The 237,659-nt window shown below is 40.3% G+C and overlaps 6 protein-coding genes and 1 long non-coding RNA gene across 14 annotated transcripts; 1 reads left to right on the top strand and 6 right to left on the bottom strand.

Annotated features, from left to right (window-relative positions):
* Positions 1-13,416: 13,416 nt before the first annotated feature.
* Positions 13,417-29,940, bottom strand: hsf5 (heat shock transcription factor family member 5; the record flags this gene model as incomplete). Its single annotated transcript, NM_001113840.1, is given in 10 exon segments — positions 13,417-15,306; positions 17,351-17,462; positions 18,199-18,288; positions 22,539-22,625; positions 24,585-24,646; positions 27,673-27,760; positions 27,878-28,056; positions 28,436-28,526; positions 28,621-28,760; positions 29,321-29,940. Coding segments are annotated over 10 exon segments (1,395 nt in total), but the record flags the coding sequence as incomplete, so codon positions are not given.
* Positions 29,941-35,471: 5,531 nt separating this feature from the next.
* LOC594976 (4-hydroxyphenylpyruvate dioxygenase) lies at positions 35,472-72,850 on the bottom strand. The gene is made up of 14 exons (NM_001030417.1): positions 72,793-72,850; positions 70,022-70,048; positions 68,834-68,896; positions 67,648-67,752; positions 63,708-63,750; positions 62,756-62,838; positions 50,203-50,292; positions 49,783-49,889; positions 46,432-46,509; positions 44,602-44,764; positions 40,067-40,138; positions 38,856-38,978; positions 38,654-38,770; positions 35,472-35,760 (listed from the first exon to the last, which is right to left on the bottom strand). Exons 1-14 carry the CDS (start codon positions 72,793-72,795, stop codon positions 35,650-35,652), a joined length of 1,185 nt encoding a protein of 394 aa, NP_001025588.1. The 5' UTR covers positions 72,796-72,850; the 3' UTR covers positions 35,472-35,649.
* Positions 72,851-80,262: 7,412 nt separating this feature from the next.
* On the bottom strand, positions 80,263-86,406 carry card18. Of its 3 annotated transcripts, XR_001924010.2 has the most exons (5): positions 85,239-86,406; positions 85,055-85,110; positions 82,071-82,164; positions 81,125-81,164; positions 80,263-81,043 (listed from the first exon to the last, which is right to left on the bottom strand). It is a non-coding gene; the product is annotated as a caspase recruitment domain family member 18 (long non-coding RNA). The 3 variants fall into 3 exon arrangements; XR_001924009.2 differs by lacking the exons at positions 85,055-85,110; positions 85,239-86,406 and adding an exon at positions 83,579-83,684; XR_001924011.2 differs by lacking the exons at positions 85,055-85,110; positions 85,239-86,406 and adding an exon at positions 82,886-83,197.
* A 4,595-nt stretch (positions 86,407-91,001) lies between these two features.
* On the bottom strand, positions 91,002-144,986 carry mtmr4 (myotubularin related protein 4). Of its 2 annotated transcripts, XM_002935193.4 has the most exons (19): positions 144,838-144,986; positions 140,638-140,669; positions 121,469-121,555; positions 111,446-111,562; positions 110,359-110,441; positions 108,760-108,926; positions 105,264-105,360; positions 103,904-104,017; positions 101,371-101,570; positions 100,897-101,022; positions 100,429-100,540; positions 99,664-99,859; positions 99,395-99,580; positions 98,829-98,999; positions 97,157-97,311; positions 95,842-96,886; positions 95,212-95,322; positions 94,879-94,967; positions 91,002-93,356 (listed from the first exon to the last, which is right to left on the bottom strand). In XM_002935193.4, exons 2-19 carry the CDS (start codon positions 140,638-140,640, stop codon positions 93,179-93,181), a joined length of 3,237 nt encoding a protein of 1,078 aa, XP_002935239.2. In that variant the 5' UTR covers positions 140,641-140,669; positions 144,838-144,986; the 3' UTR covers positions 91,002-93,178. The 2 variants fall into 2 exon arrangements, with proteins under 2 accessions (XP_002935239.2, XP_004911826.1); XM_004911769.4 differs by lacking the exons at positions 140,638-140,669; positions 144,838-144,986 and adding an exon at positions 124,944-125,139.
* Positions 144,987-156,177: 11,191 nt separating this feature from the next.
* On the top strand, positions 156,178-170,605 carry casp1 (caspase 1). Of its 3 annotated transcripts, XM_012957651.3 has the most exons (10): positions 156,179-156,295; positions 159,167-159,427; positions 160,458-160,523; positions 161,230-161,295; positions 162,686-162,753; positions 164,486-164,659; positions 166,588-166,846; positions 168,342-168,467; positions 169,800-169,909; positions 170,283-170,605. In XM_012957651.3, the coding sequence occupies exons 1-10, from the start codon at positions 156,289-156,291 to the stop codon at positions 170,370-170,372; spliced, it is 1,227 nt and encodes a 408-aa protein (XP_012813105.2). In that variant the 5' UTR covers positions 156,179-156,288; the 3' UTR covers positions 170,373-170,605. The 3 variants fall into 3 exon arrangements, with proteins under 3 accessions (XP_031752583.1, XP_031752584.1, XP_012813105.2); XM_031896723.1 differs by lacking the exon at positions 160,458-160,523 and having other exon boundaries at positions 156,178-156,295; XM_031896724.1 differs by lacking the exon at positions 161,230-161,295 and having other exon boundaries at positions 156,178-156,295.
* Positions 170,606-174,839: 4,234 nt separating this feature from the next.
* Positions 174,840-183,276, bottom strand: abhd11 (abhydrolase domain containing 11). Of its 3 annotated transcripts, XM_018091329.2 has the most exons (8): positions 183,220-183,275; positions 181,664-181,789; positions 180,920-181,014; positions 179,847-179,982; positions 178,873-179,046; positions 178,087-178,257; positions 177,140-177,321; positions 174,840-176,870 (listed from the first exon to the last, which is right to left on the bottom strand). In XM_018091329.2, the coding sequence occupies exons 5-8, from the start codon at positions 178,993-178,995 to the stop codon at positions 176,732-176,734; spliced, it is 615 nt and encodes a 204-aa protein (XP_017946818.2). In that variant the 5' UTR covers positions 178,996-179,046; positions 179,847-179,982; positions 180,920-181,014; positions 181,664-181,789; positions 183,220-183,275; the 3' UTR covers positions 174,840-176,731.
* Positions 183,277-204,297: 21,021 nt separating this feature from the next.
* Positions 204,298-207,087, bottom strand: cldn3 (claudin 3). The gene is given in 1 exon segment (NM_001005709.1): positions 204,298-207,087. A coding segment is annotated over 1 exon segment (642 nt). The 5' UTR covers positions 206,737-207,087; the 3' UTR covers positions 204,298-206,094.
* Positions 207,088-237,659: the final 30,572 nt, after the last annotated feature.

Below are 237,659 nucleotides of genomic sequence, written 5' to 3'. Positions count from 1 at the left end.
CTAGCCATGGGCATGCAGATTGCCACCTATATAAACTCACACTGTGCTAGCCATGGGCATGCAGATTGCCACCTATATAAACTCACACTGTGCTAGCCATGAGCATGCAGATTGCCCTATATAAACTCACACTGTGCTAGCCATGGGCATGCAGATTGCCACCTATATAAACTCACACTGTGCTAGCCATGAGCATGCAGATAGCCACCTATATAAACTCACACTGTGCTAGCCATGGGCATGCAGATTGCCACCTATATAAACTCACACTGTGCTAGCCATGAGCATGCAGATAGCCACCTATATAAACTCACACTGTGCTAGCCATGGGCATGCAGATTGCCACCTATATAAACTCACACTGTGCTAGCCATGGGCATGCAGATTGCCACCTATATAAACTCACACTGTGCTAGCCATGAGCATGCAGATTGCCCTATATAAACTCACACTGTGCTAGCCATGGGCATGCAGATTGCCACCTATATAAACTCACACTGTGCTAGCCATGAGCATGCAGATAGCCACCTATATAAACTCACACTGTGCTAGCCATGAGTATGCAGATTGCCACCTATATAAACTCACACTGTGCTAGCCATGGGCATGCAGATTGCCAGTCTTCAGTCTTCTTCCGACAAATGTTTGGATATCAATTGTATGTTTAAATACAAGGATCTAAAACTAATATTCAGATTAAAACTTTAGAATAAACTATTAAGTTAGTACTGAGATAGTTCCCTAACCTTAATCCACTTGAGCATAAAGTCAAGACTTTCAGGCCAGGTAGAATTCTAATGTTTTTTGCCCTAGAAACTACTCACACAGGACACTGCATGAATGAACCAGCAGTGTGAAAAGGGACAGAAAATAATGTTTTAGATAAATTTACATATAACTTTAAAACCATTGAACATTGTGCTAATAATGATATTTCATTCAAATATTTAGGGGGTTGAAAAGAAGAAAATACAGCAAATGAATATAAAAGAATGAATGTACTAAAACTGTCCTGATCCTGAGAGCGACATTGTGTACGTAGTTAGGGTATTCTTTCCAGTACCCAAAATTTCTAGCAGAAAACCTTGATATACTGTATATATATATACATGTAAATGTATGTGAATATTAAAAAGTAAAGTAGCGATATAACCACAAAACTATCTGAGGGGCCAACCATTGTGATTCATACCTTGGGCAGAGATCCAGGGCCTCATTTACAAAGTGTCTGGGTGCAAAGTGCAAACAAGTAAAGTGTGCAAACAGTCATGTTCTTTTTCGTGTTTGCACCTGCCCCATATTTGCAACACAAGCATATGTCTTTGTGTTCCAAAATGTGCTGCATTCATGAGGGGTCAGCTGGAGAGGCACACAGATCTTCCCTATCTCACCTCCTACCAGCCCTCTAAATTGCTAGTTTTTAGACACCCCAGTTATGAAGCACTAGCACTGCAAATTTGTACCCCTAAACCTGGCAATACATCGAAAGAGTTGCTTATTTGGTGGTCAATATTGGATTTATCCAATTGTTTGGCCTTGAGGCCAAACGTTGACTGGATACAGGCTGTTGGCCTGAGGGCCACATTAATGAGCCAATGCATTTATTATCCTGGCAGGATTTTAAAACCTGCCCAATCAACATCTCGCCAATTCTCAGCCATATATCAGTCAGGTAGGCCAGTCTGTGGGCCCCATACATGGACCAATAAGCTGTCAGCAGATTTTGTTGTCCTGTGTATGGCCACCTTCTGAGCATCTGGGGCCTTTGTAAATAAGGCCCCCATTAGTTGAGCATTTTGTGACTAGATTTGCACATAAGTACTCTATAGTAGCATAGGAAGTGTACAAACAAATTGATACAACCTGTATTAGTAATTCCTCCACACGCGTACATCACCTCTCTGTAGCCCAATGATTTTCCTGGAGTCTTGGAGGTTTCCTGCCACAGAGCAATGGGCCACCTAGCCGGCTCATTTAAGGCCTGTAATAGTGTAGTCATGCCACTTGTGCCCCTGTTTTATTACTAATTTTAGATTTAGATTCCATACCTGTTCCTGCATGCTCCCCATAGAGCTGCCAGTTAATAGTCAATTAATACGTTTTGTTATAGTCACTGGTCTTTTCATTATTTTGTCAGGCTTTTGTATTTCACTGATTAGCAAACCTCTGCACTTATATTTTCAGATAAGTGTGAATGACTTCCAGGGCAAAAACAGTGGCAAATGCCAGAGGCACTAAGGGGTGAAAAATAATGACCAGTAGTCCTCATTCAGTAAACACTTAGGTCTTGGCTCTGGTGGGCACAAGGCAGCCCTGTCCTTACTGCCTGTCCATTCTGGAGCTCAAGGACCTGTGTCCACAGTTGCTAAAGCAGGTTGTACTTGTTCTTTGCATTTTTCACTTGGCCAAGACTGGAAATCTGTGGATTCGGGTAAATGCTACAGGGGCTGCAGTAATATGCCATAGACAGTCACCATTTATTGGACCAGTGGGGGCTGTTTGGGCCTCTATGTACTTGAAATGCCAGGTCCTAATTTGGATCTCATTGTAAAGGTGAGCCCGAACAATGGGCCTGGTACAGAAGAACAGGAACAGCACCTCTTGTCTTTGTAGATTAAAATGCCTTTATTGCAACATTTTTTTTGGGGCAAACAACAATAGCAGCAACGTTTCAGGTCACAACGATGGGCCTGCCTCACCAACATCTAGCCTGAAATCAGGCAGCTCTTGACTGGGCAGGTTTGATTTTTCCTCTGGATTGGAGACCGCATCAGCTAATTGATGTGGTCCCCAAACCGACGGCGCCTATACTAGCCATTCTAATTCGATCATTTGGCCTCAGGGCCAAACGACCAAATTAGCCGATATAGCCCACCCGTAGGTGGGAATATCGGGAGAAGATCTGCCGATCTTACAGTTTATGGCCACCTTTAGTTACAGTCCCACTGTTGCTCTGCCTTTACTTCAGTGATGTCCTCCTTGCTGGCCTCTGGCTGTTGTCTGTTGTTTAATTTTAACACCTAAAATCCTTTGAGAGATAAAAGCTGTCCGTGGGGCTTGCAAGGAGTTGTAGGCCCACAGGTTGAACAACTGTGATTTACAATATATCTCATTTCCTGTGTTCCTAGCAGGGCTTAATTCCTTGTACTGTGTGGCAAGCAGAGGCAAGCTAGCAGCTTTTTAAATGGGAAATATGTGAATTCTTCAAGCTCTCCCTGTGTGTGTATCTGCTTACTAATACAGTGCTCAGAAAATAAACATTTTTTGGGGTCACAGAGGTGAAAAATATCAGATGGAGGACATCAGGAGATGAAGTAACACATTCAGGGTCATGAGCAGTTGGAATTCAGTCCTGGCTCTCAAGTATAAGAACCAGCATCAATAAGAGATCACCTACGTGAAGAATTCACATACATCACTGAACATACTTCTTGCCTATTGTTTTAATCACAAATCAAAACAATTGAAGTCACTCCATGGTTGATGCTTTTGAGTTATATAGATACCAGTTATGACCTCCTTGCTTTCTATGCCTGTTTTGTTCACAGGAGTCCAATATGCTGAAGTATTATCTATGTACTGGTAATATATTTATTTACCTTGCAGGGACCAAACACACAGTAGCTTCATTTTGCCTTGTTTAGGTAACGAACTTACAAAAAACACCTATCTTTTATGAATAAAACAATAGGCAAAATGTATGTTCAGAAGAATATATTGCACTTATTTTGAACAAGGGGGTATATTTCCACTTCAAACTCTAGGCTAACTCCTCCTCCTCTGCAATAATACAATACGCTAGAAAAATAAGAATCCTGTACAAACACCCTATATTATATATGTATTTTGCTAGGCGTTCTTATCTTGCAGTCCTTACTGACAGCACTCAAGGGGCACTTCTGAATGATGACATGGTAGATTTCTTGAAGAAAAGGCTTGCTAAGTGGTTACAGGTCACACGCTAGTTATTAGCAAGTTGTTATAATTCATTATAATACTCGTGTTAAACAAATATAAAGAAAGAAATTGCTGACTTTAAATATAGCACTGTGTGGCTGAAACAAATAAGTTCGGCTACGCTCTTCGATTTGGCCAAATCTGAATTCTGCTAAAAATGGCTTGGATTCAGTCGAATCCCAAACCGAATCTGGGATTCTATGTATCCCTAATTGCCATTAAATACGGAAGTTCAAAACCTGTGCCTAGAAGTATAGTGTCATGTAGAAATTCGCATTTTGCTCATAAGAATAAAGGGATAATGTATTTATTTCTAAAATTAATGCAATTATTGCATGTATTGATGAGATTTATTAAAGGTACAGGCATGGGACCTTTAATCTAGAATGCTTGGAACCTAGGTTTTTCTGAATTTGGGGTCTTTCTGTCATTTGGATGACCATACTGTGTCAAATAAAAAATATTAAAACATTAAATAAACCTGTTTTGCCACCAATAAGGACTGATTATTTCTTAGCTGTGATCAAGAACAAAGTACTGTATTATTATTACAGAGAAAAAGGAAATCATTTCTAAAAATGTATATTATATGATTAAAATGGAGTCTATGGGAGATGGTCTTCCCATAATTTGGAGCTTTCTGGATAACAGGTTTTCTTACCTATACTTGCATCCAAACACAATCCTTCCACTTCCACTGTGTTAAGCAATTTATTCAGCTCAGTAACTACTCTGGGCCAGGCCCCCCTGCAAAAGAATCTTTGGAGGGGCTCAGTGCAGAGTAGCAAGCCATAACAGCCCCTGGCCCACTTCCCTCCACCCACTCTTGTCCCCTGGGCTGCTCACATATAGCTTCCTGCCCGCTCTCCCATGTAAGAGTGGCCCGGGAGTTGGAATTTATATGCGAGCAGGCCGAGGGATGCAAGAGAGTGGGTGAAAGGAAGGCAGCAATAGAGAAGGCAGGCCCCATGGTCTGGATGCCCTGTCTCCATGCCCCCCACGACCACAGGATCTGCTTCCTGCCTCTCCTGCTGAATCGCCCACATGTGCACAAGTCATTATATCTTGAAGTGTTAGCTCCCTTTGCAGTCTGAATCATTTGACCTAGTAGCAGTATTTTGAACCCCGCACATGTTCTCTAATGCCAGTTTAATTCAAGTGGCTTATATTAATGCTGTTCATGCATAGTAACTATAATGCAGACAAGTTGCAACCTTACTATAGGTTAATTTTAGATACACATTAACTACGCATCTCACTGCATTTCTCTGCCGCTTATCACAGGTCAAGTTTACTACAGTAGTATAGGGGATGTACAGGGTAGGTTGGTTCCAGGATTTTTAAAGTTGCAGGAAGGATTAAATAGACATGAGCTACTATCAACCCCTATAGCTTTAATATTTGTTTGTGAAAGTGCCTCTCCCAAGATAAGAAATAAGGCAAGTCACCAGAGGGTACTTCCCTTTCCCATGCTTTATTGAATCTTGGAATAAATGATATAACTCTTCTTTTGCTTTCTTCTTATCCATAATCAGAGATCAGGCTGATGTCAGAGGTCAGGAATTCAGCTATTCTCTCTCGCTGACATTATGGGGCTAATGTTTGCCTATGGCCTCTGACCTCACAGTAAGCCATCAGAGATCAATGTTTGTCCTCAGTAGCACAAGGAACAACTTCTAACACTTAGACACTATCCCTTTTTACCTGAACAAATAAAATAACCAATACCCCCACAGCAATATGTTAAGTAGAAAAACCCAGGAATGGCACACTGACCCAATATGACCCAATATGGAATTTAAAGCAGCAGTTGCAGTACCATTATTAGTGGAGTATTTCTCTTCTAACATAAATTAATAAACTAGACAAGTAGGTGCATTAATGCTGTTTCGAAGGGTACTTGCATCGATGCATGCTCCTTTGCAACCTGCAGTGAGTGGCAATGCTCCCCTTCAGTAGTGAATCACGTATGCATTAGGGCACATGTGCGTCCACCAGTGCAGTGAGCAAAGTGCAATTTTGAGCATGATCGCTGTTGTTTTTTTCCTACAATGCAGCATTTTTCCCAAGAATTCTGGCAGCATTATGGTTGCAAAGATGTGATGCTTTTGACGCAATTGTGTCAAAATCAATGCAATTGCGCATGCATTTAATCGCAAATTGGGTGCAGTTGCGTAAAATATTTTCTTAGTTTGCCTGGTGTAATTTTTAGGTGCTCTGCGTGCAAGTGATGTGAACACTATTCTTTTGGCACAACTGAACTAAAGGCATTGAGGGAACCCTGAAGCTTTTGCCAGGTGGCGATAGCTACCTACCTATTTCAATAGGTGCAGCAACAATTCATTAAAAATGGAAGGCAGAAAGGACTGAGCAACACAAAGTGCTGCTATAGCACTGCACAGAGCTAATATTGATGGCAGTACCTTTAATGAATGTGGTTTTACGCCCAGCTCACCACAGGGAAATTACTGTGACCGCAACTGTGACTGCACTTGCGGACGTACATGAGCCCTATTGACTCAAGCTAACCTGCAGTTACCAGCAGTCTGGACCTGCCTAGAGCAGGCAACTTGCTGGCGCTATATAAATAAATGATGATGATTCCAACACAAATGCAGAAGGAAAAGTGTGCATCATGCTCTTTATCAAGAAGTAGTTTGTGTACATTTTGGGGCATTGCTGGCACATTGCAGTGGTGCAAGTTAGCATTTACTCATTTGGAACCCTAATGAAAAAAACAGTTTAAAAAAGCATGGCAATTTGTGTCCAAAAATCACACATTTGGCTACCTTCATTAGGCTTAGCTTATATTTTTATGCTGCAGTGCTGAAAATCAATGCCATGCCAAGAGGTATTTGTGTTCAAGGCAAGTACCTCTTGTGCCGATATACCTTTTTAAAATTTTACCCTGGCCATTAATAAGCATCTATTTCTTGCCTTTTTTAATTATGTCTTATAGGCATCTTGTAATGTTATAATCTCTTAAATAGAAGCTAGTGAAAAATATAATCAAAGGAATATAGCACTGACATACTGTTTGGAATTCCCTATAGTCCCTCTTTTCCATTTTGTCATGTCATTATTGCATATCTGTGTAATTCTGGCAAGAATGCAGAGATCAGTACAAACTTAATAATCTTAAATTTATCTGTAACTGCAGCATATTTGTGGCAGTCACCTGACACTGCTGCAGGCAGTCACATATTTGTGGCAGTTATGGTTAATCATAAGAAATAATGAGAATAAACAGAATAAAATCCTGACAGTTTACAGAATTCAATAATAGTCTCACAATATCCCATTCTTCCTTCTGGGAGTGTAACCCAAGGATCTATCCTAATCTCCCAAACTCACACCTCTTTCCTCTGTAATGCTAGAATCCGAGTGCTCTCTCCTAAGATGGAATCTGCTCATTCCCTGTAAAATGTATATATTCTCTCATTATCTCTATAAAAATAGGCCATTAGAAGATGGCTTTTTGAAATCTAATTTAGGATATCTCAGCACCACCTGAAACAAAGCCACTTTAAATGATCCTATCAGCTTCTTCTGAAAATGTAATGCTCCAGAATTCTCAGTGTAAAAAAGGTGACTGTTACGCCCTCCTATCATACCCAGTGCCTTTGTGGGATCGTTGATTCTGCTTTTTCATAGACTTTCTAAATTATGTGCATCCATCATACACATTAATTATCAAATTGTTATTCAGTCTAGAATACAGAAAGGTAAAAAGTTCCACAACTGTAGGGCTGGTCAACCTAGGGCAGCCCCAATAAGTGGAAGGCTGGCTCAGGCTGAAGACAAACTATTGTGACATTTTGGAGAATACTTTGTGCAGCCCTAGATAATCTTGTAATTACAATACAAACACTGATGTTTTCCTGTATTTGTAATCTTTAATCTGTAATCATTTTTCTGAAATGAGAAAAGACAGGTCCACTGGCATGTTAAATATCTATACCGTCTACTCTTTGAAAGTGCCTTATCCAATATTACTGGACCAGACTGCCTCCTACTACTTATACAGAGAACTCATTCCCAGCCCAACCCCTTTATCAAAGGTAATTCATTTTAAAACTAGCACTGGCTTTTTCAGCCTGAGTGAATACAGCCCCTTTTATTGTCACACCTGCCCTGTCTCATTGTGGAAGAGTTATACCATCCCTCTATATTTTCAGTAACCATGCCACATCGTTTTACATACAAGTTTTAAAAGGTAATGTAATAAAAGATGCTATTGTTCATAATAGCCAATGAGTAGTTAGTATTTATTGTCTACTGTTTTAAAAAAAAAATGAGATTTGTTGTCATAAGTTACAAGATCTGGTCAAACTTTCCATAGTTTATAGGATCCAAGTTCACATAGCTTGGAAGGAAAGGGGTCCTATGTTAGTATGAAGTGCTTAAAAAATGTTTTTTTATGGTTCATGGTTTTAAAATTTACTAAAATATCAGGAGAGCGCATGCGCGAACTTTCAAACTCCCATATGGAGCAGTGGGGAGAGATCCTCATTGCTCCGTATGGGAGCACATTTTCAAAATTTTGCTGCAGCGGGGGTGGCATGGTGGCCTCACCACAAATCCGGGCCTGACCAGGGCTGCTTTAACGTTTCATTGGAGGGCCCCCACAATGAAGATGTTTGCAATAGAACTACTCTGAAACAACTAAGCTTTAATAAAATAAGGAAGGCAATACAGTAATGTGATGTCGTGGACCAACAGTGGTTAAACCATAACCACACTAAAATAAAAAATGTAAACGTAAAATTAACATGGTTCTGTTATAGAGTTCTACCAGATAAATTAAATAAGGCATCTGCCATTTCTGATGTATACATCAGTCACAAGTTACACCATGCAAAGGTCCAATGGGGTGCCAATGGGGTGCCCTCTGTCCTGCCCAGCCACACCACAATGATCAATCCAAATAACACCAAGTCCCTTTATTGACACCAAGCTTAAAAGAAATATTAGGCAGTGTAATTAAATTGAGTCCAGTGAGCCTCTCCCAAAGAAGCACTTGTTATTTAAAAAAGTAAGTGAGTATATTTAGATTAATTCTCCTGTAAACAACTAAGACACTACAGCCATTAACAAAAACAGAAACTTGGCCACACACCAAACCCTCCCATTCAGAAACAGGCTGCTATATAAAGTGTTAATAACATTGGCCTACAGATCACACAGAAACACACACATCTCCCCAAACATTGTCTGGGAAAAGGTCACAGAATCAGCATATAAAAATCGCTAATCTCTACTAGGGACAGATTGATTAACTTTAAAATCCTGCATCAATACTATTTTACCACCATTCAACTTAAGCTGGCCATAAGTTCATCGGTCGCACAAAACATCGTCAGATGTGCCACACACCATTCAGGGCTGAATAGGCAGGTAAGGAGGTAGAAACAATAGGATTTCTACCTCCTTCTGCCGATTCAGCGCTGAAGGGAGATTTTGATCAGGCACCTTCTATGGCGTCCGATCAAAATTTTCAAACTGGTCCGATCGGCGAGTCGGCCGATATCAGCAGCTTCCTGCGATATTTCGTACGATATTATCGGTGCGTGTATAAGTAGAATATATTTGAACAGATACTCTGCCTGCTCTTGTGGCTTTATAATTATTATCTTAATATTATTTGTTTTTTGGTTCTGCAGATCTCCAGTTTGGAATTTTAGAAGTTATCTGGTTGCTAGGGTTAACTTTACCCTAGCAAGCAGATAGAGGTTTAAAGGAGAGACTGAAATGTAAATAGGAGACACCCAGTTTCTATTCTCCCTTTTAAGCTATATGCATCTGACTTCAAAAGAGAGAGGGGTGGGTATGAGGGGTTACCAAAACAACAAGAAAGTGTCCAAAACCTCTTCATAAGGAGCTTTATTACAAAGAAGCTTTTATTGTGGGTGTACGTAGATGGGTTTGGGTAAAAATGTTTTCTATCTAATAGAAGGAACACTTAGAAGTGAATTTGGTCTTTGATATGACTGGATAATAAAAGGAGGGTCAGTGCCTTCTAACTATACTCACCAACCATAGTTTTTCTGTTTTTTATTTCATCACTTAATTTCTTTTAGTGTGGTTTATCCATTTAAATGAGTGGAATCTGGAGTATCTTTGCACCAGGCTGATTTATACCCCAGGACATATCCATCCACATCTACTATATTAAAAACTTCATAAATATGAACCTAAAGCAAATCTGTTTGAAAGCCTGTTGAACACATGATTTATTTAGTCTACAGACTATACGCAGTCTGACTAATAACATGAGAGACTCTGGATGACAAATGATAGGTGTTATAGTGGGCCCTCCCACCTCCCATTGAACCAATTACTGGGAGAAAATGTTAGGGGCCTCATAATCTATTCCAAGAGAAGAAATACTAGTGATACATGAGACAACCAAAGTAGACCTACACCCAACCATAACCTGCTTGCTTACAATCCAAACTGTCCTTTCTTATTATATACCTGTGCACCCCCTCTCAGAAGTCTCTGAAAGGAGCATGGAGCAGTAGGCACAAGAATGTAAATAACCAACGGGCAGGAGGAGGAGGAATCAGAAGTCAGAGTTGAGGTTACAGGCAAAGTGGGGCTAAGGACAAAGTTTGGCTCATCACCTGCCTGGGACACACATGAAGAGCACTGTGCCAGCTCAAAGCCACCTAACCCATGGGTAAACCCACTGGTTCAGACTGACACACCAGATAGAATCTGATAGCTCCAAGACTGCATCCTGCTACTATAGCTTTTTCTACATACCACCCCACATGAGAAAAACTTATCTCCTAATTCAGTTCCAGATTTCTCTGGAGAGTTTTCATGAAAAAAAAACACAGGATAAGTTTTTCTCTTGGAAACTAAATCTGGCCATAAATGTTCATCTGAGGACACCTACCTTCATATCCTATAACAGTAAAAATGAATGTCATAATTGTGCATCAAAATATTATATAGGGTATGCAAAGTGCAAAAATTTATACTTAACCAACAGATGACTGATGTGGCTGATGTGACCTAGCATGTATGTGTGCCTTGGTTTGTGTGCACTGTGAATCCTATGATCCCAGGAGGCAGCCCTTAATTCTTAAAAATTGCAGTTTTCTATTTAGTATTACCCAATAGCACATACTACTAAAAAAGTATGTTTTTATGAAAATGGTTTATTTAGATGAAGCAGGGTTTTACATATGAACTTTTTTTATGCAATATATTTTTATAGAGACCTACATTACATAGGGTTGAAGAAAGACCAGAGTCCATCGAGGTCTTGGATACTATGCTTGTTCAAGTCAGGCCCCTCTTAAAGGCATTAACAGAATCTGCCATTACCACATCTCTAGGAAGTGCATTCCACAACCTCACTGCCCTCACCGTGAAAAACCCCCTACGCTGCTTCAAATGGAAGCTCCGTTCCTCTAATCCAAAGGGGTGGCCTCTGGTGCGTTGATCATTATTATGGGAAAAAAGAACATCCCCTATCTGCCTATAATCCCCTCTAATGTATTTGTAATCATGTCCCCTCGCAAGCACCTCTTTTCCAGAGAAAACAACCCCAACCTTGACAGTCTAACCTCATAGTTTAAAACTTCCATCCCCTTTACCAGTTTAGTTGCAGTCTCTGCACTCTCTCCAGCTCATTAATATCCTTCTTAAGGACTGAAACCCAATACTGCACGCATACTCAAGGTGAGGCCTTACCAGAGACCTATAAAGAGGCAAAATTATGTTTTTTATCCCTTGAGTCAATGCCCTTTTTTTATACAAGACAGCACTTTATTTGCTTTAATAGCCACCGAATGACACTGCCAGGAATTAGACAATTTATTGAGTACAAAAATCCCCAGATACTTCTCCATTAAGGATACCACCAACAAGCTATCAGCACCATGCCAGACCTCAATGAATCCTGAAAAATTAAGTGAAGAAGCTTGGCAATCACAGCACAAAGTTCGTTTAATACCCTGGAATGAACACCATCCAGTCCTGGACCTTTGTTAACCTTTACATGCTCAAGTCTCTATTAGTAGCTATATTACTAGAACTGGACATATTAAAGGGAGGCCTTCATTAGCTGGCTCCTCAGATGTATAGACAGATGAAAAATAAGAGTTAAAAATGTCTGCTGTTTCCCTGTTCCCATTAACATTGTTTGGGGATATAGTTTTTCCTTAAGTTGCACCCTATGCCGCAAAATGTTTTTGTGACTCAGGTGTGGCTAATGAGTTGCAACAGTGACTGCGTTAACTCTCTCTCTCTTATATATATATACATATATATATATACCTATAGAAAATACCAGCACACCAAGTCACATCAATATCTTCTTTTTATTCACTGTGCGATCCAATGTTTCGGTCCCTCCTGGGTCCTTGATAAAGGTCCCAGGAGGGACTGAAACGTTGGATTGCACAGTGAATAAAAAGAAGATATTGTTGTGACTTGGTGTGCTGGTCCTTTCTATAGGTATTTATATGTTTTCACCTAGCACCTACTTATTGCACCTGTTTATAGTGTGACTGCGTTAACTCTCTTCTATATATAGAACACAGGGGCATTTTTGGCCCCTGATAGAGTGCAAGAAGTGAGTTAGTATACAAGTAAATCCTTGTGGACCCCCTGGCCCAGACCCCATCCCGGGTGGTGGTGATTTCCCCAAAGGTAACTATATTGTACATGCACTCGGGGGAGCACATATAACGGGGGTTCTTTTGGGGGTATGGGTGGCAGCCTTTGTGGGCCCTGCACCCCCCAGACCTACCCTGTATGCTACCTTTGTAAATGAAGCTTCATGTCAGGCTTTACTTTTGCATATTAAACCTAGCCAACAGCTCTGCATAAATACTACTTCTAAAAAGATGTATTTTTAAAACAGTTTCATTGTTGTCTGTACAGTGCTGTATATTTTCATAATATTAAATGTACAATAAACTTCAGCACTTGTTGTGCTATGTAGATTTTTGTTCAAATAGTTAGTGCTGTGAGAATCCAATATGTCACTGAGTGTTTTAGGTATCTTCTTCCACTTAATTCTTAATTAAAGTGTTCTTCCTGCTACAGTGGAAAAAAACAAACCCTCAATATTTTTCCAACACATTATCCTTGAACTTGTTATGACTTTTACTATCTCATACTCTGTCATAAAACATCTCATGTCATAATGCAAAGGGACTGTTTATTTTAATGAATTTGCTGAAAACAGTTTAAAAACAATAATATTTATTTGGCCCCTGTTGAACATAGGTTTATACTGCCCACAGCCTTGACTAAACACAGTTCTTTCAGTTATAGTGCACTTTTGCAGGCCAAGCTGATGTCTTTTGCTTAAGCAATAATATCAGGGTTTGGGGGTCCTATAAATTTGGCTTTTATAGGAAAATAAATGGCCTAGTGTAGGTTAACCTTCTTAGTATTTATACCTATGGATTTAAAACATTGTAAATGAATATAATATTATCAGTGCATTTTTTTTTAATGAAAAACATTTAACACAGAGTACAAAAAAACAGCAATACATTCAGTAAAGTGGTACAAGGCATTGAGCTTACAGCGCATAGTCAGGCAATTGGAAAACCCAAATGGTTGTCATCTAAGCTCTTGTAGTTTCCTGTTATGTGCACAAAACAAACTGTTTTAGTAGATATTACTCATTTCATATACTGCTTTCTATAACGTGGAATGTCCAGTTCTTATTTAAAATAATAAATTAATTGGTTTGACATTACAAATAAAAATGCTTTTTATAAAACGAATGTCCAATTCTTATTTAAAATAATAAATTAGTTGGTTTTACATTACAAATCAAAAATGCTTTAAAAATTTCTTAAAATTACTTGGTGAATAGCAACATCACAGTTCCGTTTCTGACCAGAGAAATGGGGCAGATTATGTACATCTAAACAACACAAGTTATACTGTCGGTGTTACAAAAAAGTGACTATAAAGAAGTACTTTGCAAGATCAAATAGATTTTTAAATGCTATTTGCAGCCAGATTTCCACTGCTTTCTTAAAAAACTGTTTGTTTTACTGACATTGCACATGGTATAATACTGTTTCAGATTTGCTGATATACTGTATATATTGCTTCACATTAAATACTGAAAATAGAAAAATCTTTAGAAACAGCTAGTTTAAAATGATAAACAACAGAGAAATGGGGACTTAATATCATACATCGCCCTACTCCTCTCTCTGACATTTTTCTCAAAATATACGTTCGAAAACATAGAGTTACAGAATGTAAAATCTCATTGTAAAGGCTTATGCTAACACACTTTCACTGCGGGTGTGGATCACATTTTACAATTTTTATATATAGGATGGTATAACATCTTGCGTCAGATAAGTTATAACATCTTGCTTCAGATAAGTTATATTTTACATTAAATACTTATAATAAAAGAAGCTCCTTAAGAAGTAATAGTTTGAGAGTTCTGCTATATGGCATTACTGCCACCAGTAGAAATTATTTCAGCCGGCACAACAAGTAAAGTGCAAGCGGGGTATAACCCCTGCGTGTTTATTCAAGGCAACGTTTCAGGGGCGTACCCCTTCGTCAGGCTACAAGAAGCAGCTTTTAGCTTTTCTGCACCAAACTGACATTACTAATGAACAGTATAATCCCTGTGCCAGCCCTTCTCTGTGGAGCATGTTACTATGACAAAGTGATAGCTTCACGGTTCATATCACTATAGTGTAAAACAGTTTCTTTGTGTTTCTTTGATATGAACTATAACAACACTGTACAGGCTAAGGGAAGAAGTAACTATTGCTTGTATAACATGAGCATAAAAAAATAACAATAAGGGCTTATTCTTTTTTTCTGAATTACTATCAGTTTGTACGAGCAAATTGTTATTCTTCTGCTACCTTGCATTGTGTGAATTGTAACACAATCCTTGTTAATTTCCTGAGTTGGGGTGTTAGAGCTCAGTGCTGATCTCTAACATTCCATATCACAGGATGGAGTCAGACTGGTAAAAGTAGCTGAACTAATTATGATGTACTGACATATTAATAAAAGTGCAAGAAAATAGTAAATAGTAAATAGCAGAAAAGTGTACATAACTAGGGAAAAATACTGAACTACTGGCTTTCCCCTTGAACCCTCAGTTTAATATGTAAATAAAATAATATATAAATGCTATTTATAAAATAAATATAAATCTGCCTCCTTATCTTAAATAGACTAGATAACCAATAAATTACACTGTCTGGAATATGGCTAAACAAGAACAACACCGTGGTGCAAAATAATACAATTGCTCATCTCCTTCTTCTGATAACGTCTATTCTGGCAATCGTTCCATCATGCAGGCTACTTCCGCTAAGAGGTAGAGGTCTGTGGACAAACAATGTGCTCAAATTATATATTTCATAAGCATTAAACTGGTTACAGTGGGCTCTTAAGAACAATAATTACATTATGTTCAAAGAGCAGGAAAACAGAGACTATTGACTGCATTCAGTTACAAACTAGAAATAGTTAAAGATTACACATTTAATGCTGTCATATACTAGTTGACTTTTAAGGTGTCTGACCAATATGCCCATAGTCCAGACACATACTATATGATCAGTCATAGATCTACAGCTTCTCCTTACTTCCCCATCTGCATTTGCACAAGCCGACAAGGTACATTGGAAGATTAAATATTATCTGATCAGCTATAAGGCCCATGATAATGTGTCAGCACTGACTTGAAAGTGATAAACATGGGCAGACAAACTGTCTAGGCATGTATGGCCAAATTTCGCCAAATTACTGATCCCCCTAACCTCCACCCGTGGAATTCTTTTGCACTTGCGGTTGCCCAACACATTTTATAAAAGGATGCATGAAATCCATCTGAACCCTCAGTGACAGATTTCAAATCCGGGCGCCCTGAGGCCGCCCCCCGCGCGCATGCGCAAACACACAAACAATCGCGCATGCGCGAACATCTCTTCTCACCCCCCCTCCGTGCCGCCGCAAGAGCACATGCGCAGGCATTTGTACTCCAATTTGGAGCAGTCCCCATTGCTCCGTATGGGAGTGAAATGTCAAAATTTGTTTGTGGCGGGGCAGCATGCCATCCCTAAATTTGTGCCACCCTAGGCCCGGGCCTTTGTGGCCTCGCCACAAATCCGGGCCTGTGAACCCTTTGTAAAGGATTGGGGCCCTCTATTACCTAGACTAGGCCTACACCCTGGGGCAAGATAACTGATGGACTAATAACAGTGGCCCCTGGGCCCCTAAGTTGCATGGTTCCCCAAGTTTTGTAAATGCAGAAAGAAGAATATCTGGGATGTAAAGAAAAGTATAAGATGCACAGAAACGATGATGAAAGAATAAAAAAAATAGAAAGGAAAAGTGGAGGAAAGCAGGAGAGAATTAAAAATAGAAGGGAAAACTTTGTCTGCCAGTGCCCACTACCTTTTATTCCATATCATGTGCTTAGTGTTTCCTATTAAAATAAATGTGAGCTGTGGGAGATAATTATGGGAGTATTTTTACAGCAGTGCATAATTTACTACAGCTGACATGTATGGCCAACTTTAGGCTCCCCAAACATAAAAATCACCTCCGCCTATGAGTACCATCTTCTGTAAGGAGGCAGGTTGTCTAACCACTTTTTCACCAGTGCATAAAAGAGTTATGGTTAGTTTTATATTCTAAAGCAGGGGTGCCAAAGAGGTAGATCACGGCCTACCAGTAGATCAGTTTTAGATAAAGTAGATAAAGTTTTTGGTAGACCATAAGGCGCAATGCCATCCCACCACTTCTTTTTCCCCAACATAACAGAGCTTTTGACTGCAGCCATACTGCTGTGTTGACACTTGTATAATGTTATGCGGGCATTAAATGTGAATTTGACACTGCATTTATATAGTATATATTGCTATGTGTATTTCAACTATTTTTTATTAAAGTAGAACTCATGATGGAGGCCAGGTGGCAAGAGTAGATCACAGGGTGACAAACTCTGGGTATCCCTGTTCTAAAGTATCTGCGTAATGCTTTGTGGGTCTAGAGGATGTTACCAGTACAAGTCACAACATAACTCAAGATTCTTAACCATTGCCCAAGCGTCTTGATCTTTTCTTATCCAGAAGGCATCTGATGAAAAAATCAAAATAGGAGCATCTGGATTTTTTCCAGATTTATATGGAGTACTATCCTCTGCCAGGATGCAGGTAATGTGCCTTTCATTAACCACTTTTACTACATTAATTAATGGCACTTCAAACAGGAGACATGGTTGATAAACTCCCATTCACCTTGTTCAAAGGACACACTCTAAAATAATTCACCTCTACTTGGAAATAAAAAGTAAATTTAAGCTTGGGTACAAGTAAATTGGAACTTGGACTTAATAAATATCTAGTTTCCATAACTCACTTACCAGGTGCCACTTCCTGGTTTGAGAGTGTTCTTCTCTCTTTGTTTTGATTATCAGGGACAATTTCATAACTCTGGGTTTGAACTAATGAAAGCAATGCATCCATATTATCTGCCTGTTAATTGCAAAATTAAAAATTGAAGCAACAATCCCTATGGCTAGTACAATACATGGCAAAAATGCATACTTTTGCATTTTTGTTTCAAAAATCTGTACTAAAGACAGGCCAGAAGGCAGTGAGATGGCATGTGACAACTGGGCTGCCACCTGGCTAGTAAAAAAATTATTGATTCCAATGTTATTAATAGGGATGAAATATACAAATTTAGGAAGGTTGGTAATTTTTTCAAGAAAAGGTAGCAACCCTATGTGTCACACTAGCCTAAAGCAACTGTCATTTTTATAAATCATACAATTCAATCAGAGAAGAAAACAAACATCATCTTTAGCCTTTCTGGTCAGGGATTTTATTTCTGCTAAATAAAGGCTAACAATAAATGCTGATTAAAATGTCACTGCTATTAGGGAAAAAACTAACTATTGGATGTGTGGCAAAACGCTGGAAAATACTCACACAGTAATGGTACTCTCTCTCAGCAGGAGAAATCAGAAGGTAGATAATTATTGTTTGAAAATACGTCACTGAGCATTTTCAAGCAATAATCACTTGACCCACGATTGCCCCAGGAAGCAAAACACGAAGTTCCCCATTAACTTTATACATTGTACCTGCAAGGCACTACCTACTCTTTCTCATATTCACTCACAAGTACACACAAATACACACATGCACACACTTACTCACACACACTGACACAAGAACTAATTTTGAATTAGGATACAGAACTCACCTTTACTTTCTTGCAGTCACCAGGATTCGGCTTAGGCTTTTTTGGAGACAGCAAATTCACAGGCACAGGAGACTGCATTAGAAGGTTCTGTAAATGTATGATAACAAGCTTGTATAACTGAAAATCTATTAACAGTATAAATATTATATATATATATATATATATACAGGTATAGGACCCATTATCCAGAATGCTCGGGACCAAGGGTATTCCGGATAAGGGATCTTTTCATAATTTGGATCTCCATACGTTAAGTCTACTAAAAAATCAATAAAACATTAACTAAACCCAATAGGATTGTTTTGCATCCAATAAAAATTATTTATATTTTAGTTGGGATCAATTACAAGGTACTGTTTAATTTCTACAGAGAAAAAGGAAATCAATTTCAAAATTCTGAATTATTTGATTAAAATGGAGTCTATGGGAGACAGGCTTTCCGTAATTCGGAGCTTTCTGGATAATGGGTTTCCGGATAAGGGATCCTATATTGCAAAGGTTCTCAGCACTCATAGGATTTTCATAATAGAGCACAGAGGCAAAGCAAATTTCAAAGTTCAAGCGGTGAAGTTTATTGGTTCCAACGTTTTAGTCCTATACTGAGACTTTCATCAGGGAATGTGAGACAGGGTACAGCACAGCATTTTTAAAGGCATGATTTGGCGCCAAAAGAACGTGTTGCTTAGTGACAGAGTGTAAACAATACAGTATACGTGAATAAACAAAACGAAAAATAAAATAAAAAAAAGGTAACAATGTCAAGCGTATGTATGGTGTCATTATTATGCCCACTCAGCGCAACCCTTCCAAGACTACTACCCACACATAAGATCGCACAGAGGCAAAAGCAAATTTCAAAGTTCAAGCGGTGAAGTTTATTGGTTCCAACGTTTTAGTCCTATACTGGGACTTTCATCAGGGAATGTGAGACAGGGTACAGCACAGCATTTTTAAAGGCATGATTTGGCTCCAAAAGAACGTGTTGCTTAGTGACAGAGTGTAAACAATACAGTATACGTGAATAAACAAAACGAAAAACAAAATAAAGGTAACAATGTCAAGCGTATGTATGGTGTCATTATTATGCCCACTCAGCGCAACCCTTCCAAGACTACTACCCACACATAAGATCGCACTATTTATAAGGCTATCGTGGGCATTCCCCTGAAAAGCGGGGGCTCAGCACAGCAGGGACGGCAAATCGTACCTTGCTCGTTGCCTAGTGGTAGTGAGCCATAGAAACACCGCACGCTGGACAGACAATATACCCCTTTTAGTTGGCGAACTTACCCAAGGCAGGGTATTCAAGCGGCTCCCCGATCCGGACCACAGTAGGTGCACACACAACCAAGTGGATGTGTTTGTCCGTCAGTCCGTCTGTGGGGGCGACCATATACTGGGGACCATGTACTGGGGGACCATGTACTGGGGAGGTGCTGCCTAAGTGGTGTACTGCCATAGAATTAATGCACGCCCCGTGCAGGCGAGTACCCCCCCCGCGGGGATAGTCATATTGCTGAGAATTGCCAAGGCAGCTGCCCTTAGAAGCCTACACCATACTTGCGAGCACACAGGAGTACACCTGTTACCCCGTAATCCAAATGTCCTGAAGCAGTATAGGCGTTTGTAGGCAAATGATCACCACATAATTATACACTTGAAAAAAATATATACACATGGTAACATCATCAGAACAGCCTTAAATATATAGCAACAAGTACAACTTGGCAAAAACATAACAATTAAAGAGACAAAATTTAGATAAAGAAACCCAGAGGAAGTGTTTCATTGAGTCCCCTGGGAGTCACGCAGTCTAGTTTGTGGATCCATCTGGACTCTCTTTGGAGGAGTGCCTGATCCCTGTTGCCTCCTCTAGAAAGGGGGGGCTGGAAGTCGATTGCCATACACTTAAACGTAGGTAAAGGGTGCTTCTTTTTTAGAAAATGTCTTGCCACTGGTTGATCAGCTTTACCCTCCTTCAGGGCTCTGCTAACAGCCTACCGGTGGTTTCCAATGCATTCACGGAGGGTGGTAATGGTCTTGCCCACATAATAAAGTCCACATGGACAGGTTATAATATATATCACGTATGTCGAAGTGCATGTAAGCCTATGGTTAATCTTAAACCTTTTGCCCGTGTAGGGGTGAGGTAAATCGGGGCACCTACATGTAGTACAATCAGGGCATTTGTAACAACCCAGTTTCTTGTGTGCAGATAGCAAGTCTGTCTGGGTTTTGGGGAGTCCTTTGAAGTCAGTTCTGACAAGTAAGTCCCTGAGGCTATTGCCTCTCTTATAGCCAATCACTGGTTTATTGGAGAGATGCAGGGACAAAGTTTCATCCTGGCTAATCATGGGCCAGTTTTTCTGAAAACTTTTGGACAAAAAAGGTGATGTGGAACTGTATGTAGTGGTGAAAATCAAAAGGGTAGTCAGGTTCTCATCAGTCCTTTTCTTCAGGATCAGTTTGTCCTGTGTGTGTTGGAGTGCCCATTGCAACTGCTGATCCAACTGGGTGTCTATATATCCCCATTCAAGGAACCTCTTATACAGCTCCCCCAGCTGTATGTTTGCAGTGTCAGGTGAACTATTGTTCCTGATAACTCGGGAAGCATGTAGTATTGAATTACGGTCCGTGGGTTTCCTAAACAGTCTAGTGCCCAGTCCTGAGCCCGACATAAATTTTAAGGTCCAAAAAGTCAACATGGTCTGCGTGGTAGTTGAGGGTAAATTTAATAGGATTGTCCAGGGCATTCAGGTCCTGGTGGAATTTTAGCATACTGTCTACCCCACTGGTCCAGATCATAAAAAGATCATCGATATAACGAAAATAGGTGAGGATAGAGTTCCCCAGTAGGGGGAGGATGTGTTCAGTCTCAAAGTGGAGCATAAACAGGTTGGCATACGATGGTGCCAGTGCACTACCCATTGCGGTACCCGATATTTGCAGATAATAGGAGTTTTCAAACCGAAAATGTTTCTGGTTAAGGTAAGTTCTAGCAATTGTAAAAGGAATTCAATTGATGTGTTTCTGGGTAGGTTAGTTGTCAGTGCCTTACGAGTTGCCCAAATCCCCTGGTCATGGGGTATGATAATGTACATGCTTTTGACATCCATGGTGACCAAGAGGCTATTAGCAGGAATATCCCCTAAATCCCTGAGTCTCTGTATGACATTTGTAGAATCCCGTAAGATTCTACAAATGTAAGATTGCATGGATTTAACAAGGGGCTGCAAAAAAGAGTTGATATAAGTGGAAACTGATTGGTACAAAGAGCCAACAGCAGAAATAATGGGTCTACCTGGGGAAGCCGACAAAGATTTATGAATTTTTGGTAAAGTGTAGATAACGGGTATGCGCGGGTGTCCCGTACTCATGTATTGTGCCGTATATATATATATAAAAATGAAGAACACACACACAGGGACTTAAATAAAGATTTTTTGTTCTTTTTTTATCGCTAATGCCAGACGAGGCGTAGGGCGGATATTTTCGTCAAGTGCAAAAGTGCTTGCAGAAAATTTCACCCTACGCCTCCTACATGTGCCTGCACCCTAATGAATGAGACCCCCTTGGGTGCAGGCACATGTAGCCGATATACGCATGAAAACGTGAGATAATGCAAAGTCTTGCGCTTTTATGCGTATATCGGCTACATGTGCCTGCACCCCAGCGTATCTCATTCATTCGGGTGCAGGCACAGGTAGGAGGCGTATGGTGGAATTTTCAGCAATCGTTTTTCCGCTTGCCGGAAATATCCGCTCTACGCCTCATCTGGCATTAGCCTAAGTCCCTGTGTGTGCAGCACTCTGTTCTTCGTTTACATAAACGCCAATTCGCGGTGCCATGTATGCCATCCCACCAAAAATTTACATTCTCACCGATGAGATGGCATTTCTGGGAAATTAGTCGCCCGCGACAAGGGAGATTTGACTAATCTCCCCGTCTGTCACATCTCTAAATGTCTGGGTTCCGGAGAGATAAAGCATTAAATTACCAGTGCACCGATAAACCTCCTGCATAAAATGGACTTCTGCTTATCAGTAAGCCAAAAGATCAAGTGGATGAAGGGAGGGAGTTGTTTATACAGAGCACATTATCTGTGTTTAAAATGAGAAAATACAGTTTTTTGTGTTTATATTAAAAAAGGTGTATTGGTGTATATTTGGTTTAACTAATTTCCTTACCACAGGCACACAAGCATACAGCTTGTGCAGGAATTGCATGTGATACAAATTTTCTTCCTTTCTGAATAAATGGTTATTAAGGTTTGGTTCACTATTCAGTTTGGGATCGAAGTACATTTAATTTACAGCATTAATAATTGTTTCTAGATTCACCTCATCTTCAGTGGGGTCACTTGAATCCTGGTTAGGCCTTTTTGGGGACAGGAAGTGCATGGGGATTGGTGACTGTCTAGGCGGGGTCTGTAAAACATACAAAGCTAATTACAAAGACATTTATGAAATGTAATTAAAATGACAGGTATGGGACCTGTTATCTGGAAAGCTGTTATTCAGAAAACTCCAAATTACGGGAAGGTCATCTTACATAGACTCCATTATAATTAAATAGTTATTTTTTTTAAAAAAATGATTTCTTTTTTCTTTGTAATAATAAAACAGTACTTTGCACTTGATCCCAACAAAGATATAATTAACTAAAGGCAAACCAATTCAATTGAGTTTAATTCATGTTTAAATTATTTTTTAATAGATGTAAGGTATAGAGATCCAAGTTACAGAAAGATTCCGTACCCGGAAAACCCCATGTCCCGAGCTTTCTGGATAACAGGTCCTATACCTGTGCTTATATTGGCTATATGGTTAGTTCTACTGGTGTCAATATTTGCAGATTTTATATAAAGCAAAACAAGAATAAATACCAAATATTGCAACCGAGATACAAAATAATGAATTAATAGAGCTATTATTGGACACATTATTTATCTAGTCATTTCCCCCATTCCTCCCTACGTGAATAACCACTTCTCCTGTAATACTGAGTGACAGAACTGAGCAGGGAGTGTCAGTGAATGCCTCCTCTATCTGTAATGTTATGTATTGGTGTTCAAAATATTTATGATTAGTTAGGTATCTAAGGGCCGTGGCAGACAGGGAGATTAGACGCCCGCAACAAATCTCCCTTGTCGCGGGCGACTAACCTCCGCTATATGCCATCCCACAGGCTTGAATGAAAAACACCGGTGGGATGGCATATGCGGCGCTGTGATTTCCCAAAATCGCAGAAGTTTCCTTGAGAGGAAATCACGGCGCCGCATATGTCATCCCACCGGCGATTTACATTCAAGCCGGTGGGATGGCATATCGGGGAGATTAGTCGCCAGCTACATGGGAGATTTGTCGGGGGCGACTAATCTCCCCGTCTGCCACGGCCCTAAAGGATAACATCATGAAGCAGACATTTAATGATAAGATGCACAATTAGCTGTTATAATAGCATATTTGCATCTAATTACCTTAATTAATTAATTTTTAAAGCAACTGCACTTGCACATGTATTTGCAAATGAGCTCTATAAAATGTATCATGCAGGACAAATGCACGAATCCTGACCTGCCAGATAAAATCATGGGGATCAAAGGATCTCCACCCAGTTGTACCATTCTGCTACAAACGAACACCAAAAAATGAAAGTGTTTTAAAGTAATTAAAATATAATGTACTGTTACCCTGCACTGGTAAAACTGGTGTGCTTGCTACAGAAATGCTACTATAGATTATATAAATAAGCTGCTGTGTCACCATGGAGGCAGCCATTCAAGCTGGAAAAAAGGAAAAAAGGTTATATAGCAGATGACAGATAACTGCTGTAGAATATAATGGTATTTAATCTGTTATCTGCTAAGTAACCTGTGCCTTTTCTCCTCTGAATGGCTGCTACCATGGCTACACAGCAGCTTTGTTTATATAAACTATAGTAGTATTTCTTGGGAAGCACACCAGTTGTACCAGTGCAGGACAGCAGTACATTATATAGTAATTCATTTTATACACTTTCATTTTTTGATGTTACTTTTCCTTTAAAGAAATACTGACACCAGAAATTAAACCCTTTTTTTACATCTATCACAACATCGTCTTTGCATGCTATTTATAATTTTGGCTTAGAAGTATTTGCCGGATGCTCTTTACATTACCTATCTAATCCCCCATGTTCCCCTATGAGGGTGCTGCCATATTTGTGCACCAGAAGTCTGTTAGCATTAGAAGCTATAACTGACAGGTTTAGAAAGGACAGTCAGGTTGGCACAACAGTCAGATTTAGGAACAACAATTACTTACAAACGCAGCCCTATCAGCCAAAAATGATTAACATGACCTATAGGTAACTTTTAATCTACATTCATATTTTGAAACACAAACCTGATAATAGCTATAAAGTAAGCTTGAGGCTGCAGTGGGACTTGTACAGCACTGGAGATATACTGGAAATAGAGAACAAGCCATTATGTAGTAACACAAACAGGACACATAGTCTGCATCACAAAGAAAAATGTTCAGAAACCAACAGTTGTAGGTTAAACTAGAAAGGGAAGTTTGAGAACAAACTTCATGTTGGGTTGAAAAACATGAAGTCACTGAATGGGCTCTGCCCACTTTCTCTAACCTTGGACCACAGTTATACAGTAAAAACCACTGTGCAAAGTTTGGGGACCCTGGTTTTAATAGTGTCTGCATGGCAGCAACTTAAATTTCCCCACTGAAAGTCAATGACATCTGATTGGCGGTTGGTGGCTCCACCCCCTTTTTCTAACCTGGAACTGCAGTTACCCAGTGTTTAGGGACCCTAGGATTAATAGTTAAAGAACGGCAGCAATTAAAATTTAAACCAATAAAAGTCAATAGGTGAATTGTGATTGGTGGTTCCGCCCACTTTTTCTAACCTTGAGTCGAAGTCACCCAGTGACAAACAGGGGGCACCCTGGCATAAATAGTTTGAGAATGACAGCATTTTAAATTTAAACCAATAAAATTCAATGGATGAAATCTGATTGGCTGTTAGTCCTATTTTGAACGGCAGTCCCCCAGTGACCAACTTTGCAAATTTTGGGGACTCAGGCATTCATTGTGAGGCTGACAGGATTTTACACTTCACCATTGAAAATAAATAGGTGAAATGTTATTGGCTGTTGGTGGCTCCCCCCACTTTTTTTAAACTTTGAATGGCAAATACCCAGTGACTAACTCTGGAAACTTTAACAACCCTGGAATTAATATTTAAATAATGGCATCAGTTTAAATATAAACCAATGAAATCTAATGGGTGGAAATGGATTGGCTGTTGGTGGCTCCTCCCACTTGTTTGGGAACCCTGACATAAATAGTGTGAGCAAAGCAACATTTTAAATATAAACCAAAAAAAATCAATAGGTGAAGTCTGATTGGCTGTTGGTGGCTCCACCCACTTTTTAAAACCTAAAAATGCAGTTCCCTAGTGACCCTGGTGTTAATACTGTGAGAATGGCAGCAGGTTGCATTTCCCATTGAAAATCAATAGGTAAAAACTGATTGGCAGTTGTTGGCTCCACCCACTTTTTCTAACTCTGAACTGCAGTTACCAGGTGACTAGTTCTACTAGTTCTGCAAAGTTTGGAGACCTTAGTATTAATATTTAAAGAATGGCCACAGTTTAAATTTAAACATATGAAGTCTATAGGTGATATTTAATTGGTTGTTGTTGGCCCCACCCACTTTTCTAAACTTGGAACATAGTCACCTAGTGACAAACTGTGCAAAGTTTGGGGACCCTGACATTAAACATGTGAGAATGGCAGCAGTTAATATTTTCCCACTGAAAACAATGAAAGAAATGTGATTGGCTTTTGGCGGCTCCGCCCACTTTTTCTAACCTTGAGTACAAAGTCACGCAGTGACTGACTGTGCAAAGTTTGCGAACTCTGGCATCAAACTAATAAAATTCAATAGGTGAAATCTGATTGGCTGTTGGTGGCCCCGCCCACTTTTTCAAAACTAAAACTGTAGTCCTCTAGTGACCAACTGTGAAAAGTTTGGGGACCCTGGGGTTAATTTTGTGAGAATGGCAGCAGGTTGAATTTCCCCATTTAGAGTCAATAGGTAAAATCTGATTGGCTGTTGGTGGCTCCACCCACTTACAAAAATACAAAAAACCTTAAATGCGTAGTCACCCAGTGTCTGACTATGCAAAGTTTGGGAACCCTGGCAACAACCAATAAAAATCAATAGGTGAAATCTGATTGGTTGTTGGTGGCTCCGCCCACTTTTCAAAACTAACATCACATCTCCGCCCACTTTTGGGCATCCAACAATCATCATATTTTCATTCAGGCTGAGCCCATGACGGTGTGATTCAAGTTTGGGGAGTGTAGCCTCAAAGCTGTAAGATTGGCAGCAGTTTCAATTTCCCCATAAAAGTCAATGGGTACAATATGATTGGCTGCTGTTGGCCCCTCCCACTTTGTGGTTTTTAAAAAAAACAAAAAAAACCTGAATGCGTAGTCACCCAGTGACTGACTGTGCAAAGTTTGGAAAATCTGGCATGAAACCAATAAAAATCAATAGATGAAATTTGATTGGCTGTTGGTGGCTCCGCCCACTTTTCAAAACTTAAACTGCAGTTCCCTAGTGACCAAGTGTAAAAAGTTTGGGGACCCTGACGTTATTACTGTGAGAATGGCAGCAGGTTGAATTTCCCCCAAATCAATAGGTAAAATCTGATTGGCGGTTCACAGCTCCGCCCACTTTTGGGCATTCAATAATCATCCTATTTTCATTCAGGCTGAGCCCATGACTATGTGATTTAAGTTTGGGGAGTGTAGCCTCAAAGCTGTAAGATTGGCAGCAGTTTCAATTTCCCCATTAAAGTCAATGATTAAAATTTGATTGGCTGTTGTTGGCCCCTCCCACTTTGGGGTCATCCAACAAATGTTGCTGCTTCATTCGGGGTGACCCCATGATTATGTTATTCAAGTTTGGGGGGTGTAGCTTCAAAGCTGTAAGAGTGGCAGCAGTTTGAAAATCTTCCCTGTCAAAGTCAATGGGAAAATTGGGGGGTTCGGAGCGGCGCCACAAAAAGATGGGGGGCCGGATCGCTTAGAAAAGTACAAGCAACCTGCTCCGCTATAGGGCGAAGATGTGTGGGGAGTTTGGGTGTTGTACCCCTAAAACTGTAGGAAAAGTAGCGTTTAGAAAATGGGGGGCGCTAAGAATAAGAAGAAGAAGAAGCGGAAGAATAAGCTAAAGTCGAAGAACAGTATGTTGGGGTTTTCAACCCAACATAATAAAAACTTATATATGTCTAAAAAATACAACTCACTAACATTGTTTATGCCACAAAAATATGGAATATTGTGATTATACACAACCCTGATTGAATTATGAGTTTTTTGCTGAGGATTATTTAACATCTAAATGTGGTATAGTTATACACAAATAATTCAATGTTCTACAATAAGGAAGTAGTGATGCTTACCTGTTGGACACAGCGATGGTGGGTATTGGGCTTTGGGTGAAACTAATCTACCATACTCCAGTTCTGCTTCCGCTATTGTAGACTGACCCTGTTGGGCAAGGACGGTGAATGTAATGATTGTGGAGTACACATGGTTTCAGGTAAAATGAACTGTACTAAAGAGAAAGAAAATTCTTATTCTAGAGGAAGATAATACATACTCTACCTGAATTGGAAGCAGACCCAAAGAATGCCCTCCTGTTGTTGAAGGGCTTGGTGTCTGATCCACTCCATTAAATGGAAAGTTTATATTGCTGCTGAAGGGTGGAGAGAAGGAAGGATCTGTAATAACATTTTCAAGTTGCAAAATGTGTGATTTAGGTTCATCCATCTCAGGACCTGCATCTGAATGAAGACATATATAGAGGAGCTTATCTATTATATCTATAGTAAAAATGTATACTGTTCTTTCACACTATGCTGTTCCACCCTTTTCCAATACCTGACAAATGTTTGGTGGGTGCATGGGGCAGGGTGAATCATTTTCATTAATGGGAGGCTGCCTATAGTGAATGTAAAATCTCAAGCGAACAGGACAGAGTTAATTAATCCTACTGGACCCTAATTATTATTTTTGTAAAATTAAAATCCATCAGAATCCTCTGCATTGTCTTGCAACTAATCAAACCTGTTATTTCATGTGAGTGACTTTAATGTGAGGGAGAACAAATCATTTTAGAGGTTTACTGTCCCCTTAATACATCAAGGAAGTAGCAATGCTCACCTGTTTCACCTGTTGCACAGAGCACTTGTTGGTATGGGGCTCTGGGTGAAATAAATGCACTATACTCCTGTTCTTCCATTGTAGACAGACTCTGATGGGACAAGACAGAGGTAGCAATGACTGTAGATTACACATGACTTTCTATTTATGATGGAACAGATAGTTAATAATAATGCAAATTCTACCTGTACTGGCAGAAGACCCAAATAAAGACTCCCTGTTTGAGAGACTGATGTCTGGTCCATTTGGTTAAATGAGAACGAGGCATTTGAAGGAGGACTTTCATGTTGCAAGGTGCAATGTTTGGGTTCAACTGTCTCTTGACCTGCACCAGAAATAAGGCATATAGAAACAATCTAATCTAAAAATATATGCAATTTTTATTTGTCTATATTCAGGGGCTTTAGGGTATTTCGTATGCTGTGCCACACTTTTCCAATGCCTGAGAAATGCATTGTGGGTGCATGTGGCTGCTGGGGAGAGCAGCTTAGTCTGCTTTTGCCAGTGTTGAGTGTGTTATCTGAAAAGGAAAAAAATAATAATTAACTAGACTCTATGGGGCATGGACTGCCCTTAATTCCAGGCTTTTGGATTTCTGGATAAGGGATCCCATGCTCGTATTGCAGATGGCATAATGACATGCTCTTACAGGGTAACCTTATGCTCCTGTATATTGCTGGTTACATTTCTAAAGGTTCTAAAGTAGCATATACAAATAGCCATGGTATGTTATTAAACCCAAAACCCTATGGGGAAATCTTAGCCATTACATTTGCAGTGGTATACTCTAGCAGTAGGAACCATACTGTTAAATTCTCTGTTTATCAGAATAGAAAAAACAGCTACAGTTTTTTTCAAATGTAAAATCCTAAACCACACAATTACCCTGGTTATCCAGATTTTTCTTCTCCCCAGCTGCACACGTACTTAGCAAGCTCAAGCGAATTTTTGGCCGAGACTTCACTTCAAGGCCTGCAGCTATTTTGGCCTTGTTACTACTGGTCAGCCTCTTGATATTGACCAAAAAGTCTGGGTGTTCCTTTTGGAAGCTGGGATTGTGAAAAACGTGCACCCCACCTTCTTCTTCTGGGTAATAGGGCCTGCAGTCAGATCTCTGCACCTTCCTGAAGCCATACAGATTCAGCTGGCGGATAAAACTCTCAAAGTTTTTTGTCTTGAAAAGGTTTGTATCTTCCCTGTGTGGCACCTCAGGGCAAAGCACCTCAGACACAAACATCTGCTTGACTACAACAACATTTATCGCAGCAGTATCCCAGAATATTGACTGATAACGTGGGCTGTTTACTATACGCCACAACTTAACAACAAAACTATTGAAGTTAAGCTCCACAGTAGGCACAGGCTGCTCTCCTTCCATTACCTAACCAGGCTGCTAAATTATGACAAACCTGATACCTATAAAATGGTTTTAGCCACACTGTGCATAAATATACCAGGAACTATTAGAATCACTAGTCTGTAGCCATCTAGAGGTAACAAGTCTGTCCTGCCTAATATGTAGTATCACAATTCCCTACAGAGCGTTGGTAATGCCTTTTGGGCAATGCTTCCTTGGAAAAGGGGGTCCCCAAGCAAGTCTAACACCAGCCTGACTTTGCTATGTCCTGGCACTATGGCACTTTTATGTCAGCCATTCTACCTGTATATAAAGCCACAAAAGCCCATGGCAGCCATTCTGCGCCACCTTCCCTCTCTCCCTCCTATAACGGGTAAGGGTCCCAGCGCACGGGCCGGCACATTTAAATTTCACCCAATCAGCTCTCGAGTTTCCCTGGAATGTTGCGCAGCAGCCGCACCCCCTTAGCGGAAGCTCACTTAAGCGTCACAAAGCACCGGGGGTTTTACTACAGCTTTAGCTGGAAAGCCCGACCCAATATAGGGGCTCACAATGCTGCCGGTCCGTACGTTTCCCATGTTTGACACAGACAAGGCGCAGCACAATGGACTATGCCGCCTTTTTGCAGGAGCCATACCACGTGGTTACTCCGGGGCTGACTGACCAATGAGGGACCGCGGGGCAGCTCCTGTGGCAGGTAAAGTACAGGGAAACGTAAAAGCTCAGGGTTATTGTACGAAGTATTTGTGAGCCCCAGTGAAGGAGGAGAGCCAGGCCAAGGAGTAGTGTTGTCCAAGGGTCCACCTGCTCAGTCCTACATTCACTGCCCCACCTCCCAGCTCCATGCTCCAGTGAGGACAGGTATTACCCCAGTGCCCATTTGGAGTCCAGTAGAGAAAGTTCCACAATTAAAGAAAATATGTTACTAGGTTGCATGCCCCTGACCTCCTGGCCTTTCTCCTTTATGCCCATGATCCACTGAAACCTGGTTCACTTCACCTTCAAATCCACCCTCAGAAATCTTGGGTCCCCCCGCCATGGGGTTCCTTGCTGGACTAATGAAGAGACTTCATTAGTGTGAAAACAGAACAATGGCTGCACCCATACTGGTGTCCCAGCAGCACAAAGGCAGAACCCATACGGGTGCCACAGCTGCACAATACACTTGTCATATATTGTATGTCTTTGTACAATTTGTGCTTGCAGTGTCGGACTAGGGTGCCAAGGCCCCACCAGAAAACCTTAGACCTTAGGCCCACTCTCCCACTCACTTTCTTTAGTCTCTTAATTACTTCTTTATACATACTATTATCTATCCTTTCCTCCTTTTCTTCTGTTTATTCTCATATAGAATTGAGTAATGGCCATGGTATAGGCATACAAGGCAAATGGTTGGGTGAGCAGGAAGGCCCACTGACACCTGGGCCCGCTGGGAGTTTTCATGGTATCCTGGTGGCCCAGTCCGACACTGTGTGCTTGTCAATGCTGCTTAACCTGTGGTACTACATATTCTACATATATATATTTTTTTCAACCTTATGTACTATGACTAGTACACTAGTGTGTATGTAGCTAATTTAAACTGATTAATGTACCCTAAAGGTGGCCATACACGAGGCGATTTCGCTCGTTGTGCGATGAACGATTATATCGACAAACGATCGTATGGCGATCGAGTTCCCATACGATATGCCATCCACGGGCAACGATAATTCGGGAAAGATTTTGTCGCATCATTATCGTAAAATACGTACGATCGTACATCTACGTACGATCGAATGTCGTTGACTTCCGCTGCTGGCAATTGTGACATGCGCAGAGAACAATCGTTGAAAGACAAATGTCTGACACTCACACCAACTGGCAGATTTTATCGTTAAACGACCAAAATTTTTAAACCTGGCCGATCGATTTTGGGGACGATAATGTCGGCTCGTTTAGTGGGCCGACGATCGTTCGTACACCACCAACTATACGATAACTTAACGATAGCATCGGATCGTTCGGGAATCGGTCGTTTGTAAGTAAAAAATCGGTCCGTGTATGGCCACCTTTACTGTGCCTTGATGAAGAGCAATATAAAAAACTGGGGACGCAGTGCAGGGAGAGCAGCTACCTAAGGCTACAAATGTGGCATCATCCTTAAAATTGTGGGACTTTAAAGAATAAAGAAAATTTATTTTATTAATTTATTTTAAAATACCTTTTATCTAATCTGAATATGCAAAATTAGTGGTTTCATTCAGACTGGTAATCTGCCAAATACAAAAAATGAGGGCTTCAGTTTATCCCCAAAAAAACCTCTTCAACTCTGAAGTTGCTATTATGTGTACTTTCAGGAACTGCAGTAGCTAAGACTGGCTTTTGCTGTGACTAGGACAGATTGGTGGAGTTCTTCTGACTGCTCTTGTGATCTCCAGCGCTGCAAAAATGTGTTGGTCAACCCCTTGTTGTATAAAATATGATAAAAGGTAATCATAAGATGCAAAAGTCTAGTAGCTTTAAAGGAAAAGTAACACAAAAAAATAAAAGTGTTTTAAAGTAATTAAAATATAATGCACTGTTGCCCTGCACTGGTAATACTGGTGTACAGGTTATAAAACAGATAAGTCCTGTGGAATATAATGGTTTTTTATCTGTTATCTGCTCTGTAACCTGTGCCTTTCCTCATTTTTTCATCTTAAATGGTTGCCCTCATGGCTACATAGCAGTGTATTTATAGAGACTCTATTAGAAGTTGTAAGGCAAACACACAACTTTTACCAGTGCAGGGCAGTAGTACATTTTAATTATGTTCATACATTGTCATATCTTGGTGTTACTGTTCCTTTAAATGCCAGATATGAGACCATAATGAGATTGTGTATTAATGAGTATTCTTACTGATGAAATCATGAGCAAAGCAAGAATTATTTTACCAAGCCACCACAAAAAAACAGAATACCACTGGTTTGGCACTGTGCAAGTTTTTCCCTGGAGCAATGAAATATATTTATTAGTCAAGTGCTTTCCATTTATTCCTCAGATAGGGTTAGGCAGCCTGTAAACTACACTGTAATTTATGTAAGGTCATTTGCCACTGATAGAACAATGTACAAAAAAACATCACTTTGCATGCTACCCTGAAGCGCAACTCTCCTAGACTAAAGAGCATAGAATTGCGCCTTACTCCGAATGCAACCCATGTTCAGCAGCACGTGCATTGTGATTGGGAAGTAGGTGAGCAGCACCTGAGCTTCAGATGCACAAGCTAAGGGGGGCCATATAGGCATATGAGAGCCTACTGCCTGCTTTCTCCCAAGGGCTGGTGTTACGTATGGGGTACACCTGGCTTACTTGCATCTGACAGCGCTTTGTGCTATGAATCTTGCCAGGTGAGTTTTAGCCTCTGTGCCACCCTGAGGCAGCTGAAGAGATATCGTCCTGCCCTCACCCCTCTGCCCTTCATGTTTCAGTGTTGTAGCGGGACAAAAGGGTGTGCAAATGCGCTGTCTGCTCTAGCAGAGCCAAAATTACCACCCCTGGTAACCACTGTCCCACTATTGTCTGAGGCAGGTTTCTTAACTTGCCTCATGGCTGGAGCTCTCTGCACCTTGCAATGACCGTTGTGCCCCTGGCAATGTTAAATAAGCCCCATTGCCTGTCCTAGCTGAGATTTAACCTGTGGCAAATATTTCCTATCCCAGGTGCTTGGGTAGAGTTTAAGCACTTTGTGGTCCACGCTGAGAAATTTACTAGCTGAAAGTAGATATTGAATAGGGCTGCTGGATGTGAAAACCACTATGTCCTAAGAGAAATGAATACGGCATTTTTATGTGGGGTTTTAATTGGCCTATATAATGGCCAACCATGTATGTATTTAGCTAGCTGCAACCACCCACTTACCCAGTGTCTGTGTTGCTCAAATAAGTGTTGATAATACATTGACTTTTAAATGTAGAAAAGCAAACTGCAGGTAAAAGTAAATCCCTTGCAAAAATTAGCATTCTAAGGTAAGGGTTGCTATTCCAGAAATGTAAGTGTAATTTATACAGCACTGCTATCCAAAGTCCAAGGTCACAATGTGCAGACAATGGATTATTATACATTTTTTATATAGCGCTAATACATTGAGCCAATTCTTTACAGATTGTTCAGCGTTCACTTCTCCAGTAGAGCTTGCAGTCAAACATCTCTGCCAGTATGCCAACACACTATGGTGAGTTTAACTAGAGTCAGTTAAAAATGGGACCTGTTATCCAGAATGCTCAGGACCTGGGGTTTTCCGGATAAGGGATCTTTCTGTAATTTGTGTCTCCATACTTTGTCTACTACAAAATCATTTTAACATTAAATAAACCCAATAGGATTGTTTTGCCTCCAATAAGCATTAATTATATGTTAGTTGGGATCAAGTACAAGGTACTGTTTTATTATTACAGAGAAAAAGGAAATATGTTTTAAAATCTTGAATTTTTTTATTAAAATAGAGTCTATGGTAGATGACATAATTTGGAACTTTCTGGATAACAGTTTTCCAGATAATGGATCCCATACCTATATTAGTGATTATTATGTATGTGCTTGAAACTGGTCCTTCTGTTTTTGTTGTACAACTAAATATATGATAGGATATACTGCGCTCCTCACTAGAAATGGTTTCTCCTGTGCAATACAGATATTAACAAAAAATGTTCAGCTTCTGTTATTGCATGTCTTGCGGCTTTCCAGTGTTTATTTTATTGTGGAACATGTGATAGGAATGAGTGGCATGTATGAAATAACAGCAGCTAACATTTCAGAAATATTTAAAAAACTTAAAGACTTTGCATATAGCGGAATAATTAACTGAATCAGCTGTAACCTCAGCTGAAAGCTCACTGGATACTTCGGACTGGGAATGAGAAAAGCCAAGAGCTAATGCAGTTGGTTATCCCCTGAATGGGGAAGTTGAGGTGCCAACTCTTCTAGAATCCTTTGTGCTATGTTATTGCTATATAGCTTAGTAAGTCAAGTGACAAATAAGAAATCATCCAAATAAAGATACTATTAAAGAGAGATAGGTGATAGTTTACATACAACTATAGAGTGAATTAGAAAGGGGAGAAGAGAGACCTTGTTAAAGGGGTTCACCTTTAGGTTAACTTTTAGTATGTTATAAAATGGCCTATTCTTAGCAAATTTTTAATTGGTCTTCATTTTTTATTTTTTATAGTTTTTTTTCACTGACCCAGTGCCAAAAAACTATTGCTCTTTGAGGCTACAATGTTATCGTTATCGTTACTTGTTATTTCTTATGTTTCTATTAAGGGCCTCATCCGTTCATTTTCCTGTCTCTCTTTTAAACCACTGCCTGGTTGCTAGGTTAACTTGGACCCTAGCAACCAGATTGCTGCTGAAGTACCAAATAATAAAAAATGAAGACCAATTGCAGATTGTCTTAGAATAGCACTCTCTATATGATAGTAACAGTTCATTTAAAGGTAAGCAACCCCTTTAACATAAAAATGAATTGCAGTCTAGGCTATGTTTGGATTCAGGTTGCCATTTAGTTCGTATACTCAGGGATTTTAGAGATTTTATTGATTGCTTGTGGGAGACACAAACTTTCTAGCACAATTAGGGTTCCATCATGGTCCAAGATTTTAACACAGAAGGTTGTTTCCATGTGATCAATGTGTAGAGAAGCAAAATGATACCTCTTTTTTCATATTTCTATTTATTTACTATTTTGCATCAAAATGAGCTTAGCTTTCTTGCCATGTTGTGCCTTATCCTAACTAGAACTTTATTAATTCTTCTGCCTTTTCCCGTGATTCACCTCAAGTGACCTGCTTCTTAATACATTCCCCCTACTTCCATGCCTAAATTATTATTATTATAAAACTTGATGTTCTCCATTGGCTGCATAGATAGTCAGATTTCCTCTGGCATCTTGATCGGTCTCAATGGCCTCAAACAATGACTTGAAGTTACCAGCTCCAAAACCCTGAAAGATAATCACCAGCATTTTATTTGTTTTAGCATACATCCCAACATTTAAAAAATGCAAAGAGGGACAAAAAGAAATGGTGCATGTAGCACAGTGATTTTTTGACCACACCCATTTTTGTGACCACACTCCCTAAATACCACTCCCATTTTACAAAATTTGGCATGTTATTTAAAGTTTGAACACATTTCTGGGGGGTTTGGGGTCTTGTTTTATGAGTTATTGCTGTTTTGCTAAAAAAGATGAAATTACACTTTAAGTTGCAAGTCTCAGTTCCCCCAAGGGACCTGTTTAGCGTATTAGGTACAATTGTATCTAAGTGCAGGTGTAGCTTGTGTTTCTGGGCTCTCTGCCAAAAGCTACTTTTTTTATTAAGTTTGAGAAACATTGTATCTTTTTTAGCGTTCAGTGCAGGTGATCAAAGAGAAATGAGGGACTTTTCAGAAAGAATCCAGGAAAGAAAATCCGGACTGTCCCGCAAAAATCAGGACAGTTGAGAGGTATGGTTAGATATACTTTTTTCATAAAAAGTGCTTTATGGTGATGGAATACAGAACACTTTTGTGCCAGCTCAAAACTGCCTCAAATTGTTGAGAAATTTAAAGCTGAGAGGTACCAGTACTTGCCCATCTGCTCCTGCACCCCCCTCACCCAAACCGAGTCAGGGGGGGTAGTTGTCCCAGGCCTGGTGGGTTTTTAGAGTCTTATGGGGGCCCAGCAGTGCTGTACTTACTTGGATTGGCCGGCTTCCCTGCTGTCAGTAAGCTACAGACTTTGGAAGGAAGGGACGAGAGCTCAGGTGCCTGCATCTTCTTTCCTCTAACAGCTTTCCCTACTGCTTGTTTGTCAATGAAGGGTAAGTCCCAGTAAAGCTGCATGGGGATTGGAGGGGAAGTTCAAACTTCACCCATCCAGTGTCTGCCCGGCAGTTATGTTGTACAGAGCCCCGTGATTTCTGATGGCAGCCCTTCTTAACTTGGATGGGGGCAAAGATTGATAGTACAATTGTAAAATTGCACCCTCTACACTAAAACAGCCTCGTTTTTGTTCAAAAACAGATATTTTCGGCTCTGAATTTATCATGGGGACAATAATGTAGAGCAGTTGAACATAGTTTTGACTAATGGAGTGATAGTGCTCCGCTCTGCTTAGCAACAGCACTGAGACTATACCTGTACAAATCCTTGATCCCTGATATGTAATACTGTATGTGGGAAAGAAAGAATTTGGACAATTGTTGTATTTCATGGAACAATGTGGTGGATAGCAGATAGCAGTAACAAATAGCATTTGAAATAGATAGTGGTGCAAAAAAAAGCACTTGACTTCTGACTGTGCTGTTGCTGCAAATGACTGTCTGATTCCTTTGATCATCTGTAGGCAGAGACCATACTCCTGCTGAGTCAAGCATATTATCATATTAGCTCTGACAGTTGCCAGACACACTTAGGTGCTGATTTGTCAAATGTCGGAAATCCCGGAGGATTTTCTGTAGTTTGATATTTTCCCCGTTTATCAGAACTTTCCTGACATTGGTAACATTTTCCCGACAGTACGGAAACTTTTTAACATGTTGCCACATTTATCTCAGTGGATACCTGTGTCAGTTGAATTTGTTCTATTACTTTGAGCAACTGAACACCATTCTGATCCATCTGCGAATGAAAACAGTCTGTTGATCAGGGTTCTAATTTGGTTTGGCTGAACAAAGGAAGGCAACTTATCAGATTTCAAGGTTGATGTGACTGTGGCGAAAAAATTTTACTTTTTTTCCTCAATTGTGTTTTTTTTTCCCTTGAGGTCTACATTATTTAAGAAAGAATCACAACAGAATATTTGTGATTGCTTTATATAAAATAAAAAAGAAAGAAGTGAGGATTTCCATAAGACTAAAAATCTCGAAAGTTTTACTAACTTAGAGAAAAATCCCATTGACTTCTATAGAAACTAGCCATTTTTTTCTGGTGACGTTTTGCATTTTTTCTTTCTTAAATAAATTTGGACTATTGAGGTTTTAGAAAATACTTGCGTTGACATTTGTGTTCTTGATTTTATCCTGTGTTTTGTGGCAAATTGAGAAACACCAGCTTGATTTTTAATAAATCTGCCCTTTAGGATTCAGCTAAATCCAAGTCCTGCAAAAAAGTTCTACAATCCTGGATTTAGGGCATCCCTAATTTCATCTCATTTATAATTCAAAGACCACTCTCACTCTCTCTCTCTTATCTAACTATATATCATGGCCCCACACTTTCTAGTTTTTAAAACAGTGTTCGCCAACCACTGGCTTGGGAGCAACATGTTGTTTAACAAACCTGCAGCCTCAAAGCAGGTGTCTATTTTTGCCTATTTTTTAATTCCTGACTTGGAGGCAAGTTTTGGATACATTTAAACCAGGGGTACAGCCTCCTGTAATCTGCCATTCCACATTGGGCTACTAAATAACTAATCACATCCCTTATCTGGTACCTCCAGGTAAATTTTCCATGCTTGTGTTGCTCCCCAACTCATTTAACATTTGAATGTGGCTCACAGGTAAAAGAGGTTGTGGACCCAGAGGCATTCCTGGGGTCTATACTACCCTGAGGTGCGGCCCCCCCCTCACTCTTGCGGGCTGATGCTGCCTGAGTCGAGCTTCTCAACTCGCCTCATGGCAGCAGTGCCTCAGTTGGAACCACTGCTTTAAACACTGAAAAATTGGATTTGTCCAGGTTGCCATATACAAATATCCCTACAATTTGGCCATCTAAGTGGTGGTCTACATCAAACTGATCTGCCTATGTATATAAGCACCTTCAGTCTCACTCCATAATCACACTTATCTTTCTTACAACATCCCTTTGTTTGAAAACAAGTGTCAAACATTTTCTACCTTAATTGGAGCACTTACAAAATGATTGTATCGCTGAATAACCTCCAGGAAGAGGGTGGGCCTGTCCTGCATTGGTTTGGTGAAGATCTGGAGAAGGTAACCCTTATCATCGTAATCAACCAGGATTTTTAGTTCCTACAAGTGACACATAAATATAATATATAATTAGAATGTTCATAACATCTCGAAGACACAATTTTCAAATTTTAAATTACTATACCTGTAATACATTGAGATCTTCCTTCACAGTAATCTTGGCAGTTTTCAGTTTTTTCCTCAGTTCTTCATAATAAGTATCAGGGGCAGAGAGAAACTCAATCCCACGAGATTTCAGATTTTTCACCTGTTAGATACAAACACTACCAAGCTTGGAATTTGTTCTCTGGTAACCAGTATATAAGTCCATTTATGGGCTCAACATGGAAGATGACGCTAAGGACGCTGAGGGCTTTTAAATTGTAATTGTTGGGCTAGGCTGTTAAAATACTTTGTCCCTATAGCAATCACCTTTAACAAGTGTCTGAGCACGGTGAGGGTGGGGTTATACCTTTAAATATACTAAGGTGCATTTTGGGTAACACTTAAAAAAAAAGGCATTTGTGCCAAATATGCTTCATAACTTAAGTTTTATAGTTAATTTCTCTAAGTACTGAACTTATATGCCAAAGTCTGAATTATTTGCATTTTTACATTAAATTGGGAGCTGACATATTACCTGAATCTGTTTTTTTTTTTTGAGGATTTTATATTATGACTATCAAATGCTGTTTAGCTGAAGGCAACAAAGCTTTCCAATTCTTGCTGCATGGCAGAACTTCCCTTTGGATTCAGTAAGGCACACATTCACAGTTTGTTGTCTATAGGAATTGCAACAGATGCTCAAAACAACAATTGTGCTATTCTGCTCTGTTTTAGTGAGAGGTCTCTTTTAAATGTGGAATTAAAAAAGATGAGTGATCCTTTTTCTGAAAGACTTAAAGAAAGCTAGGATCCCATCTGATCAATGCAAGGACAACAATAGACTTATGAATTCAGGAATTAAGCTCTCCCGTGGCTGCAGCTTTCTGAATGGAACATCAATCACTTTTCAAGACCTAATTAACTAAACATATATTATTTTAGGCACAACAAAGACATTACCTTAAATGAAAAACCAAATTCTAAATAAGCTATATTTGCATTTATTGTAAATATTAAATAGGAGAGATGAGAAGGAAATGTGTGCAAATACATATGGGTTTATTTTACTTTTCCATAGATACAAATAAGAATTAAAAAAAAATATAATGCTATGAAAGGTTTGAGAATAAATATCTCTATAAGCCTACTTGCACAGACTCGCCCAGCAGGGAGATCAAAACCTCAGCGACCGTGGAACCTGCCCTCCCACTAACTGCGCTGCCTTTGTACCTAGCTGTCTGCATTACTCACTGCTTTAATGATGTTGGAAGTGTTCAGAGCAATGTGCTGTACCCCAGCGCTGCCGTAATAGTCAACATATTCCTGAAAATGGTAGAGAGGGACAGAATCAGACATTACTCATTATTTAGAGCGCTGCATGTTCACATTTGCCTAGTGGGGTGTGAGGCTTTACATTCAAGAACTAAAAAGTACTAACATTTTGAGCCTTACTAATTTATCATAATTGTATCCCTGTTGTGCTATATAAATAAAACAATGCATGTATTTTCAAAATATGGCAGACTGTTAAAAACAGTCATTTAAAAGTGATTTAAAGTCCAAAATAAGATTTTCCATACTGAAAGTGTTATTTTAAGCAACTTTCCAGTATACATTTATTAGAATTATTCAGTGGTTTTAAAGTTATTTCTGTAAATTGTAACTAAAAGAAGTATTTGTCTGCTACATTGCACTGCTGGTTCTGTCCCTAAAACCAATGTAGCAAAGGTAGCTTTGTGTGCTTCATAACTGGTCTGTTAGGGCAATGACAGATTAATTGCCCATGGGCAACTAATCTCCTGCGAATGCTTTTCCACTGGCAATAATATAAATCGGCACTGGGAAAAAATACGTTGCTTCGTGTGGAACTTCATGTGGCTTGGTGTTACGTAAAAAATTACATTTACAGGGGCAAAGCATATGCAGGAGATTAGTTGCCCATGGTAGAGGAGATTTATTGCGGTAGACTAATCCCCTTATCTGTCATTGCCCTTAAACTGCCTTCCGCTATATTGTTTCAAAAGTCAGCCACCAGGGAATAGGATAGAAAGATAACAATTATATATTCAAAAAATTACATCACAACCACTAAAATGGTGTAATTAATATATTTTGTAAAGTTGCTTAGAATAACATTGGTTAAAATATTAGTTTTGGGTTTATATCCCTGTAAACCAAGCTACGTGCACCATTAAAATGTATCTATCCTTCCCTGTCAGTTCCAAAGCCTGACTTCAAAGGCTCCACTGTAATTAGTCATCGGCTGCACAAACAGGTTCATGTAGGCCCGCTAGTAGCTTGTGCCAGGAAGTGAGTGTTCCTACATGATATCATTTAGTTGAGCTGTATCTTAACATCTAAGAGAATATTTATCAAATGACTAACACCGGAAAAACAGTGTAAAAAGAGGTGTAAAATACATGGTATATTTATTAAGCTGTGCAGGAGAAAAATAGTTTTATTACTGTTTATGAAATACCTTACTTGCTTCTACTTTAGTCTTGACAACAGGACACTTCCTGCATGAATATAACATTGTCTGCATTTAAAGAGCTGTACTCATTAAGGACAGGCAGGGGTGGCACATGATTGTCCCATCTCCTGCCCCCTAATTTGTGTGTCATTCAAAGGCCAAGTTAGTGAGCACCAACAGGTGCAAGGTGTAGCAGAGCACTGTATTTACCACCTCCCTTTGGCAGGCATTAGGTACAGGGCTCCGTTGTGCCCAGTAGAAACTGAGCAGCTATCCACTTTTGAGTGATGCTAGATTTTTGCTTTACAGCTTCAAACCTTTCAGTTGATATTGTCAATTTGCACATGTGAGCTGGAAAAAAGCAGTTAAAGTGCAGTTAAATGCATGCCTAATTACCGTCCTCTGTGTGTGGACCATAATGATAAAAACAATGGGGGTCCATTAGGCCCACGTGTTATAAATGAGTCACGCACCTGGCATCCCTTCACCTAGCCTGTATGCAGTGCCATATGGGGAATGTTACAGAATTTTAAAAAACAGAGATGATCCTTTTAAAGTTGGAAAGCAGATGGCATGCTGTAATGTAACTTGTGACCATTTGGCCAAGTATACGTATTGCAAGTTAGTGATGCTGTGTGGCAATAGGATATTGAGCCTGAAGATAAATTTGTATGGATAATTATTTTTTCAAAAGCATTAGTAAATTTTGAACACTTTTCAAAAGAAGAGTATATCACATGTGGATCTTGCTTGTGCCTTAATAATCTGGTTGATCTTAATCACAGCGCCGCCCTGGCCAGGTAGTTTCCATTCTATCTGTCCCTATTTTTAAAATGCCATGTTTCATAAGAGAGCAATACATCTAACAGGGTGGCTATTAATGGTTTGAGCCCACCTGGTGGAAGACACTTACTGTTTTTCTGTGTTTATTCTGCTATGCTATGGATGTTACCCGTCCTATTCATCACTTTAGAAGTGTGCCAAGTGGTAAACCACAAAGATATGTCTGTGCACGACACCATTACGGTGTATTATGAACAATCAAGAGACTAATAAATATAAAAAATGAGATTTAGAATGTTTTCACATGTCTTTTGGAATACAACCTGGTTCAAAAGTGATAAAATAAGACCACACAAAGTCTCCAAGTTCATATATAATTCACATGTAAAGCATGTTCCAAATGCCATAAAAAAAAGCTCAAGCCGTTTCCTACTGTATTAGCCAGGACTGAAGAGGGAAGTCACTGACTAATGTTCATATTAGATAAATTAAACAAAGGTATTTATAGAAGGAAAACATCATTATAATTGCACATTCACAGTGACACAGAAAATAAATGAAAAGCATACACTTATTCTTTCAGGCAGTGGCATTTGAAATAATGAATACTGATAATACTATCTGGTCTTTGAAACATTAATAGTGTCTATATAAAGATCAACTAAAAGAGTTAATTTCCTGTATATCCCTTCCTCTATAATAAGTCTCAGTAACACAAAGAGCTTATACAACAAGTTACTATTGCAGCAATGTTACAACCATGGGCCATTATCATAGACAATAAAATAAGGAAACTGTCGCCATATGATCATGAGGTGATAGATCACAGTTTATGCGAGCCCAATGTCTAATGCATGTACTATTGCACTTTGTCTATAACAATTTGTTGCACTGCTGTACAAAAAGTAAGGGGAGGAAAAATAACAGGAATAGTATAGAGAACACTAGTGGGAGTGAAAAAAAAAATAGACATGAAGAAAATTCTAAGCTGGGGTATTGGGTAAGATTTTGGTTTTAGAAGTCAGTGGAGGGATTGGAGAAAACAGGGGAATCAATATTATTAAAGGAACAGTAACACCAAAAAATGAAAGTGTATAAAAGTAATTACAATATAATGTACTGTTGCCCTGCATTGCTACAACTGGTGTGTTTGCCTCAGAAAGACTACTATAGTTTATATAAGTTAGCTGCTGTGTAGCCATGGGGGCAGCCATTCAAAGGAGAAAAGGCACAGGTTACTTTGCAGATAACAGATAAACCCCCATTATATGGGGCTTATCTACTAGTTATCTGCTATGTAACCTGTGCCTTTTCTCCTTTTTTCCAGCTTGAATGGCTGCCCCCATGGCAACACAGCAGCTTATTTATATAGTAGCTTATTTATATAGTAGCAACAGCACATTATATTTTAATTATTTTAAAACACTTTAATTTTTTGATGTTACTGTTCCTTTAACAGAATCCCCAATCATGGGGATGCACAGGGCGTGCAGGACATCTTAAGGGGGATACAGATTCCTTAGGTTGGGGTGGTAAGCCAAGGGGGATGCAGGAGGAGTGACCTCTGGGTGAGCATCCAGCCAAGGCCACCAGATGTTTTTGTGAACATGCCCTCACTATATATATATATACATATATATATATACAAAAACAAAATGAGCACACCCTTCAGACAATCAAATGCCCTAGGTGCTGGTCAAAAATGTGCAATAAACAAACAAGATCCAAGATCTTTTTCAATAAATTCTTTTTTGTTTTTTCTAAAGTCCCTATGTGTTCGGCACTCTGTTTGTTTTTTGTATATATATATATATATATATATCAGTTTTATCACGGTAGATGCTGTTTGACGAGTTGTAAATAGTGTTGGGAAATTGGGACTAATTCTCTTCAACACTTTAAGCTCCAATTGGAGCAAGGTGACAGAAGCATTGTTACTGTGCTCTCTGCACCTTAAAAATGTCAATACTTTTGGATAAAGTAAATAGAATATAAGCAATGTGAGTCTGTAACTGAAGCTAAATGAGCCATTGCTGTCTGGCATTAGGCTTGCAAACAAGGCATTCTGGCATTGCCTAACTACAGGTTATATATCTCTGCCATGCAATTTTATATTAATTGGGAGTAATCTATTGTACAGCGCTGCAGAGTATGTTTGCCCTATATAAATATATGTTAATAACATGTGATGTCTCAGAATGCTAGGAGCTAAAGTCTAGGAACACCTGGCAGTGATATCACTTGTGTACACGAGTGATCTCACAACTGTAAATTCCGCTGTCACAGGATACGGTAATGCAGCCCAACAACAGCACTGGGTTGGATATTCTTGCTTTTTTTTTTTACAGTATTTGTAAGAACACATAAGAGATATCACAACTGGATATTAATATTGGTGGAACTGTATCTTCTGATGTAAGTGAGAGGCAGATATTTAATGGTAACTGTACTGTAGAGAAAATAGAAAGTACAGGAACCTGTGCAATATATATTAAAGTAAAGGATTCACTGATAACAAACTCATTTTTACCTGTATCTGAGATTTTTTCTTTCCGGCAGCTGGTTCATTTATGGGCATTTTAATAGTTTCCTCATAGTTTGTCACCACTATGGATCTCAGGGAGCTGTACTCAGTGTGTATCTGTTTGTCATCAACCGACCAGAATCTGTGGAACAGCAGGCACTTCTGATACCTAGACATTCATCACAATTCAGGGAATGGATATTAGTTATCTATGGCAAAGATCAGCCCCCTCTACAATTTATTTTGAGCTTTAAAGGGGACATATATCCTCTGACACAACATAATGCAAAATTGATCATCTTGCTTCTTATGAGCACTTCTGTGAGTTATTTTTTTTTTTTTTTTTTACTTTTTATGGTATTAGCAATCAAACACTACCAGTATCATAAATGTATTATACGAATGCTTCCTACTATACTGACTGTTGCAGGCTACACAGAATTTCAGAAGCTCAAGTAACTGGTGCAGGAAGGGTCTCTTGATGATTCTTTGCTCAGGTCTGTCACTCAATTTGACATGGTTAAAGTTGCCACCTTCTTCTCTGACTAAAATGGGCCTTTGAGTTGGGTCCTTTGGGGGCGAGGCTATGATGTTAGGAGTGGGGAAATGAGTGGGAAAAAGGTGGATGGGGGCAGTAAATGGGTGGAGAAATGGACTTATAGGGTTATAGGTGAAGCAGGGGTGAGCCCATAGTTATAAAGCAGCAGAGAGAGGCAAGGAAGGGGGGGATTTATAGTCCATTACAATTTACCGACAAGTACATTGCTGATAAATTTGTAATACCGGTGCCGGCCCTAGCTGGTGATTTACCTGCTAGACTGGTCAAATGCCAGCCAGGTGGCAACCCTAGACATGGTATTTGTATAAAAATTAAAATCTATTATCCCAGGAACTTAGACACTAACTTAGGCACTGTGGTCTATGCGTGGCGGCAACACACAGAGCTTTATTCAAGGGTTTCACAGCAATTTGTAAATATTTTTAAAAACGATGTAGTTTTTTTCCACTTTTAAATTATGGACTATTTTGTGTGAATCAGGTGAAAAAGGATGCCAAAGTTTGTAACTAACCATTATACTAAGATGCTATCCAATTGTTTTTTTCATTTATCCTGTGCTCCCCAGTTTTTAATAGAAACCTTCGCTCTAGCCTTCTGTATCTATTCATTTTTATAGCTTTTTCTGCCAACCTTATTTATACATTTTGAAATTCTTTTTAAAATTCTACTTCTCTTGTTCAGTTTTATCTTGCTGATGTAGAGACCATTATTTTCATGTAATAAACCATTCCTACCCTGCCTGTAGAGTCTACTCAGTAACCTCGAGAGATTTTCCAGTTGTTGCTTGATTATCCTGATAAATTCTATTTTTCATAGTACTTTATGAAGAGGGTACTTGTGCCACAGTGTGCTTTCTGTGCTTCCCTACACTGGCACAAACCTTGACATTTTTTAGCATTTAATAGCATTTATTAATTTTTTTTTATAATATGTGCAAAATATTTTGGTTTCTGTAGTAAGCCATTTAGTAGTAGCAGAATGTCAGCTTGAGGGCCAGAGACTGGACATGTCTGGTATAAATTGTAGCATGTTTGCTGTTTCCTAAACTTTGCTACTTGCTAAGCAAATAAATCAGACGAAAACACAGATGTCTTACCCAACATGCACCTGCAGTTTGTAGAACTAGAGGCTTACAGGTCCAGACATAGACGTAGGTGCACAGCTGCAGCTAGGAGAGCTTTGCTACTGGAGCCTTAGAACAGACTTAGCTTAATGTTGAAGTGTCACTTAAAAATGTTATGAAAGAAGCAGTATTTGCTTTCAGATCTGCTACATACCACTCTACGATAGGCACCATCTCATTATCTGGCTGGTTCCCAACAATGTGGTCAATGAAACTGAGACAGCCTGATGGCCTGTGGAAACAAACAGAATTTTCATACAGTAAAACTAAAAACAGCAGTGAACAGAACCTTCATGTGTTCCACTCAAATACAGGTATACGATCCATTATCCAGAAACCCATTATTCAGAAAGCTCTGACTTACAGGTAGTCCTCCTGTAGACTCCATTTTAAGTAAATAATTAAATTTTTTTAAAATCAATTTCCCTTTTCTGTGTAATAATAAGACAGTACCTTGTACTTGATGCCAAGTAAGATATAAATAATCCTTATTGGAGGCACAACACTCCTTTGTTATGGTATAGTATGGTGATACAAATTACACAAAGATTCCTGATCCGGAAAACCCCAGGCCCCAAGCATTCGGGATAACAGGTCCCGGGATAACAGGAATTCTCCCATATTCACCCCTAGCTGGCTTTCATTTAGGGCTACTGCTCCAAGCCCCCCAGTATGATCAGCTCCACTGTTCAAGTTGATACATTTCCTATAACATTGCCTAAAGCAAAGTCTGCTATGCTCTTACAATTTCCACTGTGCACACCAACTACACACCTAACTACCTGTACTGTGGGGGATGGCTGTTTGTACAGTTGCTGCAGTGGCATGGAATGGTGAATTCTCTGTGAGCAGAAAGCTCATCTCCTAATCATATTCCAGATTCTTATTCAAGCCACAGCCTGGTTGCTAGGCTAATGTGAACCCCAGCAACCAGATAGCTGCTGAAATTCCAAGCTGGAGAGCTGCTGAATAAAAAAAAAAAAAATACAAAAACCGAAGAAAGCAAAAAGTGATGACCAACATCATACCAAAAGTTAATTTTAATGTGAACAGCCCCTTTAAATGCATCTTTTGGCTTTGTGGATTTGATTTTGTTGTTGGCATCTGCTGTGAGCAAGTAGGTACAGACATGGCCAGAATTTATTTTTACTGACAGTAAATCATGAGTGGTCCTTCTCTACATTGCTTGTGTAACATTCCTTATAACAGCATAGGCACCTACTGGAAGATTAAACATAGATGGTCCCGTGCCTACAGCTGTTGTGCTGCAGGCTGTACGTTATCCTTTTGCAAGTCACTCTACATAGAAAAAACTGTAATAGCAGCCATTCTGATATATGGTTAGTAAGTGTTCACCCCAGATTTAATCCGTAATACCTTGAAACTGGGTCCCATTAGGTTACAACTAGATTACACCTACATAGAAACCTTAGCGCAATGATCACACTGCAAGAAACATGCTCACCCCTAATCTTCTCCCCACTGAGGCCAAGCCATCCCTTCCAAGGGAAAAGCATATAAACTGAGTCTCCGACCGCCTAAGCAGTTATGTACCTATTTCCACACAACACACATAACACATTCGGGTTTCTTTAGCTTGGAAGACATAAACAAACATGTTTGTTTGGCTTGTTGAAACAATGGAATTACCAACAGGCCCAATCTTAATCAACATGATTCTTAGAATAATGTCTTGTTTCAACCAGTCCATATGGTCTAGTAACCCACAGCAACAAATCAGTAAGTAGTTTTTGCTGGAACCAGTGGAGTAACAATAGTGACAGCAGACCCCACGGTCACGTGCGGGGGGGGGGGGGGGGATGGAGGGCCTCCGTGATTCCTGGAAGTGCCTGAACAGATCCAATGCACAGAAACAGCCTTGATTAGAACAACTGATGGTGTAGTTTCTAGGTGCCAACAGTAACCCCCTTATTTATTTTCCCTTTAGGCTTAATGGCATTAATAGGATTAAGTCAGTTGAACTGTTGAGTCTGAGACAATTCATAGAGCCTGCCAAGCTTTGGAACTGTTTAGGTGCCTCCAGGGACTTACAGTGCTGTGAATCCCTGATCAGAAAGCCCACCCATAATGTGAATAACTGTCAGGGCATCCATTTGTAATAAACATACATTAAATAAAATTGAAACAATTGATAATTTGTTTCTGTTAAATGAATATCATTAGCTATATACCTTATTACAGTAAAAATATATTTATACACAATTGGTACATGACAGATCCCATTTCAGGTCTTATTAGACTTGCCTTGAGCCTTGCAGAGTGGGTGCGTTGTGTCTACTGCATGGCTCAAGGCATGTCTATGGATGCCAGTACTTATGGCCCTGCAAACATCCCTGTATCCAATTTTGTGAGTCAGTACTTAGATTGATGCAGATGTGCATCCGACCTGAGAAACTTTCATGTGGGGCTTAAAGTGGAAGTTAACTTTAAATAAACTTTAAGTATGCTATAGCAGAGTTGTCAACCTGGCTAAAGGAGAAGGAAAGGTAAAAACTAAGTATGCTTTATCAGAAATGTCTATGTAAATACAGCCATAAGCACTCACAGAAACGCTGCAATGAGTCCTCTATCAAAAGAAACACAGGATTTATTTTCTTCTTTTGTGTGCACATGTTCTTCAGTATCAGACTTCCTTCTTTCAGAAAAATCCTTGAGGGTATGACACGGGTCTACTCAGTTTGCTCCTCTCTCCCTCTCCCTTCTTCTGCATCCCCTCCCATCATCTCTCTCCCCGCTCCCAACTGTACTGTAATCTGAGCTACAAGTAGCTAGAGCTACAGCATGGAAGCTACTGCGACCAAGTTAAAATGGCAGCTGCTATCTTAAACATGCAGTTTACTCAGGTATAGTAAAGCTTTCTGCAGAATAAATATAGCATTCTAGCTTGCACTATTGTGGCTAATCTATTTGCAATAAAATGTCAAAATGCTTTTCCTTCTCCTTTAAGAAGAAAGTCAGGAGAGCCAAAAAACAGGTGTGACCTATCGTGATGTAGGAAGTGTGGCCTAGTGTGACAAAACATTCACTGAGCATGTGCACACTTTTAACTGCCCATTTTACACGTTTTACATGCGCACAATATTTTCGCAAATCTGTGATACAATTTTGTAGAGCATTTTGCTTCCAGGTACACAAAACTGTGTTGTTTCATGCTAGAATAACCAAAAAACACCAATGGCAGTATTAGAGTTTTGCCATGCATTTTGTTTGCTAAATTTAGCTTAAAGCCGTGTACACCATCTGTATGATCCCCTCATGGGCCATTCAGTTGGAAAGCACACAGGGTTGTTCCAGCTCTGTTTTTCTGGGGACTTCTTACTATACTGATATCAGTTCTTCATTATTCTTCATTCTTCAAATTTCAATAAATGTGAACGTATTGTATAGTGCTTGGTGCTATGACATGAAATATTTTGCTGTTTGTAATGTTGGGACAGTTTGATCTAGACCCATCATTGTTTCTTTAATGGGATCTGGAACTTACAGTGTAGGTAACAGAGGATCTCTGAACAGCGGCTCTTTATAACCTGGTAGAAAGACACCCCGATATGGCCCCAGGTATTCTAGCAGAGTATGTGTAGTATCGCCGTACTAGAAAGACAAAGTGAAATAGTAGCATATTTAACAACAGCTTCTTGTTCTGTCATTACCACTAGAAAGAATTCGCTGCAGGCTAAAACCTCAGGAAGTGAAATGAAATTCCCCCTCCCAGTCATTGTCAGAAGGGAAAACCAGCTCATCAGAGAGAAGAGCGAGATCAAAGAAAGAGAGTTTAATCACTGGACAAAACAGTGCCTCTGGGAATAAGGAGAACAAACAGCAGCTTTCAGTAATCTCCAGTGTCAGAACAGAAAGTAATAACTCAATTAACCCTATCCCCTTTAACAGTAGACCTGGGACTTACAGTTTGCAGGACTGCATATTTCACCTTGCCACCTTCATCTTCCTCAATCCAAGGCTCTCTCACAACAACAGCACCATGATCTTTGGCTTTCTAAAAACAGAACATGGAGGGCACCTTTACAGTCTGGGAAGAGCTGGGTATTGAGCTAGAGAGTATTATTATTGCAGCAGCAGCACAGAGAAAGTGTTATCATACACAGCACTTTACATTCATTTATAACAAATAGTAAACTTACAATTTTTTAACAAACTAGGGTTACATAATAAAAATTGGTTCATAGGGCCCAGTTTGCAATTTGCATTTGGTCACCTCTAATATGCTCATATCTTAAAGGGGTCACAAACATATTGGTTTGAATGCAAGCTCCACAAATAATGTTTTTCATTTGCTTTATATTTACAGTGGTGTGAAAAACTATTTGCCCCCTTCCTGATTTCTTATTCTTTTGCATGTTTGTCACACAAAATGTTTCTGCTCATCAAAAACTGTTAACTATTAGTCAAAGATAACATAATTGAACACAAAATGCAGTTTTTAAATGAAGGTTTACATTATTAAGGGGAAAAAAAACTCCAAATCTACATGGCCCTGTGTGAAAAAGTGATTGCCCCCCTTGTTAAAAAATAACTTAAATGTGGTTTATCACATCGGAGTTCAATTTCTGTAGTCACCCCCAGGCCTGATTACTGCCACACCTGTTTCAATCAAGAAATCACTTAAATAGGAGCTACCTGACACAGAGAAGTAGACCAAAAGCACCTCAAAAGCTAGACATCATGCCAAGATCCAAAGAAATTCAGGAACAAATGAGAACAAAAGTAATTGAGATCTATCAGTCTGGTAAAGGTTATAAAGCCATTTCTAAAGCTTTGGGACTCCAGCGAACCACAGTGAGAGCCATTATCCACAAATGGCAAAAACATGGAACAGTGGTGAACCTTCCCAGGCCAAAATTACCCCAAGAGCGCAGAGACAACTCATCCGAGAGGCCACAAAAGACCCCAGGACAACATCTAAAGAACTGCAGGCCTCACTTGCCTCAATTAAGGTCAGTGTTCACGACTCCACCATAAGAAAGAGACTGGGCAAAAACGGCCTGCATGGCAGATTTCCAAGGCGCAAACCACTTTTAAGCAAAAAGAACATTAAGGCTCGTCTCAATTTTGCTAAAAAACATCTCAATGATTGCCAAGACTTTTGTGAAAATACCTTGTGGACCGACGAGACAAAAGTTGAACTTTTTGGAAGGTGCGTGTCCCGTTACATCTGGCGTAAAAGTAACACAGCATTTCAGAAAAAGAACATCATACCAACAGTAAAATATGGTGGTGGTAGTGTGATGGTCTGGGGTTGTTTTGCTGCTTCAGGACCTGGAAGGCTTGCTGTGATAGATGGAACCATGAATTCTACTGTCTACCAAAAAATCCTGAAGGAGAATGTCCGGCCATCTGTTCGTCAACTCAAGCTGAAGCGATCTTGGGTGCTGCAGCAGGACAATGACCCAAAACCCACCAGCAAATCCACCTCTGAATGGCTGAAGAAAAACAAAATGAAGACTTTGGAGTGGCCTAGTCAAAGTCCTGACCTGAATCCTATTGAGATGTTGTGGCATGACCTTAAAAAGGCGGTTCATGCTAGAAAACCCTCAAATAAAGCTGAATTACAACAATTCTGCAAAGATGAGTGGGCCAAAATTCCTCCAGAGCGCTGTAAAAGACTCGTTGCAAGTTATCGCTAACGCTTGATTGCAGTTATTGCTGCTAAGGGTGGCCCAACCAGTTATTAGGTTCAGGGGGCAATTACTTTTTCACACAGGGCCATGTTGGTTTGGATTTTTTTTCTCCCTAAATAATAAAAACCCTCATTTAAAAACTGCATTTTGTGTTTACTTGTGTTATCTTTGACTAATAGTTAAATGTGTTTGATGATCAGAAACATTTTGTGTGACAAACATGCAAAAGAATAAGAAATCAGGAAGGGGGCAAATAGTTTTTCACACCACTGTATTTAACTCGGTTTTTGCCGAATGTATGTTTCTTATGTTTTCTAGTACTAGTTCAGTAAGCCTGACCCCATTGGCTGTGGGGTGGGCACAGGTTCTTAAATTCCTTCTCAGCATCCAGCCTTTTGGTTAGGAATGCTCACTAGCAGAGCCAAAATTCTGGTTTAAAAAAATAAAAGAATTTCATCACATAAAGTCACCAGGAAGGGCTTCTTGTCACCCTTGGTAAGCTGCTGTATGCTTTCAACTTGCCTCATGAAGGGAGTTCACCGTATTCTGTGCCTGAGTTGCTGTATTAATTCTATGGTGTCACTGCATTAAAGTGTATATCAACAATTATAGACAACAGACTCAGTAGCTGCTGGGGTCTAAAGGGTCTTGGCTGTGATATATCAGTTTATGTGTAAGAAACAGATCTGTTTAAACCATAGTCTGGGGGACAAAGTAAATTTAATTACACCACTGACAATTATAAAATGGTTAAAGCACATCCACTGTATTCCTGTCTAGTGGGTAAATGGTCTCTCTGTCTATATGAAATCCCAAATTCATATCCGAAGAATTGAACCAACCAATGTACCCATCCTAGAAGAATAAGAAAAAGATGCCATCTGCTGGTTCAATAAGGAACCTGCAATCCTTTTTGGATAGCTGGCACTGCACTGCAGAACCTATCTTTGAGACTTCAGACTTGTCTAGATCAGATTTTGTAATACTTGTTGAAGCTTTTTACAGAACACAACAGGCTGTAGATAACTGTACTCTTAATCTGATTTGACCAAGCTGCATGCAGATCTGTAGTGTGACTGAGGCCTGACTGTTTATTCCTTAATATGGGCAAAAGAAAGTTTATGCACAGTCACTAGGACACTCATTCTGGTTTTCTCCTGCTTCTTACTTTGCTGGCCATACACACATTATGTTGTGTCACAGTTGCTATGTTGGCATTACTATGAGCTGCCACTTTCTTAGACCTCTAATTTTTAAAACCAACTACCAAATGACACTTTTAATACACACACGCACATATACACACACTCTTATTCTGAATGGAAAAAAACCTGTAATTTTTTTTGCTTGATTAATGTATTAATAAAAGACATATCTAGCCAACAGTTCAGCTGTCTGGTCTAAGACTAATGTCTCACAAAAAGATGAATAATGAATAGCAGCCTAGAAATAGGTTTCACCCCCTGGGGATCAATATACAAGTAGCCGCTTATAGTCTTTCTGTGTGACTCAATCTTACAGAAGTCAAAGAAAGCAATATGCTTCTAAATACTTCTGTCTTTACTTTTAATTTTTAAAAATGCACAATTTTATCATAACGTAGTATTAAATTATTATTTTGCTTTTAGACTCTATCTCACCAGTAATTAGTTATGAGTTATGAATTAATTTAACTATAGATGCTGAGCTTGTATAAACCATCCCTCACTTCACTCTTCATTGTGACAATTTTGTTTTACAGATAAGCAGGAGGAATCCAGTATGCCGAGGGGGGGGCTATCTGTGTCTAGTAATCTAATTATCTACCTGTCCAAACATGTTTGTACTCCTTAGCCCAAGAAATAATAAAGATTACAGATATATTTAATCTAGTAGCCACAAAGTATGTTCTAGAGCAGTGCTGTCCAACTGGCGGCCCGCCTCTGTGTGGCCCCCCACCTGTCTGGCTGCTTTGATGGCTTACCTTTGAGTAAGCTTTAAATGGTATCAGTACTGAGATTAACTGGCCCCCTGCATGGTTCTCACCTCAGATTCAAGCTGTAATCCCCCTGTATTGTTTAAAAATGTAATCCCCTGTGTTTTTCACACCTTTTAATACCTGCATTGTTCACCCCCTGCAGTGTTCACACCTCAGGCTCAGACTGTAATCACCCCCATTGTTCACTTCTTCACACCTCAGACTGTACTGTAGGCAGAGTATGGCACATACAGCCAGCATAGGGCAGGTACAGTATGGCACACACAGGCAGCATAGGTCAGGGAGGGTATGGCACACACAGGAAGGGTAGGGCAGGCAGAGTAAGGGCACACACAGTCAGGGTAGGGCAGGCAGAGTATGGCACACGCAGGCAGGGTAGGGCAGGCAGAGTATGGCACACGCAGGCAGGGTAGGGCAGGCAGAGTATGGCACACGCAGGCAGGGTAGGGCAGGCAGAGTATGGCACACACAGGAAGGGTAGGGCAGGCAGAGTATGGCACACACAGTCAGGGTAGGGCAGGCAGAGTATGGCACACGCAGGCAGGGTAGGGCAGGCAGAGTATGGCACACACAGGAAGCATAGGGAAGGCAGAGTATGGCACACACAGGCAGGGTAGGGCAGGCAGAGTATGGCACACACAGACAGCATAGGACAGGCAGAGTGCTGCCTGTGTGTGCCATACTCTGCTTGCCCTATGCTGCTTGTGGGAGGTGAACCTGGCAGGGGTTTGTTGTGGGAGTTTGTTAGCAGTTGGAAATAGCCATTAAATGGTCCCTAAGGTGTGTAATTATGTACTGGGGGTTGCTCTGCTATCCAAAGGGGAGGAGGAGGCATATGGAATTTAAGGGTATATCTTAATATGACATAATATAATTCTTTCACATATGAATGATGGTTGATATCCCCACAGTAAGGACCAAGCATTTGGGATTTTGCTGTGCTACCACCATTGTGATAAAATAGGTGTGGTTTGAAGTGGGTGTGGTTTCAAAAAGGGGAGTGGTCAAAACTGGCTTCCATTAGCGGCCCTCCACCATGTATGCTAGAGAAATTCCGGCCCTCGGCACCAGTTGGACAGCACTGTTCTAGAGCAGTGCTGTTCAACTTCTGTGGTACCGAGGGCCGGAATTTTTCTGGCTTACATGGCGGAGGGCTGATAATGGAAGCCAGTTTTGACCACTCCCCTTTTTAAAAGCACACCCACTTGAAACCACACCCGTGTTATCACATGACCATACCCATATTAATGGTAGTATAGCAAACACCTGCCATACTCTACCTGCCCTACCCTGCCTGTGTGTGCCATACTCTGCCTGCCCTAACCTGCCTGTGTGTGCCATACTCTGCCTGCCCTATGCTTCCTGTGTGTGCTATACTCTGCCTGCCCTATGTTGCCTGTGTGTGCCATACTCTGCCTGCCCTATGCTTCCTGTGTGTGCCATACTCTGCCTGCCCTATGCTTCCTGTGTGTGCCATACTCTGCCTGCCCTATGCTGCCTGTGTGTGCCATACTCTGCCTGCCCTATGCTTCCTGTGTGTGCCATACTCTGCCTGTCCTATGCTGCCTGTGTGTGCCATACTCTGACTGCCCTACCCTGCCTGTGTGTACCATACTCTGCCTGCCCTACCCTGCCTGTGTGTGCCATACTCTGCCTGCCCTATGCTGCCTGTGTGTACTATACTCTGCCTGCCCTACCAGTGTGTGCCATACTTTGCCTACCCTACCCTGCCTGTGTGTGCCATACCCTGCCTGTGTGTGCCATACACTACCTGTCCTATGCTGCCTGTGTGTATGGCACACAGGCAGCATAGGGTAGGCAGAGTATGGCACACACAGGCAGCATACAGTGACACAATGCTGGCACTGCTCCTACAGTCTGCACAATAACTATATATTAAAAAACTTTTTAATTGCAGTACCACCTCAGTATATGTTCTTTTTATAGTATGCAGGGTTTATTTGTGGGTTTCTACTGCTCCTACAATCTGTTTGAGGTGTGAACACTGCAGGGGGCAAACAATGCAGGGATTAAAAAGTGAACAGTACAGGGGATTACATGTTTAAACAATACAGGGAGATTACAGCCTGAATCTGAGGTGAGAACCATGCAGGGGGCCAGTTAATCACAGTACTGATACCATTTAAAGTTTACACAAAGGTAAGCCATCAAAGCAGCCAGACAATTGGGGCGCCACATAGAGGGGGGTCGCGGGCCGCCAGTTGGACAGCACTGTTCTAGAGTATAGTGCATGGGGGCCATATGCAGCAGATATGATTTTCAAGTAGGCCCGATTCCTCAAAAGACCAACATCTGTAGAACATGGATTTTTGTTACAATTATGCTCTTTCCTGCGACCATAAGTAGCAGGAAAGATCGTTTGTACCCTCCACTATTGTTCAGCGCTGAATCCTCAGATATGCAGATAGAAATAAAATAATTTTTCCCCACCTGATTATTCAGCACTAAATGCTTGCCGGTGTTTGGGCACCTTTAGAGGTGCCCCATCAAAATTTTCTGTCCAGGCTGATCGACAAGATGACAATATCTAAGGCTTTTTACCATATCTGTTGCCTGATCTCCCGCCACGTATGATAATATCGGTGCATGTATAGCCACCTTTAGACAGAAACACCCCTGGATGAGATTGGCTGAGGTTTCAGCCAAGTCTGAACTGTACTGGCATTTTAAAGGCAATGGCACACAGGCCACTTTGCTGTGCCTACTGTAAAGACTAAATAGAGCAAGTAGGTCTCTTTTTGTTTTGCATTTAGAGGATACCTAAATGAAAAATAAGAGCTGTGCCTGCTAATAAAGAAAGTGCAAGTGCTTTTTTAACTCGTTTAAATCATTTAATTGAACAGAAAAAGAGGAAAGTAACCAGTGTACACATTGTTTCAATATAAGTCTGTTTAGGGGTTATAATTTAGATGGGGGAGAGTTTAAGAGCTTTAAGCAGTTTCAAGCTTGGTGTCCTGATGGTACTGAGCCAATTATTGTGCCAGTCATTGCACCTCAGTGAGTTAATATTTCCTGCCAAGGCCTGTGCCAGAGGTGGGCGTCTCCCTGTAGTTCTGCTTTGTACCTTGAAGCCTTGGCATTTCTCCTCCTCCCTTTTCCCTCGCTGCCTCCTCCTTCTCCCGTCCCATTAGCTTATTTGCCTTGGCTTTTGATGTCACTGAGCTCAGCACTTTGCTGGCTCTTTAGCAAACACTCGCTTTCTCCCCTAATTAAACAAAGCCATCTTTCAAAGCGCCGTCATATTTGTTCTTACATTAAACTCTAACCACAGTGCGTGTGTCTCACATTACAGCTACATTTTCTACTCCCCAGGTTATCCATTTAGATTAAACATATAAAGAGCTGGAGGGAGAGGTCCCCATATTAACTTTGTTGACTGGATACAAAGGGCGCAAGGGCCTGGGCACATGGAGAGTTTGGGCCGCTTCTCTCAGCCTGTGTTTTGTTTCAGGCTGAGAGAAGTAGATCCATTCCAGGATCAGACTGGAAAATCAGGGGCTCTCCAGGGCTGCGACTGCAAGGGACCCCCTTGTGAACTCAAGCGCCCTCGTCCAGGCATCCCGTGTGCCACATCACATACCTTTTGGATCATGGACTGAAGCGGAGGTTGGCCCGAAAATGCCTACGTTTACATTTTTTGGGCAAACCCCTGCTCTGTGTACCTGTACTCAGGCAGAAGCTGTACTTTTCAGTGGAGGTACACAGAGTGGCATATGGAAGCGGATCTGTTTCTTCTAGTCTGAATTAAAAATGCAGTCTGAGAGAAGGGAACCAAACCCGTGTGCCCAAGCCCTTAGGCTAATATCAGACTCTGATTCTCAGCCTGCGTATAAACGCTGGTCAGGAATCAGCCCCTACTCTGGCATCAGCCAAGAATCAGCCCTGTGTTGCATTAGCCTAGTGGATCCCCATTTTAAAACAAAAGGGTGTTAGAAATCAGTGCAAAATGTTGCTGAAGTACAGCTCTTAGAATTTTTATTACATATTGTATTGGCATACAATCATGCTGAAATACTTCAGCAACAATAAAGGGATTCTGTTATGATTTTATGGTGTACTTTTTACTTCTAAATAATACTATTTACATAGCAAATAATTCACTCTACCATTTTTTTAATTTTATTCTTGAACCAACAAATGTATTTTTTTTAGCTGTAATATTGGTGTGTAGGAGCCATCTCAGTGCATTGTGCCTGAGTCTGAGCTTTCAGAAGGAGCCAGCGCTACACATTAGGAACTGCTTTCAGCTTATTGTTTCTCCTACTCCCCCAAGCTGGACTTTTTTATTATCAAGTGCTATTCTCATATTTACAACTTTTAGCAATACAGGTGTCGGCGAGTTGCTATCTTTCTCCCTTCCCATTGTTCTGCTGATTGGCTGCTGGAGGGGGGGTGATATCACTCCAACTTGCAGCGCAGCAGTAAAGTGTGACTGAAGTTTATCAGAGCACAGGTTATATGGCTGTGGCACCCTGGGAAATGAAGAATATTCATGAATATTCAATGAAATATAAAAAAATCTATTTGCGCTTTTGAAATACATTTTAGCACAGTAATCCAGGGTTGGACTGGCTCCCCAGGATACCGGGCCCAAACCACTTTAGTTCGACACTGCAGTAACCTCCTTATGGTAAATAACAGCAACATACCCCGCTCTAGCAGCTTTAGGCAGAATACTTGGGGGTACATACTCCCCTTCTTGCTTCTGTATTTTACAAGATTAAGACTCTAGTCACATGGAGTGTTGGCTCTGCTGCTCTCCACCTGTGGTTTTCAGTCGTAGAAGCAGATTTAATATGCATTTCCCTGTAGTTGCACTGACAGGCACAGTTTCCGCCTACGTACAGCTACACAGAGCGGAGATCAGCCCAAAAACGCATTATCAGGCATTTTCTGGCTGATCTCCACTCATGTAGCTGCATGCAGGCGGGAGCTGTGCCTGCAACTACAGGTAAATACGTATTCAGTGTATGCGTATACTTACTGCGATCCACCAAATGAGTGGATCTTCTCCTGATATGCCCACCTAAAATGGCAGACATAGGCTCCGTCAGACTGAGGACTAGCCAATGTGGACCCTGATCTGACAGGAGATCTAACCTGCCCGATCAAGATCTGGACAATTTTAGGCCAGATGTCGGTTAGGTAGGCTTATAGGGGGCAACCTTACACAGCTGCCGAAACGGTCTTAAAGACCTGAATCAGCAGCTGACATCTGCCAAGTATGGCCACCTTTAAATTAGTTTCAATCATTTTTATTGGGATTTTTTAAACATTATAGCCAAAAAAAGGCATTAAAATATTTTCAAACATTAATATTTACATTATGCAGAAAAATAATCTGCAGTACAAATAATAACAGCCGTTGAAAACTTATACATTCAGTATTGGTCAACATATGATAAAATATGATATAATATAATTTAATATTGTTGGTTAAGAAATTTGTTATGTACACGTATATTTATACCCGTATACTAATCACGCGTTGAAAACGTGCAAAACGCGTATAAACTGACACTACTGAGATCCTAGGGGTCGCATCCATCTAAGGATTGATTGAACATAGTCAAGCTGTATCATTAAGAAATTTTGCTTCACCAAAAATATAGAGCAATATTTTACTATAATAAATTGATATATCCCAATAAGGAAGTATACATACAGTAAAAACTATAACTACAACTACACCTAATACTACAACTAATGAAGTTGTATTCAATTGCTAAGAGTTAAGAACAGTACGCTCTCCTCATAAATTATTGTGTTATGCAGAGTACACAACTGGAAAAGTCTCCATCTCTGTGAGAGGGTTTATAGGATGTATTGGATTTATTAGATTTATGGGATTTATAACCTCTAATTAAGATCATTCAATTTAGTATCTGGGTATATCGAATGCCATAAACTTGATCTCACCAGAAAGGACTGTAAATTTCCTGATCTGATTGCCCAGGTTTTTTCTGCATTGAGATTAAACTCTACAGTTTTAAGAATATCTTCAATTTTGGGAATTATTTTAGATTTCTAATTTTCTGCTATCTTACACCTGGTAACCACAAAAATGTGATTAAAAATCAGTCTCTCCTTGGGAGGCAAGTCCATGGTCTTTATGTGGAGAAGGGCCATACTGGGAGGAATACACATCAAATTCACAGGTAATTTCCTAAGAAAAACCTCTATTTCCTTCCACAATCCTTGGATTTTAGGACATTCCCAAAAGATATGTTCCAAAGAACCTGCTTGTTTACAGTCTCTCCAACAAAGTGGAGTAACTTTGGTATCGAATTTGGCGATTTTTACTGGAGTGAGGTACCATCTCCATATCATTTTTAAGAGATTCTCATGATGAGACACACAGTGTGTGGACTTTCTCAGCGATTTGACTGCTAGCTCCCATTCTTCTTGGTCTAAATCTAGCTGTAAATATTCCTGCCATCTTGTCAACTGACACCTAGGAGGTTCTACTCTATCCGATAATAATGTCTTATAGAACACGGATAGTCCTTTTTGAAATATCTTTTCTGGTAGTAAAAGTTTATTAACTTGGGAGGGTAGGAGTAGTGGGGTTGCAGTATGGGTTTGTAAAAATTTCCGGATTTTGAAATATTTGTATTCTTCAGATTTAGGGATATTATATTGTTGGCTTAATTGTTCAAAAGATTTTAGTTCTGTATTTTGAAACAATTTATCTACTGTATCTAAGCCTAGGTCTATCCAATTACCTAAAGAGAGTTCTTTAATTACACTAGCTAACGTAGATAAGGGGACAGGTTGAGTGATAGCTAATGGATTGTTAGAGCTTGATTTAATTAGATCTTTCCATAATTTTAGGGTATTTGTTATCATCATATTGGGTATTGATCTGTAAGTTTTCCATATTAATTTGGTTTCTAATAGGTTTTTATATGAGGAGAAAATTGTTTGATTCTGTTCCAACTCTATCCAGTGTTTAGTTCCATCCTCCGTCCAGATTACCAGACTGATCTAAAACTGTAGCTCTATAATAAAGCTCAATGTCAGGTACGCCAAAACCTAGGTTTGATGCATGTAGTGTATTGGAAAATCTTGGTGATTTATTCATTAAGACAAACTTATTGAGAAGTTTTTGTAGGGAAGTAAAGAATTTTTTGGGAACTTTTACTGGGAGATTTCTGAAGAGATACAATAGCTGGGGCAATACCATCATTTTGAAGGCAGCAGTCCTACCTAACCAAGAAAACTCGAGCTTGGAGAGAGCCGCTAGCTTGGTAAAAGTATTTGATTGACTTTTCAGACCAAGAGTAAGGGGAAGACTTTTTGAGCGACTGGATTGTATCTAAGTCCAAATTACAGGGTAGAATCACTGTTTTATTTTTATTGAGTTTATAATAGGAGATTTTTGAAAAGTTATTTAATTCTGTTTCTAAATTTGGTAGTGATATTAAGGGATCTTGCAAATATAGTAAAATATCATCGGCATACATGCCTAGTTTTGTTTCTGCATCGCCAACTTGGATACCATGGATCAATTGATTGTTTCTAATCTTTTCTGCAAGAGGTTTAAGGGTAAGTATAAAAATTAAAGAGGAGAGTGGGCATCCCTGACGTGTTCCATTAGTAATATTGAAAGGAGAAGACAAAAAACCAGAGGACAATACCATTGCTGATGGCTGGGATTAGAGCGACATTATAGCCTTATACAGGTAACCAGTACCAAACTTTCCCAGTACCCTTGACAAGTAGGTCCAGTTGACCCTGTCGAACGCCTTCTCCGCGTCCAAAGAGACAAGCAGAGAAGGCGTCCGACTGAGCTCAATCCTGTGTAAAAGAGCCAGCACCTTCCTTGTGGCATCATTAGTACCTCTTCCTTTCACAAACCCGACCTGATCAGAATGGACCAGTTGTGGAATTAAGGGGGCTAGTCTGTTAGCTATAACTTTAGCATAAATTTTTAAATCTGTATTTAAAAGAGATATGGGCCTGTAACTACTAGGGTCAGTTGGGTCTTTGTTTTCTTTGGGGATAGTAGTAATGATTGCAGATAGTGATTCTCTAGGAAAAGTACCAAGGGTTGCTACTTCATTAAACATATCTGTCAATGGTTTAGAAAGAATATTCATAAATTTAATGTAGTAGTCATTTATAAAACCATCAACACCAGGGGCCTTGTCTCTCTTAAGTGTTTTTATTGCAATTTCTATTTCATGACGACTAAAGGGGATATTAATTTGTTTCTGTTCAAAGTGATCTAATGAGGGGAGATTTACACTTTCCAAGTACTGGTCAATTTCCTCACAAGTGGGTTCGTGAGTATCAGAGTGCTGCCTTATATTATATTAGGCATTAACAATTTCAGTAGGATGTTGTGTAGTTACACCTGTGTGTGGATCTTTCATCTTAAAAATTCTCTGGACTATCCTGCGGCCCTTTACCTTTAAATTAGAACCCCTTCAATCCACCGGAAAATCGCAGGTAGAAAGCAGCAAAGTGTAAATTGACAACCCCTCTGATATTTACTAAAAGTAGACTTTTGCAAGAGAAATGTGCTGAATTTTTTCGTGGTGTAAATGCTCTGTGGAAATTTAGCAGTGTATTTTAGTCATACAATTGTAGTGGTGAAAACTATTTCGAGAAATGATGTATGCGGGATATTACAATGGAGGAGGTGACGCTGATAATGAGATGCAGAAGTGGCCGCTCTATCCTTAGAATGGTAGTTTAGCATTGGATAGGATAATGTCTTCTGTCAGGCAGCTTTCAGCTTGCAGTGCCACTACAGAGAGCTTGAAAACATGCTGTAGGGGTTTAAAAACCAGCTAGTTACTTCATTTAACAAATACCTGAAATAAAAAGTCACAGTCTTCCACCTGGAAAGCAACATCCTTCACGCCATCACCGTGTTTGATCATATGCTGCCCCATCTCTGGACAAGAAATCATACAGTTTAGTTGCTTGACAACAAGATCTCTTTCATTCCCTTAAGGTAATATTTCTTCCTGTGCCTCATGCTGTCCCTTAAATTCATATTAGTGATGCACAGGGTGGGCCAGTACCTTTGGGTCAGGCGGTTTGGGGCTGCAGGCTGGGCATCTGGTCACAAGTACACAGAGGCCCAAACAGCACCCCCACCAGCCCAATAAATAGTGACTTACAATTTACAGCAAGGAATGCAGGAAGTATAAAGAGTATTTGGGGATATTTTGTGAGCTATTTAACATTGTCTCTGGGTTACACAGAATTTTAAACCTCTACTCTATCCTACCCCCTGCACCTATTTCTCCTATAAAGCACATGTTAGTGCTAACACTGGCACATACACATTGAGGTAAAGCTGGCTGTACACATACCAATAAAGTCATATGAAACCTAGTTTTGTACGATTTTCTGACTTTGTGTGGGCTCCCAATTATTGTTATTAGGTCATTTAGTCGATCGCCCAGGTTAGAACATTTCGGTCGGAAAACAATAAAATCTGCGCATTGTGCGATATCTTTGGGGGACCTACAATGGAAGTCACTTTTATACAGTTGGTGTCTGCCTACTATTTCATGTTCAAAACACCCTCTTATTTGTATCCTTCAATTTAAGTCTGTATGTTAGTTTCAGATTGTTGTATTTAAATGTATAGCTGATATCCCAACGTTCATCGGAAGATGACTAAAATCTGAACTTGTATGGCCACCTTTAAGCACTTTCTGAGATAGATGATCTGTGATACTCTGTGCTCTGTAGACAGTAAACAAAGATTCCTTTAGTTGATAAAAATAAAAGATTACAGATAGAAAGTATTACCTTGATTTCCAGGATTTAGAGGAGACTGGAAGACAAAAATAATCTAAAAGAGGAGCAAAAACATATTTTATTCTTCTTAAAGAAGACATGGTTCTAAATTGTATAGATTGTGGCACATAAACCTTCCCATGTCTGCCAATGTCCTAACTGTAGCTTTCATCTTTTGTACATGCTCCAACTACATCCTATGTTGGTCCCTGCAATGTAAGCACCCAGCGCTTCTACGGATCGTTTCAACCAATCAATACCCTATGTTTTAAAAGCAAGAATCAGTCACTTTGTCAGTTTGGCTACCCTTGGAGTGTGCTAGGTTCAGTCTGGCTACCCATGGGGTGTGCTAGGTTCAGTTTGGCTACCCTTGGGGTATGCTAGGTTCAGTTTGGCTACCCTTGGGGTGTGCTAGGTTCAGTCTGGCTACCCATGGGGTGTGCTAGGTTCAGTTTGGCTACCCTTGGGGTGTGCTAGGTTCAGTCTGGCTACCCATGGGGTGTGCTAGGTTCAGTTTGGCTACCCTTGGGGTGTGCTAGGTTCAGTCTGGCTACCCATGGGGTGTGCTATGTTCAGTTTGGCTACCCTTGGAGTATACTAGCTTCAGTTTGGCTACCCATGGGGTGTGCTATGTTCAGTTTGGCTACCCTTGGGGTGTGCTAGGTTCAGTTTGGCTACCCCTGGGGTATGCTAGGTTCAGTTTGGCTACCCTTGGGGTGTGCTAGGTTCAGTCTGGCTACCCATGGGGTGTGCTAGGTTCAGTTTGGCTACCCTTGGAGTATACTAGCTTCAGTTTGGCTACCCATGGGGTGTGCTATGTTCAGTTTGGCTACCCTTGGGGTGTGCTAGGTTCAGTTTGGCTACCCCTGGGGTATGCTAGATTGGACATTATTGCACAATCTGGGCAGTTTGTCAGTCTTATTGAGTAAATTGACATTGAATCTGATAATGCCCACAAAAGCAGATGCAGTTTGCCAACAGCAGGCTCAGCTGGGTTTTGTACAAAGTGGCCAACTCGCTTTGTATGACAATTTGAGGAGCAGGTCACCATGGGTGCTGTGAAATGTTCCACTTTGAATGTTTTCTAACAACTGCAGATTCCCTTTGACACGAATTTCTAATCATGTCATTGGTCATCTTGGACAGGCAATAATCTCAGATTTACTGGCGACCCAAGCATCTCCTATTACCCTTGGCAGCTAATGGGCATTTGGATAGCTTTGATGCCACATGCCACTGCACCATGATCATAAACTTTACAGTCTGATTTGCAATGATTTTGCTGGATATCAGAAAAATGTTGGTTTGTGTTGAATGTAAAGCTTTGTGCATGCTTCCCTTTTGTGCATAGTCTGGTTTATAGACATGAATTAAGCATGCAGGGAGACTTAGTGGTAACTTTATTGGCCAATTTACTTGACTGGGAATGAACTGGCAGAAGTTGGTTCCTTGGCTGAACCTGATCTGTTTAAATAAATTCACTTGCATTAAATAATGGTGCAGTGCTGCATGTTCTCTCCAAGTAACTTGTATACTATGGTACTTTTTTTGGCAGGGAAATGCCATCCAGTATTAGTAAGTTACTCCTAAAAGCTGAATTTTAGAGTAATGTACCTCATGGTTGCTGAATATCTCATTGTGACCCAGCTATAAAGATTGTTTGTGTTTGAGTCTGTTCATGGCTATTTTATTATTCACCTTCAAAAAGACAACAATGTCTTTCTGACTTCAGAACTTGTGTCTAGTGAGCGCTCTTCTATTGTGACAGGCAATATAGTTACATATAGTTACATAGGGTTGAAAAAAGACCAGTGTCCATCAAGTTCAACCCATCCAAGTAAACCCAGCACACCTAACCCACACCTACCAATCTATACACTCACATACATAAACTATAAATACAACCACTAATACTAACTGTAGATATTAGTATCACAATAGCCTTGGATATTCTGATTGATCAAGAACTCATCCAATGATTTAGTAATGACACATAGGGCTTTTCCTGATGTTTTGTCTCAGCAAAAATACTCTGAACAAAGCCCTACCGTTAAGCTCAATAAATAAGCCCAATAAAGGCTTAAGCTGGCCATACACAATAAGATCAGCTCATTGGTAAAGTCAGCAAACAAGTAGATCTTTGCCTAGTTTGGCCTCATACATTCTGGGCTAAATTAGGTTGACCCGATTATTTGGCCCCTGGGCACTTATATGGTCCTGTCAGGATAGGACTACATTAGGTGCCAACATGGTCCCTGCCCGATTGGATTTTTAAACCTTACTGAGAGATATCAGGGAAATTTTTGGCTAGATATTTATCGAACGGGCAATCAAGGTGGGCCCATATATGGGCAGATAAGCTGCCAACTCTTTCTGTATGGCCAGCATTAGACTGTCAGGGAAAATTTAAAGATGGTAAGGAGGATTATGGGGAAAGGACAAAACTTTTTAAGAGTAATTGCATAGGGGGAGATTAGTCGCCAGTAAAAAATCTGCTCTACCTCAGGCAAGTAATCTTCCGAAAATGCATTCCTGCTGGCAATAATGTAAATAATCGGTAGGAAACATACATTTGTTCCAAAAGGAATACCTTTTGGAAAAAACTAAGCAATGTGTATTTTTTCTTACCACGATTTACATTATTGCTGATGGAAATGCATTTTTAGGAGATTGGTCACCCACGGTAGCACAGATTTATTGCAGGTGACCATTTCTCCCATGTGCCATGACCCAAGAGGAATGGCATAAGGGGAGATTAGGGGGCCATACCACTACAAATTACCCCCCATTTTACAAGCACTAGTCAGTCGCGTATTGGCTGAAAATGGTAAGATGATCCCCAGATCAAAATGCATTTTGGTCCAGTATGTTTGGGGTGGTAAAACATGCAGCCAGCAAATGGCCAAAATCTCCCTGTGAGCCTTTTTGCAACCATAAAGGACATTGACAATTTAGATTCTACTAGGTGGCAAAAGCATACATGAAAAGTAACACATGCCCATTGACACCCTGAATGGAGAGAACCACATACCTGACTTCCCATTTCTTTGGGGGCACCCCTGTGTTTATAAGAATCCTTAAAGGACATGTAAACCCCACACACAAAAATTGAATCAGTGAACAGCCTCTTTGAAATCTTTCAATACCTGCCACACTGGTTGTCCAGAGGTTAATAGTAAGGCTGCAGTGTCCCCTTTATCACTTAGATTTCCTACTCTTCCTCTAACCTACTCGGCCCCCTCCCTCGGGAATTTGCCTTGGCTGTTGGGCATGCTCAGTTGTTCTAAACTCAGATTACTAAACACGCCCCCCAGTGAAGAGCCAGTGAAGAGATGGCATTGCTGGTTCCCATAGAAACTCTGCTCTAGCTGTCTGCTTCAATTTTTTTCTCCCAACCAACTCTCCTGAGCTCAGCTCAAACAAAGCAGAACTTTTATCAAAGACAGTTGTGCCTGTGTGAGGCTGTATTCTTGATGAAATGTATGCTGAATAAGGGTCTGTGTGTGTATGCTGTTTGCAGATTTAAATGTGCCTGATTATGTATCAGAGGAAAAATGGCCACTGGGTGAAAGCTGCTATTTGCTTTAGGAAAATGTGATGGTGCCGGCAAGTGGAGGGGATACTGTATATTCAGTACAAATGATGCCATTTGGGTGGGGGAGACGTGCCCAACTGATATACATTGTAGGCAAATGTAGGCTTTACACGTCCTTTAACATGCTCCCTCTATGTTCTCCTCATTTCTTTTAGGCCATGTGTGCTAAAACTATTTTTGGCACACTTCCTGACGTACTTATTAAATAAACCCTTTCCTGGAAAGGATCACAAAAGCATTCTGAATAATAAATCTCATATAAAGGAAAATTAATTAAAAAAATTAGTATAACCTTTAATGAAACTGAAGCCTTATATTACATAGTTCTATAGGGTTTTAGTCATGTGAGCTCCTTACCTTATCTTGTTTAATGGCATGAGAAACCACGTCTCTGCTTCCAGTTTCCAAACCTTTATAAGCACAAGGCTCGAACCCAAACTTGTCACAATAGAATGACGCCGCCTGCAGTCAGATAACAGCAAATATAGGTATTATTATTATTATTATTGTGCTACTGGAGCAGAGCAGCACTGTATGGGCATGTCCAGATTGCTGGAGGTAAATTGGAAATCAGTGTGCAACATCTGTTCATTTCTTATTCATTAATTCCATTACTATCGCTTGGGATTAGTATAATACCTTCATTTCTCCTGCTATTTTCTATAATTAAGAACCTAGTCAGTTTCTATGAAGTTTACTGAGTCATCTGATAATGATGCAACTTACTCTGGCAGCGAAGGGCTTTTTTCCCCTTAGAAGATGTTTAACCTTCCCCAATGACAGAATAATTATGGTTTTCAGACATGCTTTAATTCAGTTACAGTTCCCAGAACCTGGTCCCATAATAACACTAATTACCCTTTCCCAAAAAGAAAAGTGTTTATTCTTATTAGTGCTTTAATAATAACTAACATTTTGGCGAGCATGAAATAAGGACATTTTATGAAATAAAGCACCACATTAAAGGATAATCCACCTTTTTTTGGTAGTTGGGGGTGGGGGTATTAAAAAAAAAAAGCTTTGCTGTAGGACCACCATGTTTACAACTGAAACCATAATACATTCAATATATATTTAAAAATAAAAGTATTTGGTCTACAAAATTAGATATTTGTTTTAGAATCACATGACTTAAATGTTTAGGAGAAGCGCCTCCTTATTTTAAGGGAGAGAATAGTTTTTAATTAGGGGTACCTTAGATAGAAATATATACTTGATTGTTAAGATTATTGTCTGTATACCTGTGCATACATTTATAAATGGGAGCTGCCATGTTGCTTACATATAGAAATGAATGGAGAATACCTTACCTAGGGATATCATTATGACTGTGCCTATTTATATGTAAGAAAGAAAATGGTTCTGCCCATTTCTGTTTCACAAGCCAACAATATTCAAGTTATTTAGAAATAGGATACATGCCCACTGACTGATTAAGTTCATAAGAACTATTATATCTTACCATTCTGAATAAAGTAGTGGCTGGGATTAGTATTACTCTAAGTTATACAAAGGTGCTGAACCTCAGACTACGTATCATTACCTGTTTGGCATTTCCCACCCAGAAGGTTAGGTGGTGGAAGCTCAGGAAGCGGCCCCTTGCGTGCTGATGTAAGTAAAACAACAGGAGAGGAGGTTATTACAATTCATGCAGAATACAATTTCTTCTCTCGACCGTTACTTTTCCTAAGGGTGGGCTTTAGGGCATAGAGCTTTTCTGCCCTAGTTATATGAAGGTTATAACCATAAAGACCCTTCAGCTATTGAACTAATATTACTGTTGTACTTCAGCTTTTAGGTTTCTAACTTTGTCCTGCAATTACTCCCTGGAGGCAACTAATGTAAACTAAAGATATCTTGCCTTGTTGGCATGTCATATGTGTTGGGGTCTTCATGCCCATTACAGAGCAGGTCTTCATCACATGCACATAGCTAATAAGAAGTGACCCTGGAAATTATATTCAGTCATGAGGGAGATTATGATCCATGCTGGGTCTATATGAGACTTTATTTTACGTTACCATTTAGCATGAAGAAGAATGTGGGTGTATTAAAAGGCAGGCATGGAACACTATCTCCCTCATGAAAAGGGATTTGGTTTACTGGTAGACGAATGCAAATACTTATGTTCTGTGTGTGAGGTCCAAGCATTGAAGACATTGCTAGGAGTGTCCCTGAAATAATAATGCATGGACCCACAGGTAGAATCCAATCAAGAATGGCCAAATTACATTTATCAGAATGATGGGCTGGGTAACTATACAGAACTGAGGGTTTCTGCACTCCCAGGTTGGCCAATTAAGGCTCACTGGTTGGTGAGTTTTAGGTTCTGGGACTTTGCATGAGGCATTCATTGGAAGGGGAGCGGGGGACAGAGAAATTAATTTTATTTATTTAATTGAATAAGTCAAAGGGCCCAATGCATGGTCGGCTTAGGAGATGGGTTTCATAGGTGCAGTCCATAAAGCCACGACTATAGTTAGAGATATGGGGGCTCATGAGAATTACTGGGATGTCAGGGCCTCAGTCTGATGCACCACAATCATTAACCCCTCCATAATAGTCATCAGATGTCAGTGTGATGATGGAAATCTTAACTACAGCTGGAGAGCCACAGGTATGACATCCCTGATCTGTGTATAGCAAATAGATAACAACTATTCAATAATATCTACTGGTTTATCATTTTTATTTATGTTGTACAATGAAGAATATAAAGAGAATATTTTACCTTCTCCCCTTTATCTGTATAGGATGTCTGAATGAAAGAGAATAAAAGACATAGGGGCCATCAGACATTTGCAAAAGAACAGTCTAATGGTAAGTACAGGAAAACTACACAAATATATAAATAAAAAACAAAACAAATGAAATTATTAAGCACTAATAGAATGTGCATGGATTTATTGCCTCTCATAATCAGGAATGTTTCCCAATTCCCCTCTCTGCCTTGGTGGCCACATCCAATTTCTACACCCCTCAGTGAGTCTTCTCCGTTATTGTCACCTGTTTAAGTTTCTCATTAAACTCCAAACACGGGATTACCAAGCACTTAGGCTCCTGCCTGCCAGTACTTGCACAGTGGGTATTGCCAGCTGCTAAAAGCAGGCAAAAACCAGCAGGGGCCAATCCACTCTACACCCCTATCTGTGTGCCACCTTTTACCATATCGATCAATGGGATACATGCTGCCTAAAGTAGATAAAACACTCACTTTAGCATGTGCTTTCCGTCATTAACATGCTGATGGTTCTGGCATAAATAGCATTTTGGGTTGGTGCAGTGTGTGTCAAGAAAAATACTGCATACAACCTGTTTCAATTTTGGCATCTAATTCTATAACATTTCTAAAAGATGCTTTCCATTTTGTATCTTTTGGTTAAAGCTTGGTGTGTTCTCCTAAAGGCAATTGTGCAGATTATGCACTTGTAGGGAACTGGTAAAATTGCACCTTTTCTCACTCTGTGGTCCCCTAGTTATTTGGACAGCTATAAAAGGTCCTTAATGTAATGGGAAGTAAGCCCCTTTTCCTGGGTCATAGCATGACTTTTGCAGTTCCACAGTTTGGCCATAAGGTGGCACTGTGGTATAGTATAAAAGGCTGAGCAGCCATGAGTCTGGAGGCCATTTTGTGAAAGCTCTCTGCCTGAACAAGCAGGTGGGGAGATATTGTGGAACCAGAGTATAAGTAGGCCCAGACAGAATAGGCAGCTCCTGTAATAGGTCACACTAGGTGTGATAGACAGGCAGGGCTAGCTAGTGAGCGGCTTCTGGCTCCGACAAGAAATTGTAGAGGGATTATTATTCCGGGTATAATACTGCCCAGAGTAGGGTTACCGGTGTACAGACCTAGGGTTAGATAGTTGATCACCCAGGTTCCACTGGAAGCAGAAAACCTGAAAGCTGGGGTTAACCATTGTTCCCTGCGGAGTGTCATTGTGACCATTTGTCGTGAGTGCTGCCTGTTCTGTGAGATGCTACTACCTACCTATACTGTGCTGTAATGACTCCTAACTGGCTGTGTAAATAAACAGTTCATTGTTCAATGTTAAGAACCTGGCACCCATTTCTTGAGAGATACATAACTACCTGGCCTCCATATCAAGCAAGGGTTCACACCAGAGGGAATTAGTCTCATCCCGGGTGAAATAGGGTGTGGTTTGTGGTAAACAGAAAAGCTAATTTACCATAAGCTTACACACTAAATACAAAATGTGCGTCCATGCTTTTATAGTAAGATTGACTTGTATTAGCACAGCCTTTGTGTAGTACAGGTTGGCACTCTATTTGTGTAGCCCAGATACAGTTACTAATACAGCCCTTAAAGTTTTAATGTTTAACAATTAAGGATTAATTATATCTCAGTTAAGATCAAGTACAAGTAACTGTTTTATTATTACAAAGTAAAAGGAAAAGTGGATTATTTGATTAAAATAGACTCTATAGGAATTGGCATTCCTGTAGTTTGGCGCTTTCTGGATAACAGGTTTTTGGATAACAGGTCTTATACCTATATAAAGAACGGCTTTGAATTGCATGAAAGGGTAGCAGTTCCCTTCTCCACATAAGCACCTCACTTGCTCTCTGGTTCAGGGAAGTGATGTCATGACAACTATGAAAAATTAATTTTGTGTGTTCCAGCTGTACTCTGCCTGCACTGCACTCAGGTCCTTCACAGTCCCATGCCTATTATGTAAAGCAATATCAAATTAAGCTATGAAACTAGCATCATTTTGCTTAAAAAAAAAGTATTATTGGGAAACCAACATTTTTCAAGCCTTCACTTCTGAAGGTGCCTAACCATTAGTGCCGTGTGGTGTATTTGTGCAACTGACTGGGCACATGTGTGATCGGGGGTCAGTTTAGGGTTCATTAACCCATACTGGTAATGCCAGGCATAACCCCGGCTTGGCCCTATATCAGGTATCTTACAGTAAAGGGTGAGTGTCACTCTGTGCAGGTATTCTGAGTGTTTTCATGGCTTGGGAATGCCAGTGGCACTGTTGTACTCATCTTAGTCAGCAATGGAGACTGAATGCTAAGAATTTGCACAATGGCAGTAATGTTACTGCCGTTAGCTCACACTCAGAGGAGTGGCTAGACATATAGATAGACTTGCTAAGCCTAAGGCAGTCAAGAAGAAAAGCACTAATAGTTTTATTTGGGGATTCCCTCCCATATATAACTGCTGATTGGACCTTGGCCATGCTGTATGTCAGGACATCATATAACTTTAAATGTGCCAAATATTCTGTATTTTTACTCTAAGGTCTCCTTCTGTTTATAACATCATAAACTCCAAACTCCAAGCAGAGTAACATTAGAGTGGCTGCAAAGAGCATGATTTAAAGTATTTAAAATAATCTAAACAATATGGATACCTGACTGCCCAATATGTATACCTATATGCTAGTATGTATTTCATTTATACAGTTATAATAATATTGTGATTCGGCTATTATAGGCTAAGCAAATTAATAAGTGTTGGAAGAAACCACTTACCATGATGTCAAACAGCCAGAGCTCCAAAACCTGTACAGTATCCTGTGTTTGTTAGAAACCACAACCAAAAAGGACTTTAATGGGGAAGGTTTAGGTATAAACTATTAAACATTCTCTGTGATTGGCTCTTAAATAAAACACCCTCTACCCTCCTCTGGTCCTCCACCCCCATGAAAAAATATTTGTACTTTTTAAATACAGTTCTGGGTCATTCACCCTTCTCTCCTATTCCTGAACAGCAGACTTTGAGCCATTGGGAAATCACAAGCAGTGCTACCTACTGATACGTATGTATTCTCCAGGGATTCTGGGATGTCTAATTAAAATGGGTTCATAGGCTGGTAAATAATGCCTCATCCCTTTATAAATGGAATGAATTTACCTCTGTGTGTGAATATCCAAGCTTTAAAGAAAAGGGTGGCAATTCGTTAGGCGCCTCCCTCCCTATAATTGCTTCCCTGAGGTGACACTCCTTTTGTGGCCCAGGATACTATTGTAGTAAGGGTTGCAGCGATATCTTATTGCTTGTCCCAGGGACCCCTTGTGTTTGGTCTGGGCAGTGGTCAATCAGACATAATTGGGTAAAAAGTTTTTTTATTTATACTATGACATGGCATGTCTGTTGGTAGATGGAGAGCACAATGCCACATTGCAGCATAGCACTAGTTTTGGACTCTACTTTGGTTTTGGCCAGGGGTGCCCTAGTCTACATGCAGGGTATGTGGAATTACTGGGTCAAGCAGTGATTTAAATACTGCACCGTCACCTGATGAATAAAGAGGCAAAAGCTCCTCGAAACAATGTGCATGCCAAACTCTGTTTGCACCTGTGGCCCCCTGGTTCTGCTGCCTATGCTGAATACTACAAAGAGGGTAGCACTTTTACCTTGCAGCAATAGGATGTTTGGGGTTTATTCTGCCCAAAGCAATTAGCATTAGACTGATGGCAGCTAATCAAGTTGATCTAATTCACACCAGTACAAATATATTATTGATAAAGTGCCTAACAACCTATTTTATAACTCAGTTCAGCACCAGAGGTATAATTAGCAGTTACTAGATAATAAACAACTCTTAAAGCTCACTGTGTTTCAGGGGTTGCCAAGAAGAGGACACAATCTTCCACATATGGTGGCAATGACCCAGAGTTAAAAGCATTTGACCAGAGTACATGAGCTAATGTTTTCGGTCACCGGCCGCAAAATTCACAAGATGCCAGAACAAGCACTGCTGGGATATACAGTTCTAAATGCAAATAGCAGCCAAACTTACTACCACAAAGTCCTGGATATCCTGGTACCCATACCTCAATTTAAGCAGAAAATAAATTGAATTTTGATGAATGATAAAGCTTTTAAGTATATACTAACTTACAGAGAAACCCAATTTCGAAAAATATGGGGCCGTTGATTTTTGAAACGGGAAAATATCATGCGCCAAAGAAAAAATTCTTTTGATGAGAGACAATTCTTTTTGGTGCGAGAGAGAATTCTTTTTGGCACGAGAGACAATTCTTTTTGATGCGAGAGACAATTCTTTTGATAAGAGACAGTTCTTTTTGGCACGAGAGACAATTCTTTTTGATGCGAGAGACAATTCTTTTTGATGCGAGAGAATTCTTTTGATAAGAGACAGTTCTTTTTGACGCGAGAGACAATTCTTTTTGAAGCGAGAGACAATTCTTTTTTGATGCGAGAGACAATTCTTTTTGATGCGAGAGAATTCTTTTGATAAGAGACAGTTCTTTTTGACGCGAGAGACAATTCTTTTTGAAGCGAGAGACAATTCTTTTTTGATGAGAGAGACAATTCTTTTGACGCGAGACAATACATTTGATGTGTGATAATATGTTTGACGAGTGAGACGATTCTTTTTTGATAATTTAGGACATGCAGCAAATTTTGTTGCCCGTTTGGCAAAAAATCTACCAATGGCAGAATGCAGAAATTCGCCACAAATTCATGCCTCGCTAGGGAAAGAAGGGAGGCCATGTTGGGATGGTTGACAGCCCTTGAACTAATAAACCAGGGGTGGAAGTGATTCTATAGATATTTTATCTGAAAAGAATCAGACTCTCATGGATGTTACCCTGTGTACTGTATTGGGGGTGGATACAAGGGCCAGGGGGGCATTATAGGAGTTTTTTGAGTTCTGGGATGGTGAAAATAGCTGAATCCCAGGCAGGGACCTGCTAACTTAGTAGTATGAAGCCCTATGAATACCAATGGTGGCCCTGGATAAACTCATGCTCAGTACTACAATGAGGGTATGCATGTTGAAATGGAAGACGCCACAGGCTACTTGATAGCTTGATACAGCAATATCTCAGCAATGCCAACAACACATTATTACCTCATACCTCCCAACATTTTGAAAATGGAAAGAGGACCAAAAAGAAAGTTTTTGACTATGTCCATTTTTGAAATCAGACCCCCTAAATACCACTCCCATTTGACTAAATTTGGCGAGTTATTTAAAGTTTGAACACATTTCTGGGGGTTTTGGGTTCTTGTTTTATGTGATATTGCAGTTTTGTTAAAAACAGTGCAGTGCAGATGTGGCTTTTTAACTTTCTGGGCTCTCTGCCAAAAACAACTTTTTTAATTAAACGTGAGAAATATTGTATCTAAGTGCAGGTAAAGCTCGTTAAGATTTCTGGGCTCTTTGCCAAAAGCTACTTTTTAATTAAATGTGAGAAACAATGTATCTAAGTGGAGCTGAAGCTTGTTTAACTTTCTAGGCTCTCAGTCAAAAGATACTTTTTACAAACCGGATTCCAAAAAAGTTGGGACACTAAACAAATTGTGAATAAAAACTGAACGCAATGATGTGGAGGTGCCAACTTATAATATTTTATTCAGAATAGAACATAAATCACGGAACAAAAGTTTAAACTGAGAAAATGTACCATTTTAAGGGAAAAATATGTTGATTCAGAATTTCATGGTGTCAACAAATCCCAAAAAAGTTGGGACAAGTAGCAATAAGAGGCTGGAAAAAGTAAATTTGAGCATAACGAAGAGCTGGAAGACCAAATAACACTAATTAGGTCAATTGGCAACATGATTGGGTATAAAAAGAGCTTCTCAGAGTGGCAGTGTCTCTCAGAAGCCAAGATGGGTAGAGGATCACCAATTCCCACAATGTTGCGCAGAAAGATAGTGGAGCAATATCAGAAAGGTGTTACCCAGCGAAAAATTGCAAAGATTTTGCATCTATCATCATCAACTGTGCATAACATCATCCGAAGATTCAGAGAATCTGGAACAATCTCTGTGCGTAAGGGTCAAGGCTGTAAAACCATACTGGATGCCCGTGATCTCCGGGCCCTTAAACAACACTGCACCACAAACAGGAATGCTACTGTAAAGGAAATCACAGAATGGGCTCAGGAATACTTCCAGAAACCATTGTCAGTGAACACAATCCACCGTGCCATCCACCGTTGCCAGCTGAAACTCTACAGTGCAAAGAAGAAGCCATTTCTAAGCAAGATCCACAAGCTCAGGCGTTTTCACTGGGCCAGGGATCATTTAAAATGGAGTGTGGCAAAATGGAAGACTGTTCTGTGGTCAGACGAGTCACGATTCGAAGTTCTTTTTGGAAATCTGGGACGCCATGTCATCCGGACCAAAGAGGACAAGGACAACCCAAGTTGTTATCAACGCACAGTTCAGAAGCCTGCATCTCTTATGGTATGGGGTTGCATGAGTGCGTGTGGCATGGGCAGCTTGCATGTCTGGAAAGGCAGCATCAATGCAGAAAAATATATTCAGGTTCTAGAACAACATATGCTCCCATCCAGACGCCATCTCTTTCAGGGAAGACCCTGCATTTTTCAACAAGATAACGCCAGACCACATTCTGCATCAATCACAACATCATGGCTGCGTAGGAGAAGGATCCGGGTACTGAAATGGCCAGTCTGCAGTCCAGATCTTTCACCTATAGAGAACATTTGGTGCATCATAAAGAGGAAGGTGCGACAAAGAAGGCCCAAGACGATTGAACAGTTAGAGGCCTGTATTAGACAAGAATGGGAGAGCATTCCTATTCCTAAACTTGAGAAACTGGTCTCCTCGGTCCTCCACGTCTGTTGAATGTTGTAAGAAGAAGGGGAGATGCCACACAGTGGTGAAAATGGCCTTGTCCCAACTTTTTTGGGATTTGTTGACACCATGAAATTCTGAATCAACATATTTTTCCCTTAAAATGGTACATTTTCTCAGTTTAAACTTTTGTTCCGTGATTTATGTTCTATTCTGAATAAAATATTAGAAGTTGGCACCTCCACATCATTGCGTTCAGTTTTTATTCACAATTTGTTTAGTGTCCCAACTTTTTTGGAATCCGGGTTGTAATTAAATTTGTATCTTTTTTAGCATTCAGCGCAGGAGATTAAAGGGAAATGAGGGACTTATCATTAAGAATCCGGGACTGCGGGCTGAGCTGTAAAAAGAGGGACTGTCTCGTCAAAATCTGGACAGTTCGTAGCCATGTTACCTTAGTAATAGCAGTGAGGGCACAACATTAGCAGGGGACAACTGATACCAATCACAGCAGCTCCTGAGTTAAACAGAAAGTGCCTGTGTTCCTCAGGTTATGAATGGGTTAATTTTAAAGGGAAAAGCTAAGCTGTGGGGCTCTAGCTGGTTATTTATGAAAGTATTTACAATCCAAATAGACCAAGACATTTATCAATGTGATAACTGGAAAAGACAAATTCCAAAGTTATTTGCTAATAATTTGTGAACCATAGCGTTCATTTTTTAAAAGATTACGTAACAAAAAGACATTTTTAGTGATTTATGTGTTGTTTCACAATAACATGGCAAAGTAAACAGTTGTGCTATTCACAATCATGTTTATTAAGGTTTTCCTTGATTAGCCCTAGAATTTGCAAAAATAAAAACAAATGGCAAGGCAATATCTAAGGGCTCATTTATCACTGAGGGGCAAGGAGTGAGTGGCAGAAAAAAATTGCGCAATAACTGCCCAGAGAATATGCACAACACAGTCCCTGCCTAAAGGAACAGGAGAATTCCCAATGATTCACATGAAAGTGAGTTTAGGACTGACCAGACCCAGGATGCCCTTGACAAAGTTGGCCAGATTGAATATATTGTAATATATGGACCTCTTTTTTAAAGGGGAGGTCATTTTTTGGTAGCTATACACATATGGATGAGTGCACTGCAGAGTATCTCATTAGTCTGTATAATTCAGGGTCGGACTGGGGGGTGAAGGGCCCACCGGGGCTCTCGCCCCAGGGGCCCTGCAGGTGCCCACACCGCACTGACCCCCCCGTAGGGGCCCCCCTAACCCTCCTCGCAGGGCCCCCACCCGATGTCCTCCCCTGAGCACGTAAATTTAATGCATCAGGGGAGGAGCGGTCGGACAGGGGCAGTGCAGGTAAGGTACAGGTCTGGGCCGCCGGGGCCCGCTAGAGCCGGGGCCCACCGGGATTTTTCCCGGTGTCCCGGTGGCCCAGTCCGACCCTGGTATCATTTATATGGTTACTCCCTCATTGCATCCCGCATGTGAGCCCTGGAGCAGACCCCATGACTTCTGAAAGGGGGGCCTGAAGATATTGGGGTCCCACTAACTGCTAAGTAGCCCAGCCCCACTATATGTTTATGAAATATGTTGTTCCCAAAGTGTATGGGCGGCAATTTCCCTGCCTGCAGTCGCAGCTCTCTATAGTACCATTGGTTACAGCCACCAAAGGAGGTAAGAACATTACAATAATAGGGACCTTGGGTAGATCTGACCCAACATGTCTTTAGTACGCGCTACAGATAAAGTATACCACGAGTCAACAATAAATTTATTATACTTTTAATTAAATTACTCATGTAATGTCTCAGAAAGGCAGGGGTTAAAAAGATAGATGAATTCACCAGCATGTTCTTTAAGGGCTCTGGCACACGGGGAGATTAGTCGCCCGCGACAAAACTCCCTGTTCGCGGGCGACTAATCTCCCCGAGTTGCCATGACCCGCCATCCCACCAGCGAACATGTAAGTCGCCGGCGGGATGGCACCCGAAATCGCCGAAAAAGACTCGCGAGTCTTGTCGCGGGCGACTAATCTCCCTGTGTGCCAGAGCCCTAAAGGAACAGTAACATCAAAAAATAAAAGTGTATAAAAGTAATTACAATACAATGTACAATGGGTTTGTTTGCCTCAGAAACCCTACTATAGTTTATATAAACAAAGCTGCTGTGTAGCCATGGGGGCAGCCATTCACAGGAGAAAAGGCACAGACACATAGTAGATAACAGATAAGCTCTGTAGACTATAATGGGGTTTTATTTGTTATCAGCTATGTAACCTGTGCCTTTTTTCCATCTTGAATTACCAGTGCAGGGCAACCATTATATTTTAATTTCATTTTTTGGTGTTACTGTTCCTTTAAAGCAAAAAGTGGCTCAAACAATGTTTTTTTTTTTATTATATGCAAAGTTTAGACCCTTTAAGGCTCTCCAAGTTAATGGCATGGCAATATCTTGGCCCCTATTGGCATAACAAAGGGAGCGTGCAAGCTGGCTAGCTAGACAAGTAGCAGGGAGTATTAGTCATAAAAGTCTGCTCTGTAGACACAGAGGGCAGGTGGGCTGCAAGTACCTTTGGGCAAATTTGGTTTAGTGCAGTATCGATGGCAACAATCATATGCTTGCTTTCTTTTCTCTATCTGCAACTGGATAAACAAGGGTAAATACAGATTGGTTGCTATGAGTTACTGTCCAGCTGCATATTTGGGGGCAGGACACAGTGGGAGTCAATTATAAAGTTTGCGCATAGAAAATGTTTCTGCAAATGGTTGTTTTGCACATGTTTTCCACTAAATTGTGCACAAAAATTTGCAAATGAGATTGTGGTTTGCGTGAGTAGGCCCTATCATGTGTTTATTGTGTGCGAATATAATAACTTGACCAGTGACTTGTGCCAGTAACTGCAGTGGAAGTTAGCTACTCAAGTCAATTAGCAACACTTAATGGATGCTAGGATACTTTAGCCATGCTCAGATGAGAAAGTGGCTGCCACCCTGGGGCTGAGAGAGGGTGACCCCAATGGCAGAGATTGCTCAATGCATTTACTATAGTCTTCTTGTGCTTGTAGGCTGAGATGGGAATTGAGCTTGTGACCCAACCTGTACAGATGGTATGAAGGCCAGGCCTGTGCAGCTCCAGACTGATCACCCCATATACATACAGAATTGGGCCATCACTCGCTTGCTTCTTTTGATTTGGCAGCTCAGCTTTGGTGCCATTGCAGCAGAGGAGATTGACAGGAAATATATGAGACTGTGGGCGCATTTGGCCACTCCAGTGATTTGAAGAGACAGCATTGGATACTATTGTCAGGCCATATTAACTACTTAATCCAGTAACTTCACCTGGAATATAGATCCAAGTTTAGAACGGTAAAAGAAAATAAATACAGAGTAAATAAGCATACAGTACAAGTCCAGGCAATGTAAAAACAGAGGCTTTATTTTGATTGTTTACATTCAGGGATTATCCCACATTATACAATGTTGGTTCCTTTTAAAACAATGCAGGGACTAATGCCCCCATCTGGAAGGCAGGGTGAGTACAGAAATGAATTATACCCAACCTGCAACCATTTTGCTGTTATTGAAATATTATCCCCACCTTTTCAGCTTTGCCTACGGAAGTTGCAGTGTATCAACAGCTGTATAAGGGCTGCCGATTGGGTATCTCTGATGCATTATATGCCATTTGATTTCTTTTATGCAAGTTTTTACCTCCAAGGGGCCCCATTTAATGCCGGGGGCCCAGAGCAAATGCCCTTCCTGCTTCGCCCTGGCAAGAGTGCAGATAGCTGCATAAGTCATTTGGGTTGAAAAAAGGCAACTCTCCCTTAACTCTACAATGGATCCCCCAGTATCACTGACTTACACTGATACATTAGCTTAAAGCCCTCCCCAGCAATAAAATGAACTCAAAGTGTGCCCATAAGGTTTATGGGTTTAGGCCCAAATTAGCACATAGTGTAGGATCTTCTTCTTGAAGCGCCTGTATAAATTTGTTTGATGCCACATTCCCTTTTTTTATAACCATGTCAATCAGACATCGGGCTTGATCCCGCACAACATTTGTATTCTCGGTAACCAATTCTTTCTCCCCATCTCCAATGATATCATCATGATAAAGACTGTCCAGCAGTCCTCTAATCACAGCCACGCTCACACCTTCTATAAACATTCTCCTTACATTCCTGAGGCGATCTGCAAAATGCAACAGATTATGAATATTTCAATTTCAATATTTCATCATCATTGCTCCATACTGGTCTCTGGTGCCCTTACCAGCCATTTCCTCTGTTTGTTTTTCTTTGTCCCAAATGCCCTGTGGGGAAAATATATGCCAATGTTACAAGAGTCAAACAGAACCACCAAAAGTGACACATTCATATTGAAGCAGTTAAAAACCTGTAACATGTAGTGCTACAATTTAGCCACAAGGTGGCAGTATAATGTTTGATAACAAATTTCTGCATGGTCAGTTCAGAAGGGCCTCAAATGTACATTAGTTTGAATCCTAAATTGAAGGCACCCATAAATGATCCTTTTCAAATTGCAGCAACTGGCAGTGCACCCCTCCAGAATGATGAATAACACACAAGTGCACAAGTGATGCAAGGGAAACCTAGAATTATTAGTGGGCCGGACCTGCCAGTGATTAAAGGGTTCCCTAAGGTGGGTTGTGCAATAGCACAGTAGGGCAAAAGTGACACCATTTAAGGGGTAAAAAAGGCATCTGTATTGGAGCATCACATGCTAGTGCTGGTGGATGTTGCAGACCTTGTGCTCGCAATTATGCTGAGATTCTGGGGTTAGAATTATGAACTATGGGTAAAATTGATTACTAAAATTGCACTTGGAACATCATGCCACTTTTGTAAATGAGACTTGCTATGCCAATTCATTTCTCAGGGCAGTGATATTTCTCAAGCTGGATTCCTAAAGCTTGATTTCATTAAGATACAGGAAGATCACAAATTCTTATCCCAAAATCGCTTGTCATGTACTGAGCTGTATCCCTAAAATAAACCCCTAGTTGCAGCAGAGCAATGCACTGGGAGTTGTACAGCACTGTGTATCATGAAAGATTATTAGAAGAAAGATTAGCTTTTGGCTTTCGCTGCCTGGGAAAGATGAAATATGTATATTTAATCAATGGGGATTTCTCTGATGCCTGAATCTGTTTACATTCCATTTGCGTATACATCTCATACAGCATTAATGTTCCTACCGTAGTGGAAACGGAGTCGGTTGCTATGTTGTGATTAAAGCTTCTTCACTATGTAGTGTTTGTATTTTCTGATTTTCCTGGTTATTTCCCAAACCTGTGGGGAAAGAGACAGATATATTTTGTTTCCTTATCCCCCATTTTGTTCACATCACTGTTTGTATCCAGAGGACACAGTTGTGGGCGTAAGGTTCAGTGGGAGGCAGATCTGGATCTAAGGGACTAATGTGCTTGGACCTTTAAATGGCAATGGGCCTATTGTCTGTACAGTCATGTGCACTTATGTTAACCCACAGCATACCTGCATACATGTACAAGGAAAAACACATACCCTGTATACAAGCATCCCCATCATAGAATAGCACTGTGACTCCCAGCAACCCTCAAAAGAAAATGGCACCCTGACCACTACCATAGCACTGTGACACCCAGAAATCTCAAGTGGCAAGAATATAACAGAACTGTGACTTGCAGAATGTCATGCCTAGGCATTAAATGACACTCTAACCCCCAGCCCCCTGTCCCTACCTTCCAGTCATTGGTGGGATAGTGCAGTGCAGAAGCCACCCCCTTTGGCATCACCATAGAAAACAGGGTGGGCACAGGTAGTTACATCTGCTGGGTTGATATTTTTCACTTGTTTTTTTCCATTATCTTACTCATCTCCTCACATTTCTGTTCCCTTTGCCATTCTGTCACCCCTTTTCCTTCTACCCTCGCCTTCTCTTCTTTACCATTTTCCTTTTTCCAAGCATTCCCCTAGTCCCCTAATTGGATGCATTCTATGTATTTCTCTCTTGCCGTCCCCATTTCCTTACCATTCCTTTCTTTCTATACACATCCCCCTTCATCTGTGCATTTCTGAATTACTTGCCCTTGCCTTGCCTCCCAGCAAACTAACACAACCGGTTCATTGGAATGTGCTTTGATTGACCAATATGGAGTGCAGCCTCGTATCCACTGCAGCGCACCAGCTGCACAGAACTGAAGGCCTTCCCATTCTCAGTGATAGCACGCACTCGTTCTGGGGGCACTGTGTGGGAAAGGGGGTGCTGAATTTGCAGGGCTCTGCCCAAATCAGTGTAGGGACAGTGTCCTGGGCTTAGGTGACTTTCCCAAATGACAGTAATACTTTAGGAATCTTGAAAGGGAAGCATATTTTTTCATTGAACTTCATTACAATGTTACTCTAAACAATAATAATAAACAAAAATAAATTGTGCTTGGGTAGAGATCCCCTTTACGAGTTTGAAGGATTTAGCATATATATTTTTATGTTTCCAAACGTGCAGACATTCCCCCAGTTTGTGTGAGTTGCAGTTGCACATACAGCACATATAAGTAAGATACCTCTTCCCCTGCCCCTCTCTCTTTCTCTCACATTTGTGCTATAAAAAAATGATATGTGTTGAAAGTGAGACTCCACTCCCCCCCCCACTCCCCAGTGCTGCCTATGGTAAATACACCCATTTCCAAGCTATTTAGCCAGTGCATAGAGAGCAGCCCCTTACCTTTAGCCTTAGGTATAGGCGAAAGTGAAAGCTTTATCTGTTCCCGCCTTTAGGCTTCTGGCATAAATAAGAGAAAAGGAAGTGGCTTGTTCGGCTGCACATGAATGTTTATGTGACACTGACAGTGGGTGGAGAATCAGTAACATCACACAGTGACATGGCACGGCCAGGATGATATATACCCCTAGCAGCGTTACAGGCACATAGACACTCTCCTTTGTTTTTCAAGAACACTTCAGTGGTTGTGACAGCAAATAATATATTAAATAAAATTCCCCCTTTTATAAAATATATGGCTATTATAAGTCACCAAGGAGTCACATGAGCATATAACAGTACAAGGCCAAAGGCAGAGTGCTTACCTACAGGTCATGGAACTCTGAGGTGACTTTTAATATCCTCATATATTTACAACAAGTAGTATATTATTATAACACACCGTTCATAAGGATGTAATTTAAAGTGTATTCATGGCTCTTGTGTATTATGTATAATATATAATAAACAGGCAGTAGTTAATTATAATCAGCTGCTGCACGTTGTAGAATGCCCTCCTCTGACATAGAAGTACCAAGAGGCCAGCGCTGCTATATAGTTGCCAGGGCCCGTCTCACAGGGGGGGCTTTGGCTACTTTTCTGTTCAGGGCCTCGGGGGGGGGGCTCCATGATTTGTAATAGTAATTACAATGTCCCTATTCCAACACATAGGTCTCCTTTGGGGGCACACTTTCTGGGGCAACACACCATAAACACATCATTCCATAAAATTAAAGCATCATTGCGCCCTTGGTATGTAAAACCCTATAAATGTGTCTAATTTCACTGGTGCAAGAAATCCCATGCAGGAAGGGAAGTGTGTGAAGGGCACCTGTAATTTCTGTCTGCTCAAGAGCACTTGTATATAACAGGGTATACTTGCGCCTGCCATCTAATTTAGCAGTTTTCTAGGCACTGTCTTGGCACAAATGTTTTCTGATATGCTCAAATTTCCATTTATTCTCTACCTAGACATGCCATGTATGTATTGCATTCTTTTTTATTTCGCTTTCTTTCTATACACATAAACATACAGTCTTCTCCATAGAGGCTGCAATATAATGCCATTTTTATGCATTTTATACCACAGCCAAGCAGTAGTTCCAAGGCCTGTCTTGGTAAGCACTCAAGATACTTGTTTGCTTATTGTGTTTACAGGTGAAATATAGTGCCAACCTAATGTTGAAGGGCACCCCAGGAACAAACAGCAGTAACTATAATATGTAGTGCCAGCTTCATACTTTCCCATTGACACGTAGCTGAATAAATACAGTGCCACGTCTTCAGTCTACAGTGATTACAGTACTTTACTTGAGTCTTCTATTCCCCCCCCCCCCCACATCCACAAAATGCACAGACTGAGTGGGTATATGTTTTCTCTCTGATCCAAAGTATAAACTTCATTTATAAGATCCCTCACCCTCTCACACAGCCACTTACTTGAATGAGGGGTACCGGGATCTTGACGTAAGATCAAGTGGATTTTATTTCTTTCCCTAAAGAAAGAGAGAGGAGATGAGTGGGAATATATATATATATATATATAAGTTGGATTTTGGCCAGAAGTAAATAAATTCCTTGTGAGTGAAGCCTCCCCAAGCCCTATAAACAGCAAATACTTTACCTTGTGCCTGGAGGATTGCCGCTCCTTCTCATTCCATTTCAAAGTGTGTGAAACATCAAGTAAGATATGTAGTACTTGCACATGTAGTACTGGCCCAGAATGCTGGGATAGGGGAGCTTATGTCTGTAAGCGAGTTATGTGGTCCGGATGAAGTGACAAACTAAGAAATATTTATATAAGGCGCGCAGTAGCTCCAGATTTGGCTGTTGGAGGGAACGCCTTATCATACGGGGGAGAGGAAGATTTGGTATTGGTGCACTCTGCAAACACAACCCACTGGAAATCAGCTGACCTCTGTAGAAACTCCATAGAACTTCCAAAGAACCGCTTTTACCATTGTAATGCTTTGTTGCCCAGTGTTTAACCCAAAGTATGCCAGCAGGGGAGGTGCAACTCCCAGAGGAGGCGGCACATGACTCAAACTCGGGCCTTTGTTAGAATGGTGGAGGAGTGTTGTAGTTGACTATAACTCACAGGTAGCTTAAACATAATTTGGCAGATTATTCAGTAAATATGCAACATAGAACAGCTGTGCCAAGTTATCCTTTAAAGGAGAACTATAGTATCAAATGTTAAGCACCCCCAGTGATTGTAATAGCTTACCTAATACACTGGGCTGGAGCTCCTTTTAGCAGAAATCTACTCTGCCCCGGGGTATTTCTGCAGAAGTTCTTTGGCATAATCTTTGTTCCTTTTTTCTTTTCTTTTCTCCAGGGGCGCACTGAAGAATCCAAAAATAAAGTTGACAAGGATCTCCTGCAGAAATACCCTGGGCAGGTGGATTTTTTTTAGCAAACAGGAGCAGCAGCCCAGGGTATCCGGTAAGTGATTCTAATCACTGGGTGGGGGGGGGGTGGTACCTAACATTTTGGCTCCCCCACTTAAAACTTTAGTTCTCCTTTAAAGTCCTTATGCAACTGATACTATAATACTGTATTCTGTACAACAAGGCAAAAGTAACATACTCACTCTAAAATGTTCAGATAAAGTAGAACTCATCAAAGGGTGGAATCTCACCCACAGGCTGAACCCTGCCATCAGGGTAAGGATATTCTGACTCTCTTTACACTGTGGTTCCTACACTAGGCCAGTATTGCCTAAGGCAATGCTGTCCAACTGATGGCTGCCCTATGCTGCATGTGTGTGCCATACTCTGCCTGCCCTACCCTGCCTGTGTGTGCCATACTCTGTCTGCCCTATGCCGCATGTGTGTGCCATATTCTGCCTGCCATACTCTACCTGCCCTACCTTGCCTGTGTGTGCCCTACCTTGCCTGTGTGCGCCCTACTCTGCCTGCCCTATGCTGCTTGTGTGTGCCCTACTCTGCCTGACCAATGCTGCCTGTGTGTGCCATACTCTGCCTGCCCTACCCTGCCTGTGTGTGCCATACTCTGCCTTCCCTATGCTGCCTGTGTGTGCCATACTCTGCCTGCCCTACCCTGCCTGTGTGTGCCATACTCTGCCTGCCCTATGCTGTCTGTTTGTGCCATACTCTGCCTGCCCTACCCTGCCTGTGTGTGCCATACTCTGTCTGCCCTATGCCTCATGTGTGTGCCATATTCTGCCTGCCATTCTCTACCTGTCCTACCTTGCCTGTGTGTGCCCTAATCTGCCTGCCCTATGCTGCCTGTGTGTGCCCTACTCTGCCTGCCCTATGCTGCCTGTGTGTGCCCTACACTGCCTGCCCTATGCTGCCTGTGTGTGCCCTACTCTGCCTGCCCTATGCTGCCTGTGTGTGCCCTACTCTGCCTGCCCTATGCTGCCTGTGTGTGCCCTACTCTGCCTGCCCTATGCTGCCTGTGTGTGCCCTACACTGCCTGCCCTATGCTGCCTGTGTGTGCCATACTCTGCCTGCCCTATGCTGCCTGTGTGTGCCATACTCTGCCTTCCCTATGCTGCCTGTGTGTGTGCCATACTAAGCCTGCCCTACCCTGCCTGTGTGTGCCATACTCTGCCTTCCCTATGCTGCCTGTGTGTGCCATACTCTGCCTTCCCTATGCTGCCTGTGTGTGTGCCATACTAAGCCTGCCCTACCCTGCCTGTGTGTGCCATACTCTGCCTTCCCTATGCTGCCTGTGTGTGCCCTACTCTGCCCGTGTGTGCCCTACTCTGCCTGCCCTACCCTGCCTGTGTGTGCCATACTCTGCCTGCCCTATGCTGCATGTGTGTATCATACTCTGCCTTTCCTATGCTGCTTGTGTGTGCCATACTCTGCCTTCCCTATGCTGCCTGTGTGTGCCATACTCTGCCTTCCCTATGCTGCCTGTGTGTGCCATACTCTGCCTGCCCTATGTAGCCTGTGTGTGTGCCATACTCTGCCTTCCCTATGCTGCCTGTGTGTGCCATACTCTGCCTGCCCTATGTAGCCTGTGTGTGTGCCATACTCTGCCTTCCCTATGCTGCCTGTGTGTGCCATACTCTGCCTGCCCTATGTTGCCTGTGTGTGCCATACTCTGCCTGCCCTATGTAGCCTGTGTGTGTGTGCCATACTCTGCCTTCCCTATGCTGCCTGTGTGTGCCATACTCTGCCTGCCCTATTCTGCCTTTAGGAGGTGAACCTGGCAGGGGTTGTTCTGGGAGTTTGTTAACATTCGTAAATAGTCATTATATGGTCCCTAAGGTGTGTGATTATATTCTGGGGGTTGCTGTGCTATCCACAGGGGAGGAGGAGGCATATGGATTTAAGGGTGTGTCTTAATATGACATAATGTAATTCTTTCACATATGAATGAAGGGTGATATTCCTACAGCGAGAACCAATCATTTGGGTTTTTGCTGCGCTACCACCTTTAATGTGAGTATGGTCTTAAATGCTCTTGGGATAACATGGGTGTGGTTTGAAGTGGGTGCGTTTTTTTAAAAGGGGAGTTGTGAAAACTGGCTCCCATTATCGGCCCTTCACCATGTAGGCCAGAAAAATTCCAGCTCTCGGTACCACAGAAGTTGGACAGCGCTGGCCTAGGGAGTACCAACCAACTATTTTTCCTAGATGGGTTACTGACCTGCCTTACCCCCCTAGTGTGTACTAGGGCAGTGTCTAACTATCACTAAGCCTCATTTATGGGCTCCAGCGTTCCCAACTTAATCTAGAAGTGAGGCCAACTTTGGCCTTTGGACCCTCAGCGCTCCCACCTTCTGCTCAGATGAAGAACAAAGAGCTTTGCCCATAGTAATTCCTACCCTTTTATCAACTAGGGAATAGGGTATTGAATTATAACCTTAAACCAATGTAAGTATTCCTCCCCCCTACAGAGCAGTGGTCACCCTCACTTCCTGCCAGAGGGACACAAACTTTTTAATATTCCTACACAATCAAGGGCACATTAAAGAGCAGACCATGGTATTGTTGCCTTCATTGTAAATAAATGTTGTTTTAGGGAAGAGACAATGGTGCCGTTCAGTTTCTATTGATGTCAGCTGGAAACTGGCAAATAAGAAACATGCACCTTAAAAACCCTGAAGTGCACCTCATGAAAATTGTTTCCACCAGAGCCCACACTCTGCCCATATATTTTTCAAAAGAAGCATCAATTTCTGTCTTCCAGTTATCCATCATATGCATGTACATAATGAGTGAGGCAGGTCACACACTTGCCATAGAAGGAAAGGTAAAAACTAAGTAAGCGTCAAAAAGATGTAAATACAGCTATAAGCATTTACAGAAAAGCTGCAGATGAGTCCTCTGTCAAAAGAAACACAGGACTTCTTTTCTCCTTTGTGTTCTTCAGTATCAGACATCCTGCTCTCAGAAAAAACCTTCATTCCCGGGGCCAGAGTCTGCACAGCTCTCTGCTCTCTCCCACTTCCTTCTCCTCCCAACTGTACTGTAATCTGAGTTACCAGCAGCCACAGCTACAGCAGCAAGCTACTGACCAAGTTAAAATGGCAGCTGCTATCATAAACAAACAGAGCTTCTATATTTGTTTACTCAGATATGGTAAAGCTTCCTGCAGAATAAATATAGTGTTCTAGCTTGCACTATTGTGGCTATCTGTAATGCCTTTCCTTCTCCTTTAAGTGCATGCAAACACCCCAGCATGGCCGCCCTAGGGCAGAGATATTGTTAAAGTGCTTTTTCTAAAAAGGGTGGGATATGTTAGATTGAACCTCTAGTGGCACAAACTACTTTTATGCAATTTTACTTCAAAAACCCCCATGTGTGGCCCCCCTGCTAGGTATGTAGCTAAAGGTCGCTATCTGCTCTGCAAAAAAATACCAGCCTTCCTATATTTTTATGTTTAAACCCTAATAAGAAACTTCATTGTCAAACAGCATCTTTAGAGACCAGTAAAATACTGGGCAGGTGGCGACTCTGTATGTAGAACGTGTGGAGGGGACTACAAACGAGGATACTTTGCATGGGAACAGAGCTCCAGAAACAGGGAGGGATGGGTTTGCCTAAAACCCAAGGGTTGGGCAGGTTCAGGCCAACATGGTATCGCCAATAGCAGTTCATGGGAGGCTTTGGGCTAAAGTTTCTGCAGCCGCCTTGCCCACTACGGAGTATGTGTTACTGATGTGTCCCTATCATGGGATGCCCCATCTAATGATGCAAGTATGGGCCAGGTTTGGGTCTGGAATTTCCTCACCAGTACATCACTAGTGTGATCAGAATTTCATTGAAGTGGAATTAGGTTTGCAACAGTTACAGTAATCATTGCTGTACTTCCTTACTTCAGCATTCTGAACCATTGGTTCTTATTGGTCGGCTCCCACATCCACAAAAGTTGTAATAGAACTACATTAAGCAGTTTTAATATTAAATGTGCCCTGCCCATGTGCAAGAACGATGCTGGCTCCACTTTTGAGACGATGTGTCACATGGTACAATCGGACACATGAATAGACAAATCACGGAGACTGGTTTGATCACAAAGTGGGTTCCACTTGATACACAATAGATGTGTTTAGTGTGACCCAAAAAGGTTTATTATATGTCATATTTCCCCAAGCGCACCAGGGACCAGAGTCAATTAACATTTAGGTCAATGGTGGGACATTTCAAGTTGTTTTGCCACCGACTGAGCTGGAAATCCCACAGGGGCAAAACACAGACATCACCCAATGTGCGATCACCCTTTAGCTTCATTGAGCCAGTCTGCGCTGAGAGCTGTAGTTTGGAAAGAACCAGAAGGCAAAGATTATACTTGACTGATGGAGCAAAAGCAGTTTTCCATTTGAATTTATAATTGAGACACTATTACACCAACTGGATCATTAAGCTCTGTCCATATGTCGGCTTGTTTACCCAGATGAATACACCTGTGTATTTTTTCTATTCGAAGGGGAGCGTAGGTGAAATTAAACATATGTATTCTATCCCTATTCTAAAATACCACATCTGTAAGTATAAGGAATTAAAAATTCCAGATTTGCTAAGTGCTCCCCAGTTTTCTTGGTGTAGGAAAATAATGCTTAAATTTTTTTAGGGAGGGCAGCACTTTAAAACACAGGCATGGGATTACCCTGCAGGGAAAACATATAACCGAGGGTGCAGTGCAGTTTGGAATAAACCACTAACTTGAGAGCTGCCTGCTTTATACCTGATAAGACATCAGAGCGGCAGCCTTTTTATAGAGCAGAATTATTTCTATGGAGCAGCACTGAGCTCCTGCAAACTATGGGCTCTGTTCTTCCTGAAGAATCAATACAGGGGTAAGTGGTGGTATTAGACCATACACCGATCATACACAGGGAAGGCTTTAGCTGTAATGTATGTACAAACCAAACTACTAGCAACAAAAAAGTGAAGTGACTTGGAAGGACATCTGAATGTGTATTTATTTGAAGTGATTCACCTTTACAGCACTTAAGTTGTACACAATATTTTACAGAAATGTATTCTCATTTGCCATTGCTTCCGTCCCGTTCATTTAGCTGTAGCTACCAGAACAAATCCAAATGAAATCATTCCCTTCCCATATCCTTCACTGTGGGTTACCAGATGATATACACATAATAATGTATTAGGCCACAATGCAGACAGTTACGGAACATGTTTCCATAACACCACCTGGGAAGGGAACTTGCCGTGTGTGTACCCAATCAGACACTTTATTTCCAACACCGGATTTACTGCTCTCCAACAACGGAGGCGCGGCAGCAGTGCCTGGTGTTCAGAGTACAGCACTCTCAGATTTATGAGGTGTAACACTAGTGGTTAAGCTGAGAGCACGGCCCAATGGGAAACAAACACAGGAAAAGGAATATTATTCTCTAAAATGCCCAAAACGCTCCAAAAATCTCTCTAGTTCTTTCTGCATTATGCCCTGTGAAGGCAGGCATTGAGGAAACAAGTGTTGTGCATATGTAGGAGTTCTGCAAGTGGGAATGACAGCAATGATGTTTAGGCACCTTTCCACTATAAAAGAGAGCTTAAATGGCAAATGATGCTGCACCTAGGATTGGTGGACACCCTCTAAAGCTACTCAATACCTAGAATGAATTGACACTGAAAGCTGCTTATTTTGAAAAGTAATAAAGTGTGACGGTACACTGAATTTTTGAGATTTTACATGACAGCTTCCCCTTTACAGTTATGAATGCCCTTCCTTTGCAGCCCTTGATAAGTAAGAGGTGTCACTGCTCACCTACAGCAAGCGGCTGAGAGGCCAGCCAATAACGCCAGCACTCCGCCCTGTCCTCTTTTAGAAGCCATCATGCAATTCATGTAAGGAGATACTATGTTCTACATATTACTGTAACCACAACTGTTAAGCAGATCACTTGGGGTTAGGTTCTGCATAGAAAGACTGGACAGAGTTGTGTGTGTACAGCTCAGCAATATACAGCAGAAAGTATTCCAACTAATAACATAATTCTGTTAAACAGACTTGTTTGCCTGCAACCTTTATAGTGGCAAATAGCACTGAGCCAAGTAAGCCACTGAAATGTGACCACAAGGACTGAAACAAATACAGAGCCAGCAAAAGAAAAAAAGTGCATTAACATATAAACAAAAGGAAGAAGATGACAGGAGCATGACTGTACATGGGACAAAGCGGCACTGTACTATAATATAGTTTACCTGGCAGACTAAACCGTTTGGTATCAATGTTCTGTCCCTTTTCTGGGTTACATTAAGTGCACAACATTAGAAATAGCAGCATTTAATACAAAGCCCCTCTGAAAAAAAAAATCACAAAGAAGACTTTGTGTTTACTTTTTCCTTTTCGCTTGGGAATCAGTATCTAAGGAGGAAATTCTGATATGGTTAATGGCAAAGGGAACCTACATCAACAAAACAAAACATGGATATTTACAGGCTTCTGGGTATGGGCTGTTCAAGCCCATCAGAACAAATATACAGTAACACTAGCAAATGCAGTAACCTCCTTACTAAACCCTATTACTGCAATAATTAGACCTTCGGCAAAAAAACTCTTCACAGTTTCAAAGTACTCATCTGCACTTTAATTTACACATAAACCCTTTGCTGCCAGTTCTAATGGACCAGCGTCTTTCACTTTGCCACAGTTTAGCTCAAGTCACAACATTTCTGCTGTTCTTTTTCAAGAATTGAACAGTATCAGTCAGCTGGGGGAATCCAACCATCTCACCATGGCTTCTACCCCACATGAATAGCGCCATGCTACTGAAAAAGCATGGAAACCCCTCTGGACCTATATCACTGCTCTTCTCTAGTCACCCTGGAAAACCTTTCCGTTTCGCTACACTAAGCTTTTACCGTTACTGATGTATGAACATTTGTAGAGTTATTAGAAATGCTAAATAATTGTTGCAACTGCATTTTTGGGGGAGAGAGAACCTGCCTCGGTGTAGCAATATAATGCTAGAGTGGGCCAGCCTGCTGCTTGTCACTGAAGATATTCACAGGCATGCAGCCGAGTACCAACATACATGCCTTCCTCTTAAAACATCATCTTCGTGGCAGAAAACAAAAAGAGGAGCAAAAAGGAAACAGGTTTTTAGGTTAGCATTCAGCTTGAGGCTGCAGCGAGGGGTTTCTTCAGCTGCTGAGACATGAGTTCCCTTGCGCGCATCACTTGGATGTGGTCATAGCACGTGTTGCACACAAGCACAGGGTCGTACAGCTGCTGGTCAGGTATAGGAAGCTTCAAGTGGCAACAGGCGGCACAGAACACATTACCGCAATTTCTGAGGAGGAAAAGGATGGAGGGATTAGATCACATACTGTTTACTGATACACCTTTGTCATACTCCAGTTGCAAGTAGCATCATGTTAATGTTAAGGTTTTAAGTCAACAATATAAGAAACCTTTTCTGTTTATTTTTCCTGGAACACTAAAGGGTTTGTTCACCTTTAAATTAACTTTTAGTATCATGTGAGAGTGATATTCTGAGACAATTTGCAATTCATCCATTTTTTATTTAAGGGTGGTTCACCTTAACATAAATAAAATAATTTATTTAATTTTATTAAACAATTACTAACAACATTAGTTGTTCAATAGACTGAGTTATCGATATACAGAAAATGCCAATACAGGTTGTAAAACAGAATTAAAAAATAAACAATAAAGACATGACATAAGCATCAGATAATTGTAGTTGCCAGTTGTGTTCAAGGTAAGGGGTAAATATCTACCCAAGGTCCCCAGATCCTATCAAACTTATCCGCGATTCCTTCAGGTTAAATTTTAGTATGTTATAGAATGGCCTATTCTTAGCAACTTTTAAACCGGTCTCCAATTTATATTTTTTATAGTTTTTTAATTATTTGCCTTTCTCTTCTGACTCTTTCCAGCTTTCAAATGGGGGTCAGTGACCTCAGGAGCCAAACTATTGCTCTGTGAGGCTGCAACTTTATTGTTATTGTTGCGTTTTATTACTTATATTATTAGTTATTCCCTCCTCTATTCATATTCCTGCCTTTTTTTTTTTTTCAAATCACTGCCTAGTTGCTAGGGTAAATTGGACCCTAGCAACCAGCTGCTGAAATTCCAAACTGGAGATTTGCTGAACAAAAATGCTAAATCATTACAAAACCACAAATAGAAAATTAAGATCAATTGCAAATTGTCAGAATAGCACTCTTTACATCATACTAAAAGTTATTGTAAAAGGTGATCAACCCCATTAATTGCAATTTTTTAATGATTTTGCTTTTGTTCAGCAGCCTTTCAGTTTTGAATTTTACCAGTTATCTGGTTGCTAGTGTCCAAACTACCCTAGCAACCTGGCAGTGGTTTAAATGGAAGACTGGACGATAAGTGCAAAGTTATGTTTTATTACTACAGAAAAAGAGGAAATCCGTTTTTAAAAAATATTAATTATTTGATTAAAATAGATTCTATAGGAGATGGCCTTCCCATAATTTGGAGTGTAACTCTGGATAATGGGTTTCTGGATAACAGATCACATAACTGTAATAAAAAGTAACACTAACTGACCCCTACTAAAGGAGAAGGCAATTAATAAAAAAATATCTAAAAATTCAAAAAGGAAAGCCAAATGAAAAGAACTGGCCATTCTATAACATACTAAAAATTAACTTAAAAGTGAACTACTTCTTTAAAGTAGGAGGGCTTGTTTCTGCGTATATCACATGCGTAAGAACACAGCATACTGTATTAAACCCTATTGCATAGCAACAACGGATATATTTTTGCAAACCCACTGAGAGAATTTTACATGAAGATGCACAAATATTATTTACCTGCAGTGATGTCTACGTTTCGCCAGCCAGAATTCACAGTCACAGTTAAAGCAATGTGAAGCCATGTGGTCAGGGACCCATCTTGTTACCTATATATATATATATATATATATAAAAGAAAGTATAAGCTGGTAAGAAGCAGACACTGAGGCATAAGTATAGAGATAAGAAAGCATAAAATAAAACGGTTCCTAAGTGGGCCCTAGAAACAGAAGCTGTGCCAATCTACCATTTATTTGTGACCGGTGAATCCTACGCCTTTTTTATTCTTGTGTACTTTCCCTTTTAACCCAAACTGGGCCGGAGTTCTTTGGTTGTAACTGCCATACATACCTCAGTTTCCTTTTTATCCACTGGCTCCCAACTTGCTTCAGAGAGTCTGTCTTCACTCTTATCTGAATAGAGGTCATCCATATCACTACCATCAGACTCTTTTACACATGTCTAACAGAGTATACAAAAGGGCACAGTGTAAGTTAAAGCTTTAAAATATATAATCGGCCTATAGTAAGTACATATGTACACAGAAAAGATGTAGACCAAGCTGCCTCTTTATTGGCCAGTGTAGGGGGCCTTGCAACAAACTGCCCAACCAATATCTGTCCAAAATCAGTTAGATATCTATTGGGCAGGGTTGAAAGTCCTTAACTGGGCAAAAATCTTCTAAGAAGTCTCGGTAGGCCCCCACTATGATCTCATTCATTGACCCAGGGACACAACAATGGAATCACCCCAAATTGGCTTGGCATATTGATAATGTCAGGTTAAGGTATGCCCTTCTCTACAGGACATAAATAGCTCAATGTAACCTATAGTCCTTCACAATATAGAGTAAGAGTAATAAAGGGTGGGAATAAAAACATTTTAAGAATAAGGAAAGTAAAATGGTATATTTGTATCAGTTACACCATCAAGGCCTGCAACAGGAAAAAAGATAGATTGTTAAAGCTTAGGAAAACTCACAAAATCATCTTCATAGTCTGCTTCTGGTTCAGAAGGTGGTGCGCAATACTGCCGGATCTCTAACTGGAGCTGCAATTCCCATACCTGCCTTCGAAGAAGATCTACTTCTTGTTTGTAACTTGCTTCCATTTGCCTGAGTCTCTGCTGTACCACATCACTGGGAATCGGCAAACCATCATCATCCTGATAAATGAGTGGAGCTGGGGATGGACATGCCAATGGTAAGAATCTGCCACTCTGTATCTGCTTTGTATGACAAGCCATCACACATCTGCAGCTTTTAGTAAAGAGCCCAGGGCAGTGAAAAGAGGCAGGTAAATTTCCAGTTAGTTTGGTAGTATGTCTTCCATTCCTGTTGTGCTGACTCCTTGTAGAACAGTCATAGGAGAGAGGGCGTCGTAGACCAACCTCACACAGAGGAACAGATCTCATCATCCCTGGTAAACTGTCCCAGTTGGATGCAAATAAAGAGAATTCGTCCCGCTGTGTTTGAAACCCAGGCTTTTTGTCAGTCCTAGACAACTCAGTAGATAGTTTCATAGCTTTGCTAACATCTACACAGGGCTTGTTTTGAACAGATCCATTAGTAACCAAGACTGGAACTGGAAGATGCCCTGAGATCCCATTACTGTGGCTATTATCATCTTTGATTGTCCCTATGTTGCTTGGCACTGGAATAACAGAATTATTTTCCAGTACAGATTTAAAGTGATCACGTCTGTCATCTACAGAATCTAGTTTGGCGACTGATAAACTATTTTTAAGAGCATTTTGTTCATTATTAGTCTGATTTCTAAATTCGCCTGTATCCTTATTTTCACACTCAGTGCTTTTACTGTCAAGATCCCTTCCTTCTTCCTTGGGCTCTGTTGATAAAGCCTGCTGCTGAATATCATGAATTTCAGTCTCATTGCCCTCCTTGCTGGAGCTGCATGGTTCTAGGATGCCCTGATGGTTAAGATTGGGGTCACTAGAAGTACGTGTCAGTAGTCCCCCGCCGTCACATGCAGTCAGAAGATTGTCCATTGATCGGGTTTTTGGTAACCTAAGGAAGACAATTTGCTTTGATTTAAGGGACATATGTTCAGTTAGCAGCTTTCAGTCCTAAAGGGATACTGGCTTCCAGGCGACACAGGGATAGCTCAGGAGGTGGACCCCTGGGACCCTTCTCAAATTACTCAATTTACAAGCTAGCTCTGATGCTGCTATCACACTGTAAAACTGACTGCAACTATTTAGGGGCAACACCCTGTCCAAAGTGGAAATTTGATTTTGTTCATGTAACCCCTTAATCTATCTTTAATGCTATTAATACCTGTCAAGGGATCTGGCATTAAACTCTGGTCCCTGGGAAGCAGGGGTAAGATACATTTCCATCCTATCATCCATAGGAGTACAAGGTGATGTTGCTGGCAGATATACAGCTGTCCAAAGCTGAAGTGCTCGAACGTGACAAACAGGATGCAGTACCTAATAAAACACAAAGGAAATACAGTTAATCTTGCAATGCAATGCAATGTATAATGTTTGCAATAAAGGGATATAAAATTATGTGATGTTTCAGGCATCAGCTGGCCTCAAATCAGTCCAGCACACAGAGAGCCAAAGTGGGAGTTAGAGCTTGGTGCAATCTTTATGGATAAGCCCCAAGGATGATAAAGCAGGCATTTTTTTCATGTTCATGGTATTTAATTCCTGACAGAGCAATAGTACTATGATGCAAAAACAATTTCATCTCTATGGCAACTGTAGATAATGGATTATAAACCTTTCTAAACGGCGGGTGTCATTTTATTACTAATATATAAAAAATGTTTTGTTATATTATATGCATGGAGAAGACATTACTAAAATGCTTCAATTCTATTTGTAACTAGAGCCACCATTGCTGTGGAAGTATACTGCCCTGAAGGTACATTCCTACGCACAGACAACCCAATTCTGCATTTTGTTGCACTGAATCTGGCTTTGCATTGGATTGAAGCAGGCATTTTTTAAAGTTCTACCTTTGGTTTTGGGGATAACTAAACAGTTATGCATCCCGTTTCTTACACAAACCTTGTTTTAATCTTATAATATTTATTAAAAGGCCATTGGCCTTAAAAAAATTGCTGTATATGCCAATTTTCCACCTCTATTTATATTGCCCTCTTATTAAGCACCCTGGCAGGGAGCACACAAACTGGTGCTACTTTCTAAGCCCTACATCCATGGCCTACATACCCCTGCCTGCACGCTGTGTGTCATATATGATGTGAAAGTAGAAGTGACTGCAGGCACAGGGCACATCATAAGACCTGTTCTTAATGCCTCATGAATATTTTAGGCACTTAACCCACGGTATTCTATACGGCCCATTATCTGTTGTGCACAGTGGGCCCTGCAACACTGCTCTCACTTATACAGGTATGAGACCCGTTATCCGGAAACCAGTTATCCAGAAATCTCCAAATTATGGGAAAGCCATCTCCTATAGACTCCATTATAAACAAAAAAAAAAATCAAATATTTAAAAATGATTTCCCTTTTCTTTGTAAACTAAGATAAAATTAATCTTTATTGGAGGCAAAACAATTCTATTGGTTTTATTTAATGTTTAAATTATTTTTTAGGAGACTGATGTACTGACTCTATGTTGGCTGGCAGCCTACAGAAGGCTCTGTTTGGCAATTACACTGGGTTTTAAGCAATCAACGCTTGCCTCCTAACCAGTAATTCAAAAATAAGCACCTGCTTTGAGGCCACTGGGAGCAACATGTTGCTCCTGAGCCACAGGTTGGGAATCACTGACTTAAGGTATGGAGATCCAAATTACAGAAAGACACCTTATCCGGAAAGCCCCAGATCCCAAGCATTCTGGATAATAGGTCCCATACCTGTATAAAGCAGCTTATTTATATAAATGGTGCTAGCCTATGTTTTTAAAGAGCATGCCCATAGAACTCTTTAAAGAAGTCCTTTAGTTTAATATAGTATCCTGCACTTACCAGATCACTTCCAGGCATGTACAATAGGTTGTGAAAATTTTTGTTGCCAGTCCTAAGCAAGGACCAAACTGAGCAAGTTCTTTTGTAAATGTTTCGCATCTCTCGCTCACACAAGTTGTTGGCAAGGAAGGTTCCATACAGGCATGAATATGTGTGTTGCACTAACTTCACCTGTACAATAGAAACAGGGCACGGTTATTGTAAGCTAGCACTAAAATTAAGGTCAAAGTAAGATGGATCCTTGATTCAATTGCATTTGTAAGGTGCATAAATACTAAATGGCAATAGGTTTAACTCAGGGGTGCACAAACTTTCCCTATGTGGGGTCTAATTTTAGTGACCTTATTGCCTCAAGGTTTACCACCTGAAGTGTTAACATGGCCATAGAAACTGTAACATCTTTGCATCAAAACGTATGCAGGATGGCCACAATCTACCTTTTGAGCACCTCTGATTTAAATTCGTATTTGCCAAAATAAAAAATCAAAACTATACTGATACCTGTAACAAAGAGATACCTAACTGCAGCAGAATAATAAATATTGCATACAATTGTGTAACTTTACCAGAAAAGCATGGTTAAACTCAAAGTGACATGGGAACTGGAGTAGCAGCTGATGGATACAATCAAGCCACTGCAGGAAGACTGGACATTGTTCATTTTGATCTTCTGTATTTTCTTGATGGCCACATCGGTCGGCAAATTTATGTCCGTAATCTAACCAATCCGTTTCAACCAATACCTGGAAACCCTAAAGGAAAAGTGAGAAGAAAGCATTTTACAACAAACTGTAAAGTGAGGAGGCATTCCAAAAAGATGTGGTGCAATACTTACTTCTAAAGTTCGATAATATGGATCCAGCAGTAGCTTTGCCAGAGAAACAATCTGTGGCGTTCTGTCCCAGCCATCTGAGCAATGAACCAGCACAGGCCTCTCTTCCCTGTCTACTGCATTAGCCACAACCGTTGCTGCTTTCAACATGGCAGACAGGTGCTGTAGCCACTTTGTACTTTCCAATGCTGAGAGCCAGCTACAAAACATATAAAGTTTCACCACCTGTCAGGTAAGTGGCATCTTGAGAGAGAAAGATTATGACCATGGGATTAGTTGATGGAAGTTACAAAAAATATATATATGCTCAGGCCAAGGAAAGGCTGTTCAATGGAAAGCAATATTTTTATTTACCAGGGATGCAATTTAGAGCATTATACCCCCTTGGCTCCCATGAATCACTTGTTTTGCCCCTTCTGTAAAGTAACTAAAGTTTGCAGTGGTGACAATCCAAGAAAACGATGGCGCACAGTGCCTTGATCCTGAGCACTGATAATTGAATATACAACTTAGGACTCACTGTCATGAACAGGAAGGGTAGAGTCAATGACCATGACTTTTCAACCAATAGAACTTGAAGCAATGAGGGCAGAGATGTGCATTTTTGATCAATACTCAATATGTATGTGTCTATTTATATAGTAAAGGAAGTTGGTTGTTTCTTTAGGAGTATCTCATAGCTGAATCAGAAAATAATGCCAAGTGTATCTTTAAGCAAAATATATGACTAATTGTGATTTATGATATGTTAATTGTGTTCAGACTTACTTTCCTGGATCGGGCACCTGGTTACACACAGCTCTAAGATACTGAAAGCTGTTCCGAATTGAATGGATATTAGCCATTCCCATGAACGCCACTTCACAGTTTGGATAATATTCTGTAAAGAAGTAAAAAAAGAAAGAAAATACAGTTACAATAGTTTTTGACAAGTGAATTGGCTCTACAGCCATCTACGCTGTGTCTTTTCATATAGGAATCAACTATGAAATATATCCTTTACAATCCTTTTGATATTTGGCTACTGGTCACTGGCCATAGAAACCAGATATTAGTTAAAAGCCAGAAGAAGAGAAAATCAATTACCTACTGTACATATGCAATTTACTGTAAGCTTTCAACATACTAGACGTTAGTATGGAGCATATCTTATCTTTCTGGCTATTAGAGATCTTAGTGCCGTTAGCAGTATGAAAGTAAGGAAATGAACATGCTGCTATGGCATTATCCTCTTACCTTCACATTCACATCCTCCTCCTTTTGCTCGGTTTGCCACAGCAGCTGTGTAAGATCTGGCATCTACTATGAGTAGCTTCTGAGGTACACCTCCACCCTCCACAGGGCAAGCTGTCAAGGAAGAATCTAGAGAGGAGGGGCAAAATGTTACACTAATCTTCTGGACAGTTAGGCCCTATGTTTGGCCAACAGATATAAAAATATACAGTATCCATGCAAGAGTTTAGGAACACCCTGATGCCAAATTTAGTGCAATATTTGCACAGTGATATCTTAAAAGGTTACAGTTACTTTCTATGACTAATCTAAATTGCGGAGTACCCAAGTTCATGTCCAGCATGTACCATATCATATCTGACATTACTTAATCTTCTTATAGCCACTAAAGTTTCTGCTTGTTAGCATCAAATATTGGGGAAAAGTGCTGCAGAAATGTGTTGGCGCTATATAATTAAATATAAAAATACAAATTACCAAAGTCGGTGTCTGAATTGTCGCTTCCATCTTTGTTTTCTTTGCTAGAGGCGTTTCCATTAGGCATACGTACAGCTGGGTTTAGTGCACAGGCTTTCGCAATGGAAGTTACAAGATATTCATCGTCTGCATTGCGCCAGCCCCACCAGCTAATCTCAGGCTGGCTGCACCGGGCAATCACTGCTCCTGTGCGTGTATGCCTAACGTGGGAATAAATAGGATTACATTACACAAACTGTGAAGACAAGAACAGAGTTTGGCATTTTCTCCACTGGAGCAGAAAACTCCAATCTGCCCCGTTGGTGCATATGGGTGGATTTCACCCTAAAAACAAGGACCGGAAACAAGAGTGAAATCCACACTGTGTAAGACATACAGAGCTACTAGTAGCAGCTACTAAAACAGACAATGCTGAGCATTTATTGATAACGATCTCTACATTTTAGCAGAGGCAATTCTCAGTATTGTCTATGGCAGAGTATTTTCTAGAGTTTAGTAGCCATGAAAAAATAGCTGCTACTAGTAGTTTAGTGTGTCTACACCCTAAGCGCTGACAGATAGATTTCACTTAGTTTTCACTTCTCACAGAACTCAGGGAAGATTGGGGCAGTTTGTGTGACATCAGCCTTACACACAAGGGGTTTACAGGGAAGCAAATTGGCTGCATATGGCTGAACTTTGGTTGAATATTTTCTGGATTAGATACATTTGCATTCACTGCTTGCAATGTAAAGCCTGGCAATAATACAGATATTATTTGGCTATGGTTGGGGGCCCCAAAAACTGTTCTCTGTGATTTTAATAAAAAGATATGGAAACCTACTTAAAATATGAGAACATAAAGCATAAGCATCCACCACCTATTCATGCTTAAAGTGATAAAATCAGCCTGTTTTGCCATAGTGATATGAAAAGTTTAGGGAGAGGTGAAAACTTCCCTTTGCTGTCCCCCCCAAAAAACTGTTATATCCACTGTGGCAAAACTGGCTGATTAAATCACTTTAAATAGTAATAGGTGGGTACATATGCGTCATGTTTACTGGCCTTTTGAAATCTAGAGTCAGCACCATTGAAAAGTGCATGTACTTTAAGATGAGGGGAGTGCTTCTGTTCTACCGATTCTAACTTTTATTAACTGATACAATAGCACAATAGAAATAAGGTGATTTGTTTATTATAAACAGATTCCTGGGCTGCACTGCTGACTTCCAGTCCAATCCCAAGAAAAAAAGAGGTTAAAAAAAACCAGCTATAAATGTCTTCCATCCAGAGGCAATAAACAAAACAATTACAGGGTTCTTTTCTATGAATTATATATTAGAAACCTCTGAGGAGTGTTACAAACTTACCTAGAACATACAGAGATACCCATATTGATGTTCGAGGTTTAGTATGAAAAGCACAGGGTTAGGGGAGGAGATAACACTCTGGTGTAACACTCAGAACCAATAAAATACATGAAACCAATTACACCCCTCCAGGATAAGATTTAAAATGGAGTACTCTGAGTGAAGCCCCTGCCGCAATCTATGAGAGACCAATTGTCCCGATCCCAAAGTCAGAAAAGCACGAGGATGCTTATACAGGCCCATTTCCCTTATAAATGCCTACACAAAGATAGTTGAAAAAGTACTATCTAGTAGGCTAAGTGATAGTCTTCTAGAGACCAAGGAGGCAGGTTTCTTGTAAAAATGTGCACCCTAAATGTGGCCATAAACGGTAAGATCTGCTCACAGGTGGGTAATATCAGGATAATTTGGCTAATTTTAGCCCTGGGGCCAAACGACTGAATTAGAATGGCGGGTATAGGCAACATCGGCATCAAAGAGCCGATGCGGTCCCCGAACTGACGGCGTCTAAACCTGTCGTCGTAATTCCATTGCTTTGTTCAGACAGATAAATCAAACCTGCCCGAAGGAGATCTGCCCGAATTCAGGCCAGATGTCGGTCGGGGAGGCCAGTCATTGGTGCCCATGAACAGGCAGATAAGCTGCCGAATCGGTCTAAAGGACCGATATAGGCAGCTAGAATTGGTCTGTGTATGGCCACCTTTACACAGCACAAATTCAAGCTCAACATTATGGACTGGAGGCTGCAATGGGGGATTGTATCTGAAGGTGTATGTGTTGCATTATGATAATGAAAGTGCTAAAAGGCAGCAAATTAGATATTTATTAAGGCTACATGTAATGGAACACTAGGCTAATGCCAGAGGAGGTTGATTTCGGCACTCCTATGCTGGCATCAGTCTTTCCCTTTGCTTGCACCCAAAGACACTGCATGAGCCCAGGTGCAGGAACATGAAGCAGATTTTGGCACCAAAATGGATATGCACTAATTTGGGTAGGGAAATCTACTCCGTGTGCCTTCCCCCACCTGCCAGAGGCAATGGCTCCAGGTGCAGGCACAGGGAATGGCTGATGCCAGTGTAGGACCGATTCTTGGCCTGAGCTAATCTGCAGGATGAGGATCCTGCCCGTATGCCATTAGCCATACATACAACCGTGGCCTAAGAAATCAACTGCTTTCTCACCTGTACACAACAACAGGGATGCGCTTCCAGGATCTGAAGGAAGCAACATTCTCCAATTCCTTATCAGTGATCCAGACAGGTACAAGAAGCTTCTGGGGATAACTTGGGCAAAGTCTGAAAATAAATAATATGTTAAATTTAAAAGCCCCAGTTACACAATGTAGCAAAACTGATTCTCTCCCTCAAAGAGGCAGACTGCATTTCCAACCTAATGCTATCCCACTAACCGTTACATGCCCTGCATGCAGTCTGTATAATTAGCAGCAATAATCATACCAAGTTTTGAATCTGGAGCAGCTATTCGCTATAAGTGTTACTTGTGTTGTGACAAATCCACCAAAATCAAAGGTGCCAAAAACAACACTGTGCCAGTTGGAGCTGTAAGAACAAACAGCAGTGCTTCAGTAACAATGATCGGGTTCCCTAAGGCATACACCATGCAATCTCCCTTTTCCTGTGCTGCAATCAGAAAGCGAGCAAGGCATTCTTGTCTAAATGAAATCTCACTGCAGTGCTCATTTCTAAAAAGGCAGGAGACACCGCAAACTCTCTACCTGTCCGGAGACTCACCAAAATCCTTTCAGGGGACTAGATCTATACTATTCAGAACAGTTAGGAGGAAGATTGCAGGGAAGCTGCATGGGGGAATCTTTATAAACAAAATCCAGGGTTAAGGGCTCTGGCACACTGTTCGCGGGCGACTAATCTCCCCGAAATGCCATCCCACCGGCGAAAATGTAAATCGCGGAAATTGCCTTGAGAGGAAACTTCCGCGATTTCACTGAAATCGCGCCGCCGCGTATGCCATCCCACCGGCGATTTACATTTTCGCCGGTGGGATGGCATTTCGGGAAGATTAGTCGCCCGCGAACAGGGAGATTTGTCACGGGGCGACTAATCTCCCCGTGTGCCAGAGCCCTAAGCATTATTGTGTCAATGTTTTGCAAGTAGAATAACTATCTTACAGTAGCTACACTACAGCGCACTACACTGCAGTTATTGAGTTTATTAAATTCTGTGCTGAAAAAACTCATTAGAATGGAGAGTTTTTTTTTTTTATAATATTCTGATAATGAATATTCCTCAGCAGAACATTATGGAACAGAATACATGAAAGCCTGAGTCAAAGTGTTGAATGAACTGGAGTGATGCATACACTCTACAAATGCTATAATACACTGGCCAATGAGCAAGGGACAGAACTGTGCGTATTCGAGTAGGATGCAGACTTTATCTAAGATATGTGAGAATCTCACACAAGGCTGTAAAATTAAGAAAAAGGTTACAATACAACACCTTGCATGTAAGAACATAAAGTATATATTTATTAAAAAAGGTAATTTACATTTCTGTTCCTTACTTGTAATTGTTGTTAATCTCAGACACTCTCCAAGCATTTTGCAAATCAAAACCCATGCGTACCAGTTCCATCTGAAATCGGGACTTTACATGGTCACCTAAAACAGAGCATGGACCAAAAGTGCAATTAGCAAGTACTCAATGACACACTTGTTTAGTTAAATAAAGTAAAAGGAACACATGCACCAATAAGCAATAAGAACAAAAGCTTGTTCTCTAAGCACAGGTGGTGACACTTCTGGATGTGCACAGAATGCAAATAAAGGTGCAGTACTCTGTAGGAATCTTAGCATGTTTACACTGAAGGCAATACAACACTGTGACCCACAATGATTAGCAAAGGGTTGATGTTACAATCTATACTACAGAGAGGCAAATTGTGCTGCCTGGCTCAGCTTACCTCCACTTCATAGGTCCAGCCACAAACTATGCTAGGTCACAGGCACATGATCTGACCCTGTTTAAAAATTGTTGCATTTGCAACATTATGGGTACCATGCAGGAATAGTCATTCATATAATGCCCTGTATCTGCCAAGTGGGAGGAAAAAAAAAAACTCAGCTCCCTGGAGCTCAGTCACAGTAATAAAGGAAAGTCAGACCAATTGGGAAGTGAGTAGAAGTTACTTTGGGCTTGTCTGCCCCGTCAAAATGATAGTTGTTACCCGGCTGTACCTACAAAATGCCAGAAATGTTTACCAAGTTCCACGGCAGGAAGCCTATTGCTGATTTGTAGCTAGCAAGTCACCTGTGTGAATCAGCCACTGTGATTATTGCCTAACATCTGTAGCTTTAACAAACTAAAAATCTTATGTAAAGCACAGCAAATATGACTTTGGCGCTGAGCCTGCTTTAGACACAAGGGAGAGAGACAGGTTTTAGTAACCTTTTATAGAAAGCTCAGCTCTATCTCTTGCTGCTAGTAAAATCTTACAAAGTGCTCTCCTTTAATTACAAGCCTGTGGGCTCTTTGGGTAATAGCCGAGTTTGGTGCACAATATACTTTGTTTAATGGATAACGAAAAGCTATTAAAAAATTTACAGGGCATTGGCACACTTTGGGTACTTTTAATCTCACTTTAAACCATTTTAAACCGCTCAAAAATGCAAAGCCAGATTCCCTAAAGCAGTCCCCCAATACTCATGGCAGCAATTGTCAGGCAAAACTAGGGGCTTGTCTGGTGATTAAGGCTGATGTCCCATGGAGCATGGAACCGCTCCAAAATGCCTTTCCACTGGTAACAATAGGAGTCGCTATTGGAAAGGCCTTCCCATTACTTCGGTTTTCTGAAGCTGTAATGTTGCACAACTTCGGAAAACCGCAGCAATGCAAAGGGCCTGGTGACTTCTATTGTTGCCGGTGGAAAGGCATTTCGGAGTGGTTAGAAAAATGATGTTGTATATACCGTGTTAGCAGACATCTATCGCAGGTGACTATCAAGCTCTGTGGGACATCAGCCTAAAGGGCACATAAATACCATAATGTTTCCACTTAGCTTAATATGATTAACATATGTTACAAATTAAGGGTAGTGCAGTTTTTAGCATACCTCTTGCATCTAGTTTCTCCAAAAACCCAAAAATGCATCTACAGCACCACCCTTCCTGGATGTTTAGCAGTCAGAAGAGCCACAGCCTTTTTCTAATTAGCCTAAGCTGGTGATGTCAGGGAGTGACGAGCAGAACTCTGCAATAAAACTCTGCACCCAGCCTAAATACGTCCCACCCTGTGTCTCACCTTTCCCTGCCTGATGAAACTGTAATGATTTCCTATTAGGTTTTCTTACTCCAGCCATGATAATGCCTTTGCTTTCTTTGATTAAACTGTGTTGAAGCTTAACTTCTAGCGTGTCCCATTATCAGGTATTAGATCCCACTCCCATCAGTTTTATTTGCACATATTTAAACTGCATTTAACAACCTCCATTAAAGCAGCAGATCTTGTATACTATGGTGTGGCCCTTCTGCTGCCAGCAACACCCTTCAGCCAGAGATTGAGCAAAATGTGATTTAAACACAGCTGAAGGTCCACCTCCTGATGTACTATTGTAACTAGGTGGCCATTCAGCTGTCAAAAAACACCAAGTAACTTCAGCCAAGGAGCTGAGGATGCATGCATTTCTTATTCTTCAACAGGAAGGGGGGGCACACATGGGGGAACATGCTATTTTGTCAGTATCCAATAGCACAAGGTGGCCCTCCAGCTGTTCCTGGTGACCTACCTTCAGGGGCACCACTCATATGGAGAAACATGTAATTTTCCAATAGCACACATCAAAAGATGGCCCCCCAACTACCTGAATAACTACCTCCAGATAAGATTGCATAGTACTTGTTATGTAACAGCTGGTGGATCTTATATATGTTTTTGGATAGTAACAAGAAAGAATGCCCTTCAGTGTCAGCAGGCAAGCCCACCATCTGTCACAGTTAGAAGTTCTTTGAAAGCTGTTCAGTTGTTCTGTAACAGCAGGAGATCCATTTAGTTACAATAGTACATCAGTTATGACCATGAAAGAATGAAAGGACATGCATAGGCTGAACATTGAGCGCAAAGGATCTCTCTGCTGTTTTAATGTAATAATATTTTTAAAAGATAAAGCACAATTTAAAGGAAGGTAAAGTATAATATTAGGAGGTGAGGCAAACACAATAGGTATACTTAAGGCAAAGGGCACATGAGGCACAGGCTCACTTTCATTTTGCCTGCATTTCCCACATAGGTAGAGCAAAGCCAATGCTCTCCCATTCGCTTAGCAGCACTGACAGGCACAGCATAGCCTGTCTGCAGAAGGACTGAGCAGATATTGGTGCAAAAATGCATAGTTTTGTACTTCCACGCAGATATCCGCTTAGTGTGTGCACACAGGCCGACGCTGTGTCTGTCAGTGCAAAGAAACAGCTGAGCAAAGGGTAGCGCATCGGCTTCTTTCTGCCCATGTGGAAAATGTAGGTGAAAAGAAGCCGAGTCTGCACCTTGTGTGCCCTCAGCCTTAAAGGAACAGTAACATAAAAGATGCAAGTGTTTTAATGTAATGTAAATAGGTACTGTTGCCCTGCATTGGTAAAACAGTGTGCTTGCTTCAAAAACACTGCTATAGTTTATACAAAAAGCTGCTGTGTAGCCAAGGGGGCAGCCATTCAGCCTGAAAAATGGGAAAAGGCACAGGTTACACAGCAGATAACATATAAGCTCTTACACAGTATAGCAGCAGGACATTATATTTTAATAACTTTAAAACACTTTCAAGTTTGATTTTACGGTTCCTCCCAAATTGTGTGTAGACATTAGGGGCTGCTTTGATGCCAAATTTTCAGGTTACTAAAAACTCCTGAAACAGCCCCATGTACCACTGCCCAAAAAGCACAGAAATAAAAATAAATAAAAACCAGAAAGAAATCTGTCATATTAAACAGCTGCGTTATTAACAGAAGGGCCGGTAGATTTGTTCCTACATATGCAAATTATATTAGCAATAAACTATAAATTAATATTACCAGGGCGACAAAGGTGTATAAGGGGCTCCTCCTCATCTGTGCAAATCCCCTGGCACCAGGCATGATAGGCAAATGCAAAAAGATCTTCTTGTTTTGCTGGGCGTAATGTGGCTCTGCTCAGTCTCTTCAGCCATTCCTGGCATTGCTTAAATGTGGAAAAGTGGCACCTAGCAGGACAATGTGCACAGTAGAAATGTTGAGTTTATTATGAGAATGATAGGCCTTTAACACCCTTTTATATACACGTGCACACAGAGAAACATATTGTAGCAAATGAGGATGCATACATGTGACTAAAGCTGCCCATACAAGCTTTCTTATGATATTTGGTGCGTGTATGGTGGGTCGGTGTCATATCGCAAAAGCCTTGGATACCGGTCGTCTCGTCGATTGGGCGGGACAAAAGATTTTGATCAGGCACCATTGAAGGCACCCGAGCAAAAGCTGTGTTTGGGGCTGAATTGTCAGATAGGGGTAGAATTCCACCCTGAAATTGCGCCCTGAACGTTAGTGGAGGGTACGAATGATCTTTCCTGCAACCAATGGTCGCAGGAAAGATAGCAATTGTAATGGCAACTTTAAAGAAACAGTTTGGTCTAAGAATGAAACTGGGTAAAATAGATAGACTGTGCAAAATAAAAAAAAAAAATCTGTAATATAGTTAGGTAAAAATGTCATCTATAAAGGCAGGAGTGGGCAGATGTCTAACATAATAGCCAGAACACTACTTCCTGCTTTCAGCTCTCTAACCTTTTAGTTTGTGAGCACTGCATACTCAAGGTGAGGCCTTACCAGGGACCAATAAAGATGCAAAATTATGTTTTCATCCCTTGAGTCAATGCCCTTTTTTATACAAGACAGCACTTTATTTGCTTTAGTAGCCACAGAATGACACTGCGTGGAATTAGACAACTTATTAACTACAAAATCCCCCAGATCCTTCTCCAGTAAGGAAACCCCCAACACACTACCATTCAGTAGATAGTTTGCGTTTATATTATTTCTACCAAAGTGCATAACTTTGCACTTATCAACATTGAACCTCATTTTCCAGTTTGGTGCCCAGTTTCCCAATTTAATCAAATCGCTCTGCAAAGTGGCAACATCCTGCATGGAACTTATAGTTTTGCACAATTTAGTGTCATCAGCAAAAATAGAAACAGTACTGTCTATGCCCACCTCCAGGTCATTAATAAACAAGTTAAAAAGCAAAGGACCAAGGACTGACCCCTGCGGTACTCCACTACCAACATTGGTCCAATTAGAAAATGTTCCATTTACCCCCACTCTTCGTAATCTATCCTTCAGCCAGCTTAGAGAGCTGTAAAGGAGGAAGTAGTGTTCTGGCCATGATGTTAGGCATTCGTTCACTCCAGACTTTACAGATTACATTTTTGCCTAACTATATTAAAAACATTGTTTATTTTGCGCGGTCTATCTATTTTACATAGTTTCATTTTTACACTGAACTATTCCTTTAAGACGAGTGCCCGCCTCACATTGACATCACACACAGTGAAGCCGATACTGCAGCTGTTGCTCTGGTAGGAGAAATAGAGTTTTGGTTTTCACTGGGCACACATAATTTTGTAGTAGTACCTGACTACTTTAGAATCCTTGCATATGATCTGCAGCTGGAACATGTCCCGACTCTCCACTGCCTCAATCATCCTTAAAGGCACCTGCAAAGACATTTCCTCAGTTAGACATAATAATGTATAAATCTGAAAGCATAATAATTTTGGTTAAGCCTATTACTACCCGTTAGGAAATCCTAGAGGACATGATATGTGGATTAATAAAATTTTTTGGACTTTGACAAGAAAATCTCTTGTGTCAGTCATAACCACAATCTCTCTCTCTCTTTTCCCTGGGGGATAAAAGCTGCAGAGGAAACAAACGGGCAGAATGCAGTTAGGCCAAGGAGGGTTCTGGGAACAAAACAAAAACAACTCTTGTACAAAGCAGACACAGTACATTAATGATAATGGCACACAGGACAATTCCAAGCATCTGTCACCTGAGCACTTTTCAGCTCACCGAGTGGCTGACAAAATGCTTGTAATTTTTTCCCCATCCATTCCTACGCAAATTTCCACCACTGCTGATGCAGGCAATCTGTTCTGGAATGAATGGTTGGAGGTGATTCAAAGTTTTCATTCCCTTTAAATATACCTCTCACAATGCATATAGTACACAATACAACACAATACAGAGCTAATGGAACATCTATTATAAAGGTGTCCATACACTGCTCATTTAGTAATTGCTGGGCATATTAGGGAAAGATGCAAAGTTGGTGATATCGGATTGATGCAATCTTTTGGCTCGAGGGCTAAATGATGGAATCATAGTGATGATATATAAGTGGGGTAGGCCCGTCTAAAGGCCCCATACACAGGCTGATAAGATGCAAACCAGCTCCCCCTGCCCGAACGCTCCTGCCCCGACACGTTATATTTACGCGCTCGGGGAAGGTCGTCGGGTGGGGGGCCCTGCGAGGGGAGTTGGGGGGGGTACGCTATGGGCGCGGGCCCCGGTGGGCCCTCCACACCCCAGTCTGACCCTGTATATATATATATTCTGAAATGGAACCTGTCGCCTTTTACTTATAGTAGTGTAAAAAGCTGCTAACAGCAGTTTTAAGCCTAAGGTGAACATATGCCATTTGGTTGTCATGACTTACATTGATGACAGAATCTTTGAACTTGATGTGCAAACGGTAATTAGAGATAGCTATGACTGCATCATTTGCGCTTCCTAAATATTCCACTCCTTCACCTGGCAGTACTGGGAATGGTACCTGCAGAAAAATACATTTCTCATGAAATATGTGGTGATTAATTATATAATTATCTTCCAATCTGATTCTGCACAAAATTATTAGTATAATCTTTAATTTATAGAACACTGACAAGCTAAATGATTTATAGAGGATGTTTATTAGTCACATCAGTCCCTGCCCCAGTGGTGCTTACAATCTAAGCTCCCTATCACACACAATGGTAGCCAGTTACCTGCCTGGATGTTTTTGGAGCGTAGGAACATAGCAGACTATCTAAAGGAAACCCAAACAGACACATAAACTGCAAACTCCCTGCAGACAAATGACCAAGTTGGAATTTATGACTGAAAAAAAACCTGTTTGTAAAAGTCAATCCCTTGGGCTTTGAAAACTGAATATAAAATTCAATATATATTATACAGGTATGGGACCTGTTATCTGGAAAACCCCAGGTCGTGAGCATTCTGAATAAGGGGTCTTTCTGTATTCTACCGGCCTGTGAGGCCCTGCTAACAGTTTTTTAATTAGGGTGCATTGTGCTGCCACCTTCTGTTCAACTGCTGGGCATGTAGCTCCAGGTGGCACAAGCTGTACTTAAAGAGGAACTAACCTAGAAGTAGGCTAGAAATGCTGCACATTAGGTTTGGGGTGTCTGTACCAGCCCAAGGCAACCACATCTCTTAAAGGAGAAGGAAAGTTACATAACCTCGAGCGATCCTCTTCCTTCTTCACGCCACTTGCGCACGCGCAGTAGATTTAAAAGCAGAATGTTAACAAAGAAGACGGCTTTTTCACTCTACTGTGCATTCGCACCCCAAGATCCCAAAAATAGAAGAGAGAAGGAAGAGGATCACTGGCTCGCAGCTACCCCGGGCTGGTGCAATTTTCAGGAGCATTAGCCCAGGTTATAAGGTAAGCGATTACAATCAATGGGGGGTGCCTAACATTTGGCACCCCTGAGTGAGTTTTACCTTTTTTTCTCTCCTTTAAGCAGGGAAGATCTGTGACTTTAAAGAGGTCCCCAGTAGCACCCCATCCCCCTTTCTACTGATTCAGAGCACATGCTCGGTCCTGCTATCACTTACCTGAGCTTAGGGAGTGATGCGCAATACACTGTATATATAGAATATTGAATAAACACATTATAGGGGGCCAGTTTATATATGTTCAGATAGCACCAAGATGGAATGCTAGCCTGTGAGTGGATTCTTAAAAAAAGGGCACATTATTTAGAACAGTAGATTAACTTTTTTTTTTTCTTTACAAGCACTGAAGATCATATTGACCTGTAAGTATTTCACTTTTAGGGAATTATTTTAACTCCAGCTAAGTGGAACTGCCATAGGATTCAATGTTACCCTGTCATATACTAATGCCTTTATGGCTAGGCTTGAAGAACTATAGATATTTAGACACATTGACAAATAATTCTGGTTCCTGATGAAGCATAGTGGTTCTCCACGTGAAACGCCTTGAACAATTTACTCAATAAAGAAGTATACATCTGCCAACTTGCCATTTGGTGGCATCTTAATTAAAAAAAAACTCTGTTACACTATTTTGGAATTCTATTCGTTCCATGTGTTACAGCCCGTTTGGAGTTCTACAGCATCTTGGATGGTGAGAGGCTGAGCATAACCAGTAGGATACACACAAATTGTTTGCTACACACCTTGAATACATCGGGTGAGTTGTTTGACTAACTGGGTGCATTGGTGAAGGCCATTTTTTAGTCACTTTGGCACTATTTTGTGAAAATGTTTGTTAAAGCCAAGAGGTTATATTATTGCCATACACACTTAAATATACTACACTATGTATATTTCATTTTGCTTCCTTGTAGTTCCACTACATCGTTTCACAGTTTGATTTCCTACACAAAGGAGAAATTATAGGAAGCTGCAACTGAAGAGTTGATTCACATGGAAGACCACATTTAAGCGCCGAAACATTTATTCATCCATTGGTATTTTTATACATATATCGTGGACTTCACCAGCCATTGCTTGACATGGTGGAGATGCATTGATTATGTTTTTGTATTATGGTGGGGCAATGTTGACTTCTTTCAGCAGTTCCACTGTAGACTGAATGAGGTACATCCCTCTATCACTTTTTTTCTTATGTTTAATCCCCAAAGCATACATTTCCTTGATGTTTTGATTTATAAAGCCCAAGATGGACTAAATCTACTGATCGCAATCTGCATTACACTAATCAACAATCACCTCATACTAAAAAGTCCATTTCAGTGAGCAAATGTTCTAGTGTACAGAGATTGGTAAGTGATACCCAAGAAAATAATTTTGTGAGAAATGATCATGCAGAAAAAGTTATTCAGCAAGCCAAACAGAGGGTTAAACAGTTAGAGAGAAATAAATAAACAGTTACACAGTTTCATGCTAATAATGAATTTGTATGAACAGTGTTACGGAAACATTGTTATATGTTACAAAATGCACATCCTACAGTAAAGGGATTGGATTGCCAGGTCTTATCTCATACTGTGGAGACGAAACTTTTGAAACTTCCACATGCAAGTTGAAACCAGAGATAAACACTTTCTTGGGAGACAAGTCCAAGGGAATGTCTCCATGTTTAGGATATATGCACTGTCCTTGTGTGTTAAAGCAGAGATCCCCAACATTTTGGCATGCAAATGTACATAACAGTTAGGGGGCCACACAAGCATGCAAAAAGTTCCTGGGGGATGCCAAAAAGGACTGTGACTAGCTTAGCTATCTGGTAGGCCATATGTAAACTGGCAGACTCTTTGTGGCACTACACCTTGTTTTCATGAAACCAAAACTTGTCTCCAAGCCAGAAATTCAAATATAGGCACTTGCTTTGAGGCCACTGGGAGCAACATGTTATAACAAGTGGTTGGTGAGCAGCATGTTACACATGAACCACTGGTTGGGGATCACTGTGTTAAAGGGTAAGGAGTTTATCCATCCACACACTGGACAGAAGATATAGCTACAAGGTTATTACACGTGTATTTCTAAATTTGCAATTTATGTTCTGATCTGTCTCATCTACATGATGTAGGTTTCTAGGTGGGACCACACAGGAGTTCACATGTCACAAAGTTCTGCTATAAATCTGGCCAATACTTCATTACTTGTGTCAAAGCAAAGTTAATACCTCAGAGCAACTTAAAAATGCTACTAGAAACTGTACCACCCTGAAAAGGGGAGGAAACAAGGAACGGAAAATTAGATTATTAAAATCATATCCTTTAGGTTTGAATTAAGATTATGATTTGTTTCTATTCATCTAATTCTTATTTTGTTTTGTCTGACTATTGTTACCTCGGTCTATCAATGAGGTCACTTCCTGCATATCCCTTTAAATCAAACATGGGTAATGCAGTTTTGTATTTGGCTTGAAAAAGGTCTTGTAGCCTGCCCGAAATGTCGCTAATTGTGATGTGACAATATTTAAAGTATGCATTATCCTAGTGCTGCTTCAGTTTTTTGCTAATTTATATCATTTGGATGCGGGTTGGCATTTCCTACAGAAGTGTAGCACCAGACTATATTGCTGCGGTGAGTCGCACATGACAATATATTACTCCTGGGTGAGAGGTTAATGTTAAGCCATAATTGTATTGGAAAGGACCAGCACTCCACTTCTATCCTGCAACATGATTTATCAAATAACATGCTGTATCCAATACAGGATACGGCATGTTATATAATAAATTATGTTAAATGATTAAAGTAGTGTAGTATAAAGCCTTTCCAATTTATAAACACACACATAGCCAATCACATAATTCAGTTCAGCAAACACCAGCCAGTGCAATACTTGCACTTTAAAGGAAACTATACCCCCAAATAATGTCCGTCTCTATAAAAATATATTGCATAAACAAGCTCATATGTAAAACCCTGCTTCATTTAAATAAACCAATTTCATATATACTTTTTTTTAGTAGTATGTGCTATTGGGTACTCCTAAATAGAAAATTGCCATTTTAAGAATTAAGGGCCGCCTCCTGGGATCATAGGATTCACAGTGCACACAAACAAGCCAAGGCACACATACATGCTAGGCCCCATCAGCCAATGAATGGACAGAGTTCTGCCTTTTGCTTTTACACTACTTCCTGTTACAGTTAGAGCTGCATTATTTCTGGTCATGTGATCTCTGAGGGAGCACACAGCCCATCACCAAATGGTGGATCAAGAGAAAGGATGTAAAAGGGCAATATTTACTGATATATATATATATATATATTTCAGTTTGGTGAGATTCTTTAATGGGTCATTTGTACAAAAAAGAAAAAAAAACAATTCTGTGTTTCTTTTGATAGAGGACTTTTCTGTAAGTGCTTATGGCTGTATTTACATAGACCTTTCTGATAAAGATTACTTAGTTTTTACCTTTCTTTATCCTTTAAAGGAAAAGGCAATGCAAAATATATTTTTTGCATAATAAAAGAAACCAAAATTCTAAGCAACTTTGTAATATATATATATGTATTACAAATTTGTAATGATTTTTGAGTTACTGGTAAATAATTACTATTAAAAGCAGTGTCCTGTCCTTTTTTATTCTCAGCCCTGGCGGCTCTGACTCTTGAAACAATATAACACAAACAGCAGCCTGACAGACCTGACTTGCTGGAGGAGACTGACCTTTGCAACATTGTTTAAAAAGTAACAACCAGGAGTTCAGCAAATGCTGCTTTCAATAGCAATTACATTTACAAATAGCTTTTAAAGCACTAATCATTTTTGATTAATTCATATTGGAAAGTTGACTTATGGTTTCTTCTTCTTATTATTTTTTGGGTGGACATGTCCTTTAAATAATCAATTATATAGTTTAAAAATGTTATACCATCTAGGTTTTTAGTATCCACCTCTCGGCAAACTTTTTTGTGACAGCTTTGCGTCAGAGTCATTTATTTTTAAAGACAGTTAACAAAGGAAGCACACACTAATGCATGAGACCTACACCAACTCCAGTCTGACACACAGATTGCCGCAAAGGGATACTACAGTACAACTCTTTTGAATTATACAATATTTAGAAATCTTCGTATTTCTGTGAGATGAAGTTCATATTAAATCATTAATTCATTTCTGCAATAGTTTCCCTTTAAGCCACAGAAATATAGTGCCTCGGCCTTGCCTGTTCACTTGTACTTCTCAACCAGTGAAGCCTTACCACTAAACTTGCCACCTTTTCAAACTTACAATACCCCCTGGGTGGGCATGGGTCAGTGAGGGGGTGTGCCCATGACATGAGGGGCAGGGTAATGACAAATAAAGGTACAGAAATGGCATCGGCGGCTGAATTAGAAGGTAGCTTTGTGAGATGAGCAGTCAATCTGTGGGCTACAGGGGGAGCACAGATTGGGGATTTGGGCTAACTGTTGGCAGGATGGAGGTGAAGGACTGGAAGCAAGTACACTGTTTTCAAATTTGTAAATGGTGTGAAGTTGCCTGCAGGAGGAAACTTTATGCGACTTCAGAAAACCAAGTGATGCGCAGGCATTTCCACCACCGATTCCTTTTGTTGCTGGTGGACAGGCATTTAGGAGAGATAAGAAGCCTGTGGTGGCAGAGATCTATCACGGGTGGCTAACCTCTGTGTGGGACATCAGCCTTGGTGTAGTGCATGGCCAGGTCATACACTGTGCAACTGTTCTGCTCATGGCCTGTTTGTTTTGCGTGGGACATCAGCCTAACGCTCAGTAACAAACGTAACGATTGCCATACTAATGACCTACTTTAGTACAGTCAAAAACAGGTTCTATTTGTGAGTCTTTATCAAACCAGCAATAAAAGGAATGCCCTTTGGAATGCATTACCAAAGCGTGCAGAACAGATAATGCAGTGGAATGAACTTACATTGGTAAACAACAGTGTCTGAGTTGAAATTTCCACTAAGGTTATTAAAGTTAATAATTTGAAACTTAACGTTGCAGACTTTTTGCCTATTTATTAAACATGACATTGCAACAGTGCATACACAACCATAAATGTACGTAGTCAAAATGTTCTCTGCAGACATGCCTGCCATTTTTCTGGAAATATCACTGTAGCAGTGCTGCTGTGGCAGAACCCAATACATATTACATACATACACGCTGCCTTATTGCAGTGCATCATTTCAATGATTGTACATTGGTTGTAAGTCTGTTCCTACTAGAGTTATTTAAAAGGTTTTGAATTTAACCAAGCAAAAGTATATTTAGATATGTATGTATGTATGTATGTATGTATGTATGTATGTATGTATGCACATTTTTACATGGTGCAACCTCAATACACAACACTGGGCATTTGTACAACAGAGTGTTAAGTACAAGCATGCACAACAAATAATACAATAACCCCCCCATATATAATAAAAAGGCACTAAGTTTGCCTAGGTGTAGTAACCCATAGCAACGAATAGGATGCTTGCTTTTAAACAGGTGACCAGTAAATTCTACCTGCTGATTGCCTGCTATGGGTTACTGCACCATGACAAACTTAGTGCCTTTTATTACATAACCCCCTAAAGACTGAGCGCTACGTAATAAGAGACACAGATGGAAAGAAGTCTGTGCCCCATGAAGATTACAGTTTAAGTGGGTAGGTACGTTAAAAAGTTGCTGCTTTCCAAAATGGGGCACTAGCTTATAGGTGTTAAAACAACCGTGAGTACTCCAAGAAGTATGATCTAAATTTAGTTTTACACCACAAATAGCTTGGGTACTTATATTGGGATCCTGATCTAGGCCTTTCTAAAGCAGTGAGGCACACTTCTAAAGTCTCAAATTTAGTGAGTAGTATGGGCACCCCTTGCTCCACATACGTGGCAGTAGTTATATCTCCATAAAAAAACGCCTTTCCCTTAACTAATATGGGGAGTGGTGCATATAAAACACTTTACATGTGATGATCTGGCATAATTGCAGAAATATGCAGACGAAAGCATTTTCCCGTGATAACCCCAGATCCCAATATTAGTTAAGGGAAAGGTATTTTCAGGAGATTAGCTGCCCACACGTATTGCAGATACTCTGTGGCTGACAAATCTCTTTGTGTGCCATTGCCAAAAAGCGTCTACACATAACATTCAAACTGTTTCTATAAAAGAGATAGTGTAAACAGTAAAACCTATACCCCAAGTAATTTAAATTTTAGTCATTATTTTCTTTAGTTACAGTCAGAGTGTTTAATACAATAGGCAAGGGATGTCTCCTCACTTCCTGCTGTTCCAATTGTTCAGATGGTCGGACCAAAGGGACAATGTAGACTGAGCACTCTTTGTGGGACTGAGCATTAGACCGTAGAAGCTCAGCTATCCCAAAAGGCATTGCTTGTCATTGGCCAGGGCTGCATACTCTACAAAATGCAATAGTCTAAATACAGAACAGTTTATGTGTAGCCAATCATTGTGAGTACCTCCTGGATAATTTGTAGAACTAATGTTACACTGAAGGAGCAGTATACCCTCTTGTTCAACATGAGCTCAACACAGTCCTTATTCATTGAACATACAGTACTTGTTGCCTATTGTTTCAATCATAAAAAATCTTTAGCTTTTGGTATTTCTCAAGCTAAACAGGAATAATTAAGTCTTTGACTTAATCTCCGTCTTTGAATCTTTTATATAACTTATAACCCCCTCCCTTCGCATTCTTTTGTGTCTGTTGGAGTTCATTTGCAGGAAGATTATCAAATTATCCACCTTGCAATGACCAAATGTGGAGTAGCTTTGTGTTCAAAAGGTGGTATAAGGCCTCTTTAAAAGGGATGTCCCTTTGCCTTGGACTTGCTGTTAGAAAACCACAGATCTATAGATTGCTCCTAACAATAGACATTTATGTTACACAGGAGCTAACTGGGCACCTTAATCTAACTATACCTTAAGGGTGAAGACAAATGGGGGGAGTCACTGCAACTATAAAGTCAGTTGCAGCAACTACCTCCATACACAATATTCAATTTGCTGCGACTGCGTGGTACAAGTCCCTGTGACTTTTAAGATGTGGGATTAGTCACCGTCACTGGATTTTAAAACAATTGTGGCAACTAATCACCCCATCTGTCTTCACCCTCAGTACTATTAATGCATAAATTAGAATAATTTATAATGTTATGAATGAAGACTATGGTATCATATCAGATTACAACTAGTATATCCAGCAGAAACCCATGTCTGCAAATTCCTCCCATCACTGCACATTTACAAAAAAGGGCTATACCTCTTACTTTCCCATGGGAACCATTCATTTGACTTGCTAGTTACTGCAATCTGGCCTGTTTGTCACATCTTTAGGGCACAGGCAGAACAAGACAGCAATGACCAGGGGTTGATAATAAAACCTATTTAGGGGTTTGTATTAAGCTTGCTTTACTTAAACATTAATGTAAAGAAAATGCACAATAATACAAACAATTTAAAGAGGTTTAGGCATAACAGTAAAAAAGTAATCATTTATAGTTGCATCAGTGAAAACCAAGTTGTCAAATATATATATGGTTAGGAATCCAGGCAGGTCAGTCTTTTAGCAAAAAATTATGCTACAAAATCAAACGCGTACACTTTTTAAAGCATCAGACACTGAAGCTTTGAGTTTTCCTGGAATATCAGATAATAATTCTATGTGCTTTCAGAATCCCAGTAATCAATCAGAGGACGCTGGGAGAGAACCAAGGAACACCATGTACAATTACATTGCTAACCAAAGCACCTTCTCTTCATCTTTCATCGGCAGAGATCTGCTTTGAGCAGAGATCAAATGAATCAGAGCAACATACCTCAATTCCTCAATTCCTTAATGGGAGACATTGTGCTCATACATTCCATGTGTATTAAAACCTATAGCTTTCAAAAATGACAAAAGACCAAAGCCATAATAAAAAAAAATGTTAACAGACATTTTAAAAATGCTATTGTCAGGTATTTTATGGCTGTTTGACAGTTTAGCCAGCAGCAAAGAGAGCTTACACCCAACCAACAAGTCTGCATTCTGCTCAAGGTCCTGCCTAGAGATGGCCCTACAGGCAAGGAATATAGTATAGCAAATAGAAGAAAAGACAACGGCATACTGTGATTCAGATTTTTAAAAATCTGCTCTTAGTGCATCAAATGGCTGACATAAAAATGGCCATACAATTGGAATACAAAAAAAATGACCATACACAGACCAACTGCACAAAGGAACGTACACGAATATCCATACGTCTACATTGTTATGTCCGTTTGGTCTGATCATCTGAACAACTCGAACACCAGAGAGTGAGGAGAAACTGCTTTTCCTATTTAGCTTCTCTTGGCTAAAATTTTTTCAGGGCAGAGTTTTAATCCATCAGAACTGAAGTAACTGAAGAACTGTCTAATACCCCCTTGTCATATATGCTCAAATTGCCAGACAGTATGGTCAAAACTGATTTATGTATAGCCAGCTTTGGAGAAGCTATCACCCAAGATACAGAAGTTAGTGAACAGGCTCCTGTGTGCCCACCCTGAACTAAAAAACAGTCACAGATTCAAAGTTTAAAGCTGGTTTTCAGGCTTATGGTACCTGTTGCTCACCAGAATTTTGCAAGATGCCCTTTCGGCCACAACAAAGTACTTAAGAGAAAGAGTAAAATTTTCTTGTTGCTTAGATGCTCATTCATATAATGAGAATGGTTTTCATCCCACTGTAGAAGGGCTCCAGGATACTACCAGTATATAGTAAAAATGTGCCAAATACATGGACATATAGGTTTAAATAAAATGAACAGGTATACAGGAAGGGTAAGTGGTTTCTAATAAAACTGAACCCCATGATTCCCTTTGCATGGGGTGGTGGTATAAGCTAAAAAAAAAAAAAAAAGTGCAGATAAATGAATTAAATAAATGACTGCACTAGTGACCTTTTTAAATATATGTCCAACAGTTTTATTTTCCAGTTGCTATCCTTACCTGCAGTTTTTCCTCCTCCTTTACAAGTTCCCTTGGTGGAAAAAGATCCTTGGCCTGAATGTATTCTAGGCTAGGGGGCTCATCACCCTGAAGGAAAACAAAGCAGAAATCAATACAATCCAAAGGCTCCATATGCAATTACTCATATTGATATTTTGAAATGTATGTGACATTAAAGAGCTGGTAGAACTTCAACAAATATTCTCATAACCAGTATTTTATACATCCTTCTAGGGGAAGGGGTGAATGAAAAATTTGTTTAGGACCAGCAAAGAGGAGCTGCACAATTTTATATCATGGTGACACTTCATTTTAAAAAACCAACATTAATTAGAAAAATGTTAATGACATGGGCTGTTCAGTTTCAGACATTTGTTCAAAGGTGAACTTCCCTTTAAGTAAGAGTTTGTATCATTTGGAAAATGACTGGATGCTCAGGGCTTTCCAGTCTGAGGCCCATGGGCTAGATGCAGGCATTCAATGTAGTTTTTTGGTGCACACCCTGCCCAATGTCTTTGCAAACATTTGTGTACGGCATTTGCATTTTAAAATCCATCACCCACACATACAATTTATAATAAATGAAAATCCTGTACAGCACTGCATTTGCTGAAAGTATTAATGCTCAGAATAAGATAAATAAGAGTTGAAATAAGTGAGCTAGTTTGAGAAGAGGATGGAGTTATTGGTGGAGGAGTAGTATGCTCAGTGCATGCCACTTGATTCACTAGGGTTAGAGTTGTTCAGTAGAAGGAGCTCAATAGTATGGGCTTGGTGCAACTGTCCTATTGTCTTGCCAACTCTAAGTAATAAACGATTACAGGTATGGGATCCATTATCGGAAGACCCGTTATGTGGAAAGTTACGAATTCTGGGAAGGTCATCTGCCATAGACTTTAGAATTTGATAGTCACATGTTCAAAAGCAAACATCTTATTGGTTGCTATGGGTTACTGCTACTGGGCAAACTTAGTGCCTTTTATTACATATGGGGGTTGATGGTTACATGATTTTTTTTAAGAAAACAAATTATGGAAATCCAAATCGCATAAAGACCCGTTATCCAGAAAACCCCAGATCTCCAGCATTCTGGATAACAGATCTATACCTGTACCGACAATAAATAGTGCCAGTTGAACTTTCCCCAATAATAAGTTTGCATGAAAGGATAAATATTGCCAGCAGAATTCCTGATGCTTGTGTATCTACCCCCATAAGGTACCTTACAGAATATCTGCAGCTTCTTTTCTGACAAATAACAACGTCTTGAAAAGTACCTATGTGGCCTTAGTGCCATCAACAAACATTCTTTAGGCTGCAAAACCACTATCCCCATGCCACCCACCATAATGATTAAAAAAAAAAAAAGACAGACTGTATAAAGACAGAAATAGCAAATAATTATGGCAGGCAGATCCAACCCTAAATGTAAATACCTAGATGTACAAACGGTTTGCAATGCATACACAATGTAATATTATGATGACTTTCAAAAAAAGCACTACCTAGGCTAAGAAGAACGGGGTTTGTATATTCTATATTAGGGATCCCCAAACCTTTTTTACCCATGCGCAACATTTCAATGAAAAAAAGCTGGGGAGCAACACAAGCACAAAAACTTTCCCAGGTGCCAATAAGGACTCAGATTGGTCAATTAGTAACCAATGTGGACTGGCAGACTACTAAAGGTTTAGCAATATACATGGTCAGTATGCCTCTAAGTCAGAAATTAAAAAATGGGCAACAAAAGAAAACTTGGACTGTACTTTCAGCAAAGTCACAGCCTGCCTGCAGCTCTGGGTTGTAAACAGTGCTGCACTAACTCATATATACATACAGGCTTGAGATTTGTTATCCCAAACCAGTTATCCAGAAAGTTCTGAATTAAGGGAAGGCCATTTCCCAAGGACTTCATTTTAATGAAATAATACACATTTCTTTTTTCTCTGTAATAATAAAACAGTACCTTGCATTTGATCTCAACTTAGATATAAATGATGCCTTTAAATATCTAAGCTAAAGAAATATATGAATAAAAGTAGTATGTAATTTCATATTACAAGGCAAGGGAAAGGCACCAAATTGTCTGGAAACTCAGCAAGGGAACATACAAGAATAGTGGCAGTGCCTCCCGACACAACAAAAGAATGGGTACAGAGCAGTAGGATAAGCCATTGCATTGAGAGAAGAGCTTAAGTGTGTAGGAAAAATTAAGAGCAAGGATTATATTATACTTATTTTGTTCCGTGCTGTGTTTGGCAATATGACAGCCCAGCAGGTATACCAGAAATAAAAGAGAGTAAGGCCCTGCAGTGAGTACACAAGCAGACACAATATCAAATCCAGGCAGGGTTTCCCCAGCAAGGGAGTGGCTTATAGGGATTTACCATCGCAGGATGCCCCCCCTTCATTAAGTGTATAGCACACACACATACCCATACATTCCCATCCACTACTAAATGTTTACTCCCAGCATCTTCCCTTTAACCTGTAGTTCTCCATGGTTACTAGGAGATGTAGTTCGTGGATGCCCAAAACACAGGTTGCAATCTACCAGTATATCTTGAGCTAGTAACGACTACATCACAGAAGCCCTGAATTGTCCAAAAAATGGGTCTTGTTCAGTTAAAAACACCACTTTAATATCTTTCCTTGTGATGCTCTGAAATGAACTTGCACTTGAGGTGGCTGACCCTCATGCAGGATTTAGAAGACAACCCCACTCAGGGAAATATCTGAGCCCCGTTGTAATTCACAAACAGCTTGGGGGGGGTAGAGGCTGTACAGGTATGGGATCCGTAATCCAGAAACCCATTTTCTCTGTAGTAATAAAAGAGTAATTTGTAATTGATCCCAACTAATAGATAATTAATTCTAATTGGATGCAAAACAATCCTGGGTTTAATTAATCTTTTATTGATTTTATAGTAGATTTAAGGTATGGAGATCCAATTTACGGAAATATCCCTTAGCTGGAATAGCCTTGGTCCCTAACATTCTGGATAATGGGTCCTATACCTGTACCTGTGGCATAGACCCTAGTGAAACAGGAGCACAGAGATATCCCTCACAAATGAAAGGCAGGCCTTTAAGGAATAACAGCATCTGTGTTGCCCTCCCTGCAGAGCTCTAGCACTAAAAGAGTAAACACCACTGAGGACAATATAACAACCAAAGGCACTATCAATAGATGGATAGACATCACTCCAACCATCTGGAATGGGGAAGGAGCAACTTCCCAGCGGTTACACTACAATTCCAATCATTCCCTGCTAGCTTATGTTTAAGCCCACATTATTTATTGTAAGGGACTCCTGAGCAAACCTTGGTGCCTAGCAGCTGTATTTGGATAACTGCCGTCCCATCAGGCAGCCTATAATGAAGTGTGAAGTATTGGGGACTTGTAGTCGTACAAGAGCTGGGGACAAAAAGCAGCCCCTCCCCCGCCCTGTGCCCGAGCCCACCCAACACTCACGAAGCAGCTGAGCACCGAGCAGTGTGGGCGCGGCGGGGGCTCACTCATGCTGACAGCTCGCACCCAAGGGCTGGGCCGGTGTAACCATCGCGTCGCCTTCTTCGTCTTGTGCAGCCAGAGCCAGCTCACTGCGGCCGCTCCATCGCCCAGGCAGAAGGGAGGAGGCAGGGAGGGAGGGGCAGCTGTTCCAGCTGTCTGTGAGCCCTCCTCCCCTGGCACACACCCCCTCCCATCTGCCGGCTAAGCAGCTCGCATTGGCATGGCAGCCACACACACGAACAGCCGCCTGCTCACACGGGAACAGAGGCACGGCCGGGCACCGGGCAAAACAGCAAGGTCACCTGGCCTAGTCCTAGCACAGACCCAGCGCACCATCTGCTGGAGGAAGAATGTCCTAATATGGACACCGTACCTCCTCTTTCTGCTAACTATACAGAAATAGCGGAGCCAAAAGCTCTTTACCTGAATGTACCGGCTTTATTCTATACATCAGAGACAAGCAGATAGTATCACATGCCCAAGTGCTATAGGGAATTATAGGTTCTGCCTACGATTATAATCTGGAGGGGAGGCATTTGTAAACTGTATATATTATAAATTCAAAAAATATAATATTGAACGCTCCAGGGATAACAGGTATCCTAACTGGCCTTGTCCAATCCAAATACAAAATTCATACTTGTGTAGCTGCAGTGGGATATCCCCAATATTGAATGGGGTGCTAAAGACACACAAAGCAGGATTAGGCAGCAATTGCCCCATTGTGTTTGTGTCTCCTGAGCACAGCACTGAAAACTGGGAATATCCCACTGCAGGCACACAGGTATTTAAGTCTTTATTTTGTATTATAATACACAAGAGCTATGAATATCCTGTAAATTATATAGGGGGTAATGTAGCTGCTATTGTAAATTATAAGGATATTAGAAGTTTCATTACAGGCCACAGAACTCCAAGGTAATATTGAATATCCTCATACAACAGGAGGTATATTATTATATTATACAAGTTTCAGAAAGTGTTGCCAAAACATACATCACTAATCACCATTTATAAGATAACAGGATATTCATGGCTCTTGTGTACTGTATATGGAAAAAATGTACCCTATATTTTAATATATAAGCATATTGGAAGTTACCAAGAAGTTCCATGACCAACCTATAAAAGCACCAGTATGAAAAATCCCATTTTCTACAACCAGTACAGCAATGGCATCTGCCTGTCACCACACACAGGAGGAAGATTACACAAGAATAAGCAAGTTTAAAAAAGAAAAACTATATTTTGATTTTTTCAAGACAACCTAAGCTTTCTAGATCTATTTTTTTTTTTTTTTTTTTTGCAACTCCAGGTTTTTAAAGAGATTTAGGGTTCTAAATACTGAAAAAAAATCTACAATTACAGAGAACTATATCATAAAGTTATTTTATTAACTAAAACTGAGTTGGAAAGTCCCATGTCTTCTAAAGCCACCAACGCCAAATATGTATAGTTTAGGGAGATTCCTGACTTATATAGGCACCTCTCCAGAAATAAGCATACTTTGGACAGCAGGCCAAAAACATCAATTGCAGTAAGCTGACCCAGGGAAACCATATCTTTTTGGAAAGTACTTATTCTGACAAATAGGGCTGTATTTATATAGGTACCTGAGGGGCTGTGTCTAGGACGGCAGCTGTAGGGGACGGCCCACACACAGGTGCCTAAATAATTGAAAATTAAAAAAGAAATACCCCAATGATACCTATGCAAATCCAGCGGTGGGGTTAGGGGGGGCGAGGGTTAGGGTGCAGAGGAAGTGATGTCACACACAGCCGTGCATGTGATCTCACTCCTGCAACCTGGGGGTGCAGTAAGGTCCAGTGCCTAGGGTGGTAATTGACCTAAAAAATGCTAATAAATCTGAAGTGGGTAAATATGTCCTCCTATGCTAAAAAAACAAAAGGCAAAGCTTTCCTAAATGCCTAAAATGTGCACTTTACAATATCTTATCAGCTACATTATTAGGTACCAAAAAAGACATTTTAAAGGAGAAGGTCTATGTAAATACAGCCATAAGCACTTAAAGTAATGTTGCACCGAGTCCTCTATCAAAAGAAACACAGGATTTCTTGTCTCTCTTTTGTAAACATGATCTTCCACTGTCTGACTTCCTCTCTCAGAAACATCCAGGGCCAGAGTATGCACAGTTCTTTCCTCTCTCCTGCTCCCCCCTCCCACTAGAATGCTAAGAACACCCCCCCCCCCCCTTAGGAATGTGTGATCTCAGCTATAACAGCTAGCTGGAGCAGGAAAGGAAGCTACTTAAAATGGCAGCTGCTATCTTAAACAATTGAGAAAGCTTCTAAACTGTTTACTCAGGTATGCCAATGGTTTCTGCAGAATAAATATACTGTTCTAGGTGGCACCTATGTGGCAAATCTATTGGCAGTAAAATGCCAAAATGACTTTCCTTCTCCTTAAGTATGAATGTCAAGGGTGTTCTGATCAGTCTGATGCCCCATGTGCGGTTACCAAGCATGGCATGCAGAGAATGCAAAATAAAAATAGTGCATAGGAATTTTCATGGATGACAATTGGCATTTATTTACATTTTATATTGGCACATTTATCCAAGTGTGAAATCAGGGCTTTACCACAGTAAAATGGGATGTTTAGGGGTGTATCAGTGGGTGAAAGTTAGTGTTTGCCACTGGATATATAAGCCTCTAAAAATCCCATAGAAATAAATAGAGAGCATTGGAATTTTTCTGTGGTGACCTCCGATATCTTTTCCATGTGTGCTGTTGTCCTGGGCCCCTAGGATGATTGTCCAGGACAACAGTAATCAGAACAACACTTGTGGCAGGCAAACAGTTAAAGAATGCAGTGAAAACTCTCCCTTTTAGTTATGTACAAAGAAGTGGTTGGCTAATGTATCCTAACTCACAGTGTAAAAAAAACACTGGACATCAGGATCAATATAGTTATTAGCAAGCCCTTTGCATTTCTTTATGCTAAAACCAGTTTGACTTCCTGCCAATGAAAGGAAGCATCAGCAGCACAACCATTCTCAATGCATTCTCAGTAACCCTGCAGATTTGCAATGGAAGTAAATGCAGTGAAGATGTTAAATCACTGTAAAGAAAAGCAAAGTCATAACTGACAGTGATGTATACATCTGCTAACCCAATGACAGGCCATTCTTCACTGAAAAATATTTCATCAGCCTGCCCAATAACGTCAAGGCTGTGAACTACATATAACTACCACATGCCAGCAACTGATTGGCCGTTGATTCCAGGAGCTGCAAGAGTGACACAAGTCTGACATACAGTAATTTATAACCTAATATCAATGAGGCTTAAAGGAGAAATATTGGGGGTGAGTAGTAGTAGATTGATCTTAGGCACCAGTAAGTTTAAATAAAAATGCTAAAGCTTATTCGAAAATTTCCAGGTTAAGCTGGCCACACATGATAAAAGCTGCTGACTTGCCTGCCCCACCCCTCTCACCCCCGAACGAGTCAGGATAAGTTGCTATCTCTTTTGGAAATGTATACAGGTATGGGATCCGTTATCCGGAAACCTGATATCCAGAAAGCTCCGAATTACAGAAAGTCTCCCATAGACTCCATTTTAATCAAATAATTCATTTTAAAATTGATTTCCCTTTTCTCTGTAAAAATAAAACATTGCTTTGTATTTGATCCCAACTAAGATATAATTAATCCTTACTGAATGCAAAATAATCCTATAGGGCTTAATTAATGTTTTAGTTGACTTAAGGTATGAAGATCCAAATTACGGAAAGACCCCTTATCCAGAATACCCTTGGTCCCGAGCATTCTGGATAACGGTTACCATACCTGTATTGGGTTTCCTATATTTTATGTTTCATGTATAAAGTATATTTTTAATCTTATTAATAACACGGACAAGCATCACTTTTACCAGCCAAGTGGATAACCTAAGTTGATAAGTAAACTTATTGGTCATGTTATGGGGCCCTCTGGAGGGCATGTCTGGCTAAAACTCATCAAGATATATATTGGGTTGGTTTAAAAAGCCTGCCACACAAATCGATGAATGATCATTTAATAGCTGCTTGGTCCAACAATCGGCTCAGCCTTATTTGCCCCAGTGGGTGAGTGCCCAAATTGAGGTCCTTGGTAACCTTGCTAAACTAGCATATCTTATAGTGTATAACAAGTTTTAGGACACACTAGGGGGGACATTTACTAATCCACGAACGCTCTGAGCAGATTTTTGGTGACTTTTTCTTATTTTATGACAAATTTTTTGCGACAAAATTGTATTGTCGCGCCAAGTACGAAAGTTTCGGATTCATTCAAGCTTCGGTATCGTGACTTTCCTTGGGCCAGGTTGGAGCTGCACAGTGCCACTGACTCCTATGGGAGGCTTCCAAAATCACGCACAGAAGGATCAAAGTCGGAAAGGTTTTCCTGCATTTTACGATTGTTCGGTACGAAAATTTTGTGACTTTCGGATCGCCAATACGATTTTATTGTGACTAATATGATTTTTTCGTAAGCATATTCGTGATATTTGCGATCTTAAGAAATTATTGTATCCAATCCGAATTTATCCCATTTCGGGATTCGAACTTGTGTTTTAATGAATGTGCCCCTAGGTGTATGTGCCGCTTCTCTTTGCTTGTGTTTTGGATGTATTTCAATATGCATCCATGTTTTAGCTGCACTAAAAGGCACAGCGTCGGCCTAAATGAATTTATATGTAGCGGAGCAGAGATTGGACTGAACAATGCATGCATCCACAGTTTTGGAGCACATTTCCACTCTGTGTAGCTGCACTCAATCTGACTCTGTGCCAGTCAGTGCAGCTAAATACTTGAGATGCACTGAATCCACTATTTTTGGATCTGGCCTACCCCCTGAATCATTTGTGAAACATATGTCGGAATACTGAACCAGATCCTAATTTGCATATGCATAATGAAGGGTTAAAAGAGAACAACACACAAAGTGTGCGGTGAAAAATTTTCAACTTCTATGTTTGTGTGTCAAGTGGTTTTAAGGATTCAAATCTGAATCCTGCTAAAATCTTGGCCTAATCTCGACCCGAATCCAGTATTCAGTGCATCTCTACTAAACACGGACGCGTACTGAAGCACATCCAATCCAAAAGCAGGGCATAGTGTGTCCTTGCCCTTAGAGTGACCTGAATCACTACATTTAAGTTCCAGCACCCTTCAATATATCAGAACTATTGAATTTTTAATGCAGGAGGGAGTGGAGGGACCAGGAAGTACCCCAAGTATGCTTTTTTTTTTTTTACCAAGCTCCTGCCATTACTATAGTTCTGCCAGTGAAACACCGCCTTTGTTTTCCTTATCACAGAATGAAGGTGCAGCCGTACACCCAAGCATAGGACAGCAGCACGATGTACGGAAGCCGAAGGGAGTCTAGATAAATTTATGACAATTGCCTTGCATTTTAGCCAGTTACAAACTTTTGATTCATTGGGGGGGCCATATTTAACATATCAGTAAATGATGTGCCATGCCTAGGGTGGCAGCTTTGGTGGGGGTGGCCCTCTGGTCCCTATATAGAAAGAAAAAAAAACAAAAACACCAACAGCCGGCTACAGGATACTTGCAGCTAAATCTGGTGGAGGACCTGAGGGGGAGTATAGGGTACTTTATTTTTTGTCTGTGATCGGCACATGTGCCATACAACAGGACCATCTGGGCATGAGGAGAGATAAGGTCCAGTGTCTTGTGGCAGCACCAGACCAAAAAAAAACCTTGGGTACAGTCAATGTATTTTGTCAATGAAAGAACCATCAAAGCAGTCAAGGTCCTTCTGACACATAACATATAAATTCTATCATACAAGTAATTCAAAGGACACCCAAAGGCTTGGAGGGAAGGGAGGTCTGGCAATGTTAGGAACCTACCTAATGTATTCAATCTTCTACTTTTTGCTCTGTGTCTGTTCTCCCGTTTGGAAAAAATTACACTGCCTGTTGATCTTTCGATTTGCCAAGGCCCCATTGAACCTAACTAGACTTGTGCATGCACTCTGTACTAACATTTTGTGATTTTGCTATACTGCATATGCACAAGTCTGAAAAAAGCGCAAATGAAGCATTGGGCAAGCTCTCTGCATCTTGACAAAAACAAATCTAAGATGGTTGTGCATTCCACTGTGGAACACTTGGCCATGTTGGATTTTTTTTTTTTTTTTTTTTTTTTACAGGAGTTTAAACCAGGCAGAGGGCGAGAATGAGACAAGTGGCATAGGAGCCTTAGTAAAGAAGAACTTTGGTGTTGGTATTCTGCTTTTGCAAGTGCAGCTCAGGTAATACTTTAAATTAGTCCATTTCTTTACTGATCTTACTGGCATGTCTGGACTGAATGGGGTACCCAGTGGCCATTTTTGCAGTGATCTTACTGCCATGTCTGGGGTAAATATGCTCGTTATTCATATTTTGTAGTAATTATAGTGGCACGTCTGGGGTTAATATTGCTCTTGCAATTTTGATTTTGTCATTATACTGGCATTACTGAGGTGCGTAAAATCGCTGTGGTATGTACGAGTGTGGCGACATTACCCCCCAGCAGTTTATTAGCCTTCTTTTTAAAACACTTTGTCATGAAAATTGAAGCTGCTGGGAATTCTTATGAATTTAATATCTGCTAAATCTGCTGTAAGATGACCAGAGAAGGTTCCAACATTCACTCAAGAATTAAAATATACAGTTTAGATGGAAGGAGAACAAACTATTTAACAAAAAATTCCATAGAAAAAGGTATCCTATTAAATGTGAACAGGACACCAAGGGGCGATTCACATCCCTGATGCAACCTCCTCTTGCCCCCAGCGCTTGCCTTTCCTGCACCAGAGGGGGCGCCTCTCTAGTGCAGAGAGCTAAATTGCATTAAAATTTGCTGTCCCTGGTAACTTTGGGGGCGCTGCCTCCTGAGGTGAGTTTCTCAAATCGCCTTATGGCAGCAATGCCCCTGGGGACACCTTTAAACAGCTTTCTGGAAAAGGAAAGGCAGAGAAATACTATTTTACCAGTCATTCGATCTAAACATAATCAAAAGAGGATGAGGAAATACGGAACTGAAAGTTATTTGAATCACATCTGAAGAAGTAGTAAAACAATTTCCTCTTATGGAAGAAAAGGGAAATTCCATTCTGCTGAAGTAAATGCGAGCAGTATTAGCATGTGCAAGGAAATAAGAGTAGTGCTGATCATCCATTAATTCTCTCTAAACACAGCACACGGCATGAAGGTATAAACCTATTATAAACATACAACTGTCCTATTTTTCTCATCTCTATGTTGGAGCAAGGAGAAGAAATGTTGCCCTCCTAATGATTGGTATTCAAGAGACTAAGCTTCCCCCAAAAGACCTCACACATGAATTCTTGTACCTATTGCACCTTTCTCTTATTTATTTGTCAAGTAGTCTTGATGCCTCTATGAGGCTACTAAAAACTTGCTTTTATTGGTATGCCCTGGGTTCGGTGCATCCCTAATAAATACACTTCTAAAAATCCCTTTGGAATGAATTGAACATGGGTGAGTTTTAATGTATTAAGCTCTTAACTCAAATTTTGATAAATCTGCCCCTAAGTCTGTATGGTTAACATCAATAATTTAAAGGAGAAGGCAAGGTAAAATCACTGCGGGAGGGGGGTGCCAAAATGTTGTAATTGCTTACTGCACCAGCCTAGGGTAGCTGCAAACAGGCGATCCCCTTCCTTAAGAAATCCCAGGTCTGGCACATGAGCAGTAGAGTGAAAAGGCTGGCTTTTTGTTAAAGTTCGGTTTTTCACTCTACTGCGCAAGTGGCACGAAAACAAAAGGAAGAGGATAACTCTCTCGCAGCTACCCTGGGCTGGTGTTTTCTCTTAACATTTTGGCACCCCCCAGTGATTGAACCTTTCCTTTTAATTTAAAAGGTAACTCAAAACATCTCAAAAAAGGTAAGTCGAAACATCCAACATTTACAGCTGTTCACATCATTTTCCATAAAGAGAAAAAGAATAGACTCCTTATATGGGAGTGGACATAGAAAAATAAATTTATTTAAGATCTACCCTCTAATTATAACTTAATAAACAGATTATTAAGCTAACAAAGATAAGGAATTACGTTCTTAGTGCAAGTGTGATGGGCTAGTCCCTGACAAGAAAAAGGTCTTAATACATCTGGCCCTACATGCCCAGAACTGATTAGTTTTGCCTATTTCAACCAAACCACCCGACATTCTGGGTATGTATGTGTCTGGCGGGGGGCCGTTTAGAACAATAATGCTTATTATCTTGGCAGATCAAAGAAAATTTCATTTCTTGTTCAAAAGAATGTGAAGAGAAGACACAGAATTGTAACTCCACTTACTTTAACCACCAATAGATGGTTGGCCCAAACCAGGGGTCCCCAACCTTTTTTTTACCTGTGAGCCACATTCAAAAGTAAAACGAGTTGGAGAGCAACACAAGCATGAAAATGCTCCTGGGGGTGCCAAATAAGGGCTATGATTGGCTATTAGGTAGCTTCTATGTGGATTGGCAGCCTACAGGAGGCTCTGTTTGGCAGTACATCTGGTTTTTATGCAACCAAAACTTGCCCAAAAGTCAGGAATTCAAAATTGAGCACCTGGTTTGAGACCACTGGGAGCAACATCCAAGGGTTTGGGGAGCAACATGTTGCTCACGAGCCACTGGTTGGGGATCACTGGCCCAAACAAACAGGACAATAGAAAGGTGGCCTTACATGTGTATGTCCCGTCATATGGTATTTGTCTATTTAACTTAAAGGCTGATCAGCCGCAGAACCATACTGATTAGCCCCTGTATCGTCATCTTTAGGACAAAGCCACAGTTAATATTTGTTGTTTGCAGTTAAATCTATCTCCACCTGTGTAGAAACAGCCGATGGGAGAAGATCTACTCCCATCCCTTCCCTGTGTTAAGTGCAGGAATTGTGTCAGCTTGTGTGCACAGAGTGGATTTTAGTATAAAAATACAATGGTATGCAATCCCTGCCAAAATCCACTACATGTGTGTTCGCAAAGGCTGACACAGTCCCAGTCAGTGAAACTAATACATGGAGCAGATGGCTGCGGATCTACCCCTATCACATTTCTCCACCTGAATTTCTACACAAACAGATAAACAGCCTAGTATGATGTTAGCCTAAAGGATGACAACAGTTTAATACAGGTTACACAACTAAATGGGGAAAAAAAACCCCAAAACATTGTCAACCACCTAAAAATCTTCTAAAAGAGTCTAACGAGTATATTTTCCCATAAATGGTGACAAGAATGAAAGTTTAGGTGTTTTTTTACCCACAGTAGTACAGATTTACCATGAGCAATAAACTGTCCCATGTGCCAGTACCCTAGCCAGCTGAAAGGCACCTAAAACTGCCCCCCAGGCACCTCCCATTAAAGGGAAATGCCCACCACTGCCTGTTCTAGTACTGTCAAACATTTCCCATTCATGTCAACAGGGGCAGGCAAAAGTGATCATATCCACACACACACAAAAAAAACACCTGCCTGTCATTATTATATACTCACGCCTCATTAGATTTTCTATCATATAATTGTGTCATATTGTAGTATTTACTGTAAATTACAAGAAAATCTATACATTGCATTCTGTCTACCATAGTGGACTTTACACAGCTTTTCGCTATTTTGAAATCTATGGGATTGGATTATTGATTAAACTAGTAAATGCATTTTAATTTGTTAATACTGCCAGAATAAACACAGCAATATAAATAAATGACTATAATGTTCTTCTATTCACGTGCAACAGGCTGAGAGATGAAAGGGAAACAGAGGCTGCAGGTCAATGATTGGCAAACCAAGGTTGTAGAAAAAGGATTAATATTTTACTGTACCTGTATGCCTTGGAAACTGGCCCTGTAGAATGAAAAACTTATCTGACTGGTTTCTGTGCTATGGTTACAAAACCTTGAAATGTTCCTATGATGATTACCGTCATGTCTAGATACATGCTACAATACAGTTTCTAATAAAAATATGCAATTGAAAATTATCTTAAGTGACAAAAAAATGGTTATTTACCTTCTTTTTTTTTTTAAATGTTAAAAAAAAGAAATCAAAAGGGGATGTTTACTTATAATGAAGATACTCAAATACTGTAATACTACTTCTAGCCTTCTAGGAAGCTTCTGAACCCAGTGAAAGATTTAATAATTACCTCATATGCAACACTGTAGCATTTTTTGAGGTGAGGTACATATTTTACCAAGGTATGCTTCACAAATGACACCTCATTCAATAAGTGGTGGTTTCAGGAGCACTGGGGTATAATGGTATGTAAAATAGTAAGGAACGAGCCAGTCGAAACCTATGGGACCTGCGGGTTCCAGCAAAGAAAGTATGCTAAGCACAAGCCATATTCACGGAACTCAAGTTGAACATACTGCCTCTTTAAGGGTTACATGGAGTTAGACAGTGCAAATCATTGAGCTTTATAATGTCACAATAAAAATTTTTATGTAACTCTTCAACCGGCTTCAATGTCAACGATACACTTCTCTGACACCTTGACAGGTTTTTTTTTCCACATTTCGTATAAACTGCACAAAAACTGAGCAAAAGATTACCATGAAATGTGATTTTCTGCAACTTTGCACAATGTTGCAGCTTAGTTATTAGTTCAACCATATCCAAAACCAAACCCAAAAATCTTGCCCCTTTATAAAACCCTATGTTATGTTAAGTACAGTATTTGGCTGAATCGTTTGTAAAGGATTGGGTGTTCAAGGTTTGGGTATTCAGCTGAATCCAAAAACATTGGTTGACATATCCTAAGTATTGTACTGAAAAATAACAAACAGCACAACAATCTTGATGTGTATATACTGTAGACACCTTTACAGTTCCACACAGCAGGACAGGCAGGAAGCTGGTACAATACTCCACTTCAGCCTTCTGGAGGATCTTATAGCCCCCAGGCAGGAGCGACCAACAAATTCATGGCTCCTCAGGAGTATTTAAAAATTTAATCAGGTGGAATGAGGTAAAAGTTAGGAGGCTAATATTAAAAAGTAAAAAAAATAAAATGCTGCACCTACAATTAATGCATTTCTTGGCAACAAATGTCCTGATTTATAGCAGAAATTTTCATTACTAAGTTCTGAATGGCATTTGACCCTGGTCTACCTTTCAATTTAAAAGTTTAAAAAAACTCAATTCACAGGGTGGTGTAAATGTGATAGGTGAATCCAATAACTACATTTATTCCCCAGGTGAATGCTCCTCTGCAGAAAAAAAAAAAAGACACTGTCCTGTGGCATTTCTAAAAGAGCAGTGAATCTTACCTTACTTCTTACTTTGCTAGACTTAGAGGCAGATTTACTAAAATTTTCATTTTTCTCATTTTTTTAAAAAAAATGAATAAACTAATTTACATGACATGTCATTTATTGAAAAAACTGAACTGAAAAAGCATGTGTGAAAAAGTTGCAGAAAAAGCATGAAAACGGCAAATTTTTCAACTTGTCGCACAAAAGCTAGCATCAAAAAAACAAAGATTTATAGCAAAGAAAGATCTTCTGGGGAAAAGAAGGGACACCTGCCATTGACTTTTACAAGGTTTAGATGGAGTATTTTCAGATATGGAATTGTCACAGTTTTGTTGCTAGTAAATCAAGACTTTTTTTTCCAGTGACTTTTAGCGCTAAAAAATCGGAATAGGAAAAAAAAATCTGACCCTTAGTAAATGGGCCCCCTTAGAGGTGCTAATGGAGACTATACTAAAATACTCCCTATTTCAGTTTACCATGCAAGTGTGGTGTTTATACAAATGGCCTGTAGGTGTCACTGTGAACAAACACAGTGCACATTAATACTGTGCATGCATAATACTTTCTAGGCTACTGAAAGTGTTAGAGTTGAAGTTCCTGTGTTGTGTAATGGCTGCATGAACCTGCTAATAAAGCACTGTTATACCCTACTCTTCCTTGGCTATCAAACATAACAGCAAGTACAAGTCTATGGAGGGAATTCACAAAAGTGGAGAGAGCCCTTTTTTGGAGTAAAAGTGGTGAAAAAAGTGGTGGAAAACACTTTCTCCAGATTCACAAACAGAAATGTGCCAAAATTCCGACTCAACTGCCACTGTTCCGTTTTTGGTTAAAGAAAGACAGTTTACAGATACTTTTGTGAATTTGTTGTTTAAACAACATGTTTTCCCAACATTTTCAAAATGGAGTAAAGCTCAGTGTAACTCTCTATCAGACCAATTCTAAGCTCTGCTGTTTTGTTTTGTGTCACCCAGTCATCCAGTCTCTTCACACCTCTGGTAGGAGCCCCATTAGGGGATCATTAACATAGAAATGGGGATTAGCAGACTCATTGTTAGGGGACAAGTTTCTGTCTAACCCTAGAACAATAGGTGCAAAAAGCCTCATTAACATTTTATAAACAAGTAAAAAACTGATTTAAAAAAGTTTAATCTATATCCTATATGTTAAACATTTTTACCTCACATTTGCATTGTTATGCCAGTTTTAGCTTAATGAATGAGGCAATAACATTTTGAGTGAATATATTGTATACATTTTATTTAAAGGAAAAGTAAAGCCTCCCTGCAAATTTTTAGTTTTAGCAGCAGTGCCCCCCTCTTTAATCCTCAACTTATCTGTGCCCCCATAGCATGTCCAGAACTACAGAGCTGCCTGACAGCATTGCCCCCCACCTTTATCTGTGTCCCTTCTGTTTCCAGTAGCCATATTGGTGATCAGCAAACAGCACATACACACTGGTACCCAAACTGGGATACTGGGGTTCAAGGTTGGACTGGCCCAACAGGGCATTGGATAAAGACCTGGTGGACCCTAGTCCTGTTGGGCCCCTTTTCGCTGGGCATGTTGACATGTGGCCCGGATTGCTGTTGACCAGTAATCAGTAGGGGCTAGAGAAGTAGTGCGGGGGCAGAGTAGTGCAGAGGGTGGGCCCTTGATTCACTTTTCCCCACGAAGAAGGTATTTAGACCCTTACATCTCGTTGCAGAAATTTATAAAACATTAGAAAGCCCGGCTTGTCCTAAAAAGTGATGTATAGTTTCCCAAGGCAAACTAAAATGACCCTTTAGGAAATGCCCCTAAAGTGAAATGACAAAATGAAATGCAAAATCCTGCTAGTAAAATCCTTATTTGGCTGGACAGTGTTTTGGCAAATGGAACTTGACCACTTTATTATTCCTTTTGTATAAAAAGACGCAAAGGCATTAGTAATCAGTTTAGAAGATAAATGAGTCGAGGCTGCTTGGGAGTCTGTGTAGTCTGCAACATACTCAATACTGGGGGGGGACAAAACAGCTAAATGGTTAGCGTACCCCCTGCTGAACTATATACTGACTGAAGAGTTCCTGATAATGCATAGAAGTAGGGTGAATCTCCTGTACCATATACCAGCAGGGGATAACAGATAGCGCTCACAGGATATCGCCTATATTACATACCAGCTGGGCACTATTATACGGCTCAGAGAATATCTCCATTACTCTCCTATCAGCTCCCCAGTGTAGATTCTGTTCTATGACAATTTACATATATCCTAATCAAATTCCCCAAAATAATCCTAAAATGCACTCGCTGATTTTGGCGGCCTTTGTAAGCTCAGCTCACCTATCTATTGGCTTCTTATTGCCAGTGATAAGAAACATATTTTTTTCCCATGACAGTTGCTTTCAGCTGCCATAGACAGCATGATTCCACTCACCATGGCAGGGGCAAGCAGGCATGCTTATGGTGGGCAATTTGATAGCTGGTACAGGTATGGGATCCATTATTCGGAAACCCATTATCCAGAAAGTTCCAAATTACGGGAAGGCTATCTCCCATAGACTCCATTATAAGCAAATAATTCTATTTTTTTTTTTAAATAATTTCCTTTTTCTCTGTATCAAAAGCAGTGAGTTTGTACTTGATCCCAACTAAGATATCATTAATCCATATTGGAGGCAAAATAAACCTATTGGGTTTCATTAATGTTTAAATTATTTTTAGTTGACTTAAGGTATGGAGATCCAAATTACAGAAAGACCCCTTATCCGGAAAACTCCACGTCCCGAGCATTCTGGATAACAGGTCCCATACCTGTATCATAAATTGTGAGCTGCCCTTGAAAGTGCAAAAAAGAGGATTTGTAGGGAAATGTAAATGTAGCCATTGAAAAAGTCATAACGACAACCGCATCAGCCCATTTCTGGGCCAAGCGGTTGCCGGGACATAGGGAGGTTAAGTGACTTCTGTCCAGGGGTCACAAGGGCGTAACCTGCGGTGAGACATATTTCTAGCTATGGGGGGATTAGTACTACTGGCTGGCTGGCTTAAGGCGGGTGTCTTGACCACTAGGCTACGCTTGCTCCTCCCGCTTGTAGGACGTTTCTTTCGTCCTCTTGTCACCTGCATATTGGCGGTTGGCCTATCCTAACCGACTGAATGAAACATTCAGGGTTAAAGCCTGCCCCTTGCACCAAGACCTATATAACTAGGGGGATGAATCCTCCATTTATCAACATTCTCTGAGAAAGTTGATAAGTGAGCCTCAATGTCTTTAAGGTTACAAAAGATGCTTAATAATGTAGTTAGCATAAGGGTCATATTGAGATCTCTGGGTGGAAATGCTGGTCAGTTTTCCACGTGCCATCATGAAAAAAAGAATAAAGCATTATTTTTTAGCATAGTATGAGCTGGTGTAGTATAGTATAACTGGTGGAGGGAAGATATGGCCATGCTAAGTAATCCAAGGTGGCACTCTACAAATATATTAGAAGACCTCCTTTTTAAAGGACGTGTCAACCCTACAAGAAAACATAATTCCAAGCAACTTTCCAATGTGAATTTATTAAAAAATGATTAGTGCTTTAAAAGTTATTTGGAAATATAATTGCTATAGTAAGCAGCATTGGGAATCAGTGTAGTCTGCAACATACTCAATACTGGGGCAGTTGTCTAGACAAAACAGCTAAATGGTTAGCGTACCCCCTGCTGAACTATATACTGGCTGAAGAGTTACTGATAATGCATACAAGTAGGGTGAATGTCCTGTACCATATACCAGCAGGGGATAACAGATAGCGCTCACAAGATATCTCCTGTATTATACACCAGCTGGGCACTATTATACGGCTCAGAGAATATCTCCATTACTCTCCTATCAGCTCCCCAGTGTAGATCCTTTCCATATATCCTAATCAAATTTCTAAAAATGGGACTGGATTTGATGGCACCGACAGATTTACTAAGAGCTAAAGGCAAAGTCAAAAAAAATTATGGCAAAATGACAAAATCTGAAAACTGTCTCTTTAAAAGACAAATTCACAAAAGTGGAGATAGAGATTTATGAATTAGGTGGTATATCCGACAAATCTAGCTCCACTTTTATTTTGTCTCAATATCATCACTTTTGTGATTTCCCCCTAATAACTGTGCTAGAAAAGAATTTCCAAGGCTGGTCCATTTCTTTGTGCAAATGGGAGCTGGGGAATAAACCTAGTGATTAAACTGAAATTTGAAACTGGTACTGACATGGGGAAATTTACTCTTCTGTATACTAAGGAAAATTTAAAATGTATCAGGTTTGATCTGATGGCAATTGTGATACAAAATAAACAAAGAGGACAATGTGACAGAACTTTTCCAGTAACAGAATAAGATGAACTTACCATAATGTACCTCTTCTTAATTACAGCCGTCCCTAGTTAAGACAAAAGGTAGATATTAAGAAGTCAGAAACATCCATTTATATATCTATATATAGCAGTACCTGAATATGCAGTGCTGTACAATTTGCTATACCTTAACTTATTTGTGCAATTTACAGGATGTTAAATTACAACCAAATATTGCAACAAATAAAATATAAATATATACAATTAAAAATTTGTCAACAGGCAGATACTACACTGGCTGATATAGACCTGAAACCACCCGGCCAGAAAATGCAATTTGAATATTTTGGGTGCAACTTCCCCTGCACAAGTGAAAGGCAGTTTCCATACAGCTGTCTGTGCGCTCTATGTCTGCTCTGGTGTGACATTAGCAAAGAGCGATGTGCTAAGATACACAGTAGGAGGGATGTCCCTGGCAGACAACATATAAAGTTGCTGATTATCTTTACAAAATGAAAGGATGTCAGATGAGTTGACAGAAAGAGCTCAGGACAAATGGTACATGGGGTGCTTTGACTGTCACAGTTGTCTCAGGAAGTCTTAGCATTAACAAGATGTAATTTTTTTACTGGCAGCAGACTCCTATTCAGCAAAATGTGAAAAGTATGTTTTAAAGAACAAGGAAATTAGTGCCCAGCCAAGATAGGCATTCCAATTTCACTTTAGTGTAAACAGCACACTTCCTATACTACTGGAAATAGAAATAGTTCCCAGCAGGCAACTGTGGTTCTTTGCTAGGTAATCAAAGCATCCCTGTGTCACTACCTTTATAAAGATTATTTTTTACCAATTTTGGTTTTGGTGCATATTGAATACATGAAAAACAAACACAATTTTTAAATAATCCAGTGCTGAAGTATTTTATATCTATACTTATGAAATACTGATAGTAAAGAATTTTGCTCCGTTGCAGCCCTTTCTGGAAAAGAATGGCACATCAATATACAGACGAGAGCAACAGAAATAGGCTAAAGCTAAAAAAAATACAGTACAGACATGCAAATCTGTGGAGGGGGTTCTTTGCAACTATTTACCTTTGTAAATAGTTAGTATCTAAATCTATTTCTTTTAACATGTACAAAGTGTTTTTATATAGTAAAAACGCTGTTGTACATAAAGATATAGAGACACATCAGGCAATGACACACAGGGCACAATGTTGCTCACAGGAAATCTTCACTCCCATGGGCAACAAACTGCCTTAAAATACCTTCCCATCTGTCAGCATTGGAACTGCCACATTTAAAACAGTTTCCATATAGTATTACCGTGTAATAGCACAAAATTGTTTCTGCATCTTTGGTACATACCAAGTCCCCTGCCTATGACGTAGGAAGGTGGCAGCCTGCTGATTTTTGGTTTAAGGAAAATCACATTTATTTGCCATGGGCTTTTCACAAAGTGCCCTTAAGCCAGAGAGAAGCAGATAGTAAAAAATGTAACAGTGATCTCCATGCAAATTCAGTTTTTGTATAATGATAAAATGTAATTTACTAAGCAACTTGGCAATATACATTCATTACAAATTTGTAATTGTTTTTGAGTTATTTGTATAACATTGTATCACATTGTATGATTTTTAATGAAATTATTTGTATTGCACTGCTGCACATAAGTATTTGAACACCTGGCAATCAGCAAGAATTCTGGCTCTCAAAGACCTGTTACTCTGCCTTTAAATAGTCCACCTCTACTCCACTTATTAATCTAAATTAGTAGCACCTGTCTGAGCTCTTTAAAGACACCTGTCCACCCCACAGTCAGTCAGAATCCAACTACTAGCATGGGCAAGACCAAAGAGCTGTCAAAAGACACCAGAGACAAAATTGTGGACCTCCACAAGGCTGGAAAGGGCTACAGGGCAATTGCCAAGCAGCTCAGTGAAAATAGATCAACTGTTCTAACTATTGTTAGAAAATGGAAGAGGCTAAAAGACAACTGTCAGTCTCCCTAGGACTGGGGCTCCATGCAAGATCTCACCTCGTGGGGTATCACTGATGATAAGAAAGGTGAGGAATCAGCCCAGAACTACAAGGGAGGAGCTGGTCAATGACATGAAGAGAGCTGGGACCACAGTTTCAAAGGTCACTGTCGGTAGAACACTACGCCGTCATGGTTTCAAATCATGCATTGCACAGAAGGTTCCCCTGCTCAAGTCATCCAATGTCCAGGCCCTTCTGAAGTTTGCCAATGACCATCTGGATGATCCAGAGGAGGCATGGGAGAAAGTCATGTTGTCAGATGAGACAAGTAGAAGTTTTTGGTCTAAACTTCGCTCGCCGTGTTTGGAGGAAAAATAAGGGTGAGTTGCATCCCAAGAACACCATCCCTACTGTGAAGCATGGGGGTGGTAACATCATGCTTTGGGGGTGCTATTCTGCAAAGGGGACAGGACGACTGCACTGTATTAAGGAGAGGATGAATGGGGCCATGTATTGTGAGATATAGACGGAACAGCCTCCTTCCCTCAGACAGAGCATTGAAGATGGGTCGTGGCTGTGTCTTCCAAATGATAATGACCCGAAGCACACAGCCAGGATAACCAAGGAGTGGCTCCGTAAGAGGCATATCAAGGTTCTGGAGTGGCCTAGCCAGTCTCCAGACCTAAATCCAATAGAAAATCTTTGGAGGGAGCTGAAACTCTCAGCGACAGCCCCAAAACCTGACAGATCTAGAGGAGATCTGTGTGGAGGAGTGGGCCAAAACCTGGTCAAGAACTACAGGAAACTTTTGACCTCTGTAATTGCAAACAAAGGCTTCTGTATCAAATATTAACACTGATTTTCTCAGGTGTTCAAATACTTATGTGCAGCAGTGCAATACAAATACATTCTTTAAAAATCATACAATGTCATTTCCTGAAATTTTTTTTTTTTTAAATGCTGTCTCTCACAGTGGGAATGCACCTACAATGTGAATTTCAGACCCCTCCATGATTTCTAAGTGGGAGAACTTGCAAAATCCCTGGGTGTTTAAATACTTATGTTCCTCGCTGTAACTGCTATTAAAAGCAGTGATTGTCTGTCCTTTTCTGCCCTGGTGGCTCTGACTCTTGAAACTATGTAATATAAGGCAGCACACTGACAGACCTGCCTTGCTGGAGGGGACTGACCTTTCCAACATTGTTTAAAAAGAAACAAATAGGAGTTCAGCAAATGCTGCTTTCAATTGCAATTACATTTACAAATAATTTTTAAAGCACTGAAAATTTGAAACAAATTCACATTGGAAAGTTGCTTAGAATGTCATTTTCTTTTATTAGGCAAAAAATTTTTGGGGGTTGACATGTCCTTTAAGGCCGATAGCAAATGTTACATTTCTCGACTGGTGTATTTAGCATGCAGATTTGGCTCACAACCAGTCCGTATGTGTGAGCGTTGACAGGACTATAATCTGCTTGTCACTGTGCACTTGAGGCAGGTATTTGCCTGTCGGTACAGGTGATTGAATGAGAGTGCTTCAAAACTGCCTTTGTGCCTTCACCTTAAGCTGCAGCCTTTGTTAGGCTTTAAATAAGGAGCAGCTCAGCTCAATATACAAAGAGGCTTAACTGTGGACTGGTCATTTGTTTTTATAGCTTCACTTGGTAGAAGTAGGCAGGCAAAAAGTGTGAGCTAAAGTGGAAGTGGTTTCATTTTCTTCCAAATCTACAACAGGCAGAAAGTCTGTCCAGTGCAATCCCTATTTATTGATCTTGGCCTAAAACAAGGATGAAAGGGTTTAAATAATGTCTTGTATACATGTCTTGTACATGGGTCTTGTGCCTCTGGTGCCTAACACCTACTAAACCCTGCTCTATGGCAACACAACGCCCTATGGGTTATTTTATCTCACAATCATTTCTTACAATATTTTATCAGAAAGATTGAACAGTCCCAGTGTTCCCTGCGGTGCTATAAGGCCCAGTTGGCTGCTGCCATTCTTATTGGGAAAGCCTCTGTAACCCGAACACGTTGTAGCTCAGGGTTGTGCCTTACTGAATACTCCCCCTGGGCACATTGTGGCTGCCGGGCGGTGCTGGGTGAGCTGGCTAATACACAGCATGGCAGTGGCAGGTTGGGCACCCCTTACACATGACTGCAGACAGCGAACCAACACCCATTACTACAATGCAGTTAGTGCCTATCCCCCCCCTGCTCTGTATTTTAATCATTTCTGAATGAAATAGGGTTTATAATATGAGCCGGCACTTACCTTAAACCGGAGGAAGCCTGTGAGAAGCGGCAGGACGCGTTTCTATGTTTTACCTCTGTCACTTTGCCTACAATAGCCCTCGGCATACTTCCCTCTCTCCCATTTCTTCCTGGTACAGGGTCGCGCTGTAGTGAGGTCAGCCTAGTCATGTGACGCCCACTCCTCCGCCACTCGGGCAGCGCCACACGTAATGGGACACACCCAGTGGGAGAAAGACTCCGCCCATAATGGCTGCACTTGCCAGGGGAATACCTTGGTTTGTGCTATTTAGGTGCTGCTACCCCGTTACTGTCTTTAGCAACAACTAATAGCGAGCAGGGGATAGCAGGAGGTGATGGAGTTTTGCGACAGATGGGGGGCTGCAGCGTGAGCCTTCCTGCTGTACTATCAGTGGGGATGGTTACTATACCCAAGCAGGAGGGGGGACATGGGTGTTGAACTGATATAGCAGATTGTGTTCACGTATTAGAAAGAATATGTTTTTTATTTTGTGTCGACGTGTGGACAGTGTATTTGAGCTAAGGAGATGTACAAATGTTGGAGTATTATGCAGATGTATGATTAATATTAAACTATGTAGGATTTAGTTCTGGTCACTACTCACAGGGATTTAGAGTACAAGGGCAACGCATACAGGTATCAGGCTGATGCCACATGAGGCGTTTTTCCGCTGCGTTTTTCTCAGCCTAAAAGCTCCACACAGCCCCTGACTATGGCGTTTTTCAGCCTAGTACTGGTGACATAAGCAAATCCCATTTCCATGGTGCTAATAGTGCGAAATAGCAAAAAACGCCACATATTTCCGCTAGGTCTGGCAGCTGCCTTTGTGTATACATAGGAATAGCTTGCTGTGCAAATACTGGCGTATTTCGGCAAACGCTTGAAAAATCCGTGCTAAGGCGTTTTCTAGCGTATTTCCGCATTGTGTGGTTTGCTTCGAGTCTTTTCAAGTTATTTCTATGGATGATGATATCGGGCGTTTTTCAGCCGCCGAGAGAATTAGAAAATACGCAGTGGAAAAACGCCACGTGTGGCATCATCCTCAGGGCTCATTTGCGTCCACAAGTGCATTGAGCAAACTGCAATTTCAAGCACGATCGCCATGTTTTCTCCTCAATATGCAACTTTTTCTCAACAATTCAAGTATCATTGTGCTTGCGCCTGGGGTTCCCATCTGGCTGGTATTTCACCCGCCTGGCCTGTAAAGCTGATGCTTTCCCCCAAGGTTATTAATAGGGAGAAGAAGATACAAATATAGGAAGGCTGGCATTTTTTCCAACAACGGTGCCAATCCTAGTTGCGCCTGAGAGTATTAATGTAATTTCACTCACTGTAAATTGGATGCAACTGCTCTAAAAGTTTTCCAAATCCAGTTGACAAAGCTGTTGACCCCCCTATTTTTTTTAGTTACCTGCTTTGCCATTTTTCCCCCTGGTCTCCCGTTGCCCAATAGCATTCTCCTAATTTTTCTGCAATCCCATGAACTTCGTGTCAAGTTCCGTGCTCGTAGGCAAGCGGTGACGTCATCAGAAGCATTTGCACATGAGCGAGTAGTGGTTTCTTTAGCTCCAACTGGGTGTTTGCGCGTGATGTCACTTCTGGAAGCGCACGCTGGTTTGTGACGTCACTTACGGGCAGAGGTGCAAACATTCAGCGGCACACTGGTGTGCATCGAGGATTCCCCAGAGAAAGTTGACAGCTCTGGGTTGATGTAATTTCCAGTGTTTGGCATGAGAGTGTATGTATGTATAACTTTATTTATAAAGTGCCACAAGGGTATGCAGCACTGTACAATCTTAAAATATACATAATTACACACAGGGAGGACAAGTGTTATAATAAATACAATAAATAAGTATAAATAAACAGGGAATAAGTGCCATGTGGAAAGAGACACAGTAGGAATGAGGTCCCTGCCCCGTTGATCTTACAGACTAAGTGATATGTGCCTGATGATATTGAATCATTGCGTGTGAGTCCTACCCAAAGGCATGGGCTCCGATGCTCATGTGCCCAAGGCTTCCGCCAATGAACAGTATGTGTGGGTAGGACCACCTTCGCAGAAGCTAGGGTGAGACCCACCAGGTCTTGGCCTGGGGTCAAGCCCAGAGGACTATGACACCCATCCAGGGTGCACATATCAAACCCGAAGGGTGCTGTATGTGGGTGTAGTGCCATTGATTGCCTTGGTTAGGCTCCAGCTGGAGGCCAGAAAGAATAATACTTCCCGCCCACCTAATGGCTGGGGCAAAGGAGGTGAAGCATGATTAGGCAGAAGGTGCATGTGCAAAGCCCCCGACTAGAAATAAGTCAGGCATTCTCTGTTATGGGAACACAGCTCCTCTGCTTTCATCATGCTTCCGCTTGGCAAACTAATGGCCAGAGGACCAAGTCATTCTCTTTCGATACTACACTTGATCTTAGCCAAAAGGCAGAGAAGTTGCGTGTGCCTGATTGTTTAGACACAAGTGCGCTACGCCTATTGATGTACATCACCTAGGGAAACTTGGAGCTACCAACTGGTCCATGGGTGGTGGTACAGGGTTCCTCTATTAATATGTGAAACTGAGCTAGATTTGGAATGGTAGGCAAGAAAGGACTGAGCGGCACTGAGCACAATTATATGGAAGTAAAGAGCCCAATGTGCCTTTAATGAATGGGATTCAACCTGCAGCTGATTGCAGGGAAACTTGCAGGAATTCAACTGTCTTAGCAGATTGTGCCATTGAAGACAGACAGATGCTTTGGAGCTGTTAAGGGTTTTTGTGTCAGTGCTGACAGAAAGGATGTGCTACCATCAGGCACAGCATAGTTATCCCATATGGATATGATACTGTCTCTCATTTAAGCTGGGAGTACATGGTTTAGTTGATCAGCCTCGTTCACCAAGTGTGGGTTGTCAAATTTGGCCAATATTAGCTGCACACTGGGACTTTCCAGATGAGATGTGTTTGAGGGAAGTGGTTTCTTCTCTGTTGATGTCATAGGCACAGAAAGCTGTTACTATGCAGAGGGCTACAGGTCCAGGCAGTATAGTAAAACAAGCCTCTTTAGGTGCTGTGTGGATGATATGATGCATTTTTGGGTGACAAGTGGGCATTCTGAATGAATTACCTTTCAGTATGCTGTAGACAGTAATATTCTGAGACAATATGCAATTAATCTTCATTTTTAATTTTTTTAACTTTTTGTTCAGCAGCTCTTTTGTTTGGAATTTCAGCAACTATCTGGTTGCTAGGGTCCAACTTAACCTGGCACCTAGGCAGTGGTTTCAAAGAAAGACAGGAATTTAAATAGAGGGTGACTTAATTAGAAACATAGTGATGAAAAGTAACAACAATAAAATTGTAGCCACACAGAACAATAAGCTGCAAAGAATTACAAGACAATTATTTCAAAAACTATAAAAAATTAAGACCAATTGAAAGTTGCTAAGAATGGGCCATTCTAAAATATACTAAAAGTTAAGGTGAACCAACCCTTAAAGGGTAAGCCTCTCTTTACATCTGGTATCAGTTATTGGTAGTTTTTGTGTATAATCTTGTATGTTTAATGTACTGTATACCCCAATTTATTGTACAGTGCTGTGGAATGCGTCGGCGCTTTATAAATACATGTTAATAATAATTTTGCCTGAGGTCTGGCCCTCAGACTGTGTGCCCGAGTACAGACTGTTCTGTTTTCCATTATTTACTGATAACTTTGACCTTTAAAAACAAAAAAAACCAACAGCGGTAGGGATTCTATGCATACCTATGTGTCACTGTTGTGCTCAGTAAAGCAGAGAGCAGGACAAATAGGGCACCTCTTGACCTTTGCTTTCAGCATATTAGGTAAGGCCACAAGTACAAATTCAGTGCAGACAGAATTCTTTGTGTATATTCTTTCTCTCCAGAAATATTCATGCAAATCATGTGAATTGATTCCCTTAAAAAAGTCATATTTAATTGCAGTCATTAGTTTATAGATTGGGCACAATTTCCAATAGTACACTACAATTCATGGAATTGTTATTGTTAATAATATCACTACATCTAAACACGTGTTTATAAAGTGCAAGCCTAATCTGTAGCACTGTACAACAGGTGGATGTATACATGGAATATACTGATTTCATACAAACATTGAGATACAGGTGTTAAAGAGGGCCCTGCTCAACAGAGAGTACAATATTTTTTCATATTTTACCAGTTTTCTAAAATGCAGGTTTAAAGAGAAAATATGTTTTGTTTGTCTCCTGTCTGGTGTTTCTCAATAGCAGTTTGGCAAGTCGGGTCACTGTCTCTTTAGCAGTAATCAGTCCTTTCTGCCTTCTGTTCCAAATCGAGTGCTGCTAGGCCTATTGATACACAGCACTGTGTGACCCCTGGAGCTACCGTCACCCCCTGACCAGGCAGTAGCTCCAGGGTTTCCTCAGCTTCCTGCATAAATAGAAGCAGCAAACTTGCTTCTAAAGTATCTGGCGCATACACCATACGCTGCACCCTGGAAAGGGTGATGCAACAGGGGAAGCTACTGTGGCCTAAAGTCTTAAAGGGTTTGTTCACCTTAAAATTAACTTTTAGTATGATGTAGAGAGTGACATACTGAAACAATTTGCAATTTGTCCAATTTAAGCAGCTATCTGGTTACTAGGGTCCAAATTACCTTAGCAACCAAGCAGTGATGCAAGTAAGACAATGGAAAATAAATAGGAAAGAAAAGTAATAATAGATAACAATAGTAATGCGATTGTAACCTTGCAGAGCAATAGTTTTTTGGCTGCTGGGGTCAGTGACCCCGCATTTGAAAGCTGGAAAGAGTTGGAAGAAAAAAGCAAATAATTCAGAAACTAAAACAAATAAAAAATGAAGAACTCTTGAAAAGTTGCTAAGAACTGGCCATTCTATAACATACTAAAAGTTTATTTGAAGGTGAACTACCCCTTTAAGTAAACAATTTTTTTGTCTTATTGTACTTAATTTTAATAGATTATCTAATTATCATTATATATTATATAAACCTGTCCATCAATTTTACATTCTCTTGCTCATGCATCATCATGTATTGACTTTAATCATTGCTTGCCATAACCTGTAGTTTTTGGAGTCCTCTAGTGACCCCTAGTGGATAAAAGCTTGTCTGCAGGAGCAGATTCTATTTGTTTTACCTGCAGCTCTATGAAAAGAGTTATTAAAGAACCTGTTTCCTTTAGGTGTGCATTCTTTTGAAATACATTGTTGATGCTTCCTTTGTTGATTGCTATACCTTTTTTTCTTGTTTACTGTAGTTCATGGACATTACTTTAGGGCAGGGTAACTGTCAGCCCATGTCTGCATGCTAGTGTATTTATAGTTTATAGGCACTGGGAATCTGCAGAGCACTGTATGCAGTAGCAAAAAGGCCACATAGACTGCTGTTCAGGCAACAAAAGCAAGAGAAGCTACTAAAACCAGGAGTGAAAGGACACTATATAAGCACACTAAACAAGGACACTATAAGCCAAGCGAATCATGCGTGGCACAGACAGCAATAGTGAATAAGCAGGGTCTGTACAGGATAGTACAGAGTTGTGGAATTGGAGTCCCACAGCAGGGCAAGTGCAACTGGACAGCCTCAGTAGACCCATAATGCAGGGTAGGTTGCAGTAGTGTAACAGGTAGTGGTGGTCCAGGTTGGGTACAGATACAAAGGGAAAGTCCACACAAAAATAACTTAAGCTTTTTGAAAAGTAAACATAATTTCAAGCAACTTTGCAATATAAATCAGCTAAAAATATACAGCCTGATTTTAAATGTAATAATATGGGTTAGAACAGTTAACTAAGTATGGCCCTTGTTTTCCTGCTGATCAGGATGACTACTTTGAGACTCAAATAAAATGTAACAGTAGTCGAATGTGCTCAGCCTGGCTTTAGCCTGCATCTTCCAAATCCCTCAATTCCCTGCACACGTCAATAAGGAAAAGAAAGTCACAGTGCAATGCATTGAGTGTTATGCAGTTCCCGTATGCTGTCTGTAAGCTTTTGAGAAGGTGTTACAATTTGTAAAATCATTGTTTTAGTCCCTCCTTCGCTGATGTCAAATGATACAGAAAGTGGAATAGCAACGGTAGGCTGGGGGTGGTTTTGTTGCAGAGAAACTTGTCGGGGTAAATTTTACATGGGGACAGGGAATAGGAAATGGGGACTGATGGTAATCTTAAATTCAAGGTATCCTTTTGTTCCTGCTGAAGTATACAGTGCCTATGTGTAAGGGACAACATGGAGAACTAGACTTCAAATTTTCTGAAGAATTCTGCTGCCGGTAGCACTGTATTGTTGGGTGAAATACGGTAAAATATTAGAGAGCCCTCTCCACACTGCACATTTACCCTGTGGTACAAAGCCAGTTTTAGAGACACTTGCTGAAAAATGTCCAGGAAATAACATATTGCTCCTTTGTTTCTCCATATGGGTGGAACATGACCCATGAATGTGTGGGCACTAGCCCAGATATGTACATTACTAAGACCATGGAACCCAGAATAGAATACAGGTATAGGATCTGTTATCCAAAAACCCGTTATCCAGAAATCTCTGAATTATGGGAAGGCCATCTCCTATTTTAATCAAATAATATGTTAATTTAATGTTAAAGTAGAATTACAGTACAGTGATCCAAATTATGGAAAGACCACTTTTGCAGCAAACCCCAGGTCCCAAACATACAGTGGTGTGAAAAACTATTTGCCCCCTTCCTGATTTCTTATTCTTTTGCATGTTTGTCACACTTAAATGTTTCTGATCATCAAACACATTTAACTATTAGTCAAAGATAACACAAGTAAACACAAAATGCAGTTTTTAAATGAGGGTTTTGATTATTTAGGGAGAAAAAAAATCCAAACCTACATGGCCCTGTGTGAAAAAGTAATTGCCCCCTGAACCTAATAACTGGTTGGGCCACCCTTAGCAGCAATAACTGCAATCAAGCGTTTGCGATAACTTGCAACAAGTCTTTTACAGCGCTCTGGAGGAATTTTGGCCCACTCATCTTTGCAGAATTGTTGTAATTCAGCTTTATTTGAGGGTTTTCTAGCATGAACTGCCTTTTTAAGGTCATGCCACAACATCTCAATAGGATTCAGGTCAGAACTTTGACTAGGCCACTCCAAAGTCTTCATTTTGTTTTTCTTCAGCCATTCAGAGGTGGATTTGCTGGTGTGTTTTGGGTCATTGTCCTGCTGCAGCACCCAAGATCGCTTCAGCTTGAGTTGACGAACAGATGGCCGGACATTCTCCTTCAGGATTTTTTGGTAGACAGTAGAATTCATGGTTCCATCTATCACAGCAAGCCTTCCAGGTTCTGAAGCAGCAAAACAACCCCAGACCATCACACTACCACCACCATATTTTACTGTTGGTATGATGTTCTTTTTCTGAAATGCTGTGTTACTTTTACGCCAGATGTAACGGGACATGCACCTTCCAAAAAGTTCAACTTTTGTCTCGTCGGTCCACAAGGTATTTTCCCCAAAGTCTTGGCATTCATTGAGATGTTTTTTAGCAAAATTGAGACGAGCCTTAATGTTCTTTTTGCTTAAAAGTGGTTTGCGCCTTGGAAATCTGCCATGCAGGCCGTTTTTGCCCAGTCTCTTTCTTATGGTGGAGTCGTGAACACTGACCTTAATTGAGGCAAGTGAGGCCTGCAGTTCTTTAGATGTTGTCCTGGGGTCTTTTGTGGCCTCTCGGATGAGTTGTCTCTGCGCTCTTGGGGTAATTTTGGTCGGCCGGCCACTCCTGGGAAGGTTTACCACTGTTCCATGTTTTTGCCATTTGTGGATAATGGCTCTCACTGTGGTTCGCTGGAGTCCCAAAGCTTTAGAAATGGCTTTATAACCTTTACCAGACTGACTCAATTACTTTTGTTCTCATTTGTTCCTGAATTTCTTTGGATCTTGGCATGATGTCTAGCTTTTGAGGTGCTTTTGGTCTACTTCTCTGTGTCAGGTAGCTCCTATTTAAGTGATTTCTTGATTGAAACAGGTGTGGCAGTAATCAGGCCTGGGGGTGACTGCAGAAATTGAACTCAGGTGTGATAAACCACAGTTATTTTTTAACAAAGGGGGGCAATCACTTTTTCACACAGGGCCATGTAGATTTGGAGTTTTTTTTCTCCCTCAATAAGGTAAACCTTCATTTAAAAACTGCATTTTGTGTTCAATTATGTTATCTTTGACTAATAGTTAACGGTTTTTGATGAGCAGAAACATTTAAGTGTGACAAACATGCAAAAGAATAAGAAATCAGGAAGGGGGCAAATAGTTTTTCACACCACTGTACCTGTACTTGGTTGCCAATTTAATACTACAAGGTATTCATCCTGTCTGCCAATATCATATATAGCACTGACTAGGGGAGGTAGTATAGATAAAAATGCATCACTTTGCTGACTAAATGACTGCCTACTGGTAGCAAAGCAAACATTAGAAAAACAAAAGTAAATGGTATAGCTAAGTAAATCAGAACCTGGCCTAGTGCCCAGATTACAAATGTACTGGAAGAGAAAAACCATGTACATGACTTATAAATAGTATAAGATCCACACACACTCTCGGATTCAGCGGACAAGAAGAAGGGAGTCCATAGTCATTTGCACCGCAATGTACTTACAACCTACCCCCCTTTGGGAACAAAGCTAGCTATGTGCAATCAAACTACTAAAGCCACCTCATATCACTGAAATTGCCAGCAGTTACTGTATACCCTGTATCCATGTAGATTGTGCCATTGTTGCAAAATACTAAGAAAGTGTTCCTGTAAGGCAGGAGTTTAACTCTCTCTTTTTTAACATTGAGTCTATTTAATTCCTTGGGGGAAAATGGTGCTGTGAACTTTCAGACTTGGTTTCCAGCAACTGCTCAGTTTTGGCATTAGAAAAATATGTCAACTGGATGTGCCATTTCTATTTCATTTGATCAGTCTTAGGGGCACATTTACTAATCCACGAACGTCCGAAAAGCGTTCAAATGCGTTTTTTTCGTTATGATCGGTATTTTTGCGATTTTTTTGTCGCCGTCACGACTTTTTTGCGAATTGTCACGACTTTTCCGGTGCCGTCGCGAAATAATCGTGCTGTCACGCCGAGTACGAAAGTTTCGGATTCATTCAAGCTTCAGTATCGTGACTTTCCTTGGGCCAGGTTGGAGCTGCAGAGTGCCATTGAGTCTTATGGGAGGCTTTCAAAATCATTCAAAGTTTACGAATACAAAAAAGTCGCGAAAATTAGCGAAAAAGTTGTAGCGGCGACGAAAAAGTTTCGACAATTCGCAGAAAAGTCGCGACGGCGACAAAAAAAATCGCAAAATGTTCGTTTCCAATCCGTTTATTTCCCATTCGGGATTCGTGGATTAGTAAATGTGCCCCTTAGTAAAGAGCATTGGATCTGTCTATGTGTGGGAAAGCTACAGCAGCCCCCTACCAGGATATGTCATGCCCTGTGCAGGTATGATATCTGTTATCCAGAAAACTCTAAACTATGGGAGGACCATGCCCCATAGACTCCATTTTAATAAAATAATTCAATTTTTCATTTTTTTTCTGTAATTTTGAAATAGTGCCTTGTTATTGATCCCAACTAAGATATATTTAGTCCTTTTTTGGAGGAAAAACAATCCTAGTGGGTTATTTAATGTTTAAATGATTTTTTAGTAGACTTATCCAGAAGATCCTAGGTACCAAGCATTTTGGATAACAGGCCACATACCTGTATTTGGAAACAGAGGATGTATGTCCAGAGCCTTGGATAGAGTAAAGGGACAAAAAAAGTTGTCGACTGAAGTGTCTAGAGAGTGCAGTTGTGGCCACACAAGTCTTGTGCAAATTGGCACCATTATTAAAGTCATTCATAGGGCTTCCATATCTATATAATGCATAGGCCACAATTGCATCATATGCATTGCCACCTTGTGACCACAATTACTCTGTAGTTGTGGGGGAAACACTGCATTGTGGGTAATAGATACATCAACTTGTGCCAGAAACTGCACTTTGCACACTACTCGTTAATGAGCCCTATAATCACCCACCACCATTTGAATGTAATCAGCTCCAAAGTGGGTCTGGGCCATCCAAAAGGGACATTGTGTTGCGTCACTTCCTTCCAATTGTGTAACACAAGTGTCCTAGGGGCTGCTGGAAGAAGCAATGCCTCAAGTTGTGCAAAGAAGAAAAAAAACATAAACAACTATTTTGATACCATTCAAACCTTTGAGCATAATGGTGTCTAGTGGAAAAATTCAGTATGAGATATATTCTATTACCTGTTCAATACAATTGTCTCATTCCCAGCCTTGATTTTATATTTATGTTCTCCATAAGGAATATTTAGTTACCTGGTATGGCAACATAAACCAGGCCACACAGATGCTGCAATATATAGATATAGATAAATATATGACATCCTTAGTATGACATGCGATATGTATACAAACTGGTATTTGGTTTTCATCATGGGGATAAGAAGTGTTATCCATAGAACCATACCACTTCGGTACGTACATTTATGCCACCGGTAATTAGCTATAGTTATGTGTATTTGTACAATTCCACATTTTTGGGTGAAATACAATATCTCTGCTACATATCCCAGCAGCCCTAGTGGACACTCTTGTTACACAGCTGGCACTTGGCGTTCACATGGTGGCCGTGGGTTCACATTTTTTATATCATTTGCTATATAAATTATTGCTACTTGGAAGATAAGAGTGTGTGCCTTATTGCTAATAATTCAAACCAGTGGCTTCTATAATTGTGTTTAAAACTGGGAGACCCCCTTTTCGATTAGGAGCCCAGTGTAAGCGTTGTTGTACTTGAACAACACAACCAACATACAAGAGGTTAAAGAGGAACTTTACCCAAATAATACAAACTAAAAAAAGAATATGTACACCCATTTTTTGTACAAGGTTGTGAAACATACTGGGGTTTTATAAATATTTGTTATTAATAATAATAATAATAATAATAATACAGGTATGGGATAGGGAAACCCATTATCCAGAAAGCTCAGAATTACTGGAAGGCCATCTTTCATAGACTTTATTTTAATCAAATAATTCTGCATAACAGGTCCCATACCTGTAATAATAATATACTGCCATGTTGTTTGCTACAGAACATGTTTTCAGGACAAGCAGTGCAGAGAACAGTTCCTACTTCAGTAGAAATTACTGAAATTACTGAAATTTTTTTTTATGTATATTAGAACTTTGTTTAGAATTATATTTTCTTTTATTAAACAAAATGTATAATTGGAGTGGATTTCCCCTTTAATAGGCAGGGCTACATTTCCCTCTTTTTTTTCTAGACCAGTTAGCACAAGACAGGCAGAAAGATTTTTTCATGCTTTACTTCCGTCCCACTGTGTGTAAGTAGTGCTCGAGCAGGTGGTTTATCCTGTGTGATTAGCAGCTGTAGTTCTGCCCCCAGATATGGCAGGTAAGTGCCCGGTCAGTGATTTATTTAAAGCAAGCGACAAGTTTCTTTTGGACTCAAGGAAAAAAATAGCTCTTTTCTTCTTCTCCAGTCAGTTCTTCCTGCTTCTCTGTCACTGCCGGTTATTACTGGGTTTCTATTTTCAGTTTCTTTTCTGCTGCTGAGCTTGTTTGTGCTCTATACTTTCCCAGAGCTGGTTCCTTTAACTTTTCATTTCTTTGTCCTCGCCCTCTGGATCGACAGGTCTTTCCCATTCATGCTAGCTTTATCATTACAACACAATTAGCCTGCTATTGAATTTCTATAAAAAGTAATAGACTATGTTTACATTTCAAGAGTCATTTACCATGCAGTGTGCAAAATGCAAAAATACGTCTGCAATGCTAACACAAGCTGGTATTTTTTTTTGCAATTTGCACCCTATACCATGTTTAGTATCCATGAATGGAGGCAGGGGTGAAAGTTTCAAGGACCCCCACAAAAATGTTTCAGGGTCAACCCTCCAGTACAGGTATGGGACCTGTTATCTAGAATGCTTGGGACCTGGGGATTTCTGGATAGGAGATATTTTCATAATTTGGATCACCATACTTTAAGTCTACTTAAAAATAATTTCAACATTAAATAAACCCCATAGGATTGTTTTGCCTCCAATAAAGATTCATTATATTTCAGCTGAGATCAAGTACAAGGCACTGGTTTATTATTACAGAGGAAAAGGAAATCCTTTTTAAAAAGTATAATTATTTGGGTAAAATGTAGTCTGTGGGAGAAGGGCTTCCCATAATTTGGATACTACTGGACAATAGGTTCTGGATAATGTATCCCATATGACATTGCCCCTCACTGCTTCTTGCATGGTTGTGCTCCCCCATGCCCCTCTATAGTTAAGCCACTGGGTGCAGGTCTATGCACTTCTTCATGGAGGACAGCGGTGTACCTAGCCGCTGCCCCCTCCCCATTTGCAATAACTTACATGCACAACCACTGCTGAACATTTGCAGGGGGGGTACATAATTTAGAGATTAGAGCAGCTATAGAGGAAGCAGACCCCATGGTCCAGCCCCCCCCCCCCATGACTGCGGGGCCAGCTTCCTCTATAGTTATGCCACTTATGAAGGAAACGATACCTCCAGAATGAATAATTAACCAACAGGTTTATATCCTAAAAAGTGACCTATTAAAGCATCTCTTTCCCTTGAGCCTCCAGTTAGTGATGGGCTGTGTTATTTACTATGTGACAGGTTCTGTCAATTCATTATCTAATGTAGTCTAACATTTATGGGTGCCCTTCAATTGTTTGCATGCGCTGTGAAGCATATGATTCCAGGGGTTGGCCCTTAGCACTTAAAATTTCTATTTACGATTACCAAACTGAATACTTGGGCTGCCACCTTTGGGGTTATGACACCTGGGCCGGTTTATTTCATCATTTAAACACAATTGGTTGGATTTCTGTCCAGTTTTCTTAAGTTTTAAACTAGACAGAAAGTTTTGAAAGAACATCTCTTTGAAAAACTGGGCTCAAAATTGGATGGGGGGCAACCCTAACTCTATCTGTATATACACAGGTATGTGCCTGATAAGTAATCCAATCCTTTAATTATAGGGATTGGATCTAGTACACAAAACCAGATATCCAGAAAGCTCTGAAATACAGCAATGCTAATTTTAGAAAAACAATTCCTCATGTTTGACTGATTTGTTTTTTCTTTCTGCAATACTTAAAAATTACTGTACTTGATGATAAGTAAGCCATTTTGATTAATAAAATAATGGCGAGTATCTTAATATTTAAATGTTTGGGTTTAAATTGTTTGGGTTTGACAAGGCTGAAAATAGAACAGACAGTGAAGCCTAAACAGCACAGTTTGGGTCAAAAGTGAACAGGTAGCAACCCTAGTACATACTCCTAGAAAAATTCAAAACAAAGTTTTCACTTTTTTATGCGATTTACAGAGACCTCCATGGTTCAGGGGTATAGTTTTCCTTTAAAGGAGAAGGAAAGTCATTTTGGCATTTTATTGCCAATAGAAAGCTTTACCATACCTGAGTAAACAAACCAAGAAGCTCTCTCTGTTTAAGGTAGCAGCTTCCATTTTAGCTTGGTCTTACTAACTTGTGTGCTGCAGAACATGTATTGATTCATCTAGGAGGCGATAGCTGGAAGATAAATAAAGACTTAAAGATGAGAATATCACCTACATACAACTCATATTACAATTCAGCGGAATTGGTCTCCCAAGACAAAATGTTGGGGGCTATGTTAGACCCGCTAATGATCTATGTAGGCTATATATGACAATATAGGTCAGAGAATTCTATTTTAATTGAAAAGTCATGTTATGTACCAACACACTTATGACAACCTGTGTAACCTGTTTATATTTTGTTGAAAAATATCAAAAACAAACCTTTAAATAAAAAAAAAAGAATTCATAATGCAGCTTGATTATACCAAGGGAATATAGAATTTGCAGCATAAGGGAATGGTCTGCAATGTCAGTTTCGGCCCAAAGCATTCCAGATAATATATTCCATCCCTGTATGTACATTCTTTTTAATGGAATTTACTGGGGTTAAATTATCCTAGAAACCAGATGCCAATTTGGAAGTCATAAAGGATTGTTAAAATAGGGCTAGAAAAGATGTTGGTTGTAAGGTCAGTGACTCCAGCAAGCAATTCATTTGCAATGTTGCTTCGCACATATTCATTTATTCCATACTAAGTATTAATATAAAGGTGAACATTGTTTTAAACAGACCTTGCTCATAACAGCAGCCTTTAACATGCCCATATTATTGCTGTACTAACACATAACACCAGTGGGATTTTTCCCTGATACATTAGAAATGTTTACTTGTGTCTTGCAGCTCAGCTGAAAAAAGTGCGCAAACTCTTTATAGATGGATGTAATGCCGCAATTATCAACAATTTACTAGATGATTTGCTGGATAAAAGTGTACTAACAGATTCTGAAGTGGAGTACATCAATGAGTGCAATGCCATAACCAAGGACAGATGCCGGCGTATGATTGACAATATAAAGAATAAAGGAGATTATTCTAGCAACATTCTTCTTCAGTGCTTGGTGGAGAATCACAAGACGCTGGCCAAAAACATGGGACTTGATGGTACAGACTCATCCTGCTTATTTCCTTAAGCTTTTGTTAAAATTGTAAAGTAGAGGTTGAAGTGAGTTTGATTGGAGGTGGTGGAGTAGTTTTATACATTGCAAAGTATCAGTTTTGGTTCAGTTCATATATTCTTCAGCATACTGGATACCCTAGTCATCAAAAACGCTATAAAAATGACTTCCACCCTGTTCACACATTTTTCATTCCAAATCTCACAGAAAGAGTTGCCACGTGCCTGATTCACGTGAAATACAGCCAATCACTGGCTGCCATGTCATAGTCTTGCTCCTGATGTCTTTGCCCGCCCCCCCCCCACATCATCAGCTTCACCCTAATGTCACCATTATCTCTATCCAGACCTTCCATGGAAGAAGGGGGCCAACCATACCCACAGGCTCTACCTTTCCAACAACTCTTGATGTTGAAGAGAAACACTTTATTGCTTACCCAGAAAAAGTAACAAGCCATGATATTAAGGCCTATGGAACACATTGCATGGTCTTACGACACATGGTCCTACCTGCACCCATGTGAGGCAGGAATGAATGTGATCTGCCCTGCTGTGTACAAGGGGTAGATTTCAGTCGGAGAACACTTATGTTTGCATCTTCTGCCTCAAATTTGCCCTGTGTGCACAGTGACACTCTTTCTTTTCACTACACATGGGACTTTTACAGGCACGATCAGCATTTTCTCTAAAAGAGCTCATTTACTATGTACAGGGTGTGAAGTGCAAAAACGCATGCCTTCCTCATGCCTTCTATCCATGCTCAAACTTGTGTGTCATAGTACCACTACAGCTTGGGGATAAATCTACCTAGTTTTACAATTTGTACATCCATACCCAAGGATTTGGGTTCTGGTACCTATTGCCAAAGTGCATACTGTCTTAGGGTTTAGTTCTCCTTTAAGTGGGTTTGTGCTAATGCAAAAATGTGTATTTGGGGCATCACTATGCTATTTTAATTTCAGATACTCCGTTTTATAAGTAGAGGTGCAATAATACAATTCTAAACACTGTTTTCAGTTTCAGAATCAGCTATTGCACCCCAACCCATACTAGAGCAGAATAAGAAGACAAATGAGAACACAGGTAATATACAGATATATTGCTATTTGGGAAATGGGGTACTTATACTCAGGCCTGGACTGCCAATCTGTGGATTCTGGCAAATGCCAGAGGGGCTGCTGTAAGATGCCATAGACAGTCATTATTTAGTGGGCTGGTGGGGGGCTGGTTGGGCCTCTGTGTATTTGGAATGCCAGGGCCTATTTTAACTTATACTAATCAAGCTACTTGCCTCTATCCCAGCACACTATTGCTATTCTGTGCAACACCCAGTAGACCCTCACTCTCAGGTAGGCCCTCAATGTAATACTGAAGGCAGGTATTCCAGACTAGAAGTTACGCACAGTTCACCAATCTTCAATAACATGAGTGCCAGTGGATCTTTAAAAAAAACAAACACATAATTACTTTATTGCTGAAACTTCCTCATGCCTGCTATCCATGCTCAAACTTGTGTGTCATAGTACCACTACAGCTTGGGGATAAATCTACCTAGTTTTACAATTTGTACATCCATACCCAAGGAGTTGGGTTCTGGTACCTATTGCCAAAGTGCATACTGTCTTAGGGTTTAGTTCTCCTTTAAGTGGGTTTGTGCTAATGCAAAAATGTGTATTTGGGGCATCACTATGCTATTTTAATTTCAGATACTCACTCAAAAAACATCTTTATAATTGGATCCGTTTTATAAGTAGAGGTGCAATAATACAATTCTAAACACTGTTTTCAGTTTCAGAACCTGCTATTGCACCCCAACCCATACAAGAGCAGAATAAGAAGACAAATGAGAACACAGGTAATATACAGATATATTGCTATTTGGGAAATGGGGTACTTATACTCAGGCCTGGACTGCCAATCTGTGGATTCTGGCAAATGCCAGAGGGGCTGCTGTAAGATGCCATTCAAGCTTCAGTATGGTGACTTTTCTTGGGCCAGGTTGGAGCTGCAGAGTGCCATTGAGCCCTATGGGAGACTTTCCTTGGGCCAGGTTGGAGCTGCAGAGTGCCATTGAGCCCTATGGGTGACTTTTCTTGGGCCAGGTTGGAGCTGCAGAGTGCCATTGAGCCCTATGGGAGACTTTCCTTGGGCCGGGTTGGAGCTGCAGAGTGCCATTGAGCCCTATGGGAGACTTTCCTTGGGCCAGGTTGGAGCTGCAGAGTGCCATTGAGTCCTATGGGAGGCTTCTAAAATCATGCTATGTCTGAAAGTTTCGCCCGCCGCTTACGAGCGCTCAATACGAAAAAGTCACAACAAGATACGAGCAAATCGTAACGGCCACTAAAAAGTCGCGACTTTTCGCGCAAGTCGTAACGGCTACGAAAAAGTTGCGACAATTTACGAAAAGTCATAACGACGACGAAAAAATCGAAAAAAAACGAAAAAAATACGAAAAAGTCGCAAAATGTTCATTTTCCAATCGGAATTTTTCCAATTCGGATTCGTGGGTTAGTAAATGTGCCCCCTAGGGTACTAACAGTTTCCTGGTGGAGCCCCTGGCTGCTTGAACTCACCTGGTCTTATTACTCACTACTGCAAAGAGCAATTACAGGAGCTAGCATTCAAACTACCTTGTCCTACCTGTCCTGTCTGTTGCAACACATCTAGTGCTTTTTTTACATCAGACACTTTTATACATTTTTACTGTGGGGAAAGTGTTTTTCACATTGAGACAGGCCTGGACAGCAATATGTGGATTCTTGCAAATGCCAGAGGGGCTGCTGTAAGATGCCATAGATAATCACTCTTTATTGTGCTGGTGGGGGCTGTTTGGGCCTCTGTACTTGAAATAACAGGGCCTATATGGAAACCCAGTCCAGACCTACACTGAGAACAGTGGGACATTTTTGCAGAAGAGCTTGTACTAGTAGATATAGCTGTGATTGAATGCATTGTTATCTAAATCAGAATACAAAGATGTCTATCATAAATGCATCAGTCAAAATGCTAATGCACAAATTGGTTTCAGGAAGGATTTTTTTCTGTTCTCTGGCAAATGTAAGACAGATATATATGTTCCTAGATAGGTATCAACCAAACTTAAACTCAAATTATGTTGTTGAACACTTACATTTTTAAACTGACAATTTGCATTCTGCATTCCATTGCAATATGAATAGAGGGTAAGGAAATGGGGCCCTGACTACATTGTATTTAATACAAATTATTCACTTTCCTCTTTCTAGAAATCAGCAGCGTGATTCATTGTTCGGATAAAGATTTCAAGGAAATTCATGACACTCAAGGAGATAAGGTTTGCGAATCTAATTTATACCTGTATGCCACTAATCATTATTGGAACACATTCAAACTAAACACAGACATTCTCTTTCACATAACACAAAGTTCTCTTCAGAGACTCGCTTGGCCTCATAGTGTTCATAGCTGTATATTTTGGGACCCTTTGGATTTCTTTTAGAGTGTAGATATTGCCTTTCAGGACTGCAAAAGTTAATTCCAACCCTAAACCTCCACTCCCTGATGTCTGCATTAGGCAGATCTTTCTGTCATGGGCACTTTCATATGTCTGCCTATAGCTTTCATATGTCTGCCTATAGCTTTTATATGTCTGCCTATAGCTTTCATATGTCTGCCTATAGCTTTCATATGTCTGCCTATAGCTTTCATATGTCTGCCTATAGCTGCCACAAATAGGTTCCTTTATTTATGTCTTTCATGGTAGCAACTCACATTTAACCCAGAAAGGTTATATATTATTATGTAAAAATACTCTTTCATTGTATAATGTGGATAACTATAAGATTAATATATATCTCTGAGCATCCAAATGCAAATTCCCAATTTAAAGGTGCAGTTCACCTTTGAATTAACCTTTAGTATAATGTAGAGAGTGATATTCCAAAACAGTTTACAATTAGTCTTCATTTTTTTATTTTTTATGGTTTTTCAATTATTTAGCCTTTTGTTCAGAGGCACTCCAATTTGATATTTAGCAGCTATCAGGTTGCTAAGGACTTAGTTTCAATAGCAACCAGGCAGTGGCTTAAAGGGGACCTGTCACACTAAGGAATAATTTCAAATTCTTTTCTACCATGTTAGTCGGGCAAAATAGACTTCATTTACACTATATAGATAGTATAAATCTTGTTTCCTTCAGTCTTGGAATTACTCAATCATAGCAAGCAGGCAGCTACCATTTTGTGGACACTATTATTAAGGCAAGCTTTGTATCATGCCAAAATCTTGTTGGAGGGCCAGGTGCCCATGCCCATGCACTGGCTTCATAATTAGGTGATGGGGAGGGAGGGGAAAGTGAGATGTGCAGTTGCATCTAGGTAGAGCTGAAAGGAAAGCTAAAGGTATTGTCTGCCCCGCCTCTATGCCTAAGGCATAGAGGCGGGGCAGGCAATATATGATTGACAGCTGGGATTTTTAAATGCCTTTGTAATGGGTATGGATGTGTTATTAAAAAAAGAATTTGGGTTTCATGTTTAACTTGAAAAGGACTTTTATTATTCAGCTTTTTATGTCTGGGCGACAGGTCCACTTTAAATAAGAAATTGGAATAAGTATAGTAGTGAGACTTGATATTATGTAAGATATAATTAATCATTATTGGATGCAGAACTTCTTGGGTTTATTTAATGCTTTAGTGAATTTTTAGTAGACGTAAAGTATGGTGATCCAAATTACGGAAAGATCCCTTATCTGTAAGAACCCCAGGTCCTGAGCATTCTGGATACCAAGTCCCATACCCATATCTGCCAAATTCCCTTTAGTCCTACAGTAGATCATCAGCTGACATGGAATTAGCCAGCCTTTAAATCTGCTCATTTGGCCCACAAGCCTCACTAAGATTATATTAGCGGTATTTGCCAATCCATGCTGGGGTCAAACAGAGCAGAACCAAAAGGATTGCAAAGTAGTATGTGTCTTGCTTTAGGGTGGCCTTAGAGATAAAGTAAAGGATCATTGGCTCATAAAGATATTTCTAATTAATGCTGGTATATTTTATTTGTCTCTAGATTTATGAAATGCGGAAGCGTGAAGGACGGAAGCGCTTGGCTCTAATCATCTGTAATGAAAAGTTTGAGACTCTGACTGAGCGCCAAGGGGCCAAGGTTGATCTGGATGGGATGACCAAATTACTAAATGAATTAGGATACCAAGTCCTTCAAGAAACAAACTTGGCAAAAGAGGTAGGGCATCAGTTTGAAGAGAAATGGCACGCACTCCTTGGTCCACTAAAACTTGTCTTTATTGTAGAGACCTTAAAACAAAAAGGTCCTAAAAAGAGGTAGGGCAACATGATGCAGTATTGCCTTTTATACATGGGGTTATGTAACATAATGTTTATTCAGGAAGGTCCTAGAGGTTCCATCATTGGGAGGATGTGTGCCATATATCTTACAGTAAGTTCAGTGCAGATATCCACATTATTACAGATGAAGTTAGGGGTGAAGATTGCAAGAAACCCACTAGACAGTACCCCCAAATCAGTCATTAGCATTTGGCTGCTAACCTATAATTGTACAAAAAACTTTAACAATAAATGAGTAGCTTTACTTTCTCTTTATTATATCACAATGTATCAAACAATCTGTATTTACTACTGATTTATAATGAAACCTTGCTGTTTAATTCATTTTTTGGCTTTTCACCCTTGAACAGTGAATGAGGATTCTTCAGGGATTTCTCAGCCATAGAGTAGAGGTTCACAAACTGTTGTCCAGGTGGCCCAAAGCAGGGGATGGTGGGGCCAAGCATTAAAAACAGTTAGGGTGAGGTATGGGCTAAATGTTCCTGGTTAACCTAATGTTCATATATCTATAACATTATGATGTTGGACCACAATGCTGGCCTTGGACACAAAAACAAAACTTTGAAAACCAGTGACAGGGGCATGTAACCAGCCTGGTGATGGTAGGATTAATTTTATAAGATGCCAGCACAGTAAATTGTAGTGAATGGAGGGAGGGCAGGATTATACCTGCATGTACCCAATAACATGAAGTAAAAATTGATACAGGTATCGGACCCCTTATCCGGAAACCCGTTATCCAGAAAGCTCCGAATTACGGAAAGCCCGTCTCCCATAGACTCCATTATAAGCAAATAATTCAGAATTTTAAAACTGATTCCCTTTTTTTATGTAGAAATAAAACAGTACCTTGTAATTGATCCCAACTAAGATATAAATAATCCTTATTGGATGCAAAACAATCCTATTGGGTTTAATTAATGTTTTATTAATTTTTTAGTAAACTTAAGGTATGGAGATCCAAATTATGGAAAGACCCCTTATCCAGAATACCCTTGGTCCCGAGCATTCTGGATAATGGGTCCTATACCTGTACTTAGAAGTCTTCTTCTGCCCACATTTTCATTGTTAACTGACACCTCAGGTGACCCAAACCCAATTCTCAGGTGACCCTAGGTCTTAAAGGGATACTGATACCAAAATGAAACATACTGTTTGTAAATGTGCTGAAAGGGGTTGTTCACTTTTAGATTTTTTTTTAATTATTTGACCCCTCCTTCTGCTTCTTTTCAGCTGTCAAATTGGGGTCACAGCAGCAAAAAAATGATTTCACTGTGAGGCTACAATTTTATAGTTACTGTTACTTTTTATTGCGTACATTTCTATTCATGCCATCTCCTATTTATATTTCAGTCTCTCATTCAAACCAATGCCTGGTTCTAGGGTAATTGGACCCTAGCATGAGATAACTGCTGAGAGCTGCTACATAAAAATCTAAATAATAAAAAATAAACAGAAATAATGAAAAATGGAGACCAATTGCAAATTGTTTCAAAATATCTCTGCATCATACTAAAAATTAATATACAGGTGAATAACCCCTTTAAACACTATGACACACACCATGTTGTGTGAAGTAGAAGAGTTGTAGGGCAGTGGCACACAGGAGGCAAATACCTTTGCAAGGAGTGAATATGAATCGCTGCATGCATGTAAATCCAGTGGCTTTCATCCAGTCTGCAATACAAAGGTGTTTTCAAGCAATTTTGCGTAGTGAAAAATACTCTATTGCACTTAGGCATTTGCATTCATGTTGGATAGGAGAAAGCATTCTACAGCTCTCCATAATTTTTGTTCCCTGATTAGGAAATGCTGAAGGTGTTGAAGGAGTTTGCAGCCCGGGAGGAGCATGTGGATTCAGACAGCACCTTCATAGTACTGATGTCTCATGGAGATAAGCCAGGAGTCTGTGGGACAGACAGCAAGAAGATAGAACATGAAAAAGGACAGTGTCAGGTGACTAACCTGCTACAGACGGATGAAATTTTTTCTATATTCAACAATATCCATTGCCCGAAACTGCGGGACAAACCAAAAGTCATTATTATTCAGGCCTGCCGTGGGGGTAAGTGCAAATAAACTTCGTATTAAAGGGAAAGATATAACCTTGTTTCGTACGATATAACAAGACGACCAGTATCATAAAGGCTGCGGATAGCGGTCATCTCGTCGATTGGGTGGTTTAAAAGATTTTGATTGGGCGCTGTAAGGCAGGTGGAGGTAGAATCCCTGTTGTTTCTACCTCCATATCTGATGATTCAGCCCTGAACGTCAGTGGGCAAAACAAACAATCTTTCCTGTGACCAATGGTTGCAGGAAAGATCATAATTGCTACGTGTATGGTCACCATTAGTGTCTCGCTCACCATTGCCACTGATTGGAAACTAGAGCACAATCACATACAGAATAGCCCCAGCACATAAATCATTTGCGGCTCAACAACAATTTGCTTTTCATCATTCAAAGAGTAAAAGTAAACTCTGAGGGGTTGATTCAATAGTGCGTTAAAACGAGCGCTATTTATAGCATGCATTAAAAATGTTATCGCTTCTTTTTTGCGACAACACACGATTCACTAAAAGGACACGCGTCAAAATTTAGACGCGATGCTGTTTGCGTTATTTAACTCGCGATGAACGTTTTTCTTGCGCTATTTTCAGCCGCGTGTGTTATTTCCCGCTGCGCGCGATATATTTCGCCACGTGCAATATTAGCACACAATTTAACGTACGTAACCATTTTACTTTCTGAAAAATACCATTTCCCTGAAAACTGGAGGATGCATGACTCTAGGGCCAACACATACTTGAAAAAAATCCCACTGCAAAGTCCATATAGTGTTGCCAAAAGCTCAGGAACCACAATTTTCTTTAAGTACCGCCTTCCCCAAGTAGGTGTTAATTTTCGCACAGACTAATGCGATATTTAGCGCATGTAACGCTTCATATGTGTTTGTGAATCATGTGTTAGTATTATATCTACGTGAGAATTAATGCAATGCGAGGTAAATAACGCATGCAATATACGTTTTAACGCATGCAAAATGACTTTGATGAATCGGTACTTATCGTTTGCTTTTTAACGCATAAAAGCATGCGATAAGCGTTATCGCACTTTAGTGAATCGGCCCCTGAGTCTCTTGTTAAATTGTTTCGAGCGAGGCTAACTAGAGGCCAGTTGTGGTACTACAAGGTATTTTAGGTACCGCGGGCAACCAATCTCCCTGATATGCCATCCCACCGGCAGGAATGTAAATTGTCAGTGGGATGGCATATGCATTGCTTCTGCAATGGCAACTTCGGGAAACCAAAGCAACAAGTATGCCATCCCACCGGCGATTTACATTCCTGCCTGTGGGATGGCATATCAGGGAGATTAGTCGCCCACAGTTCTGAAGATTTATCGTGGGCGACTAATCTCCCCTTGTGCCACTGTCCTTACGGGGTGATGAGTTCCCAATCTGGTGTCTCAAGAGGCAATTGAAATAGTACACTAGCACATATAAGGAGGGGTTGACATATCATTTTGACATACTTTTTTTATGCTACTTGTCCATGCAGAAGAAAGAGGCCAAAAATTAGTCTGTGATGCTGTGGCTTTGCCCCCAGAGGAACAATTGGAAGATGATGCACTCCATAGAGTTCAAAGAGAGACTGACTTCATTTGCTTCTGTTCTTCAACCCCAGGTACACAAAGCGATGGGACTCAGATCTCTGGATTCTCTGGATATTCAGACCTACAATACAATGGGTTATAGAAATAATGCATTTCTTATTTTCCTGTGTCCCTCTGAAGGTCTGATTACAGTATAAAGTATAATTTGGGTCTGTTATCACTGTTTTGGGTTGGAGTTTTTTGGTTGTTTCCTCAGCCTGGTTCCAGCATCCAAAAATAATTCCTCCAGGATATTCAACTATAAGAGGTTTATGCTGGACCCATAAAAGATGCATATAGTAACAGCATGGCTGTAAGCTTATGGTCTCATTAACTAGAGGCATAGATTGCCTAAATTTTATTAAAAATCGTGTATATTTGGTCAGCTTTAGGAGCTGTGACTTTTAATTTGAAGACTTTTATAGACTTTACACCCCCCTCCTGAACAGCAGCACAAGGGGCTCACCAAACACAAGACATCACCTCTTCCAACCAAGTGTTGCACAGATCCTCTTCACTGTGATCTTAGCATCAACAGAAGCATGAGCAGTTGAAGCAGAACCAGACCTGGGTTTAAATGCTCACATAGAGATAGCAGTGCAGAGAACCTGAGCAACACAAGATGGAACCTGTCAATCCTGCTGTGCTGCTGTGCAATTTGCAGTCAGCAAAAGTCAGGAAAAGCAATATCTTGGTGAGTTCTGGCCCAAACTGGATTGTGGATCTGTGGATTCTGGCAAATGCCAGAGGGGCTGCTGTAAGATGCCATAGACAGTTACTATGTAGTGGGCTGGTGGGAACAGTTTGGGACTTGGAATACCAGGGACAATTTCAAGTCTGGGCCTGGGTTATGTTGTGGTTTGGGAGGGGGAGTGAGGCCTGTTGAGGGGCCTGGGTTGGAAGAAGGGTTTCTTTCTCCTTTATAACCTACAGATTAGAGGTAATGATAATAATTGAGCATGAAAAAAGTTCCTGGAGGTGCCAATAAGAGCTATAATTGGTTATGCAATAGCATGTTGACTGGAAGCCTACAGAAGGTTTGGCAATTACACTGGGTTTTTATGCAACCAAAACCTGCCTCCTAACCAGAAATTCAAAATTCAGCACCTGCTTTGAGGCCACAGGGAGCAACATCCAAGGTGTTGGGGAGCAATGTTGCTCACGAGCCACTGGTTAGGGATAACTGTGCTAGACCTTCGCTATGTGCTGATAGGTGGGTAGCGTTACACACATTCCTATATACAACCTCAACACTTCCATAGGTAACATGTAATTATTCTTAAATTGATTAGTAAGGCTGGTTTGGGATTTTCTTCTTGCCATATAATGGGAGCTCATGAAAACTTTATGTCCACATTCAACAGATACTGTTTCTTGGAGACATCCTACCATGGGTTCCTTGTTCATCACAGGTCTGATTAAAAAAATGAATGAATTAGCCCATTGCCAGCCATTGATGGACATCTTCCTTGAAGTAAGTATCTTATAATACTATACAATGTAAGTGTGTGTGGCTTGCATCTGTGCTGGTGTGCATGGCACCAGAAATGGCATTAGTGTGTGATTTGTTAAGAGACAGGTAGCTGCAGTTTTGGCAATGATAGTCCATCTTGGTGGAGCTAGGGTAGAAAAAAACTTGGGAGTCCTATGAGGAAATGAAATTATTCCTAGACATTGGCTGTATATAAAGTAACATAAGGGGGAATTGAATATTGGACACTTTCCTTTTAACCAATTCAGTGTTTTGGTGGAATTAAAGAGGCTGCAGTTCAATATTAGGTTTCTCCTATATTCTGAATATAATGAAAATGTTATAGTTAAAATTCTGTTCTTCTACCACCGTATAGGTACAATCCTCGTTTAAGGGTCAAAGGCAGATGCCCACACAAGAGAGGAGTACGCTGACAAAGAAATTTTACCTTTTCCCAGGCCACTGATGTAAGGTATCAGTCAATGGATCCAAGAATATCAAGACCTTTGAATTTAGAATGTCTTTTTCTCTGCAGCAAGATAAGGTTGGGTGTTTACGGGTAACTCTTAAATCGTTTCAACATGATGATAGCGTCTAAATGGTTCTTTTTAACTGTGCCTTAAAGCAATGAGCAATATTAACAAATGTTAATTGCAAAAAGGTTTTATTGTGTAAAATAAATGTAACTAGAAGATGAAATGTATCATGTTATTTTATAGTATGAGTGTAATATGGGTTATTCAGCACAGCGGTCACCACTTCATAAAGGGCAAGTTGAAGATATATTCACAAAATGATTTCCTAAGGAACACAAATATGTAGTTAGTGTTGGATTGGCGCACTGGGATACAAGGAAAACTCCCAGTAGGCCCAGGTGTTAGTGGCCTTCTAAACAATTGACCTATTTTATGGCAATTCCCTATTTTTCTATAGGAACAAAGAGGCTTAAAAAAGAACTAAAGCTTAAAGGGGTAGTTCACCTTAAAATTAACTTTGTACATAATGTAGACATTGCTATTCTGAGACAAATTTTTTATTTTTTGTAGGTTTTCAGTTATTTAGCTTTTTGTTTAGCAGCTCTCCTTTGGAATTTCAGCAGCTATCTGGTTGATAGGGTTTTGTTTAACTTAGCAACCAGGCAGTGGTGTGAATTAGAAACTGGAATATGAATAGAAGAGGGACTAAATAGAAAGATAAGGAATAAAATGTAACAAAAATAAAGCGTCAAAAAGCTGGAAAGAAGTAGACAACAACAGCAAATAATTCAGTAACTATAAAAAATAAAAAGACCAATTGCAAAGTTGTTAGGAATAGGCCGTTCTATAACATACTAAAAGTTATCACCCCTAGGCAGCAGGGAAGATCTGTGCCCCCAAAGATGCCCCAGTAATGATAATTTGCAACCACCCCTAAGCTTAGTTTCTCAACAGCTGCTCAGAGCCCACCAAGCATAAGGCCTGGATCATTACTACTATAGAGATGCTGAAACTGTAGGCTGGTGCATTAAGTTCAATATATAAAATATGGCATTTCTAGCTATATTCATTTAGGGTTTAATTCTCCTTGATAATAAAATAGTGGAGACCCTCACTGTTGACAGATTGGTGGAGACACCGCCCCAGTGTTAGACCAAAGCCCCCAATTTGTGTTCCCCAATAAAGTCAACCTTAGGCCAGGTGAGGTTGAAGGGGTTAATTACAAATTAAAGTAAAAGGCTAAGAAAAGCCTGAATAGGAGAAATGTCAAAGAGTTATGCTATGTAGGAGGATGAGGCAAGACAGACAGCATCTGGCAGCTCTCTCCCCCTTCACATTGAATAATTATAAACCACAAAGCTCATCTTGCATCACACAGGAAGTTTCAAACTCAGGCAATAGCTAGAATTACAGTTAAGAATATTATATATACACTCACCTAAAGGTTTATTAGGAACACCTGTTCAATTTCTCCTTAATGCAATTATCTAATCAACCAATCACATGGCAGTTGCTTCAATGCATTTAGGGGTGTGGTCCTGGTCAAGACAATCTCTTGAACTCCAAACTGAATGTCAGAATGGGAAAGAAAGGTGATTTAAGCAATTTTGAGCGTGGCATGGTTGTTGGTGCCAGACGGGCCGGTCTGAGTATTTCACTATCTGCTCAGTTACTGGGATTTTCACGCACAACTATTTCTAGGGTTTACAAAGAATGGTGTGAAAAGGGAAAAACATCCAGTATGCGGCAGTCCTGTGGGCGAAAATGCCTTGTTGATGCTAGAGGTCAGAGAAGGGTATTAGTATGGTGTTCCTAATAATCCTTTAGGTGAGTGTATATATATTCTAATAGATGTTTTTTTCCTTTCTTTTATGGAAATAACTGTAAAGTTTTCATACTCTTAGGTATGTTGTCTATAAAAAGCACGGACCATCCTTGTGTTATCCGAAGCTTCTTGTATCACATATTGTAGCTTTCTTGCTTGTGTGTGTGTTACTGAGACAGCTTCCCAAGACTCCCTATTTGTATGTCTAATAAATGCTCAGTTATTCTGAAGAAGCTTGTCTCTGAGTCTTCTATTCTATAACAAGGTACTTTGGGTTACAAAATTCAACATCCTTTAATAGATGAAGGAATATAGTATGTAGAGAAAAGAAGCTACGAGACTAAAGCATTTAAAGAAGGAAAGGCTAGTAAAGAGTTAATCTCAAGCTGCAGGCATACCTTCAGTTGTCTCAATAGTGCCCTTAAGTCTCCCCATATTTCACCTGTTCAGAAGATCAGAAGCCAAACAGGAAGAAAACACGCTGAGCTGGGTAAAGAAATTTCCCATAATGCCTCACTCCTGCACAGACACCCAGACCAAGTGTACATGCTCAGTTAGTAAGACCACATTCCATAGAGGGGGGGGAGTGAGTTCTTAGCATTCTTGAGGGAGGGGGGAGCAGGAAAGAGCAGAGAACAGAAAGCTGTGTCTGTGACACAGGAATTACAGACACAAGAAATCTTTTTTCAGAGAAGTCAGTGCAGCGTTTCTGTGAGTGCTTATGGCTGTATTTACATAGACCTTACTGATAAAGCTTACTGAGTTTTTACCTTTATTTCACCTTTAACCGAGGAGAGGAGAAAAAAATAGTTTTGGAGAGTGAGCCTGTGGTTTAAAGTTTCCTGATGGGCCACTGACTCCCAGTCCGGCACTGCATGTAATCGTGACAGCCAACAGAGGCAAGAAATTATCAATACCTACAGCACTGAGAAGGCTCAGTCAGTCTATTGCTTTGCAATAATGTGTTAAAACCATCCCTGAGGGGGCCTGCAACACCGCTTGTCATCAACATACAATGCCGCTTTGACATCCTTACCCCATGGTTTCACAACAGTTCACACTTCCATTCATGAAGGATTAACATCTGCATCAATGAGCATCATGGTACCATTGTGACTGAATCATACCTTCTTACTACTGTCAGTTTCAGCTAACACCTACTGAATAAATTGAATGGAACCATTGTGACTGGATGTCTGTGACTGTACTACCCTCAAGGGTTTAAATACCGGCGAATTCCCTATCAGTCATTTGAACTGAAGAAGCCACTCGGATGAGTGGTGAAACCTTTTCAAGGAAAAAAATCTGAAAAATCCAGTTGTTTTAGACTTAATTCTACTAGATACTGTTTAACACAGCAGCTTTATCAGGCCTCAGACTGGGATTTGTTAATAAAGTTGCCTAAAGTGGGCAAAATCATGCTAATCCGGTTGGTTTGGCCCTAGGGCCAAACAATAGCATTACGGTGATAGGATTATAAGCTGTTGGATCGAGGACTGTATTAATGAGCCAATGTGGTCCTTGATCCAACAGGAAAATCAAACCTACCCAATTGACATTGGCCAGATATAAGTAGGGCCTCATACAAAGCAGATAAACTGCCAAATTGGTCTGAAGGACCCCAATCAACAGCTTAAATCCGCTCATGTATGGCCACCTTTAACCATTACTGACAAATGAATAATGTACACAGGAAAAATTAAAGGGCTCTTTTAAAAATGGATGCAAACACATCCAGGAGCACTACAGAAAACTGGGGTCTCACTAATCATTTGCCACTAGTGCTTTCAGTACTGCATCTATGCTCTGCCATAAACAAGCAGTAAGTAAGGAGCTCCTGATTGCCTTGTACCCTCCATTGGCCTGACCTGCATGTTGTAACTGAAGCACAAGCTAGTGGGGTGTGCCAAAGGATGCATAAGGCAAGCCCACTTTGCTATGAACAGCAGTGCCAATTAGAGAGAAAGGCAAAACTTTGTGCTCCCACACATCTTCTTTAATTCAGACACATTGGTAGGTACTTGGGCATGAACTTCTTGTTTTAGGCTCTGTCTAGCTTCTTGTTGGTTTAAAGTCAGATCTTTGACCAATTCAATCCAAAAGTTTAATATTGTTTTTCCTCAGGTATTCAGATGTAAACTTGCATTTGTGCTTTGGGTTAGTGTTGATGTATAACCCAGATGCATTATATTTGTGAAGATTCTCATTCATCCAGGTCATGGTATATATATAGTAATAGGTCAAATCAACAAGTCAATAAGTCAAATCAGCAAGATCAGTTGATCAGACCTATTACTACAGATAACCCAGCTACACTTGAGCTTCAGCTCATAGACAGGTGGCAGAATATTTCCCTGAAGAATTTTCAGGTACAATGCAGAATTTATTATGCCAGATTGTCCAGGTCCTGAGGCAACAAAATGTCCCAGCGCCATCAAACTACAACCACCGTGTATGACTACTGGCATAAAGTTATCCCTGTGCAATGCTTAATTTCCTTTATGGCAGAAATAATGGGACATGTGTTGTCGGAGTTCTACTTTTGACTCATCTGTTCATACAACATAATCACAGAATGGCTGGGGTTCATCATGGTTTTCTTTCCTTCAGGCAAATTATAAACACTGAACAGTGGCTGTTAATACATAATTTATTATTTACAGTATATCTGTCTAATTTACAATCAATTATGCAGAACAAATTCATTATTATATTCTATTTTTGAAACAAAAAACATTACTGTATTACATGGGAGACCCATTTTTGTGCCCTGGCCCATTGCTCAAGAATCTCTGCTTTATATAAGGTCAGGTAGGATCAAACACAGGTTATAAATATACAGAATTTTAAGCACAGACACAGTTAGACAAATGCAAAGAATGGTAACTGGGGTGTTTTGACCACTGATGCCCTCTTATGTAAGAAGTCAAAATACCCTTTCCTGCCTTCAGCTGCTTCCAATTCGGTCTGGGATCACTTGGGAAACTGTTCCTGATGCCTGGTAGTGCCAGCATCTGCCATAAACATTTCCTACTGAAATTCATGTGAAGTGACTGCAGGTTGAGAAGGAGGTTAGGAGTGATGTGATGTGAGATGTGACTACACAAGTCAAAACACCATGTGTGCCCAGACCTCAAACTGTATTTAATAAGCAGCAATGCTTTGTTATATATTTGTGGATCATTGTGTACATGTAAAGACAAATGCAAGCAGCACTATAACTGGGTGGGCTAATGTCCTCCAATCATAAAACAGCTTACAGTGCTTTACCCTAAATCTTTCCCTGTCTATTCCTTGCTTTCTTTTTGCTCTATGTATAAAATAATGCTGCATCTATGCTTAAAAACTCAACTTGTGAACTGAACTGGAGGCAGATATATCAGCATTGGGATTTTCATGGTTTAAGAGGTTTTTGAAACCACGAATAAAGCAATTTCCACTAAAACCACAAAAGTTTAATCATTTATTAAAAGATCAGGGGTGAAAAAGCACAAACTAATTAAAATGCGGAGTAAAAGTTTAAAGAATACCAAAACCTCTAAATTGTTAGAATTTTCATGGAAAAATAAAAAACCCAAAAGCTCTAATCCCACAAATTAAATAGTTTCACAATAAGCCTAGTATAAGCTCCCATCGACTTCTACGTGACCTCGACAGTGTTTTTTGTGGTTTTGACACATAAGTGGCAAAAAATGTGCATTTTTTACTTGAAGGAATGAGTTTTAGCACAAAAAACACAAATCACAGGGGGAAAAAACAGACTATAGTAAACGGCCCCCCTAAGATTTCCCAATACTCTTCTGTTTGTTAAAACAAAAAGTGAGTTAAATACTATAGTATTTCAAACCACATTTATAAAAAGGCTGTCAGGCACAAAAGTCAGGCTACAAGTTCTTGTCTGAATGCTATTTAACAAAAAAAACTAACAAATATGTGCAAATGTGTGATTTTTTTGCTCCTTGCCCCTATTCTCATTTGACCTCTTTATATCCTGAACCCCTTCTACAAGGTAGCAGCCAGGGGACTAAGGAGTAGAACAACATGCTATTCTTTTACATATAACTTAACAAAAGGCATATAAACTAGTTTCTGCCATCATATTCTATGTATCTGTTCAGCTTGGCTTATTCCTTGTGGTTCTGCCCCTAGTGGTAGCTAGCTGAAAATTGTAGGAATAAATCCTGCAGCCTTGGTGATTCCACCCAGCACTTTCTTTCAGCCACTCTCGGGAGCATTCTTTGTAGTTCACCCTTTCATCCATTGTGAAGGTTTGTTTAAAGAGGAAGTTCACCTTTACACTAGCTTTTATGTTTGAGGTAGCTAAATTGCTCTTTTCATCATGGCAAAGTTTGTTTTTTTATTCTCATACAGTTTGTCAGTCCTTCTTCCAGTTCACTCATTGGTTAAAGCATCAGGCAACATTCCCACTGTGTGATACTCACTTTCCTAATGAAACATGGCAGCTCTTTCCTGTATCACTTCTCCTAGTTGTGACAGCACTTTTATTCAGGTATTTTAGCTGGATTAGGCTGATTCCACAAAGTTACAGATAGAATTAAGAAAGTCATGGGTTTTGTCAGCATGTACCCAATGCCCTGCTCCAAAAATATACTCAACATTGGCACAGGGGAAGAGTCTTTCTATTTCAGGGTAATTCTCTGAGCTGTCAAAAACAAAAATATAATAATGCAAATTAATGGGTCAGTGTAAAATTGGATGCAGTTGACTTCTGTTTTATAAATAATAAATACTAGAAGCATATATATTTATGTAAGTTGCAGAACCACCTGCAATTCTGTAAGTGATATACAAGGTTCCGTCTCACATAACCTGTACAATTAGTCCTATCCCGAAACATAACAAAATAACCCAGCAGAACTATTGTGGGGCCTGGGTGAATAGCAAGCCCTGCTGGGGCACTTGGAAGCTCACCTGATATAAGGAGAATTTGCTCCTCCCAGAAACAGGGCAGGTCCAGGATAAGGCTCCTGAAATTCTGGGAAATCTAAGAGATCCTGCAAGTGTTGAGATATGACTTCCAGATTCACCCTCCATTTGAAGGTTCCATTCTCCTGCACTAGATTGGTAAGTAGAAACTGGCGAATTGAAGCTTCCTGTAGGTAACAAACGTGTATTTTGGAATATGTTCAGCCCAAGATATTCCTTACCTATGCTTATAAGTATTAATCTGCCCACATTAGGAACATTTTGTGCAAAGAAAGCCAAAACATATTTTTAACACTGTAGAATGACTGACAATAACGGGACCTAATGTTCATCTCTCTGAAGTCCTGTGAACTTCATTACTTCACTTCTAGCCATGGACAGGCACCCACACATTTATCTTGTTTACACCGTCCATTTTTGCTGGCTGATTTGCAGTTCTAACTTCCATTTATACCTATTCAAAAAATCAATTATGTAGTTCCTAAAGCTTCAGGGCAATGACAGATTGGGTGCTTTGTCGTCCGCAGGAAATCTCCTAATTTCAGTCAACAAAGTGCCTAAAAAAAATCTTAACCCCTTCCAATCCTAATTAGCATATGTTAATTAGGATTCAGATTCGGTTTGGGATTCGGGAGAATCCGTCAGGGTGGGTTCGGCCGAACACAAAAAACTGGGTTAGGTGCATCCCTAGTTTCAGACAATGAACAGTGATGCGCAATAGAAGCAATAGTGGCATGTCATAGTCATGAAGTGAGAATAGTTTATATGGTTCATAAATGACCGACGCTTGTGGGTTTAATAAATGTCAATAGGAGTAAATTACAGCAAAACTTAGGCAGCTTTCCATGTCCAAATGAATGGAGATAATAAACTGTGATCACATAGAGTTTTTCACTGAAGGTTAGACAGGAAGGTAAATGCTGTTAATATACCTTTACTGTAGAACTCAGTTGCTCCTCTGCCAGTCTTCTGGCTGTGGAACGAGGAATCTTCCCTTCAAGATGTACTTTCTGCATGGCTGCTATGTAATGTGGGAAACCAGTCTGGGGAACAGTTGGTGCAGGGCTGATGTCCACTGATACTAAGCGCTCCACAAGCTTAGGCTGCAAAACAGCAGATAAAAATGCTAATATTTACATTACAAAATCTCAAGTATCTTAACATCATGCTTCAAAGTATTATGCAGCATAAGTATATGACAACAAATAGAATTGATTCTTGTTCCAGGGCATGCCACGGGAAGACAGAAAGGCTGCAATGCTTTACAGAATTACAGAACCCCATCTTTCCTCCTAATTCTCCCCACTGAGGCTAATTTACTAACATAGGTACTAAACTAAAACAGTGCAGTTAACCATAGCAATGGATAAGCTTTTTTTTTTTTTTTTATCCTGAAATAGACGGATTAAACTATTTGCAGACTGACTGCTAATCGTAAGCAACTATATTAGTGATATTATAAGCGTTATTCCCCGCCCCCCCGATGATATATTACGTTGTGAGTGCAGTTTTACAGGATTAGAAAATAAACCATGTATGGTTCATTATTTCAAGATTTTAATGAAGGTACTTATATAATGGGCTGTTACAAAACTAGTGACATGAAGCTAACAGATCTTGGTTGAACATTTCTAGGCACCTTGATTTTTCAGTTAGCAACATAGGATTAAATACACAAAGCTACACTTGTACATATTTACACCTGTTTTGCCACTTACTTCCTGCAGTGCCACTGTCATTGCAGTCTTGCCTCCCATACTATGCCCAATAAGAACACAGCTAGTGATCTGAAGCTTGTGCAGGATCTGGCAGACATCAGCACTCATTGCAGGGTAGGTCATAATGTCATCATGAGGACTACAGCCATGGTTGCGAGCATCCAGGGTTAACACCTATCAAATAAAGAAGAAAGTGGCACAAAATAGATAACATTACCATTGCAATCCATGATTGCTCGAGTACGAATGTGGCTCTTCCTTAAAAAAAATGGAACTTTGTAATTTAAATGTTTTTTTTTTTTTATCAGGCTTCTATCCCCATCTGAGCTCTCTTTCTTCCACTCCTCCTCTCACCTTTCCCCAGCCACTTTTCTGTTCTCCCTATTTCTCAGTAATAGTTCTTTAACCTCTCCTCTCAACATTTCTTCTGCACTCTTTTGCTTCTACCAACCAACCTGCTGCCACCTCTTTTGGGCACAGCTACTTCCAGCAACCCATCTTCTGTCACTTATTGTCACGGTCCCTGCTATTTTCCCCATATGACAAAACCCATAATGCTCTTCCATTCCTTTTTTGTGATCTTTTACACAATCACAGCACAATCACACAACCATGCCTTCAAACACCAATTGGACCTTCATTTACCAGGTGTGACAAGCATCCTGAACACAATACTTGGGCAGTAACTGTGCTGGTATCTGGAATGCTGCTGTCCTTTTATGCTGTACCACTGGATTCGATATGCCATAGTTATCCTGGGAAGTACAATTTTGCTCACCCTACATTTCTATAACCATAAGCCATTATTTCATCTTCAATATATGTGTGGAGGGTGTGCATGCGTGTGTATGATGGGCAAGTAGTAGGTGTATTATATACACAATTCCAGGAGTGATGGTGGATATCCAGCCACTGTACATTCTACTTTCATTACCCTGTTTGTCTTAGTGTTTCTAATATATATTTAGCCATACCTTTCTGCCTGTCTTCCGTACCAAAGCTCGAGCAATCGATTGAAAGTTAGATTTGCTGCCAAACAGCCCATGAAGTAACACCAGAGGGGGACCAGGAGCACTTCCATCATACAGATCATAAGACAGATCCACCACACTAAGGATGAAAAGAAGATTTTAGTCTCTGCATCATAGACTACAGTGTAGATCCAAGATTACTAAAAAAAAAATTCAAAATAAACTATCCCAGACAATTTATTGCAGATTTGTAGTTCACACCAAGAAGGGTTTACATAACACAGCAATTTTCAGAAAGAAACTTTACTGAATTTAATGCATCACTTTTAATCATTAGCAATAAACATATAAGTAAACATGTCTATGGGAAGCCATGGCAGGAGGTTAGGGATGTTTTGCCAAGTGCTGTTTTCCATCTCAGTGCAGTGGAGGTCAAAATGTCCTCTGTGCCATAGACTTGATATGGCCCACACAAAAATTTTGACAAAAGCAGAGAGAGATAACAACAAACTTATATAAACAGCGAGCAATCAAAAAGAGGTTTGGACTATTAAGTTGAACATAGGTAAAAAACATTTTCATTACAAGCCTTATTTATCTGGCTTCCCTTAAACTTATGATTATGTATAATATCACATCAAACAAACCAAAACAAATTCCACATGTTGCTAAACTTTTACACCAAACAAATGCTGGGATTTTCAGATCTTGTTGCCAATCATTTCGATAAATTCCTTTCCTTTCCACTTCCTTTGCCTTCAAGCTGCCATTTCCGCTGCAATAAAAACCTTTTCCATTGCTTTATTAACATTAACCCTGTATCTATAAAGACATTATTTCATATCTTGGACCCATGTGAGACCATTCTACTGTCACCTCCAGCATATAAACTCCATTCAAAGAGACACACCGTATATCCTTATGTGATGCAATAACCCTAATGATTGTACCACAAACACACTGTTACCCCCACATAATAGCAAAAACTTCAGAAATCCTCTGAACACTTTCAACTTCATTATGCAACATAAAACCATCCTTGCATCCTCCTACTTTTTATACTTCTTCAGTCTCACCTTGCACCCCTAACTGTTGACCAAACGGGCGCACTGTTGCTCGCCTTTCAGCCAAAATATGTAAGATTCTCTGGTCATTCAAAAAGGTAATAGACCTGGAAAAGAAATAATAGCAGGCATGACTTCCTTAAATTTTCAAGCCCTTACATACAATCAGGGCTCCACCTATCATGTACTGCTGAGATTATATGTAACAATGTTTCCGAAAGGCCCCAAAGCTCAGAGATAACCTTTCAATACAACCTACTGTCACCAAACTGATAACATATAACTGACCCTCCAGATGTCAAGACCAGCAACACCTTTCTAAATGGTAATCTTCTACCTTAGCTACTAATGTCCAGCAGTGCCTGTAAACTGCCATTCTCCACAGGTGCTTTAACCTTCTCTCACTACTTAATCTTACAGCACTTAATAAACATCTCCAATCATTTCTCCCAAAAAAAGTCAATATAACATACTGATAATAGGGGTAATATTGTAAGCTGCAACTAACCTCTCCCCTCCGTTAGGGGTTTCTTACATCTCTCTTTTATTATTCTTTTCCATGCTTATAGCAGCTGTTAAGTAAAGTAGTGACTGATTATAACTTTGCAGTTGCAGGTAATGCAGCATAGTATGCCATCTTAGTTGCCACTAAAGCATTTAGGATTTCCCTGACTTTGTTGCTATACAGGTTGTGGGCAACATATCTGCCTCCCCAAATCTTTAACATTTAGCCCCTCCTTTACTCATTGCACTTACCGTGTTGCATGGGTGTTTTTATCCGTTGTTCCTGTTTGACAGCACAATTTTCCATTTCCAGAAGCGCTGCTGGAATAAAAGGCCCTCCAGTGTTGCCACAGGTGCCATCCCTTAGACCCCTGAAAACTAAAATCAGAAAACTATGAGCCACAGAATTGGACAGCGTAAGATGTCTAACTAAAATGCTATAATGTGAATCTGATTTAATCCCTTATCAGCCTTAAAAAACTTTGCATTGCATATATGTGTTGTGTATATTCTGAGTAGGTACCTAAGCACAGATAACTGACAGGAGCCCAGAGAATGTTCTCTGAATTAGCAAAAAAAGAAGATGGGGAGCATATGGGCATCTTCAGAGGCACAGATCTTCCCTGCAAAAGGGCTGTAATGACCTTATTCTGGTACAGTAGAATCCGACATAAGAGGGGCCCTATACAATGCCCCATGCAATCTGCTAATCAAGCACTGATTGCATTAGGCAGCACTCTATTGAAGAGGGGAAGGCAGGGGGTGGCACCTACATCAGGGCCCTGACTTTACTAAAGGACACTGCTCTCTGCACAGAGGGACGGCTTTTTGATCCAATGCGCCACGCAGCGAGAAGCATTCACTTGGTTGTGCTTGTGTGCCCGTAATATGTAGCATTTCTAGCATAATTCATTAACCACTGCAGAGGAGTTTTCAGGCACCATCTATTGTATCTTTGGATTTTCTTCTACGGGTTCATGGACATGGAGGTTTCAGTTGCATCCCCAGTGTGCCATTCATCAGCGAAGTGTTTGTATGGGAGGATCGGGTTTAGTTCTCCTTTAAAGTTCTTCTTTAGTTTTAAAACAGAAGACAAGCCAGTCACAATTCTCTCACCATGATAATCACTTGCAAACAATCAACAGGAATTATGTTCACTGGCTGAACTACCAACATTTAAAGTCTATGTACCTTTCCCATTCATCCCTGTGGGTCTGTAACAAAAGACTTTAACAAAAAAGCTTTGATATATTTTTTTGTCTTCTGAACTCAGAAAGCTTAATTACTTAATGGGACAATGAAATAAAAAGGACAATGTTTTCCCACGTCAGTAACTGAAGCTACCTGCTGATTGGTTGCTATGGATGAGTAGACCTGTAGAAACCTTTGCACCCTCATCCCTCCTAGTAACCACTGATCAGTATTTGACTCCTAGGGCTGCTGGGACAAATGATTCACAGCTTTTTTTAGAGAATTCTATGAATTAGTAGGATTCCTTGACATGCAGTATCATTTATGGTACACAGCGTTGTAAAACATGGGATCACTATTCAGGTTTCTGGAGAGGATCAATTGGCAAAATGTCCTCTTCTTATGAGAGCGACACAATTTACATTTGCAAATTTGCCCAATTTACCACATCCTACCCCTGCTGATGTCAGAGAGCGGCAGACTTCAGGAATGCTTTCGTTCCCTAGGGTGCCTGCATGTTCTTTCCCCTACAGCCTTCATACTACCCAAGAGTCCCGCTTTATCTAACACAGTCCAACAGTGCCGATCTCCCAAACACATCCCGCAACGTTACTTACATCTGCCGCAAAACTGCCAACTTCAGGGTCATATCCTCCTGTCTTACAGAAAACCCCAATGCCCCAAGTCTCATCACGCGAGACTTGCGTCACGACTACACGTAAGCGCAGTGACGCATCACGTAGCCAGCTTGTGGGAGGGGCGAGTTGCGTAGCTCAGTCAGAAGCTGAAAGTTTGAAAGTTGCGCTAGCTCTGTTTGTACACTGGTCGCGCCCCCTACTTCTGTTAGGCAACAAAGATAAAAAGAAACAGAAGAGACTTGACTTTCATGTAGAACTCATTTGCCATGGAAATATGTGACAGGGAACTTATTAAAAAAATAAAATACTTTTTCCTGGTTGCCCGCAGTACCAGTCCCCATCAGAGTCACATCTCCCGAACTGATTAAAAAGGATAGAGGTTATGTGCAAACTAGGGCCAAGTGAAATTGCCATCATTTTAATCTTTGTTAATTCCAGGTTTGTTAAACATTATGTAAGTTACAATAAGAATCTCGCACACATCTGCGTTATGAAGACCTAAACATTGTAAAAACCTTTTATGCTTATATAATATCTTTAATATCTTAATCACAGGTAATGGCCAGTGACACAGATCAATGCTTAGGTTAACCAGAAAAGAAAGAAAAGCAGATATAAAGTCCCATTAAATAAAACTATAACTGAAGTGGTTCACAAGCTACCCATAACACAATATTTATAAAGATTGCAAATACACCTAGGGGCACATTTACTAACCCACGAATGGGCCAAATGCGTCCGATTGCGTTTTTTTCGTAATGATCGGTAATTTTGCGATTTTTTTTCGGCGTCTTTACGATTTTTGCGTAAAAACGCGAGTTTTTCGGCGTCTTTACGATTTTTGCGTAAAAACACGAGTCTTTCGGCGTCTTTACGAAAGTTGCGCAAAGTCGCGATTTTTTCGTAGCGTTAAAACTTGCGCGAATCGTCGCGCCTTTTAAGTTTTAACGCTACGAAAAAGGCGCAACTTTGCGCGCAAGTGTTAACGCTACGAAAAAATCGCGACTTTGCGCAACTTTCGTAAAGACACCGAAAAACTCGTGTTTTTACGCAAAAATCGTAAAGACGTCGAAAAACTCGCGTTTTTACGCAAAAATCGTAAAGACGCCGAAAAAATCGCAAAAAATACGAAAAAGTCGCAAAATGTTCGTTTCCAATCGGAATTTTTCCAATTCGAATTCGAAATCGTGTCTTAGTAAATCAGCCCCCTAATCTGTGCTAGTATTTTCCTTAGCTGAACAATTGGTCATAAATATATTCACAAATCATACAGATTAGAGATCTGTTATTTTTCTGAGGCCTCTTGTTGAATAACAAGGATGGGTAAAGGAGCCGTCAGACAAAGGACAGCATCATTGAGCGATGTGGCTCCTGCTCCGACAGGAAAATCAAACCTGCCTAATCGACACCTGACCGATTTTTGGCCAGATATCAATCGGGTAGGCCCACTGGGGGCTCATACACAAGCAGATAAGCTACCCAATTGGTCTAAAGGAATCAGCAGCTTAAATCTGCCCGCGTATCGTAATGATGTCGGCCGGCCGGATACCCGTGGGTCAGGCGGGTTTGGGCCGACCTCGGTACATCACCTGTGGGTTGCAGGTGGGTTCCGGCTGAGCTCTTCCTCTTTCTCTGCCCTCCTTGCCCGCAACCTTACACTGCCGGCAGCTCGCTTCTGGGTTCTCTATTTATAGGTGCGCGCCCGGAAACTCTGCCCCTTTTGTGACGTCATTGTGGGGCAGGTCTATAAATAGAGGAAGGAAGCTGGGTCGGGGCAGGTTAGGGTCGGGTAGAGAAAATCTCGACCTGCACATCACTAGTGTATAGCCACCTTTGGTGTGTAGACCCCTAGACATTTATGTAGACTTGGGGGGGAAGGGGGGTAGTGTGTGGTGACCCTGTATAGGTTTATGGCCATGGAGAGGAAAGTAGTTAGGGCAGTGTGTAGGGCTCCATAGAGGGTGTATCATATTGGGATGGGTTGGGGTAGCATGTAGGGCCCTGGGTATGTTTATGGCTTTTGGCAGGGTGGAAGTGCATAGGGTCCCTAAGTATTTGCCAGATTGGCAAGGTGAAGTGGTGTGTAGGGCTCCTAGGTATATGCCTGCCTGTGGAATGGTGAGGCATTGTGTGGGGCCATGGGGGGGGGGGGTTAAGGTAATTTCTGGGGCCCCTGTACAGATTTATGGCTAACGTGGGATTTGGAGTAATATGTAGGGTCCCTATGAATGAAGTGGGGCAGTGTGTTTTTTTCACTGTGGGGGAGAGTGAGTGGCGCTCCTAGGTATGTGTTTGCTTGGTATATGCCTGGCAGAGTGTGCAGACTCTATATAGGTTTATAATATCACAGAATGGTTGGCGTTGAGATTGCCAAGAAAAACACAGGCATTAAGTTAGTTGGGTAAGCTAAGACATTTATTAGGTACTAGGAGGCCAATAAATCACGCAAAAATGCTATCAGACTAGCTTAATAGAGATGGAAAAGGGTATTGCTGCAAGGACTTAAATGTAATATTAAAAAATGAATAAGAAGGGGGACCCTTCTTATTATCTAAACTCACCAAACAAGCTGATCTTTTATTGTATGACCAGGCTGACATGACTAGGTACTCGGTCCAGTGTAAAAGCCGGGACATTTCCTGTAAATTGGGTCCAGTTTAGGGAGACGTACTGAGTTGCGGACCACAATTGGCTTCTGATGAAATTCACCATAGTGTGAGTGTAAATGTGAGAGAGATGTTAGACTGTAAGTTCCACTGGAGCAGGACCGGATGTGAATAATGATCCGAATCTGTAGAGCACTGGGAATATAATTTATGGCACACACAGTTATAAAAGGTGCTATTGCAGTAGGAAGTGACTTGTGATGAGCCATGGTGATTTTATTGCTTACACTGAACAGTGGTGATCAAAATTGTGCCATAGCAGAACAGCCCAATGTAACTCTTGCATTTGAAAAGGAAGAAGCATATGAGCAGTGTTTGGGAAATGTATGTGCCTGCCTCTTTATCTCTTATCTTACCTCTTATTTCTACACAGAATTAATAATGTAGTGGAAGCAATGCACAGTTTATGCATATGTACATGTTTTGTAACACTATAATGGGAACCAGTGAGGGTTATCGACTGAAATATGATTGACTGATACCTGTATTTATGTATCACACTTTTGATGACTGTCTCTTAAATTATGCTTGTACTCTGTCCTTCAATAAAAATGTGTTTTGATAAAAAAAATGAAAATTCAGATGCGTGTAAGCAGATCCCTGCCCACATGAGACTGATAATAATGCAGATACAACTTGCAAATGTACACTAGCATGGCTTGTGCTTTGTGGCATAAGCAAAATTGTGTGGCAACTTACTGAAGGTGCAGACTTTCTGGCAAAAAAAAGGCTTTATACTGGGGAAAATATCTTTCTCTTTGCACTTAGCCCCTCTTAGTTAATAAGGCCCACTATTTTTTAAATTCTGTTTTACTAAACACAGCACAATTTAAGGGTAAAAATATAAATCTTTTTATATGAATGGACAACCACAAGAAGGCGCTCTAATGTCATATTTTGAAATCTCCCAAGAAAAATATATTTGGTGAAGGTGTCTGTTGTTAGTGCATGAAAATATACTGTACATATAAAAACATTTGCATTCAGTTTGCACGAGAAGGGAGTATAATGAGGGTAAATATAGTTCACGTTCTGTTGGGATAAGTAGTTCCTTTACATAAACTGAGTTCAACTCCTGCAGCACAGCCCAGGATGGAAGGGATCAGACTTGTTTACACATAACATTAATAAGGTTGAAAGTCAGTGTTTGATCTATGTAACCCATGCTCTCAAATGTAAGCCTTTAGTGGCTAGAGTACTTTTTATTTCCCTAATTGACAATGTTGTAGCCTTGACAATCTGTACTGGCTGTTGTGAAATAACCTGTGAGCCTGCTGGGTTCCTCTGAATATAAATCTGGAGAGTAAGGGCAGTGTGGTCATCAGGTAAATCATCTGATCATAATTATAGGAAACATTACTTAGACACTGTACTGCTTTACTAGGGTACCAAAGGAAACAATATATACATATATATATATATATATATATATATATAATGTAATTTCTGTCACATGGCTCACTGAAACTTGCATTGTATATAGTAAATTATCCATATATAACAGAACGCACCAATTATAATGACCTATTCTGCATAGCAAAATGTTTAACAAACCCCTAGAGAAACTAAGGGGAAAATGGGAAACAGATCTGGGCACGCTAGATGATGATGGTTGGGATGAAGTGCTGGAATCTCCCGTCACAGCATCACTTAACTATAGAGATAGGATGATACAACTATATTTTGTACATAGAGCATATTACACTCCAGCTATGCTGCATCAAATTTTCCCAAATACAACATCAGAATGCCCTAGATGCCATGTGGAAAACGTCACACTAATGCATATGGTGTGGGAATGTTCGGTCCTGGGTAAATATTGGACCAAGGTTTTGATCAAGCTGGACCTGATCATAGAGGTGAAACTCCCAAGAACCCTCCAGGTGTGCCTGCTAGGCATAGGGCTCAAAGAACTACTCACACAACATCTTAGTGTATTCACCAGAGAATGTTTATTTTTAGCAAAAAAAGCAATAACAAGGAAATGGAAAGACTCAACACCCCCCAAATATTCACATTGGCTCTCTGAAGTAAAACACCTATGTACAATGGAAAGTCTAATATATAAAACTCGAGGAGCCCCCCAAAAACACGAAAAAATATGGGGAAAATGGCTAGAAAAATCCACTTAAGTGAGCTATGGTGGTAATTTCTTAAAGCATTTTATGATAATATGTTTGTAACTGTAATATGTAACTGTAATATGAGCAATGACAAGGGAAAGGAAAATGCATACAAAAGAAAAGGTTACAATGTATTTTAAAATGCTGTTGCAACTTTTGTTACTGCAAAACATGTCATATACCAGTGGTTCTCAACCTTCCTAATGCCGCGACCCTTTAATACAGTTCCTCCTGTTGTGGTGACCCCCAAACATAAAGGAGTGGTGTCTTGGTTCCTAAGACCATCGGAAATATGTGTTTTCCGATGGTCTTAGGCGACCCCTGTGAAAGGGTTGTTCGACCCCCAAAGGGGTCCCGACCCACAGGTTGAGAAACGCTGTCATATACTAAAACCTTACTACATTGTGTAACTCTGCCTCATAAATGTGATGTATATATGCTGAAACTGATGTAAAATCTTCTCAATAAACTTGCCTGAATTAAAAAAATTTTATAATGACCTATTATTATATCCTCATATTTTAAACAGGTAAATATTTTTAAATGCAAGTTTCAGTGGACCATAACAAATGACATCACTGAGAATAGGTTACAATCGATGACATCACAAGCACCGTTTATAAGGATATAATTTATAGGATATTGATGACTCTGTATTATAGTGAAAAAATATTGACGGAATGGTATTTATTTTTTACATTCATTTACTATATATGATACTGAAAAAATGAGAATGTCAGCTTGTTGTCTTTTTTGTTGTTTATGGAGGGTTCACCCTGATGAAGCCCCCCTTATCATACAGGTTTTTTCTGGCACAACACTCCTCGTTTATGTTCAAGATTCAGTGCCTTGTGGCATTGGGGGAGGTGTTCTTTTTTCTCATAAAAACGATCAGCGCACTAGAGGCCACCACTTTAGATTACAGGAGCAGAGCTTTCATTTGAAGCAGCGTAGGGGGGTTTTCACAGTGAGGTTGGGGAATGCCCTTCCTAGTGATGTTGTAATGGCAGATTCTGTTAATGCCTTTTAGAAGGGCCTGGATGAGTTCTTGAACAAGCATAGTAGCCAAGGCTATTGTGATACTAAAATCTACATTAGTATTTATGTTGGTATATATGGTTTATGTATGTGAGTGTATATAGGTCAGTATAGGTTTGTGCTGGGTTCACTTGGAAGGGTTGAACTTGATTGACTTTGGACTTTTTTCAACTTAACTATGTACTGTATATACTCGAGTATAAGCCTAGTTTTTCAGCACCCAAAATGTGCTAAAAAATATCACCCTCGGCTTATACTCGAGTCGGGTGTCATGGGTCCCTCCAGACTAGCACCCTCTGTCCTTGTGTGCAAATTAGGCCACCCACAACCAGATCCTCCAGTGCCCTGGCCCGCTCCCAAATTCATCTTCATCTACCATCCTCACCTGTCCCATTCTGCACTAGACATTGCACTTTATAATCTATATAAACAATATATAGTTTTGAAGGATTTTAACACTTTGTGTTTCAGCTTGGTTGCTGATTGAGCTAAGGGGGTAGTACTCTTAAGGCAGCATGGTTGATACCATATTGTTTTTGTTGACCCTCTTCTCCACTAGAGCTAGTTTACTGTTTAAATAAATATTTAAAAACATATACTCCACTCATTGAATGTAGTTTTATTGGTATTTATTTTGATTATTGAAATTTAGCAGTAGCTGCTGCATTTCCCACCCTAGGCTTATACTCGAGTCAATACGTTTTTCCAGTTTTCTAAGGTAAAATTAGAAACCCCGGCTTATAATCGGATCGGCTTATACTCGAGTATATACGGTAACTATGTAAATACATGTTTGCCCTGATTAGCTAGAGGAATAACAAAAACAGATTTTTTTAGGATTAATACAAAACTATAAAAATATGTTTCCTATTTATTGAAATCATGAAGAACAAGGGGTTATACTGACCATTTAAAAGGAATGAGATGGACCCTAGAACTCTGTCTAGCCTTTGTGTAAAGTGCAATCAATGGAAACTACCCCAGGTCCCCATAATGGGGCACTGCAGAGCAACAGCTGTGTACAATGGGAAGTTAAGAAACTCCTTTGTGCTCCAAAGATTCATCTCATTCCTCAGGAAGGTTATAATTGTACTCAATATTGTGGCATAATTGTACTCAGTAAGGCAAGATGGGTCAGTAACACTTTCTATTTTCACTTGTTAATTTTCAGCAGTTTATGTGAGCAAGCATGTAAAATGCATCTGTTCAGATGATCCATGTTCATCCATTAAAAGGTGACTTGGTGGGAAGGAGCAAACCATTTAAAAAAAAAAAAAAAAAAATTAAAAAACAAGCATATTGCATGTTAGAAATTAACTTGGAAATGTTTAAATAAAATTTACAAGTAGGTGAAAATACCTTGAAAGAACTTTTCTTTTTAACGTGTGCCTTTTTATGTATGTATGTATGTATGTATGTATGTATGTATATCTTTATTTATAAAGCGCTACTTATGTACGCAGCGCTGTACAGTAGAATTCATTAATACAACAAAGTACAACAATAAATACAAATAAATACAAGGTACAGTTGCAATAAGAGTCAGAAACACAAGATGAAGGAGGTCCCTGCCCCGTAGAGCTTACAATCTATATGGGAGGGTAACTAACAGACACAAATAGGCAAATATGAGTGCTATAGGTCACAGTGGGTGACATTACAGTATAAGTGCCAGTTTCCAGATCAGGTGCTGGGCGAGTGCTCCATAAGGTAGTCTTTAAGTTTAGTTTTAAAAAGACTGAGGGAGGATTCTCTCCGGAGGACATCAGGGAGGGAATTCCAAATGTAAGGGGCAGCCAGGCAGAAGGATTTAAGGCGGGAAACAGCAGTAGTAGTGGGGGGCGCAACCAAACGGTTGCTCTGCGAGGAACGAAGGAGACGGCCAGGAACGTGCGGAGACACCAGGGAAGAGATGTAGTGAGGAGCAGAGGAATGGAGGGCTTTGAAGGTTAAGAGAAGGAGTTTGTAAACTATTCTTTGTTTAACAGGAAGCCATGATAAGGCCTTTAGCAGGGGAGGGGCCTGAACTCTCCTGGATGAGAGGAGGAGAATTCTGGCAGCGGTGTTTAATATAGACTGTAGGGGGGAAAGATGGGAATTAGGGAGGCCGGTTAGCAGCAGGTTACAATAGTCAAGTCGGGATAGGATGAGGGCATGCATGAGCAGCCTAGCTGTTACAGTAGAAAGAACGGGCCGGATTTTGGCAATATTGCGTAAGAAAAAGTGACAGGTTTTGACAGTGGTGTTAGTATGGTCAGAGAAGGAGAGACTGGAGTCAAAGATCACCCCCAAACAACGCATGGAATTGACAGGGTTGATGAGGGTGCCTTCAATAGAGAAAGAAAAGGGGGGAGTAGGACCAGGTTTAGGCGGAAAGATCATTAGTTCAGTTTTTGTTAGGTTGAGTTTGAGGTGGCGTTCATTCATCCAATTGGAGATAGCCAGGAGGCAGTTAGTATTTGTATTGTACATGTAATACAATTAATAGAGAAATCTAATTTTACTTCTGGTTATCATGAAACTCTAGGGGCAGAGCGGCAGTAACTCATCAGATGCCAAACGGTCTCCAACACACAAGCCTGGAGGTGGATTTCCGTACAGGAGATCCCATTAACAGTCATATGTTCTACAGCAAAATACACAGCATGATTGGCCGCGAGGAATGTAAATTGCTGCTTACACTGAAAGTGCTCTCACGAATATTGTCTGTTTCTACAAATAGATGGCAGGGTAGGGGGATAGGACAAGTAAACATGTAATAATCTATGACTTTGTAATCCAAGTTTCAACCTATATTCATCTAGTGAAGACGACTGAAAGTAGGAAATGTGCTAAACAAGCTAGTGTGAGTCACATCCCAAGGGCACTCCTGCAATGGATCGGTAGTTTCTCTGAAACAGAAAGGTATCTGTGAGAGCACAGCAGATCAGGGCAGGCTGAAACTAGCTTTTAGGAAGTTCTTACTAGTAAACATAGCTTATGTTGGTCATGTCATCTATACACAGCTTTATTGTTATAAATGGTACGGGGTGATGTCATCAGTTATAACTGGTGTTTAATTATGTAATTTCTGTCACATGCCTCACTGAAACTTGCATATTATAATGAATATTACACCCCCATGCAGTAAAAATGTAGGATATTATTAGTCCCTTCCACAAGCTGTATAAAAGCGCTTGTCCTTTGATTTGTGCCTTAATATGGTCATGAAACTCTTCACTGATTTATAATAGTAAATTAAGTCTACTTAAAACTCATTTAAATTTGAATTAAACCCAATAGGATTAATTATATCTTAGTTGGGATCAAGTACAAGATACGGTTTCATTATTACAGAGAACAAAATGGGAGAATAAATTATTTGATTAAAATGTTCTATGGGAGATGGCCTTCTTGTAATTTGGAGCTTTCTGGATAACAGGTTCCCAATAATGGATCCCATGCCTGGAATCTATATGTTAACTTTGGTACATAATGAAGCTGAACTTTTCTTTTAATAACAGGGAAATGAAAGAAGAATCTTTTGGGGGCTAGTTGATGGGGGTTAATAGGTTTGAGTGAACAGGTAGTCCAGTCATAATAACTACCCTAATCTCTTCCTCTATCTAATGTCTCCACTCTTCATACATTATATATTACCCTGCAATAATCCCCTTTATCTTTTGCATAACAAAGGAAGTACTTTTTTGTATGTATTTTTACACACTTATTACATTTATAAACTTTTTTAGGGAAGGCATTGCAGAAAAAGTCACTTTTTTTATCGTACACAGATTTTTCACATAGAATAGCAAATGTATAGAAATTAAATTTAATTCAGTTTAAAATGGTAAAAAAATCCAGTGTATTTTCTTAAAATATAGAATGTTTAAAAAAGTGGGGCAGATAACTCAGGGTTTACATATCATGTACTGTACAACGTTATTTCTAAAGAGCATTGTTCTGATATTTAGTAAATGGAGACCTTTTCATAGATTGCCTTTGTGTTTGTTTACAAGGTGCCAGTGTCTGCCATGTTGGCTTACCCTCCTTGGGAACATCTTGTGCCAGGAACAGGAAGGAATTAGTCTTGGAACGGACAGGCTGGCTACATACTAGACAGCACTCTCTTGCCCTTATGAGTAAAAGAAGAGCATGCTGATAACATGAAAAAAAGGCAGCATCGCTTCATACATTCACTTGCAACTGGTCTCTTTTATTCACTGCCAAAAAGCTGCATACCTTATTAAAATGCTGTAATCTAATTACAATGATTTAACATACAGTGCTCCAGATTTGAAATATAATCAAACTAATTCCTTCTTTATGGGATGTGAGCGAGAGACAGAAGGAACACTCTCTGTTGATTGTAAGAAGAGGAAGAGGTTAATCCCACAGTGTTTATTGCCCTCCCTTTCTGCACCTGTCACAGTATCGGTCATGTGACCTGATGGTTTCACCTGGCTACAGAGAACAGCTATAATCCATGGGGAGGCTGTGCCAGAGTAAGCAGGGGGGGGGGGGGTTAGGTAAACAGCAAAAGTACATTGCAATAACATGAGTAGGAAAGAAAACCAGCAAGTGTCCTGCTTAGACAGTGTCAGTAGCTAAATGCCTGGGGATAGGGATATGTACACTTGTGTATTAGGGGCAAGAAACAAATGAATCACTTATATACATATCTCTCTATTTATGAGTCATTGTTTTAATATTTCCAAGTACTTTATACCTCAATTTCCTGCACAAAGTGCAAAACCTAAAAAAAGCTAAATTAGTATTTGCTTACAAACTACACGCCCAACAGGTGACAGCTCGCAAAATGGGAGAGCCTCAGGCACCCTTCTAATACATAAAGAGAAAGTTTGCCAGCGTTTAGTTTGCCTTTAAAAATAATTTTTACAAAAAATTAGGTGTTAGTACCACACTTTGGCCAAAATATGTAAGCTCACGTGCCACGTCAAGGCCCCTCATTGTACGTGAGTCCTACACTGTCTAATGACTTTGAGTCTGTGATGCAATTAAAATAAAGTCCCCCAGAAAACAATGTGACTGAGTATTAAGACCCTTCTAATACATGTGCCAGGGAATATTCAGCGAATAGACCAGCAGTGGGATGTGCATTTCTTAGGTTAGCTGCGGAGCATAGAAAGAATCACAGGCTTATGAGAGTGTAACATACAAACACCGCATTAAATTACACTAATTAGTCTGTACTTATGGAGTTAAACTAACTCAGATAGTGATGTGCAGGTTCAGAAAAAACCCAACCCACACCTGACTCTAACCTGCAAAAACATAACACCCAATAAACTCCCAAAATGTTGCAATTGTAGGACCTGCACCCAACCTGTACCTGTGTACCTAAGGTTCCAATACAGAGAAACTTCGGGAGCAAAAGAAGAATGTACTTCCCCAATCTGACCCGTACTCACAATGGTTGCCCAAATTTTAACTCTAACCTTCCTGACTTAAGAGTAAACCTGTAGATTGCAGGTCACAGCTTTACCCCAGTGGCTCTCAAACTGTGCGGCACAGCTAGCCAGTTTTGGTAAATAATTATTTACTGTTTAGTAAAGAACTCTTGTTTAGGGGTTGTGCATATTCCAAACTGCCCAAAGACAAGGAGAAATGTATAAAATTATCAATTAGATATTTGCTATAATTTACTGCAGTGTTGTTTAGGGGTTGTGCATATTCCAAACTGCCCAAAGACAAGGAGAAATGTATAAAATAATCAATTAGATATTTGCTATAATTTACTGCAGTGTTGTATATTTTACACAGTGCCCTACTTTGGAAATGCGGGTTGTAAATTGTACTTTATAGAGGTTGTTATTAGCATCTGCAGTAGTTAAGACCTATCATAGTAAATAAGCTCTAGCCTATGGATCATTATGGCACACACTGTGAATATGAGCATTCCCCCCTAGCTTCTTAACTTTTTGCAAGTACCCTGCTACACCTTCAATGATGCCACTGGTGAATTTTGGCAAAAAGAAATAGCTGCACACTTCAAGCCAGTCCTAGAGCAGGGCTATAATACATCACTTATATAATAGGTCATGGAGGAACAAAAGGAATGAGGAACCATTTCTGTCATAGAACATGGGAATCTCTTGGCACAGAGAAACTAGTATCAATAAACAATGCCTGTGTTCTCCTACACCCCTGGAGACCAAACTAATCATTAGAAGAACAAGTTACTTGCAGATTAGCCACTAAACAAAGACTTAACTAGAAGCCTAATAGGAATTTGTTTTGTTACCTGCAACTGATGAATTCCTTATCCACTGCCAGTTTCCTATTCCCACCACTCTTACCCCCTCAGCCTTGGCATATGTGCTTGTGTACTGGTTTCTTCATGCCACCATTATTTTAGTTTAATCATGGTAAATCTGTTTCTTTGTATCTAGGGGGCCTTCAGAGTTCCGGTCCTGGGTTTAATCACACATTTGCATTTTTGTGCTTGAAACATATATTATATGTGTTACTACGGCAAGCACATTACATGAAGTAGTGGTATCTATGTGTGACAACTAGGGCTGGTGCCCTGCTGTGGGGCAGTAGAAAGGCTATGGTAGCATTGTGGTAAGCACCATGGCAGATTCCACAGGCATTTTGAAGGCATTTTCTATTAACCCATTGGATTTTGCCTAAGGGCTTGTACTTTTTTCACATTTTTCATGCTTCAGTGAGACGCAGGTTTGAGAACATGCACACTTATACCATTATACAGTATTTTGCCTGAGTTGCGTCTTCCGGCATTTGTGTTTCATTGCATTTTTTTAGATGCAACATGACATGCATTCATAATTCAGAGGGTTGCATTTGGAACTGACAAAAATACACTTACAGTGGCATAACTTGGTCTCTCTGCCCCCCCGCAGAAAAATTGTTTAGAGGGGGTCCAGCGCAACCAGTCCCCCCTCCCCCGTCCCCCCTCCCGGCCCAGGGAATAAGGTACAGAAGACCCTGCAGTCCGGGCCCCCCTGCTGCCCAGGTCCCCCCATGACAACGGGACCTGCTGTATATCTAGTTATGCCACTGCACACGTAGCTTTGCTTACAAATTAATATAGCACTTTTTGCACTTTCTCACTATATAACATTAAAACAGAAGCTAATTTTTTCATCTAGTAACAAATCCCGACATATACTAGCATAGGCTTCTTTCATTCCTCAAACCAAGTGCAGTTGCATGTCAGTAAACACTGAGTTCACACCACTGAAGTCATTTAAGGATAAAGGGAAAGTACTTTTTTTATGTAAAACATCAAGACTGTGTGCATCATAGACAGGCAGTGCCTTTCCCGGAATTGCTATCTCGTTTCATGAAAGCCTCCCTACGCATTATGCTGGAGATATGTTGACCTTTAAATTATTGAAAAACGGCTTCCTTTAAAAGGCCGCCCTCTCCCTTCCAGGGTTATAGCCAAATGCTTTAAGTGCAGCTTTCTGTTTTACACTCTAATGCTCGAGTTCCACACTCTAATGCCCGAGTTCCACACTCTAATGCCCGAGTTCCACACTCTAATGCCCGAGTTCCACACTCTAATGCCCGAGTTCCACACTCTAATGCTCGAGTTCCACACTCTAATGCCCGAGTTCCACACTCTAATGCCCGAGTTCCACACTCTAATGCCCGAGTTCCACACTCTAATGCCCGAGTTCCACACTCTAATGCCCGAGTTCCACACTCTAATGCTCGAGTTCCACACTCTAATGCCCGAGTTCCACACTCTAATGCCCGAGTTCCACACTCTAATGCTCGAGTTCCACACTCTAATGCCCGAGTTCCACACTCTAATGCCTGAGTTCCACACCCTGATGCCTAAGTTCCACATTGAAACCTTTAGGGCACTGGCACATACAGTGTTATAATTGGCACTCCTTTCAGGAGTGATTACAGGGAGGACGCCTACCTGTGGCAATTCTACATCAAAGGAAGGCACTGTGCCTCCTGATAAATTGTACTCTCTGCACTACCAATTTGGACCCCTGGTCCCCTTTCAGAGCAAGAATACCTACCTACTGGGGGGTGAGGGGGCAGGGGCACCGCAGAAGCTGCCTCAGGGCGGCTCCGGGGCAAGAAACACCCCTGTCTGTGAGCCTACAATTTTATGGCTTTTTATTACTTATCTTTCTATTTCTATTCCAGTCTCTTATTCAACAACTGGTTGCTAGTTTAGATTGGATCCTAGCAACCAGATAGTTGCTGAAATTCCAAACTGGACAGTTGCTGAACAAAAACTAATGAAAGGTAATTAAAAAAAAAAAAAAGCAAATAAAGAATGAAGACCAAATGCAAATTGTCTCAGAATAGCACTCTGTAAATTACACTACAAGCGCAAGGATTGTCAGCCTGCGGATAAGCACATGTATATTTACTATGCCTGCATCTGAGATTTGGCGTTACTTGGCAAATATCGGCTGTGTGTGCTTGCACCTGGGCAGATTCGATGGGTGCAGGCACAACTAGAAGATTTTTTTAAGCGGGCTGCCCTTGCCCTTAAAGTTAATTTAAAGGTGAATTTCCCCTTTAAAGGGCAAGGAAAGGTTAATATAAATTAAAAGTAAGCCTAAAGGCATTCTTTTTAAGTACTTACTGCATATCTAAATTCCCAGATCCCTGCTTGCTTCTCTGAGATATAGTGCTGGCAGCCTGCAGCAGTGTGAAGACTACAGTGACATCACTGAAATCTCTCTCCCCTTCCTGTAGGTGCCAGCGGCAGCCTTCCTATTCTCTGAGCATGTGTGTAACTTGATCCTGTCTCCTGTTCTGAGCTACACATGCCCACCAGCCAATCAGAAGCGGATCTGGCAGAGGGGAGGGGGGGAGGGAATGAAACACATGTGCAGTATGAAGCAAGGAGGGAAAGGAAGGGAGAATACCTTTTTAGAGATGGCTGCCTGTTCTAGAAAAAGTGTGACTGAGTAAATATTTGATTAGGTGAGCCAAAAGTGTGGGGTTTTTACTAAACATTACGAGGACTATTGGGCAAATTTTGACTTGCATTCTCCTTTAATAAAGGAATTTGCTCCACTGACCACCAATTAAAAGACTGACTTATTAAAACATTAATTATTTTTATGATGTATATGAACTACTACTGACTAGTTATTGGGCACCACAGCAAGATCTAAACTTAAGCAGTTTATGTAACTTATCTCTTGGCTTTGGCATTGATAGGACTGGTATAACTGTAAACACTTCACCCCCACCCATGGCTGCCCTGCTTACTCCCTTGTAACATATAACTATAATCCATATAATTAAGCAACAGAATGTAATTGGGAAAGAAAGGTAAATGCCAAAAAAATATGCAATAAATGTCCACTATTTAAAAATAAAATGAATTACATGGCTTATCCAGGCCATTTGTGGTCATTAACGCTACACGTCTTACTGAAGTGGGATATATGGGTCAGTGCCTCCATAGCTATCTGCTCATGCAGAACTCACATTCCCTTTAGTGATGCATAATTCTACATCCACTTCCTACAGGAGTAGGCGGTTCTGGCCTGAGCCACTTACTGAAAAGCGTGGCTGTCTTTTGTTGTTTTTGGGGGCACTGGCTAAATAGACTTTGCTTTGCCCTGTTATTAATATAACGTAGAACTGCCTTGCCTGTATTTCTTTAGCTGTTGTTAAACTATAACTTAGTTCAGCTGTTGGAAGTTGCTGCAAAATGCAATTCACCAATTATGACAAGATCTGAGGCTGGCAATAATGAAATTAAGTGACTATCACTGTCTTGCTTATTCTTCCTACCTACAACTTCTGCAATGTTCCCATACTTAACTTCCTTCATATACTGCACACTAGGGCTCTTGCCAGATCAGAGAGGTGTTAGTGCTATAGTTTACATTATTGTGTATCATTTAGTCCTAAAAATGCCTTCTACCAACCAATTAATTTATTTGCTCTACATTATTAGATCTTGTGGGACATTCCCTCTAATATTCTGCTTAAGCACTTGTAATTTGTATTTGTTAAGTCCAAATTTGTAATTATAGCATTTCCAGTTCTCTAATGACATAATAACATCCACCCTGTTGAATTGCCAGAATTCTGATGCCTCAAACCAAAGACAGGCAGGCAGTGCATAGCCAGCTTATGTTAAATCAGTTATTAATTAAAACAAATTAATGTAAAAAAAGAAATATTTCCTTCTATATATGTGTGGCCATATATATGTCATACCCAACATGAATAATATGTAAAATATTAGAAGACACTAATTCCATGATAATATACATTTGCATGAATCATGGTGTAACTTGTTAATATCTTCCTATTCTACAACAGGGGATATATTATATATTTTTTTTTTATTAATACAAAGTTTTAGGAATTGTGTCACAAATAGCATTACTAAACTTGTTATATAAAGCATACAGTTTTGTGATATTCATGGCTCTTGTGCATAATGGTTTTATAAACTGTGCCTTTATTTGGCCATGGAACTCATTGGTTACTTCTAATAGCCTTAAATAACCTTAGCATAGTTTAATAGCATTATTTAATTTGTATAATACATTGGACTTTTACTACATGCCCCTTCCTGCCCAAATACTTGAATTATTAGAGTTAAGATTGCAAATACAACAAAATACTCAAAGAAAAGGAAGTATAATAAAAATTAAATATAGCAAATTATGTTTACTCCTTAAGTAAAAAGCAATTCCAAACAAAAAAAACCACAAATTTGCTTTGACTCTAAGCCATAATACACAATAATAATATATACAAACATTATTTACAGTGAGAGAAAGCTTTAATTATGCATTACGATGCTTATCACTTGCATGCCTTTTCACTGGCTTGTTTCTTGCTTGGCTACTGATATACAGCTATTTATAATGTGTAGGAGCAGGACTAATGCAAACATTGTGTGTAGATTTGCACAGCAGGTATAGACAAACAGTGCGACTGAACATGGATAGAGAAATCAGTGATTGCTGTTATAGCACAAGTAAAGACACATGTAAAATGTGATGAATTGTGCATTACATTTTAGTGCATTCACATTAAATTTGCTGAATTTTCAGCTATGGGAAATGTCTTCAGCTAGGTAGGTGCTGGATGGGAAACTTAAAACCCACCAGATGCTAGTGAATCCAACACTAGCTATTTGCTGGGAAAAAGCTGACCTGACCATTTCCATTGCTGGTCATAGTGCAGAGTCAGAGTGAGTGCTTGGCAACACCACAACATTTTAGGGACTCTCCTGTAAGAACCACATACATTCCACATTCACACAACCTCCCTTCCACTTTCTGGAAAGCCCTATCTATTTTGTAGTCCCTCATTTGGAACTATTCTGATTCGAACCAATGGGAGGTGTGTGCCAGAGTCTTGGAGTTCCTGCAAAACTTCTGTAAATACCGGGCTATGGAAATAACCTAACAAAACACTGATGGCCTTTCAGATAGAGCCAGATTAGAGCTTGTTCTGAGACTGGGTGATAGGACAGAGATATTTTGAAACAGGAATTGTTATTGAATGGAGTGGATCTACCTAAAGCTGGCCATACACGCACCGATAATATCGTACGAAACCTCGTTTCGTACAATATTCGGTGCGTGTATGGCAAGTCGGTGAATCGACCGATATTGCAGGAGGCTGCTGATATCGGTCGACTCACCGATCGGCCAAGTTAAAAGATTTTGATCGGGCGCCATAGAAGGCGTCTGAGCAAAATCTGCCGTCAGGGCTGAATCGGCAGAAGGAGGTAAAAATCCTATTGTTTCTACCTCCTTATCTGCCGTTTCAGTCCTGAACGTTAGTGGCGGATTGTACGATCTTTCACCGCCACGTGTGTGGCCACCTTTAAGTTAGAAATTGGTTAGGAAAGGTGTTCTTGGGAAGATGTTCCCTTTGTATTAACATTTTTGTACTTAGTATTAATACTCTTCAGTATCAGTGCTTGTCTCTAATAAAGCTGCCCTTATAAATATCTAGAGGGGGAACCAGATGTGATCAGAACAGTTAATCTGTTTAGATCACAAAGTGGCTAGCATAGGAATCATATACCCCCCTTTCACCCCATTACTGTATACATAATTATAGAGTCCACTGTACCAACAATCACAATCACACTCATATCCTTATTGTTGTTTGTTCACGGTTGTGTAACTTCCTCATTTGCTAAATATAGCTCTATATTTCCTTAAAGGTATTTTGACCCATGGCTCAGTATTTCTGGAAGTCCCCAATATATTCACAAGTACTGATACAAGATGCAAAATGCAGATGAATTGATTTGCTAATAGCAACTCCACATAAAGAATGGCAGAGAGAGTAAAAAGAGAATTGTACTATGAAGCAGAGGTGCCTCTTCTAATGTCTCCCATCTCTATGCATATTCCTCCTAATGTCTCCCTTTTTATTATTTTACTGTATATCTACCTACTATAGCAACAAAAGCATAGCAGTGGTAGGTCTATTGAATTAGAGGCTCACCTAAAAGCCCTTATTCTGGCTAACACAAACTATTAACTAAAGTGGTGGTTCATCATCAGGTTATCATCAGATATGTTATAGAATGGCCAATTCTTGGCCACTTTTAAAATAGTCTTCATTTTTTATGGTTTTTTTTAATTATTCACCTTCTTCTTTTAACTATTTCCAGTCTTTAAATGGGGGTCACTGACCCCAGCAGCCAAGAAACAATTGCTCTGTGAGGCTACAATTTTATTGTTACTTTTTATTACTAATCTTTCTAATCCGGTCCTCCTTTCTTCCTATGCCTGTCTCTCTTTCAAACCACTGCTTGGTTTCTAGGTCAATCTAAGATAGCAACCAGATAGCTGTCCAAATTCCAAACTGGAGGGCTGCTGAAAAAATATTAAACCATTCAAAAACCACATATGATAAAAAATGAAGACCAGTTGCAAACTATCTCAGAATAGCACTTGCTACATCATACTAAAAGTAATATGAATGTGAACAACCCCTTTTAAAGAACCCTGAGAATTTAAGTCTTTGGTCCAATGGAAAATAACAGAACGTATTGACCTCCACCTCCATTGACCTTTTCTTTTGATCTCCACTGGAGCCCTAAAAGCACTTTTATTGCTTCTGATGGAATAGTTAATGGTTGTGTTTGATAAGTTGACAATGGTAAATGATACCAGAATTCCCACTACTTGCACTCCGAACCACCCTTTCTTTCAGGCCCCCTTGATCAGTTATTGTGTAAAGTGCCTTGCACATCTGTATGAACTTATGTAACATTGGTTGCTAATTTTAATTTGCATGGTTAATTTTACACCCTGAGCTTTGTTTTTTTACCTTCCAAAAGAGCAGCCCTTGCAATAACCATTTGCTTCATCTTGCGTCTGTTAGCAAGTTGTCAGTTTTCCAGCTCTGATACTTTTAGGAGCTTTTTATTTATATATTATTTAGCAGCTAAATCTAACCCTATATGTCTGCTAATATGTCTGTTTTTGCGATCTACCAGTTCAGCTTCAGATGCATGAACTCTAGGGCACCATGGAACTAGTGTCCACAGATGCAACTGACCAGCCCTAGGTGACTGGGCCCCAGATGTTCTTATTGATACTGAAAGTAATGTAATCTTGGCTTGGAAGCTGTCTGCCACAACTAGTGTACAATTCGGGAAAAGTAGGAATTTATTTGCAGCAGATATTACTCAGTGGGTACCTTCAACAATGCTGGAATTTTTAGAACACCATATTGTGAGGTAAAAACAGTTTACATCTGAAGATTGCACATTGCATTTGTGTTGTTATTGAGCCCTAATCATTGCTTTTACCTGACTTAATCAGGATAAACCAGAAGGAATTCTGGGAAGGAAGTCCAGGATTATTACTAAAATTTCCATTTATTTGGAATGCCATTTTTTAAGCACATAGAGGGCAGTATACAGATCTAATTCCCAAATGCAGATGGATTTTGCCCTTCTGAGAAGGAAGCCCAGAAGTGCTCCTAAATTTTTCATTTAAATGGAATACCCTTAAGAATGAGCCTCACCTACTGGGGGTTTTAGTCAGGATACACAGCCTGAGTTGTGTGATTACCAAAAGGGTTGATATGCCAGATAGGCAGTGGTTTGCCACATAAGTGTACTGATCTAACCAGTTAGCCTTAGGAGTGATTGGTTAGCATGGAAGTTGGATTCATGTTGTAGAGCAGGGGGACCAATCATTGTAGGTCACCATCCCTTTCCGTCAATCAACAGTTAAAGGGGTTGTTCACCTTTAAGTTAACTTTTCTTGAAGATGTTTCGGATAGCCAGATATCCAACTGGCTTTCTCAATAAAACTGGTAGAAAGAGAACAATACCCCCAAAACTACCAATGAAGGTGAAAAACATGGCAGGCGAAACAACTTGGTCCTCTCATATGTAGCTGGGGTGTACAAATAAAAAGGATTATTAATAAACACACATTCCTGTCTGGGCAACACACTGAGACAGCAACTGGTTCACCCAAATGACCCAATCCACAGAAGGGCCAGCTCCTCTGGTCAAGACTCAGCACATTTTCTTCTCCTTTAAAGAAGCCATATATGTCAAAACAGAAAAAACAAGTTTGAGTAGAGGTGGGGGAGGGGAGCAACATCTATTGTCTGCCCCATACAATGCTGCTTTGGCACCTCTCCCTGTATGGTTTAATAATACCTCAATGCTCCAAAACCAGCACCTTACCTTGAAATCCCTGACCCCATGTTGGTTATGATAAACAGATTCTGCTAAATGGAGCAACATTCCAGGGTATTTATTTCAGGAAACGTCTTTAAGGAAAAAAACTTATTAATACAGATATTGCTTTGTGACCATTTACAAATTGTCTCTAAACATTGTATTAAAAGTTAACTCAAAGGTGAACACCCCTCTTTAACAGGGCAGACCTCTCTCTCTAGGATGCCCACACATTAACAAATGAGTATAGCGATTGATTGGAACAGGTTTGTATAAAAACAGCAGTGCACGACAGTCCCAAAGTGGTTCAATTATAAACCTGTTAAGTTAAAATTCCATTTACAGATACATGATGTAAGGACATACTGGCACTGTTGGCAGTTCAAAATGTTTTACAGACTCAGCCCTAAGAAGGTAACTGGCACTGATACAATAAAGGTAGAAAATGCTTTTATAATGCAAAAAAACCCCAAACACATAGGCTAGGGAAGTACCGAATCCTGGATTCGGTGCATCACTAACATAAGTACCAGCCAATGTGGCTTCAAGAACCCAGTAGAGTAAAGCACAGTAAACATGCTACTGATTTATAGGAAGTGTTTAATATATTTTCAGTCAAAAGGTGTTTTAATATATACATAATAATGATAAACTTGATGTACAATGTACAATGCAATGCACCATCACTGGCGTAAATACAATGTGCTCCTAGATGATGGGACAGAAAACATGTACATTTCATATCTACCTGCTTACTAACTGATACACAATATTAAAGAAAAACAAAAGGTTAATATAAAACAGTGGTAGCAATGGAAGGAATACAAATCACACAAATTTTGGTGCAGAGTAAAAACATGCTGTTGAAATTTTCATCCAAACTGCAAAATGCTTTTGTGATGTGTTGATTAGTTGTTGAAGTTAAAATATGAAACAGAATTTCACTGGGATAACAAAAAGGTGTGGACCTATACATTTATACATGTGTGTGTAGAGTATATATAAACATTTAACTGCCTATCTATATATTTATATGCATATTTCTGTACAGTGAATGTGCCTCCATTGATAAAATACAAAAGAAGTTAAATAAAATTGTATCTCTGGCGTAGGTAGCTTGCAACACTCCATCTGTTTCATGTTCCTTAGCTAGGACAGCCTAGTTAGAGGCCATGGGACTAAGAACAGGTCTTGTGAGTGTCCCACTTGTGTGAAATAAGTGACTGTTTAATTAGAGTTTTTTACTGCTTGATGCTCATTAGAAAGACCTCATTGACTGAGATACTGAAATTATATCCAGGGACATGGTAATTAAAATAAACATTAAAAATAAGGGTAGATAGTAAGGTTTAGAACTTATTTTTGATGAAGTGTATTCTTGCGTATAAGGGGCAGAGTTAACATTCCAGTGCCATATCTAACACCATAGGTACTGCTAGTGAGAAGTGCTATATCTGGGCTGTTATCCATTAACAAGAATACTGTTAATATGCCACGCTCAAGCTTAAAGTAACTCCTAAAAAACAGGTAGTTTGACCCCACTCTGCAGGAATATTTACACAAAGCTAGACAAGGGATGGGTTGTGTTTCAAATCTGAGATAATGAGAAGGTAACACTGCCTTACTATACAATCTGCAGGGAAAACTAGGAGCCAATAGAGAGGAAATGGGTCAAATTCCAACCTGACATGTAACCTACAGTAAGAAAGGGGACAGGAGGAGGAGCAAAACAAAGAACAAACAGACATGAAACAGAAGGCAGACAGTTGGTTTACTGTAAAACTGATGCATTATCTCTATTGTTGGAAACAAAGTATAGACCATCAGATTCTACTAGCAACAAAACAGGTCCAAATGCAAAATTCATCCATGAGAATAATTAAATATATCATCTTGCAGTAATCAATAATATTGCCTAATTTGGGAATGGTATTGCATCAGTATCTAATGGGAGGTTTCCATGGATAATGAAATATCAATGGATAGAGCAGTGTAATGCTTTGTATTTAGACAAAAGAAAGTAAGCTGCATTTATGGAAACGGTTAATGCAGTACAGCCACCTCATCTCTGCCACCGAATGCCCCTCCCTGTTCAAGAATATTCTACAAATGCCACGGCAATGGAAAACATTAATATCTTTACAGTGCACATTCAAACACTAACACAACAAATGCACACTGTGCAGTCAAAAGGGGCAATACATCTAAAATAATATATAGCATATATATAACAAATATCAACAAATGCAGTACCTAGAGGAATAATTGTAAATGTTAGTTTATGGAGGGGGTAACTTCTTCCTTTTGCTCCCTTTTGCTTGTCACAAGTCCAATACAAGACAGTCCCTTCAGTCCTTCATAAGGACCCAGAATGTCCATTTCAGACATAGTCTTTTCTGTCATAACCAGGATTTGTTGACCTGGCAGCTGAATAAGCCACCCTTGAAGTAGGGTACTTCTCTTTTGGGGGGCAAGAACAGCAGAGCATTGCTCCCCCAAGCATAAGAAGAGCAGAGGCTGCCCATCCAATGTACATTGAGGAGCCAAGCTCTCTCTTTTGTGCATCCACTACCAAAGGATTGTAGAAATCACGGATAATAGTGTTTGCAGACCAGGACACAGGGATAAGTGTCATAAGGCCAGAAAGGATAAAGATAACTCCAGAAACGATCATAATTTTGGCCTTGGCTGACTCATCCTGGACACAATTAGTGCACTTGGCACCAATGATGGATATGAGAACTCCCAGCACAGCAATGACAATGGAGATCACCATCAGGGCGCGAGCTGCTTGGAGGTCTTGAGGAAGAGCTAAGAGGGAGTCGTACATTTTGCACTGCATTTGCCCTGTGCTCTGCACCACACAGTTCATCCATAGTCCTTCCCAAATGGTCTGGGCCACCACAATGTTGTTACCAATGAATGCGGTTACCCTCCACATAGGTAGAGCGCAGCTAATCACAGTTCCTAGCCAGCCAACGATAGAAAGCGCCACACCTAGAATCTCTAGTCCCATAGACATGTTGACAGGTAAGAGATGTCAGGACGGTGTTGAAGATGACCAGATGATGATTCTTAGAGAAACAGCTGCTAGATGAACTATTTCCTTCAGAAACCACTTTAATTGATCTTTGGCAGTCTGTTGAGCCTGATGTCTCTGTTAAGGTACCCTTTGTAGTGAAGTCTCTGTTGAAATATACTGCCTATGACTCTTGTCTCCAGCTTCAGAGTTTCTTGTGGTTCTGTTTCCTCTGTGTCTGTGAGGTTGCCTGTACTGGTGCACTGACTTGTTCAACCCTGTATCTGGTTGGCTGCTCTGCTTGGATGAGTGCCCAGGCTGCCCAGTAGAGAATGTCCTTCAGGTAAATAGGCGGGCTGGCTTCTCTTGTCTTATGAAAGACTGAGCGAGGACTGGCAGGTGTGTAACGGATCCTGATACCTGTGCTATATATCTGCATCAGGTGCAGCTGATGTCAACGTATTAGTGGGGAGGAGGGAATCCTTAAAGAAACACACTGACATTAATTGCTCACACACATGGAACAAATGTAGAACAAATGCAGGAATGAACATAGGATTCATTTGGTAATCTACATGGCAAACACAAAAATATACAGGTACATAAATTAAAACTAAAAAAACAACATTTTCAAACTTTCACATCTAATATAATTGTAAAGCATATAACTTCTCATTTACATGAACTGTAAAACCAGTTGATACTATTTCAAAGATTATTTTTTTCTGTTTGAATTTCTGTTAAAATTTGTAATTCTAGGTGTATTTATGTGACACCTGCTTCAGAACGGCTCATGGATTCCCAGAGATTATCAGTGGATGGGGCTTAAAGGGTTAACATTCCCAGTGCAGTTTAAGCCCTTGATCTTTGTCTTATCTGGCAAGAGGATTCTGGAACTTGTAGTTCTGTAACAGTGGCTCCTTTCATGCACCTACAGCAGTGCCAGCATTTATTTTGTATGTAACTTGTATAGTTGCTTACTTGGTTCCTTTCTAGCCAGTATAAAGTCTCATCTGTGGGCCCCGTTGGGATCCCATGAGAGTTTAATGTATATTTGAGCCTCATCCAGTACTTCCTCTAATGGGAGAATATTTCTTGAACAATGAGCACAAAAGGAATCACTCCGGTTACCTGCAGAGCAAAAGAGGCTGTTGAAAGGGCCCTGTGAGCTCCTGTTACAGACTGAGCTCAGGTAACATCACACCACTGCACACTGACTTGCTTAAGCACTGTTTGCATGAGGAGGGACCTCGGGAATAAAAAATTAACTATTAAGAAAGCCAGGAGAGAATCAAATCTTGTTAATAACACTGTTTATTTACTTGGGGTTATGTAATAACATGGGCAAAGTTTCCCTTGATTCAATAACTTACAGCAACCAAGTAGCTATATTTGTCAACATAATGAATAAAATTCATACAAATTGATAGCATATTTACAAAACAAAGTGTATTGAAATTAAAGGGAAGAAAAAAAACAGCTAGTAGAACCACAGCACTTAGTAAGTTTGATTATGTTTCCTGACCAGTTTTGCCACCATGTGTGTTTGAACACACGTTTTCTCCAGGCATGTACGCCATTGATATGACTTTATAAAGAGATGTTTATTGGTTTAATGCACCAACATATGTACTGAGAATCTGCTGCCATGTCCGTTCCATGTATTTTTATATATGAATTTAACAAGGCTGACTGGATTAATAGTCATCATTAACTACATAATAAGTAAATCAAACCTGAAATGTTTTCAGAGACAAAGAGCACTGCCCCATTAACTGTCCCACAGAGAATAATCAGAGAAAGCCAGAGATCTAATTATCCATCTGTTACCAGTGAGACAGTGAGAACCCACCCATATACTTCAGAGAAAAAACTCATTAGCTGCCATAGTGACAGGTAACACTCCACCATCCATTGAACTCTTGTGAATTAGTACATAAGCTAGACCAAGAGGGCATAGGGTTTGCTAGCTTTAAATTTTATTTTCAAACATACTTGCATCACTACATGCACCCCTATATTGTGTATATGAATAAGGGCTGCCCTGGCATTATCACCTGCCCTGTGGAGGTGGTACATCCAAGCCTTTGTTTGTGTGTTGTGCCTATGTATGTAACTGACATGCACCTAGGGAATCACTCACTAGCACTATTTTCAGAAACACAAGCATCTCTGTGATGGAAATGACACAATTTACACACACTGATGCCATAGAAATGCAACTTTAACTTTACACCTGCATTAGTAAATTGTAGTGCAGGATTAATATTTTAGGGGTCCCACTATATTGCTGAAATTCTGGGCAAAAATAATATATTTTTGTACACAACATGGCTATATATGTGGGTTTGTGCACATAGGGCATTGTACTTACATTGGTAAAGCAGCTGCTAAACTGCAGGATACACAGGCAAAACCTAACAAAATCTAAACTGACTAGACTACTGTAACCTGCTACTAACTGGCCTCCCTAACTCCCATCTCTCCCCTCTACAGTCTGTTTTAAATACTACTGCAAGAATTCTTCTCCTTTCATCTAGGAACCACTAACGTCCTTATCATGGTTTCCCATAAAAACGAGAATAACTTACAAACTCCTTCTCTTAACCTTCAAAGCCTTTCATTCCTCTGCCCCTCACTACATCTCATTCCTGGCCAGCTCCTCTGCTCCTCACTGAGCCACTGCTTGGTTGCACCCCCCACTACTATTGCTGTTTCCCACCTTTAACCTTTCTGCCTTGCTGCCCCTTACATTTGGAATGCCCTCCCTGATTTCCTCCAGAGAGAATCCTCCCTCAGTCTTTTCAGAACTAAACTCAAAGCCTACCTCAATGGGGCAGGGACCTCCATCCTCCTTGATTCATAACTTATTGCAACCGTACCTTGTATTTATTATCATAATTTGGATTTATCCATATTATTGTAAAGCCCCCTGTTTCTTGTATTAATTTATTGTTCTACTGTACAGTGCTGCATACATAAGTGGCACTTTATAAATAAAGATATACATACATACATACATACATACACGAGGGCACGACTGGACAGGATGAAGTTGTGGAGCAGTGTGGTATTATTTAAACACCGAAACCACTTGTTCCTATAAAGAGATAAAATTCAAGGAGGCAAGTCAGACCCTCCCCTTAACCCCCATAACCAAGTATTTCCTTACAAACATTCTAACTGTTTTAAGTTAAGATTATGGGGCACATTTATCAAAATGTGAGTTTAGAGCTTAATACATAAAAACTCACCCACATTCTATTCATTCCTCTAGGATTTTTAGAAGCATATTTATCAGTGGGTAATAGTTATAACCATTTGATGAACATGCTTCTAAAAAATCCCATAGGAATGAGTAGAATGTGGGTGAGTTTTTATGTATTCAGCTCTAAGCTCACATTATGATTAATCTCTCCCTATGTGTCGAAACACTTTTCATGTTAGTAGATGTATAGGTACCCTCACCACAAGGATGTGGCCTATGAGGCAAATTTTGGCACAACAACGGTACATCTATGAATTCCAATAGGTCACCAAAAGGCATGGACTTACCCTCAGTAGGTAGAAAGGGTGTCCACACTGGTTACATAATTGTGGTAGGCCCTGTATCCCTAAAAGTATTCCTAAGGGTCCTGAAATGTCTGTGTGTGGTCCATGGTCTAGTTGTCAATGTCATTATGGCTTATAGTGATATACAAGTTGGGTGGGTTTGGGCCGACATCTGCGCATCAGAAGTGGGCCGAGGGCAGCTTGGGGCCAAGCCCTTCTGATCCCCCTCCCACCTGCAAGGTAACTGAGCCCCACTTCTGACTCTGTTGGCGTCTGTTTATATAAGCACACCTTCCCTTCCCCTCCATGATATCAGATATAGGGTAGGGTGGGCACGGGTCTATAAATAGACCTGGAGCTACGGATTGGGTCAGGTACAAGTTTAGAAGGGTTAGGTTAGGGTTAGGGTCAACCTTCACATCACTAATGGCTAAGGACAATAAAATCTAGAGGTGTTGATTATATACCTTAGAAAAACCCAAGATACCAATGGATAGTTCATCATATGTGGAGCTTGGCGTAATGCCTCACCTTGAACTCCAGAACAAATCCAGAAGTTGTTAACTGTACAATAATTACTATTATCAAAAAATAATAATAGATACAGAGTATGCTGTTTAGATTAGCAAAGACCTTCCTTTGTGCAATACAGGCCAGTGTTACTACAGATTCCGCATCAGTCTAACAGTGTGAAGTGCATGTTCCCTTATTAAACACTGATCTCTAGTCATCAAACTGACAGGCTCAGAGAATAAATAACATTTGGAGCTTTTGGTTAAAACACATTCCAGAAATTAACAATAACAGATTTCAGCTAAAAGACTTCACTAACACCTACGTAAGCAAAATAACAATCTGTTCAACAGACTTCAAATCATGACAGACCCTAAAAACTTACATATCTTCATAATTTTTCCATTCCAGCAGCACATTGCCAATGATTCCCTAGCAATGCATCAACAAGCATCATGCCCTATAAAAAATCTCTATTGAATCATCATTCCCTACACCAGTGAAGCTTACAATCTAAGGACCTAATTCAGGCAGGCCTAGACTGGGATTCAAAATAGGCCCAAACAGCCCAATAAATAGAGACTGGCTATGGCACCTTACAGCACCCCCTTCATCAAACCTTCATCAATATTAGGGGCATGTCCTTTGGAAGCAATGACAGAAATATATCTCTCCAGGTAGCAGAAAGGAGTTGTTTCTGCATTTTATTTTGTCAGAGTTACAAACTAATACAACATTTCTTGTTGTGTGTAATTCTTGTATGACCCAGTGAAGGTCATCTTATACTCCTTTAACGAGATGTCACTTCTGTATGCTGATGCAGTCAGGAAGAGTCAGGGCAGCATGGCTCATTCACATAGCATTTTGTTGCCGGTTTTAGCTGGCATTATGATTCATACTATGCAATTAAAGGTTTTTATGTTGTTTAAACTTTACAAAATGTACTTACCAGAGCTCAGGCTAACATGCCAACTGATAATTATGGAAAATCTCTTTTCCTCTTGCAGTCTGCAGGCCAGGTCTGCATGTCCTGACTCTACTTGGTTAAAGGGCACCAATCATAGAAAACAATACTGCCCTGACTCTTCCTGGTTAAAGGGCACCAATCATAGGAAACAATACTGCCCTGACTCTTCCTGGTTAAAGTGCACCAATGATAGGAAACAATACTGCCCTGACTCTTCCTGGTTAAAGGGCACCAATCATAGGAAACAATACTGCCCTGACTCTTCCTGGTTAAAGGGCACCAATCATAGGAAACAATACTGCCCTGACTCTTCCTGGTTAAAGGGCACCAATCATAGGAAACAATACTGCCCTGACTCTTCCTGGTTAAAGGGCACCAATCATAGGAAACAATACTGCCCTGACTCTTCCTGGTTAAAGGGCACCAATCATAGGAAACAATACTGCCCTGACTCTTCCTGGTTAAAGGGCACCAATCATAGGTAATAATACTGCCCTGACTCTTCCTGGTTAAAGGGCACCAATCATAGGAAACAATACTGCCCTGACTCTTCCTGGTTAAAGGGCACCAATCATAGGAAACAATACTGCCCTGACTCTTCCTGGTTAAAGTGCACCAATCATAGGAAACAATACTGCCCTGACTCTTCCTGGTTAAAGGGCACCAATCATAGGAAACAATACTGCCCTGACTCTTCCTGGTTAAAGGGCACCAATCATAGGAAACAATACTGCCCTGACTCTTCCTGGTTAAAGCGCACCAAGGTAATAATACTGCCCTGACTCTTCCTGGTTAAAGGGCACCAATCATAGGAAACAATACTGCCCTGACTCTTCCTGGTTAAAGGGCACCAATCATAGGTAATAATACTGCCCTGACTCTTCCTGGTTAAAGGGCACCAATCATAGGAAACAATACTGCCCTGACTCTTCCTGGTTAAAGGGCACCAATCATAGGAAACAATACTGCCCTGACTCTTCCTGGTTAAAGTGCACCAATCATAGGAAACAATACTGCCCTGACTCTTCCTGGTTAAAGGGCACCAATCATAGGAAACAATACTGCCCTGACTCTTCCAGGTTAAAGGGCACCAATCATAGGAAACAATACTGCCCTGACTCTTCCTGGTTAAAGGGCACCAATCATAGGAAACAATACTGCCCTGACTCTTCCTGGTTAAAGTGCACCAATCATAGGAAACAATACTGCCCTGACTCTTCCTGGTTAAAGGGCACCAATCATAGGAAACAATACTGCCCTGACTCTTCCTTGTTAAAGCGCACCAATCATAGGAAACAATACTGCCCTGACTCTTCCTGGTTAAAGGGCACCAATCATAGGAAACAATACTGCCCTGACTCTTCCTGGTTAAAGGGCACCAATCATAGGAAACAATACTGCCCTGACTCTTCCTGGTTAAAGGGCACCAATCATAGGAAACAATACTGCCCTGACTCTTCCTGGTTAAAGGGCACCAATCATAGGAAACAATACTGCCCTGACTCTTCCTGGTTAAAGGGCACCAATCATAGGAAACAATACTGCCCTGACTCTTCCTGGTTAAAGGGCACCAATCATAGGAAATAATACTGCCCTGACTCTTCCTTGCTAAAGGGCACCAATCATAGGAATCAAAACTATTTTTTGGCAAAAAAAATGCCCCTAGCAAGTGCTTTGCCGCCCCCAACAGGAGAGGGGTCATGCGCATAATAAGCAAGTCCCCCAGGGGCGTATTTATTATAGTGTGTTATATGATGTTGCCCATAGCAACAAATCAGATCTTTGCTTTTGTTTTCTAACTTGCAGGTGACTGTATTGCTGATTGGTTGCTATGGGCAACAACACTGGTGATGTTGGCTTACACACAATAATAAATATGACCCTATGAATATGCATATGATGTACAATTTGGGGAGGAGTTGATGATCCACCATCATATGGATGTGCATAATGAGCCCTTCTCCTCTAGCAAAATACCACATAGCGCTTTAAAAAAATATAGAAAAAGAGTAATTTTTTAAAGCAAGTACCTATATACTTCCCTTTGGAAAAGAAGTTCCACAAGGTGAACGTTAGGGCTGTGACACACGGGGAGATTAGTCGTGCCGTGACAAATCTCCCTTGTCGCAGGTGACTAATCTCCCTGAAATGCCATCCTACCAGCTAAAATGTGAATCACTGGTGGGATGGCATACGCAGCGGTGTGATTTGCCGAAGTTGCCTTGAGAGGAAACTTCGGCGACTTCGGCAAATCGTGCCGCTGCGTATACCATCCCACCGGCGATTTACATTCTAACCTGTTGGAATGGCATTTCGGGGAGATTAGCCGCCCGCGACAAGGGAGATTTGTCAATGAGCGACTAATCTCTCCGTGCGTCACGGCCCTTAAGGAAGTTGATCAAACATTAAAATGTACTATCCTGGAAAGTTTTTCCCCAAATTTTGCCTCGTGGAATATAACAATCAGATCATTCTGCCTGAGTACTTTTTATCTTCAGTACTTTGAGCTCTGTTTTCTGTGGTGGCTGAAATTTTGTGACTGAAAAGAAAATTTGCCTAGAAAAGCAATTGACACTTTGCCCTTTGATAAATATGGTCACCATGGGTGATTCAGAATGTTTGCAATTGTCTTGCAAAAGAGGTTGATGGGCTGTGTACAAAGGTGATTGGGAATTTTTTCTGCTTCTTTTTAACTGCAGATTTTTCTGTGTGATTTACCCAGATCAAAGTGTATTATGTTGAGAATGGAGCTGGTGAAACCTAATCAGCTGCAACCAAATTATAAAATAACCCCTGCAGATATTTTGTACATCAGTTATATGTGGAGATACAACCCCAGGTCCTAAGAATTCTGTACCTAATTTTTGGGATATTGCACCAAATTCTGAATTCTCTGTGCCTTTCCTAATCCAGCTAAATCGAAGTGCCTGGTCGAACTGAATCAAAATTGTAATTATCATGCGGCTTTTTAAATTATTATGTGACTAGAAGTTAGCTTCTTTTTCTGGCTTTTTCTTCCCCTCCGTGATTTTTCTAATTTGCATATGTAAATGAGGGTTTAGATTCAGTTCAGGATTCAGCCAAATCTTTTGTGGTGGATTTAGTTAGCATTTGGGCAAATCCTAAAATTGTTGATTCACTTCAAACCTGCTTAATTCTTTAATTTGTGGATTCTGTCAAATGCCACAGGGGCTGCTGTAAGACTTATTGGACTGGTGGGGGCTGTATGGGCCTCTGTGTACTTGAAATGCCAGGGCCTGCTCAGAGTAGTTGTCCAACACAGAGTGTCCTAGCTTAGATGGATTTAGTAAGTGCTTGAGGGCTGGGTGGAAATGGTTTGCAGAAAGGGAGATTCATGGGTAGCATTGTAAAGAGTTTATCCCACATGTCTATTTAAGGAAGAAACAAGGGGCAGTGGGGAAGCAGTGGGGAGGACATGAGGGGAGAAGCTATTGCGCATGCGTGAGGGGCTGGGGAGGGGCATGATTTATGGTGGCCTAGGGGCTCCCAAACTATAAAGCTAGGGCTGGGTTTCTGTAATTAAGAAATGCTTGAGTTGCAGGAGGGGCCTAGATGTTACATAATGCAGACACAAGATATATGGTTTAGGGTAGAGGGTAACGCAAGTGAGAACAGATGTATTAAATTCAAAATCAGGGCATTTACATGAAACGGAGAGTAGACCGCAAATTGTGATAAAATTCCATATGTCTTCACACTTTGACCGGTTTCGCAATGCTAAGCAATCAGATCAATGATGTTAAATAAAGATAAGGGTGTTACAATGTCCTCAGTCCAGGGAAATGTAAAAACTGATTAACAAGCTTTATCTGAGGCCTCCTTCTCATTTTCAGAAGTGGAAAGTGTGTACATAAGGCTATGTAAAGGCAATTGTCTCCAATAAGAATCAGCTGGCAAGCTGACTGGTGCTTCGACTTTCTAAAAGGTGATTCTTATACAAAATAAGGGCTTGTACTCACAAGCGTCTGTTCCTGCCTTCCCCTGGAGTGGATCCTTTCTGTGTGCCACTGCAGAGGAACACAGGAACAGATACAGCCCATTCTTCCCTATCCTGCTGTACTCACACACGTACATGTAAGTGCTGACCGCAGGGGGAACTCAGCATGTCAGCATTCAGCACTTACATGTGCCTGTGGGAGCGCAGCATGGTAGGGAAGAAAGGGCTGCATTTTGACCTGCGGTGGAACCTGGGTCATACCAGGGGGTGCAGGCTGGGAAGTATTGGTGGGGATTGGGTCTGGGCAAAATGCCTGTTTGTACAATACCAGAGGCTGTAGCAGCCCTTAAATGACCAAATGCCTTAAAGGTATCATTTGGTAGAGAAAGAGGGACAAATTAACCAATACAGAGGATGAATTATGTTGTTATATTGGTCTATAGTTTGTTGTCCACAGCTAATTGTTGTCCAATTAGTTATGGTTTGTAATGGCAATGGTCCAGAGAGAGAGAGGGTGTATAAAAACTCTGGCCAGTCTGCCCCATCATTGCAGTTCTATTCTTAGGTAATGGGTGAACCCCATACCACTGGTCTTATTTATAATTTTGGATGTAAGTACTGTGAATGAATGGCATTAACGCAAACAACAACTGGGTCCATCTTTGCATGACCACAGTTACAACTGCAGTCATAAATTAGACTGAAAAATTGAGAGTCTTTTCCAGTTTCAGGATCTCAGTGACTGCTGGGAGTAGTAGTTAGCATTGCCACCTCACCACATATTGAATCTACATCCTGCATAGCTAGATAATAATTCATTAAGATGCATGCTGCATGGCTGCAAATGAATCATTTCAGTCTACAGCTGTGAAATCAATATATGGCCGGTTTTAAAGGGTGAGGTGGCAACCCTAGTGGCTAAGTGAAGTATCTTTTTTGCCTTACTGCACAGTGTGTAGGTGGGGCAGGAAGCTTTTGATTGAGAATGTGACACAGCTCTCAGAGTGCAATGCTTGGTCACTTTGGATAGCTTTCTGCCCTCTTACACACAGGCGTTTCTGACTGGGTTCCCCAGCAGTGGATATTTTATAAGTTCCAACTCAGGGTAACAGGAAGAAACTCAAGCCTGTATTTCCTATTAGACTGTGCTCATTGTGAAGCAGGGAAGGGCCACACACAGATGGAACGCAACTTTCAAGGTGGGGTCACTGACCCTGGCAGCCAAAAAAACTATTACTCTATGAAGCTATGAAACAATTTTACTGTTATTGTTCTTTTTTATTGCTTAGCTTTCAGTTTAGGCCTTTTTTTAATTATCTACCTCTCTCTCAAACATTGGTTGTTAGGTTCCAGTTTACCCTGCTAAAATTCCACACTGGAGATATGCTAAACAAAAACCTAAATAATTGAAAACCCACAACAATAGAATATTAATTTCAAATTGTCTTAGAATATGAATGTCTACAGCATACTAAAAGTTCATTTAAAGGTTGCTCGCCACTCTACCCATTGAAAGTTATTGCTTAATCCCTAGATAGGGACATTATGTACAGACAAACAGTCATCCTATTTGATTTGAAACCCTTTGCCAAGAGTGTGGTCATCTTAAAGCACATTTTATATCAAATAATTTTCAATTTACACCACATGGAGTCAAATAAAAGGTTGTAGGAGGAGCTACAGAGTGTATTAGTAAGTGAGTGTAAAAGTAAATAAGTGAGTGGGTATATTTGTGAGTGAGTATATAAGTGAATAAGTGAGTGGGTATAATTGTGAGTGAGTATATAAGTGAATAAGTGAGTGGGTATGTAAGTGAGTGAGTATATAAGTGAATAAGTGAATGGGTATATTAGTGAGTGAGTGAATAAGTGAGTGGGTATATAAATGAGTGAGTATATAAGTGAATAAGTGAGTGGGTATATTAGTGAGTGTGTGAATAAGTGAGTGGGTATATTAGTGAGTGAGTGTATACGTGAATAAGTGAGTGGGTATATTAGTGAGTGAGTGCATAAGTGAATAAGTGAGTGGGTATATTAGTGAGTGAGTGTATAAGTGAATAAGTGAGTGGGTATATTAGTGAGTGAGTGCATAAGTGAATAAGTGAGTGGGTATATTAGTGAGTGAGTGTATAAGTGAATAAGTGAGTGGGTATATTAGTGAGTGAGTGAATATGTGAATAAGTGAGTGGGTATATTAGTGAGTGAGTGCATAAGTGAATAAGTGAGTGGGTATATTAGTGAGTGAGTGTATAAGTGAATAAGTGAGTGGGTATATTAGTGAGTGAGTGTATAAGTGAATAAGTGAGTGGGTATATTAGTGAGTGCGTGTATAAGTGAATAAGTGAGTGGGATATTAGTGAGTGAGTGTATAAGTGTATAAGTGAATAAGTAAGTGGGTATATTAGTGAGTGAATGAGTATAAGAGTGAGTGTATAAGTGAATAAGTGAGTGGGATATTAGTGAGTGAGTGTATAAGTGTATAAGTGAATAAGTAAGTGGGTATATTAGTGAGTGAATGAGTATAAGAGTGAGTGTATAAGTGAATAAGTGAGTGGGTATATTAGTGAGTGAGTGTATAAGTGAATAAGTAAGTGGGTATATTAGTGAGTGAATTAGTATAATAGTGAGTGAGTGTATAAGTGAGTGAGCTAATTAACTCCTGCTCCAAGGATGTGGTGTTGCTCTCTCTAAATACACAGCTCTGCTTTAGATATACTCCAGGTGGATAGCTGACTTTTTTCCACCCCTGATAACCTACTGGGGATGCTGCCAGCTGAGGCAAGATTTGCACCTTGTCTCATGATAGCAGGCCCCTGCACATAGACTTGAATTGCTCTGATTTGGCCTCCATGCATTTCCATGTTGACTGATTAACCTAGGGGGGGTTCCTCTGCTGGTTTTGTTTTCCATGTGTCCGATCAACCCTGGTGCAGTCATGTCAGTGTGTTATCTGGTACCTTCCTGCTCTCTGCAAAAGAGAACTAGCTCTTCTTCTGTTAAAATCCTTATCCTTGTTAAGCAAAATCCTCCTGTTAACCTTCACTGCCCTTCACTCCTCTGTACCTCACTACATCTCTGTGCTTGTGTCTCCATTTACTCATGCTTGCTTCCTCAGTTCCTTTCAGAGATATCATCCTTTTACACCACCCACTTTCACTGCAACCTCCCTTCTTAAACCGTTCTAGCTTGCTGCCCCGCACCCTTTTGAATTGCATCCTTGAATTCCTCCATAAGGAGCACTCCCTCACCTTTTTTTAAAACTGTGAATAGCAGCACCTATTACCCCTTCTAATTGAGGCTGTAATTAGCCCACCCATTTGAAAGCTGTATGGGGCAAGTACATTTTTCTCCTGTGTCTTTTAAAGAGGTGGTTCACCTTTGAAATTAACTTTTAGTATGTTATGGAATGCCTAATTCTAAGCTTTTGAATTGACCTTCATTTTTTCTTTTTTATAGTTATATTATTTGTCTTCTTCTTCTGATTCTTTCTAGCTTTAAAATTGGGGTCACTGATCCCATGTAAAACAAATGCTTTGTAAAGCTACAAATTTGTTGATATTGCTTCTTATTACTCATCTTTCTATTCAGCCCCCCTTCTATTCATATTCCAGTCTCTCATTCAAATCAGTACATGGTTGCTAAGGTAATTTGGACCACCCTAGCAATTAGATTGCTGAAATCGCAAACTGGAAAGCTGCTAAATAGAAAGGTATAACTCAAAAAACTATATAAACAAATAATAAAAAATGTAAAACAATTGCATATTGTCTCAAAATGTCATTCTTGACATTATACAAAAGTTATTTTAAAGGTGAAAAACAAAGAATTTAATCTATGTTACTGTGTATATTTTTGTTACTGCAGTTATTCATTTGTGCTTATTGCAATAAATGATTGCAGTATTCTGTATAACAGGTCCCATACCTGTATATAACAAGGCTATAAACTGTATTCTCCACAGCAGGGAAATTACATTCCCCTATAGTAAGCAAAATTCTTATGGAAAATTTGAAGCTATTTTGGCCCTGTACTACTTTTCAGTGTTTCTATTAGTACAGGGTGGTACCACTAAGTGTTCTTCAGTACACCAACTGCTTCAGCCACAACTCCACCCATGATTGCTAATTACTTCCATCCCCAGAATCCTCTTTGCTCACTTACTGCTATGGAAGTCATCAAAGTTCCTCCATATAAAGTAATAACTGGGCGTGTCTTTCTGGAACCCATTTTCTGAGTAATATTAAAGTAAATTTCACTTACAGTATACCTTTCATATTAAAATGGATTACTTAGTAACAGTAAACACAATAGAACTGGAGACTGTTTTTAAGCACACCCAACAAGACTGGCACATTCCACAATCATCATAACAGGAAAAAAATACATAAATATTACAACATTTTTTTGTTTATCTCTGCATTGGTACATTCTTTTTACAGTTTTCCCACATGAAGGCAGTAATTCGACGTGAAAGCTTATCTTGTCACCTTTCAACAATTCTCTCAAAAGGAATTTAGGGAAAGTTTTTGGACATAAAATTATAGATAGTTTTCAAGAATGTGGATAAATACAATCTTGTTTTTTATTAGGGGATTGAGCAATCAAACTGGCACATACACACTGTGGAAAAGTTGTCTCTACGGTTCATTTGGCTTAAACACTTTGCCTGCCATGCTGTAAGCTCTACTTCGCAGGGATCTCGGCCCTGGCCTTTTTTTCATTTTGAATTATTGTATTAGTGCTTATTATTAATGCTCCTATTTAACTTATGAGTGGCGCCGGTCTTAGAGCCAGCTATAAATCATGTGATTATGAAGTTTGTCGTCTATCTGTATATTTCAGTGTTCCGCCTATTTGTCTCCCTCCCTGATTAAATACACCACACATCACCATCTGCTCTCCAGGCATGGACATGTAGAAGCAGCATATATATAAAGCTTTGTAACAATTTCAGACTATGGGGCAGATTTATGAAAGTGTAAAATTAGAGGTCAACACAGTAAAATTCCACCACTTGGATTTTAAGAGACATATTTATAAAATGGTAAGCTCTTAGAAATGAACAGAGAACATTGAAATTGGGTGGGTTAAATAGGTTACGCCATAAAAATAATTGTGTATCAGCATTTAAAATGGCCATTAGGTGGTAAAAGAAAAATACACCTTAGTAATTTCACAGTTTTAATTTAAACTGATTTGTACACCAAACAGAATGAAGGATGAAGGAAAGTGGGTCAGGTGATAGAAGATCACTCCTTCCTTCCTCCTGTCCTGGAATAACAAAGATTTGCTGGAGGGGGAGCTCTGTTGTTATGGGGACAGCTGGGAACAGCTTTTAATGATGTGGGGAGGCTTTCCAAGGTCAATTTTGCATGTAGACAGGTATCTAAAATGTGGTCAGTTCCTGATGGTAATATTAGTGTTAGTGCTCAGCACAGGTCAGCAGCAGAGCTGAACTTTAGCACCTCTCAGATCCATAAAACCTCTTAAAGCAAATTATAGCAGGAATGATTTGCATGATCTCTTTTAACCCTCCTTTTATGAATTGAGCCGCATTATATTGCAGAAAAACAAACATATCTTACACACAATCCCTTTTAGAGGATTCCCTTGTGCAGTCCCACAGTTAAAGTTTCCGGAAGGCTGGTCCTATTGAGTTAATGACTAGTTGAAGAAGCAGTACAATGAATGTAAACTAAAAGCAACAGACTGTGACTCGGCAATGTTCTCTTTGCCCTTGACCCTCTGTAACACAATATTCCTTACTGTGTGGACTGAAAGTTCATGCTCTGTGGGGGAAATGGGGGATGCAATGCACTGTAGGGACACAATATGAATGGTAAGTGTATTACTGAGATAGTGGAGGGCTGGGAATTCCAACTTTGAAGAAGCCAAAGACCTAGGGACATGCATTAATTGACCTTTGATAATTCATTTTGTGATTAAAACTGGGTCAAGTGCACAACAACAAAAAAACTAGTACCTTTTATGTATACATTGGTATAATGGTTGAGTGCCATATTTTGTACTGGGGACCCAGCAATGATCCATGGTAACCCCAGGAGGCACCTCCCCACATCTTATGAGAATGGTTATCCATTACAATGCATGTTATTTATACAACAGTGCATTCATGAATCTCTTTTCTGAGCCTTTTATAACACAAACTACCTCCAAAAGTGACAAATCAAGAAATCACTCCCACAAAAAGCCTCTGGCAAATGTGGTGGACTCTTGGCCTGTGGATCAAATTTATAATATAATTACATTTGCAGATGGACCGGATTTCAGGCACTTTTGTAGTTTAACACTGCAATCCACTCTGTGTGCCTGCACCTTATCTTGTCCAATGCAATAGCTCTGGGTGCAGGCACATTAATAAGCTTTTCGGGACATAGGGGCAGTTTTTTGGCCTGCCTTTATCTGCAGGCTGAAAATACACTATGGGGCTGATTTACTAAGACACGAATTCCGACCGAATTGGAAAAATTCCGATTGGAAAAGAACATTTTGCGACTTTTTCGTATTTTTTGCGATTTTTTCGGCGCCTTTACGACTTTTCGGAAATTATCGCGACTTTTTCGTTACCAATACGATTTGCGCGACAAAACGCGAGTTTTTCGTAGCCATTCCGAAAGTTGCGATTTTTTCGTAGCGTTAAAACTTGCGCGAAAAGTTTCGCTTTTTTCGTAGCGTTAAAACTTAAAAGGCGCGATGTTTTGCGCAAGTTTTAACACTACGAAAAAATCGCAACTTTTTGCGCAACTTTTTGCGCAAGTTTTAACGCTACGAAAAAATCGCAACTTTCGGAATGGCTACGAAAAACTCGCGTTTTTCCGCAAAAATTGTATTGGTAACGAAAAAGTCGCGATAATTTTCTGAAAAAATCGCAAAATACCGATCATTACGAAAAAAACGCAATCGGACGCATTCGGCCCGTTCGTGAGTAAGTAAATGGGCCCCTATGTCTGGCAGGAGCCCAAGTCTCACTTGTTAAGACTTATTTAAACAATACCTAGTCACTTAACTCTGCTTTTTAAGCCAAACACGCTGAACACATTTTATATGTGGCCCTATGACACATGGTCAGGAAGGTTGCTAGGTGACTAGGAAGTGTACTTGTGCGAAGTAGGTCCAAAAAAGCATTTAAAGTGTCTATCTTCTAATTTGTATGCAAAGCAGATGGAATCCTGGGAAGGAAATCTGATAAGCAACTGCCCTGGCTGTGTTTTAAAACCCAGTGTGCCTAAAGGTGGCCACACACGTGGTGATCTGACGTCAGATCCGCAACACACCGTTCAGGGCTGAAACAGCAGATAAGGAGGTAGAAACAATAGGATTTCTACCTCCTTCTGCCGATTCAGCCCAGACGGCAGATTTTGCTCAAGCGCCTTCTATGGCACCCGATCAAAATTTTTTAACCGGTCCAATCGGCGAGTCGACCGATATCAGCAGCTTCCTGCGATATCGGTCGACTCGCCGACATGCCATACACGCACCGATTATCGTACGAATGAGGTTTTGTACGATATTATCGGTGCATGTATGGCCAGCTTTAGCCTATAAGGTATTCTATGAAAATCGAAGTAATACTTGTTTTCCTTCTCAGGATTCCATCTGCTTTGAGTACCAGTGAGGAGAGGGTCTCCTAAGGGCTCTGGTACACGGGGAGATTAGTCGCCCGCGGCAAAACTCCCTGCTCGCGGGCGACTAATCTCCCCGAGTTGCCTTGACCCTGCCATCCCACCGGCAAACATGTAAGTCGCCGGCGGGATGGCAGACGCGGCGGGCGATTTCGGGAAATCGCCGAAAAAGCCTCGCGAGTCTTTTTTGGCGATTTGCGCAAAATCGCGCCGCCGTGTCTGCCATCCCGACGGCGACTTACATGTTCGCCGGTGGGATGGCAGGGTCAAGGCAACTCGGGGAGATTAGTCGCCCGCGAGCAGGGAGTTTTGCCGCGGGCGACTAATCTCCCCGTGTACCAGAGCCCTAAAGGTGGCCATACTTAATACGATTATTATAATATTTGCTTGTTTGGCAAGATCACCAAATGAGTGGCTCTGTCCCTGATATGCCCACCTAGGGGTGGGAGATATTGGGCTAATTAGATTGTTTGGCCCTAGGGTCAAACAATTGAATTAAAACTTCAGAGATAGGAACAGTCAGAGAGAGGACTGCATCACTGAGCCTTTACAGTCCCCAAACTGACAAAAAAAAATCAAACCTGCCCGATCAGGTCAATTTTTAGCTGGATATCGCTTGGATAGGGCTGTCGGTGATCCCCATACACGGGCAGATAAGCTCCCAAATAGGGTCTAAAGGACTCGAATTGGCAGATAAATCTGCCCAAGAATGGCCACCTCAGCTTTTTTTGTGGATCCATATTACTGGCTCTATTCTATATTCTATGATCAGAAAACCCTGTACTTGGTCTGTAGATGGGATAATCCATGAAAAAGAAAGTTTTAGGATCTACATAGGGGTTAGTTTTCTTTTGCACCTAGATTAATACCAGTGACAACTCAAATCACTCACTGCATCCCTTGCATTATGAAAAGGAGACTCAAGGTGCTCTCTCCTTTGTCCTATAACAGTTGGTGGAAACATTTGGTGGAAACATTTTTTTAATATTCCGGTTATGCTTATGAAAGCAGTCAAATGATGTGATAATTAACTTTCCAAGGTTGTGGAAGGGTCATAAAACCATAGCAGCGGTATGGTGAAAATTTGAAATCATGCATATTCTGCAAAGTGCATTAGTAATTTTTTTCTGTAGCAAGCATTGTCAGAAGACAACCGACGAGTGGTAGCTGAATAAATTAGGATGTTTGGTGCTGATTGCAAAGTTTGTTTTATAAAGCAGGTTGTTGCCAGACCAATACCCTTTGGTACTCAACTGATTGGCCCCTGGGCCAAACGAATGGATACTTTTTGACCATACATGTGTTACCACCTTCCTTTTGTTCTGTTCAAACTGACAGCCACTGCTGGTAGTGAAGAAAGGATATCCTATTGGCCAGGGTGTGCAGTATGTCATTGGGTCCAGTACAATGTACTTCATGTTTAGTATCAAGTATACATATACCTAAATCATAATATGTTTTCCCTTGAACCGAGAACAGTTATCCTGATATTATTAGAAGGGTCATTTATGACTGCAAGTGCAGAGTGCAATTGTGGACATGATTCTTTATAATTTCCCCCCACAATACTAGCATACTTGGGAGAGAGGCATAATGTGTCTGATGCACTTGTCAGCAATCTAAACGTGTGTAATTGCACACATATTTTGAGGCGCAGTTGAACTTGTGGGATTGTATTATTTCTGCTGCTGACCTTCAAAACTACACCTGAGCCTGATTCATTAGGTGCAATTCTGCTATGCCTATTAATGCTGGCCACTGTAGGAACCCCCGGAGCTACCACCACTTTTTAGGGTGACTCCATGGTTCCCCAGCTTCAATAGGTGCACTTGTGTGTGATTCAGAAAACTAGGGAAGATTTGTGGGACAGATGCAATGGTTCTAAGCTTAACAATGTTCTAATGCAAGGGGTGAGTTTGGAGGCAAGTACCATTAATGAATGGCATCAATTTGTGCAATACTCGCCTTTTTCATGACAGCCCTGTATACACTGGTCAACTAAATTCATGCAGATGACTGCTAATCTCCAGGAGAATTTCAGCTGACCTGCCAGCTGAATTTCCCCTGGAAAATAGCAGTCATTTGCATGAATTTAGTTCACCAGTATATATATATATATATACTGTATATATATATATATATATTTTTTTTTTTAGAGGCCCGGCATGGCAGGAAGAAGTACCTGGGTTTTGGATCAGAGGACCGCTTTGATGTATATGAGACCAAGCAGATCACTTTCTTTTCATGTAAATATTAGTCCATACTGCTGTGTAAATTTTAGATAAGTAAAGAAGGATAGTGAAACCACAAGCAGAAATATTAAAAGAGCTAGCAGATAACATTGGAGTCACTACAAAAAGTCCAATTACAATGCATTTCATTTTTCAAATAAATTGTTTATTCTAGATAATAAAGGTTAAAGGAAAGTTATGCCTCTCTCAAAAATGACAAAATAACTTACATCAAGTGTGTGTTTAAAATGCCTTCTGTAATCATAGTGTACTGTTGAATCACTGTGATATGATTAAACTCCATCTTGCCATTAAACAATACAATCTTTTATGCACACATTGTTATCTGCTAGCTTACCATAATGCTGGGCTGCTCAGGCAAAAGGCTGTTTATTCTCAGCGTGTAACCATATTGCATACATATTTGAACCCAGGAGTGTGCACTTTCCTATAATATTAAGGATAATAGCACATATTAATTGCTGCACTCAGAGGAAACTGTGGCAATCAAAATGCATCAAGCTGCAATAGGGCTGACCTTTTGTACTGTAGCAGAAAAAGGCCCAGTGTGCTTCATAGCTCTTGTGAGGCATTACCGATTTACACACTTACCACTGATAGTATAGCCTGGTATGGGCAAAAACAGAAGAATGTCTCAGATGTGTCTGTTTTCAATCTTGACTGCTGTTGCTGTGCCTGTAATATGGCTGTATAAGTATAAGCACATTTCTTTCATTGGAATACACAGCATGCCAAGACACCACTACCAGGTACTACAGCCTGGATGGGCTGCTGCCATATTGATTATGTAGCTCAGGTACTGAATGATTATCTGGGTGTTTTTCAAAGCTACCCCACCATACTATTAAATGCTCACTTGACCTTATTAAAAACAGCTTAACTCTTCTAATGGCAGCTTATAGAAGCGGATGCTGGGAGTAAGTAAAATACCTGCCTCAAGTGAAAAAGAAAGCTCTTTGATTGTGCTTTCCTCGCACAGCATGCAAAGACACCACCACCAGGTACTACAGGAAAATGCAGGCTGGTTAGACTGCTGCTATATTGATTATGTAGCTTAGGTTGTAAACGTATATGCGATTGTCCTTAGCTTCCCCACTATACCTTCAATGTTCACTTAGCCTCATTAAAAAGCAGCAGCTTAACTCTTCTAATGGCAGGCTTATAGGAGCAGGAGCAGATGCTGGGAATAAGTAAAAAGTGAAAAAGAGACATATCTGGTTGTATTTTCTGTACAAACACGCTCTACCTGACACGCCCAGTCATAGCAGGGCCCCCACGGGCATTTTTCTTTAGGATTCACCTCTCTTCAAAAGCTACATAGATAGATGAGTGCCAAAGGAATATGCAATAGCACTGGTTATCCATTATGAAAGTTGTTACTATGTTTAGTAATAGCTGGATGCTCTTTCACAAAATTACCCTCTTTCTCTGTCTTAACTTCTATACAAAGGATGGATAAATAAGGGAAACACCTTTAATAAGGTAATTAACCTTATAAGGAGCAGGGCCACCATTTTCCTTTCCTTGGAATGCTGTTATACAAATCCTTGACTGGGATACTGAGCTATATTTTAGGGTAAAGACACACAGAACTACTAGTAGCAGCTACTTTTCATGGCTGCAAAAATAGACAATGCTGATCATTTACTGATAATTGTCTCCATTTCCTTAGGGCGGTGGCACACGTGGAGATTAGTCGCCCGCGACAAATCTTCGTTGTCGCGGGTGACTAATCTCCCCGCAATGCCATCCCACCGGCTACAATGTAAATCGCCGGTGGGATGGCATACGTGTCGCTGCGATGTTCTACAGTCACCCGAAGTTGTCTTTGGAGGAAACTTCGGGCGACTGCAGGACATTGCAGTATCGCGTATGCCATCCCGCCGGCGATTTACATCCTAGGTGGTGGGATGGCACTGTGGGGAGATTAGTTGCCCGCGATAACGAAGATTTGTTGTGGGGCAACTAATCTCCCCGTGTACCACTGCCCTTAGGGTGAAGACACACAGAGCTACTAGTAGCAGCTACTTGTTGTGGCTACTAAAAAAGACAATGCCGATCATTTACTGATAACTGTCTCTACGTGTGTTTTAGCAGAGGCAGTTCCCAGTTTTGTTTATGGCAGGGTTTTTTCTGGCGTTTAGGGTGAAGACACACTGAGCTACTAGTAGCAGCTACTGTTTCATGGCTACTAAACTCCAGAAAATACCCAGCCATAGACAATACTGAGAATTGCCTCTGCTAAAACACACGTAGAGACAGTTATCAGTAAATGATCAGCATTGTCTATTTTAGTAGCTGCTACTAGTAGCTCTGTGTGTCTTCACCCTTAGTAGCAATGACAAGTAGCTTAGTGTGTCTTTACCCTAAGGGAGGTGACAGATGGGGAGATTAGTCGCCCCGTGACAAATTTTAGATCCTGCGGGCGACTAATCTGCCCGCAATGCCATCCCACCGGCAAGAATGTAAATCGCTGGTGGGATAGCATACATGTCGTTACGATTTCCGGAAGTCACCCAAAGTTGCCTGAGAGGCAACTCAGGATATTAGTGGCACTCGTTTTGTCGGACTTCCGGAGAAAGGTCTAACAAATGGCCAAATATGGAGAGAGTGCTGTGCGTCAGTTATACGAGTGAAACTGTTTAGGGCGGGGTGGAGTAGTGCAAACAAATGATTCCACAATTATAGGACGTGTGACATGTCCCAGGGGTGATGGAAGAAAGAAACAACACCTGGAAAGTGGGAGGAACTAGAGAGCTAGGTGTGTCAGTCTCTTTGTTTGATTAGAGATGATCTGGAAAGGGGCAGGAGGGAGATGAACTATGTAAATCAACACACAAAGTGTCTAGATATGGGGAGAGAAATAGCTGAAAAACACAGATAACCAGCAGAGATTTTAGCTGACTCCCTCTCATCAAAGAGATAATGATCCAGTAAAAGCATTCTTAAGACCATATTCCAGTTTGCACGATGGAATCTTAAAACCTACAGGACCGGCTCATTATTATCGTGGTTACAGCTGACATCTCTGAGCAAGTTTTCAGTACATTTTTTTTTTTTACAACGGGAGGGGTCTGGCAGAAACTTCACCCTACATACAGTATATATATATTCATTTCCCAAGCATGTAATTTTCCATACCACAGTGTGTGTATGTTACTAAGGACCCTGTGTTGACTCAGAAGAAAGGATACTGGTTATGAGTGCAATAAAGATTAAACATTAAACACTTTTTACTGCCTTGTTAGTGTCATAGAAAAGTAGAAGGGGTGTGATGTTTTCCAGCACATTATAAGCCACTTTCAGTATGTTGGAGGTGTTAACTAGCACTTGTTTTACAACCTGAATGTCCCTGACACATTGCCCTCTTTTTGGCAATATAAATCTAATCAGAATAAATCTCAGAGCAATGCTACACTAGATGTTTTTTAACTGTATTATAGTGGTGTATTGTATGTGAATGATCATTGCAAGCTAGGATTAGGCAACCTTAAAAATACCAGTTGAACTACATCTCCTGGAGGGGCTGGGAGTTGTTGTTCCATAGCAGCTGGTGCACCAGTTGGTCCATTCCAGCTATGAACTGTAAATGGTCACGCAGGACCGCTGACTGCCCAGTATTGCCATATAGGGACCTATTTATGATGCTGTGTAAAATAAAATTTGCCAAAAAACGGTGTAAGAAGGTGTGTAAAATAAATGCTGTCTTAACGCCAGATTTTACGCAGTAAATTCTAGCAGAAGAAAAAAAATTTACACCAAGCTTACGCTGTTTTTTACACACTGAATCGTGGCAAATTTTGACATCATTTTTTACACTGCATAATAAATGTGCCCCATACAGTACATAAACAGGACTCACATTAGGTCAGTTTTTGTTGGCTGTACATTAGAAAGGATCATTGATGTTGATGTTTTAATAGCATAAAAGAATTGCAGTGCTAGATCCAAATGATAGTACTGTACTATACTGTATGAACTCATTATACTTTGTAAGCTTAATTCCATTTTGTTAACTCCAAATTTATATGCTAAATTTTATACTCAAATTTATATTCTTTTATATCTTGTATACTTTGTGTTGGTTCATTTGAATTTGAGGCCCTAAAATATATTTCAGCATCACAGAATGAATTCAGAATTAATATTTTCAGCCAAATATTAGTCAGCCAGGCCTGTCTGAGACATGGGCCGATAACCTGGCAACTATCTATCCCCAGCTTTTATTGGAATGTGCATGGTCACCTTTACTCTTTATGCCTGTGTAACAAGGGTATCATTTCCGTCACCTGAAATTCCCACCGCATGTCTTATATCTTAATTTCTATCAATATATATTTAGAAATACCATAACTGTTAATAATTGTTTAACAATACAGGTATGAGACCTGTTATCCAGAATGCTCGGAACCTGAGGTTTTCTAGAGAAAGGATATTTCTGTAATTTGAATCTCCATAACTAAAAAATAATTTAAGCATTATTTAAACCCTATAGGATTGTTTTGCTTCCAATAAGGATTAATTATATCTTAGTTGGCATCAAGTACAAGATACTGTTTTATTATTACAGAGAAAAAGGGAATCACTTTTAAAACATTTTATTTGATTAAAATTGAATATATTGAAGATGGCCTTCCTGTAATTCAGAACGTTTTGAATAAAGGGTCTCCGGATAATGCATCCCACACCTGTATTTGTTTGTATGTCTTTCAAGGACATAACTATACAGTGTACTGTATGCCATAAGGGCATTGGCAACTTTCATTTTTACTATTGTCTTTACAATCACTATGATATAATACATATATTCTACGCTACAACATAGCCCAAGGCACTGATGACATGAGGGCTGACAACACAAGAGATTCTATTGCCAAATCTGGTATGACTCATGATTTCCGGCACCGGTTTATTGTTGCACAGAGGGAACAGTAGGATTTCCATGTAGGTGGGACTTGCTCCTCACTGAGAAATTATTGTATAGATTTAGGCTGTACATACCATTACCCCAGTTGGAAGTGCTCTTTTTTCCCGGTGCCCCGGTGGCCCAGTCCGACGCTGCAGTCATATTCTTGTATTTATATAGTTTTCATTTCAATACACCCTTTTACTTTGCCTTAACTAAGCCTTATCTCTTTTGCTCTCTGTCAGTGACAGCAGCAGTATGAGCCATTTAGGTCAATGATCCTTCTTTGCCTTGTGGGACACTGGCTCTGATCCTGAGTGTATGTTTAAAGCCCATGCCATAAAGTAAGACAGGGCTTCTGTTAGTCACGAGTGCCATGAAACAAATTCTTCCAGACAAGTGAAATGTGTGCTGATGATCACTATCATAGCAATAAATGTGAACGTTTGTCTTTTTTGTTACATTATACACTATGACACAATTGGGTTTACTTGCTAGGTGCAAGCAAGGGAACAGGGCATTGGCAAGCGGGCAAATTGCCATGGGAAGATTTTGGGAGATTAGTTGCCTGCAGTAGCGAAGATTTAACCAGGTGCCTAATCTCCCCATGTGCCACTGCCCTAAGGGCAGCAAAAATTCCGCATTTTGAACCCCTATATACATACATCGCCTTCTTGTTTAGTACAAGTAGCTGTAAGTGGCATATAAAATGCAAGTGCTCAAAAGGCCTCGGGGGAAACAAAGATTTTTTTTCAGATACAGTATACTTGATAGTATGGATCAAAAATGAGAAGAAAATACATTTAACAGCAGACTTTTTGCAATAAAGAACACAAGAAAATAGATGTTTTGTGGGCAGTAAAGGAAGGACATAAGGACAGAGGTACCTGGGTAGCTACAAAGAAATTCAGTTGGAAGGTGTATATATGCCTAGTAAGTGACTGTGCAGCATACCTCAACAGGGCAGTGAGTTTTTTTTTTACAATATAGAACTGGCCTTCTGACTAGCCCATTTGTAAACAAATATACCTTCCTGATTGGTAGATTTCAAAAGAAGCGTTGCTTTTTAGGTAGTCCTTTTTACACTTCCAGTTTAAACCAGCTGCCTGCTTCCTGTAATGAGAGGTGTGTCTAAACAAACTGGCATTGGTCTGGTTCAGAAACACCTATGTTTGAGCAGCAGGTGTCCCTTGGCTCTCATATGCAGCTATACAAATCTGCAGCACTCTTCAACTGATACATGTGAAATCAGCTGCAGTTTGTGTCGAACTAGCAAGGCTCACTTTATAGAAGCGCAAGATGGTTGTTGCAATATGCAACAGCATCTTCATTGAGTATGGCTATTGGTCTTAGTTCCTGTCATATTAATTCTGTGACATACTCATACAGGCAAGTCAATTACACATGATGAGGGTGATGTGTATGCATGTGAGGAATCTCACATAGAAAGGACTACTGGGGCAGGGACACTGTAAAGTGCTGCAGAAAATGTCATTGCAACATAAAGTATAATAGCCACATATAGTACCAACTATATAGCAATTTTACATCTGCCTTTTTTCCATAATTGCTGTTAGTACTTCTTGAGAAGCCATTAAAGCCACTGATGGCATCTTTAATAAATGTGGATGATTGTGAATGTAGAGCCAATGTGCTTACTTTCTGAGCCTTTGCCTATAGTGACACTGCACAGCACAATCAGCACAATGTGCAGAGCGGAATGCTGAAAAGTGTAAAGGAAACTTATACTTAATGCCCTCCTTGATCAGTGGTTAAATACAGGGCTTCATTGCACCTTCCGTCACTGGCATTCCTACGTAAAAGAGGACACACTTCTCCTGCCTGTGTACCACTGCTCTAGTATGTAGTGCTACGAGATGCAGGTAGCACTGCATACAGACAGCTATGTGCAACCCTTTGCACTCCATTCTGGAAGCAAAATGAGTTGTAGCTAAGGGCATAAGACACAACATGGGGGTAGCAACAGGCCCGGACTGGCTTCTGTAAGATGCCATAGACAGTTACTATTTAGTGGGCTGGTGGGGGACTCTTTGGACCTCTGTGTGCTTGAAATGCCAGGGCCTATTTTGAATCCCAGTCTGAGCTGGGGTAGCATGGTCATTTTGGGCAAAATAAAACATAGTGCTTTGTGTCTGTTTCTTGCACCTTGACTCCTATTAAATGAACCATTATGGAGTGCATTAAAAGGCATACACAACTACTCATGCATGATTGTGTGCACTTTAAGGACAAATGAGCAACTGAAGCAGACATTAAATATAAATTAGATATATGAAACAAAGTGATTTTAAAGCATTAGATCATAAAAGTTTATTAAAGTGCAAAACATGCCATGTCAGAAAGGGTGTGGGAAACTGATTTTGGCAACCTAAGGAGCCAGGTAACTCTTTTGCAAGGTCAGCACTGAGATATTTCTGTGGTGAGAAGAAGCAGTGGAACATGACGTTGTATTCCAGTTTCTTCAAGCAGTGCCTTCCTAATTTGTAATGGCTCTGACTACCAGAACTTAGTGCTAAAAGTGGTGCATTAAATTTGTTTTCTTTTTTGTCATTGCATTAGATACAAAGGCTGATGCTTCTCCTACCTTATCTCCTTACATCAGAGGCTACAACTAAACCTGCGCCTTCTCCGGCTAAGGCCAAGTACTTACTTTGTCTTGTAACAGAACCATTACTGAACACTGTCAGTTATGGGTGAATGGATTTCTTCACAATTTGGGAGAAATACATAGGGACGCCTGTCCTAGAGCATATTGTGGGTTATGGCCACAGCCACTCCTAGGTCAACAATGAAGAAAAAAGAGATATTGAATAAGACAAGTGCAATGGTTGGCACCCCCACAGAGCTTGTTGCTTTCATTTGTTGTTCTGGTAATGCATACAATAGTGAAGCAGTAATGTGAAACCAAATTGGCCCCCCATGCGTGGCAGTTTTTTCAGAGATCAGATAACAGGAACTGGGAGCTGTGCGTGAGAGTGAGGTTAGAGGCGAGAGCAGATTGCTATGATCTGAAATATTTATAGCAGTCTATATTTCTTAAAGGAGAAAGAAAGGTAAAAACTAGGTAAGCTTTATCAGAAAGGTCTATGTAAATACAGCCATAAGCACTCACAGAAATGCTGCACTGATGTCTCTGAAAAAAAATTTCTTGTGCCTGTAATTCCTCTGCCAGAGACACGCAGCTTTCTGCTGTCTCCTCTCTGCTGCTCCCTCAAGAATGCTAAGAACTCACTCCTCCCCTTAGGAATGTGGATCTGAGCCAATCAGCAGGAAGCTGACTCATAGGGGCACATTTACTAATGCACGAACTGGCCGAATGCATCCAAATGCGTTTTTTTCGTAATGATCGTTATTTTGCGATTTTTTGGAAAATTGTCGCGACTTTTTCGTAGCCATTACGAATGTTTCGCAAAATGTCACAACTTTTTCATATCGCTACAACTTGCGCGAAAAGTCGCGACTTTTTCGCAGCTTTCGTGCCGAGTACGAAAGTTTCGGATTCATTCAAGCTTCAGTATGGTGACTTTTCTTGGGTCAGGTTGGAGCTGCAGAGTGCCATTGAGTCCTATGGGAGGCTTCCAAAATCATGCTATGTCTGAAAGTTTTCAGTTCCTGACTAAACCCAAAAAATTAATTAATGTAAACTTGGAGTGCTCCTTTGTGCAATTTTACAATTTACATTCATTTTGTCTAAGCTCAGGCTGAGAAACAGCCCCTACGATTGTGGCTGTGCTCTTCTGTGTCTGCATTGCCTTCTGTTCTGAATCAGTGTGCCCCCAACAGTGAGTTATGCTACCCCATGACCTGATCCCATGTGTCAAGCATTGTCAAAATATGCTGATAACATATAAATTCCACCAATACTCCCTTTGGTCATGTGCACACAGGAATTCTTACCTATGGTTGGAATTACATACTTTCAGTAGTGTTGACTTCCTGTTAGTTGGGCCATAAACACTAAGTAACTACTTGGGTATCTGTGCCACATGGATGCTTTGTGATTTATATTTTCACAATTGACAGTGCTAGTTAATTGCAACTAACTATGGAACCAAGTGGTTAACTTTCATGTCACTAAACATGTCAATCCTAAATACCTGGCACAGCAAGATTACATAACAACAAGGGTCTGCGTTTGATTTGGCAGAATATTTGTGATACTGATATATTATATATATATACAATCATATATATATGACATGCATTGATTCATATGCTTTATATGTGGACTTTATATGTGTATGCTTATACTTGTTTTATACATAACACACTTATCAGACCTCACAGCGCTTACTGTAACAAGGCACAAGAGAATCAAGAGAGCTGTTTGACGTCACAATTAGCTGACACAGAAAATGCCTTGGGTTACCTGGTTTCAGAGTTTGTTCACGCTGAGCCACACCTTGGCCTGGACATGATTGTGACAAATTATTTGTTTGCACTTTTGTGACAAACAAATCTGTTTAGTGTTGAAACTGGTTTTCTTGAACACAGTCATACAGGCAAAAAATATTTATGGGCCCCCACTGCCATGCATGCAACCATGCATGCAACTCACTATCCCATCACACCCCTCTCTCCCGGATATGCATCTGGTCTGGGGGAGTCAGATTACGCAGGTCCTTACCCAACCACCCTCCAGCTATGGGATCTGCTTCCTGTGTTGTTATTCTGTTAATAAGCTGTTACCTCAGACAACAAAGTGGCATTATTATTAACACATATTTATGGATGAATATTCAGCACCACACTCATTTTTTTAGAGTGGGACTGTTGCACAACAATGCTAGGCTTATGTACAAATAAATTTACATTAAGTAAGTAGGAGGAATGGATTCCCACTCATTTTTGCAACTTTGACTCTCAGGGGAAGCTGGGAGTTGAGTTCAACAACAGCTGGAGGGCCACAGTTTGACATCCTTGATACACTATAAATATCTAACAATTATGATACAATATAATATGCATTTTTTACATTTTTTTTTCCAAGGAGCCCCTGTGATTCTGGGGCTTCAGGGCAAATGTTCTCTTACCATGTTACCTTAAAGCCGGACACCATGTGCGCAAATAATTAATTGTGTTGAATATACGTCCACAGTGATTAAATGTAAATCAGTACGTTCACATAAACACAAAATGAGACCAAAGGGTTGTGAGGCAGGGCCCGTTGGGTAGCAAACACAAATATATATGAACATAGTATAAGTCATCACAAGCCCTTGAGATCCCACATGGCCCATAAGTCACCGAGTAGTTCTATATACTATATAAAGGCACAAGGCTGAAGGTCATGGAATTCTGAGGTGACTTCTAATATCTTCATATTTTACAACACGGGGTGCATTAGTTATCATAATACAGAAGTTTCAGTGAGTCATATGACAAAAATGACCTTACTAAGCACCAAAGTACAGAGCCTTGCGTTAGCTCTACATTAAATGGAAATTGAGATTTGTTTGCATAGGAGACAGTGAAGACAGAGAGGTAAGAAGAAATCCAGGATGCAGCCCGATTACGGATACCAAACGAATGCCGAATTTGCATCAGGAGGGAGTGGTCGACCATATCGAATGCAGCCGATAGATCGAGGAGGATTAGTATAGAGAAGTGACCTTTGGCTTTGGCAACCTAAAGATCATTTGTAACTCTGCACAACGCCGTCTCAGTAGAGTGCGCAGGCCGAAAACCATTGCAGCGGGTCCAACAGATTATGGGTGTCACTGGTTGGATATATTTATTGTTTATAAGGGTTTTGTAGTATTCCCGTTTAGCCTTTGACAAGGCAGAGTTGAGGCAGGCCAGTAGGAATTTATAATGGATAAAGTCTGCTTGCATATGGGATTTCCTCCACATACGTTCTGCAGACCTTGCACAGGAGCGTAAGAATTTGGTTTGGGAATTCATCCAGTGGCGTTTGGGCTGAAGGGGTGCAAATGAGTCAATGGTGGAGGCTAGTATGTGGTTGTATTGGCTAACCAGTTTATCAGGGTCAGATATCTCGTTAAAGGAGGAAAGACTGGACCTGAAAGAGTGAGCTAAGGCCAGGAGGTCTATGTCATGTGTATTTCGAATTAATACAGTGGGGGAAGGAGCAGGTTGGGAAGGAGAGTGAGAGACAGAAAATTTAACCAGGAGATGGTCAGAGAAGGGGAAAGGGATGCTGTTAAAATCAGAAAGGGACAGATTTTTTGTAAAGACTAAATCCAGAAAGTGGCCATCCTTATGAGTTGGAGTATTTTTCCACTGCTGGAGTTCAAAGGAGGAGGTTAGGCAGAGAAACCGTGAGGGCCAGGCTTGTGAGGGATCATCAGTGTGGGAATTGAAATCCCCAAGGATGATTGCAGGGCCATCAGTACAGAGAAAAAAAGAGAGCCAGAATTCAAATTCAGAAAGGAAGGAGGCTGATTGAGGCATGTAAATGACAGATAGAATGTACTATTCATAGCAACTTTGCAATTGGTTTATTTGTTATAGGTTTTGAATTATTTGCCTTCCTCTTCTGCCTCTTTCCAGCTTTCAAATGGGGGTTACTGACCCCTGCAGCCAAAAACTATTCTTCTGTAAGGCTACAATTTTATTAGTATTGTTACTATTGTTAGTATTGTTACTTTTTATTACTTTCTATGCAGGCACTCTACTATTCATATTCCCATCTCTCGTTTAAACCACTGCCTGGTTGCTAAAACCCTAGCAACCAGATAGCTGCTAAAATACCAAACGGAGATCTGCTGAACAAAAAGCTAAATAACTGAAAAACCATAAAAAATGAAGACCAGCTGCAAACTGTTTTAGAATATCAATGTCTACATCATTTTAATAGTGAATTTAAAGGTGAACTACCACTTTATGTTAATATTTGGAATGAAGATACAAGATAATCAGGTCCAGAGTCAATTGGCAGAGAATGCAGAAAAAGGGTGTGTCTGTCTGGGATTCTCCTGCCCATTCACTAAACAGGATGAGTCGATGAGCAAAGCCTCCTTATCTATTATACAGACAGTGCACAACAGTGGAAAGCGGCTGCCACCTACCAGCTACTGCAACAAGGGTCACAGAGAGGTAGCAGCAGTTACAGCTGACAGTTATTTAAATGGCTTACAGCAGTGCTGTCCAAC

Source organism: Xenopus tropicalis, chromosome 2 (assembly GCF_000004195.4).
Source record: "Xenopus tropicalis strain Nigerian chromosome 2, UCB_Xtro_10.0, whole genome shotgun sequence".
Lineage (NCBI taxonomy): Eukaryota > Metazoa > Chordata > Amphibia > Anura > Pipidae > Xenopus > Xenopus tropicalis.
This window is presented reverse-complemented; position numbering and strand designations above follow the sequence as displayed.

Coding starts and splice junctions, on each gene's coding strand:
- LOC594976 (NM_001030417.1), bottom strand. Junction 44,765..46,431: donor ATGGTGCCTATCGTAGAGTG/GTATGTAGCAGA, acceptor ATGAATGTCTAG/GTATCAGAAGTGCCTGCTGT. Junction 38,771..38,855: donor AAGATCTCAATGTATTACAG/GTATAGTAATTT, acceptor TGTCACTTGTAG/GAACTAAAAATCCTGGTTGA.
- mtmr4 (XM_004911769.4), bottom strand. CDS start 124,991: ATGAGTGAGCCCCCGCCGCGCCCACACTGCTCGGTGCTCAGCTGCTTC. Junction 96,887..97,156: donor AATGCCAGATCCCTTGACAG/GTATTAATAGCA, acceptor TGTCTTCCTTAG/GTTACCAAAAACCCGATCAA. Junction 95,323..95,841: donor CAGACTATGAAGATGATTTT/GTGAGTTTTCCT, acceptor ATACTCTGTTAG/ACATGTGTAAAAGAGTCTGA.
- casp1 (XM_012957651.3), top strand. Junction 159,428..160,457: donor CAAAAACATGGGACTTGATG/GTACAGACTCAT, acceptor CACTGTTTTCAG/TTTCAGAATCAGCTATTGCA. Junction 169,910..170,282: donor TGATGGACATCTTCCTTGAA/GTAAGTATCTTA, acceptor ACCACCGTATAG/GTACAATCCTCGTTTAAGGG.
- abhd11 (XM_031896092.1), bottom strand. CDS start 182,270: ATGCTTCTCGCTGCGTGGCGCATTGGATCAAAAAGCCGTCCCTCTGTG. Junction 179,047..179,846: donor TACGGAAGACAGGCAGAAAG/GTATGGCTAAAT, acceptor TTTATTTGATAG/GTGTTAACCCTGGATGCTCG. Junction 178,258..178,872: donor TGACAGTGGCACTGCAGGAA/GTAAGTGGCAAA, acceptor GCTGTTTTGCAG/CCTAAGCTTGTGGAGCGCTT.